Here is a 250,164-nt window from a genome sequence, read left to right on the forward strand (position 1 = left end):
ACAGATTTTACAGACCACCAATATTAGGTTAGGCTCTCTGCATAGGCTCACAGAGCTCCAGCCTGCATTTGTAATTAATGGTTGCCTCATCTGTTATACCTTGTTATACTGGGACACTGCAGAGATAAAATAAACATTAGAGAAGACAGAGATTGCATGTTTGAAGCTATACATCATGTGTATGCTCTTCATTAATATATATCCAAGATTCCCGATCAATTGTTATCATTTTTTGACACAACGTTTAACAATGAAATTGTAGATGTAGCTCCCCATACTGCTAAGCAAAAAGCATAAATCATAAAAGAAGTTTGGTCATTAAAAGACCAAAATCGTGAAGGATGAGCTCAGTAATGTCATTGCCTGAAGAAAGAAACTGCTTCAATGTCTCATGATACTTCAGCAGGATACTGCTGTATGTCTTGCCAGATGGCAGCAGGTTGAACAGGTTGTGGCTGTGCTGGGTAATCTTTTAGTATCCTCTGGGCTCTGCACAGACACCTCACCTCACTGATATCATTGATGCTCTTAGTTTCATTACATATACGTGCGTGTACGTGCGTGTACGTGTGTGTGTGTGTGTGTGTGTGTGTGTGTGTGTGTGTGTTACTACTGGATTCAGGAAAATCCAAGAGCCAGTATTAACTCAAATGATGTCAAAGTTGTCTGTAATTTGCTCAGGGCACTGTGCTTCATGCTGGACACAACCAGTGATATTACAGCATTATAATTTTATTACAGGAAGTTAAAAAAATGGGGGAAATTGAAGACAGATTGAATAGAAATATGTATATGCTTTTCAAACAAAAAAAACATACAATTTTTGTTGCAGTGAAAAAAGGGGGAGTTTTAAAATTAGAGTTGGCAGAGCAGAAGAATTGCTGCTTTGATGTGTTCTGAGTTGTGTTCAATACTAATTACCCTCACTTCTCTGCTGAACTAGAACTTGTTGCTAGTATGACCTCAATAATGGCTTGTATGAGTCCTCTTTTGAACTAGAAGTGGGAACATTTAGAGATTTTGATGCCAGGGGAAACACTGTTGCTGTTGCTGGCAGAGTACTCTTGTTTAATGCGGTTTTCATAACTTATTTAAGCTGTTTTTTCCCGTTTTCTTTGAGACCAGGAAACAATCAAATCCTAAAAATGTTGTTTTTTCTTTTATAATTATGACAGCAACTTCTAGGCACTTTCTTTTCAGTAATAGTTAAAATGCCTTTATCTCATGTACTGTAACCTAAAAGACTCATTTTAGCATGCAAACACTCATTCATGGAGCAAAAGGCTCATTTTTAATAGTGTTCCAACTATTAGGATGTGTAACAGGCTTGTCCAGTGATCTGTATGATCTGTACTAGATTACATAACAGGTTGACACACACAGACATTACAACATTACGACACGTTGCGTGATGAGGTGAAAGGATAAAGATACAGGTGAGCACAGGGAGATAAGACACCTGTTCGACCGCCAGTAAATCACATGGCAGCAACTTGGTGCATGTAGAGATGGTCATGATGCCCCACTGAAGCTCAAACTGCATATCAGAATGTGAAAGAAAGGTGATATAAGTCACTGTAAAGGCAGTATTGTTGTTTGAGCCAAATGGGTTTGAGTATTTCTGAAACTGCTGGTCTTGCTGGGATTTTCCTCCATGACCATGTTTGGGGTTTACAGAGAATGATCCTAAAAAAGAGAAAACATTTATTGAATGCCAGCTATCTGCTGCTTCCAGCAGGATAGCGCACCGTGCCACAAAGCTCAAATCACCTCAAATAGGTTTCTTGAACATGACAATGAGTTCATTGCACTCAAATGGCCTTTACAGCCACTAGCTCTGAATCCAACAGAGCACCTTTGGGATGTGGTGGAGTGGGAGATTCACAGGTCATATCAGTACGGACCAAAAATCTCTGAGGAATGTTTCCAGCAACTGTGCCATGAAGACTTATTAAGCTATTTCTTAAGGCAAAACAGGGTCCAAACCCAGAGCCTTTTGAAGTGGCCTGGTGAGTGTGTACATACACCATTCAAAGATCACCTCAAACAAATCCAATTTTAATCCACTCACCCTTTCTTACTCTTTTCCTAATATCAAATATATGTCTTCTAAACAGGTCCAGGTTACACAACAGAACAAACATGAAAGCAAGTTAGAAGTGAAGGCCGGGGGAACTTCCAAACCAGTCCTGATAAATTTTATAAGATACAGTGAAGTCAGTATGAAATACCTTCTTTATTCACAAACAATTGAGCACAAAGCAAAAGGTGTTTCAGTATGCATGGAGTCATTCTGTAGCATCAGCATGATTTATTACTCACTGTGGCACTTTGGTAATGACATGCATAAAGCAAATTCTGCGGTTCTGATGTAAATCTAACTGGGCTTTTAGATAAAGATCAAAAACTTCAAAACCTTGCATCTGTTTCTCAGACACGCAAACAATAAACACACACACACACACACACACACACACACGCACACACACACACAGATCCTGCATTTTATTGGATGCTCTGAGCCACAGAGGGCCTCTTCCAGGGAATAAAAATCTTCAGGAAGGGCCTAAACATGAAGTGATGCAATTTATCTGACATATCCTTCAATTGGTGTGATTGGAGAAGCTAACAATTCACTATTTTCCCAGTTGAAACCCCATGCTTGTGCCTCTTCCCTCTCTTCCAGTGCCTGGCTGATGAGGGTGCAGTGAGCATTAAAGGGCTGCTTTGAACAAAAAGATTCAGTATGAAAAGGAATGGGATATTAGGCACCATGAAGGGATCGCAGAGCTGCAGCTCTCCCTCCCTTGAAGCTGTCATATAATTAGATAAAGGTAGATTCTCTGCTCTGAGTCCATCCCCACTGAGAATTTCCTGCGACCTACAGGTCAGCCTGCAGACAGAACGGCAGGGAGAATGCAAGATGTTTCTACCTTCATGTCAAGGTGACATCACCTCACAGGAAAGAAACACAAATGATTACTGTATAAGGATTGTTTGATGATAAAAAAAAAGTCAGAAAAAAGGACGCCTTTGCATTTACCTTACAAATGACATCTCTGTGAGTTAAAAGAAAGCACGGTGAAGTGGTCTCACCACTGTGCTACATGCAGTCTGATTGCTCTACAGTCCAGGTCACAGTTTACACTAAAGCCCCAGCAGGATGGAAATTATTTTTATCATCCTCTCCTAACAATGAAGGAATGATTTATTAGTGGCGAGGCAACGCAACCGAGGAATATTTGGTCAAAAACTTCACTTGACGGGTGTAATCTCTCACTTGGCAATTGCTGTTCACTGCGAGCAATCAATGTAATGCTCAGTGAAATATCTTTATCTGAAAATCTCAAAATATAAATGTTCAGTGCCACAAGTCAGACACCCCATGTAGTTCAATCAAACCAGAATGCTTGGCATGCTTTAATAAGCATAGGTGCACATTTTCCACTTTCAAATCTTTTGCCTCATTCTGACCCAGTTTTCCCAAAGCTTATGTGATGTACTGACAAATGAGCTCCTCTTCTGCACACAAAGTGCTCTGAAACTTGTAGAATTGCAGGCCTTTGGGCAATCGTTTTCTTTGGATGAGTGATATTCAGAAAAGCAAACCAAAAATTTACTCAGAATTGTTCATATAGATGAACAAATTAATTATTTATGTCACGGCGAGTGAGATGAGCCGTATAAAAATAATAAATGAGGATCCAATTGCAGGCAGTAGTGGAGGAGTGAAGGTGGTTTATTGGACACGAAATAAATATAGACAAACAGCAAATGGAGCACGAACTAAACTAGACTGGAGACAACTAAACTACTGAATACAAACCGGAACTCAAACATGAAGCAAGGTGGACGACGGTACAAGATGGTGACGGCAGGGAAACACACAGATGACGCAGGGTGGAAACACAGACGGACCAGCAACAACAATGACGGAAGACATGACTTAAATACACAGAGAACCACAGGGGAATTACACACAGGTGGTGGACACAGCTGGGAATAATCAACAAGACGAGACAAAGGTAAAAATGAACACACTCACATGAGACGCAGACCTTCACAATAAAACAGGAAACAAAACACACTTTACTAAGACAGAGACAGACTTGAAATGACATATGAAACTAAACCCACATCTTAGACCCAGATAAACAGAAACATGGAACTCTAAATAGACATAAACATTACCATAACACGACAAGAGAACAAGAACACAATCCCTGATGCAAACATAAATCAAAACACAATAAACTCAAAATACTGGGTCCAACGGACCCAGAACCGTGACAGTACCCCCCCTCAAAGGGCTGGCTCCCGACAGCCCCAAACAGAAAACACAAGCACCAAGCCAGGGCGGGCGGAGGGGGCCCAGGAAGGAGGGCCCGAAACACAAAAAACCAGGAGCACGAGAGTCCAGAACCAAAACACGACTGTTCACTAGTCCATAACACAGTCAGGGAGCCGACCATGCACACAGCAACGGCGGCGACGGGAAAACAGTTCAGGAGGCCGACCGTGCACACGGCAACGGCGGCGACGGGCAAACAGTTCTGGAGGCCGACCCCTTGGAAGGTAGTGGCGGCCACTGAGCAGGTCCGGAGGACAGCCGCGATGCCAGCGGCGGCGACAAACCCTTTCCGGAGGCCGTCCCCGAAGGCCATGATGCCACCTAATAGGCCCGGAAAACGGCCAGCAGAGGCTAGGCGGAACGGGTCGAGCTGGCTCTGACGGCGGTGTGGCAACCGCAGGACCAGGCGAGGCAGGACCAGACGAGGCTGAAGCTGAAGCTGAAGCGGAGGCCGGACCAGACGAGGCTGAAGCTGAAGCGGAGGCCGGACCAGACGAGGCTGAAGCTGAAGCGGAGGCCGGACCAGACGAGGCTGAAGCTGAAGCGGAGGCCGGACCAGACGAGGCTGAAGCGGAGGCCGGACCAGACGAGGCTGAAGCGGAGGCCGGACCAGACGAGGCTGAAGCGGAGGCCGGACCAGGCGTGGATGAAGACACGGAGGCCGGACCAGGCGTGGATGAAGACACGGAGGCCGGACCAGGCGTGGATGACGGCAGCGGGACGGCTGCGGAACCTGACGGCAGCGGGACGGCTGCGGAACCTGACGGCAGCGGGACGGCTGCGGAACCTGACGGCAGCGACGCTGTAGGCGGTGATGCGAATGGTGATGATGTGAATGCTGTAGGCGGTGGCGTGAATGCCGCAGGCGGTGATGTGGATGCAGGCAACGGTGTAGGAGTCACAGGGGATGATTCAGCAGATGGTAGCTGAACAAACTTCCCCGGACCGCCAGCAGATGTGAGGATATGCTGGCTGGGTCCTCCAGGACCCTCAGCTAACGTGGCATGAGGCTGGACGGGCTCCTCGGGCCCACCAGCAGACGTGGCATGAGGCTGGTGCGGTTCTCCTGAACCCCCAGCTGACGTGGCATGAGGCTGGACGGGCTCCTCGGGCCCTCCAGCCGACGAGGCAGGACGCTGGCTGGGTTCACCTGAACCCCCAGCAAACATGGCTTGAGACTGGACGGGCTCCTCTGGCCCTCCAGTGGAAACAGACACTGAAGCAGCAGGTACGGAGACCTCCGCCAGTGTGGACACTGGCTGGGACTGAGCAGCACAGTGGCTAGACTCAGGCAGCAACAGTGGGATGCAGTCCTCAGAGGGCTGAAAGTGTTCCCTAATACACTCAGCAGAGGACGGAGGCGGACGGGTGAACTCACTTGAACTCTCAAGGGGTGCTGAGAGCTGAGACTGTCCTGGTGAGTTCTCCGGTGAGGCTGCTGGCGCTGGCGTCTTGACCTCTAGGGGTCCAGAGTTGGCTGGTGACTGACACCCAGCCTCTGGGGAGGCCCTAGAGGGAGCAACTGTCTCTGACATGGCCAGCTTAAGAGAACCAGCAGATATTGCGGTGAAGTGTGTTCCCTGCTTTGAACGAGACCGTGAGGATGGTGGCTGAGTAAATGAGCGGGCAGACAGCTGAACTGGTGGCGACTGAACAATAGGCAACGAAGCGGCTACAGACTGACCTACAGGTAGCGGAGACGATTGTAGTGGAGTCGTAATGAGTGGTGGAGTGGCTGACTGAACGGAGGGCAGCGCGGCTGCTGACTGAACTGAGGGCAGCGCGGCTGCTGACTGAACTGAGGGCAGCGCGGCTGCTGACTGAACTGAGGGCAGCGCGGCTGCTGACTGAACTGAGGGCAGCGCGGCTGCTGACTGAACCGAGGGCAGCGCGGCTGCTGACTGAACCGTTAACTGAATTGCAGACCCAACGTTAAACTGTGGTGAAAGTGTGGATGGGAGAACATGATCAGAAAAAACTGCTTCGGTGAGGTTTACAACTTCCCCTGAATGAATCAGTGCAGGTGAAAAAGGGTCCCAAACATTTTCATTGTCTAAATTCATAATACCAGGCTTGGAAACAGAATGGAAACAGTCATTAACACAGAGCGTGGGTTCAGGAGAAACAGTCTTTGAAGCAGTGGCCATGGATGAGACAGAAAAATTATTGTTATCTCCAGAAGACACACAAAAAATAGCTCCAGAAACAACAGTCACAGAGTCCGACGCAGCAGAAAAAGTGTCCCTCACACTCACCACAGCCGATTGTTTCCGTGTCCCGACATCCGGCTGTGGGGTGCCACGCCGACGGCGCAAACGTCGCTTCTTTCTCGGAGACGGCTCCGACAGGCCGGGTAATCCCTCGTCCGGCGGTTCGGACAGCACGTCCTCCGTTGAAGCGAGCAGGCGAGCGGTAGCGGCAGGGGGGTGTAGGTGAGGCTCATGGAGAACGTAATCCTGCACGAGCGGATGCAAAGAGTCCAGTAGCCAGGGATAACAGGTAAGGAGGTGTTGTAGATCGGCTTCAGCGGAGTGAAGAGGCGCCCCTCCCTCATGCTCAAGCAGCCGGTAAACCAACTTAGAGGCGGAGCGGACAACGGCCTCCTGATGCTCCCTGGGTGGGGTGACTGCCGCTGGATCCATATCTGGCTGGTCCGTACTGTCACGGCGAGTGAGATGAGCCGTATAAAAATAATAAATGAGGATCCAATTGCAGGCAGTAGTGGAGGAGTGAAGGTGGTTTATTGGACACGAAATAAATATAGACAAACAGCAAATGGAGCACGAACTAAACTAGACTGGAGACAACTAAACTACTGAATACAAACCGGAACTCAAACATGAAGCAAGGTGGACGACGGTACAAGATGGTGACGGCAGGGAAACACACTGGTGACGCAGGGTGGAAACACAGATGGACCAGCAACAACAATGACGGAAGACATGACTTAAATACACAGAGAACCACAGGGGAATTACACACAGGTGGTGGACACAGCTGGGAATAATCAACAAGACGAGACAAAGGTAAAAATGAACACACTCACATGAGACGCAGACCTTCACAATAAAACAGGAAACAAAACACACTTTACTAAGACACAGACTAGACAGAGACAGACTTGAAATGACATATGAAACTAAACCCACATCTTAGACCCAGATAAACAGAAACATGGAACTCTAAATAGACATAAACATTACCATAACACGACAAGAGAACAAGAACACAATCCCTGATGCAAACATAAATCAAAACACAATAAACTCAAAATACTGGGTCCAAAGGACCCAGAACCGTGACAATTTATTTGAAAGTACACACTATAATGACTCTAATTTCTACACAGTTTTGAAAGTTGTGCATTGCACAAATGAATTCATATCCACAGTACCAAAGAAGGGACGTTTGATTTAATGATGCTCACCAAAAACTTTTAGGTAATTATATTATTTTTGGTCCTTGGTTTCTTGTTTCTTTGATTTAGATACTCTTAACTTCATTCATTCTAAATTAGCTGACAAGGATCACAGTAAAACCTGGATATGTATTAGTTTATATACTGAAAAGGTTTTTTTTTTAATCACAATGAAATAAGAAAGAAATATAAAATCAGGTAACCAGATTTTAAGTGAGTGCACAAAGTTAAATAAGTATATATCATCAAATATGGCTTTCACAGTTCATTAAAAATTAATCAACATGCCACAATTTTGAGAATCACAAGTTTAATTTACCCTGAGAAATGACAAAAGCCTTCCTTAGGCATTTGGTAAAGCATATTACTGAAATGTCAAATGACTGTTGACAGTTGCTTTACTGATCCCCAAATGTGACTGACGCCTTCTCAGTGTGCCTGCAAAGTGACTTGGTGGTATTTGTGATCTTTTCAGAAAATAAACAGTTACAAAAAAAGAAACCAGGGTAAAGATTGATGTGTCTTTTACCTTTAAAATAAACCGGCAAGCATTAGTGAACAGGCAAATGTCCAGGAGGACAAGGGGATTACATCACCTAAAATGAATGTAGTTCTCTTTTCCACTTTATCTCGTGCCTTCTGTAAAAAGATTTATAAGTATATACTACCAAGAACCAAGGAGGGGGGGAAAAAACCTCTCACGAACACGACAGTGCCACTATGTCTTTGATGCTTAGTCTTCTAATAATGATCAAAAGTAGACTGGAAGATCTCTCACGTTGGCAGGGAATTGAGTTTCATGACTTTCTCACTAAAGTCACTAATCTCCTTCCTTTTGTTCTTTAAAGTTTGCCAGGTTCAGACAGCATGCTGAAATTCAAGGCTCAAATGAAAGTGACAGCAGATGCAGTAATATTTTGAAATTATCTCGGGTTAACAAATTTTTAAAAAGTTATTTTTTGAAGAACCCTGAGCTCTTGTGGCCGTGAAAATATATTTTTTTGTGAAACAGAAATATTATATACACAAAAAAGGAACTTATATGTATAACACCGCCTCATGGCACATTTTATGTTCTTTTTCCTCAAGGTTGCTATATATCCCTGGTTGCTATATAGCCCTAGATGTGCTAATTATATATATATATATATATATATTAGAGCTGGGCGATATGAGATTTTTTCATATCACGATATGTTTTTTTCATTTCAGGCGATAACGATATCTATCACGATATAAGCCAAATAACTATATTTGTAAGATTTAAATGTGCCGTTGCTCACAAGTAAAATGTGAAATAATCAGCAGCTTGTTTTGATTTAAATATTTATTTCTCATAATAAGTTCAACAGGGTAGATGTACTTAAGGAACATGAGACTTTTTCAGATAAATAAAGGCAAATATTGCAAACTACACAAAAGGCAGCCGCTAAAGCGTTTAAGTTTCAAAATAGAACAAACAAAACAGACTAAATTGTCAATTCCACTTAGAAACAAAATATTAATTCTAAAAATAAATCTTAGTTTGTTTTACAGAAGAACAGACAAAACTGACTAACTTTTGTCAATATCAAATAAACTGAGAACTAAAAGGAAATTCTCAATCTCTCCTTGTTGTATAGCTTAGCTTTTCAAACAGTTTTAACAGTTACTTTAGTCTGACAAAAGCCGAATGACGAATTAGCGCTTCCAGTCAGAGACTGAGGCTACGTCCACACGTACACGGGTATTTTTGAAAACTGAGATTTTCCGTTTTCGTTTTAAAAAATAATCCCGTCCACACATAAAGGCAGAAATGAAGGAAAACGCTGCTATGAACATGCCAAAGCAGCAGGTGGCGCTAGATTCCTAACCGTGCAGAAATGTTGGCCAATCAGAAGTCTAGAAGCCTCAGTGGGAAAAAGTAAACAAAGCTGGGGCATAGAAGCAGAACCGAGTCGTATGTGTGGACGGACAGTAACTGTGTGTATATGTAAGCATTTAAACACTGCAGAGAGTAGAATTAACAGTATTGTAGAAATTCATTTCACCGAAACAATAACGTGGCGCACAGTGTGACGCATGCACCAGTTTATTGTATTTCCAGACTTGCTTTCGGCACATTTACAGTGCACGCTACTCTGTTTTTTGTCAGACTTGAAATAGCCGAAATACCTTCACACTACGGAACTTCTTTGGCTCTTCCGTTCGACAATCTCTCCGGCATTGCAACCATCATCTGTTTTCTCTTCAGTCACGCTCGGTTGATTTTTCTAGTCGGCACACTCATTTCCTCCATTACGCGCTGGCTCCATTACCCGCTGGCTGCTTCCCAAACAAACACACGTGTGGCTTGGCACTTGTGCTGTATGTAACAAGTCACGCGACGTGACGCTGCGGCTGTGATTGGTTCGGCTCTGCGCTACTTAATTTGGATTGGCTGACCTTTTTTTTTTTTTTTTTTTTTTTTTTTAAGAGGACAAGAGCGGCGAGGTCTATCGCGATAGCTTAATTTCTCTATCGAGTAAAAGTTATATCGCGATACATATCGTTATCGTTCTATCGCCCAGCTCTAATATATATATATATATATATATATATATATATACACATACATATATATTAGGGGTGCAACGATACACAAAATTCACGGTTCGGTTCGGTTCGATACTTTGGTGTCACGGTTCGATATTTTTTCGATAAAAAAAAAATGTTCATGCATTTTTAATTTGTCATGTATTAAAATTATAAATATATATTTTAACTCAAAAGTACAGTTTTTAAATTTAACCCTAACCCTTGTGCATGTTTTTTATTTTGACAGCGAATGTGCACCTGCGGACCACTTATGTGCAGCCCTGGTTATTTAGCTCGTCATATTGCAGCCACAGAAATTCTTTTGTCCATGAAACCATAAAGCTGCACTTTCTTTTTGCCTTATAGTCTGATTTGTCATAACTTCTCCGTTTTGTGGTAAGCTTTTCTTTGGCTGTCATTTCTTCACCCTGACCTGTCTTATTTGGCTCAGCAGAACTAAAATATATATCTGTCTGTGAAGGTTCTCAGTCATCCAGGTCATCATAGTCAAATAGAAATCCTGCTGCTTTTACACACGGACTCACATAAGCTCAGCGATTCTCTGCGCGATCAACCTCTCACATGTTTAAGCTGCGGGAGATTTCACTTGTCATGTTTGCATAGTAAGCTAACGATTAATAAGACGACGTAAGAGGAATTGGTGCACAAATTATCATCACTCACAGATCAGTGCTGTCGCTCTCTATACACAGTTCGCACGATTGCAAAGTGAAAGCAAAAAAACAAGCGCAAATTCAAACGCGATTTCAATATGTCACATATTGACAGTGGCTCACCGATGCCAATGACATAATTACCCAGCTACATTTCTGAAAGAATGCAAAAGCATTGACATATATTTTTCCTTCCTACAATAGCCCGACGGGCAGGGCAGAGATAGATTTTGGTAGCCCGACTGAAAAAATCGCTAGCCCCAGGACGTCGGGCTAGCGATATTGCGAGCCCTGTATCTGATTGAAGAATCACTCATCTTTGGAAAAGAGAGTTTATTACAGAGAAATGTCTCTTTCCAAAATAAAAGCTATACTATCCGCTTCTTCTGGGCTATATTCTCAGCAGCATATGGTAAATGGTAAATGGACTAGTTCTTATATAGCATAAGGAGAATCATGTGCTAACAGCTGTCTAAATGACTCGGCTAAAGTTAGTAGCATGCTTGTTGTTTTTGTCTTTGCACTAGGATGATGTCGGTGTAAATGTGCATACTGTTTTACTTTAGTGCATGACTCGCTTACCTTCAGGGTCATACGTCACATGAAAACCAAAATAATTCCAAACGCCAGATCTGAATGAGGGTGGGGGAGGTCGCTAGCTTGCCCTGCGCTCTTCCTTCTGACGATGCTGTCTGTGTTGAGCGCTCAGTGAATCTGCATTCGACTACTCCGCCTAGGCTGCACTGTCGAGCCTAGGCGGAGTAGTCGAATGCAGATTCACTGAGCGCTCAACACAGACAGCATCGTCAGAAGGAAAGTTGATAAAAGAAATTACAAATTTTGTATTGTTCGATACATATGCGTACCGAACCGAAAGCACTGTATGTATATATATATATATATATATATATATATATATATATATATATATATATATATATACATATATATATATATATATATATATATATATATATAAAAAAACACCCAGCACGCCCCTGCGGGCGGTTTATCCTTCAAGCTCGGGTCCTCTACCAGAGGCCTGGGAGCTTGAGGGTCCTGCGCAGAATCTTAGCTGTTCCCAGGACTGCGCTCTTCTGGACAGAGATCTCCGATGTTATTCCCGGGATCTGCTGGAGCCACTCGCCTAGCTTGGGAGTCACCGCACCTAGTGCTCCGATTACCACGGGGACCACCGTTACCTTCACCCTCCACATCCTCTCGAGCTCTTCTCTGAGCCCTTGGTATTTCTCCAGCTTCTCGTGTTCCTTCTTCCTGATATTGCTGTCATTCGGAACCGCTACATCGATCACTACGGCCGCCTTCTTCTGTTTGTCTACCACCACTATGTCCGGTTGGTTAGCCACCACCATTTTGTCCGTCTGTATCTGGAAGTCCCACAGGATCTTAGCTCGGTCATTCTCCACCACCCTTGGGGGCATCTCCCATTTTGACCTCGGGACTTCTAGGTTATACTCGGCACAGATGTTCCTGTACACTATGCCGGCCACTTGGTTATGGCGTTCCATGTATGCCTTGCCTGCTAGCATCTTGCACCCTGCTGTTATGTGCTGGATTGTCTCTGGGGCATCTTTACACAGCCTGCACCTGGGGTCTTGCCTGGTGTGATAGACCCCAGCCTCTATGGATCTTGTACTCAGAGCTTGTTCTTGTGCTGCCATGATTAGTGCCTCTGTGCTGTCTTTCAGTCCAGCTTTGTCCAGCCACTGGTAGGATTTCTGGATATCAGCCACCTCCTCTATCTGCCGGTGGTACATACCGTGCAGGGGCCTGTCCTTCCATGATGGTTCCTCGTCTCCCTCCTCTTTCTTGGGTTTCTGCTGCCTGAGGTATTCACTGAGCACTCGGTCAGTTGGGGCCATCTTCCCAATGTATTCTTGGATGTTCCTTGTCTCATCCTGGACTGTGGTGCTGACACTCACCAGTCCCCGGCCCCCTTCCTTCCGCTTAGCGTACAGCCTCAGGGTGCTGGACTTGGGGTGAAACCCTCCATGCATGGTGAGGAGCTTTCTTGTCTTTATGTCAGTGGCTTCTATCTCCTCCTTTGGCCAGCCTATTACCCCAGCAGGGTACCTGATCACGGGCAGGGCGTATGTGTTGATGGCCCGGATCTTGTTCTTACCATTCAGCTGACTCCTCAGGACTTGCCTGACCCTCTGCAGGTACTTGGTGGTTGCAGCCTTTCTAGCGGCCTCTTCATGGTTCCCATTTGCCTGCGGGATCCCCAGGTACTTGTAACTGTCCTCTATGTCTGCAATGTTGCCTTCTGGTAGTTCAATCCCCTCAGTTCTGACTACCTTCCCTCTCTTTGTTACCATCCGACTACACTTCTCCAGTCCGAACGACATTCCAATGTCATTGCTGTATAGCCTGGTAGTGTGGATCAGTGAATCGATGTCTCGTTCACTCTTGGCATACAGCTTGATGTCATCCATGTACAGGAGGTGGCTGACAACTGCTCCGTTCCGTAGTCGGTATCCGTAGCCAGTCTTGTTAATGATCTCACTGAGGGGGTTCAGGCCTATGCAGAACAGCAGTGGGGACAGAGCATCTCCTTGGTAGATCCCGCACTTGATGGTAACTTGTGCTATGGGCTTGGAGTTGGCCTCTAGTGTTGTACGCCACATCCCCATTGAGTTCCTGATGAAGGCTCTTAGGGTCCCATTGATCTTGTACAATTCTAGGCATTCCAGTATCCAGCTGTGGGGCATTGAGTCATAGGCCTTCTTGTAATCAATCCAGGCAGTGCACAGGTTGGTCAGTCTGGTCTTGCAGTCTCGGCTGATTGTTCTGTCTATATATATGTATATATATATACATATATATATATATATATATATATATATATATATATATATATATATATATATATATATATATAGTCTTGGGACATAAATACATGGACAGAGTTCTTGAGCTAGGTTCTCTTTCAGAGAACAAAAAGGGGCACTGTTTAAAACCTTCCTGTTGTGTTCGGGTCATATCTGACCAATTTACAAATACTCATAAATATTGTGTTTTACATCTGATTGCCTCAAGGCCTTATGACATCCTCCACACTATGAACTTGAAAATATAAAAGTGATGAGCACTTTTTTCATAGAACTTTGAGTGTTTTAATCAACCTTGTTACATCTGTGGTGTTCCCGGTCAAAAGTGATAGGAAATTAATGGGAATCCATCCCACCTTTGGCCTCTGACTCCCTGAATGGCCCACTGAAGGACCCACTGAACGACCCACTGAAGTACTCACTAAGCTGAATTTGGTGGTGAAAAATGTTTCTTATTTTAATTTAAGAGCTGTTAAAACTGACCGGTCAATTGTGATCGGGAACACTAAAGTAAGGGGGTGGGGGTGCACACAACTGGAGGGTTAACTTAATCATACAAACTGATTGCCATTTAGAATTGAATTGCAATCTACTGCAGATTGTTCCATCAATACAAAAAGGTTATCAGAAAAGTAAGCGCATGCTATATTTTTGCCTGTGACATACAGAGCTGTGACTATTGTGGAAACCCAGAAGGAGATGTTATCACACCAGCTGCATAACTGCTGTAAGTTGATGGTTCAGTGCTTTTGGCTGTATGCTGTAGCTCTTCATTGAGTTTTCACCCGAAATATTTAGAGAAGAAATCTACATTTTCTGTGCCTTAATATTGCAATTGTAATGTAACAGAGAAAAACTTAAGCTGAAGAGTCAGAAGAAGCAGGTAATTACATGTCGCACACAGCCCATGGATGTAAAACAAGCCATTAAACATGACTGAGACAGCTATGTTACTTCCCGGGTCTGTGTTGTGATGGTAACCACTGCATCACAGAAGGCCAAACATTAATCAATTTATTCAAATAAAGAAAAAAATGTATCTGTGTTTTTAAACATAATGGTATCTGATTGGCAAGTTTTGGGGTTATGATGTGGTTGTATTGTTTCAGGTTTTAAGTCACATTTCTACAGAGCTGAGTGGCAAATCAACTATCATGTACTTCTACACATGAGAACACTTAGGATCCACGAGAAAAAAAAGTTATATTTTCTGCACATCTGACCGGTCAGCTGTAATACACACAAATCAGGTTTATACAGCAAACCTTTTTGTAATATAGCAGCCCTTCTCTCGATGAATCATGTGCATTCACTGAGCTAAATTTATCCTGAGAATAGCTGCCCCAATCTCCAAGACCTGAGATAGTCTCTATCCACTTCTAATGGAAGAGTTCACCCTTGTATCAGAACATATTGATTCCTTTTTTTAGCTGCCTCCTGTTTATTTGAATTGCCATGCTTTTTCCAGAGAGAAACACAACATCCACACTTAAACTCGCTCCCTCATCAGGCCTGTTTGTTTTTGACCCACTGATTTGATCTCGTGTTGGTCATTTTTGAAATGAACTGACTGCAACTGTGTTCATAAATTTGTACATTGTAAGCAGATCAACCACAGAACTTTCCGCTCCCATCATACTAATTTACCCTGCTTTGTAAATCCGGCCCCAAGTGTTTTTACCTAATTTTCCAGATGAGACCCCTTTTGTAGGGCTCTGCAATTACAGATTCCCTATTTCCTCATTTGATTCATGGCCTTTTCCATTGTGAATGTATCACAATGTCAGGTAGTGAGGCAAATGTTGCAATACATCTTATTGTAACTCAGGCAGTTTGAAAAGGCTAAATATCAGATAGCATTATATGCGTGTTAACACTGTATGTTACAGCTTGTGCAGTTAATGCCGTTTGTAAGTTGTATAAAATCAGACAGTTTTATTGTTTATTTGCAGTTAATAAATTTACAGCTTCTTTTGTCCATTGTTATTCTGTCATTATCATGGTTCTGGGTCGTTGATCCACTGCTTTGTGTTTATGGACTTCTTGACTAATCATTATGGTGTTTCTAGAGCGACTCATTTTTCCTAGTTTAGTTTTTCTTATAATTATTTGTTTTTCTTGTTGTTTATACCTTGTGGTTCTGGTTTAGTTTCCTTAGTGTTTTCCTAGTGTGTTGTCTGCAGTGTTTCCTGTGTTTGTCAGTCTTGTTGTCATGTCCCATCCATTATAGTCTTTTTGTCTGTGTTCTGTCTTTAGCACACTCCTTAGTGTCTCCCTTGCCCTCTGTGTGTGTCCCTCCTATTGTTAATGGCCTGTATTTGTATAGCGTTTTACTTAGCCCCTAAGGACCCCAAAGCGCTTTACACTACATTCAGTCATTCACCCATTCGCACACACATTCACACACTGGTGATGGCAAGCTACATTGGAGCCACAGCCGCCCTGGGGCGCACTGACAGAGGCGAGGCTGCCAGACACTGCCGCCACCGGGCCCTCTGACCACCACCAGTAGGCAACGGGTGAAGTGTCTTGCCCAAGAAACTGCTTTTAGCCGAATGGTGACCGTCGAAACGCTTCTCCCGCTCGTTCTTTGCTCGATGATCCACCGCTCGAGTCTTTCCTCCAACTCGGGCCACCTCGCCTTATGTCCGCGGAAACTCAGCTGCGTTTTCTTGACCTGCCGGAGCTTGTTTTCTAGCTTCCTCCATTTGCGAACCATCGATTCGTTAATCTTAAATTCTCTCGCCGCTGCTCGATTTCCATGTTCCTCCGCATAGCTGATGGCCTTCAGTTTAAACTGTGCTTCATAAGCGTGTCTCTTTGCCATTTTCAGGGTTGTTAAAACAACGATGTTCCACATAATGCACATACCTGTCCTTTTAGACAGGTATGTGCGATTGTCCGGTATATACGATCAACGCCCACACTTCACCCTTTAGCGTTCTCATGGTGTTCTCTACTACGTCCTCCTTACAACACACAGGGCGCACTGCGCTATAGGGCGCGCCGTACTTTTTGAAGAAAATCTAAGACTTTTAAATGCGCCTTATGGTCGTGAAAATACGGTAGTTCATGGAGCTGGCCAGATCTGAATAGTGTAAATGCTGTGTTAATATGGAACAAATAAATTTCTTGACACAGGATGTAGGATATTTTATATTGTGAAATGTTGCGATATAAGTTGAGCCATGTAAGTGTCACCCCTTCTATTGCAAGGCCCCCACAATTTATTTATATTTATAATGCTACTAAGCTAACACTACACCAATACTTTAATAACAGACTAAAAACCAACACATCCATTATGGCATAGACGAGTTGTGGAGTGGAGATACGGTTTTCCTCTAATACTACAAAACACTTATCCAATAAATATGCATATGATAAAATCGTATAGATATACAAAAAATGGTAATTGTATTATAATTATGCTGGAAATGGTTAAAAGATAATAAAAAGCAAATGTGCAGTTAATTAAGGCACAATGGAAAAAAAGATTTATTCAAACTAAAAGTAAAGTGCTAAAAGGGGCCGCTGTGGCTCCTAAATGTAAAGGAGAAATCTGTTGAGACACATCAATAACCATTCTCCTTTACACACGCACACAGCAAAGAATAACATGCAATATGCTTAAAATTACAAACCAAAATATCTGGGCACCAAAGAATGGGCAAATCACTACTGAGTTCCTTCATTTTATAGGTGGCCATGCTCACTAATAGCACACACAAAATTCTGCCTCTCAGTAATGCTGACCAACACCACCGATATACACAATGTCTCAGAAGAATATAAAAATGATGAAACAAGTGAAGCTCAGGCAGCTAAACAAACTGAAACTGAGGAAAAACAGAACAAGCAGCTGAAGCCAGGAGCTACTAAAGAAACGTGAATAAATCAACACGCCGCCGACAAATACACAGTATGATTAAGTACTGTGTGGTGGTTCAAGAGAATTTAATGCCTAGCACAAACCTGTAGCATGCCACAAATGAAGAACTAGCAGTAAACAACTACACAGCAACTTAATGTGGAAGTGGGGAACAGCATGCTGAGACCTCCAAGATCACAGCAGGAGCCAGAATAAAGCAGTATCCCGAGTTGATCCCTGGTCCTTAGCAATCAATGCAAATTATGAGGAATTTAGGGCATTGATCTACAGTAGCCTAATATAATAATACTATACTCTAATAACTATTAGAGTATATTAATAAGTAATAATAACTACTGAACAAGAACTTACAGCAATGCACAGAAAGGAAAAGAGAACTTTGGGTTCAATGAGTCTATGCACAGATTGACAAAAAAAGAAGAGAGAAAACTGCTGATAATGAACATTTTTGGTGTTCAGTCACTTCTTCTACCTATTCAGTTTAGGGTACGGTGTACATTTTAGGACATCGTCAGGTCTCAAGAAAAAAGTTGTCAGGTATCAGACAAAAAATTGTCAGGTCTCAGTTCTCAAGAAAAAAGTTGTCAGGTATCAGACAAAAAATTGTCAGGTTTCAGTTCTCAAGAAAAAAGTTATCAGGTATCAGACAAAAAAATGTCAGGTCTCAGTTCTCAAGAAAAAAGTTGTCAGGTATCAGACAAAAAAATGTCAGGTCTCAGTTGTCAGGAAAAAAGTTGTCAGGTATCAGACAAAAAAATTGTCAGGTCTCAGTTCTCAAGAAAAAAGTTGTCGGTGGCGGTGTTGCCATGTCCCACCCAGTGTTGCCAACTTAGCGACTTTGTCGCTATATTTAGCGAGTTTTCAGACCACTTTAGCGACTTTTTTTCTGAAACGCGACTAGCGACAAATCTGGCGACTTTTTCTGGCGTTATTAGAGACTTATTTATGATGACTTTTTGATGTGAAAGCGCGTATCGCTCTTACTCTCAATAAGCAGCGGGTGCTGCGGTGGGCACCTCGCCCGTGCCAAAGCGCTCACAGGCGGAGAATAGTCCTCCCCCAGCTGCTATCAGGGCAGGGCTCCCGCACTGATTGTAACGCAGTCAGTTCTTCTTTTACTGTTATGTTGTTTTGTGGACCACAAAGTTTAAAACTACACACACACACACACACACACACACACACACACACACACAAAATAACTCCACCAGAGTGCCTGTTTCGGGTCACTTTTGCTGGTCCAAGCCGGGATAAAGGAGCAGGGTTGGAATTGTGACATTAAAAAAACAATAATTGCTAAAAGAAATTTAATTTGTAGTTCTAAATAAATTCTAAATGCATTTAAGACGTTTTTTACTGACTTTATGTCTCTTCCACGATGTTATTTCTCTCTCCAACAGCGTAGGTTACAATTACATTAGCATGACCAATTTTGCAAATTAGGCGATGACATCATTTAGGCGACTTCTAGCGACTTTTAGGACAACCAATAGCGATTTTCCTTACTGAGGAGTTGGCAACACTGGTCCCACCCGAATTGATTGGGACAATTGTGTTGGTGACAGCTTTTGTTATAATATCAATAACATTTCTATGAATATGGGATACTGTTACATGTTTGCATAGACTTTTGTGAAATATGGAGACACTCCTGGCATTATTTGAGCAAAGTGAGACTCATTTTTTAGGGTTGGTGGAGATGAGTGTGAAGATCCAAACAATCCCTGTCAGTGATGGAGAAGCTTTGATGAAAATATTTGGTAAAAAGTTCACCAGCATGAAGGAAATGAAGTTTCAAACTTTCCTTAGGAGGAGCCCAGCACGCCTGCTTAAAGAAAAGTAAGTGTTCCGATGTGGATGCTTGCAGCGACTGCTGTATAGAGGCCATCCTGCTACACATGAAACACATCAGAGTCATAATTGTTATTTTAGTCACGTGTTTGTTTATTATCCTTATTGTTTTATCTGGGACCGTTTGCAGACATCTCAGAGAGAGGAGACACCAGCATCTGAACAGAGACTCAAACCAGCAACCTGCAGCTCCCTGCTTGGCTGCTCCAGTTTTCTCCTCACTCATGTTGCCCACCAGTGATTTCTAGCTGCCCACCCACACAGCAGGCTAGAATATGCGCTGAGCCTCAGCACCCAATACTTGGACATGTTTTCTTTATTAAATAATGAACCAGACCCCAAAAAGTAAACAGCTGTTATTGCTAGGCAACGGGAGCAGCATTTGGTGATACAGCACCTGACATTCCTGACCATGTGGGCGGAGCATGCATGGAATGGAATGTTTAGTAGAACTGTGCAACACAAGCACTTAGTTACAGCATTGTTCATTGTATCCAGACACAGCTAGAGACACATCTACAGCAGCATCTCTGTGCAGGACAAACGACAGTTGACGAAGAAAACATCAAAAACTTCACTTCACTCCTCTACAAAACGTTGGTTCCTTTGTTTAAAAGGCCAAAATGAATCAAGGGAGAACGAGAAGAGGATCGGCGAGTGCTTCACCTCACAATTCAGTACAGCTGATTAACCTGCAAGAAGAATTTGAAATGATACAGGCTGAAAATGTCAAATTAAAAGAAGAGGCAGAAAAATCAAGAGGAGAAGCTAAAAATTCAAAGTTTGAAACTGAGGTAGTATTGCAGGAATTACTGCATGTGGGTCTCAAACTTAAAGGAGAGAAAATGGGAAAACAACAGGCAGAAAATGAGAATGAAAACATGAAGAAAGAACTGTTGGAAGCTCAAAAAGCATTGGAGGAAGAGAAAAGCACAGCACAAGAAGCCAAAAATAAATATCAAGCTGCAAAGAAGGAGGCAGGAAATGTGATACAGGAATTACAGGAGGTGCAGGAAGCTTTTGAAGAGGGAAAAAGGAAAATGCAGTTGGCAACACAAGAAGCTGCAAATGTAATGGCTGAAGCTGAAATACTGAGGAATGATCTACTGCATGTGAAGCAACAACTTCAAGAGGAGAAAAAACGTAAACACAAGGCAGAAAATGAGATTGAAAATATGAAGAAAGAATTGTTGGAAGCTCAAAAAGTGTTGGAGGAAGAGAAAATTAAAATACAGGAAGCAAAGAAAGAAATGGAAGATACAAAGAGTTACAATCAAAACATGAAGAAGGAACTGATGAAAGTGCAAGAAGAACTTGCAGAAGAGAAAATTGAGGTGAAGATATTGAAGAAAGAAATGACTGGCTCTGTGGTGACCAAGAAAGACTGCAAAGATGCACTTAAAGAAATACGAAAGCACAAAAAGGAAGCTAAAGAGCTCCTCAAACACAAAGTGAAACTGGCCAAACAGCAGCTGAAAGAAAAATTTAAAGATGCCGAGGAGCAGCTCAACAAAACCTTAAAAGAACTGAAGGCAAAAGAAAAGCAAGCCGAGGACAGGAGGGGATTCTGGAGCAGACTGCTGAGAAAGAACTGATCCAGCAGCATCAAGTTTGAGGAGATCAATAGTTTCTTCCTCCTCTCTCCACCTTTCTTTCACCCCATTCTTCTTCTTGGGACGTTTGTTTGTTTTTTAAAAACTCTAATCTAAATACATGTACTGAAATACACAAATAAAATTGCCATAACTTGACCTCATGTTGCCTGCTTCTTTTCTTGTGTGTCTGTGGATGTAAAACAGTAACACACTTCCTGCTCTGTGTGTCTTTAATTGTAAATAATTGCAATATGTTTTCATTTTAAAACTCAGTGCAAAAAACTTCTGCTCTAAATCTTTTTTTTTTTAGCAAAAAGCTTTTTTTTGCCTGTTGTGGAAGTTTTCCATTCAAATAAAGCTGCAGACGAGCGGTGAGCGGTAGCTAACATTCTTTAGTCAAACACACAAAGAACAGACAACCAAGCTTGATGAAGTCCCTGCATGACCGCGGGACAGACGGTCAGCAGTCTCACTGAGCATAGCATGGCTCTCAGTTAAATACCTTCTCCAGGAACAAAAGGCAGTACACAGCTGTTTCACACCTTAAGGTTCACACTCCCTTGCTACCTCCCAGAGTCCTCGAAGACACAAAGACTCTTCCTGTGGAGTTGTCTGCTTCCCCCAACTTCCTTACTACACCCCCACCATTTGTCTTACTGTATGAGTGTGAGACATGTTAAAATCCAGTGGCATCAAGGTATCATACAATAAAATAATATGATTAATACATAAGTAAAAGAAATTCCTATACAATCCCACCCTTTGATTCTTAAATCAAAGAATCACATTAATATCAGAATTTCTTTCCTGACATTCTGTTTATCACATCAACATTATTGTACACTTAAAGGAGTTTCACACTGTGTATCCTCACTTCACTGTTCTCCCACCACCCTTTGTTCATCTTTAATCTTCCCCACAATCTAAGCTCTCACGTGCAAATGGCAACAACAATGACACAGAGGAAAGGTTTTCTCCAGAGTGTCAAAGTACTTTGCATGGCAAAGTGAAACAGCATTAGGTGGACATTCCCTTTCACGGTCATGGCTCCTGGTGTCTGTGCCATTTACAGAGTCATAATTCCAACGCTGATCTCCCTCTGCGCTGTCACCTTTGGAGCTTGGCACGCTCTCTTCATTCCTCAGTTTCTGTTCCAACGCTGCGGACGATTTAAGGCAGAGCATGTCGTACACCTTAGTTGTCTTCCTCACGCTGAATCTCTTTCACTTTATTTTAAGGTTTTGCTGTTCACAATCTCATGACAATCTCCTGGAAGCCTAGTGGTGCAGTCCACTGTCGTTTGTCAGTTGTCCTGGAGATGGTCCCTGCTTCTCACTGGTCCTCTTGAAGCCTTCTCTCCTGGTCATGGTCTGCATCTGCGCCTCAGTCAATTCTTCCATATCCCTCATGTCACGGTCTCTGCAATTTAAAAATGAAAGCTTCCCCGGTGTGTGAGGTGCAATCTTGCATACTGGTGTCCAGTCAGTCAAGCTTTTGTCAGTCCAGTCAGTTCCCCATTTTTTATTTGCTGACAGTAGAACCTCTCGTGACGCAATCAGTTTCTACTGCCAGCAATGACGCCATTTCAAAAAAGGAAAAAAAAGAATGTAGACTGGGTTACCTCGCTGAATCCTTTTTGGCAGGGACTTGTTTTGTGATTGTCCCAAATAAGTGGCTTTCTCCCGAGCCCATTTTAATTTTGGAGAAGCTCACTTGCGATTGATCAACATGTTGTGTAGCGCTTTCGATCCAGATCTTGCAGGCCTGCTTGAAAAGGAGAAAATTGCCAAACAAAAAATCTCAGTGCACTGTTAAAATCAAAAAATATGAAGGCCTCTTTTAGAAGTTGTCTAAGCGTACTCTCTTAGAATGATAGATCAAGACAAAACTAATTGGCAGGTTCAAAGTGGTACCAAAAGAAAATGCATCAGTAAATCTCCAAAACTTTCATCCACCAGTCACACACCTCGCACAACAGCAATATTCTATTAGATGATGAGTTTCTTCCCATGTACCCAGATGTGTGTCATGATAAGACTTCCCCCACACATCAGAAACAAGAAACTCAATAATCTATTAGTCTCCACTCATCTGACCCCCCTGCAGCATTCTGTTCACCCCTGCTATGATTCAATCATCCTTCCCCAAAAATAATACTAGTTCACTAGTCTATGTATCACTTCTTAACCCACTAAGTGAACCGGACAAGATGATGGTAACAGAAACGCATGCTTATAATACTGTTTGATCTTCATGAGCTTCATTGCATGTGTGTTTGTGTTAGTATGATTAATGCACTTTTTCTGTTTGTGTAATTTTTGTGTACCTCTCCTCTTTGTGGTGCTATAGACACTTTTCAATTCTCCACGCAAGGCAGTCGTTTTTTCTTCCCAGTTTCCTAAACCCAAATTTCATTCCCACACTAAAACAGCCTTCCTCCATGTCCTCCCCGGCTCCTTCCACTGTGGTCTCATCTCATCTCCCCCCCTTGCAGCAGTCCAGTGAGAGTCAGTTGTCCTGTGTTTTCCACTGTCTCATTTCTTTTCTCCAAAAGTGGGAAATGTCCAACTCAGGCAGTCTTTTCAAAGGTCCATTTACACACAGTGAAGTTGCAGCTCGTTGGAAATGCACATCTCCATCCAGGGCTGGACTGGGACAAAAAATCGGCCCGGGCATTTTGACTAGAGACGGCCCACCAGGATAAAGATTAAAAATGTGACGTCATTCAGGGGTAAAACCGCAAAGGATTCTGGGAACTTGTGGCAAGAGGTACTAGCGATAAAAAGAAACCCAAAAAATGCCAAGAAGCTGTTGTATTATTAACTGCAATAGCCGGTCGCATGACAGCCATGGGAAGCCGACGGGTAAAGAGATCGGTTTTTTTTTTTTATCGGATTACGTCGTTGAAGAGAAATTTTTTAAGCCATGTTTCCGAAGTAAGAGCCGACGGATGGTCTGGATATACCAAATATAACGTCTCAGAACACTTCAGCTCACATGTTAGTCTGCTCCAAGCATTCCCACAAAGGTCAGAGTTTTTAGTCGTTAATACGTCATTTTTCTTAACATAATTGGTGATATAGGTTACAAGCAAGTCTGGCGCTGAACAGAAATTGTCGCGCTATGCTCCTTTATTTATTGTGTTTATTGTGCATAAATAGTGAATTGTCCTGACACAATATTGCGTTTCGCTTCTGTTATTGCCATGGTACATGACAAAAACATATACTTTTATTCACAGGGTAAAACAATTGTTTTGTATCACTAATTGTCCAGTGCGATTACAACATACAATATTATTGTATTGTATTGTCACTGCTACATTTCTGTAATGCTACCAGAAATTATTTCCACTACTAATTAATTACCGTTGAGCTCAAAGGTTATATTAATAAACGGTTAACTGCTGATAATGAACATTTTTGGTGTTCAGTCACTTCTTCTACCTATTCAGTTTAGGGTACGGTGTACATTTTAGGACATCGTCAGGTCTCAAGAAAAAAGTTGTCAGGTATCAGACAAAAAATTGTCAGGTCTCAGTTCTCAAGAAAAAAGTTGTCAGGTATCAGACAAAAAATTGTCAGGTTTCAGTTCTCAAGAAAAAAGTTGTCGGTGGCGGTGTTGCCATGTCCCACCCAGTGTTGCCAACTTAGCGACTTTGTCGCTATATTTAGCGAGTTTTCAGACCACTTTAGCGACTTTTTTTCTGAAACGCGACTAGCGACAAATCTGGCGACTTTTTCTGGCGTTATTAGAGACTTATTTATGATGACTTTTTGATGTGAAAGCGCGTATCGCTCTTACTCTCAATAAGCAGCGGGTGCTGCGGTGGGCACCTCGCCCGTGCCAAAGCGCTCACAGGCGGAGAATAGTCCTCCCCCAGCTGCTATCAGGGCAGGGCTCCCGCACTGATTGTAACGCAGTCAGTTCTTCTTTTACTGTTATGTTGTTTTGTGGACCACAAAGTTTAAAACTACACACACACACACACACACACACACACACACACACACACAAAATAACTCCACCAGAGTGCCTGTTTCGGGTCACTTTTGCTGGTCCAAGCCGGGATAAAGGAGCAGGGTTGGAATTGTGACATTAAAAAAACAATAATTGCTAAAAGAAATTTAATTTGTAGTTCTAAATAAATTCTAAATGCATTTAAGACGTTTTTTACTGACTTTATGTCTCTTCCACGATGTTATTTCTCTCTCCAACAGCGTAGGTTACAATTACATTAGCATGACCAATTTTGCAAATTAGGCGATGACATCATTTAGGTGACTTCTAGCGACTTTTAGGACAACCAATAGCGATTTTCCTTACTGAGGAGTTGGCAACACTGGTCCCACCCGAATTGATTGGGACAATTGTGTTGGTGACAGCTTTTGTTATAATATCAATAACATTTCTATGAATATGGGATACTGTTACATGTTTGCATAGACTTTTGTGAAATATGGAGACACTCCTGGCATTATTTGAGCAAAGTGAGACTCATTTTTTAGGGTTGGTGGAGATGAGTGTGAAGATCCAAACAATCCCTGTCAGTGATGGAGAAGCTTTGATGAAAATATTTGGTAAAAAGTTCACCAGCATGAAGGAAATGAAGTTTCAAACTTTCCTTAGGAGGAGCCCAGCACGCCTGCTTAAAGAAAAGTAAGTGTTCCGATGTGGATGCTTGCAGCGACTGCTGTATAGAGGCCATCCTGCTACACATGAAACACATCAGAGTCATAATTGTTATTTTAGTCACGTGTTTGTTTATTATCCTTATTGTTTTATCTGGGACCGTTTGCAGACATCTCAGAGAGAGGAGACACCAGCATCTGAACAGAGACTCAAACCAGCAACCTGCAGCTCCCTGCTTGGCTGCTCCAGTTTTCTCCTCACTCATGTTGCCCACCAGTGATTTCTAGCTGCCCACCCACACAGCAGGCTAGAATATGCGCTGAGCCTCAGCACCCAATACTTGGACATGTTTTCTTTATTAAATAATGAACCAGACCCCAAAAGTAAACAGCTGTTATTGCTAGGCAACGGGAGCAGCATTTGGTGATACAGCACCTGACATTCCTGACCATGTGGGCGGAGCATGCATGAAATGGAATGTTTAGTAGAACTGTGCAACACAAGCACTTAGTTACAGCATTGTTCATTGTATCCAGACACAGCTAGAGACACATCTACAGCAGCATCTCTGTGCAGGACAAACGACAGTTGACGAAGAAAACATCAAAAACTTCACTTCACTCCTCTACAAAACGTTGGTTCCTTTGTTTAAAAGGCCAAAATGAATCAAGGGAGAACGAGAAGAGGATCGGCGAGTGCTTCACCTCACAATTCAGTACAGCTGATTAACCTGCAAGAAGAATTTGAAATGATACAGGCTGAAAATGTCAAATTAAAAGAAGAGGCAGAAAAATCAAGAGGAGAAGCTAAAAATTCAAAGTTTGAAACTGAGGTAGTATTGCAGGAATTACTGCATGTGGGTCTCAAACTTAAAGGAGAGAAAATGGGAAAACAACAGGCAGAAAATGAGAATGAAAACATGAAGAAAGAACTGTTGGAAGCTCAAAAAGCATTGGAGGAAGAGAAAAGCACAGCACAAGAAGCCAAAAATAAATATCAAGCTGCAAAGAAGGAGGCAGGAAATGTGATACAGGAATTACAGGAGGTGCAGGAAGCTTTTGAAGAGGGAAAAAGGAAAATGCAGTTGGCAACACAAGAAGCTGCAAATGTAATGGCTGAAGCTGAAATACTGAGGAATGATCTACTGCATGTGAAGCAACAACTTCAAGAGGAGAAAAAACGTAAACACGAGGCAGAAAATGAGATTGAAAATATGAAGAAAGAATTGTTGGAAGCTCAAAAAGTGTTGGAGGAAGAGAAAATTAAAATACAGGAAGCAAAGAAAGAAATGGAAGATACAAAGAGTTACACTCAAAACATGAAGAAGGAACTGATGAAAGTGCAAGAAGAACTTGCAGAAGAGAAAATTGAGGTGAAGATATTGAAGAAAGAAATGAGCGGCTCTGCGGTGACCAAGAAAGACTGCAAAGATGCACTTAAAGAAATACGAAAGCACAAAAAGGAAGCTAAAGAGCTCCTCAAACACAAAGTGAAACTGGCCAAACAGCAGCTGAAAGAAAAATTTAAAGATGCCGAGGAGCAGCTCAACAGAACCTTAAAAGAACTGAAGGCAAAAGAAAAGCAAGCCGAGGACAGGAGGGGATTCTGGAGCAGACTGCTGAGAAAGAACTGATCCAGCAGCATCAAGTTTGAGGAGATCAATAGTTTCTACCTCCTCTCTCCACCTTTCTTTCACCCCATTCTTCTTCTTGGGACGTTTGTTTGTTTTTTAAAAACTCTAATCTAAATACATGTACTGAAATACACAAATAAAATTGCCATAACTTGACCTCATGTTGCCTGCTTCTTTTCTTGTGTGTCTGTGGATGTAAAACAGTAACACACTTCCTGCTCTGTGTGTCTTTAATTGTAAATAATTGAAATATGTTTTCATTTTAAAATGCAGTGCAAAAAACTTCTGCTCTAAATCTTTTTTTTTTTAGCAAAAAGCTTTTTTTTGCCTGTTGTGGAAGTTTTCCATTCAAATAAAGCTGCAGACGAGCGGTGAGCGGTAGCTAACATTCTTTAGTCAAACACACAAAGAACAGACAACCAAGCTTGATGAAGTCCCTGCATGACCGCGGGACAGACGGTCAGCAGAGTCTCACTGAGCCTAGCATGGCTCTCAGTTAAATACCTTCTCCAGGAACAAAAGGCAGTACACAGCTGTTTCACACCTTAAGGTTCACACTCCCTTGCTACCTCCCAGAGTCCTCGAAGACACAAAGACTCTTCCTGTGGAGTTGTCTGCTTCCCCCAACTTCCTTACTACACCCCCACCATTTGTCTTACTGTATGAGTGTGAGACATGTTAAAATCCAGTGGCACCAAGGTATCATACAACAAAATAATGTGATTAATACATAAGTAAAATAAATTCCTATACAATCCCACCCTTTGATTCTTAAATCAAAGAATCACATTAATATCAGAATTTCTTTCCTGACATTCTGTTTATCACATCAACATTATTGTACACTTAAAGGAGTTTCACACTGTGTATCCTCACTTCACTGTTCTCCCACCACCCTTTGTTCATCTTTAATCTTCCCCACAATCTAAGCTCTCACGTGCAAATGGCAACAACAATGACACAGAGGAAAGGTTTTCTCCAGAGTGTCAAAGTACTTTGCATGGCAAAGTGAAACAGCATTAGGTGGACATTCCCTTTCACGGTCATGGCTCCTGGTGTCTGTGCCATTTACAGAGTCATAATTCCAACGCTGATCTCCCTCTGCGCTGTCACCTTTGGAGCTTGGCACGCTCTCTTCATTCCTCAGTTTCTGTTCCAACGCTGCGGACGATTTAAGGCAGAGCATGTCATACACCTTAGTTGTCTTCCTCACGCTGAATCTCTTTCACTTTATTTTAAGGTTTTGCTGTTCACAATCTCATGACAATCTCCTGGAAGCCTAGTGGTGCAGTCCACTGTCGTTTGTCAGTTGTCCTGGAGATGGTCCCTGCTTCTCACTGGTCCTCTTGAAGCCTTCTCTCCTGGTCATGGTCTGCATCTGCGCCTCAGTCAATTCTTCCATATCCCTCATGTCACGGTCTCTGCAATTTAAAAATGAAAGCTTCCCCGGTGTGTGAGGTGCAATCTTGCATACTGGTGTCCAGTCAGTCAAGCTTTTGTCAGTCCAGTCAGTTCCCCATTTTTTATTTGCTGACAGTAGAACCTCTCGTGACGCAATCAGTTTCTACTGCCAGCAATGACGCCATTTCAAAAAAGGAAAAAAAAGAATGTAGACTGGGTTACCTCGCTGAATCCTTTTTGGCAGGGACTTGTTTTGTGATTGTCCCAAATAAGTGGCTTTCTCCTGAGCCCATTTTAATTTTGGAGAAGCTCACTTGCGATTGATCAACATGTTGTGTAGCGCTTTCGATCCAGATCTTGCAGGCCTGCTTGAAAAGGAGAAAATTGCCAAACAAAAAATCTCAGTGCACTGTTAAAATCAAAAAATATGAAGGCCTCTTTTAGAAGTTGTCTAAGCGTACTCTCTTAGAATGATAGATCAAGACAAAACTAATTGGCAGGTTCAAAGTGGTACCAAAAGAAAATGCATCAGTAAATCTCCAAAACTTTCATCCACCAGTCACACACCTCGCACAACAGCAATATTCTATTAGATGATGAGTTTCTTCCCATGTACCCAGATGTGTGTCATGATAAGACCTCCCCCACACATCAGAAACAAGAAACTCAATAATCTATTAGTCTCCACTCATCTGACCCCCCTGCAGCATTCTGTTCACCCCTGCTATGATTCAATCATCCTTCCCCAAAAATAATACTAGTTCACTAGTCTATGTATCACTTCTTAACCCACTAAGTGAACCGGACAAGATGATGGTAACAGAAACGCATGCTTAAAATACTGTTTGATCTTCATGAGCTTCATTGCATGTGTGTTTGTGTTAGTATGATTAATGCACTTTTTCTGTTTGTGTAATTTTTGTGTACCTCTCCTCTTTGTGGTGCTATAGACACTTTTCAATTCTCCACGCAAGGCAGTCGTTTTTTCTTCCCAGTTTCCTAAACCCAAATTTCATTCCCACACTAAAACAGCCTTCCTCCATGTCCTCCCCGGCTCCTTCCACTGTGGTCTCATCTCATCTCCCCCCCTTGCAGCAGTCCAGTGAGAGTCAGTTGTCCTGTGTTTTCCACTGTCTCATTTCTTTTCTCCAAAAGTGGGAAATGTCCAACTCAGGCAGTCTTTTCAAAGGTCCATTTACACACAGTGAAGTTGCAGCTCGTTGGAAATGCACATCTCCATCCAGGGCTGGACTGGGACAAAAAATCGGCCCGGGCATTTTGACTAGAGACGGCCCACCAGGATAAAGATTAAAAATGTGACGTCATTCAGGGGTAAAACCGCAAAGGATTCTGGGAACTTGTGGCAAGAGGTACTAGCGATAAAAAGAAACCCAAAAAATGCCAAGAAGCTGTTGTATTATTAACTGCAATAGCCGGTCGCATGACAGCCATGGGAAGCCGACGGGTAAAGAGATCGGTTTTTTTTTTTTATCGGATTACGTCGTTGAAGAGAAATTTTTTAAGCCATGTTTCCGAAGTAAGAGCTGACGGATGGTCTGGATATACCAAATATAACGTCTCAGAACACTTCAGCTCACATGTTAGTCTGCTCCAAGCATTCCCACAAAGGTCAGAGTTTTTAGTCGTTAATACGTCATTTTTCTTAACATAATTGGTGATATAGGTTACAAGCAAGTCTGGCGCTGAACAGAAATTGTCGCGCTATGCTCCTTTATTTATTGTGTTTATTGTGCATAAATACTGAATTGTCCTGACACAATATTGCGTTTCGCTTCTGTTATTGCCATGGTACATTGACAAAAACATATACTTTTATTCACAGGGTAAAACAGTTGTTTTGTATCACTAATTGTCCAGTGCGATTACAACATACAATATTATTGTCACTGCTACATTTCTGTAATGCTACCAGAAATTATTTCCACTACTAATTAATTACCGTTGAGCTCAAAGGTTATATTAATAAACGGTTAACGAATGTGTATCTATGACGACGATTTGTGAGACTGGTAAACTTACCTTTGTTCGTACGATCTTTCGTTCTACACGGTGCATTTCAAGGTCCTGTACCCATCCGTCGGTAAACTGTACCTGGGCTTGTTGCAGTGACCTGAAGTTACTGAACTTCATGAGTGTATGCATTCACTCCAAGAACCGTATAATTATAAATCTGAGCGTGGTGAAAGTTGGGCAGCACGCTAACGTCTTTTGTCCACTCTGTGTGCTCGTAAGGATCTGACCCTTTCACTCCTTTGATTTTTTCCTCGTATTTTCTTTGTCTTTTCGTCGAGTCTGTCTTTGTACGGACCGGCATTGTTCTCCTTTTGTTTTGTACATTCCTTTTTTGTGCGGCAAAGAAAAAACAAGAAGATATTGGAACCGGAGAATGAACGTTTTGCGGTGCTGCAAACGCTTGCATTTGATGCGGTACTTGGATTGTTTTGCCACGAGTTCCCGGCATGCAATGCGCGAAAATCACGTGATTGCTAAACAAGGGGGAGGGTGCATCCAGCCTCCTCGGCTGTAATTGGTCCAGCCCAGAGTCGATCATGACCAATTGGCCAATCCAACACCTTTCATTATATATACCCTTCCTAAAAAAAATCCATCGGCCCATAAAAACAAAAAATCGCCAGCGGCCCACCGGGCAAATGCCCGGTATGCCCGATGGCCAGTCCAGCTATGTCTCCATCCATCCAGTCATGATGATGCCATTTTTCTCCTTGCTGTCGCTGTCTTGCACAGCTGCTGCTGCTGGACCTTTTCTTCACTGCTCAGGATACTGCTGTGAGCTCTTGAGATCCATCTCGTTGTTCTGGAACTGCATTTCTTGTCTTCAGGGAGAGATTCTTGGAGCTTGTGTTCTCAAGGTGACAAACACATGGAAGTTAAGCTTTCTTAAAAACCCAGAGAGATTGTAGTTGCCCTATGTTGAAAAACACCAAACCCTCTTCCTATTTTATTGCTTATTTTCATCAACAATTCTGCTAATTTTGTGTGTGTGTGTCCACCCTAGGGGAGCTGGTGTACCACCTTCTCCCGCTAGTTTTCAACATTTTTAACCCCATTTTTCACTGTTTTTACACACACATCAACTTTTCCCACACAACCATTCTCTTTCATCTCACAACATACTTGCGCTCACATTTCTTACCATACAGTCAAATATTGAGTTTTACCTCTGGCCGCTGGGTGAAACGTCCGCCGCTACTGGATCTAGATCCCATATTTACATTCAGAGCGTCCCCTGCAATGGCCTTCTTCCCTTCTCGGCAGAAAAGTGCTAAAATACCGTCACTCCGCACACTGTATTGTGCAGACGTGATTATCAACAGTGGACCACACCGTTCCCTGTGATGGACCGGTGTTTTTGCAATTACTTTCTGGCAGACGATTGCTTTTCTTTGCACAACACCGGAACCGAACACCAGCCTGGGGGCTCGAACCCAGGATTTTCCTCCCGGAGACTCAAACTCCGGAGCAGCAAGAACTTCACGGCTCGGCAAGACAAAAAACTCCTCATGACTGTATACAAAGTTAGCTACAACTCACCCATCTGCAGGAGTCCCCTTAAAGTTGATGATCTCAGTGGTAACTGAAACACACGGTTCCGTGACGCTTCCATTTCCTTTGCTTCAACAGCTGGTAGGACAAAGGTACCTTTTCCCTCAGGGGTGATCAGCCCGTCCACGAAACCGTTGTTCAGTGACCACATGGACTATCATGTCGACAACGTCATTTTGTTGTGGAAGTTTTCCATTTAAATAAAGCCTGCAGACGAGCGGTGAGCGGTAGTTAACATTCTTTAATCAAACACACAAAGAACAGACAACCAAGCTTGATGAAGTCCCTGCGTGACCGCGGGACAGATGGTCAGCAGAGTCTCCCTGAGCCTAGCATGGCTCTCAGTTAAATACCTTCTCCAGGAACAAAAGGCAGTACACAGCTGTTTCACACCTTAACACTAGAATTACTGAGCCTTTTTTTCCCTGGTGCGAGTCCCTACTACTAGATTTACTAGCCCTGCGCAAATTTGCGTAAATTCCACTGGCACTGCGTTGTCTTTACAGTCCCTGGCACAGCAGCTGCAGCAGCTTCAGCAGCCTGCGTCTGTGCTAATATTTTCTTGTGCTACATGAATCGGCAACAAAGTTCCTGAGCTAGAAGACTGAGAAAACAATCTTCTTTTGCCTGTCCACACTGTACATGCCTTGTACAAAATGTAAGCATTCACCGCCGCCAGGTCCAGCATATTGTAGAAAACCGCTACTGGGTCTGGGTGCAGTTCCCCCCTCCAGAGGCAAGGGTACCTAGACCCGGTTCGTAGAGTACGCTTGGGGAGTGTGATCGTGTGTACAGCGTCTCTTTATGTCTGTCTCCACGTTGGTTGAGTGTGGAGTAAGTGCATATGAGAGCATGAGGGTGGGAATGGATGTTTGTGTCTGTGTGTGCCTGTATGTCTGTGTCTATATGTCAGGTTGGGTATCAGACGCCACCTCTCTGGGGACATCTCAGGCCCTCCAAGGTTTGGAGGCCTATCTCCACCCACCACCACTTCCCCTGCCAGTGGCGGACTCCCTCAGGTGTCGGTGCGTTGGTGGTTCTTTGTGTCTGGGTACACACTGGGTACACACCGGCTCACTCCTTGGCGGCCGCTTATCGGGGCCTGGAGCCTGGGGCTCGCTCGGGCCACTTCGGAGGTGGGGTGCCCCCGGCCTCTCGGCCTGGGGCTCGGTTACTCAGGCACAGCTGGCTGCCGGCGGAGCTCACGGGCGCGTCACTGCAACTCCCCCTGGCTTCTGCTCCGCGGCTGCTGAGTGAGCCCTCATCTGGGACTCTCCTCAGCTCTTATTGGGACAGTGGCGCGGCTGCCCCTCTGTTGGTCTTCCTTGGTCTCTTGTGTTCTAGGGGCCTCTGGATGTCTGGAGTTTTGATCTCCTCCATACCTGCTTCATACCCTGGAGGACGGGGCTGTGGCTCCCCACACTCCCTAGCAGACATAGCTGGACTGGCCATCGGGCACACCGGGCATTTGCCCGGTGGGCCGCTGGCGATTTTTTGTTTTTATGGGCCGATGGATTTTTTTTTTTTTAGGAAGGGTATATATAATGAAAGGTGTTGGATTGGCCAATTGGTCATGATCGACTCTGGGCTGGACCAATTACAGCCGAGGAGGCTGGATGCACCCTCCCCCTTGTTTAGCAATCACGTGATTTTCACGCATTGCATGCCGGGAACTCGTGGCAAAACAATCCAAGTACCACATCAAATGCAAGCGTTTGCAGCACCGCAAAACGTTCATTCTCCGGTTCCAATATCTTCTTGTTTTTTCTTTGCCGCACAAAAAAGGAATGTACAAAACAAAAGGAGAACAATGCCGGTCCGTACAAAGACAGACTCGACGAAAAGACAAAGAAAAATACGAGGAAAAAATCAAAGGAGTGAAAGAGTGGACAAAAGACGTTAGCGTGCTGCCCAACTTTCACCACGCTCAGATTTATAATTATACGGTTCTTGGAGTGAATGCATACACTCATGAAGTTCAGTAACTTCAGGTCACTGCAACAAGCCCAGGTACAGTTTACCGACGGATGGGTACAGGACCTTGAAATGCACCGTGTAGAACGAAAGATCGTACGAACAAAGGTAAGTTTACCAGTCTCACAAATCGTCGTCATAGATACACATTCGTTAACCGTTTATTAATATAACCTTTGAGCTCAACGGTAATTAATTAGTAGTGGAAATAATTTCTGGTAGCATTACAGAAATGTAGCAGTGACAATAATATTGTATGTTGTAATCGTACTGGACAATTAGTGATACAAAACAACTGTTTTACCCTGTGAATAAAAGTATATGTTTTTGTCATGTACCATGGCAATAACAGAAGCGAAACGCAATATTGTGTCAGGACAATTCACTATTTATGCACAATAAACACAATAAATAAAGGAGCATAGCGCGACAATTTCTGTTCAGCGCCAGACTTGCTTGTAACCTATATCACCAATTATGTTAAGAAAAATGACGTATTAACGACTAAAAACTCTGACCTTTGTGGGAATGCTTGGAGCAGACTAACATGTGAGCTGAAGTGTTCTGAGACGTTATATTTGGTATATCCAGACCATCCGTCGGATCTTACTTCGGAAACATGGCTTAAAAAATTTCTCTTCAACGACGTAATCCGATAAAAAAAAAAAACCGATCTCTTTACCCGTCGGCTTCCCATGGCTGTCATGCGACCGGCTATTGCAGTTAATAATACAACAGCTTCTTGGCATTTTTTGGGTTTCTTTTTATCGCTAGTACCTCTTGCCACAAGTTCCCAGAATCCTTTGCGGTTTTACCCCTGAATGACGTCACATTTTTAATCTTTATCCTGGTGGGCCGTCTCTAGTCAAAATGCCCGGGCCGATTTTTTCTCCCAGTCCAGCCCTGCTAGCAGATCGTTACATGGAGAAACCTTTGGAATGCAAGCATGCTGATCCACACAGGTATGCACACAGGTGTACACACGGGTATTCACAGACGCGGACTACAGCTTTCTTGGCTGCTGCCTCAAAGCACATTGTGCGCCGTCTATCTTGCGTGCTGCACAATATCGTTTATTATTTAGTATCTACTGATATCTACTGCTAGCTAGTTTATTGTGATGGTGCTGTTTTTTTTATTATGTTGCTCTTTGTTGTTTGCTTTCTCTTCTGTTTTTTTTCTCCATACAGGTGATCCAGGTGTTTTCTTTGTTTTTTTTTTCTTTCTTCCCCCCCTTCTCACCGTCTCTTCTCCCCTTTGGTTTTCTTTTTCTCCCTCTCTTTCTTTCATTCTTTCTCCCTGTCCTATCCCCCAGTCATGTCTGTCCCGTTTGTAGCAACTGAAAATAAAATAAATTCATAATTATAATAAAGGTCAATCAAATGGACCAATATGGCAAGGCCATGATGATCCACTTGGTAAAATAAATCCGCTTGGCATCTTTCTTGGCCTTAAGAAAACAATTCTGATGGCTAAAGATCCAAACGGGACACAAAAAAAAAAAAGAAAGAAAGAAAAAAAAAAAAGGAAAAAAAAAACAAAAAAAAAAACCCGCTACTGACCACCTGCATGTTGCTGCTCTTATGGAATACATCTGCACAAGTTGAGTAAGTTCACGCCAGATTTTATTCACTGTGCCCCATAACGGCGTCTTGCGCTGCAGCAGTCTGTGCGACAGTGAAGTAAGTAAAGAAATTGTCTGTTGTGACGTTTCCCTGCTGTCATACAAGGCGAGAGCGGTGCAACCTGGACTGGTTGGCAGATTGTGGCACTGTACGTGTTGCACGTGTTTAATAAAATTACAAACACTAACCCTCATAGATCACTATTGTTAATGGACAACTATGAAACTGTCAAAAAATCACAAATGAATTTCATTTTAAGAGATTAAGACTGTCACCATAAATACATCTCTAGCAATTCTTACACAAAAATCTGGGAAATCACATACTGAAGGAATGGTGAAGTGCATGCAGACAAACCAAAAGGTCCAGAGAAAAGAAAAGAATCATTGTTGTTACTTTCACAAAGAAAAGAAAACCTGTGTTTTCAGTTCAGGTCACCTTGGTTGCATTTATATGACATCAAATCTCAACAATAAACACCTCAAGTCGCTTTATACTGTAAGGTAAAATCCTACAATATTAAAAAGAAAGCCCCAATTATTTTACAGTCCCCTATGAACAAGCACTAGGAAACCGTGGGAAGAACAAACTCCCTTTAAAAGGAAAATGACGGAGTCAGACTTGGGAGGTGGTTGGGGGGGTTGAAGGGAAAGAGAAAAGGAGAGCAGATTAAACCACAGACTATGGGAGAGAGAAGACGGAAGCATAAGACTGGTGTAGCTGGATAATAGAATTGGATGATGTAGCACCATAATTCACTAAGCATGTGTTGCACAGTCTGACATCCCTCAAATAGATTTTGTACAGATTGAAACCAGGATTTCATTTGATCCATCTTGCACAGTGTGACATGAAATGTACACAACTGTTGCTGTCACACAGTCTAAAGATTCGTTCAGGGAGCGATCACCTTCATGGTTAAAGGAAAACATTGTTAACTTTAGAAGGAATAATATACCTTTTACCTGCAGTTTGTCAGTCTTTCCTGCGTTGGTACTGAACAGAAAGATTTAACCAAGTGGTCCTCGCTGTACAAGAAAACAAAAATAAAAATAATCATGCCAACATATCACATAAATGTCAACCCAGATGAGGAATGATACTAAAACTACTCTAATGCACTGTGGTAGAAGCATCTCTCAAGAAAGAAATTACAGAATAAATGAAATTAAATGAAGTCAATGTATAAAATTACACAAGTGAGCAATAAAGGCTTGTCCTCGGTTTTACTACCCGAAGAGCTGATTGCTGCTTACAAGCCCCTTCCAGTGGGATGTCCTTGCGTAAGGAGTGTAATCTTAACATGCACTGCATTAGCAGCTGAGTCACAACAACCCTGCTGAAAAAAACCTTTTTCAATGTTTGGTGCTGTTAAATCCTACCCACTGATAACTCATTGTTCTAGTGACTACAGGAAAAGCAGCTGGCAACTGTATAAGATATGAAACAACAACAACAATAATAATAAAAATAATACAAATAATAACTACAATAGATGCTTATATTTATCAGTTCAATGTACTTTTGCAAAAACCGAATTATGAAGCATGTCAGTGCAAACAAACCCTGTTATATTTATTTATTTTAGCTTATTTTAGCTAAGTACAGTAAACATATGTTTTCTCTAGTTTTAGATCAGTATTTAGAGGATCTTAAATGTGCTCTGTATTATCCTTATATGAATACTTCAGGTTGTAGATGTCTTACTACATTTTGTCACTCATCCATGTGACTGATTGTGACTGAAGAAGTCACTTGGATTACGAAATGGTTCTCCCACGGAAAACGCTACGTCCAAATGAACAGAATGACATGAGTAACATGCTACTATTTAGTTCAAAGATGTGAACAGTGGAAAAGTTTGGAATCAGAATATGAAACTAATACTACTTATTATGGATGTTTTGCTTTTACAGGGCTGCCTGAAAGGCAAAAAAGATAGTTGTCATAGAATAAACAGAATACAAAATATATGTGTTTAGTATTAATATACGTGTTACAACATGGAAATCTTGTTAAATAATTTATTATTATTAATAATTATGATCAAACTATTTTTCAAAGTATGGATGCCTAAGAGCTTTTTGACAACATTTTTTATTATTTTGCACCAAAATAGTAGTTTGGGTCTTGTTGCTCTTTTACCATGACCAGTGGAGATGAATATAGCGAGGCATTTATGATTCTATTACTGCTGGATCCATCCATTCAACAGGATATTTTAGTTTGTGAGGTTTATAGTAAGGCAAGCTTTTGCTGGCAACATAAATAAGCACGAGTCAGAATACATTCCTTTCTTGCTGATGGCCTTTCAGCTCAATAAACAGGAGGAAGAGGAGGAGATGCAGAGGCTTGCCTTGCTCTACTGTCCCCTTCCATCAAAACAGAATGCTAAATCAAAGCCCAAAGCTTTCCCTAACTTCATTTCATTTCTGTTTCCATCACAGAAGTTTTTGTGGTCTTTTCTTCCCCATATCTAAATATCATCCTAATGGATGATTGGATAACTGTGCATGGTGAGATATGGCTAATGTTCTATATTCCTATTTTAAATTTGGTTCAACCAGGGTATTTATTCACAATAAATAAATATAAGTCTCTCTCTTTGACATACGTACACACAAGTGAAAGAGCTTAAAACTAATACTGGAAAAACAAGCCCTTTTCACAGGTGTTATTATAACTAATGCCAGTATTTACAAATGTGGGTTTATTTGTAAGTGCCAGGAAGCATCAGCAGTAATTATCAAAAGGACCTCAAACTGCTCTATCGAGTATAGGAAAACACTAACTCAATGTAGTACCAGAGTAGGTAGGTAGGTAGGTAGGTAGGTAGGCAGGTAGATAGATAGATAGATAGATAGATAGATAGATAGATAGATAGATAGATAGATAGATAGATAGATAGATAGATAGATAGATAGATAGATAGATAGATGTTTAATTTGCATTAATCCAGGGCTTTTTAAGTAAAAAAAAAAGACATGACCATGACATGCTTTGGGAAACTTTTTTCTTTTTGTATTGTCTTGGCCCTGAATGTGTGAACCACTAACATCCTGTTAATAATCCCCTTGTTTGGTCTCGTCAAACATCAAAGGATAAAACACCACAGGCGTAGCCTAGTTTTGGATGGGGGTTTCATCTAGGGAACTTTAACACTTACAACTGGGAGAAGGGTATGTAATTGGTATTGAAGGCTTGTTTTTAATTATGTCATTTATTTATAAAATCCCAGTCAACTACAAGATTCTCCGAAAACATGAACTTGTCTGTAGCTGTCTTAAACAATGCCACATTCTTGGAATACTGTAACAGGGGTGTGTTTGGTCTGCTGTAGGGCTGCAGCACTTTGTAAGGAGGCTAGAACAGTAGACTCCTTGTTTCCATGGTAACTGTGTGAGTGAATAGGAGGGGAACATGGTGGAGATGCTTTAGGTGAGTTCATTTTGCAAAATTATGTGACTGCTTAGTTTTCCGTTCTTCATCACTGGGCATCGCAGTGTGCATGTATGCCTGTGTTTGTATGTGCATGTGTGTGTGTGTGTGTGTGTGTGTGTGTGTGTGTGTGTGTGTGTGTGTGTGTGTGTGTGTGTGTGTTGTTATTTTCACACGATGTCACATGTGACTCACACTTACTGTACTTTAGTTTTCTCTTAACATCATTCTTGAGGCTGAATAATGCTGATGGTACATTCAAGGTGGCAGATTGACAATCCTGATGAGGTTATCTTCACTATTTTTCCTTCCTCATTATTTCAGAAAGGAAAAGAGCTTTGATGTGTAAGAAAAAGCCTCTGGAGAGTTGACAACTGCGTGTATAATGCAAAATATCTTTAAACTTACTGCAGCTTCTGAATATCCAAAGTCTCTTTAAAATATTGTTTTTTCCCCCTGACCTTTCTTTACAAAGCTACCATGTTTATTCCATAGTTTAGTCATTTGTTGGATATCAAACATCGACTTTAGAAACATCAAGGGTTTAAAAAAGAGCTGTTAATGCAAAGATGATTTCACCTACTGACAGAGGGACATGCATCACATGAAACAGAATATTAAAGATTTTGTGCAAATGTATTGTTATCATGCTGTTAACTATATGCTCAAAGTACGAAGAAAACTGCATTTATTTGGTTTTGCTTCTGCAGAGCTGAGGAAAATACGCAGCTTTAATTTATCGGCAGGGGTTATATATGACATTGTTTACAGTCATTTATTGTAGAAGTAGTGACAAACCACAGTTCAGTAACTGTGGTTTACTCAAACCAAGGGGACGAACCAGTTCCAAATGTAACATTTCATTCCGTTTAGTTTAACTTTATTTAAATTCATCAAACAGTCCCTTCAATAATACATAGAAAACCTCAACAATAAGAACACCAATAACACAATGAGCAAACACTTGCGACTCCATAAAACTCCATTTTAATAGGAAGAAAGCACCAACAGAACCAGGCTCAAGGAGAGGAAGCCATCTGCTGTGGCCAGTTGGGAGTGAGGGGAGGAAGACAGGACAAAAACAAACTATGCAAGAGAACAAAAGATGATTAAATGATTAAATTCAGAGTGGTGTATAAACACATAATGAGTGATGAAGAAACACTCCATGCATCATGGGAAGCCCCAATCAGCCCAGGCCTATTGGGGGATAACTAAGGTTCATCTGAGCCATTAATCCAGCCTTAACTATATGCTTTACCAAAAAGGAAGCGTTTAAGCTTATACGTAGAAAGAGTGCTTCACCTCTGATGCCAAGCCGGGATCTGAAGAGGGGTCTGAAAGGCTGAAGGCTGAAGGCTTTGCCTCCTATTCAACTCTTAAATACCATAGAAACCACAAGGAAGCCTGCAGTAGAACAGAGGTGCTGTATTCGGTGATACGGTACAGTATGAGGTCTTTAAGAGAAATACAAATAGTTTATTTTCTAAAAGTGATAACCTTCCAATTTAAATGCAGTTAAACACAGTGACTCACTTGTGTTCTTAATATTTTTATCTTTAATAAAATTATTTAAGGTAAACAAAAAATTACACCTGTAACACTTTTCCTGTGCTTTTCAAATTTGTAAAAAGAAGCTTAAATAGAATAAAAATAATGAGTCATTGTCTAATTAAAGGGGTCGTGAGCTAAAAAGGTTGAAAGCCACTGGAAAATTAACCTCATGCCAATCAGCTGTCAGACACCAACAGCTTGCCCTTCACGGTTCATTGAAGTACTGCTGATTGTCCTTCCTCTTTCTGGAGATTTAGCTGTGCCTCAAGTTTTAAAGAAAATGTAAACACTGTAAATTAAGTATGGCTTTGTGTCCATTCTTGCGCTCTTGCTTTTGTTCACGCTGTACAACAAATAAATATACTCATTTGGCATCACTGCTGGAGAGCATTAAAACCTGCTTCCTAGACATAAATGGGTGGCTTGGTGTAGCACCACAAGCCTGAGCTGATAGAGTTGTCCTAAAAAGCTTCTGGATTTGCTGCTGGACAGAGACCAAAGTGCTTTAAAAGTCCATCTGGAGGCAAATATAGCAGATGATAATGCTTTGCAGTGCCATTTACAAAAATCATATTCTTTTGCCCAGATTCAGCCCTCATCTGGGCAGTTTTCTGTTTAATATTGTGTTCAATATGTAAGCCAAGATCAAAGAGTTTATGATAACAGAACTCATTGTATTAGGAAAAGATGGCCACCCAGCAGTCAGAATATTTTGCATGGATTAAGAAGAGCAGATGAAAGAGTAAAATAAACACATTTCAGCTTTTCTATAGCATCTTCTTTCTTTGTTCTCTTGAGAGTAGCGGGGATATTGCTGCTTTCTCACACTCCCACCCACTCCTATTACAAGATGTGTCTTATGTCGCTGTTGATGTTTATTGCTCTCGCTGCTGGCCATATACCACTGAAAACTGCAGCTTATCCCCTTCCCAACACAAAAACCTTACTTGGTGTTCCCACTAACGTGCACCCATAGGACCAAACAACAACAGCATGTGCTACACCTTGAGGTATTACATCAAAGGTGGCGGTGCTCGTGGAGGCAGTGGGAATTTTATTCAGGACTGGGGCAAGGACCAACCTCTGGAATGTATTTGCTCAACATTTTAAAAAACATTATGGATTTTGCAGAGTAATTTCATTACCCCTGTGACCAATAAACCGCTACATCATTTGAGGTGGAAACAAACACTTCGCCCTCAAGCAACTCTGCAACAGCTTCTCCTTCCTGGTCTCATTACAGGACAAACTCTTCTCCAAGGCTCCTCAGATAATAAGCTGATAAGTCAGATGACAGAATATGCCTTGCATTATTTAGATGCCAAGGGCTTACACTGGCCTTCCATGTTGTCCTTGGCCTCTATTAAGGAACTGCAATAAAGAGGCTGGTTACCACTCTGTAAAGGTCGTGTTTATGGTCACCAGTGTTGGGTAAGTTACTTTAAAAAAGTAATTAATTACTAATTACTTAGTCAATATTGTATTTAAAATACTTATCTAATTACTGTGTGAGAAAAGTAACTTAATTAATAAATAAGTAATTTAACTAAATACTTCTTAAAATCTCTATAAACCTTGAGTGGGCAAACAATAGAAATTAAACTCTTTAAATAATAAATAGATTTTTTTAAAGACGGAGACTCTACAGTACGCAGCGGTAGCATCTCTTCCACAATGTAGCCCGCAATCATTCTTTTAAGCTCACCTTCAGACGTTTTCTGTGCTGCTGAAGTAAAATCAAGTTTTGCCTGCTTAGCAGGAGTTGCCGCGGTGTTATCCATGGATGATGAACAAGGATCACTCAGAAGTGTTCGTCTATGCTCTCGTGTCAGGCGCTTCTAGATTACTCATGCTATTAACAGCAGCCGATAGTTTTTACATATTACTGTAATATTCTTGTCTGCTTGTTTCAGAAAGGTGAAGAGACGGGAATATGTCCATTTCATAAAACAGCCCCTCGCTTCATCCGAGTCCGACATCTTCCGCTTTAGAATACGACTATGCAGCAAACTGGCGCGAAATGACGTGCAGCTGCACTACAGCGATGTTAAAGCGGCAGAGTTTACTTCTACGTTTAGAAGACAAATTATTGAAATTAAATAATGATATTCAGCGAGTTTAATTATTTTACAATGTAACGCAAGTATTTTGTAAGTAACTGTCATTAAAATACCTAAAATGGAACAGTAATTAGTTACTCTACTTTTTCAGTGGAAAAGTAATTTAATTACAGTAACGCGTTACTTAGTAAGGCATTACACCCAACACTGATGGTCGCGTCTTATATATGTGCATACATGTGATAATTCATCTATGAGACCTTATAGAATTTTATAAGTGCTTATAACCATGCAAAACAACACACATGTTAGAAATATTTTAATTAATAATTAATTGATAAATAATGACCATTTAGGAGCTTTAATTAAACTGACATTACCATAGACACTCATCAGCCACTTTATTGGTTACCTGTTTCACAACACCATTAATTCTTCATGGCACAGGTTCATCATCCATGGTGTGCATCTTCCTTTCCACCACAATCCAAAGATGCTGGATTAAGATCTGGTGACTGTGCAGGACCTTTGGGTACAGCAAACTCACAATCATGCTCAAGGAAATCAGTTTGAGAGAAAATTCATAGAGAAAATGAATGCTCATTACATAATTTATTTAGTTTTTAAAAATTCTTCCATTCTCTGTAAACCTTAAGACTGCGAGGGAAAATCCCAGCAGATCAGCAACTGTCAGCAAACAACAACTCATCCTACATTCAGGCACTTCCATGACTTCTCTTCCTGTTTCTGAGCCTCAGTTTGAATGCAGGTTTGAGCTCAGCAGGTCATTATGGCTAGATTGAGTTGCCATGTGACTGGCTGAGATACAAACAGCAACAGCAAAGTGACTGGTGAGGGTACGGTTATTAGCATTTTTATGACACAATACAATGTTTATGGGGGTTTTGAGGAGTATTTGCTGTCTGCTAGTGAAGTGTAAAAGCTTTATGTAAAAGCTGTGAACTCACTATTAGCACTGACAGCACATGCTCACATGTGAACTAACATCTTTCTTAACTCGTGAAATTCACACCTGCGCTTTGAGATTGCCCTGTACTACCTAGTCTTGTATCATTTGTCACTTTATATGGTGTGAGTTTTCCAGTTTTTGCTAAGATGAGAAATGATGTGTTTTAGAAAATAAAACACAATTTTTTCTTTCATTTTCTTTTCTTTTTTTTTTTAAAATTGAACATTATTTAGTATAGTGTATAAACACGAAAATTGCAATACTAGAAACTACCTTCCTACTTGTCTTCTTATTTAGCTTCATCTCACGTCTGAGTACTGTACACAGTGCCAACAGCAGCAGATAATTATCATAGTGTGGATTGCAAGTTATTGGGGGACACTCCTCTGGTTGCCCTCCTTTCATTACATTGAGCTTTTCATCGCCCTACACATTAACCTCTGTCCGGACTTCACTGCTTTTGCACGAAATGTCATTGTCACTTTACCAAAGAGTCAATTTTGTGTGACACGTTAACGATTTTGCTGTTTCTGTGGCCAAACGTAAATAATTTTTTGCTGGTCTTTGGTCTAAATGCAACCTTGACTTATTTGAAATTCCTCTCATGCATCTTGATATGCTGTAATTGGATGCTGGTTTCATTATGATCAATTTATCACATTTGGCTGACTTCTCCCAGACATTTCTTTGGTATTCTGTTTGATCCAAAAAATATCATTTGTACAAGGAAATGAAATGTTAGAAAATGTTTCCACATGGCTGGGTCTGTGTGTTCAGCATGTGCTTGTATGGCCACTCCCACTTTTTCCCACAGTCCATAGATGTGTATATTAGGTTCACGCAGAGTTCTACATTGGCTGTAGGTGTGGTTAGTCTCTGTGATAGCCCTCTTCTTCATTTTTCCACACATTTCAAGACCATGTAGTCCTTGGATATCTTCATAGTTGTATTTGTAGCTTACTTTACCTGAGCTCATTCTGACTTTGAATAGGCTTCCCCCCTTTGTCATTGGAGAATCCATTAATAAATGTTTAAAGAGTCAGATGTTTGATCTTGTTTCAAGTCACTTAGTTGGGAAAGCTGATGGCTAAATGTAATTAATGGCCCACGGTGTGTTTATGTGAGGATTCTGAAGCTGGATGTCACAAGGCTGACACAGTTACATGAAACATGAGGGGGAAAAGAGGTCCAGCAACTCAGGAAACCTTTGGATGTATTAAAAGTTTCAGTGTACACATTTTAAATAATATAAGCCTTGCATTCATTCTTATTATATTTGGTTGCTTAGTTGCATAGTTGGTTGCTAGTCACAAGGCACTAACTGTTGCTTGGTTAGAGGGTTAGTTTGCTTTTTTGGGGGTGGGGGGGGTTGTTCCTTTTTTTTACTTGTGTAGATAATGTGCTATTTTCCACTTGTGTTTTACAATGCTACATGGTTTAATTCACCTCTCAGCATCACCAGGACCTGCAGCTTAACTGAGCAGCCATAAAATGGCCATAAAAAGCTTAATCTAAACCCTTTTCATGACAATTGACATATTCATTATTAAATGTCAGCATCACTGACATTTTAATTTTTTTCTTTTCAGTATTTATCTTTTTTTTTTAAATAAAATGACTAAAATGTTTTTTTTTTTCATATTTATCAGTTTTTATCTGCTTCATCAAATACAAACCAAACCATGAATTTTGTCTTGATTTGCCAAATCCCCATTTCTCTCGTCTAGGCAAAAGACTTGATTTTGTGAGCTTCAGAGGTATAACAAGCTTTTTCTGCAAATCAAGATTTTTTTTTTCAGTAAGTGCTGCCCACACTTATTGAAAGAATTAATCTGCTGCAAATCTGGTAATGTGATAGATTTATTGTTAGTCAAAGTTTTGTGTCAAGTAAAAATCGTGGTCAAAAGTGACTCAATTTATTTTAAAAATAAGTTTGTAAATGTATAAATAAGGGTAAAAAACAATCCCGTCAAGGCGATGTAATGCAAAACAGATTAAAACAACTAAAAGAGTAAATAACTCTGTTGAACTGGATGAGAATGCTGACTGGGACTACAGCCTGTTTAAAATTAAATCCACCTGCTTAGTGAGACAGGCATAATCCATGTGAATTATTGACCGTGATTGATTAGTTATGCCTGCAGTTGCCTGAAGGTGGAGCTCTGGCCACGATGCCTCATTCACAAGGAAGCTGCTGTGTCTGAGCCTCTTTATTGATTTATCCCCTTTTCGGGTATTAAATGAGCATTTCTGCTTTTGAACTGTACAAATATATATGTTAAGCTGCACTGACTTTGTTTGCAAATGTACCAATAGGATATTAGGAATGTTTAGTTAATTTATGTTAGTATTGTTAGGATACTGTTAACCAGCTAGCTAAGCTAGGCGCTCTAGCTAAGCTGCGCTACAGCATTTTGTGCATATTGTATTTGATTTAGTTTAAACACGTTTTATTTTGATTGAAAGGACAAATGCCTTTCAATATTTTTACACGAATGCTTTGTTTATTTTCAATCTTTACTCACCTGTAAGCAGTGTTGGGTAAGTTACTTTAAAATAGTAACTTAGTTACATTACTAGTTACTTCTATCAAAAGTAACGCAGTTACTTCAAGTTACTCGTTACTTTCAAAGTAACTAGTTACTAGGCAAAGTAACTTTGACCGCCGCCATGATTCTAGCCTACGTCACAGCGTCATGTGCGCTTTTTATATCCAACACCAAAACTGCAGTCGTGGTGCTTTTGATTGTACTCAGAAATTCTGCCGTCTGAATAGGAAGATGTAGATAACACCAGACTGCAGATGAGCTGCATACAGGGCTGGACTGGGACAAAAAAAAAAAAAAATCGGCCCGGGCATTTTGACTAGAGACCGGCCCACCATTATAGGAAAAATCATAAAGCCTTTGAATGAAAACAAACACTGTTGTGACAGTGATGTACACAGTTTTGATGGTATATATATGTATCAATCTATCAATCATTTGTTGTAAGATTCAGATAATTATTTATTAAAAGCTAGATATTTTAAATGAGAATAAGAAAGAAAAGTATTTCTTTGTGCCCCCCTCTCCCTGTTAATGACCTACCTGCCCCCTGGCAACACTTTCCTAGATCCACCCCTGCACAGTTACCAGCTGTCAGCTACACAGAAAAGGATCCTGGTTTTATTTGTCTCTCAGAAACAGTTCATAACTTCCCCTCAGCTCATTCATGTCACCTAAAAGGTAAACCTGTTTCTCCATCACAGCTGTGATGATTCAGTAAGAACATCTCCTGGTTTCACCTTCATGTTTCCCTCTCACCAGATAACCAAACTGACATCATGAGCAACAGCTTTACAGCTGTGGCTCCAGCAAACATCAGCTGATACTAGAAATTAATATTAAATAAATTCTAACAACAGCTGATCAAGCTTAAACGTGCTGCTGTTGTTTAGTGCGACATCCGCTTGTTTCCTCTTTCTGGCACAAAGTGGGCGATAAACAAACAAGAGAGAAAAGCTGATCAGCTGATCATTGATCAGTTTCATGATTGAAGTAGAAACGGGAGAGGGAGGGTGAGAGGATGAGAGGAGAAGAGGCAGCTGTGCAGCGTAAACACAGAATAAATCCAGCTTTGTGTCTTTTTCATTCTAGCTGAAGTCCGGGACAAACTGTGTTCCTTTTCACCTAAATACGAAACGAAAATATTACGAAACGCGTAATATTTTCTCTGAATACGGAACGATTCAGTTTTTTTACGGGATGGTTGGCAACTCTAATAATTAACCTTATGAACAAAATAAAGTTTAACATCAGTAACATAGCACCCACCCAGCTGTATAGTCATGCTAGCTAGTACGCAGTACGAAAACGTCAGCACAAGGAAAATAAACTCCACCTAAACTTGGTTTATATCTGACCCAGATGGACTGCAGGTTATAACTTCTTACCTGAAGTTCAGTTCACCTGACACTCGGACCAGCGGCCGCTTCGGGTCTCTCCTCTTGCCTCCCTTTTCCTTCATCCACCTGCTGGCCTCCACCACTTGCTAATGTTACTGAATCTGTGGAAGCTCCGCATAGCCACCACACGATGTAACGAATAACGAGCCTATCTAAATCCCAGTAACGACTAACGCGTTCCTGGTTTTGGCATAATAACTAGTTACTGTGCTCGTTACCACAATAATAACATAGTTACTGTAACGCGTTACTTAATAACGCGTTAGTCCCAACACTGCCTGTAAGTGAAAGGAAAGAAAACTGCCTTGAGATGTTGTTTTTTTGAACTAACAGAAAATGTGCATCGTTGTTAAGCTGTTTCATACTTTTGTATGTATGTCTGTATTTCTAGGTCATTCACAATGAAGCTGTTGACTGAGAAGCATCACGTCCAAGCATCTTTATTGATTTATCCCCCTTTCAAGGTGCAACAGTAACTCTGATACAGTCTAAGTCAGGAAACATACATGAAATGAAAACAACTACGCTGACTACGTTACATCGATAAATGCATCAATGATGTCATACTGCAAATTACTGTACAGACTTACTCCAGCCCGAAGACAGCTGCCTATATATCTGGAAATCCTTGTGAGTACAGAAAAGCCCGGTACACTCAGAAGAGCAATAAAAGCGTCTAAAGGACAATACAGGGAAAAGGTGGTGTGCAACATCGAGGAGGCTCTGAGCCTAAGAATTTCATAGCGATGTACCATTTTAACCTGTATATGACAATAATAGAACTTGATATGCAGGAAGTTTGAATTGTTTGCTATGTTTGCATGAAAAATCACCTAAATGAACATTTTAAAGAGCAGTAATGTGCTTTGGCATGCCAATTATTTGGAAACTGTACTCCATTACTCCAGAGAGCATACTCCACTACCTACTATAACTGCCCATTTCTGCTTTCTGTTTTTGTGCATGCTTGTGTTTAAATGACTCCCCCTCTCCCCACAGCATTCCCAGATACAAATCCATTTTTCTGGTAAAGATGAGGAATCTGTTTGAACAATGTGTAGGTATCCACTCCCACAGTGGGCAGGACAGCAAACCTGGTTTTGTTCTTTGACAGACTACGGAAAATCAAAGTCTTTGTCGTGTCTTTAACAGATTGTCACAAAAATACGAAGCTAAAAGCATTTTTTTTTAAAGTGTGGGTGTCTCAGTTTGAGTGCTCAGTATGTTTACGTCTCCTTTGAAAAAGCAGGTGCAAGGTTTACTGATGAAAAAGGCTTGTGCTGGCATGGCCTTAGTCATCTGTGCAAAAAGGAGACATGCTGTGTATCTCACATAAATGTGCTGACGAAGGCATACATAGTGGGTCTCATTATTTCTGGCAACTGAAAATATACTGTCATATTGAAGGCAGCGGAGGTTGTTGGCTTATAGATGATCAGAAGAAATTAATATACGTCAAACTATGGATGTAGTTTCTTGCCCTGTATCCTTGCTGTTAAAAAACATTCAGGCATTTGATGTCTTGAAACTGGATCGATACTGAAATATCGATTCCTCCGATACCAATCATTTATGTTCTAGAATCGATTCTCACATTAAAATGTCGATATTTTAGTAATTTAGGGTAAATTTGTAGTTTATCTTTAACAGGAACACAGTGGAAAGAACCTATTTCATTCAGATTGTCTACATTAGAAGGAACTACTTCCTCTTCCGCCTTTCATAGTCATGTGCGAAATACGGTTGTATAAATGTGTCGCAACCCCTTGGCGTGCGCACTCACAATAATGGTCGAGCGTAATTGGAGTTATGTGTGCACTTATTTTACATCCACAAACAACCGAAACATGGTTAGTGATACATGTGGCAAGAAAGTGAGGTGTTGTGGCAACACGACAAATTTGTCAAACACCTCAGAGTAAATCATATCACAGAATATGACGAGCATATGTTGAGGCGAACTGAAGAGGAGGAGTGGACAGGGACAGGTGCTGCTAGGGTGAAACAGACGTCTCTCACGGAGTGCTTTAGTGCTGCAGATAGGCAAGGTGTTCAAATAGTGCACAACTTCAGGTTTTTTATTTCTATTTGATGAATTCTGCATTATTACATGATAAGAACAAGTAGTCTGATGTCCTGTAATCATTATGACGCTATAATTTTGTACAAAGTATCGGTATCGGATCAGTATCGTCGATACCACCCTGAATTTTACTTGGTATTGGATCGGAAAGAAAATCAGTGGTATCGCACATGACTAGAAACTGCATCTCTAAAATGTGTGTTCCCATTCTATTAATAACAAAAATATAAAAAAGGCAGAAACTTTTGGGTAAATTTTTTCAAATCTGTTATATATACTATGATTTTAAAGATGTAGAAAGAGTATTTGAGCCAGACGCGGTTTCATCATCATAAGAAAAATAACAAATGACTATTACCCATGAACATTTTTCCAGTGATGGCAGTGTGTTCTACTGTTATCAAATTACTGACAGACATTGTGTCTCACTGGTGGCAAAAACGTGAAGCTATCTGTGTGTGAGTGTGGGAGGTATTGTACAGTTCTCTTTCAGCTAGTTCAGTGAGTTACAATACATCATTATAGCTTTTGCTGTTGTAAGACAGACCAGTAAAGGCATTTCATGACCTTTGCTGAAGCATAAACAGCTTGTGGAATAGCTCATTCTCCAGGTCATCTGCATGTTACCTTTAAACTCCACAAAAGTGTTTTTTTTTTTAAGGTAACTCAGGCGTACGGACTGTGAGGCACCTTCATTATGTTAGCGCTTCAATTCTGAATGATGCTTCAGTTGAGAGCTTTTTAATGAGTATATAAACTGAAATTAAATATATGCATGCTCACCTGCCTCTTTGTTGGGTGCACCTGTTAAATTGCTCATTAATGTAAATATCTAATAAGCCAAACAGCTGCCAGAAACTAAAGGCAGCAAGGCATGATCAAGATGACCTGGTGAAATTAGAACTGAGCATCAAAATGAGGATAAAAGGTGATTCAAGAGACTTTGAATGTGACACGGTTGTTGGTACCTGATTGGCTGGTCTGAATATTTCAGAAACTGTTAATCCACTGGGAGTTTTCTGCACAACCATCACCAGGGCTTACGGGGAAGGTTCAAAAGTGTTACTCCCCTCGAGTCGTAATAAAGCTCAACTTGTTCCTTGTGTTTTAACTGACATTTATTTCGGACAGGAGGATTCTTCGACATGCCTTAACATGTAATGATGTCCAACCACAGCCGATACAATGCCATCAGAACTAAAAAGAAATACAAACTTAAATGAATATTCTTAATAAAGCCCCTAAGCATTATATATGGCGAAACATTCCAACAAAACAATCAATAAAATACACATTACACCTCACACTGCGGTAATTGCACTAGAATATCACGCAACACTAGCATATTTACATACAACGAAAATAAACAAAAGAAAACATTTACCTCATTGGCCTCACTCAAAGGGAATAAAACTTTAATCCTTACATCGTGGGGAGGTCCAAAAAAGGCACTCTTTTATTTATCTTACTATTTACTATCTTACTGTGGACGTGCAAACCTCGTGGCTCGTCTCAATTAGCTTGCTGAGTGTGCCAGCCAAAAATACCCTCTTAGCAACAACAGACGGAACTATAGAAAAGGTTCCTATCTAATTGCACAATTAGTAAAAATAACACATTTAAACATATAAATCCAATGAACAAAACATGAATTACTATTGATTTATTTCTTAATATTTCAACTACTAATTGTTTCAACCTTACATATCTAATAAAATGAACTTAAATGCGAGAGTTGCCTATGACGGCAGCTACACAAAAGCCTCTGGGTGAAATGTCAGAGGTGAATATCCAGACTGCTTTGAGCTAATAGGAAGACAACAGTAACTGAAAAAAAACCCCACGATATGCAGAAGAGCATCTCTGAATGGACAATATGTGACACCCTACCTGCAATAATAATGTTTCCTTTTACTGTGTCTACAGAATTTTCCCATATAGAAAAGATATATATAAATCTTATAAAGTTTTTATCTGTCTTGTATGAAACTTGTATGAAAAGCATACAAGAGTGAAAACACATATAAGATCCCTTGAAAAATTATATAATGAAACTTGTATGTTTTGTATACTTACTAAAAAAATATATGAAAGTAATGAGAAAGTGGCCACTTTCATGAGTAAATCATGTAAGCCTTATATGATTTATATATGATTTACTCATGAAAGTGGCCACTTTCATGAGTAAATCATATATGTTTTTACTATTTCTTTTCCATATGGGTTAACTTCAAGCTATCAAGGCATCAATGTGGAAGAAGAGCAGGCAGCAGAGACGATGGGTCTGTTCCTTGAGCGTAATGAAAGTGGACAAGTCGGGAATGTGGGAATTCTCATTGAGGGCTCCATCCTACTCGACCACTTTGGGTATCTCAGCAGGCACGATCTGATATCCTCGTGTTGGTGTTGTTCCCAGATCATCATACTAAATGTTGTTCCAGGATCAACATTGCAAGTGACCAATCAGAATGTTGTGACGTCATACTTTTGCGACTTCGGGAAAAACCGGCGTAAAACAAAAAACTGTACATAAGCTGCGAGAAACCGCCTCTGTCCACCGATCAACGGACCCTGACCTTAACCCTAACCCTAACCGTAACCCTTTAATAAACAGTAAGCAGAATTGATATTGTCCTTGCAACATTGGAATTTCATAAATGCACAAATGGCTTGGCGCGCAAAAGAATAACATCACAACAATGTGATTGGTCACTTGCAATGTTGAACCTGGAACAACATTTAGTATGATGATCTGGGAACAACACATTTACATTGAATGCATCAGTTGCTTCATGATTTCAGCTGCAGGCTGACTTGGCTGTAGCTTTATTTTACAATCAATCAATCAAACACCAACACGAGGATATCAGATCATCCATCTCAGCAGAGCCTGCTGCTACTTGCTTGGACTAACTTATGCCTTGGACCTGAAATAGCCCAAAACTCAACAAGATACATTTTTGAAGTATTTCAAAAGATACTTGTTGAAGTCACTCCTGAGAAGTTGTCAACAAAGGCCCAAAGACTAAAAAGCAGCTTAATGACCTCGTTGACTGTTATGTTGATAAACACAGACGAGACAGAGCGTAACCTCAGTTATTAGTGAGGCTCTTATGAAAGCATGAACAATCTATGGGTTAATTTCACCAAATCATCTCAAAGTGTTGTCTGACTGATTGTGTGATCTGATGTTCTTCTGGCTGCACATTTATGTTTTGCATTGATATTCATTTTTTCTTTCTTCAATCGTTCATGTGAGGTATGAATCGTCTATTTTGAATTTAGAGTTTTAAGACAGTTCACACAAAGTTACTTAAATGTTGTTCTTTCTAAGGAGAAAGTTGTTCTTGCATTTTCTGTGTCATTGTTAGAAATTCCAGTTTTTAAAAAAGCATACGATTTGTGTATTTTAATATGTTAATATTAAGCCATATATATAGTCTTCAGTCTGGTTCACATAGTATTTTTAGTTACATTTACTCAATTAGTGAAGTATTTCTGCTTAGATAGTTCATTCAGATGTAATTGAAACTATTACTTAGATTTACTTATTACTCCTGTTTTGTTATAGACTCAATATTTTTAAGTGTGAAAATGTTATACTACTTAAATTAAGTAGTACACTTTTTACAGTGTAGCTCCTGAGAACAGCAAATTAATACGTGGCTGCTGGTATTAAAAAAAGCAAGCACTCACAGCCTAACTAGTGAGTTTCTCACAATACTAATGCATGATAGGCACATTTTAGTAGATGGCCTTTGTCGTTTTGGTACCAGCTTGGAGCAGAATAGCAGTAACACAATAACTGCTCTTTTATTTGGAGATTCTTGATTCAAATAATAAAAAATAAAAAAAAGCAATTCAGAATATATGCAACAATGTACTGAAAGGATGTGAATTGTATGTATAAAGCCTTTGAAATCAAGTCAAGTCAAGTGGCTTCATTGTCCAACCATGTGCAGTGGTACAGTACACAGTGAAACAGACAACGTCCATGGTGCTACATATGACATATAACAGACAATCAACACAGGACTACATAAAGTGCAATTTGCAGAAATCACAAAAAAAAAAACCAACAAAGACAGTGCAACAGCAGTGCGGGCACAAGACAGCGCAATAGAGAAGTGCAACAATGACAGTGGGTTGTGCAAAAGGCTGAGCAATGTGCAAAAAGTTACTTGGTTTATGAAGGTGTGTGTATGTGTGTGTCAGTCCAGTCACGGAGTGTTCAGGAGTCGGATGGTTTGGGGGAAGGAACTGTCTGGCATTGAGGGCCTGAATCCTCCGGTACCTCTTGCCAGAAGGCAGCAGGATGAAGAGTGTGTGAGAGGGGTGCGTAGGGTCCTCCACAATGCTGGTGGCGATAGGTGTCTGTGATGGAGGGAAGTGAAGCTCCAATGATCATCTCAGCTGTTCTCACTATCTGTTGTAGGGTACTACGATCCAATACAGTGCAGTTTCCATACCAGACAATGATGCAGCTGCTCCTGACACTCATGATAGTCCCACTGTAGAAGGTGGTGATGATGGATGGTGGGAGCCGGGCTTTTTTCAGCTTCCGCAGGAAGCAGTGACACTGTTGGGCCTTCTTAGTTATAGAGCTGGTGTTGAGGGACCAAGAGAGGTTCTCCACCAGGTGAACACCAAGGAATTTGGTGCTCTTGATGACCTCCATAGAGAATCCATCAGTATTAAGTGGACAGTGATCTCTCTGTGCTCTCCTGAAGTCAACAATTATGTGTTCTTTTTTGTCCACGTTCTTCATGAACTAGATGATGTGGTTCAAACTGTGCATTGCAGCACAGTCATGAGTCAGCAGAGTGAACAGCAGTGGGCTGACCACACAGCCCTGAGGGTCTCCAGTCCCCCGTGTGGCAGTGTTGGACTGTCTGAGGTCTCTCCGTCAGAAAGTCCAGGATCCAGTTGCAAAGGGAGGTGTTGAGGCTCAGCAGGCTCAAATTGACATTTTTGCATACAATTAATTAAGTAAGTCATAGTTGTGATATTGCTTTGAGTCGTGATCAACAAATCAGTGGGTTATCAGAATATACAATAAATTTAAAAACATTTATGTCTTTTATTAATTATTCTTATGTTCTTGCTTTCATAATTGAATTGACAGAATAATTGTTAGTAATTATTCAATCAGAAAATAATAACTTACAATAATAAACTTGCTTGTTGTTGTTGTTTTAATTTGCTTTTTTTATTTTCTGTATTTGTATTGCAAATTCTGGAAGTCAGCCAAAGCACGAAAGTTTCATTAGTGCCCTCCCCAAAGAGGAAAATAGTCCATCATAGTTGGCAATTACCGGGACAGTCAACACTAGTTCACCAAACAATAAAAGAGATAAAAATTTATGTAAATGAAAATTTAGTTCAATTTAATTTCAGTTGGTTTTTTTTATTTCTCTAAAACATCACAATGTGTTTTAAATCAAGCAATCTCAAAGCTCAAAAGTAATTTGACAATTGATTGGCCAAGTAAGGTCTGTTTCCTCATAATTCAATAACAAATTGAGAAGATATGGAGATCTTTTCACTAGAACTGCCGATATGAAGTCCAAAGAAATGTCAATGTGAGTGAAGGAACAGATGATTAGGCTTAAAACTTTTTTTCCTATCTAGTCATGGTTCCTTATAAAGAATGTGGAGATCCTTTTTATAAACTGCACTCTCACAGCAGTGCTTGACTTCTCCTGTGCACTCCTATACTCTAATGTCATCCTGTAAAAGCTCAGCCATCACCCTGGGGGTTTTAAGGGAAGTCACCAGACATTTGGATCCTTTCGGTTGTCTACTTCAATATCAGATATGGAAGATTATGGCAGAGAGAAGTCCTCCACCTTCAATGACCCCAAACTTGTAAAAGCACACTAAGACTCAGCGTTCTTCTCCATAGGCTTAACAAGCGATAAGTTATGATGAGAGTATAAGGTGAAGCTCACTATCACAGAGATGAACACACTTTGTCTTTGTCACTACTCCACATATTTCTATGATTCCAAACAGTTCTGTTCATATCAGAAAGGCTGTGTGCTTCCTGTGTGGGGACTTATTACAAGAACTAGTCCATTTACCATTTACCAAGAAGGAAATAAAATGGCAGCTTCTGACCAGGAAGTTTCTAAGATTTAATCTTGATCTTGTCTGATGGCAATAGCCATACCTCATCTAATAAAATTATTATGTACTGTATACAGGCCTCAATTACCATGTTAAATGTAAAAATTTGTGACAGTGCAATTAGAAAATTACTGAACAAGTATGCTGGTTTGGATGAATTCCAAACCAGGTATGCAAACTTGTATGATCCTGGTCTGTGGTGATCAAATGTGGTCCAATGAAGGATAAACCAGCAACAGAGTCACAGACAGCCAAAGTTCACTGATGCAGCATCAGAACTGGACCACAGAGCAACAGAAAAAGGTGGTCTGGTCTGCTGTGTCGTGTTTTCTTTTACATCACATGGATGTTCGAGTGCATGCGCTTACCTGGGGAACACCTGGGACCAAGATACAAGATATATGTATACATATAAATAGATAGATAGGTAGATAGATATGCATATCCGATAATCTAACAAAGCCTCAAAGGAAGGTGACATGGACATCCTTCCATTTAATGATCTAATTAACTTAAAACTGACTGGCTTTCCCACAGGGGAAAAAAGCATTTTATAGTACTTAGATGAGGTCACATGTCAATTTTTGCATTTCTCTAAACTCAGGTTTTCTTTATGAAATTCACAGCAGAGCAATATTGTGTGAACATAGAAACCTACTTTTATGTGCAGACTAAGCAAAAGGATGCGGTGGTGCTGTTATGCTGTGGAATGGCATTTTGGTTACATAGTTTGGGTCCACTTGTGCCTTCAAATTCAAAACATCCTGAGAGGGCACCTTTTTTGTCCACTTCTGAAACATTTCAATCCAGGTGGCAGTGTTTTCCTGTGGGTTAACAGTGCTCCCATCAATAGATACATGATTTGACTCATATTCTATGGCCTTTACAGTCAGCCAGTTTCCTTTTTTCACGTTTGCAACAGCAGCTCTTGTTGAGCATTGTTATTATTGTTGTTTTTATAAGTATTGTTATTAACAAACATGTTTTATGTCAGTTTTCATTAAAAAATGATTTACTTGAGTTTACAAAACAAAGGAATAATGTTCAGAAAAACACAATTAGTTTGTATGAAAAACACAGCTGCATGATCACAGAGGCTTGGATTTTATCGTTTCAAAATCCAAAGCAGCTCTAATTCCACCGCCTACATGCATCTGACCTCAGTTTCGACAGCATCTTTAAGCTGCTGGCAGTCAGCCATGTCATTAACCACCAGTTACTGACGATATTTGATTGGGCCCAGAATTTAAGGGAAGTATAGTAGATGAGATTGTCATTCTTTGGTTCTACAGTTTTTCAGTGGTATAAATTCTCCTTTACCATTTCAGGTTGTACAAATTGAAAAGGACTTTGAGTTCAATAGCCTAAAAGCCTCAACAATCAATAGTTTTACATTAAAATTAAATCAAATAACTTTAATAATGTGAACAGGGCTACTGACAGTGATGATCTCAGAGAGAATTAGCTTCCAGTATATCTTTAAACAGCCTTTTAATCTTTAAAAAAAAAAAAAAATCATTGCTCTAGTTTTATGGCACATGTATTCTATGGATCAGTCGTATGATATGTTTGTTTGTTTTTGTCAAAAATAAAAGCACCATTACTGGAAAAAGCTAGACCACTCTTTACAAAAGCAGGAAGTCATGGAGACCACACCAGAGCAGATGATGGAAGGAATTATGCTGTTTGTTAGCCGAATATGTATTAGTAACCAACCACCCATTTTCCAAAACACTGTCTATAACAACTTTGACCATGCTCTGTGTTTCTGTCAAATTATTTGCTAGTGATTTCCCTTTTCTCAAATAAAAATGAACTGTTTCTATTTTTCAAATGTAACTATTTTTGACTTTTAAATTTAGACCTTTGCTCTTTAATCTGAATTACATTAAATTTACATTACATTACATTACATGCCACTATACCAAAAATCCTTCTCACAGCTGCAGTTTTGACATAGCAGGAAAAAACATTTGAATGAATAACAATAAAAAGTATGCTAGAATCCTTGTATTGTGCATTCTACCTCACTGTCATAGTTTGGAAACAAAGTCCTTATTGACAACATTTGCCTGACGTGCGTTTTTGCCACATTGTCAAAGTCTGTAAGCATGACAACTGTAACTTTCCACAATGAAGCACAAAAAACGTGTCTCTAAAAGACTCTTTATACAGTCATTTTGGAGGTGTCTAATGCCCAATGGACTAGAGTAACCTAGAATACTTCTGCAGTGAAGTATGCAGTCTATAAAACTCCCAAATCTAATGCATTATCAGCGACAGTGACATGTTTTTCTTTTCCCAGGTTTTATCTATAACACAGATTAAATGCTTTTTTGTCCAGTTGGTGTATAACACTCATATTAGCATCAGCAAGATCTTCAGAAAGAAAGGAAGGAAAAGAAAAAAGACATCTGTGCTGACCTGTGAGCTCCTTTTGTATAATCAGTGTAAAAAAAATATTACTCTTTGCCAATGTCTGATCTCAGAACAGCAGGCGCATATATTTATGTCCATTTAATTGTCCAAATCAGTGGAACAGATGAAAGTGTTTGTGTTCAGCATCGAGTAACATTCAGGTACTTGGTTTGGGTGGATGCAATGCTATTTATTATCTTTTTAACTGAAATGAGTTTTGCTGAGTTGGAAAGTAACAGAAAATCAGGCTTTTAAAAAAAAAATAAAAAAAAAAATATGGTACCACTTTACAATAAGGCTCCCCTTATAGATGCTAATAAATAGTTTATAGCTATATTATTAATTAATCTGTAAATGCTTTATAAACCATTATTAATGGTTTATTATGCATTAGTTAAGGGTGAGAAAGAGGAAAAAAACTGACCGGTTTCTTGCCAAATAGTGAGCCAAATGTGTTCACCTATATATTTCATCTAGAGTTGCTATATTAAACATTTCAGACTAAGTTACTATCCTGTAAGCACAATCAGCATTTGTAAACATATTTTTTATCACATAAAATTGTACTTCAGAAATGCATTATAAATATCCACAACTATCAATCGGAGCTTTGTTGTAAAGTGTAAAGCATAAAACCATTTATTAATGAATAATAAATATTTATAAATGCCAAATGGGAGCCTTATTGTAAAGTGTAAAGCATGACACCATTTATTAATGACTACTAAACATAAATGACAAAAGAGAGTTTTGTTGTAAAGTTTAAAACATGTCAACATTTATTTATGACTAATAAACATTTATAAATGCCAAATGGGAGCCTTATTGTAAAGTGTAAAGCATAACACCATTTATTAATGACTACTAAACATAAATGACAAAAGAGAGTTTTGTTGTAAAGTTTAAAACATGTCAACATTTATTAAGGACTAATAAACATTTATAAATGCCAAATTGGAGCCTTATTGTAAAGTGTAAAGCATAACACCATTTATTAATGACTACTAAACATTATAAATGACAAAAGAGAGTTTTGTTGTAAAGTTTAAAACATGTCAACATTTATTAAGGACTAATAAACATTTATAAATGCCAAATGGGAGCCTTATTGTAAAGTGTAAAGCATAACACCATTTATTAATCACTAATAAACATTTATAAATGACAAAAGATAGCTTTGTCGTAAAGTTTAAAACATGTCAACATTTATTAATCACTAATAAACATTTATAATTGCCAAAAGTGAGTCTTAAATGTATAATGTCACCATTTATAACACTTAGACCTAAATTACAATCAGTGCTTGAAATAACATTTAACTACTGTCAAAAATGGCAATGTATTGTAAGAGTAACACATGTAAAATTAAATGTGTTTTTTAAAACACCAAACAGTCACCCACTCCAAAAAAAGTTCATGCCAGACTGGTTCAAACTGGAAATATTTTTTGTATGTCCTTAAATAAGCGTCCCAGTGGTCCATCAGGGTGTCGCGAACCAAGCCAAGATGACCACTCAAGAACCATCAGGTGTTCCTCCAGCAACTTCTCAGTGCGATTTCCTCTTAGTCTACGGACATGTCCTTTGATGGTCATCCAAGCCCTTTCGATATGCTGTGTATGACTGCCAGATTGAGGATCTACAAACCACCTGCTGTGATTTACAGTGTAATGTCTGTACCCTATGTTTGTCAAAACATTCTTGTAGGCTCTCCACTCATCACTGATAATGGCACTACCCAACTTAACATGCTGTCTGATCAGAGGAACAAGGTGGCGCCTTGATCATTTTTCAACAAGTTTTAACACGAGCCTTCGCCTTTTGTCTTTAATTCCCATCATTCCAAATACCCATTTCTTCCTTTTCCATGCATTTCCAAAGCGTCCACGTGCATACTGAAAACAAAAAGAATAAATTTTAACAGAATATCTACAAAGAAACATTCAAAAAGATGGTTGCTTCTACTAATTTGTTTTACTTATGGTAAAGGTTTCCATGTTTAGAGGACACATTCAGAACTGCATTGATTCTAACAAACCTGTCTGAGAGTTTACCAACCTTTCGCTGATGACGGAGACAGCTTTCATCTATAACCACAAATTCTCTGTCACCACCAAGACGGTGTCCATTGTTTATTCTGTGTCTTTTAATTGCACGTATACAAACATGTCGAATGTGTCTTGCCATGCTACTTAGTGTTCTGGAGCTGCCAGCCACTTCATCATCGATCATATCTATTTGTCTGAGCCTGAGCCCTTGTGAAAATCTGTGATAGAAATTGAGGCAATTATTACTTACTGAGGCCCTAATTTTATTTCACAAGTCTCGTATTGGTGTTCAATTATGAAAGGTGCATTGCTATTAATGTCTACATCTACATATACCTGTAAATGAACTTCATCCAACTGAAAAGAGATGTTTTTGATTTCTCAAAGAGGGAGCCAGTTCTAATTGTTCTGGAAACTTTCCTATGACTTGCTCTTTTGCAGCACCTGAGAACATATCAATGAGTTAAGTAAAGAAATGGACCCTTAAACAAGAGCATTAATTGAAAAGATAATCACAAAATTAAGTATGAAGAAAATAATAATGAAAAGAGGTTAATGCTCCCTCTTGCATTGATAACCGAAATATTTTGTTATATTTACTACATGCACTACATTATCATGCATTATACATACCACATATATTGGTCTTTCTTCACCACGGAAATCATTTTCATCTTATGGTGACAAACAGGACATCTAAGCTTCTTTTTTAGCAGGTGTTTCTTCTGCAGCCATTTAATGAGCCTTAGTGCCTTATATTTAGTTTGTTTTCCTTCTATTCTGGCGCGCAATCTCATTCCCAAAGACATTCTGGTGGAAAAAAATGAGTAATTTATTTTATTATCACCTCGAAACACCGTAAAATACTCTATGGGAGTCTAGTGCAAATCGGTTCAGAGTTAAAGAACTTCACATGCTATATAAAACAAGTCCTATAATCAAAAATAGTCCCACGCAAAAAAGAGGATTGTCTCACCTGTTATAATGTATCTCCGACTTTGTTATGTAGATCTAACCCGCTGGATTCATGCTAAAAAAATATGTTCTGCTGCCAAAGGGAGGGAAAACAAATTTAATTTAAAGCAGAGGAGCTTATACAACCATCCAATCACAGTTAACTTTATTAAGGAAAGCCCCTCCTCTCAGAGCGCGACAGGCAGTGGAGCGCTCTGGAAGGTCAAGCCAAAGGGGCACGAACAGACACACTGAAGGCGCTCGTTCAAGTTGCTGCGCCATGGATGGAGCAGAAGATAAAAATTTGTGTGCGTCTGCGACTTACACAGTTAGCACACGTTCGAAGAGATACAAAAAGCAGAGACTGGATGATCTAGATTGCACTAAGCCAACGACGTCAGCAGTTAGACATGAAGGTGAGTATAATGCTAGCTAGCTAGCTACCGAGCCATTTGGCTGCTAGCTACAGTGGCTAACTAACATCACATAACATGTGAATAGCTCTATTACTATTGGTTATTCCAAACGATTGATATCACTTAGTTGTATATTTTTAGTTTTGTTTATGTGCATCATTAAATTTATATTAAACACCCTGGTAAGGCAGTACACATAAGAATTATTTGCCTTGTTTTAGAAATGTCTGAACCACCACATGTGTATATAACATAATTTTTACAAAGTGGCTTTTTATAAATTCAAGTTGTAACCGTTTTTAATCAATATTTTATTTGAGTTTCCCAAGTTTAGATTATAAATTATTTTAGTATTGTAATTTAATAATTGTTTGTTCTTTAGATTCTTCTTCTAATCCTGCCCCTACTGCAACTGCCCTTCTTAACAAGGAGCGAGAGAAACTGACTTTTCTTAAGGAGGAACTGGAGCGCGACACCCTGATGGACCACTGGGACGCTTATTTAAGGACATACAAAAAATATTTCCAGTTTGAACCAGTCTGGCATGAACTTTTTTTGGAGTGGGTGACTGTTTGGTGTTTTAAAAAACACATTTAATGTTACATGTGTTACTCTTACAATACATTGCCATTTTTGACAGTAGTTAAATGTTATTTCAAGCACTGATTGTAATTTAGGTCTAAGTGTTATAAATGGTGACATTATACATTTAAGACTCACTTTTGGCAATTATAAATGTTTATTAGTGATTAATAAATGTTGACATGTTTTAAACTTTACGACAAAGCTATCTTTTGTCATTTATAAATGTTTATTAGTGATTAATAAATGGTGTTATGCTTTACACTTTACAATAAGGCTCCCATTTGGCATTTATAAATGTTTATTAGTCCTTAATAAATGTTGACATGTTTTAAACTTTACAACAAAACTCTCTTTTGTCATTTATAATGTTTAGTAGTCATTAATAAATGGTGTTATGCTTTACACTTTACAATAAGGCTCCCATTTGGCATTTATAAATGTTTATTAGTCCTTAATAAATGTTGACATGTTTTAAACTTTACAACAAAACTCTCTTTTGTCATTTATAATGTTTAGTAGTCATTAATAAATGGTGTTATGCTTTACACTTTACAATAAGGCTCCCATTTGGCATTTATAAATGTTTATTAGTCCTTAATAAATGTTGACATGTTTTAAACTTTACAACAAAACTCTCTTTTGTCATTTATGTTTAGTAGTCATTAATAAATGGTGTTATGCTTTACACTTTACAATAAGGCTCCCATTTGGCATTTATAAATATTTATTATTCATTAATAAATGGTTTTATGCTTTACACTTTACAACAAAGCTCCGATTGATAGTTGTGGATATTTATAATGCATTTCTGAAGTACAATTTTATATGATAAAAAATATGTTTACAAATGCTGATTGTGCTTACAGGATAGTAACTTAGTCTGAAATGTTTAATATAGCAACTCTAGATGAAATATATAGGTGAACACATTTGGCTCACTATTTGGCAAGAAACCGGTCAGTTTTTTTCCTCTTTCTCACCTTTAACTAATGCATAATAAACCATTAATAATGGTTTATAAAGCATTTACAGATTAATTAATAATGTAGCTATAAACTATTTATTAGCATCTATAAGGGGAGCCTTATTGTAAAGTGGTACCAAATAGATATATATATATATATATATATATATATATATATATATATATATATATATATATATATATATATATATATATATATATATAATAAGAGAACAGCACCACCAAGGCTGGAGACGGAGCAATACTGGAAGAGCATATGGGAGAAGGACGCAACCCATAACGGCAATGCTCTTGGCTAGTGGATCTGAGGGCAGACCACAGCGACCTCCCTGAACAGGGTCCAGTAACCATCACAGTGGCAGATATCCAAGAAAGGGTCTCCAGTATGAAGAGTTGGACAGCACCAGGGCCCGACATGGTTCACGCCTACTGGCTAAAGAAGCTGACTGCACTCCACGAGCGCCTGGCAGCACAAATGAACCAGCTGCTAGTTAACGAGAGACACCCGGAATGGCTAACCGAAGGCCGGACGGTCCTGATCCCCAAGGACCCCAAGAAGGGACCGGTCCCCTCCAACTACTGACCAATAATCTGCCTCAGTACTACATGGAAGCTCCTGTCAGGCATCATATCGGCTAAGATGAACAGGCACATGGGTCAATACATGAGCGGGACACAGAAAGGAATTGGCAAGAATACCAGCGGCGCAAAACACCAGCTACTGGTAGACAGAACAGTCAGCCGAGACTGCAAGACCAGACTGACCAACCTGTGCACTGCCTGGATTGATTACAAGAAGGCCTATGACTCAATGCCCCACAGCTGGATACTGGAATGCCTAGAATTGTACAAGATCAATGGGACCCTAAGAGCCTTCATCAGGAACTCAATGGGGATGTGGCGTACAACACTAGAGGCCAACTCCAAGCCCATAACACAAGTCACCATCAAGTGCGGGATCTACCAAGGAGATGCTCTGTCCCCACTGCTGTTCTGCATAGGCCTGAACCCCCTCAGTGAGATCATTAACAAGGCTGGCTACGGATACCGACTACGGAACGGAGCAGTTGTCAGCCACCTCCTGTACATGGATGACATCAAGCTGTATGCCAAGAGTGAACGAGACATCGATTCACTGATCCACACAACCAGGCTATACAGCAATGACATTGGAATGTCGTTCGGACTGGAGAAGTGTAGTCGGATGGTAACAAAGAGAGGGAAGGTAGTCAGAACTGAGGGGAACTACCAGAAGGCAACATTGCAGACATAGAGGACAGTTACAAGTACCTGGGGATCCTGCAGGCAAATGGGAACCATGAAGAGGCCGCTAGAAAAGCTGCAACCACCAAGTACCTGCAGAGGGTCAGGCAAGTCCTGAGGAGTCAGCTGAATGGTAAGAACAAGATCCGGGCCATCAACACGTACGCCCTGCCCATGATCAGGTACCCTGCTGGGGTAATAGGCTGGCCAAAGGAGGAGATAGAAGCCACTGACATAAAGACAAGAAAGCTCCTTACCATGCATGGAGGGTTTCACCCCAAGTCCAGCACCCTGAGGCTGTACGCTAAGCGGAAGGAAGGGGGCCGGGGACTGGTGAGTGTCAGCACCACAGTCTAGGATGAGACAAGGAACATCCAAGAATACATTGGGAAGATGGCCCCAACTGACCGAGTGCTCAGTGAATACCTCAGGCAGCAGAAACCCAAGAAAGAGGAGGGAGACGAGGAACCATCATGGAAGGACAGGCCCCTGCACGGTATGTACCACCGGCAGATAGGGGAGGTGGCTGATATCCAGAAATCCTACCAGTGGCTGGACAAAGCTGGACTGAAAGACAGCACAGAGGCACTAATCATGGCAGCACAAGAACAAGCTCTGAGTACAAGATCCATAGAGGCTGGGGTCTATCACACCAGGCAAGACCCCAGGTGCAGGCTGTGTAAAGATGCCCCAGAGACAATCCAGCACATAACAGCAGGGTGCAAGATGCTAGCAGGCAAGGCATACATGGAACGCCATAACCAAGTGGCCGGCATAGTGTACAGGAACATCTGTGCCGAGTATAACCTGGAAGACCCGAGGTCAAAATGGGAGATGCCCCCAAGGGTGGTGGAGAATGACCGAGCTAAGATCCTGTGGGACTTCCAGATACAGACGGACAAAATGGTGGTGGCTAACCAACCGGACATAGTGGTGGTAGACAAACAGAAGAAGACGGCCATAGTGATCGATGTAGCGGTTCCGAATGACAGCAATATCAGGAAGAAGGAACACGAGAAGCTGGAGAAATACCAAGGGCTCAGAGAAGAGCTCGAGAGGATGTGGAGGTTGAAGGTAACGGTGGTCCCCGTGGTAATCGGAGCACTAGGTGCGGTGACTCCCAAGCTAGGCGAGTGGCTCCAGCAGATCCCGGGAACAACATCGGAGATCTCTGTCCAGAAGAGCACAGTCCTGGGAACAGCTAAGATACTGCGCAGGACCCTCAAGCTCCCAGGCCTCTGGTAGAGGACCCGAGCTTGAAGGATAAACCGCCCGCAGGGGCGTGCTGGGTGTTTTTTATATATATATATATATATATATATAGATATAGATATAGATATAGATATATATAGATATAGATATAGATATAGATATAGATATATATTCTTATTTACCAAATGCATGATTTTTTTAAATACTGTTCATCAACTGTAGATAATGTTTTAGGTCTGCCACGTCTTCTTTTGTCCTTTCCAGTTTCCTCAAACTAATTAGGGACACATGCCACACCGTGACTAGAAGCATTTTTCAGAGATTCAACTAAAGAAATTGTAACTAATCACACACTTTTGCTAGTAACAAAGATATAGTTTTAATTTGGTTCTTTGCTTAATTGTCAGTTATGTGTAGACGCAACATTTCAGCCCTTTGATGAGTTTGATGACTGTCTGCTTGAATGATTTATAGACTGCTTTTGAGTGGCTCACTAAATAAAAACATCCCTCTAAAAATGGTCGGTTACAATGACTGGATTGAAAAAAATTATAAAAATATTAACTAAAAATTAACAGGAACTGCACGGCTCACAATATTTGAACAGAACTGCATTTTTCTTCTTCTATATTATCTTTTAATTAATAAATTTTTTCAGATAAATAACTTAAAATCTGCATTTTAAAAATTGTCGAAAAATCAGGGGTTAGGAAAAGACTTGATTTTACAATTGGCTAATTCAGATCCCCACAGGTTTAAAGCCTTTTTTTTTTTAAAAAAAGATTGTGGTTAGGGCTCTTTCAAGTGACCCTGAACAATTGCCTTGTTGTCCTGGTGTGGGCCAAGGCCACTCAAGTACCTTTTATGATACAAAGCACTTCTCTCCTGTTTTCTACTTTCCAAGCAAGTCTCCACTAGTTTGTAGTTTGTGCTATTTGTCGGCTATGGTTAGTGGATGGAGGTTTTCTGTCCATTGATGCCAGTTAGATGTAAAGTAGTTAAACCTAGAGAGGCTTCTCATGTGACATCATATACATATTGCTTGAGAGTTCTCTGCCTACTAAAGGTGATACAGCATCACCAGTCTCGAGGGTTTCTGGCTGGCGAGTGGTTCCTGGAGGGTGCTTGATATTGCTTGTTGAAAATGGTTGCGAAGAGCATGTGGCACCAAAAACCTCCTTGTGATTACTTTTAATGATTGCTTCGCAAGTGTGGCCTTTCTCACCTGTAGAAACTGCGAGTGTCTACAGCGTTACATAACATAGAACTGAAAAGTGAATACTCACTCCACTGATTGGGACAGGTACACAGAAATGGAAATGAAGGAAAGTTTTTTATGAGATGCCAAAGACAAAAAGAAACTCAATTTCCTCATTGAAAAAAAATGGATAACATAGAAACAAGGAGATATAATGAGTGAAATAGCCATCTTTTGAGATGCTTCTCATCTCATTATAATAAGTATAGAATATTTATGTGTCCGCATGTAGACTTTTTCCTCTTTAACAGGTGGGCAAAACTGAATTTTGTTTTATATATATATAAAATCTAATATATAATATAATATATATCAGATTATATATAATAAGATGATATATAATCTTTTGATTTTCTTGTATTTATGTTCATTTCATCATCCCCCTGCAAATGTGATGTTATGTTCTCACGTTGCATTTGTTTCATGTGCCATGTTTCATGTATGTCACCTGGAATTTGACACATGAAACCAGTGTATCTGTATCACCTATGTAACTTAATGGTGGCCCAAATTTGTGTTTTCTTCAGTTTACCAACTATTTATTTCATTGAATTTATTTACTGCATTAACCTTCATCCCTTCTTTTGTTTCCACTTCTTATTTCAGCACTTGCTTTTTAGATAAACATTACTTATCTCCAAAGGTATAGTTCCCGCAAAAATGAATGCTTTGACATTAAACCTCCATTTTCCTGGCTAAAGTAAAGCGTTCATTGATTTGAAGCAACAAAAAAGTTTCCCAACAACAACTCACCGTTATTTGATCCAAACTTTACATTTTCTCACATTTTAATCCAGATTAGGTATAAATAAAAAGATAGTATAATATATATTATATTGAGAATACCACCTACTGCTGAACAAATGCTTCTGCCAAGATACTCTAATACCAGTCTGATAAATTACCCCCCGAACTGTGGTACACATACTACAATTGGTGGAAATTGCATAGATGCTTCTCCTCCTAGTATATATTGTGATTACAGCCTTGTCCAAACCACTTAACATGTTAGGCAACTAGTGAGCTAAGAAGGTTTTTTTCAGTCTTTAGGTCTGAGTAGGGACATGGTCCTTTAGTCACTACATTCTGCTCTAATAAATGAATTTTACATAAATTAAGAGAAAACACCATCAAAGCTGAGTACTCTGAACAGTCAGAGACATTCTGTGTATTAATATTTTTAATGGTAATTACTTTCTTATTTATTTTCCTTTTCATAGCTCATTTGAAAAGGATTCTTTATTGTGTGACAGAGGATATTTGCAAAGTGCTCATCACTGTAGCTAAAGAATTTGCCAAGGCTGGAATGTGTTTAACAATCTTGCTTTCACACTGGGTGCGATTATAAAGCATTTGGAATCAAAGGGGCATTGGGCTGTTGATCTTCTCCTTGAAACCTGTGTCAATGTGTCCATTTTTTTCAGTCAGATTAATTTTTGAAATTAGTTACTGTTATTTAGTTTTGTACTCTTTGTCCTTTTCATTGCATTATACTTTATAATTGGGCCACATCAATTCTATTTAATATAATAATACAATATAATATAATATTAATATAATAATAATTTAGTGTAAAATTAGGGATTTTAAAAGTTAATGTAGAATTGTTGAGTCTTATGTGCTTATACTGTGTTTTTGACCATAGAATGATTATTGCAAGTGCTAATAAAACAGAGGGAGTATAAATTATAATGAATTAAAAGAAATTAGGCTGAATATATTTGAGAGCCTTGTTGATTTTTTTCTCAACCCAGTGTAGGGCACCAAGACAGGCAGTGCCTGCTTACATGTGCTAGCTAGAGAGTTCATATATAGAGCATTGCATGTTTGTTTGCCTGTTTTATTTTTATTTAAATTTTTTATTTGCAATGCACAGCAGTATTCTGCTGCTAGCTGATCTCTTAGCTCTCTTCTGCATAGTGACTGAATCTAACTTTGAGTCTAAAGGTGCCCTACTAAATACTTTTTTTGGTTAATTCACTGCCAGTTGCACAGACTAAAATAGCCCAATACAGTTTCATCAGGTCCGTAAGCAGTTAGCAATTAAAGATTAAAAAATTAAAGTTCACACCACTTACTGATTCTTCTTCAGCCTTCTTTTATCTGAAGTGCTGCACTGTTTTCGGAGAATCCCATGTATGAAACCCATGCTTACATTGTATTATTTGTTAGTACATTACTTGCACCCCCCTGCAAATTTGTGCTTCTCATGGTAATAAAATGAATAACATTTGTTTGTTTGGATGTGTATACATTTTATATTTGTCATAATTGATCTAATAACTTGATAATTAATCAACATAATGATTTATTTTGCCTTACAGAAACTGTATTGTAAATTTTATCTGAATTCTCACATAACGTACACGATGTAGCGCTCAGGTCAGATGAAATAACTAAGGTCTGCACTTTACATGGACATCTTTGCCTTCTGCACCCCTTCCTGTTTAAATAATTGTAAAATATTATTACTACTACAGTTAAATGATTTTAATAACTAATAACTATAAATAACTATTATTGATAACAAAAAATAAGCTCAGTTAAAAGGCTTGATCAACATATAGCATGATTAACTGTCAATATCTACAGGGAGAATTGAAATATGAATGAAAAAGTGGATTATTGGCAAAACTCCTGGTTAAACTTATTACCTTTAGAAATTTTCATAGATGCTAATCTGAAAGTGCTGCTGAGTCTGCACTGGCTCAACTTTCCAGTTTTATTAAAGCAGACATGGTCAGAGCTGCCGTCCCATGCCATCATCATTGTCGATGATTTTTCTGCTAATGTACCAAAGAGCGGATCACATTTTGCAGCAAAGACAAAATAGTCTTTATCTGATAAACTACAATTAGGCCATCTAAATGGGAAACTTTCTCAGACACAAAAGTTGAGTTCCACAGAGTTCTGTGCTGGAAGCAACTTTTTGGTATGAATGCATTCCTTAATCTCAGGTAAATCTCTGTCTTACCAGGTACTTCATTTGGATGGATGTACCTTGGCCTTAAGTACTGCTGTGACAAACCTAAAGGGACATTCTTGAACATTATGTCTAGGGATGGGTATCGCTTAGGTTTTATCTGATACCGGTGCTAAATCGGTACTTTTGAAACGGTGCCGGTGCTCAAACGGTGCTCAAACGGGTGCTTAAAGAATGGAGAACACAAAATTGGTCCAAAAACCTCCCATGTTCAGCTGTTTTTTTTGTAAAAAGATAACAATGTTAGCCTTTTCTGCAGCTATAGGGCATATATGGTATCACTCTTGGCTGGAAGCAATGCTTAAACAATGGAAAAAAAACACAAACTTTGTCCAAAAACCTCTCATGTTCAGCTGTTTTTTTGTAAAAAGATAACAATGTTAGCCTTTTCTGCAGCTATGGGGCATAAATGGTATCACTCTTGGCTGGAAGCAGTGAGTAAACAATGGAAAGAAACCACAAACTTTATCCAAAAACCTCTCATGTTTAGCTATTTCCCTCTTTTTCTTTGGTCATTTTAGCCTTTTTGGCCAGGGTGAAGGGAGTATCTGCCATCAAACAAGAAGACAGCTGCATGTAGCTATGATGATGTTTGCTAGTTCACCTTACATGCATTAATGTAATAACGTGGTTAGCCTACTCAATGTAAATTACACACGAACAACATTAAGCTACTCACGCAGAGAAGAACGGCTGCTGCTGCTGCCATCATCATCCGTCATCATTTCTGCTACACTGGCAGGGCTAGGGGCCAGGACTCTATTCTTCGGGTTTTTGGGGGATGTTGCTAACTCCGGGTCTGATAACAGGCACCACACCCGCAGTAGATGTGCTCGGTGTGAGGTCTCGCAGCAAGCTATCAAATACGGCGCATTTCTCAGCTTTAAAAAAAAAACCCTATGCGTCGCCAGGTGTTTCATCGGATTCAAGGTGTTACCTCCTTTGACAGTATCACAGTATCAGCTTAAAGCACTTGTTGCAGACTTGTTTGCATATTTTGCTGTGAAGTACAGCCATACTTTTGACCGCTTTGCCTTGGGCATTTTTAATCTGTAGCTCTGCTCTAAAAGAACGTACGTACCTGGACCCGCCTACTATCCTCAGAAACGTAAAATGAATGGCTAGAAGTGTATCACAGCTCAGGAAAAAAGCACCGAAATAAAGCACCAAAATGTGCGCTGCTTTTCGGTCTGGTTACTACCGTTTATGTCAGAACCGGTGCCATCATGGCACCGGTTCTGACATAAACCGGTACCCATCCCTAATTATGTCCTAATTGAACAAATATCCAGCCTTTTTCTTCTGAACAAGAAGCAAAATATTTCCTAACATGGACTAGACAGAGAGATTATATTTTCCCATATTATCTTCTATTCGTTGGTTCACTGTTAAATCCAGAATTTAATTTCAAATCTTTCTCCTTACAGACAAAGAAACTGACAGCTCAGCCCCTCAGGCTTTGCTGTCGGTTCTAGCCCCTAGTTTGGATTGGATGACGTTGGGGAAAAAAACCCTCTCTACTCTAAATATTAAGTTTAAAGCTTTTTGATAAAGCTCAGCTATGGATCAGGGGATGAAATCCTCTCTCGTTTTACGGTCAGGCTGCTGGTGGATCTCCAACTCTGCTCTTTCACTCCCAATCCGATTGCATGTTGTTAACTTACCATTCCCTCTCTAATGCCATTTGTCTTTTTTAACCTGTCTGTTCCTGGTAGCCTCTCTGTGTTCCTTATTTCTGTCACCTCACCCAACCCAGCAACAGATGGGACTTCTTTTGTCTATTGTAGGTTCTTTCGTTTTCAATAGCACCATGAGACTACTTTTATTGTGAATATAAATAATTAAATCAAATGAAGTAATATTGTTCACATTTGGGTTGTTAAAAACATTTTTATTTTATAGTGCATTTGACTAGAGAATAATTAATTATCTAATTTAAGCTTTAGTAATTAAAAACAAATGACACACCTTGGTAATTCTATTTTCATTTGATATTCCATATATTCTTCACTGATCTCATTCTGGCTGTAAGTCAGTAGATCTCTCTAACGGGAATCATGGACCCAACCTCATAGTTCGCTCGTTTAACACAATTTATTCCCGGTTGCTTCTCTCACAGCAGTCGGCTACAGTTTTCCAGGTACAGCCACACACAACAACAACAGCCCCCAGGTCCCTGCACACTCTTTTGAATGGGGCAGGTGTGATGAGCTGATTGAGCTCCGATGTGTCTCATCCTCCCCTGCTGCCGTGCCCAAGCCACACCCTGCCACACCTCAGTATCCACAATACATAATGAGTGATAGAAAGCAACTGAAGAAACAACAGGAACTGCATCTGAGACACTAGAAATTATGGACTTATTAAATGGTTAAATAAATACTTCAGTGTGCCTTACTTTCTATCACAGAACTGACCTTAACAGTTTTATATGTACGTGCGTGTGTGTGTGTGCGTGTGTTTTTACACTCCCTTGAATGTTAAAGACTGGTCTTAAGAAATGTTTCACACTCAGCCAGAAAGTAGGTCCAAGAGCCTGGGAGCTGCTGATATTGGAAAAATAGAGATGGACTGAAATGGAAGAAGATAAATTTAAAAAAAAAAACACCTTCTAAGCATCAGCGTTTTTCTCATACATGGAAATACGGATAAACAAAAAGCTGGATCTTACAATAGTATAGCCCAGATGAATCTTTGTCATTAAACTACTATAACATACATTCTGAGGAGAAAAAGGCTTTTAGGTTTACATAGCAATGAAATATTGTACAAAATAATGGTTGTTAAATTCATGGTTAAGCTTTATGTAAAACTTTGTTCATGAGCAATGCTCACAATATTCTAATTCACTGACACTGTTTGCATAGAATTCATATGCCAGTAATTGGATTTCCTAATTGGTTAGCTGGTGATAAATTGAGTAAAATTGAGGAAATTAACACATTTTAAACACCTGGGGGTACAAGGAGGTACAAGACATTTGTATTTGGAAGTAGTTTCCTGCTGCTGTAGTCTAATTAGCTGCCAAGTGGGTGGTGTTTGCCAAGTAGGAGTCCTGGTATTTATGGGTGTTTCATAGCAGAATATTAAAAGTCAAAACTAATCTGTGACAGACATCTACCCATTTGGACTCGATGCTTATTCTGGTACTCAAAACAAGTTTAAAATAACTGCTTATAAATGATCTGGATCAGTTTTGTGACTCAGGGTTGCTTTCCACCATGCTTAGAATTGATGGGTGTGCAAAGCAGCTCTTCCATCACTACCCTGCACCTCATTAAAATCATTTACTCTCTCAGAACATTAGCAAGCTGAGCTTTAAGAGCTGTGGAGAAAAGAGGAGATGAAGTGGGCAATCTTGACACACTTGTGCACGCTCTATAAAGCTTTTGCTGTCATTCGCATGTGTCTCAATGCGGTATCACCCCCAACAGCAGAATTTTAAGATGTGGTTCCTGGCTACATAATTAGAAGGAGTGTTTAATTAGGTTTCTGAGCTTAAGATGTGAGCTATTCACTGTCATAATACAACTGACCTTTGCTGTCTTAAAACATATCCGTGGTCCTGGTTAGCCATTTATAATTGTATGAGAATGCCATCTCTTAACTCCTTTGACTTCAGTAGGGTAGACAGGTTATCCACACCCTTAGATATTATTTAACAGATTCAATATAACATTTATTTGCTGGGAATAACAGAAGAATAATGTGTGCACCATAATGCAGTATAACTATTAATAGTGATTCTGTGATATAGTAGTCATCTACAATGCATAACTTAGAGGGAATATATACCCCAAAAATCAGGAATATCTGTTTGTAATTCATCACATGAATAAATGGAAATAAATAAAAAATATTCTCAAGCTAGTGAAGGATAAAAAGGTAAAAAGACCTCACACTCTGAGGCAGATTTTCCATCCCTGTGAGCTTCCTGCCTACACAGTGAACTGCTCGCATCACAGCTTTTTAATGGTTACATCAAAGGAGTGGGGATGTTTGCAACAGTCCCACATGTTAAGGGCACCGTGCAACAAGTGAAGCAGAATTTACAAGTAGAGAAAAGATAAACAGCACAAAAGTTTTATTTATTTAGTCAAAAGAACAACAAAAAAGAGGCTTTGCTGATACTGGGTGGTGTGTGAGTGTTCACAACCTTTCAGTAACCAGATTAGCTGTCAGTTACTCAGATATCAACAAAACAAAAGACAGACAAAGACATGTGGGTTTAATTTCTTCATTTCAGTAATCTGATTGACATTCCCTTCTTTTGTATCACTGGACCTCCACTACATTTTGAAGTACTGCTGACAAATGTCTGTTTCAGTTCAGTTTGTGCGTCAGGATGTGACCAGTTTTGATCAGGCGGTTCTTCATGACTTTTTCAACCATGTTTGCAGAGTTTCTTCTTTTTTATTAGAGGCAAACTTCTGCTCACTATTACTGCCATGCATCTGAAAAAAAGGAGTCATCAAGTAATGCCTCTGGGAAGTCCAGTTGGTAAGGAAATTGGTTTAGTACCGTTGTATCAGTAACATATTATTCAGCGGGAGACCTCGGTGCGAACTGTGAGGAGGCGCTATCTAACCTCTGAAGTGGCTGCAAATTTTACCAGGGTTTTAGACGAATGCCCCCCTGTGATTTTACCTGCATCCTGCGATTTGATTTTTATTTATTTCAACAGCAAACTGAAGAAAAGCCTTGACTCCGTTGCTCCACTCACCAACAAAAAGATTAACGTAAAACATGCATCACCCTGGAGAAACGAAGAAGTCAAAAAACTCAAAAGAAATTGCAGGGCAGCAGAAAGGAGATGGAGGAAAAATAAAAATACTATCAACCATCAAATATTTTGCGAGCAACTTAAAGTGTACAATAATACATTAAGGAAGTCAAGAAATTCATACTTCGCCAAAATAATCAGTATTAACAAAAATAATCCCAAGGTCCTCTTTTCCACCATAGATCATTTATTTAACCCTGATTTTAACAGCTCCCAAAGAACCCCCACAGACTCGCTCTGTGAGCAGTTTGCAGACCACTTCAGGGGAAAGATCAGCGCCATCAGATCTGATATTTTATCTAATCGTGATATGATTTTAAATACATCTGAGGGCTCGATCGTACCTGAGGAGACACTGGACAGCTTTGTCCTGGTTAATGCTGAGAACTTTCAGAAGGTTTTCTCCACAGTGAGACCCACCACATGTCTTTTAGATCCAATTCCTTCTTCACTCTTTAAAACACTTTATGGATTTTTTGAGGCTGAGCTTTTATGCATGATGAATTGCTCTCTTCAGTTGGGTGTCTTCCCTGCTGCCTTTAAAACGGCGGTGGTGAGGCCCCTTCTGAAGAAGAGCAATTTGGATTGTAATGATTTTAATAACTACAGACCTGTATCCAACTTACCATTTTTAAGTAAAGTCTTAGAAAAACTTGTTTTTACTCAGATTACTGATTTTCTCAATGATAGACAGATCCTGGAGATATTCCAGTCTGGATTTAGGGTGAACCACAGCACAGAGACTGCTCTCCTAAAGGTTTTAAATGATCTTAGATGTAACTGGGACTCCCAAAAGCTCTCAGTCCTGGTGCTACTGGATCTAAGCGCAGCCTTTGATACAGTAGACCACGCTATTCTTTTAAACAGACTGAAACACATGGTGGGCCTCTCTGGTGCTGTACACAGCTGGTTCACTTCCTATCTCTCTGACAGAACTTTTATGGTGAGTATGGATACATGCTCCTCTAAGATCCATAAAATGACATGTGGTGTGCCTCAAGGGTCGGTTCTAGGCCCTGTACTTTTTAATTTGTATATGCTCCCTCTTGGCGGTGTCATCAGGAGGCATGGAGTGAACTTCCACAGTTACGCTGATGACACGCAGCTGTACATCTCCGTGTCTCCTGATGACACCAGACCAATGGATGCCCTCTTTAACTGTATCTTGGATATAAGATCTTGGATGGCAGAAAACTTTTTACAACTTAACCAGGACAAAACTGAAGTTTTAATCGTCGGTCCTGAGGCTCAGAGAGAGAAACTCTTGTCTAAATTAGAGCCATTTTCACTATGTCCTTCGCTACAAGTGAAAAACCTGGGTGTTATTTTTGACTCTGAGCTTGGTTTTATCCCACATATTAAACATGTAACTAAAATTGGATTTTATCATCTAAAAAATATAGCCAGAGTCCGCCCTATTCTCTCTCGGGCCAACACGGAGATGCTGATGCATGCTTTTATTACCAGTCGCATTGATTACTGTAATGCCCTGCTCTCTGGTCTTCCTAAGAAGAATATTTCAACTTTACAACTCTTGCAAAACTCGGCAGCTCGTGTGCTGACGAAGACCAGAGGGCGGGCCCACATTACACCGGTTTTAGAATCGCTGCATTGGCTCCCCGTGTGTTTCAGGATCGATTTTAAAGTTCTTTTATTGGTTTTTAAATGTCTTAATGGTCTTGGGCCTTCTTATCTCTCAGATCTGCTTTTACCATACGAACCCTCGCGGACCCTGAGGTCCTCTGGTACTGGCCTTTTGATTGTCCCTAAAGTCAGGACACATACTCACGGAGAGGCAGCGTTTCAGTGGTATGGTCCTCGTCTGTGGAACAGCCTGCCGGAGGAGCTCAGGGCCGCAGAGAACGTACATGTTTTTAAGAACAGGCTCAAGACCCACCTTTTTAATTTAGCTTTTACTTAGCGTTTATTTATTTTATGCTTATTTATTCTATCCTGTTATTCTATTATTAATTTAGGATTTACCTAATATTTGTTTGATTTTATTCTTATTCATTTTTTAATCTTCTTATTCTATTTATATTTATATTGTATCCTGTTCTTATTTATTTTATCATTTTACCCTATATATATTGTATTGCGTCATATCTCCAGTGTTTCCTCGGAGGGCGCTCTCTGCACCGGGGCTGTTATTGACCGTGGCTGCTGGGTCTCTGGGGTCCTCTCAGCCTGGCTGGGGGGCTCCTTTGCCTCCCTCCTGCTGTGTGCCCAGCCTGGAGGCTGCGGTCTGTGACCGGCTCTTGGTGCAGACGGCTCCCTGTTATAGTGTTTCCTCACTTGGCTCATGCGAGCCCAGCCCAATTTTTACTCTTTAAGTGTGCGCGTGTGTGTATGTGTGTGTGGGTGGGGGGATATATGTGTATTGAGAGTGTGGGGAGTGAGTTGGAGGGTGGGGTGGGCTGCTTTTAACTATGTAAAGCACTTTGTGCTACATTTTCTCTGTATGAAAAGTGCTTTATAAATAAAGATTGATTGATTGATTGATTGATATTGCACAAGAAAACCTATCTATTTAATCTATTATGTTTTGTCCACCCTGGGTATTTGGTTAGGTAGCAAATCACCTATAAAGTCACTATCTGAAAAAATTAAGTTAATTATGTGCTCCAGTTTTGGTTACATGTTTTTTTTTTCTTGTTTGGTCACACATCTGTCACTTTAGTTCCCAAAGTGTCAATGAATTCATCACCTATGGAAGCTGTTAAAGAGCATTTTGAGTGAGGAACTTGGATGGTTCAGTGTTTGCCTTGTTTCTTTGCATTGTCATTGCTATTTAGTTAAAATGTTCACTTCTTGAATGCAAGCTCCTTGTACTATCATGCATCTGCACAATTATGATTATGAAGCTGGCACGTACAGAACCAAAAGAAAAGGTGGGGGATTGGGAACATCTTATGAAGATTTATTTATTTGAAATGAAATATAAAAATAAACAACCAAGAGAGAAATGAACATTTTTGTGAAAGAGCAGATACATTTGTTGTTTGACACTTTCCCTAATACAGATTTTCATTGTTATTATTAATAATATTTTGCAGCACACATAAGTAAATACTGCAGCTACCATTGCAGGAATGTGATTATGCAGCATAACATGATGCTGTGTTTGAAATTTTTGAAAGCAATGCTGCTCTCAGCTTTGTGAGGAGTGAACATTTTACCACGTCTGCTGCAAAGAGAAGTTATTGATTTAAAAAGAGAGAGTTTAGAGCCATAACAAAACCCTTTTATTTTGTTTGTACAGGATTGAATGTTCAACTGAAAATGCCCTTGAAGGTCCAACTGAAAGTTTTCTTGTGAACAAACAAGTCAGATTTTTATTCATTGTCACACACTGTATCTGTCATGGTCCTGGGTGGGTGACCCAATGTTTATGTGTTTTCTTGTTTTTTTAATATTCTTAGATTTAGTGTTATTCATGGTTCTGTTTCCTTGCTTCCTCTGTGTCCACATTCCACATTTAGTCAGTCTTGTCTTCATGTGTGTTTAACCCCTGTGTCCGTGTCTTTCTTCCCTAGTCGGCTATGTTTCCACATCTGTTTCTCCCCTGGTCCCAGTGTCAAGCCCTTGTGTCTTAGTCTGCATCTTTTTGTCTTTCCCGTTTTATTTTGACAGTCTTTCATCCTGTGTTCAGTGTGTTCAGTTTTGCTTCCTCCCTGTTTGATTAGTTTCAGCTGTGTTCCCTCCTGTTTCCCATCCTCGAGTCCTCAGTCTCTGGTTGTATCCCAATTCAGGGTCTGCAGCCTTAAAGTACGCAGCCTCAACGATCCTCAAGGGCCGCGTACTTAAAGACCGCTAAGGCCGGAAGTGCGAGGCTTGTGAAATGGGACGGTCTAGCCTCCGTTGCGCTGCCCAGGTTGCCTAGCAACCATGATACTAACAGCTGGAAACGTGTCATACAGCTTTGTTTGACAGAAATGAAGGAGAAAATCTTTTGTTCATTTGTTTGGTTGTTTCTACATGAGCTTTGATCATTTTCTGTAAGATTAAGGTCAGCTATTGAACGGCGTATATTTTAAAGTAAAGGCTTTAAAACCAAGTTAGTACAAACGTCACTAATGTCACATAACTTTGCCGACATGTGGTCAACAGTAATGTTTTAATGTTCTTCGTTATTAAACATTTGCACATAAATAAGTGACATAATGTTCAGTACTTACTTAAAGTTTACTCTTCGGACGACCCTCATCCGCTTTTTTTTTCTCTGGCAAAATTATCCACACCCACCGCCGCGCTATGCATTCTGGGATATGTTGGGCCACGAAGTCTACACCGCCACGTCCTTGAAATTCAGGGAAATGAAGGACGCATTTGAGGGCCGCATTTCGAGCAGCCTTCGAATTGGGACAGCCTTCTTCGCGTCGCTGTGACGTAATCGGCCTTAAAATGCGGCCTTTAAGGCTGCAGACGCTGAATTGGGATACAGCCTCTTTCTGCTCATTCTCGCATTGTCCACATTGCCGTGTGTACACCTTGGTTTCCTCGCTACTCCTAGTTTTCTCATAGCTCCTAGTTTCCAAGTTTCCCAGCTCTTAGGTCCAGTGATCAATAATCTGTGATTATTTGCTGACATGGAAGAAGTGTATTGGCATTTGTGTAATGCACCCATACAGACTTTGGATGCACTATCCAAAAAATATAGAATAAAAAGTGTACTTGCCATGCTAGTATGTATCCTCCAATCAGTTGCCAAAATATTCTGCACGCAAAAAACAGTATAATAGTGTAGAAAATGCTAATGTTGAGAAAACAGGGTTCACATTGCAGCAGCTACACCCATCTTTTATAAGCAACTTATAAGAGAACATGGGAGCAAGAGGACCTGAAAAAAACCTGGTGAATATGGAACTATTTATTTACTCAGTGTTTGCCCAATAGTTAGGTCCTATTTTTTAAAGAAGAAACATTACACATTATTTCCAATCCTTGTAGAACCACAGTATAGTGAGAACTTAGTTTGAACTGTCAGCAATAAGTCAGATTCATTCCTAGTGTGTGCTGATCTCCACCATGTTCCCCTTTGTCAGTGAGTCTGTTTATAATATTTATGGGCAGAATTTCTAGGTTCCCTGTCCTACAGCAATGGATCAATTAGCAGCCAGCTGTAAAATGGTTGGGATGAGAATCAGCACCTCTGAGTCTGAGGCTCTGGGTCTCAGAAAACGAAGTGCCCACTCCAGATCGGGAATTAACTCGTACCCCAAGTGGAGGAGTTCAAGTATTCTGGAATATTGTTCACAAGTGAGTGGAGAGTCGAATAGAAGATTGACAGATGGATTAACACAGCATCAGCTGAGTGTGAATGTGAACCTGTCAGTCTTACAGGTCGATCTTTGTTCCTACTGTCACTTATAGTCACAAGCTCTGAGTAGTGACAGAAAGAATGACACTGCAGATAGAAGCAGCTGCAATAAGCTTCCTCTCAGTGGTGACTAGACTAAGCCTTAAAAACAGGGTGAGAACACTGGTATTTTGGGAAGGATACCTCCAAGATCAAACGATCCATTTGAGGTGGTCCAGGTGTCTCACCAGGATGCCTCACAAGCACCTCCTTGGAGAGGTGTTTCAGACCTACTGGGAAGAAGTCCATGAGTATTACCCTGGACACACTGGAGAAATTATGTCTCAGGGCTGCTTGACTGTGTGTTTATTTAAGCTGTTTTATATTGGGTCAAATGAATTACTGTAGGGGTCCCCATAGACCCAAATCAATAGTCCATGTAGTTTAAATATGCTGGCAGCTTATTTTGAAAATGGTGTATTTTTTTAAACAGCAAAATATGGAGTGACCACTGTTATTGCAGGTTCAACAATAGGCCTGCTGCAGCGTCATTTGTTCCAATGATTGGGGACGTGTAAACAAAAGCCAGCAGGCAAATGGTATCTGCACATTTTCAACAAACGGAGGAAAAACAAGTTCCACAGACAGGCTGGACCTGCAACCTGCATTATGGTCTCAGAGTTTCATTTGTTAACACCAACACTGGTGCTTTTAAAAAGAATTTCTAGGTTGGCATCTATAGCCTAGAAAATCAAAGATTGTAAAGAGTTATATTTTAACAGACTTGTCTTACAGCGATGTGTTTTTTAATTGTATAAAGCTTTGTTAACTAGAAAGAATGTAGCGAACTCAAGGACAAAGCTTAATGCTAACACTGTGTGGGATTCCATTACCTTTATTTCATAATCTCTTACAACATCTCTACCCAGTAAAGTAAATTTGTATTAACTTTACAGCAGTCAATACTTTGTATTCACATTGAACAGTCCTCTTTGGCTGGATGTAAGAATAGGTTCCCTGTCTAGGTCAGCAACGAATGAAATCTGACTCTCTGTCCTTGAAAAATACATCATTATCAGCAGTGAATAGGAGGCAGTAAAAAGAATATGACATAGAGACACTCCAATGCCACTTTGATCAAACCTCAGGCTTGTCTGTCTGATAGGAAAACTTTACCATAGTTCTTCTTTCCAATGTTCTGGAAACAGTTGGCTCCGAGGTGTAATGTCACCATTAGCAGGATGCACCCTGGGTCTCCAAATCCTGGCAGTGGTCCTTTTCTTTTCTTCTCTTCTCAGCAAGACACAGAGTCGACCTGGGAAAAGTTGTCAAACTTACAGAAAAGATGGATTGTGCGTCTTAAAATAGCATTCTCCACCTGTCGGCTAACATTTTCCAGCACGGTCACTGTTGTATTCGGTGATGATAGCCAAGTATCACATGAAGGGGATGCTGTGACCATAAAGCTGCTTAACACAGTTGTGAGCTTCCAAAGCTCTTAAAGGAGCCACAGATGTGCTTTTATAGTTAACAATATAGTATGAGCATTTGAGAGTGATGCTTAACATGTGGAAGCTTTTGAAATGCTGACAGCGATATACCATAGTCGATACTGTAAAATGACACTGCATCCCATGACTGATGAGACAGTGGGATGTTGGCGGTGGCTTTTATAAAATATATATTGCACGTCTTAATTCTACTATTCCTCTTTGTTTACAAGCTTCTTTGTGTAACTCTGGCTGTTTTCATGAACCTCATGAGAACTTTCAGTTGTTTTCATTTTCTTGTTTCCCCTCCCCTATTTTCTGCTTTATATTGAAAGTGAAATCACTAAGGCTTAACATAAGCACAGCTTTATTGAATTTAAATCCATTTTTACCCAGCCACATTTGTGCTTGAGACATAACTCTCCATGGCAAAGTTACTTTAAAAAAACAACCTTTTTTTGGCTATGAGTAATAAAGCTGTAGGATTTCTTTGAAGAAAACCTCAAGTGCGTTTTTTTGATATAAATATGTTCATATTTATTATTAGATGTTTATAATCCAAAAGGTACATACACTGTTTCGATAACCAATTAAATATATCAACCGATGTCTCCCACGACCTCGAGCAGTTCATATTCACAGGGCGTGAAACTGGAACTTTCTTTGCAATACGAAATATTTTCTGCCGTTAATCACAAACATACTCACTAATTTCTTTCCCACAAATAACCATTTATTCTTCACACATTTACTGAAAATTACAGTTTATTGAAAGGACACAGAAAGGTCAGATAACACAGATACATGTAGCTAGGAGTTACTACTCAGTGCATGGCACATTCTCAGGGAGACGACCCATTGTGAGTCTTTGGCTCTTTGCCTCTGGAGTGTTAAAGGCAGAAAGAGTGCTGAAATATTAAATGTTGAACAGTTGGCCAGCCAACTTGAGCCTCTATATTTCAAAATGTGGAGGAGTAAATTAACCTTGCTACAATGAGTGACAAACAATATTCTAAGTTGGGTAGTAGTAGTAGTAATAGTAGTGGTAGGAGTACTTTTTTATTTGTCAATTGATATACTTATCACAGGATACAGTGTCAGACCTCACCAGTGCAAAGGGATTTTCTAGAAAGATCACACATTTAGAAAGCAGTGTCCTCACTCGGAACAAAACTCAGATAAGTAAACAACAAATGAACGATCATGAAACAAGTTACCAGTGCCATTGCTACCTTTGAAAAAAATTTCTAAACGCATGCCATTTTACTATGGAGGTTTTTTTAGATGACAGTTTGAAATTTGTTGACAATTCCAGTGTCTCAGCTCTTGCTAACGATGCTGATATGCGCATGTGTGCATGTGTGTCGAAAAAGTGAGTGTGTGTCTGTGTGTGTGTGCATGCGTTTTGTAGAAGTGTGCGAGTATGTGCTCTTAGAAAGATCCTTCAGGCAATGCAGTAGATCTGTGCTCCCGTTGATATGCCGTCCTCTCAGTTGTATTTATGGGGCTTTGTCTTTTTGCTGCTGCCTCCCTCTGCCTCGTCATTGTCGTGTGTGGGCTTTGTGTTGAATTTTCCACTCTGCACTTGGCTCTTTTCCTGTTAGGTTCAGAAGATAAAGAATAATAATTAGGCAAGACTGACACAATGGTGTTCAATAGTAGGCATATGGTGGTTTGTAATCTTAGCAGAAAATACCTCCTAAATCTATATGAAATACAAAGAAAATTTAAACAGTAAAACACGGCAAGTCTTTCATATGATGACTGCTGCTATGCTCCTATATTCAAAGTGCTTCTCTCTACTTGTCCTAGTCCTTATGCTGTCTAGCATCTGTCCTATTTATATGCTACCACAGTTGCATCAGTTGCCTTTGAAAGACTGATAGCTACTGGCCTGCATCAGCCCGTCCTCCCCAAACATAATAATTCACCATAGTGTAATTGCTGGTTGTCACATCCACAGCTACATAGTCACTAAAAAGTGCATTTGGGTAGCTTTTTTGTAAAGTTGCACCAGCAAATTCAAACACACACACACACACACACACACACACACACACACACACACACACACACACACACACACACACACACACACACACACAAAAAGGCATATATTTATACTTTTTTTGTGAACAAAAGAACTTCAAAGTGTATCCTGCAGTTTAAACCTGCATATAGGTACTGGGAACCTTTACTAAAAAATCCCAAATTTTTGTAGGTTTTTTGGTATCTTTTTATCCTGGATTGTTTGATTGATTGATTAACAGCTCCCACTGTTGATATGCAGATTAGGGCTGAATCGTCTCCGACATTTGGATCGCAAGGCCTGCTTACTTGCTTTATCGTCTTTACTTGCAAAACAGAGAGGCTACTCACATGAAACACAGCTACACTGAAAAACTGAAGGTCAAAACTCTGCAGAGTACATTAAGAATTAATCAATTGTACAACTTACTGTGTAACAGTGACACAGTTATACAAATCACAACTCAACTGAACCCATGATATACGCTCGGGTTCTATGCTAATATCAGAATAAACTCTTTTGTTCCATCACCATATATTTTAATGCTTGTTTAAAGTGGGTTTGGCCAATTTTAGACACGAATATCAAAGTATTTGTTTCCATAGTGTTTTTAAATTTGGGATAAAGAGGGTTTTTTTTTTTTATGTGGACATGAAAAGCACCTCAGCTTGGTATCTTACGTTCCCCTGACTCACAGGAGTGATTAGCATGCTTCAGTTCACATAGTTTTTGACAACTCAGTGACTTTGTTCCTAGACTTGAGGAATCCTTTGACAACTTTTTTTAAGTGTTAAATCTAGCAACTTTTTTTGATAAACAACTGGGCATACTGCTTTGTTCTTGCTCTCCATCCACAGGCATTGTTCTGTTCTATTCTGTTTAGTGGCAGTAAACACTAAACAGAACTGTATTATATTTGCATGCTGTTATTTAGTCTAAATCTGTGTATTGTGTGAAAAAAAAAGAAGAAAAACATTCTCTTGTCTCTAATTTTCTCATTGTGATATTATTTTGACTTATGTGTATTAATTTTGTCAGATGACTTCTAGCTGTAAAATAGAACACACGTCCTCAGCCAGTCATGTTCAGTCTCTTAGGATAGAAAATGCCATATCTGAGAATGGCTAATAAAAGGAGAAGATTAGGATGGGGAAAACATAGAGAGTGGGCAGGAGGTAAAGTGTTATGGACTAAGCTTAAGGTGTTTGGGTCAAATAGAAGATTGAGAGTAGGAAATGAAAAAATGCTGGAGGTGTGCTTGACATCTGTCAAGAATGGTGGAGAAATGTGTTGCTCTGCTGGTGATAAATTGCAAGATTGATTACCAGCAAAGAGATGGGATAATGGGATCTTGAACAAGAAAAGCTACCACTCCATTTTGCAATGTCATGTCATACCCTGTTAGCACCACTTGATTGCAACCAATTTCCCGCTACAACAAGACAATGACCCAATGCCCAACTCTGAACTATGCAAAAACCATTTCAAGAAGAGCCTGTAAGCTGGCATTTTGTCTATAGTACAGTGGCTAGCATGGATCTCTGAGCTTTTGTGGAAATAGGTTGTCTGCATGCAAGAATTGGCCATCAAACCAATCATTTTGGAGGTGCTTTGACAGACTTATAGCATGCATAAAAATGCTTCTTCATAATTATCATATTGTATTCATAGACAGATAGATAAATATTTTAGTTTTTTTTTTTTCAAACTTTGATTCAAAGCACTTTTGAAAGAATCATATATCTGATCCAGTGGATGAGAATCAATCATGCTTCCTTTCATCTGTTCATCTGCAGGCATGATTCCTCACTTAATGCACTCTTGTGATTTCTTTCCACCCACTTTGATGTCAAGATTGGGATTTTTTACTGTGTATATCTTATTTTTCACCACCAAGAACTCTCTTAAGAACATCCAGTAGTTTTAGTTGACGGTCGATTTTTGGAAAAACTTTCAAGAGCTTTGTCAGTAGCAGAACTATGAATGTCACCCTACAAGCAGACATTCATAGTTTTGCTTTAAAGCCAATGTGGCCAACAATATGGCTGACGGACAGAAAAAAAATCTGAAATAATGTTTCCACCTTTTTGAATTTATTCTGATTCATCCTGACTCTGTTCTTAATAATAAACAACCATACGACAATATATTTACATTGCATGGAGATTGTGAGATTTTTATTTATTTATTTATTTTTGTCTTGTACCCCGCCTCTCGCCCTATGACAGCTGGGATAGGCTCCAGCGCCCCCCGCGACCCTGAAAAGGATAAGCGGAAGCGAATGGATGGATGGATGGATGGATATTTATTTTTGCCTACAGATACATCCAACAGAAAAATCAGTAGCTATATAATACTTTAAAACACACCACTAAACACATACCACTGATTGAATAACATCATTATTAGCAAACTAGGTGAAAGCAGAAGGAATTCTTTGGAAGCCTAAAACATATTTTTGCTAATGTTTTCCTCACTTTGAATCATAAACAGTAGCTGTTTATTTGAATGACTGCATAGCTGCCTTACTTGATTTTTATCATTTCCTTATCACCCTTTGTGATTTTTATATTCCAGCTGGCGTGCTTCCACTTGCACATTTTTAATGAATTCAGGAATGTCAGACACAAACATTACTCATGCTGTGGTACTTCTGAAATATGCTCTGTTGCTTAAGAATGTCAACATGTGCTAAAATGGTATGAAGTTATATGTTTGACCTATAGGAACACAGAAAAGAAAAAGAAAATGAACCAACTTTTTTTTTTCAATGAAGTTATTGATGTGTTTAAACATAATCTGAAATTTAGATACATTGTATTAAGTTTAAATGGCACACTTTTGCAATTTTTTTTAAATATTGCTCTGTCACTCTGTGCATGACGAGGCCACATCAGTCTGCCAGAGGAGGCTAAGTCAATAATAATAATAGATTGCATTTATACACAATTTACAATTCATTCACTCTCACATTCATACACTGGTGGAGGTAGCTACAGCTGGCATATCGCGCCATTGGCCGCTCTGGCCATCACCAGTAGGCGGTAGGTGAAGTGTCTTGCCAGAGACAGAGACTGTCCGAGCCGGGGCTTGAACCGGCAACCTTCCGGTTACAAGACGACCTGCCAATACTTTGAGCCACTATCGCCCTATAGATAAGGATTGTGCAATATAGCTCACCTAAAGTGTTTCCTTGTTTTTCTTTTTCATAACTACTGCGGCGTTGTACCAAACACAACAGGTACAAGACTGTAAATACTTTTTCTTTCAAAAACATCTGAACATAAGGAGAAATGACACTTGGGTTCTCAGTTGCCACAAATCGAACATGAAAACGCGTAATGAAGGTGGAGAAGTGACAGAAATACGGAGCACCTAAATGCAGATTGATCCACTGAGACTGGAATGCAAATTACTACTAATCAAACTGTTTACTACACCATGTATGGCAAGTGCTGTGCAAGAGGGATAAAAACTGACAGAAGGAAAACAGTCTATTGTACATTTGGTACTGCAACACAATATGAAAATTTCGCAATTAGTGATCTAAGAAGGATCATAACTATATAACCATTACGTCTTACAATGTCATTAGACCGACCTGATGGTGATGGCTGAAAACCTTGCTACTGTTTTCCTGCATTTCTTCTTTTTCAAAGAAAACAATACTAGGATTAAAAATGTACTTTGTGCCCTAACAAGGATTTCTTTTTGCAGTTACATTTTTTTGCCTTGGGGAATTCTTCTGACTCCCCTAACAAGTAACATCCTAGATTAAGTTCACTACATTAAATCGAAATCGAAATAGCATTACATCTCATAATGCTATAAATCAGGGACATAGTCCAAAGCGTTGCTACACAAGAAAACACTTGTTAAACTTTCACAGAATATCTCTCTGGCACAAAATAAACCTGAGAAGTCAAATAAGCCCATTTGTCTCCTTTGCAATATTCTTGTATTTGTTTGCAAATACTCTGCGTGTCTAAAAATGGATTGCTGCCACTTGGAATGCAAGACAGTTGCTCAGTTACACAGTATTGCACTGCATTGAAATGAGATGCATTGTTTTGCTGTACCATCTGCCACCACCAAACAGGTGTGACTCAATTCAATAATAGGATGAGGGAGGCAGTTAAGCATGGACTTTGACAGGACATTGAATATCACATACTGTAGGTGACATTGGCACACTGAATAATAGATTTTTATGGATTGGTTGCTTTTTTTCTCCACTTTTTTAGGAATGTGATGTAGATGTTGTGTGTCTCGCTTGTGTCTTGATGAATCATCAACTGTGTTTCATTTGATGTCTTTGGGATGTACTTCATTATATACAGAGCTAAATCAGTTTGTTTAGTTAGTAGTTGTCAGGAAGGATGTCGTCACAATGTGTCAGCTACATCTGTGTTGCCTTTCTTTCCATATTGTCGTTTGAAAATGGCTTGTCATGCCATCTGTTTGATTACACTGCAGGATAATCCAAAAATTATTGTCAAAAAGCTATGACAGGGTAAAAGCTGCTACACTATCTTGTCATAAACTATGTAATTATATCATATATGTATTTCACTTGCTAGTAAAATGGTAAATGGCCTGTATTTATATAGCGCTTTACTAGTCCCTAAGGACCCCAAAGCGCTTTACAAATCCAGTCATCCACCCATTCACACACACATTCACACACTGGTGATGGCAAGCCACATTGTAGCCACAGCCACCCTGGGGCGCACTGACAGAGGCATTGTGAAATGAAAGTGCATTGTATACAGTCAGATTCATTAATATTTGGACATAATTGAACAATATCCTCTGAAAATGGTAGACTCTAGATAAAAAAAGATGACTGTAGTTTTAATACAGTACTTTTGTTAAAGCTGAATTTTTGCACTTCAAACACATCTTGGCTTTTAGGGTGAGGGTGATAGGGCTCTCTACACCAGCGGTCCCCAACCCCCGGGCCTTGGACCGGTACCGGTCCGTGACTCGTTTGGTACCGGGCCGCGAGAGTTGAGGCTCAGGTGTGAAAGCGTTATTTTGTTATCGTTTTTATCGTTAACTTGGTTTTCCTGGGTCTTTTCACGTGTGTTATGAATAAATCTTCTTTTTTTGGTACCAGTACTAGTTTTATTTTGTTGTATTTATCCGCGACACCTTAAAGGCCGGTCCGTGAAAATATTGTCGGGCATAAACTGGTCCGTGGCACAAAAAGGTTGGGGACCGCTGCTCTACACCACTGTGATGGTGCACAAGGGCAAAATATTAAGAATTGTGTTATTTTGCAAAAGACTTGACTGGTCTTTGACCAAATTTTAAACACGTATGCCTTCGATATAAAGAAAATGGCATTAGGACTGAAATTGAATGAATTAACTTTTAAATGGATAAACCAATAAAATAAACTAACATAAAACTTCACTGTACTAATGAAAAATATGTCAGCATATAAATTCATATTTTCATATAAATCCCGTGACACACACCTGCTGTTGCTCTGGTAGCTTTCTGCTTTCTGGAGCTGATTCCTCCGTCTGATTCTGGAAGCAGTCACTCCCAGTCTAGGAGAACAATATGAGGACAATATGAGATGATGATGAGATGAGGAATACTTTATTTACCCAGTCAGCCTAACTTTATTTTTTCATTACAGTAACTAAAATGATGATGAAAAAAATATACCTCTTTGCCAGACAGATATATTGTATTACATAGGGTGATAAGCTGATGTAGCAGTGTACAGTGTCCCAGCTTTATGTATTCAGTGAAAACAGATAAATAAACTCACATCAGTCAAATTCATAAACCTCTTATTTTTACAAATAAGCTTCAAGGAATCACTGACTTCAACAACCACAGAGTAAGCAGAGTAAGCTGCTTATCTTATTCTCATTATGAAAGAAACGTAGCCTTATATGTGCACTTTAAATGTTTAAAAGTATTTATTTATTAGTCAATTAACATTTTATTATTCAAAATATAAAGAGCTTGGTTGTTAAAAAAGAGAAAGCAGTTATTTGAAGCTGCTGATTGTTGAAAATGAATGATTGTTGTAATCTATAATAAGTACTAAAATAGTAATTATTTACACCAACTGTGATGTTTTTGTTAGCGCTGCCAGCATTAATTTTGTTAAAATGACGTTAACGCCATAACTGCATTAATGCGCTCCCCGTGCATGGGGGTGCATGGCGTCAACGTGTTAGCGTGATTAGCTCGTAAACACGATGACGCCCTGCAGCCCCACTCATGCACGATCCACGCTAACTCGCTAACGGAGATTTGCCGCATCAATGCAGTTATGGAGTTAACGTCATTTTAACAAGATTAGCGCTGACAGCAGTACTTTTTGTATTAGCTGAATGTCAATCCTGTCTATAAAACATAGGTAATTTGTTAAAGTATAGCAAGGCCATCACATTTCATTTTCAAACCAGGGACACACTGCAAGCTACACATGCTCATACAAATTGTCTTTCTTCATTTCCTCCCCGCCCACAGAGAGAAAAGGACAAGGGGGAAAAGCAGCAATGATCATGGGCAAACACGAGTCTCTGTTTCAAATATGTCTCCTCTTATCTGTATCAGCATGTTTCTCCCTTTTCACGCCCCTGCCAAAATTATATAATCAATTATGAGACGCCAGTGAACATTGTTTTTGGCACAATTTCATTAAGGAACAATCTCTTTGACACAGTTTCCACACAGGGCAATTTCCTTCCAGGGCAGCACTCCTCACTATTCCCCTGTCTCCTGTAGTCTATCAACTTATGCCTGTAATAGTTCTTGATAGCCACTTGTCAAAAATCCTTACAGGCTCTGTTTACTTCCTCTGCTTCTTCGGAGCCTCTTGATTTTGACATTGTTGGAAGCAGTCTTTTGGAGCCTCCCTCATAGCTGACTGCTCACAGTTGCCCGGACCTTGGAGAAGCAAGTCTCTTGTCTGAGGTACCAAAGTCCTTCATGAAAAAAATCTGAACAGGAGAGGTCAGTGACTGCTCCACGCTCTCCTTCCTCAATAACTGCTGTCAAAGTGTCAATGAGGCTCTGAGTGAAGAGCTCTTTGAAGTGTGAATGTGCAAATTTTGTGATCACTGCAACTACAGTACTTTCCCATGCAATAACAGGTCAAATGAACGCACTACCTTGTTAGTGAGTTTCAAGGATGTAACAAAAAACATTTTCTTTCTCAATTAATCTTTAAGGTATTTTTGTATTCATTATTTTGCTTAAATTTACTTAAACCGATGTACAGACATGTCTTACAGCCCAAATCATGATTTCAGAATTGCATTTTGATTGACCCATAGTTCAGTATGAATATCCAGTTTAAAATGACAAACAAAAAGAAAAGCACCAAATCAATACTGCCAGTTTATTCAACTCATTAAAATGGACTTCTTATGCTCATTTACAAATGCACATTTATATGGGACTCTATTCAAGAAGATTTGCACGATTCACAGATAAAAATAATCCTTATTGATTTTTTACTGGGCCTTGCCGCACTAGCTCAGTTCATCCACTGCCTGAAACAAGTTGTTTTAGCTCCCTTGCACGCATTGAACCAAACTTTCTCAAAACAAACTCCCTGTTATGAATTGAAGGTTTGAACTGAAGGTGGATCAGACGTCTGTGCTCATAGCTAAACCTCCGTGACTGAGGGATAAAGGCAATAAGTGGGCTGATAACAGCATGTACCCATCTGGGCTGGTTAGTACAGGGCAAAACAGCATTGATCATGAAGGATCCCCACAAAGGTACAAGGGCCATCTAACTTACAATTACCTGATTCTCCACAACATGAAAGCTCTTCTAAACCATCACAGGAACCAAACCGAGAAGTCATTTTAGTCAACAAATGAGCATAGCTTAGAAAGCCTATGACTCAATACGCCACACATCGATATTGCTTGGCACAAGGCAACACTAGTAGTACACTACTGATGTTCAACAGGAACTCAGCGGGGCTGTGGAAGACCACTGGCAATCACAGAAGTCATAATCAAGAGTGGAATACACCAAAGTGATGCACTGTTAACACTACTGTTCTGCATTGGCTTCAATCCCCTAACCCAGCATATTGCTAAAAGTAGAAGTGGAGTGATCATCAGTCATCAGCTACATCCTGTACAGGGATGACATCAGCAGTGAGTCATCCCTGTGACATGGATCGACTCACTGATCCATGTCACTAAGATCTACGAGGATATTGGGATCTCATTTGGACTGGATAAAAAAGGTAATCTAGACTGAAGGGATGGAGCTATAAAGAGTCAAGTGAGTTAAGCATGTAGGACCGATAACAAAGAAAAACATAATAGGTCACCTTCAATCTCCAAAGCAATGTAAAACTGTGTTATTAGTCTTCATGCAGCACATGGTGTTCCTTTAGTAATGTCTAATTTCATTAAACCAAATTACTGCTGAGCTACACCAAAACTCCTAACTAAAGATGCATCATTTAGTTGAAACTTGTTGCAGACCTTCTATAAGATTTTGTAATTCATGAACCCACTAAGGACAATTGGAGCAAAAGCGAGTTCTTTGACTTTTGATGAGGGACTTGAGTATGAATTTAGTGAACAATTGAAAGTCAGATTAGAGAGGCCACTGTATTTTAATTACTCTAAAGGCTCACCTTTTCCATCTGGCACTCTTTGGCTCCACCATTCTCTCTCCTTATGACACTGACGTTCATGGGTGATTTACTGGCAGTGACAATTCTCTGAACTTTGGAGATATCCTGCAGAGGAAAACAGAAATATAAACTTGGGGTTAAAAACACATGAGCAAATAGGTTCTTGAAATTCTTCAAAACCTAGTAGTTCTAATACATATATGTTTATTTCATATTTAAACATATATTTTATTTGTGTATTTATGTTCAATTTATTACAGGATAAAACAAACAAAAGTTTCTCATTTTTCCAAAACGTAGGTCATATTTAATATTGCATGGTTGTTCATTTTGTAAGTTAGAGTTCTATTTAGATTAAAATAGATAATAAAACTGATGCACTGTGTAATTTAAGTTTTTAAGTGTTCATATGTACAGTAACTGGATACCATCATACTTGCATAGTATTGTTAGGATCAGAATATGTTATGACACTAAATAAATAAATAAATAAATACAGAGCTTTTACCAATCTTTCTGAGGTCTCAGATGTTGGACCTTCAAACAAGAATACCACTGATGTCTGTACAGAAATACACAGACCACCTCAGAGTGAGAAGTAGTTGCAGTTCAGAAGGTAGATTTGGGATTTAATACTATGAGACCTGCACATGATCAACAATGATGTTTCAGTGAAGTGACCCACTGCAAACAGAGCCAAAGCAATTCTGAGATAGAGGAAGGAAAACAAGACGGACAGTCAGAGATGAAAAGGTTTTCTCTGGAGGTAGTAAGTAGAGCAATCCATATCGCTACCACCTGAAATGATGTCTGCATAGAAAACATGACTTTTTCAAGGTTGATGCACTTTAAAATCAGTAGTGCTTGAGTCCAAAAGGCAAAAACACACAAAAACAAGCAAAAAAGTAAAATAAAAGTAAATAAAAATTGATACGGGTTTCTGGAGAGTTACATGACAGTCATCATTTTGCTATTGAACAGAGGAATTCATTCAAATACTGACAAATAATGGTATGGTCTTATGGGAAATGACTTCTCAGGAAAAAGCAAAAACCTAGACTATAAAAATATTAATGTTCCTCATTATCTCACTAAACTCCTGATGTCATTTCAAATGTGATTTATAGCCTGTTTTTGGATAATATGACTGATCTGGTGAACATTTAAAAATTTTACATACTTGCTTTAAGTAAGAGGCACTTAGAAAAAATTATAAGAAGTGGTTGTGGTTAAAGGAGTAACTAAACATAGATAATTTGTTAAAACACAAGTGTAGATTCTTAGCTGTAATTTGAGAGTACAGCACAAATGGCTGTACTCCCTATACATCCCTGTACATCCCCACTTTTCATGGGACAAAATATAATTTGACACTCAAAAGCTTAATGGACAGTTGCAGAGGATTCCATTATTTCTTCAATAATTATGGAGATAAAAGTTCTGGAATTGAAGGAAATGTGGCATTTGGGATCCTTATATGTGGATATGACCATGGATGAATTGCATGGATTCCAGTGACCATGGATCACAGAAGCAGCTGCATTGATTTTATTTGGTGGAGAAAAAAACAAACAGCAACTGAAGACGGCTGCACTAAAGGCAGGGCAAAGCATCACAAATGAGGAAATCCATTCTTTGGTCATGTTCAGGAGATCCAGACTTCAGGCAGTGTTTAACAATGATTCCAGTTTATCACTTTATAATAATTTCTTTCACCCCTTGAATAAAAGCTTAGGATCTACACTCGTGTAGATACAGACACCATCTTTTCACTCATCATGCCATTTTGTCTGGTAAGGACCAAGGGTTGAAATATTAATTAGGCTTGTTATACCAGATCTTTCTCCCAAAGTCTGACTGTCTTCTGCAGCTAGTCTTCTGCACAAGACAAGTACACTTTAACTGGGTCAAACGTGGTCTCTTGAGAGCGTAAAGCAAGACAGTTGCAAGATGAACATAAGCAATCTTAACCTGTCAATGTCAAACGCCATTCTTATTGTGTCAGCTGAAGCAACATCTTTTTAGGCAGGTTCAGGAGAAATGACATTACTTGTGGAAGTGACCACATTTGGGTGAACATTTCATACACAATTCCCCAACTTTTGACAGCATCTGTCAGAACCAGCCACACTTTCCATTCTTACCATCTGTTTGTCTCTCCATAAGGCCCCTGACTTTTCAGCAGAGCCTTAGTGCTTAAAAGCAGCAGTTTTCCAAGTAACACTTCATAATAACCACCATTTATAATATTACAATACTACATATCATATTATTTGATAAGTTGTTAAACTTTCATAGCATGTTAATTTGATGCTAGCAAACAGTTCTACAACAAATAGATACTAATTAACAAATTATTTCTTATTACCAATTTGAATTGATTAATTTTGTAACGTATTCTGTTATAACGCCACGGACATACATGAGTTATATCATTCTGAAGGCATCTGGATATACATAGAAATATAATTATTGAATTATTAATAAAGCTTGTTGTGATAAAGGTTTCGGTGGTGCTCACTGTGAGCCTGCCTTTAACCAAACATGGAGTGAAATTAAGCAAAAGGTGAAAAGAAAGCTGAACAGTGACTGTTAAAGAACACAAACAAATATGCTGAGTTGTGATTATTTGCAACTATTATTGAGATTAACTTACCTAAGTGGGTTTTTGGCAACATTGTTTGGGTCTTTTTTTTCCTTTTGTAGAACACAAATTTGATTCTATCGCAGTTTTTGGATTGTCAGCTCGCTACTGTCTAGTCTTTGCCTGGGAGAGATGGATATCCTGTATAATTTTTATAGACAAGGAAACAATCATAAAAGTAAATAGTAAGCGCTTAAAGCAGGGCAATGAAATGCCTGATTTTCCTCCAGCCCAGTACTCTGAGCATCTAAGACATCATCTCCCATTACTTTGATGAAAATTGCATACTATCAGACCACAAGACTTGGCTCTCTCCCCAAGACTGTTAAATATGAAGCAACTTCCACTTCAATCCTGCTGATCTTTGCATCCTCACACTAATGAATCTTTCACCAGCAAGAAGAGCTTTGTGTGTGTGTGTGTGTGTGTGTGTGTGTGTGTGTGTGTGTGTGTGTGTGTGTGTGTGTGTGTGTGTGTGTGTGTGTGTGTGTCAGGCAGGGTCTGAGAGAGTCTTATCTGTGGTGTCTAACAGAGCTTAAGGCCCATTACGGTAACTCAAACTATGAGCGTGACACTCAAAGTGGTGTCACAGAGTGCTTGAACAAACATCCCTGCACTTAAGCACTTTAGGTTTCACAACACAAAGCAGATTTTAGTATAAATGTGCTGATGAAATTCAAGCATTTGAATATATGTGATCTCTTTGTTGCTATTTTTTGTAATTTTTCACATAATGCAAAGTTATACTGTCCTTGGTCATCCATAGCATTCAGCATACTCTATAGTGTATTTTTCAGAACTATTCACATTTCTTTAATTAACAATAATAATAGATTGGATTTATATAGCGCTTTTCAAGGCACCCAAAGCGCTTTACAATACCACTATTCATTCACTCTCACATTCATACACTGGTGGAGCCAAGCTACGGTTGTAGCCACAGCTGTCCTGGGGCAGACTGACAGAAGCAAGGCTGCCATATCGCGCCATCGGCCCCTCTGGCCAACACCAGTAGGCAAGTAGGGTAAAGTGTCCTGCCCAGGGACACAACGACCAGGACAGAGAGCCCAGGGATCGAACCGGCGACCTTCCGGTTACAGCCCAACCCCCTGAGCCACGGTCGCCCAAAGATACACTATTTAAGGTATTTAGGACAGATCTATTTTGTAGACATTCCTAAATTAATCAACAGTACACCATTATGCTGTCAGTGTACTCTGCTGTAAGGAACTGTTTTTAAACTTATCATACTAATGAGTTGGCCCTGACACAATTAAGTTGCTTTTCATTAGACTTGTTTTCTTTCTGAGTGGGTCAGAATCACACAATTGCCAGGCATCCCTAGAATGACCCGTCCCATAACAGAAACCTGTTTAAATACTCAAGTGCATTAGCACTTGGTTTCCTGTAGGATATGCCTATAGTAACTAATGCCTATACCTTGATAGTGTAGCAGGTCTTTTTAATGTTTTTATTATTTTATTTTAATGTATTCTTCTTATTTAGAGCAGAGCTGGATTGATATTGCAAAGAACCTCATTGGTAATGAGCACCAGCATGTAAATGTGACCATCCCCAGGAAGTTTTACAAAGTTTTGTTCGAGTCGGACACTGGCGCCACCAGGCCCTCTGACCACCACCAGTAGGCAACGGGTGAAGTGTCTTGCCCAAGGACACAACGACCAAGCCAGGGCTCAAACCGGCAACCTTCCGATTACAAGGCGAACGCCCAACTCTTGAGCCACAATCGCCCAAACATTCAAATTTGGTTGGTTGTTTAATAACAGATTGTCTCTTGGAGTGACACATGTTTCTGCTTTACATGGATTAAAAGATTAAAAGTTGAGGAAATGAAAGACTTGAAACAGCTGCAAAACAGCAGGGATCCCTTCTAGAATAAGTTATTTTATGTATTGCACTTCTAAGCTACAATAAGACAATCTTATACATGCCTCAAAACTACAAAAGAACCTAGGGTAAAATAAATAACAATTACACTAACCAAGTGATTTCATGCTGTTAGATACAACAATGAGGAATGCTAAATTATTCTTAGTGCTAAGTTCTCGACATTTGTCTCCTCAGCTGTGGAACATTTGGCTCTTTTATGCCCTGTAAGTGCTACTGTATGTGTTTTTTTTCTTATTGCGTAATATGAGTTAAATTTGGCATTGAATTAAATGGGATCTGACCCACCTCTACATATACAGGCGGGGTGGACAGATGGAGCACCCCAGTAATTTTCACTGTGAGGGCACGCTGAGATTTATCAGACAGCCCGTCAAGTGTACAACAGCAACAGGAGATAATGAAGCCAGCAACTGCTCACAAGTGAAGTGCTGCTATTTCTATGCTAATGAAGGGGGAAGTAAAAACTTCATTAGCATAAAAAAATCAACCCACACCTTTCTTGAAATTCCTGTACTTGTCTTTTCTTTTGTATGATGCTGATTTTGCTCCTGTACTTGAATGTACTGGGCTGTATGTTTGAAAGGCAGATATGGGCGAATGCATAGTCAGATGAGATCCTTTTGTTTTGACCAAGGAGGGTGTAAACAGGAAGTGTCAATTATAGAATCTTGTTTTATATGATGCCACAGCAAAGGTACTGCAATGGCACTGGCGTGGATGGTATTACTCAAGCATGATTAAAAAAAAATCCTCTAAGTGGCATGTCAAATCTCTTAGGCACCCACGATAGAGACACAGAGTAAATTGTGACTGCTTTGAGGAGAGAAAAGCCTCTTAAAGCCAGAATTGCTCACCAGTATCATGGCAGATAAGACACAGCAGCGCTGTGGCCGACTTGATGATTTCAAAGTGACTGCAGCGACTGCTTTTCAGAAATCAGAACTAGCACAATCTCTGATTGAAGTTGACATGACTGCTTGATAGGGGGTAAAACAGCTATGGGTAATAAAAAAGTATATTTTCAAGAAATAAAAGCGATCTGTATATTCAGCTGTATGTGATTTATATATCTTTTGGGGGGTTTTTCTTGTGCACAGAGCCACAAAAATACTTGTAGGAATGTTTAAAGAACAAAATACAACTGCACTTTGACACTTGTCATTAGTCTTAAAATGTGGTTCAGTAGGAAAACAAGACACAATATCCTCACCGAAAGCATAATCTTACTTGTAGAATGAATCCTCTTGGAAGTCACCTTGTTTTACTCCTAAAAAGGATTAAATCCTGAGCCCTTAGTTGAGTCTGCTGTGACCCTGACTTTAAGAGGCTCCAAACAAAGACTGTGTCACATTGAGTTAATAATTTTCATATAGAACAAGTCCAACATCCAAAAAACTCCCGTAAAGCCCTAAAATAGTAGTGTTTCTCTTCAAAATCTATAGAACAGAATACAAAGACTGACATAACTATTTAGACTGCCGCTTGATTTAGACATGTTATTATTCTGAACAACCTCTGGAAGTGTGTTTGCCCAACTGTTATATTTGGTAGTAATTATTTCCTGTGCTATTTCTCTCTAGAGAGTGATACTCGGGGCATCAGATTGACAAATAGCCACTTGAAAAGAAGGTAATAATCGCCTAACTCTTAAATTCATATTGCAGACAGTGCATTATGCGTGCTCTGATGTGCGGTGAGGTGAATATTTTGGCACAGAGTTATATTCCATGATGTCACTAAGTTCCTGTGTGAAATGAATTTCAATTTGAAAGTGTTTACACAAAGGGAAGAGGCAAAAAACTGCAGCCGGGGCTTTATCTTATCTGGAAAGTCAGAGGGAAAATTATACTGCACCATTACAGAAGCATATCCCAAATCCAACTTTCTTTCCACTTTACTTTTGGCTCTGCAAAGCAAACTTATCTCATTTTTATCCTACTTTTCTGAAGAAACGGTAATATTTGTGTTCGGACTGACAATCAAACTGATTGCATACTGTAAGACAAAGTCTAAGCCATTTTCATTACATACAGATACACTACATGGACTGTACTGTAAATCAACATATCACAGTGGGGAAAATACTGATTTGATCCCCTGTTTTTCTATAAGATGGCAGTCTGGTGACTGACTAGGCCACTCCATAACCTAAACGTGCGTCTTTTTTTGCTCCTCCAAACACAGTGGGATACAAAAGAGCTTGACTGTGGTTTCATTTGACCACAGCACTTTCTCCCAAGCCTTCTCTGAATCATTTAGATGTTCACTGGCAAACTTCAGACTTGCCTTCTTGAACAGGGGACCTTGCTGGCACTGCAAGATTTCAATCCATCATGGCGTAGTGAGGGACTATCTGCCTTCAGATCGTTAACAAGCTCCTCGCATGTAGTTTTGAGCTGACCCACTACCTTCCTCACGATCATCTTCACCCCATGAGGCAAGATCTTGCAGAGACGTTCAGACAAAGGGCATTTTAAATTTATTCCATTTCTAAATAATCACACCAGCAGTTGTCCTCTTATTATCAAGCTTCTGCTGATGGTCTGGTAGCCAATTCTAGCCTTGTGCAGGCCAGATGGGCACATAGCCAATCTGTGGGAGACAGAATTCTGACTGAGTTGTGGGGGATCAAATACTTATTTTACTCACTGAAGTGCAAATTTGTAATTTGCAACTTTTATGGGAAGTGTTTTTATTTCTTGGATTTCTGATTGATAATCTCTCTCTCTTTATTAAAACAAAACTACCATAAGAATAGGGACTGTTCAATTCCTCGAAAGTGAGCAAACTTACAAATTCTGCAGAGGATCAAATAATTATATCCCCCAGTGTATATCTACAGGAAACCCATGCAACAACTGATGTAACTAATAAGACTGAAAAAACCCCAAACCCAAACAACAATTGCACTTTCCTTTACTTGGCATGTTGCAGGGCACTATTATTTTGCATACTGTCTCTCTGACACAGTCTGGTGATGTACTTAAATGGAGCACAGCCATTGTTAATGGTATTAATTACACCTGCGACTTTCCTGATATGGCAAGTCAAAATGTCAGCTGTGAAAAAGGCCCATTGGTCATGCTTCTGGTAACATGAAAGGGCCGTAGAATTACATTTTGTATTCAGCCTGAATTATTCATTCAAGACTACTGTGAATGAAGCTGCCTTGGGACAAAATCGTTCCAACAATGCAATCAGCCATGATTAGAACATGGCTCCATGTTACAAATGTTGTTGCTCTGATTTCTTTTGATTATAGGTGTAAAAACTACTAGCACCATTACCTCATTAGAAGACTGTGATTCTGGTTGAATTATAATAGCAAAAGTGGAAGCTTAAAATATACTTTCAAGACCATGTTGTACTAAAATCTGTTTTGAAAGTCTCAGAGTAGCACAGATAGTTGATCTAGCAGTTTGATTTTATAACTTCTGTCAGGACTGAATTCATATCAAAACATAAAAGAACAACTGACAAAGATCAGGGTTGATTAGCATCAAAATCAGGAAAAAAAAAAAAGAAAATATGAAAAGAATAATAATGTTTTTGTAAGTGCAAGTTTCCTCACCAGACGATGTAAAATGCAAGCAATTAAATGCAGTAATTTTTCATATAGATTTCTTATATATGACTTCCCATAATTAGGTATTAGTGTTTCTTAGTGTAATAGTGTTCTTGACTGTTTTAATGTTTTTTGAGGGAGTTTAAAATCAAGAAAAGTAAACATGCACTAGTAAAAATTAAAAGTAGGATACTGAAAGTTGGCACTATTAATCATTCCAGCAATGAGGATGGATAATAATGGTAATAATGATAATAATGGTAATGGATAATAGTAGGGGAAAAGATCTGCAAATGTGAAGGAACTTGTTGAACTTGGAACTAGCATATGTACAGAGTAGGATTTTCAAGAAATTTGATACTCACACACAATTGATATTAAAAATTGTTAAAGGGTAGGATACTAATTTGTAACAGTATGACAGCAACGGTGCAATCTTCACCTCTTCTACATGACACACTGCAGGTGCCTGCACACCGCCCCTCCCCTCACTATCAGCTGAACAAATGAAGAGTAGCACAACAAATCTGGCAAAGCATCTTAACGACTGACATCCCGGTGTTAATGAAGAATTTTGAGAAGATTTGCATCACTTAAGTATTAAACAGTTATAATAAATCTTGACCAGTGCACACATTGACGTTAGCCATTTAAATACTATTAGCCATCTGTTAAGTTATCATTAAAGTAGCAGCTAGTGACTATGGCTAATAATAAAACACAAGGTTAATGTTGGAGTTAGGCAGCAAACATTATCAGTATAGCCCATCTGCAACTTTAATAGATGGTATTAACTTAGCTGGACAACTCAATGCTGTAGTATTGTTTTAATTTTTAGATGTTTATTTCTTAAGTTGTATTTTACAATATCTAGTTCATCTTTTTGAAAAACATTAAATAAAATAAAGGAGCTCTGCAATGAATTCTGAATTACCTTGGCATGTGGCTGTTGAAAGGTGACTCTAGAGCTGTTGATGAGCGATGAGTATCTGAACAAGTGGGTGGGGGAGGTGGGAAATCTGTGACTGCTGCTGGGCTGGTTGTGCAGGACGGCTGAGAAGCAGATGTGAACTGTGTCCTTCAACGCCTTCATCTGAGACTCCTGTCCCCAAACAAGATTACACACAAACAAGACGGTTTCTGAATCACTCACACTGCCTTGCATCCACATGAGAAATTTACTTAAGCATTAGAGCCATTTTGCTCACATCCTTTAAAGTGATTTCAGAAAAGCTAGAAGGCATCGTTAGGCAAGACGTAAAGATTAAGAAGTCAATAGAGCAATATGAAGTAATGTGTATTTAAAAATTATTTGCTTTTCATCAATACTAATAGACAGGCTTAACTGATGTTAATATCACCTTTATCAGCTCTTTTCTCCCCGTGCAATTTTCACTCATTCAACTTAGCACATCCATAATAATAATAATGCCCCCACAAAATAAATCTGGTGCATGTGTTCAATGTGTTGAAGCTCAACACTGTGATGGGAAAATTGCTATGACAACCATGCTATTAAACTTCTGCACTTACTTTCATCATTAGATATCCACTCTTTAAAAAAGGTCTTTATGCAGACTAATATTACTTCACATAATTTATTCATTCGCTCATCATCGCTCATCGGCGACACCCCGTCCCCTGTGTTATTCACCTTATCCAGCGCAGTCTTCTCCAGTTCTTCCTTGGCCACAGTTAACTTGTGTTCCAAGTCCATTAGCTGCTGCCCCTGCAGAAACACACGAGTTTTGAATCAGCTGAACCTCTCTCTTTGTACTGTGCAAGTAAAGCATTTCTCCAGCTCCACCCCATATCTTCAGCAATATCGATAGCAAAAATCTATAGCACAAGGGATTGAAGCTCCTCTTTGTTATTTTGCAGATCATCACTTTTGTTCTTACTTTTTAAAATATGTGTTATAAAACCTGACACACACACACAGATACATGCACACACATCTAATTCAATCAATTTGCATTCAATTTAAGTTTTACATTTTATTTTATCCTAAATTGACCTTGGAATGTATATACTTAATGTTTTCCATATTAACCTACAAACCAAAACTCCACAATGACAAAGCAAAGATTATTGTTTTTGGACTGTTTTGCACACTTTCCTAACAATGATCCACGGGATGCTTGATCTGAGTCCACCTGTGCCTCACTGAATTAATGGGATATAACTATATAAAGTTTCACAACTCATTATGTATGTCAGAGTGAAAAACTGAGCCATGAGATTGAGTGAATTGTTTACTAACATTGGTATTGCTCCTCAGCTATACACAGTTTTTTGTGGCAAAGGGCCTTCATCAGGTGACCAACCAGGAATCACTGTCAATGTGATAGGCATCCCAGCAATCCTTTTGTGGAAATATTTGTTCTTTTTTATGGATGGTAGGAAGCCAATCCTCCCTGTATCACAGCCCATGAGGAGTTTCCTATAAAGCCCTTAAAAAGTCTCCAACACTAAAGGTGAAATCCTTTAGTCAGATGGCCACAGTTCCAAAAAGCTTGTGTGAGCATCACTTCATTATTATTATTATCCCAACAGTCATCGCAGTGTCAGCAACACCACACCGTAGGGATGTTTTTCCACAATATGGACCAGGAGACTAGTCATAAAGGGAAAGATTAATGTAGAACGGCATAAAGTAATTCTGAAGACCTGAAAATACAAGTATAGGATTCACTCTTAAAAATGCCAGAAGTGTTTTAGCCAGGCACTAAGTGAAAGTGAAGGATCTGAACTGAAAAGGATACAACTGTCCTTTAGATTTAATAAAACGCTAAAAAGTCTGTTGCTGTGTTTGTCATTGTAGAGTATTTTGTGTTGACTGGAGCTGAAAAACAATGAGTCTCATAATGAGTCTTTATGACACATAAAGATATCAGATACAGTGGACACAATGCTCGAGCACTGAACAACATGTGGATTGGACAGTACTCAGAGGACTCCTCGCGATTATTAAAACTGATCATAGGTGTTGTTCCCCACATCAAACAGACCTTCACAAGGGTGTTCCTGTGATAAAAAACACTACCGCCCCCCTCCCAGAATCTTAAGGATCTGGGGAGGGGAGGACAGAAATAATCCCTTAAAACTATGTACAAATGGTATACATAAAAATGACAAACAATTCACCTTAACAATAGGGATCTCAGTAACCTTCCTAATCAGTGATAATTAATTAATTAATCTGACAAAATCTTGGTTAAGTTTTTGTGAAAACGAAACCTCTAGTCTTTTTAAAGCATTTTATGCACACCCTAGAAGTCATATGAAACCATATAAGCATGAGTTAATTCACAGCAGCACTGAAAAGGATTAGATCTGCTTCTTGGATAGAAGAATATTTTAATGTTGTCATTTATAAAAACAGACCCTTTAAAACCATCAAACTTTAAAAAGGAAGTTTTTCTTAGACGTTAATCCTAGGACTGAACAGCACACACAGAAGGGCTGGTTTTAGTAAATGAACCAATGTAACTCCTTATGATGATCAACAGCTTCTTCTGAGAAGTCTTCTATTATTGATAAACTCATCCACAAGAAAAAAAAGAAAGCCGTGCTGGGATCATTTGCATGCAGCCTGTGTAAAACCGGCCTTGGTGATGGACTTTAAGCCATAAACTTTTATCGGATGTCTTTACTTGCCTCCGGAAATGATAAACTACAAAGGCTTATATTCTAAAATATCCAAGGCCAGGTAACCCAACAAACAGCAACTACAATCCCTCTCAAGTGTATTAAATTTTAGTGAGTGGTGATGTGACTGATTGATAGCTTTTGGTAAGCTTTATCAACTTGTGGTGTGTGGTGCCTCGATGAGTGTCCTGAAAAAGCTGGGAGGCTTGGCATGTTCACTGATTTCATCTCATTTTCATGTCAGTTTCTACCAGCAAAGTGGTTATTTTAATGATGAACATGTCTGTCAGTTCTACCACTCAATGGGGCGGTAGGAACTGTGTTTAAATCCTTTCTGACAGATGAGTCGTATAGTGACTCTCAAGGACAGAGCAACAATCAGTCCTATGGGTTTTCACTGAAGCCAGAGAGTCAGATCTCACCTTTAGAAGTTCATGTAGTGGGAGTTTTAGTCAGATGGAGTCTTAAGGTAATCAGGCACAGTTCATGGTCACAAAGCTTTGTAAAAGCCTCATAAAATCTCTTTGTGGCAAATTAAGATATTCATTAATACACACTGGAATCACACATTTTGCTCACAAGTACATTTTTTTAAATGAGGCTCAATATTAGTTTGTTGTCTAAAAGCTCTAAATCCTATGTGCACAGCTTTATAGTAAAGGCCATTACATCCATTACAAAGAGCATCATCAGTGGATAGTCCTTTGAGCTCTGCTGGCGCAACGGCACTGACCCAGAAATGCTGACTTTCAGGGTTAGTGCCCCCAAGTCTAGGGCTTCATATTTCTGTGCTGAGTCCATTATAGAGGTGTGGGGTCAGTGGGGTGCTGTCCACTGGGCTAGATGAGGCGTGTGACGACATCTGTTTTTTCTAAGCTTAAAAAGAAACAGCTCTGGGGGTAATTTTAGTGTCGCAATGAAGAGTACACTGTGAAAGCTTGAATATGGCTCCTCTGCCACAAATACTGTCTCGTAGGGAAATGCAGGGAAGTCGCTCTCTTTTCTTTTAATACTTTTTTTAGTAACATGTTTATGAAAAGCGAGGGAAACTGTACAGCTTATACCTGAGACAAGAGTTGCACTAAAAATGCTGGCTTTTTTTCCTGGTACTCTAGGTTACTCTAGGAAACATGCTGTAGCATTTAATCAATTTGCATTTTCTTGTATTTTACTATGAAAAACAAGAAACTAACTAACTAACTAACTAACTAACTAACTAATTAACAAAAAAAGGTATTCTTAAGCTTTCATAAATGTAAGTTTTGGGGATTCTGCTGTATCTAATCTTGCAAATTTGTTTTCTTTGTTTCTTTTTTTTTAAACCAAGACATTGTGTTGCAAAAGGCACTTTGATAGGGTACAACAGCTGTCATAACCAATTCAATTGCCTCCTGGTCAAGGTGCCTTGACTGACATCCCCCCTGTGATGCTGATGACATTTCTGTATCTTGAGTGACTCTCCTCCACTTCCCCCTCCTTTGGCCCCTGCTGGGCTTTTGATCACAGCACATGGGGAATACAGATGAGTTTTTCAGGAATAGCCAGAGGGATTGGACGTGATGCATTTCTCCCTGACCTTTCCACCAGAGAAAAAAAGCAGCCATTTCTGTCATCTTCGAAAGATGACTGTTTTTACAAGATAAAGAGAATGATCAAATTAGCCTTATCTGTCTAATGCTGCAAATCACTACAGACCGTAATGTTTTAAAGATCCACTTGAAATGTTTGGTGACATTGAGCAATAACGTTTTAGTTTTTTTTTGTTTTGGATGACTGACTGATGCAATTTAGAGACAACGATTTACGAGCAGTGACACCAAGCAAACAAGTCGATGCATCAATCATTCAGAGACTAGAAATAGAACAAAGAACAGGACATCCAGGGACAATATATTCAAGTGTAGGGCTAGAAGCATAAAATTCTATCCTCGAGGACAGAGTCCTTTTTTTATTCATTTATGTCTAACGTAGCTTTAGCAGTGATGTGTTCAAAGCATCAAAACATACACATAAGAAATGGCATTACAGGGCATTGTGGCAAAAATGTCAACTGACATTTTAACACCACAAACAAGGCCTGAAAGGTCAGTCCTTGTACCAGTAAATGCCAATAAATATTATGTGAGCGCTCAGATCCCAGAACGTTTAGTCCTCGCAATTCACAGGGCAATGGAGTATGTACGGGTGGGCAATAATACGCAACACTGCCACTGTTTTTATTGTGCTTGCAGAGGAAGTACGTGAGGAAGAGGCACATATCTGATTCCCTGAAATGGGTGTTACCCCTGAAATGTAGAAATACATGGTGTCATCTGTAATTTTGTCTTGAAGGTTCCCTTATATGATCTAATGCATAATTCTGTATCAACTTCATCCACTGCTGTCCAAACCATTTATCCACATACCACAGAAGATTAAAGAGGATGGGGTGAATCTTGCAGAGGTGGAAACAGAGGACGAAATTTGGTATGTTCACTAAGAGCTGCCGGATTGACTTTGCCGTGTGCTGCTTTGGCTGGATGGAAGTTTATAATTGCAGCCTGAATTAATTAGAGCCCCTTCTGTGATGGGATCATCCTTTGAAGGCGGTATGAAGCACCTGTTTACCCCTGGTCTGGAGCTACTATAAAGCCACCCACCTTCAGTTTGAGCTTACCTTAAAAATTAAATCCTTTTTCCCGTACCGCAGTTCTTTCAGTTGAGCCTGGATTTTTTTGGACTGCAAGAGGAAGATAAGGAAATAAGTGTTAGCTTATTCAAATAGCGAAATTGGTTTTAGATCACGTAGCAGGATTCTGCCAGCTGCAGCAGAAGACTCCTTTGTGAGCATTCCCTAGGCAAAGCTCTGGCTTAAAGGAAGGCCCTACTGAGAGGGAGAAAATATCAAATCTACCCTTCACTGAACTGTATAGTCCACACAATGATGCCGTCATGCACTGGATTCTTGCCCACTGTCTAAACCTGAATTCTCACTCCCACTACACACATTACTGCCACCACCGCCTTCAGTTAAGCCACTCACACAAACAGAGCACTTCTTCACTGCCACCCCCAAACATGCACAGTGACCAGCGCTGCCTGACATTCACTCTGCTGCTCCACATCAGTGGGCACCTTGAGCACAGAGACTGTACCCCAGATAGCTTGATACATGGCCATCCTCAAAGCTGCTCATGATGTGAGTGTGAACACTGAAAGCCTCCACACGGGATAGAACAGAGCGTTACTCTGAGAGTCCTCAACGAGGCTGAATGATGTTTTCAGAGCACAGGTATTGTAAAGCCTTTTGTGATCGGAACCAATACAGCATGCTATGCAAACAGAATTGCTTCAACTTGAATCCTAAGGAATTGAAGTTTTAAACATAAAGATTATTAGGTTAATAATTCATTTTAATTAACCAAGCTTTAATATTCCAGATCCTGAGAGCTTTTCTTTGTATATTTGTGTCTCAGCCTTATTTATCTCTACATTTCCTTGGCACAGACAGGTGAAATGTGACATGAGGTCTAATTTTCTTTTACTAAAGCACACTGAACACAATGCCGAGGGAGAAATTCACTTCACAGGGTTTTGTGTACAAACACCTTTGCCTTTATATATGAGATTCTTCATCTTATTTTTTTTCCTCCCCAGGGTGACTCCATGTCCCAGGACACCTCTCACTGTTTTGTGTAACTGGATTCAAAAACTGCATCCTTGGGCTCCACATGAAAACAAGATGTTAGGTTAAATAAACACAGAGCAAACTTTACAACTGTGTCTCACAGACGTATGTGATTTGAAATTATTCAGCCTGTATTTTTCTCCCCCCTGTGAACCGGGTCATTAAATAAAATGTTAGCAAATTAATTTTATTTGCATCGGTTAAGTGGAGCTTTTTGAGATACTCACCGGTAATAGAATGATTCACTTTAAAAGGCCACAGAATCATATGCTGTGGAGTATTAACTCATAAATGCAAATATTTGAATGCACTGCACTCTATGAATTGCCAAAGCATTTTTTTTTCAATTTTCTTTTAGTCCAAATAAACTATGTGAGTGTCTCCTGTGGTCCAATTCTCAGCCTATTTTTAGGGACACTGAAACATTGAAAAGCCTTTGAAACATTGTTAAGCTTTACAGTTAGCAGGCTAGTTACCTTGGCTACTAAGTAAGGAATCCTGTAAGCCACAGTAATGGGACAGAGCTCTGATGTAACTGAAAGAGACTTTTCAAAATATATTTCCATTACCTGCCTTGATGGCATATAGAGCCCTGGTGAATGCGGGAAGTTATGTGCTTGACAACAATGACCTTGAAATAAAGCCAAAACTCAGAAGAGCAGCTGGAGCCCATCATTCACTATTTAATGAAAGAAAACCACACATTTGTTTGATTCTCAGTGTAACAGCATTTTCAGTTATACAATAACTATTCAATATTTTGAAAAGCAGATTTCCCAGCAAGCAGTTTATACCCCAAATCATCAGTTAAGGTTAACTTTGTCCAAACTGTGTGTTCAGTCGCCTCCATAAATGTTAAGATTTGGACTAGTGGGAGGCCACTTTAGAAATGCCAAATACTTATTTATTATAATGTTAGAAAAGCCATGTTTTTTACCTGGAATAGTATGGTTTGTGTGCTTCAGGTCGGGGATGACTTGATTTCTCACGTGTAGGAGTATCTCGAGGGCTTGTTTTCAGGTGGGGGTAGAACTGCGCTAGAGATTGACAAGTAGATTGGTCCTGTGTAGGCATTGAAGCAGACCCTACACTATTGTGGGGACTAGAGACCTGAGCCTGAAGGTGAAGTTGTCGATTTACTGGTTCATCTACACTGCTATCTTCACCTATGGCCATGATCTGTGGGATATGGCTTAAAGAACAAATAAGACCCATGCAGCAAAAATCAGCTGGTACCATGGGATTCTGGGATACCCCTTAGGGATAGGGTCATTTTGAGTTGGAGTAGAGCTGTTGCTCCTCCGCTTTGAGTAAAACCAGTTCAGCTGTTATGGTCGTGTCCAACTGAGAGAAGACCCCAGGGCAGGCCCAGGACAACAGATTACATCTCTCAGCTGGCAGCTGGCCTCGATACCCTCACACCCACCCAATAGAGCTGGAGGTAGTGACTGGGGAGAGGGAGGCCTGAGCAGCTCTGCTTAGACTGCTGCCGCAATGAACCATACAAAGATAAGTGGTCGAAAATGGATGGATGGCTGGATGTTGTAGCAATGACCTGCAACTGAGACAGATCCTGCAGACCCCCAGGCAGTATGTTTTGCTCCAGTATGCTTTGATAATTTTATGATTTCACTGCGCTCTGCACAAATTCAAGCCACTGTGAGCAAGAGACAGCAAATGAACCCTGTACGGATGACTATGCTTCCTCCATTCACAGTGAGGAGATGTCCTCCTTTAACTGTCTATTTTTTTGTGAACAGAGATGAGTTACCAAAAAAATGCATGTAATTTTGTTACAGCTGTCCAAGTGTAATTACCAACAAACACTGTGAATTGTTGATATGCATATTAGTAAACTCCAGTCAGTGTTTTCTTTCAAATTTACTGGGCTTTCTTATATGGAGCTTTCCTTTATGTGTTATTTCTCAGGGTTGGCTTGTATACAGTTTGAGTTTTTGCTTGTTTCTGTCACCCAACATTTGTCCAAAAAATATTAAACTTGATTAATAAATTCCCATTCTAGCTATTCTAGCTTGTACCTTGACCTCATGACTGTTATGTTCATTTCTTTTTCCTCTACTTTGCTTTATTCTTTGGCAAATTTTGGCTGGATCCCAAATGAAAACACATATTTTCGCATTCAGCCATTTTAGTAAAGCAACCAAAGCACTTAATCAAAAATGGATGGAAGGCAAAGTACTTTTGATCCACTTGATAATAAAGTGGCTAACTTCAATTTAAAAGTAAACCAATAACATTGTCTCTTATCGATAGTTGTATAATCCATTGGATACTTTTATGAGGTATTATATACAAATAAAAATAAGGGTACAAAAGACCCAATAACAGGGATGAAATTTAAATTTTATTTGAATCAATTTATTTTAATCTCTTCTGCTTGTTCACAGTTTAAATATAGTGAAGTGAAGTCATCATATTTATGTTCTTTTCCTCCAATAACAAGATGCAACCAACCAACACAGAGCTACTCAAAACCATCCACTAAGAAAAGTGCAGCTCAGTCTCATTTGCCTTGTCTTTAGTATATTTACCTTTTGATGGATAGTTTTGAGGAAGCAATTGGTTTCTTTAAGAGCTCAAACTTTACAGAAATCATTTAACTTTTCAGATTTTTTAGGAATCCATGGATTTCTTGTGAAGGGAGCAGCAGAGCATAGTGATAATGTTCCATGGATTTATTAGTACGAGGAACATTTTTCTCATTATACAAAGTCATTTAATCTGTCATTAATATAAAATACTTAGTGCAGCTATAAATAATGTATTTTTTTCTTTTTCTCTTTTTTGCCTTATCGGGCAAATGAGAAAATGTGTTTGTATGCATGTCAGTATGCTGATGTCAACACACAGCTTTTACTTTGAAGGTGAACAATCACCATTTGTGGTTTGCATCTAGTGAATGTTCGCAGAGAAATCAGCGTCAACCATACAAACTATGGGGAACCACAACAACCTACAAACAACTTAAGCAATCACAAGAAGGTTTTTTGTGCAGGCTACTTTTCTGACCCAGTAACAACCCCCAAGAAGCCACTCACCACTCTAGCGACAAGAAGTTGCCAAGGGCTTACTAACCAGGAATTCCTAATCAATCTCTAGGCGTGTGTGACTGAGACCTGAGGCACAAAAAAGGTGAAACGACACCAACATATGACAGATAAAGTGTTCCGGCATCATCATCATCATACATTGTAAGTGCAGTTGCAGCAGGAACACAGCAGCGTCACAGATTTGTCTCCTTTTGCACTGAAACAGATTGTCCTATTTGTACAGTGTGTATGGCTGAAGCATGCTAGCTGGAGCAGAACGGAGACTGGCTCTGAGCCAGAGTCGTACAGTCTGAAGCAAACATGTCACTTCAATCCTTCCAGCCAAGGTAATCTGATTTATTCAGTGTAGATATAGAGATAAAAATTTATTTTTTTATTTCAAGATTCTGCTCTTGTATGCTCCCTTTACACAAATCAGTTGTATCGTAGGATATATCACCGAAGCTAAAAACACCCATCTCCCCAAACGAGGTTTTATCAAAGAAGCCAAACAAATCTGCTTTCATTTCTGATTTGGTAAGGAGGAATTCTAATATTATATGGAATTTAACTTCATAAATCACAGCTTCAGTGCTCATTGAGAGGTTAGAATGAAAAACTAATATTTTAAGACTTAGAGATGGAAACAAGGAGCAACAACAAGGATGTACATGATGAGACGTATATGAGTGACACGGCTGTTGATATCGCATGCATATAAGGTAAATGGTTCTGGCCAAAGCACAGTTCATACCTGATTACACAAAAGTTTAAAACAGTGATACTGATAAATGGCTATCACACAAACATGGTAACATCAACCTTAAATAATGTAGGAATGGCCTGCATGGACTTTTAGTTTTGCTCATGTCGGATTTGCACACATGTTATTAGAACAACTCCACAACTCCCTCTCTCACACACACACAACCAAAGTCTAATAATGGATGGAAGCAAAAAGCATTTATTAAAATAAGGGATGCTTCATTGGGAAAGACTCTGATATGTTTCCTAGCTCATTAACTGCCACAAAACACAGAAGATGACGATGGCACACTGCTCTATTCACAAAGCCCCGTAGAATTAATTACATGAGGCCATTCACCTTGAAATCCTTCATTACAGGAAATCCTCCCAAATCCAGCATATTATATCTTATCTGCATATGTGAGGTTTGGGTTACTCAGTGCTTCCATTAATCCAAATGTAACAATGAAAGGTAATTCGAATGATAACAGGGCGGAAATATGGAAGTGTAACAACATCCGTCATCCAAATAATGACACCATAAATTTGACAGAATGGGAAAAAGGTGACAAATTCGTTCTGGTGAGGAAAAGATGTGCAATGGATTAAATCACATCTCTAATGTTACGTGTCAGACTCCTTTACCGAATGGTCTTAACCTTGACACTGACTCAAGTTTCGTAAGCTATCAGATGTTTCCCCTGAAGATATTACTGTCTGTTTGTGGGAAGGTTGCATGACATTTTTCCAATGAAATGGATAAAAAGCAAATAAATAAATAAATAAATTTCTAGCTATATATAACAGACAACTGAAGCTTTTTGGTATTGGTGAAGTTAACCCACTGTTATATGACACACCATGACAATAATGAGAATTTAATGATTGTATTTTCAGTGTTTTTGAAAATCAACAATAAAAAAAAATCTTATTAAATTCAATTTAATACCATAAAGGTTTATTTACAGTGGGGCAAAAAAGTATTTAGTCAGCCACCGATTGTGCGAGTTCCCCCACTTAAAATGATGACAGAGGTCAGTAATTTGCACCAGAGGTACACTTCAACTGTGAGAGACAGAATGTGAAAAAAAAAATCCATGAATTCACATGGTAGGATTTGTAAAGAATTTATTCGTAAATCAGGGTGGAAAATAAGTATTTGGTCACCTCAAACAAGGAAAATCTCTGGCTCTCACAGACCTGTAACGTCTTCTGTAAGAAGCTTTTCTGTCCCCCACTCGTTACCTGTATGAATGGCACCTGTTTGAACTCATCATCTGTATAAAAGACACCTGTCCACAGCCTCAAACAGTCAGACTCCAAACTCCGCCATGGCCAAGACCAAAGAGCTTTCGAAGGACACCAGGAAAAGTATTGTAGACCTGCACCAGACTGGGAAGAGTGAATCTACAATAGGCAAGCAGCTTGGTGTGAAAAAATCAACTGTGGGAGCAATCATCAGAAAATGGAAGACATACAAGACCACTGATAATCTCCCTCGATCTGGGGCTCCACGCAAGATCTCATCCCGTGGGGTCAAAATGATCATGAGAACGGTGAGCAAAGATCCCAGGACCACACGGGGGGACCTGGTGAATGACCTGCAGAGAGCTGGGACCAAAGTAACAAAGGTCACCATCAGTAACACACTACAACGGCAGGGAATCAAATCCCGCAGTGCCAGACGTGTTCCGCTGCTGAAGCCAGTGCATGTCCAGGCCCGTCTGAAGTTTGCCAGAGAGCACATGGATGATACAGCAGAGGATTGGGAGAATGTCATGTGGTCAGATGAAACCAAAGTAGAACTTTTTGGTATAAACTCAACTCGTCGTGTTTGGAGGAAGACGAATACTGAGTTGCATCCCAAGAACACCATACCTACTGTGAAGCATGGGGGTGGAAACATCATGCTATGGAGCTGTTTTTCTGCCAAGGGGACAGGACGACTGATCCGTGTTAAGGACAGAATGAATGGGGCCATGTATCGTGAGATTTTGAGCCAAAACCTCCTTCCATCAGTGAGAACTTTGAAGATGAAACGAGGCTGGGTCTTCCAACATGACAATGATCCAAAACACACCGCCCGGGCAACAAAGGAGTGGCTCCGTAAGAAGCATTTGAAAGTCCTGGAGTGGCCTAGCCAGTCTCCAGACCTCAACCCCATAGAAAATCTGTGGCGGGAGTTGAAAGTCCGTGTTGCTCGGCGACAGCCCCAAAATATCACTGCTCTCGAGAAGATCTGCATGGAGGAATGGGCCAAAATACCAGCTACTGTGTGTGCAAACCTGGTAAAGACCTATAGTAAACGTTTGACCCCTGTTATTGCCAGCAAAGGTTATGTTACAAAGTATTGAGTTGTATTTTTGTTATTGACCAAATACTTATTTTCCACCCTGATTTACGAATAAATTCTTTACAAATCCTACCATGTGGATTCATGGATTTTTTTTTCACATTCTGTCTCTCACAGTTGAAGTGTACCTCTGGTGCAAATTACTGATCTCTGTCATCATTTTAGGTGGGGGAACTGACTAAATACTTTTTTGCCCCACTGTATATAGTGCAAAATCACAACAAAAGTCATCTCAAGGCACTTTATATTGTAAGGCAAAGCTCACACAGTCCCCTGTGAACAAGTACTTGGTGACAGTGGGGAGGAAAAATGCCCTTTTAACATGAGGAAACCTCTGACAGAACCAGGCGCAGGGAAAGGAAGTCATCAGCTGTGACTGTTTGTGGGTGACATACTGTGGAAGTCTAGTGTTGGTACATGGTCACCTGATCCAGCTCCAACTATAAGCTTTATCAAAAAGTATCGTTTTAGGATTAATATTAAAAGAAGAGAGGATGTCTGTCTCCCAAATCCAAACTGGGAGTTTGTTCCACTTTTACATATTCTACAAACCACAAGTAAGCATGCAGTCTGAGGTCAAAGTGCTGTGTTGGGTGATATAGAACTACGAAGTCTTTAAAATTAGGAGCTGATTATTCAAGATGTTGTATGTGAGAAGAAGGATTTTAAATGTGATTAGCTTACAATTAAATACAGTAAAGTCAGATTTACTGAAACTATTCTAAATCAATTTAGTGCAAATGATAACACATCAATGAACTGTTTTTTAATGAAGCTCAGGCAAATTGAGTAACACAGCCAAGAGTCTTATTAGCCCTATTAACCCTCATAATATTGAATGGAGTTGTCTGCTCCTTGTGCCCAGATGGAAGAAATGAGTTTGGATTAACTGATCAACTGACTTGGCAGCACTCTCACATACTCTGACAATTATATTTGTTATTTCATAGGAGAATAATATTAAATATAAAGCCTGGTGTCGCCTCAATATTTAAGAAATGCATATGATGGCAATATTATCTAATACAGTGCAGGAAGCCTCAAAACCACAATTCCAAAATCCAAAAAATTAAGAAAAAAAAGCCTATATTTGTTGAGAAAAGTATGTTCCCCAAAGCTAAAGCTGAAAAAGTCCATCAATCATTCTCTGATCAGAGGATTAATAAGCTACTGCTTTGATGAATTATTACTAATTTTCCTTACAAAAATGTAAACCTGGCACTAGCCTCACCACTCGGTACTGCTAGGTTTTCATGTTATGCCACAACTCAAAATGCCAAAAAGAAGTATTAGTTTTAGCCGTAAACCACACACGTCTTCTCAACTCAAGATTCGATACAAGTCTTTAGTCAAGAAAAACGAAAAGTATTTTGTTCTAAATCAAGGGCTTTCCTTTTACACTAACAGCAGAAAATACATGGCTGACCACTTTGTTAGGTACATTTGTTTAACTACTGATTAGATATTTGGTAAAGCAAATATCCAATCACTGAATCACATGACAGTAATTCAGTTGATTAAGGCACCTACAGACATGGTAAAGAAGATGTAATGATGTTCAAACTGAGAATGGGAATGTAGAAAAGTGATTTACTGTAAGTGACAATGTCTATCTGGCCATGGTGTGGCCAGATAGACTGGTCTTATTGGTCTGGAATATTTTTTTTTAGAAACTGCTGATGTACTGGCATTTTCCCACACAGCCATCTCTAGGGTTTTACAGAGAGTCTACTGAGAGCAACAGCTCTCATATTTAAGACGTCAGAGGAAAATGACAAAATTGCTTTTAAGCTGAAAGAAAAATAACAATAACTCTAGTTATGACTCATTATAACCAACATATGAAGAAGAGCATTTCTGAATGCACAACACATCAAACTCTGAAGAAGGTAGGCTATGGCAGCAGAAGACCACACTGGGTGAAACTCATGTCAGCTAAGAACAAGAAGGTACGGCTAATAATTCACAAGGGCTCACCAAACTTGAACTACAGAAGATGCTACAACCTACCTAAATATTGCTGATGACCAGTTATATCCCTTTATCTTCTTAGCCATCTTCTGATGGCTAATTCCAGCAACATAACCATGACACAAATTCATGACATGGATGTGGAGTCAATAACTCTGCAGGAACTTTGTGCTGCTGTCAGTCATGGACCAATTGCTGAATTTATGCCACAAATAATTAAAACAGTTCTGAAGGTAAAAGAGTGGCCAATGGAGTGTTTTTTTAAATAGATATTTTTTTCTTTTCTCTTTTCTCATTCCTTTCTTTCCTTTCTTAATATAATACTTAGCTTGTTGACGAATATATAAGTACAAAATCACAAAATTTACAGTAGGGAAGGATCATGTACATATGCATGCAAGATCATGCATCTCACTAAAACCCCTGTGGTGCTGTTAACATGTAATTTGAAGTCTTTTTGGCTCAGTGGTTTTCACAGCAGCACATGGATTAAGAGCATACTGTAGCTCTTGCTATGCGAGGTGGAGGATCAGCCTCACAAAAAAATATGTACAAGTTAAATCAGCTTTGTAAAAACGATTACCACACCAAATGAAATGTATTCCAATATACAATACAGTAATTCCCAAGACTCCCAGTTCTCAAGATGAGAACAAAAATCACACAAAAAGTCATGCTCCTACTTGCTCACACAAAATCCCAAAATGTATCATGTGAAAACAAATGGAATTTGTTCCTAGAAAGTTTATCTGAGACCAGCTGAAAAAAGGCCTAATCTCGCTTCTTGGACATTGCTTCAAAGAATTGATTTAAGATTCAAAGATGCTATCACAAGCTATCACAGCAAGGAAAGAAAATGAGAAAAAAAAATCTCTGACTCAGTGCTTTGAAAAAAAGAAAAAACCTTAACTTGTCATGGTCCTGGGTCTTTTGACCCAGCGTTTTAAGTTTGAGTTTATTTTGTTCATTAGGTTATCTAAGTTCATTTGGTTATTAGACTTCTTGTGTTTTCTTCCCCTGTATTTAAGCTTCCCCTCACCCTTCGTGTTTCATGCTGCGTGTCTTATGTTATCAAGTTTGTATTATTATGCCTAAGTGTTTCTAGTTATTATTTTCCCCTCGTGTTTCCAACCATGTTAAATCTCCCCTGCTCTTCATGCGTTTCATGTCTGTGTCTTACATTGTCAAGTTCTGGTTGTCGTGTCTAAGTCTGCATGTTTCCTGTTTTATTTTGAAAAGGGGTCTTTTGTTCTGTGCTCATGCGGTTAGTTTTACTCTTGCCTGTGCATCATTATGTTTATCCTAGTCAGCTGTTTCCTCATGTGTCTCCACTTCCCTTAATCACCTGCTGTGTATTTAAGTCCTCTATTTTCAGTGTGTGACTGTCAGGTCGTCTGTTGTCCACGCCATGTTTCCGATGCCATGCCATGCTTCCAAGTTTCTTGTCTAGGTTTTTCTTATTGTTTGTTTAGGTTCCCCAGTTTAGGTTTGTGTTAATTTTGCTTCAGTTTGCCTTGCCCTTTGTTTGTACCTTTTCTACCAGCCATATTAAACGGCTCGCCTTTTGTTAACATTTCAAGTTCTGTTCCCTGTTCCTTGGAGTCTGCGTTTTGGGTCCTTTTCTCAATTCATACAGTCTGCCCTCGCCAGACTGTGACATAACTAAAAAGGTCTTTGAAGATAAAACCATCATTTCTAGAGACAAATTACATAATGTTGTTCAGTGTTTATTGAATGTTTTGATGTTTTGGGTGGGTATTCAGATTCATGTTTTGCATAAAACACTGTAAAAGGCAATAATTATTACAAATAATCAATAATAGAATAATGATTCTCTATAGAAAAAAAACCAAACATTCAGTATTATTCAAAAGTCTTGAACCACACATCAGTTTAATTGAAGTGGTCTTTGTCAATAGTCCTTCATCCTTTTTGAAGGTCTTTCAAAGTTCTTCTTTGGACAAGTCCTTGTAGCTGACCATTTTTTGAAGAATGTATCTGTTGTTTGTTAAGCCACTTAACACTGACCTACGAACCCATGAACCCATTCAAGCAAAAAAGACACTTCAAGCTTTAGACACTTTGTTACTAGCAGCCTAGTAAGAAAGTCACATTAAGACCAAAGACAACATAGTATTGAATACATGAATCAGTACTTTTACACTAACAAGGTAAATTCCTAGAGCTATCAGCTGAAAACTTGGTAAACGTATCTTTGCATGATATGCACTGAACCTTCAAAAAAATCTGAGGAAACTGGTCAAAGGAAGATGCGGGAAGCTTAAAAACTGATCTACGGCAGACGTTCAGTATCTAAAAGTCATGTGCTTAAGAAATACAGAAAAATGCTTCAAAGACTTGACACAGGACATGAGAGATGTATCTGGCCCTTCAGTTGGTCCATGTACTGTTCATTGAAGCCTAATCAGACGTTGCCTCAGTGAAAGAGTGGCTGACAAGAAGCCATTCATAAGGAAGAAAAACAGGGAGGAAAGGCTGAGATTTGCCAGATCACATAAGAACTGGACAGAAAATCAATGGCAACTAATCTTATAGAGTGAGGAATCATTGTCAATATGCATAAAGGAGGATAAATGAGAAGTATAGCAGTGAGTGTCTACAGCCATTTATGAAACAGGATGAAGACTGTGTTTTGGTTAGTGGTGTTGGGGACCTTGTCAAATATAAATTATGACCCCAAAAACCATTGGGTTTTGATCCAGCATGCAGTACCATCTATTGGGAGCAGCTTAATTTTTCAGCGTGACAATGATCCCAAGAAAGCCACCAATGCAATAAAGGCATACTTGGATAGAAAAACACACAATTAACCACTATCAGTCATGGATTGGCCTCCCGCAGAGCCTGGCCCTCAACATAACTAAAGCAGCGTAGGGCCATTTTGACAGAGAACAGAACAAAAGGCAGACAACATCCAAAGAAGGGATTTAAATGTCCTTCAAGAAATCTGGAGAACTCTTTCTGAAGACTACATAAAGTCAGACTGTTGAGGGATAAAGGTGATTACATCAAATATTGTCTTTGACAGTAGAATCTTCAAAACTCAGTTTTTGTCAAATGTACTGTATTACCATGTATCCCTGCTCACGCATCTTAATCAACTGATGTTCCTATTTCCCATTTTTCTAGGAAAATATGGTCATAAGAGCCTTAAGTAATGGCTCAAGAATATTGCCCTGCACTGTATATCAGAATCTAAACTCTCTAAAGATACATTATGTTTGAGGAGGCGTAACTTTCTTGCCACTAGAAAAAAAACTTTTAATGATGTTGTTCGCAATTACCTGTGGCAATTTGTTTTGTAGCTTTAGAGTCTATCACTTTCTTTCACTTCACAATCATTACAGTGTGATTGCAGGCTCACTCTATAACCCTTTAAACATAAATAACTTTCTGGAAGAAGGCACATGGAACAATGTTCTTCTCTCTGATTTACTCCTCCATTTAAAGTCTCCCAAAGGAATTGAAGACAATGACCTCCATCTACCTGTGGTCAAGAAAAGTCTAGTAGTGATTTGTTCCCTAAAGATCTCAAAGCCTCCCAGCCTTGATAACAGATCTTCAGAAAAAAAATCCAGCTGGCAGAGACTGGAACTTGGAATTAAAAAGGATTGAGGATGGGATATTATGGTATATTAACTACAAGCACATAATTTATCACCATTTTGATGACTGCCTTTGGTGTTGCATGAAAATTCTGGCTCAGTATAGCGAGTGACCCACAACTTAAATCAGTATCTCTTCATTGCATTTGTACTCTGTCCAACACTTCCCTGAAGTGTTATAATCAGACAGGCTGCATAGTCAAATGTGCCATCAAACAACTCAGAGTTTGAATATGTGATGATGGCTTGGATCAGCTTAAATGGTGAAATGTCAGGGATCTTTAGCTGGAAGATTTGTAGAAGGAAAAGCGCCTGTAATGTTAAACATCAATTTTCTACATCTCACTAGGGACTTGAGAATAACCTTAGTTTTGGGGCTGACTTCGAGGTCAATGAAAAGCTCTTCAGCACGTAACATTGTGCAGTATGATCTTTTAGTCGGTTACGGCTGATGGTGTTCAAGACATATGTGTTCTGTCCCCCCAAACAACTCTGTTAAGCTGTGTCGGCTTATTCTGTGTTAACCACATTGCAGGATCAGAATTTAATAATTCACACTCTCAAGTGACTTCATTCAGTCGGTCAAAAAATAATAACACAGTTGTGGTGACAGAACTGAGGCATGGGAAAGGCAAGTGCTTCCTGCTAAGCTATACTGTTCTAACATTTGTTTGACTAAATCCACTCTGTTATCAAGTATACTCACTATTCAATCTGACAGCCTTGCAAATAAAACACAATTTTCAAGAAGGTGTTAATGTTCAGTGTTTGCTGAATTTAAGCAATGTTGGACAGATTGATACAAGTTTGGAGGAAGCATATTGCAGTGCTATGGAGCTTTGACCTATTATACAGACAGCTGCTTCCCTTGTGAAATAGAAACATTAAGATTAGAAACATTTATGTAGAAAAAGTAATTACGTTTTTTAAGGGTAGAGATTCTAAATTTGGTAGACTAATTCTTCTCAGTTTCCATACTCATACCTTCCAGGGTGGATAGCTGCCCTGCCATTTTTACCTGAAATTGCTCTGTCACTCAAAAAGCTTCATAAAATCATCTACAGCACTGATCAAACAAGTCTCATGCTGCTTTTAGGGAGGTTTAGCCTAAGGTCTCTTTCTCAAGAAAGCCTCCATCCCCACACAGAGTCAAGCTGTCATGTCAGTGCACTAAGGTAGTAAAAATCTTAAGTCATCCTACATACTGTAGCCTGACTATAGGAAAAGCATGGAATCACCAGCTCTACAACTGCATAACTATGAACCCCATAATTACACAATACCAGCTGCACTGACTCGAGCATGTCAACAGGATGCCTGTAGGATTCGCTGCCTTGTAAGATCCTGCATGGCTAGATTACAGCGTGTGCACTGGCCATCAGGAAGGCAAAAGTGACAGTTCAAAGCTCAGCTCAAGGGCTCACTATGGATGTGGACCTGATGGACACTGCTGACTGTAAAAAAAAAAAACTGAAAGCAGAGCTGAAGAAGAGGAAAAGTGACAGCAAAAATGACACAGACCAAATGCACTCAAAGCTACTCTCACCACAACCTGAGTTTCTCAGATTGCACTGCACAGCCATCAAAAAGCTTGCACTTAGAGACAAGTTGTTCTGAGATTCACTGGACTGCCAAAACAAAGATTTTGTGCTTGCACGCGCTTGCGTGTGTGTCTGGGTATGTTTATGTGAGGGAGTGGGAGAGACAGCGAGAGGGAGACAAAAATGGATCATTTCTAACCTTTAACTGGACCTTTATAAATCTTTCACCACACACAGGTCGCATCAAGAGTTTTCTTATTACAGCAGCAACTAATGAACTAAATGATAAGCTAAGCCATAGATAAAACACAAACAAACAAACAAACATGTATTTTTTTCTAATATATATTGGGTGACTGTAGCTCAGGTGGCAGAGCAGGTCAGCCACTAATCAGAAGGTCGGTGGTTCGATCCCAGGCTGCCTCCTGGCTGCATGCCAAATATCCTTGGGCAAGATACTAACCCCATGTTTGCCTACTGGTGGTGGTCAGAGGGCCCGGTGGCGCCAGTGTCCGGCAGCCTCGCCTCTGTCAGTGCGCCCCAGGGCAGCTGTGGCTACAATGTAGCTTGCCATTGCCAGTGTGTGAATGGGTGAATGACTGAATGTAGTGTGAAGTGCTTTGGGGTCCTTAGGGACTAGAAAAGCGCTATACAAATGCAGGCCATTTACCATTTATCTTAATACTTTGCATTGAATTAAAAGCAATCACATTGCATTTCTCAGTTATAGCACTGTTTATGCTTTGTTAAGACTACTTGCTCGCACTATGTCTGCATTATGTTACAAACTGCACTCTTTTCATGAACAATAGACAATTAAATAGCTGGACCTGAATATTAACTATGCACGAGGTGAAACAGAATGCACTAATTGAAAATTCTTACCTCCTCAGCATAGGCATCACAAAGTTTGTTCCCCGAGAGCAGCTTGTTTTTCAAGCTCTTGTTCTGAAAAAAAGAAAACACAAAAGAGGTAATGACATTTGCATCTGCCCTGTAGCCTGCACTGCATGTTGCTTTAGCATTTTTGGTGCTGTATAAAAAGCACTATTGACTCAGTGGGCATCAGTTTCTCCAGCTGGGCAATTGACTATATAGGAGCCCTTGCAGCAAGTGCTTGGTTGCCTCTTGATTTCAGACTTAAAAGCAGTCAGGAGTGGCCTGTCTGACGATCTGAGAGCGCACTCTGGCTCGCAGGCCTCTTAAAGGTCAAAAACGTAGCTCAGGGCAAGACCCCCACTGAACTTTAAGCATGATCAGTAAAGTCTTAAAATCATTTGAATGGTAGTGGGTGGAGAGATGCTAAAGTTTGGGTCATGAGCTGTTGGCGCCAGTTAACATCTAAATCTGGAGACAAGTGAATGATTCCGTCCAAACACACAACACCTGTAACATCAACTTAGGTTTGATGTATTAAAACCAAATCTATAGATTATTAACAAACGTACATTCAATTAAATGTAAATTTAAAGAAAAGAAAAGAAAAAAACATAACGCTTAATTGGACAACTTCTGCAAAGTGCAAGGGCAGCAGAAATTATGCAATGTGCTTTGTCTTGTCTTGCAAATTCAATTTCTTCATTTACAAAACATGGTTGAATCCAAATAGCAATTAAAAAACATTTATAGTAAAACCCATAAGGTTTGTGGTTTGCTGTACCCAAGAGCTTTTTCTGTGAACTGAATCTGAATAAAACTATAGATGTATTTATGTATACACTATACTTCTATAGGTGTTCTGGGAATTTTTTTACAACATACTTGAGCAAGGAGATTTCAAGAGAATCAGATTCTTTATACAGAAACATTTATTGCAGCCAGCTTTGAAATAAGGAGAACAAAACTATGACTTTTGTTGAGAGTGTTGTCATCCAGTGCCGATGCCGGCTTTTTTTTCTCTCAGAGGGCGTATTCATACTGATCATACACATTTATAAAGTCTTCATGCCTGATCATATATTCAAACAAGGTTAACACAGCTCCTTTGCCGTAAGTATTGAGGAGGAGTAGGCATGCTATGTATGCAGAGCCTGTCTATTCTCGCAAAATTATAAAATTAGAGGAGAGAGTCTCCACTCAAGCCTTAGGGCCTTAATCATTATATTCTTTCGAGAAATTCCACTCTCAATGACCTTTGAGACCTTTCCGAATGGAGAGTTTCACTTTAGTCAGAAAAATCCTTACAATATGTTTAAAAGGAAGTCTGCACTGACACAGTCAGGGGAGATGTAAAGACAGACAGGAATATGGCTGGAAAGTAATAACAGCATTTGATAAGAAGGGAATTTCTCTTTTTTAATTGGCACTGATCTGGTAATAAGATCGGTCCTAAACCAGCTTAATGCTTAACCCAAAGTAACCATCAAGTTTTCCAGATGACCCAGTCGTCCAGCATCTGCAGATAGGAGAAAGTTTAGACTGTCTCTAATGTGATTAAAAACCAGACTGTCTGCAAAATGTACTGCGAAAAGCTACTTGGTAAACCCAGTATATTTATAAGTTATATTTATAAGTGTATACAAGCAATTGGTTTGTAGAAAGGGAAGACTCCAGCTTCAGCTTGTTTTGGGGATTTATTTTCCAGTGGTTACATTTTTACCATTAACTTCTGTGCAATAATGCAGCATTTAAATAACTAGCTAAAAGAGAGAATAGTTAAGATGGCGCCGGTGAGGTCGGCTGCCGTCACGACTGCTCCGACCACTTTTTCTTTGTCTTTGTTTTTTAAGTTAGTTTTCAGCGTTTCTAAATCGGCAAAAGCATCACCATTGGGTACATTAGGTATGACAGTGACACTCTTGTTTCTATTGGTATACAATGTACTCACAATTCGAAGTTTTTAACTCCGGATCCGAGCTGGCCGAGTGAGATCTCGAGGGAGAACAAAGGGAAGCGGCGGCGGCCTAGAGGGAAGCGAGCCGGCGTCAGGAACAGGCTGAGAGCTCGTGCACACCGCACACCTCTGCCTAGCATCCTGCTCGCCAATGTCCAGTCACTGGAGAACAAGCTTGACGACCTCAGGGCCAGGATAAAGTTCCAGAGAGACATTCGGGACTGCAATCTCCTCTGCTTCACCGAGACATGGCTGAACCCAGCGGTGCCGGACCACGCCATCCAGCCGGCCGAGTTCTTCTCGGTTCACCGCATGGACAGGACACCGGACTCGGGGAAGTCAAGGGGAGGCGGCGTGTGTTTAATGGTGAACAACAACTGGTGCAACAGTGCGAACGTTGTTCCTCTCACACGCTCCTGCACACCAAATCTGGAACTACTGTCCATCATGTGTCGTCCTTTTTATCTACCTCGGGAATTTACATCGGTCACTGTAAGTGCCGTTTATATTCCACCACAAGCGGACACGGTCACCGCCTTATGCGAGCTGCATGAGGCACTCACACAGCACCAGACACAACACCGGGACGCTGCGCTTATTGTGACGGGGGACTTTAATAGCGCCAACCTCAAACGCGCAGCGCCGAACTTTTATCAACACATCACCTGCCCCACCAGGGGTGAAAGGACACTGGACCACTGCTACACTACGGTCAAGGACGGCTACAAGGCACAATCCCGCCCCCCGTTTGGCAAATTTGATCACGCCGCCATCTTCCTCATGCCAAAATACAAACAAAGGCTGAAACAGGAAGTTCGGGTTCAGAGGAAGGTCGCGCGCTGGACGGATCAATCGGTGGCCGCGTTACAGGACGCACTCGATGACGCAGACTGGGGCATGTTCAGAAACAGCTCCGACGATGACGTCAACGTGTTTACGGAAGCGGTTGTGGGATTCATCGGGAAACTAGCGGATGATACCGTGGAGACAAAGACTATCACAACGTTTCCCAACCAGAAGCCGTGGGTGGATAAAACCATCCGCGACGCTCTGAGATCCCGCACCGCTGCCTACAACACGGGACTCATGACGGGGGACATGGACCCGTACAAAGCCGCGTCATATAACGTGCGGAGGGCGGTGAAAGACGCGAAGCAGCGCTACGGGAGGAAACTAGAGTCACAACTCCAACAGAGTGACTCTAGGAGCCTGTGGCGGGGACTAAGGACAATAACGGACTATAAAGCACCAACAACCGGTATGACGAACGCGGCCGTGACTCTGGCAGACGAGCTGAACACTTTCTATGCTCGCTTCGAGGCTGCAGCTAAGGTCTCCAACAATGCTAGTGTTAGCGGCGCTAACGGCTGCAGACAGGAAGATACTGCCAGCACCGGAAACGTGCTCGTCATCTCCGAGCATGAAGTAAGGAGAGCCTTCAAGAGAGTGAACACCAGGAAAGCAGCAGGACCAGACGGCATCCCAGGTCGTATCCTAAGAGACTGCGCATACCAGCTAGCTCCTGTGTTCACTGAGATATTCAACATCTCTTTATTTCAGTCGGTGATCCCCACATGCTTCAAAGAGTCCATCATTGTTCCTGTCCCGAAGAAACCCCACCCTGCTTCTCTCAATGACTATCGCCCTGTAGCCCTCACCTCAGTAGTGATGAAGTGCTTTGAACGCCTGGTCAGAGACTTCATCATTTCTTCACTACCAGACACACTGGACCCACTACAGTTCGCTTACCGTCCAAATCGTTCCACAGACGATGCCATCTCTCATCTCCTCCACACATCACTCACTCACTTGGACACTAGAAGGGGGAATTATGTTAAAATGCTCTTCATAGACTACAGCTCTGCATTTAACACCATAATTCCCTCCACACTCACCACCAAGCTGGAGCATCTGGGACTCAGCTCATCTATGTGTCAGTGGATCTCCAACTTCCTAACTGGCAGACCACAGGCAGTAAGGATGGGCGGACATGTCTCAGCCTCCACCACTCTCAGCACTGGAGCCCCCCAGGGGTGTGTTCTGAGCCCCCTGCTGTACTCTTTGTACACATATGACTGTGTGGCCACTACCAGCTCCACCACCATCATCAAGTTTGCTGACGACACCGTCATGGTGGGCCTGATCTCTGATAACAACGAGACGGCCTACGTGAAGGAGATTAGGAATCTGGAGAACTGGTGCCAGAGGAACAACCTCCTTCTAAACGTCAGTAAGACAAAGGAGCTGATAGTGGACTTCAGCACTAAGCAGGAGAGGAACTACCAGACCCCCGTCATCAACGAGTGCCCAGTGGAGAGAGTGGACAGCTTCAAATACCTCGGAGTTCACATCACGCAGGACCTGTCATGGTCCTGTCACATCAACACCGTGGTGAAAAAGGCCCGACAGCGTCTCTACCACCTCAGACGCTTGAGAGACTTCCAACTGCCCTCCAAGGTGCTCAGGAACTTTTACTCGTGCACCATAGAGAGCATCCTGGCGGGAAACATCTTAACCTGGTTCGGGAACAGCACCATGCAGGACAGACAAGCTCTACAGAGGGTTGTGCGGTCAGCTGAGCGCACCATCCACTCCGAGCTCCCTGACCTGCACTCAATCTACAGCAGGCGGTGCTGGACCAAGGCCAGGAAGATCGTGAAGGACCTCAGCCATCCCAACAACAGACTGTTCTCTCTGTTGAGGTCAGGAAAGCGATTCCGCTCCCTGAAGACCAACACAGAGAGACTGAGGAGGAGCTTCTTCCCGCAGGCGATACGGTCTCTCAATCACACCACCACACAGTACTGACCCACACATATGGTTCTTACACACACACTGGACTTTCTGGACTTTGTTTTTGCACAACACTGGTCACTATATTCTTCATTTCCGGTTAATACTTGTACAGCTGCTGTTATTGTGTATATATTTATATTTATTTAGATTTCTTCATACATTCTTATATAGTTCTATATTGTGTATTGTGTATTTTGTTGTACAGTTATTTTATTTTCAACTTTAATTTATATATTTTATCTTATTCTTCCCAGTTAAATTTACCCTTCATTCTAATTTGTGTTGTACAGTTATTTCATTTTTAACCTTAATTTATATTTTATTCCTTCCTAGTTAAATTGACCCTTTTTAATTTTTCATATTTATTTCCTATCTTATTCATAGCCTTTCCTTTTTTGTTTTCTTTAGGTCACGAGCAGTTGTCCAAGCATTTCACTACATATCGTACTGTGTATGACTGTGTACGTGGCAAATAAAATTTGAATTTGAATTTGAATTTGAATAATCAAGTGAGCGGACCGCAAAGCCTTGAAATATTCAGATGTCACCTCATTGAGTTGACCACGAACTCCATGAATTGACCACATGAATGTGAGGACATGTATCTGACAGCTAAAGCTTGGCGTAGAGTGGGTCATGCAACAGAACAAAGATCCTAATCACAGCAGCAAATCGACAACAGAATGGGTAAAAAAAAAGAATCAAAGTGTTGCAATGACCCAGTCAAAGTAAGACCTTGACATGTAAATGAAATGTTGTGGCAAGAAGAAGAGTCGTCCAAATTTCTTCCACAATAATGAGACAGAATAATGAAGTTGTACAAATAATGATTACTTAAAGTTATCGCTAACTACTGATAAATTAAGTTATTGCTGCTAAGGATGGTTCTGTAAGGTACTGAATCATGGAGTGTACTTAGCTTTTCACAGGACTGTTTTGCCCTCTTATATAAAATGATATATACTTTATTTATTTCAAAGGTTAGAGCAGCCAAGCTAACACAGCTTAAAAGAATAAATACTATATTAGAAATGTAAGTAAATACACAAAATAAGGAGCACAATAAATTAAGACATAAGAAAAAGTGTAAAAATAAGTGAATATGGATATTTTTGAATGACACAGGTAAGACTGTCTGTATCAGTCCTTGTTGGAAGGAAGACAAAAAAGGATGTTAGACTGTCCAGATCCATTTCTGATCCAGTGCCACTCATAACATTCACTTGACCTCTGCATCAGTTGACTGAGTAATCCAAACAGTGCGCCGATCCAAACTGAATTAAAAGGGAATCCAAACAGCAAAAAGAACGATGGAAGAAAATTTCTTCTGCAAGTATGGACACATTTAGCAGCTAGCAGCCCACTACACGGCCACAGCACCCTTTTTCTGACATGCCTGGGATTACACCACTTTTCAGTCACATCTATCACAACCACATTTCTTCTTACCGCTCAGATTAACGTCCCTGTTTGCAATCCCTGTCCTGAAGCTATACAGTCACACTGTGGTTTTGGAAAGTGAGTCTCGATGAAACACATCAAAATAGGCTCACTGTGTTCCCTCTGGACTCAGAACTGCCAGCACGATCAGCTGGTGAAAATTCAAGAGTATAATACAAACAAGCCAAAAACCAAAAAACCAAAAACAAAACATGGGTAGACATGCTAAAATTGGAAAGACCAAAAAATAACCATGAAAAAATGACTTTACCCCGAGATAATCATTAAAGTGAACCATAATGGAAATTACTGTGAAAGGCTGTAACTTACCACAGTGCCAGGAATAAAAGCAAAAATATATATAACATTGTAAAACATAGTTATAGAAGTGTGTGGTTATTTTTTCTCATTTCTTTAGTACCAACAGAGCTGTGGGCATTGTTTTGTTGATCTCACTGCAGCACCATAAAATGTTCAAAAGTGTCGAGAGTCGAGTAAATGTATCGTTCTAATGAGAACATCATTGTGGAATTTGTTTGGATGGAAACTTCTATATAACACCGACTGGGGATGTTAACCAGCAGTCAGATTTGCAAGTAAGTAAGTTATGGGTTTAAAAAGTGACCTTTGGGGTAAACATACGTATGTATTATAACCATTTAGTGTCCGGTGCCCATATAGAAACACACAGAGCTGTCAGCATGTAGATTCTGAATATTGCTTCTACCTGAAGAAATATCAGTGTCAAATTAGTCTAATGTCAGCCCCAAGCAGAAATTGCCCTTTGACATTACATATAATTATGTGAATGCATCTATTGTCATGAAGTTCAGTTCCTGCAGGTGGGACACATGTATCACCAATAAAACTTTAATCTGCAACTTAAAGCTTTAAAGTCTGAACCATAAAATTGCCCAAAAATTCAAACTGCTTTTAGAACCTTCTGACAAAAATGTTGTGACATCCAAGTATTTAAATTTTTTTTTTAATGTATTTCTTGAAAATGTGTCATGTCATGCATCAACTATGATATGCTAGGCCTTAAATATTACTAAAAATCACATACGCAGGGCATCAATAATTATCTGGCCCAATATTTTCACAGTCAAACTACAGATCACTGTGTACCTCACTTTTTTTTTTTTTTACATAAATAATATTGGATAAAATAATTCCCTAACATGGTGCTGTATTCAGTTTGAAATTGAACATGCAGTACATTCTGGACTTTCCTTTTATTTATTTTTTATTTATTTTTAACACCCACACCTGCACAATGTGCTACACACTCCAGTGCAGACATAAGATGCACTCTTAGCTGAGGTAATGAGTTGTTTTGTGACTCGGTGAAGCAAAGCTGACCGAATATCATTTCCACACAGTGGCACCTCCTTTCACCACTACAGAAGGACCACCTTTTGAGGACATGTAGAACTGGCAGCCATTATAAAATGTGACGTAGTTAAGCCCCAGGACACACTCAGAGAGAAAATAAGATTCTCTGGAGCTTATACTGTATGTCACAGTGCATTAGACGAAATGAAATGCACCATGCTGCACATGGCATAACGTGTTATTCCCGCAGTATTGTCAATCTGCAGGCCTGTAACAAAAAATAATTTCCCCCAGGGATCAATAAAGTATTCTGATTCTGATTCTGATTCTGATAAAAATAAAGTCAGTTTTTTTTTACATGTTCATGTTGTTAATATTTTAATTTAGAAAAATGCAACAGCATCCGAATAAGTGTATTGCTCCTTGACTAAACGAGCACATTATGTTTCAGAATTTGCTGTCAAGTTTAGTGCTTTATTATTGCAAATAATTGTATAGTCAGTGATAAAATGCAATGCATACAGTAGTATAGGCTATCACAGCAACCTAAAGGACTTTAGCACACAAACACACACATAAAATAAATTCCCATTATTCAAGTCAAAGTTATTTTCGCACATTATAAAGTGCTGATATGCTCACGGGCACTAAGTGCTGATATTTACTGTCCATCTAGGTCAACTTTCATACTACTCAACAGCCATCAGTGCAGCATCCTTTTAGCCTCAGTGCGACGCATCAGAAACCAAGTCTTCCGGAAACACATTTTGTATTTCATCTCAGTCGAGTTGTTCCCAAATTGACACTATGGAGTGTGAATGCAGTGTGCATAATAAACTGGCATATTTCATATTTATGTATCAAACACTTCCAAGCGGTGCATTCCACCCAGCCCTGCAAAGTTTAAATAAACTAGGAAAAGTGCATTGCATTTAGGGCTGACATTTTTATTTCAAACTGGCCGTGGCGTGCACATTGCTTGACACCACTTACAAGTGCGGCGCTGTTGTCATAACACATTTCAGCTTAAAAGGTCAATAAGATTCATTGTTAATGGCAAAAACAACCCAAAAGGACAAGATGATTCTGTGGCATCAGTGTTTTAACAGGTTACATGTCATGAAAATATGCCTTCATTATTTATGTTGATTACCGTGCCTGTAGAAAACAAAAATGCATTCACTGGCTCTGTCCAACTATTAGTTATGCACACTCTATCCTGTAGAGGTTCATGGTAGCTGGAGCTTATTTCAACAAGATGTGAGGTATGCCCTAGATACTGCAGATAGTCAGTCACTAAGATGAAGAGACGGACATCCATTAACCTCCTGAGACCCAAACTCTTCCACAGCATGCATTTTTAATTTCTCTTTGATATTTGGGCATATTGGGGCCCAATGAATGTAAAAACAAAGAATTACCAGATTTTTTTTTACCCAATTTTTGTTTCTAAGAAAAATGAGAGCCACAAATGAGGATATTCGTTTAAAATTTTGATAGAACAGTGGTAGTATAATGTCCTCATAAGTGGATATCAGACCCTTGTAGAGCAAATTTGACACACTAATGGCCATCTATAATTACAGATTAAGCTGTCTTTGTAAGAAGGTGGAGCACATGATGAATAAACAAGCTCCACTCAAAAAGTGACCCACAACCCTATTCTGGTGGCGACATCACCAGAATACGGTTTTCTTAAATATACCTAATCTCACTTAAATGTTGTCATGAAGTTTTAAGAATAACAACTGCTACACTTTATAAATAATAACTATATGTATTATGTTTAATGTTAGCACTTACACTTACTTGGCTGGACAAAATAATCGCAACCTTGTTGTTGTGTTGACCTTCCTGTAAAGTCACCAGTCTCCTATTATCTTAAGAGAACATATGAACATTTGGATTTGAAGTTAAGGAACTTGCTATTGTACATCTTAAGGAATTATACTTTTTTTGAAGTCCACTACTTTAATTATAGATCATTTAAAGCTTTCTGATTAAGTGAACAACAAAGTCCTTTGATAAGCAAAGTTATTATTGGTTCCCCCTGCCTTTGGTTGGCTCCCATAGCATAAAATTCAATGATGATTTCTTGTTGTTTTTTTTCTTTCAAAATAATAAACAAAAACAAACTGATAAAATTGTATATTTTTATTGTAAGGTTGTAATTATATATAAAAGGCCTATAAACACCAGTTGTTTAAAGTCCATAATTAACGCACGACACAAAGACAGACAAAGACATTTTTTTGCAACTTTTCAACTGTATGTTTTGCCACATTCTACAATATGTTGTCTTTTTCTCAACAACTGTAATTTTTCTTCCTGGATTTCAGCTTCTTGTAAGTTAAAGAATGCATGCATATTATAAAATGAAAACTTCAGTTTATTTGACAGCCTCTGTCATATATTAATGAACGGATTCCACACATAATGTAGCCAATTCCAATCACTGTCGGTACAGAGCAGTAATCTATGAAAAGAAAAACTCACAATGGAAGAAAATTAAGGTGGGGCCTGCACAGGAAGCCGTGTTGCTGTCAAAACATCCATTATAAATTACAGGCATTAGCAAAGCAAATATTTGCTGCTGATAAGCTATTAAATATAACATAGCCCCCTGATGTCTTATACCGGCATGCTTGACAGCTTGAGTTGAACTTGTCTTGGCAGATCCTTAAGGACTCTTGAGGGGGTATTATGCATAAGCGAACAGACTGCTTTCTTGTCACTGGCCTATTGTTTTGCTGTACAATCATAAGCATGCAATACATAATCTGTGCATTAAGAACAGGGCAGTCAAGGGATTTTGTTTTCCCCGTAGCTGTCTGCCATTTTAATTAACTTGGTGGACACAAGTGGTGACCCCCCACAAGAGGTCAAGAAATAGAAAACAAGGACAGAAGCAAACTACAAGAAAAAATTATAAATACTTAAAGCTTGTGTTTATGAGTTATCAATCATTTTAGATTAGATAAGATTTAATTTACGTTGATGCGAATATTGTCCATATATTCATCTGAGCTGAACACAAGCTTCATTTCAGTGCTTCTTTATAGATATTGCCTCTCTGCATTTCTCATCAAATAGCTGTTGAGACGTGCCGTACGATGCCTGACAAGGCTTCAGGCTATTCGAAGAAAGGAGATAAGATGAACTCTATTGATCCTCTCGGGGAAATTGGGAAGGCTGGGTGTTTCAAAAAAGAGCTGAAATATTCCATGTGATGTGGCCTGAATTACCACTGGCATAATAATAAAGCTGCAGTTCCTCCCTGAACACTAATACGTTCTTGTCATTTGATTCACTGTCATTCCTTGTATTTTTTTCAAGCGGAATCAAAAATGACTCGAGCAATCTGATGAATTAGATTGGGATTTAAGATAGTGAGCCATCTGTAATGTAGAAAGTGATTAGAGATGAATTCAAGTACCTCAGCTCTAAGATATGAACAATGACCAGACAAATGGATGTAACTTCCAAGCTGATCAGCTTAAAGCTGAAAAGGCACAACAGTCCAAAAGCATTCTGGCAGAAACAGTTCTAAGTGATCTAAGTTTACTTTATGTGACATTACCCATCATCAATTAAATTATTAGCTCTGGAGGGAGAGTAGCTGGGATAGGCTCCAGCCTCTGGCAGCTCTGAGCTGGATAAGTGGAAGAGGATGGATGGATGGATGGATTTGTAGTCTGTGCAGAGTGAGCACTGTAAACACAAATGGCTCAACAGCCGGGCTCAACTTTTTTTTTTTTCTCTTTAAAGTTTAAAACTCTCAATAACAAAATATAAGAAAAGAACACATATTGAATGATTCCAACACCTATGCTAATAATATTCAAGATCAATATAACCTTAACTGGCTACACAAACACATGATGACACAAGGATTATGGCAAGGCAATTAAACCCACCCAGCTAGGGTTAGTGAAAGTGAATTAGGTCAATTGTCAATTGGGTTAGCCATAATCCTACGTTATCTATTGGATTTTGCTTGGGTAAGACACTGCAACACAGGGGCACCACAGGGGACTGTCCTCTCCCCCTTCCTCTTCACCCTCTACACCACAGACTTCAGCCACTGCACAGAGACCTGCCATCTTCAGAAGTTTTCTGATGACTCTGCGGTGGTTGGATGCATCAGCAGGGATGATGAGACAGAGTACCGGGCTGTGGTCGACTCCTTTGTCACGTGGTGTGAGCAGAATCATCTGCAGCTCAACGTGGCAAAGACCAAGGAACTGATCGTGGACTTCAGGAAGACCAGGAAACACTTGACCCCTGTTTCAATCCAGGGGGTCAGTGTTGACATTGTGGAGGACTATAAATACCTTGGAGTACACATTGACAATAAACTGGACTGGGCTAAAAACACCACAGCACTTTACAGGAAGGGCCAGAGTCGTCTCTATTTTTTGAGGCGACTGAGGTCCTTCAACATCTGCCAGAAAATGCTGAGGATTTTCTATGAGTCTGTGGTGGCCAGTGCGATCCTCTATGCTGTTGCATGCTGGGGGAGCAGGCTGAGGGTCGCAGATGCCAACAGACTTAATAAACTGATCCGTAAGGCCAGCAATGTTGTGGGGATGGAGCTGGACTCCCTCAAGGTGGTGTCGGAGAGGCGGATGCTGTCCAAGATAAAGACAATGTTGGATAACACCTCCCACCCACTCCATGACATGTTGGTCAGTCACAGGAGCTCGTTCAGTGAGAGACTGAGATTACCGAAAAGCACCACTGAACGACACAGGAAATCATTCCTGCCTGTGGCCATCTCCCTGTACAACGCATCCACTTAACACACTGTTTGCTGCTACAACTACACATGTTTCTTTTCCAAATATTTATTTATAAGTGACTTATGTATGTATGTATGTATATATATGTATATATTGTACTATTCTTAGTTAGCGTATTGTCTGTCTTGTCTTAATGTTGGTTTAAAATGGAGCACTGTAACAAAAAATAATTTCCCCCAGGGATCAATAAAGTATTCTGATTCTGATTCTGATACCTTTAGTATGTAAGTGTAGGAAAAATATTTCTGAAATGGTTAAAAGTGTTAACTACTTGTTCCAAGAAATGACACGCAGTTCATTCACAGTTCGCTTGCCATGTAATATTGTCATATGCCAAACTTTGTATACTGAATTGTTATGACACTAGGGAACATTTAGGACTTTTGGATAACAACAGATTTTTAGCAATAAGGCTGTCAGTGAGGTGAAAATGAGGTACTGTGTTTAATTGGATCCAATCAGAGAAAAAAAGTGAGCATATGACACTGCATGAAGATTAACGGCTAGATGTAATGATGTATGAAGTGACATTTTACAGTGGTAGAAAACTTCCCTGACTCCTGCCAGTTTGCGTTTGGCTATGAGGCTGCCATTGTGCACCGCATGGAGAGTAAACAAATTCACTGTACTTTTGTATTACATTGCTAAAGATGTGACTTTTCTGTAGCTGTAGTCAGTGTGATTGTAAATCACACTGAGAACTTGTTTATGAGTTACATTAAACACCTGCAAGGATAAATAAAGGAGTCCTCAAGAACAGACTCAACAAAATCTTGAGAAGTTGTCAGTTTGCTGCCTACAACTATCATCAGCTAGAACTGTTTAGTATGACAGGTATTTGTTTGTTATTACACTGTGTTGCACGCATACAGTTTAAATTATCAACATGCATATAAGGAAAGTTTAAATATGGGGAATAAGAGGAGACTATACACTAGATTGAGAGCAGTGAGCAAAACAGGTACAAAGAGATTTTCATAAAAAAAAAACCCAGGAAAATAATATTTTGTTTGGGTTTTTTTCCCCAAAGAAGGCCCTTTTGAGATTTAACACAGCCTATCCCCTTAGTTAATGTCAGACCATCAGATTTTTTTCTTAAATAAGCTAGAACTGGTAAAAATAAAAGGCAACATTAGAGCAGCAGGAACAAAACACTACAAGTAAATAAACATGCACACTGAGGCAAGTAAATGCCAGCAAACGCTGGTTCGGACCATCCCCGCCCGTTTTCTATCCAATTTTTTTCTCGTTTCTTCAATAGTGTTTACTCTCTCTGCGAGGAACATGAATAGTGACTGAAAAAATACTCTTCTGTTCCTGAAATTGCCTGATATAAACAGAAATAAAAAGTAATGGATAAATTGGATATGTGATTACAGTTGTTTATTCTGACAGACAGACATGGGCATAATATCTATTCTCATGTGTTGGATGATACACTCCAGTCAATAGATACATGTGAGCCTTATCAAAAATAATTATCTCCTTATTTAGAAAAAAAAGCAAACATTTTGATTTAAGTATGTGTATTCCTGCAAAATATTGATTAATGCCTCTGTACTGTAAGTTCTACCAAGAACTTAACTTTAATTCACACACATTGGTCATTAAGGTGGTAAATTTACACCGCTTAATTAAGGGATGCTTTGATGGCAAAGCAAGGCAAAACGTTTCCATGTTGAGTACAGTGGAAAGCACCGCCAAATATCGGAGTTGAAGAAAGATGCGATGAAGAAGGTGCCTAAGAAGTTCAACGAGCTGTCCATACCTGAAGCCTTGGAAACTGCCAAGCAAAGACTCACAACGTTGACCGTATACAAGCGGTATACGGTCAAGCGGTCTGGTATACCGCTTGAAGCGGTATACCAGACAGATAGGAGCCAGGAGAATAAACTATCTGTACTCAACTGTAATGAAGAGAGGGAAGCTAGTCAGAACTGAGGGCATCAAACTACCAGAAGCCAACATCGCAGAGGAGCAAGAGAAGGAGCAATCATGGAAGGACAGGCCCCTGCACGGTATGTACCACCAGCAGATAGTGGAAGTGGCTGAGATCCAGAAATCCTATCAGTGTCTGGACAAAGCTGGACTGAAAGACAGCACGGAGGCACTAATCATGGCAGCACAGAAACAAGCTCTAAGTTTGAGATCCATAGAGGCTGGGGTCTATTACACCTGCCAAAACCCCAGATGCGGCTATGTAAAGATGCCCCTGAGACAATCCAGCACATAACAGCAGGGTGCATGACGCTAGCAGGCAAGGCATACATGGAACGCCATAACAAAGTGGCCAGTATAGTGTACAGGAACATCTGTGCTGAATATGGCCTGGAAATCCTGAGGTCAAAATGGAAGATGCCTCCCAGGGTGGTTGAGAATGACCAAGCTAAGGTCCTGTGGGACTTCCAGATACAGACGGACAAACTGGTGGTGGCTAACCAACCGGACATAGTGATGGTAGTCAAGCAGAGGAAGACGGCTATAGGGATAGATGTAGATTTATACTGAATTACAGTAACATCAGGAAGAAAAAACATGAGAAGCTGGGGAAGTACCAAGGGTTGAGAGAAGAACTCAAGAAGATGTGGAGGGTGAAGGTAACAGTGGTCCCCATGGTAATCGGAGCACTCGGGGCAGTAATCCCCATGCTAGGTGAGTGGCTCTTGCAGATCTCCGAGATCTCAGATTGCAGTCCAAGGAACAGCGGGTACTGTGGAGGACCTTCAAGCTCCCAGGCCTCTGGTAGAGGACCCGAGCTTGAAGAACACACCGTCTGATCGGGGGAGTTCTTTTGTATATATGTATGATCACAATCTTTTTACTGTTCAGTAAAGAAATGTAGCTAAAATTAAAACTACAAGGCCTCGTGGAGACCAGCTTCTTTTCAAAAATAATGATATAGAAATATTTAAACTCCTTTTCAATATTTTCCTTCAGAATAAGCCTCTATGTTTTCACTATTCTCTGATGTCTTGACACTGTCCCATGGTGTCAAGACATTTTGAAATTGAAAGTCGTGTGAAGTCACAGTGTTTGTTAAAACAGCCTCTAGCTACAATAAAATAAGGGAGAAAAAAAGTAATTTTCTGAACATCTCAAATAAATATCTGCAGTCACAGCCTTCATCAGTCGTGAAGTACTTGGATGTATTTCTGTAAAAAATAAATAAATAAAAAATAGACCATCCACTTTATAGTGTCACAGCTGAATACCACAGAAAACCGGTCACTTGTCTGGAAGCCGAGGGCCAGAAATCAATATCCATGACGGGGTATGAGGAATAAAGCAACGCTGCTAAGTGACAGCATGGCACCAGCCCTGTGCACACTTGCAGCCTCTCTTGAACAAGTTTCTTTCATCTGAGTTTCGTGCCAGTGTCCACGAAGCCACACGTAGCAAAATTCTTGTATTAAGTGCAAAACAATGTGGAGAGTGACACAAATATGATCGCACTTGTAACAGAACGTCTAAGGCTTATGCATAAATGCAGGAGATGCCGGCAGGTGGTTGAGTTACCCAGACATACATCCCACACACTCCAAACGAGGAAGTATGATTTTTCACTTCAAGCTGACGCAAAGCTCAGCCAGAAGTAACACTTTGATGGCAAGGGTAACTTTGTGGCTGATTGTTACTCTGCTTCCTCTGTGGAGCAGAGAGTTGCAATGATTCATTCATTCCCATCAGTTTTCTGATGACTTATGTAATACAAACATATATATTTTAGCTTAGAGATATCACAGTTGCCACTAAATCAGCTGCTACGGCAGTGTCTAACTTTGGGGTGTAATTGCTCTCAAAAATTATTCACAAAATCCACTTTTGTTTACTTGTTTTTAAAATAGAGATGATGAAGGAAAATGAGGAAATAAATACTTTTTACCCAATGCATGATCTCCTGGTCTGGATAGGATCCTATTGTTATGTATTTGGATTTTTTTTACCTGAATAATCTTTAAACATTATAGTTTTTCAAGTGTCCAACAAGCATACGCAACATGATCACATAGTTAATTATTTCACATACATACATTAGTAATGTAAATGTTTTAGGCCAGGAAGCTATTTTTCAATCTATATTTTACACACATAATGTTCACATTAATGCACAGTATCTATTATATCTATTATAATACATCAGTATTTTACCACAAAGGTTTACATACAAGTACTGTCCTTGTAGTTCATAGCCTACAAGTTTATACTGTTAACTGATAATCATGTGACAAGGCACCAGATGCTGTGTTACAGAGTAAATAATGTAATGAGCAATGCAATGAATTGCACTCACCAGCGAGTTAAAAAAAAAAAACCCCAAACATAATTCATTGCTTGTAAAAACATAAGATAAGCAGATTCGTCTGCTTTCATTTGAGTAACTACCTGGAGTGGCTACAGACATGCACAGCTCAAACAGTCTGCACTTAGGAATTGTTTTCTTTAAAAAGACAATGCAATGTTTCTGACTAAATGTTAATTACTCACGCAATCACAAAACCTGGAATGTTTCAAATATCCTGATATTTACTTTTAGTTACACTGTTCTTAAATTACACTGTATAACTATATGGAAACTGAGTGCTTTCCATCTGTGTATCCTTCATATTTAGGTTTTAGGACATTTTGGGTACTGATCCTGAGTGTTCACATCACTCTACATTTTGGAACAATCAGTGCTTCTAAATGTGGAGATAGTTTGGACATACACAATTCATTATGAGCAGAATAACCCTCTTCTATGCAGTCCTGTAATAGATTACACACTTGTGATTTCCAGGCCATGCTTTCAAACTAATTGCACAATCTCAGGCTATAAGAAATAATATATTGAGATTCTGAAAGTAATACATATAACCTGTAAATAAAACAGAATTGCTGTACTGGCTATTTCACAGACGGTAACTGCAATTTGTCTTTTTGCATATTACAGCACTTCAGCAGTGTTGGGAAGAAATGCAGATTTAATACAAACCGCCCTCTGGGTCCCAGATGGAACACACCCTCGTGTTAGCATGAGACACTAAACCCACACACTGTATTTTCTGGTTTACCTGCCACTCCAGATTTCATTACAGACAAGCAATGCAGAATTACTGTACCTCATGATTTGCATATTTTCTAAATAGTGTTTTTCTCCTCACAGACTCAGCTAGATTAGTTCATTGTGTTGATGTACAAATACGCTGTCTACGGAAGACAGCCTTCGTACAGGCGCTAAATAAGACTTCACTGTCTTTGCAGTTTCTCCAGGTGTTAGTTATCAGTTTCTAAATAAACAACAACAACAACAAAGTATTAGGAGAGTGAGTGTCATATATTTCATAATGTTACTCATTCTGACATCATCGAATGCATATGACTGATAATAAACAACAACAACGACAGTGAAAGAAAGCATCTTTAGCACAGCAGCCTCTGCTATATGTGTACCATGTGCAGCCTACATTGTCCACAAAAATACCACTGCAAGTATTGTCAATACTGCTGACTGCATCAAAATCCCATATACTTTCATTCTTGGCCTTTATTTGAATACCTTGTCTCATTTTTCTTGCCTTATACATACACATCTCAAAACATACCCTGCTTAACACAGGATGCAGTTGAATTTATTAATATTAATATTTTTATTAATTAATTTTCCATGATCCTACCAAAGGTGAAATAAATAAACAGACAAACCTATGCCAGATAATTTTTGCTCTCTGCAGAAAGCCTTATCAAAACAAACCGATGATGTTAACCTAAAGAGGCAGTACCACTGCAGACACTGGCTTGTGATGCACTTAGGGCTGGACAGCACTGCTAAAATCATATCTTGATACGCATTCTTACAAGAAATCATTATAAACCTTAATAGTATTTAATTTTACATTAAATTTTTTTTTCTGGAATTTATTTACTCTTATGCCAGGAACAGTTATATAAACTCTAACATCTATTTGGCTTATTTTTCCTGAATGCTTTAGACACCAACTGAGAGGAAGCGACAGTCTGTTAACCCACCTGCTCACCCTGAGTCACATTCTATTGAACTCCAGGCTGTCCAATGAACTGAACTGTGTGTGTAGTTTATGGCAAAACCAGAGATTCAATGACAAGCCTCCTGGGTTTTCCTCTGATCTCAGTGGAGGAAGAATCAATGCTTCGAGTGGAGAGTGCCAAGGTCAGAGCTGTTTTGGTAGTGGACATTGTGTGAAATGGGCATGGCATCATAACATAAAAGCACTTAATCTCTGCATGAAAAGTGAGGGAAATTCAAAATGATTATGTGAAAGAGAAACAAGAAACAGGCCTGGCACTGAAACGATTAACTTCATCTGCCTGTGTTTTATTTTTGTCTTTATATTTTGCTGAAGTTTGAACCCGTAATCAAAAATACATTTTCAAATTTAAAGCCTTATTTATTTGATTCATCTTAAAGGCAACAGGCAACTAAAACTGTGAGTTTGTTCCTCAATATGTGCTAATTGTGTGGGTGGTCTTATATCAACTCTTAGAAATGTCATCAATGGCTGCTGATTACTCATACAGTATGTTGTTTTTGCTGCTTTCATTTTGTAATTGTCATCGTTATTTCCTAGTTTGCACGACTTTTAAACTCTTTTGTAGGGATCCAAAGAGTAACATCTGCTCTCCCACGGTGACCAATTTATGTGTTTTGAGTAATTTGCATCTAAAAAGGTCACGACATCTGGACTATCATAGAAAAGTCTGACTAAAATATGACAGTTGTTACTTTGTGGTTTGAACAATAAATGATGTATCTACATGCACTGTGCCTATGGAAAATATGACATTTATCGTCATATGTTTATATATAAATAAACAAAACTAGATGTGTCTTGCTTGTATCATTACTGTGATATATCTATGCTGGGGGGAGAAAGTAAACAGAATGTGTTATGTCAAGTCACAACACAGTAATTATTTTTCCTCCTATGGGGTTTGAATATTCATTTTTTAAGTAGATAATATATGAAATCGTTGATTTTTATGGACTTCTTCTTCTTAATGTATGTAAGTGATCACATGTGTGAAATGAACTCTGATGAAGCCTCATCAATACAAGCAAGGTTGCTTAAGAATGTTCTTAATTTACTTTATATTCACTTGACTCACTTGAAAGCATGATAATAGTAACTTCTGATGAATTCACTATCACTTTCTGCTGACGAGGAAGAAGTGAGTTTGTGCCATCAATCTAAAGAGAAAGAAAAAACGGCATGTTTTGCTAGAGCACAGTATAAAACCTCTGTTAGTTCTGCAGTTTCATCTGCTTTGTCTTTGTCCTCCTCAACACATAATGATGCAGTTTCCCTTATCCGCCTACTTCAGTTTCTTGTCACTCCTTTTTTTTTTTAAGGCTATCATAGAGAGATCCAGTAAATGCCCCGATGCATTATTTTTTTCTTCTGCCATTTAGCTGGTGAAATTACATCGGGAAGACATGAAAGGAAGAAGACAATGTCAGGAAGCCATTTTAAACTAGAGAAAAATATCAGCATCAGCGGCAAGGAGCTGAATGTGTGGCTGTCTATTACAATGCTCTGTGAGAACCTGATGAATCCCAGCAGGATCCAAGTCAGCCTGCAAATCACTCTCCCTCAAAATAGTCATCATAAGCTCTGAAAGCAAATCATTGATAATGACTTCACAGTGAATTGCAGCCATAAAGCTTCCCCTCTGACACCACAACACAATTCACAGTGATATGCAACATAAAACAGATTTTAAAACCCAATACTGTTGTAAACAAAGGATATAAATGGATTTACAGATGTTCCCTTCAGCTTTGTTAGGAATTTTTATATACTTTGGCCTCAGAATGCAGAAAATTGGTGTAAAATAGTACTCACACCAGACAGTTCATTAGGTATGCTTGTTCAAGTGCTTGTTAACACAACTAATCAACTGATCACATGTCAGCAAATCAGTGTATGACATTCAGACAATTTGCTGAAGTTCAAACTGAGCATGAGAATGTGGAAGAAAGGTGATTTGAGCAATTTTAAATGTGGCATTGTTATTAGTCTCTCACAAACTGCACATCTACTTGGATTTTCCTGCACAACCAACCCTAGGCTTTACAGGGAATGGTCCAATGAGTGGCAGCTCTCTGGGCTACAATGCCTTGTTGATGCTAGAGGAAAATGACCAGTCTGTTTTGAGCTCATAAGAAGCAAACAGTAATTGAAATAACCATTCGTTAGAACCAAGGTACGCAAAAGAGCATCTCTGATTGTACCACAACAGGTTCCACTCCTGTCAGCTAAGGACAGGAAACGGATGCTGTAATTCGTACAGGCTCAAACAAATTCAACTACAGAAAACTGGGAAAATGTTGTCTTGCTAGTTTCTGCTGCAACATGTGGGTGGGAGTGTCAGAATTTGGCTAAACAATATAAAAACATGACCCCATATTGCCTAGTATCAACAATCCAGGCTGCTATTGGTGGTATGACTGTAGAAGGGATATTTTGCTCTTCTAGGTCTTCAGTACCCATTGAGCATCATATACAGTAAATGCCACAGCCTACTTGGTGTTGCTGACCATGTACATCCTTTTATAACCACAATGTATTCATCTTTTCATGGGTGACTCCGACAGGATAATGTGCTATATCACAAATCTTAGGTCACAACTTTGGTCATGTTTCTAATATTTACATAATCAATAACGATACAAATGGGATGGATAATGTATTACAAACACCTCTCAGCAGAAAATGAATCAATTCAGCATTATTGAGAACTGTAGCCTTTAACTAGTTACTTCTCATTTACATTACATAGCTTTGATGTTTTATTTATTGGTTGTTCAAGTATTGTTCATATACACATTTAAATTATGTTTTTATTTATACATTATCCCAGTAATTAGTCATATTTTCAGTTTTAGAACGGCACTGGTGGAATAGCCACTATTAATGCATATTGAATAGATTGAAATAGATACTGTGAAACAGTGGTTATTGGGTTTGCAACAAATTTACACCAAACCATCCCACCTGCCACTCTACATGCTTTGCAAAGTAAGAAGAAAAACTTGGTATGCCAGACTGAATTTTATCCGAGTGTAAACCCTATGGTTTTATGGTGTGCATATAAAATGTGCAAGAGCAACTGTTTTGTAACATCTTATTTCATTGAATTTTCATGCATTGTCTAGCCTGTTTCTCCTACTCTTTGTTCTGGCTCATTTATACTTAAAACAGTTCTATATCCAGGTACAACTGCTGAGGTAAAATTGTAATGATTTAAAATGTTTGACATTCGCATTTCCGCAAATTATTTTTATGTAACTTGAGACTATGTAATAGATGCGAACATATATTTTGGTGTATATCACAGATGTTATAGAAGTCCGCAGATCTCTGTAGCATACACATGGCCCATTCCATATGTGACTATGAAAGTTATTAACCTTCTTGACTATTTTCCAAGAAATGTAAATCAGAAATACAACATTAAAACCTAAAAACGCCAACAATGAAGCACTCTGTGAAATGGAAATGGAGGGCCTAGAAAACAATCATGTCATCTGTTCTGCTGCTCTTTGCCTCGTTCAGCTGATTGCAGTGAAAATCTGAGTAAATAACTGGTGTGAAGAAGCATTTCTCTGGAAATTCTACCACAAAGTGCAGTTAAATTCTCAAACTCTTATTCACGTCCTACATTTGGCAAAGCTTTTTGCCAGCTCTTTGGTGTGTACAATGTATGCAGATAGTAATGCGATATAGCAGTAGTCAGGGATTAAAATGCGTAAAGCCTTTAAATTACACATAAACTGCAATGATCGTGACCAGCATTTGTTAAGTCATGGTTCTTTGTCTGTGTGCTTTTATTGTACTCCCAAATCAAGATGTTGTTTAAGAGCAAAAGCATTTGTAATTGTTCATTACAAAGTCAAATCATGGCCGTCTTTATGGGTTATTTACCAGGTTAAACTGATCTGCTGACACGTGGAAGCTCTTGCTGTGAAAATCACTTGATTGATTATAGAAGTGCTTCTAAATTTATCTCTGATTACCCCCAAGAGAGTTAAGGAGGCTAAAAAAGTAGCATTTAACAGTAGCCCAAGGCAGCGTTATTTTTATACCTTACTATAATGACTGTACCATACTGACAATTCAGGAGGGTTGAAATGTGCTTAATGACCCAGTCACACTTGTTTCTGCACATCAGTGGGCTGGGCAGAGATTGTGTTAGGGTCGCAGTGGCAGACTAGTACAGTCTGAAGTGCTTCCCTCATTAGCCACAAAAAGGGAAAAAGTGCACATCTGTCTTTGACTCACTCATCTTCCACTCATAAAAATCTAAAAACTCCCAAACATAGTTTTTTTAATGTAATAATTTCTCTAACAATAATAAGAAGAATAATCACCACTGTGAAAGTCTAAATGTCCTGCATGTGTGTGTACTACAGTACACCATTGCAATATACAATGCATCTGGAAAGTATTCATGGCATGTCGCTTGTTCCATATTTTGCCATGTGATGTTTTTCCAAAATGGATTAAATTTCCCACCACAAAATTCCAAAGACAATACCCTGTAAGTGAAACAAAAACACCTTGACAAAAAAACAAAATTATAACAGTCTTATACCTATAAGAGAATAACTTTAAGTATTCACAGCCTTTGCTCAATACTTTCTTGAAGCTCTTTTGGCAGCCATTACAGTCCATGTTTTTTTGAGTTTGGTGCACCAATTTTTGGGCAGTTGTGATAAAATCACAGAACAACGCCATTTCTCAGTGGTCCTTTGTTTCTAAATGTACTCAGTAGGTGATAAAGTTAATTTTACAAAGAATAATGGTGCATCAGAGTATCCAAGTACATTTACTCCAGTATAGATCTGTGGAACTGTGTGAAATATCGTAAACTGGTAAAATTAGATATTAGGTCACTTGTGAATTGTGAAAAAAAAAAACATTGCTCCATGATGTTAGAGGTCAAAAATTCCACAGAGAACAATTAAAGGCAATCGGTACGGGTTTACACACAATTTAAGATCAACCTCTACTATCTCTATAAAATTGCACACTGTGAAGACGCAGCAATTTTAGTACCACTAGGGAGGTCAAGGGCAAGATAACGTGAAAGGTTCTTCTTAAAACAGATTGATCTCAGTAAACTGATATGATTATGTGACTGTTTGATTCTTCATCTGAAGCACTTGATCATGTTACTGAAGCAAAGCTCAGTAAAAATGATCTCAAATTAATTTGAACATCTGGCAAAAATCACTTTCCTCAGTGCAATAGTGAGCAATATGGTGGTATAATTTCCAGTATCTCTTGATCATTTCCCATGATCCTATGATGTATTTAAATAGCTTTCTTGCCGTTCAAAAGCACTTCGTGGCTTTGTGATCATAGGCAGCAAACTAAGAGTTGCCTATGTAATCTGTCCAACTATTAAAAGAAACTCTTATTTGCTCTAAAACATATTTTTTCATACACATATGCTCATGTTTAGTAGTTTATTAGCTAATTTATTATTATTATTAGTAGTAGTAGTATAAACTAGTATAAACTATAGTAAGTAAAAATTACTTGATGAGTAAATCAATCCCGTAGCCGATTCTTTCTAATTTGCATTTGAAAATATTGCAGTCAAATCTGCAATATAAGAGAATTCAGAATCCATACAAAATTGGTATAATATCCCATTGTCACAACGCTATAAAGCTATAAAACACAGTAAAATCAGTTAAGTGGATGGTAGGATCCAATTTCATTTTATTTGTCACAGCAAAGTCTACAGATGTTTCATTTTTCTTTCATGTCACATTGCTGATAAGCAAAAAACAAAATATTAGAACTGTCTAGGGGTCTAAACACCCCTAAAGGCAGCTTTTACTGATGTTGCCATGTTGTTCTGATTCTTTCTATTGGAATATATTATTTGATTGTTTTTTTATTCATATAGAAAACAAACCAAATTGCAGATATCGTAGAGTCATATATTTTCAGTACGGCTAAAATGGTATTTGCAAGCTGAACCTTTTTTTAAGCTGTCTAAGGCATCAGCAGTAAGTGTTAGATGTTGTGTCAGAGCCTCAGAATCAAAGAGAAAGAACTTCTTTTTAGAGGCACTACTTTGCACAGATGTTGAACAACCCTGCAGAGAGAAATCCATCACAGAAGTTGCAGAGGAAGAGAGCCCAGATTCTCAAAGAGTGGAAGACATGGCAATCATGATTGCAAACATGATCAAAAACATTTATTTTATAAAACTGTATTTCAAAGTACTCGTTGAAATGAAAATGTTTACCCCAGTGCCAGTGTTTGTCCACCTTTGAGACAAACACGCTTTCCTCTGAGTCCCTGGGGATAATCTAATGGCTTTTGGCAAACACAGATAATCAAGAAAATCAAGATCCCACCTTTCTGTCTGTGTTTGATTAAAACACCGACAGAAAGGTGGGATCTTGATCATTTAATTAGAAAACATTCAAGTTACCTACAGATGTGTAAGAAAATAAAGGACAATCTTAATTGCGCACCCCTGTGGTGAGCCACTGTGGGAGAAAATTTGCTGGGATGATCTCATTTTCCCTCCAATAGAGAACTTTTATATTGTTATGAGTGACCATAGTCAGCCAGGGTAAGTATTTATATCTTGAGAGTTGTCTACAAGGGTAACTGAATGGTTTGGCAAGGAAGAAAATTATGTAAAACAATAATGTAATTATGTAAACCATGGTCAAAGCAATCACAGGCACTTAGCAGGAGATTTTTAATTCGACATTGCGAACGATAGCACTGTCAAGCCTCACTAATTTGAGATTTAAAATGGAAAAATAATATACACCAACAGTGATATCATTATATTTGTTTAAATGCTACATTTTATAGCATTTTTATAGATAACTGTGTAGAGACAATGCAATTTTTCCCTTATATTTTTTTCTGTCTGTATATACCTTATGAATGTGTAGTGTGATCTATTCAGCTTTAGATAATATTTTGATGACTCACCTCTTGCTGTAAATCCTTGATGATTTTGGTTTTTTTCTCCATCTCCACTTTAAGAAATTTAATCTGAAAACAGGGAAGACAAAAAAAAAGATAAAAAGATGATCACATAGAAAGTCCAGCTGTATGCATGTGTGCTTTTTTCCATCAGTGAACATATTTAATGACCGTTATGGATGATGAGTTTGCCTAGTGTATGTGTAATTAATTTCATTCAACAGATGCAATTCTGTATGTGAATAAAAGCCAAAGCCTATTTGTTCCTACTGACAACATCCTATAAATCTTGAAAAATAGGTCTCATATGCTTCATTTCGAATGAAATACAAAAAAAATAAATGTATTTTCTACATTTTTTAAAATCAAATAAATGCAAGCCAACGTTTTTTTTCCACTTTCTACCAAGACATCCTGGGGAACTGTAAACTAGACCACAGCAGGTGACTCACATCTCCAACCTGACCATGATAACATCAATATTCAATCATTGTCACTGTCCCTGAGAAGACTTAGAAAAAAGACATACATACACAGAACAGAGAAGGAAAGAACATTCTGGTTGACTAATTATGCCTCTGAATAAAATTATTTTTCACACGTCATCCATGCTTCTATGCAACAGCACACTGACTGTTTCTGAATATTCCAGTGCGAGCATTAAAAAATCGACTTAGCCTCCAGTTAAACTATATGTAAAGTCAACATAAACATCGTACCTTACCATAAACTGATGCAATTAGATATAAAATGACAGTAGCAGAGGGGCGCTATAAGTTAGTAGTTACATTTAAAATCACAAGCTTTTTAGTCAACCACAAAGGCCTGAAGACCTTTAAACTTTGACAAAAAAAAACATATTACATTCTTCTTGTGCCTTGCAGAATTAGGCATAACAAGTGATCATCAAGAGCTTGGTATGTCTTTCATTTTTCAGTTAAAATTAGAGTGTGCCTGTGGCATGTGTGTTTGTGTGTGTGGTTGTACGGACTTGTAGCCATACAGAGGTTGAAAAACCAACCAGCAAACTGCTGCCATGGGCTACTATATATCTAAGCGAATGAATTCAGTGTGTAAGATAGGTTACGGTTTTGTCTTTGAGTTTTCAACTCTAAAGAAAAAGGTTTTAGCAAAATGCGTCCTTGAAAGAGGTCATCAACATAGTCCTGAGGACAAAGACGAAAAGATTCATGGGTCTGGTGCCCTCATGTCAGGTACATACCCTGGGGAACAGTAAAATAAGCCTCACCAGTTGACTCACATCCCCTAACAGGGCATGATAACATCAAGGTTCATGTCTGAGGCTTGCAGTCACCACCAATGCCCCCAGGAATGGTTAAAAAAAGTTTAAAAAAAAGAAAAGAAAAACAACTTCTACAGTGCTTAGGTATTAGGATAAGGGAGTACAAGTCGGTTATATTTCTATCTATCTATCTATCTATCTATCTATCTATCTATCTATCTATCTATCTATCTATCTATCTATCTATAAATACATATATACATACATATATACATATGAAATAGTATTTCAAATGTAACCAAATATTAATAACAATAATAACAATTAATAATAATTAGTCATTGTAATATTTGTAGCTAAAATATTTCATAAGATATATCTGATATCTCTCTGCTTATGGAAAAATACTGTCTGATGTTGAGATTGGCTTGAATGTAATTACCCATATCTGTCAACAAATATTTAGCAACTTTGTAATGTGTGTTTTTTTGTGATTTTGCAAGGTATATGCTTCTCCTTATGCTTTTATTTTTCACTAGGAACTTTTAGAAGCCATGTTTTCTACTAGAAATGAAATAGATTATTTCATTGTTTTGTTGAACATGTGTAGCTTTTACATCCTGCTGAGGTGCTATTTTGAATCTTAAATCTTAGAAAGTGGGATACATATCATTTTTCAGAATGTAAATGTCAAACCACAAAAACTAGAAACTGGGATTTGTCACCAGGCAAAGGAAAATGGCACACACGTCATTGGAAATGTTACTGTACTTTTGTTTATCTCGCTGAGAGTCCATGATTTGATTGTCGATTGTAATGTCACGGTGCCCATTAAACGCTGTGACTGTGCATAAGAAGCCTGCACTGTTACAGGCCAGATTTTCATTAGCATATATTGAAAGTCCTAGAAGCATTCCAGTACTGTAGCTGTCAGTGCAGCTAGACAGGATTTATGCTGATTTGTTGATAAGGAGTAAGTGGAGGAACAAGAGAGGGTTTCTCAGAACAGTATGAGAGTAGAAATGTGGGCCAATACAGTGTATTAATGCAGCATCACTGCCGATGCCAAAATACATTTTTTAATCTGAATTCTACAAAAAGCCTCTCAGAGCAAGCACATTAAAATGAGTACTTATACTCATCATGATGAAGAAATTAAAGTTTGTCTTAAATTAAGGCTGCTTTCAACCTTACCTGATACCAAATGCAGTAAAGCTGCTGAAACTAAATATAGAATTCTCCACTGTGTAATAATTTAAAGGTGTAAATACTCATTGCTTCTCATATTGTTTGGTAGCAAAGAAACATTATTTGAACTCCTTAGAGGTGCATTTCTTTTAATTGGTCCAGTAATTAAAATATTGTGATTTTATTAAAACTGGAGTTAACAGAAATGATGTTTTCCACTGACACCAAAAACCTCTTTATCATTAAAATGTAATTAATTTTCACATATCTTGTAACACATGTTGCATGCTTCCATGGTTTGCATGTATATTTTAAATAATCACAAAATTAAACATGCTTTTGTTGTGTTTTGAACTAAAATAGGCATATTTTGCATCTTCTGTAACATTGGCAATTAAAGCAGAGTATCATCTGCATATGTTGTTATCTAACATGATGCTGAAAATGATTTGTTTATTTAGTAATTAACAGAAAACCAATCACTTCCAATTTAGATAATCAGCTGACGATAATAATTTTAGACCTTGGCTTACTTATTTTTTTAAATGATAAAATAGTAAACTCGCCACCTTTGGACTCTGGACTTCTGTTCAAACAAAATAATAGCTGACACAAAGCTTTTGTTCACTCTGAAAGTTTCAATTATATGGTGAAGGATAGAGGCGGGAGCTTGCTGCTGGGTAATGAGTGTGGATCAGTGAAGGCCCCGTGTGACAGGTGACAATGCTGGTTAGACAAGACCGGATGTTGATGGTCAGGTCAGCTCTGTCTTACCGTGGCCTGCTGCTTCTCCGCTTTCTCATTTGCCTCATCCAGCTGCTTCTGCAAGGCTGCCTGGAGGGACTTCATCTCCTCTCTGTCAAGTGAAAGGGAAGTGAGAAACACTCTGTTAGTACTTCCTCTTCACATTTTCAGATGTCTTGACTGCTCTACCACAGAATGGCCTTCTTAGATATATCACTCTTAAAAGCAATTTTTTTGGACAGAAGTAAATTTTACTAATGTCTTTGTCACCAGCTTACATCTGCTGTCATCTGTGATCAGTTGGATGATTTTTATTATGAATCTATGAGCAGGATATGAACAAATTCATTAATTTGAATCAAAAGGAAATATTTTGTTTACAAACATATTTTTAAAAGATAAAAACATAATTAGCTTAATTTGTGAATGGATGATGCAATAATGGGCCATGTAACTGCAATTAGGGTGGAAACGATGTTGGCATTTGTTAACCGGTTCACACTTTGGTTCATAGCAGCCACACATCTTTCTTCGATCCTAAACAATTTCACATGTATTATCATTTAATGATTTTGTTTGAATTTAAAAGGCCTGACTACAGTCAATTTAATTTTCTGTGTATATGATCTATAAATGTAGAGTTTAGCAAACACTCCCATGAAGCCAACAGCAAGAGATGGCTGTTAGGTTCAAGGAGAAAGACGAGATACAAGAAGACCAAGTTTGCTGCAATGCACTGCACTGCTATATTGCTTCTTGCAGTGTATTAAAATTCCCTGAATTTTGATATGGTTCATGTGGTGTGATGACTAATGCAGAATGAATTATGTGTTTAACATAAATTAAAATTTTTATGCATTCGACTGTAATTTGTAATTCAGTATAGTTTGGTGCTCCTGAGCACAGATAACAGGGAATTATAAATCAAGGAGGCAGGGGATGTGGGTCAGTGGCACCAAAAACGCTTGTATCACATCACAAGGTAGCCCAGTTAAAATTATAAGTAACAGCCTATTTACTGTTTCCAAGCATGGCTGAAGTATATGACGTATGTCACAGTCACCCAGTAGTGTAGTTAGGGGACATTATCTTTCAAGGCAGTACAGCAACACTCAGAGTGGAAAGGATGTCACTGCTCAGCAGTCATATACTGTTATACTTTATATGCCAGTGGTCTTGTCTCTTGGCATAAGTTCAACCTAAAAAACATTTTTCTTCACAGTGACCAACCAACCACCCCTGCTTTGGTTTTCCATTTATATTCACATCTCCTGCTTCCAATACTTGGAAGAGTTTGTACATAATATATCAAAACTGTCTAAACTGCCAAAAGAGAGACAGTCAATGTGACACAGGCTTGAAGAGTCTGTAATAAGTAAATACAAAAAGGGATGAAAGTAAGTTAAGCTATTTTAATTGCTATTTAAAAACTGTTACATTTTTTCCAATAACCTTTTTTTTTGCATTGCTCTTTGGATCAAAATTATTTTCAGGAGCCAATCAAATTTCTGTTAAGACTTGACAAAAGTAAATGACCTGCAATGAATCACCTGTCTGCACTCACGATAATGGAGCCAGCTGGTAATCACACTTGGCAGACACTGGAACTCTAAAGGTGGATTAATAACACATTGAAAAAGTTGTGGCTCACAAATGCTAGGTAGGCAACACTGAGCCAAGCTACTGCTTTATAGTTTTTAACTTGATGACATGTGAGAGCTGCCATGGACTTCTGATAGGCTATTGATTGGCTATCCAGATACTACACACACACACAGCTGGACTTCAGTCAGGCTGACATTTCAGGGAGGATGAAGGCCATGAATGACTCCAAATCATTAGCAGTCTCATTACACACAACATTAATCAGACAGTCCTAACTGGTAAAGCACTTAAGCTAAACACTTTTTCAGCTCACTAAAAAAAAAGGTCTAAATCACAGATGCTTGCTTTTTCGCAAAATGAAAACAGGCATATCAATTTTAAATACACAAGACAGGTTTGCGATGGAATTATGAATTATCTACCTGCTCCTGTGTGTACTGGAGACACACTGGCCAACACCTGAAAAGTACCATCCTCAATAACAATGAGCAAGTCATTACTTATCATTATTTATATCCATTAGATACCTGATGGACATGATGTGATTATGCAGACACCATTTTTTAAATCTTCATATGACAATACAAGCAGTGTTTTGTTCAAATGAGAGAATTCTGTTTTTCTTATCAATTATATTCACCAGTAAATATTATGCAGTGTGTAAAGACACTGCAAAACTTAACGTGAAAGAATCGCATCACCAAAAGACTCTACAGGTCTATGCAACAACCACCAGTTTGCATTCCTCTCGCCTCTTGGACCACTATGTGATTGAAGTGTTTTTTGATTTCAGACAGTTCGGTGGACTGAATATTGTACAACTAGCTGTTGGAATGCATTTGAATTTCCCAGGGCTTATCGTCATTGCTGCTGTTGCTGTTGGTTTCTATCATCAGCTCATGTAGAAGTCATCCAAATAACTGGGTGTGAATTAATGGTTCTACACCATCCACTGCGCATCAAACTGGACACACCTGAGCTCAGAAGCCACAAGGACAGATACAGAAACTCTTTACCAATTAATACCAGATATTCGTATATATTCATTTTAGATTTAAGACCCTGACTGTATGATATTTAGATTTATTTATTTATTTTTACCCTGGTGTGTTATCTATTTAATCGAGCTCCTTGTCTAATATATATTTTTTTCTTTTCCAAGCTATTTTGTTCTGTGGTGTTGTGTTTATTGAGCTATGTTGTTTTTCATGTGCTGGCAGCTGAAACACAGCAATTTCACAAGCTTTGGGATAAATAAAGTATTTCTTATTCTTAATGTTATTACTCTTATTTCAGCAGAGAAAATGTGCTGGCATGTCATGTTGGCATGGCGGGTGGCTCAGATGATTACTATACTTATAAGCTTTTGTGGGTGCTGTTGCTAAGGAAGAGCAACTAGTCACACAAACAAATCCAAATGAAAGCTATTTAAACTCTTTGTGGTTGAAATTCATGAACAAAACAAATCTCAGTTGTTGAAGTTCACTCCAAGTCCAGGATTGAAAAGCAAATTGGTTGTCAGTTTTCTCAGAACTGTAAAGTTTGGTTTGCACAACTACATGTAACAGAATCTGAGGATGTCACTAGATGATTAAGACTGAAACGTGGTGTAATCGTGGATATGCTTTTGCAGCAAGAACATTAGGAATGTATCTGTGAGCTATGAATAACCAATGGATCCTTACCACCCTTTTTATCTTATATCTTCATCAAAAGCTTCTCCTATATTTTCAAATACACTTGAAAACAAATAAAAATAAATAATAAACAAGAACCTGTTATTATCTTGTTAATCTGAATACCAGCTCAATACAAGACATTCACGAGAGGTTCTCAACCACAGCATAACAGGAGACAGCGCATGATTTTATTTATCATTATGCATTTTTTACTGATGGTTACCTAATTTTTGATGGCAGTTTAGTGAACTGCACAGCACTGTTGGTAGCTCATGTCTAAGTCATGCATGATGCCCCACTTTACCTCTGTTTGTGGCTCAGCTCCAAAATCCTCTGCACATCTTTCTTGGCTACTGTGTCATCATTTTTCAGCGACTGAAAGAGAACAGAGACACTGTGTTTTTCCAGGAACGGCACAATTTGTTGTTGTACATAAAAAACTTCTGAAGGAAAATTACTTCATATCACCATCAACAGAAAATGGAAACAAATATACAGTATAAAAAAGCACGTGTAAGCATTTACTGTATGCGTTTACTGTTTGCTGTGACATTACACATTACAGAATCTTATCAGGTTTTCTGAGGTGTCTGTTAGAAAACGATGCAGCAGATGTAAAATGTTCAGACACCCCTATCCCTCCTCCCAAATTATATGGCTTTCAACAGTCTGCTGATGAATGTCCTAATGAGGGTACATGCAGAAGCACAGATTGGGTTCTACTGGTGCCTCAGCACCTGCCTGATGGGTAATTATGAATTAGTCAGGTCTCTGATTGCCCTACAAGCCCTCCAAGATATTTTTATTTGTTATGAACAGAACAGAAATGTACAGACTTGTAAGAAAATGTGGACTCCAAGGGAGAGATAGTTTATCTTTGCTTGTGCTTGAAGGTGAAATCTATGGCAATTAACGCTACATTTCCATAATGCCTGAAACAAGCTCCTCCCCAGCGCCCGACTCCCATTTCATGTTAATCTATGAAGAGAAATAAAGAAAAAAAAAGAGGGAACAGCATCTGCTTACAAGAGGCAATGTATCTGCACTCAAGTAAATAAACTAATGGTGTAATAAAGCTGCACATTTAGTATATCTGAGTGGCATTTCAGTCATTTGTATGATTTGTCAAAGAGTCACGAGCTGAATGGACAGATTTAAATTCTTCAAATTTGGTTTGTTTTCTATTTATTTTGACTTCATGTTTTGTTGTATTCAAAATCAAATGGCAACATGTGTTTGTTTTATTGTAATTATATAATAACAAACACTCATCAGCTACTTAGATACACCTGATGAACTGCTTGTTAAAGGTACTTTAAAGGCATGCAGACATGTTCAGGATGACCTGCTTAAATTCAAACTGAGTGTCAGTGAATGTGGCATTGCTATTAAATCCACATGGGTTGGTCTGAGTATCCAAAGCTGGTGATCTACTGGAATTTTCCACAGAACCAACTCTAGGGTTTACAGCAAATCGTCCAAAAAAGAGCAAATATCCAGTTAGCGGCAGTTATCTGGATGAAAATGTTTTGTTGATGCCAGAAGTCAGAGGAGAATGGCCACTTCTTTAAGCTGATAGTTTGATAGATAAATGAAATAACCTTATTATAGGCAATTTATAAAGAAGCGATATCTCACAACAACTGAAAACATCATAAAATAAATATTACAAAGCTCTATGGACCTGTCATGGAAGCCATGTATTTACAGTATGGTTTCACAGGTATGTGCCAATATTTAATAAAAGATACAGCACAGTAACACTGTTTTTAACTGTTTGAATTCTATGTCTAATACCGATCTCTCTCGGGTGGATTGCTTTAAAGCAAATGGGCTACAGCAGACACCACATCGGGTACCACTCCTGCCAGCTGCGAACAGGGACCCAAAACTGAACAATGGAAGAAAAATGGAAAAATGTTGCTTTTTCTGAGAAATCTAGATTTCTGCTGCAACATTCCAGCATGAAAACATGGCTCCATCCAACCACCCATGCTGCTGCTAGTGGTTTAATGGGGTTTCTTTGCACACTTTGGGCGTTTGAGCATCGTTTCACACTACAAACCACATGAGCATTGTTGTTGACCATGTCCATCCCTTACTGACTACAGTGTTCCCATTTTCTGATGGCTGCTTCTAGCAGATTAACACAGCATGTCACAAAGCTCAAATCATCTCAAACTGGCTTCTTTCACATGATCAGTTTACTGTACTGACATGGGCTCCACAGGCACCAGATCTCAGTCCAATAGAGGACACTTTGAACAGGAAATTTGCATCATGGACGAGGAATGTTTCCAGCACCTTGTTGAATCGATGCCACAGAGAATTAAGACAGTTCTGAAGGCAAAAGAGAGACTGGCCGTAACACATGAAGTGGCTGGTGAGTATATGCAGTGCCTTTCTAATTTCCTAGTTTTCTGTGTTTATTTTTTACAGTTTTGTCAGACTTGGAGTTTCAGGTCATTAAAATGATTTTAATATTAGACAGCAATAGCCCATGTAGTCACAAAATGCTGTTTTTTAAATGATAAATGGTCAGTCGACCAAAATTACTCCAAGAGCACATTGATGACTCAGGTCCCGTAAGAGCAACCATTCTAAAAAATGTTTTTATTTGTGGAGAAAAAGAATAGTTAGTATTCAGTAATCGACTCTATAACACAAACAACAATAAAAATCACTGAAAGACGTTAGTGTGGCAGCTACAAAATGGGCTTACATTGCGTTAAATGTGCAAATCCTCTCAAGTTATGTGGTCACGACATTAAGTTTAAACAACAAAGCAGCTACTTAAAGCCCACAGTTAACTGCTTCTTAACGTCCCTGGAGCTGCAGCAAAGACTAAAGTCCCAATCACAATAGGTTTAATTATTAGGGTTACCGAAATGCACCTAGAGAGCAGCTCATTATGTTTCAAAACACTTCACATGGGCCATCATTTCTTTCCAGAAACATTAAATGTTTTATCTTGTTGACTTGATCTCTTTTAAATGTTGATGATGTTTTCCCCCTTGAAGAATAGATTTCTTCCACTACACAGAAATTGGAATCCAACACAACCTCTGCCCTGCCCAGCACGCTGGCACAGGGCCCACGGCGAAGATTGATGCCAAACTAGCTAGCCTGGAGTGAGTAGACATCAAAGCCTGCCCCAGGGAATAGTTGTAGACAGACTACATGAGCTTTTTCCAGACACATGGGACATCTCTTGCAAACACACACCACTGATGGAAAACTGGCCATATAATTCGTTTGATTATTGATTTTCTGACTATTCCAGTAGACAACAAATTGGCCTAAAGCGGCAAAACGCTGCTGCACAGACGAAGTATCACTCAGACAGCAACTTTATAAGTGCTGGATAGAAAAAGATGGGCATCTGGCTCCCATGACCTAAGCATCCAAGTGGGAGGCATGTTTTGTTGGACTGCATATCCTGATGCGACTGAAAAATACCAAGTGATTAAAATATCTGAATTTATAACTGACTTTTTTCTTGTTACTGCCAGAAGCCATAATGAAGTTGACCTAAACTGACTGGTAAGAAGTGCTTTACAGCATCCAGCACTGTGGTAATTGTGTTCTCACAGCATTATAACATCTACTGTCCAGGATAATAAGGTACGTGAAATGTTCAAGACTGTTATTTGGCAGGACCAACTGATACCCGTCTTTGCGACAAACCAAATAATCCTCATAGTCACTCAAAGTTGTCTTATGAGCTAATTTAAAAAAAGAAACTTTCTTACTTCATGCAAACCACCCTCACTGCAGGAGGTGTGATATATATTTCCCAACCTTGTTTTCAAGCCAAAATTTAATTAGGGCAAGCATCCTCTAAACTTTACACACACACACACACACACACACACACACACACACACACACACACACACACACACACACACACACACACACACACACACACACACACATCTCTATCTAGATAAATAGATAGATAGATTTTAATTAGTTGTCAGACCAATTTATTGCCTGTAAATGAGTGAGCAGTTTTACCATATTGTGTAGCTTTTAGTCTTTACTGGATAGGTAGAAGTGAGTTCTCACAACTACAAAGCATAGGTCAAAGTTTCATATTTAAGTTGTGACAACATGTAAGAAATTTGAATCCTTTTGTTCTTTGCTACTATAAATTGAAGTAGCCTGTGGATTTTTTCCTGTATGAACATCTGATCGAACATTTAACCTACACAGTGTCACTGCAGTGATATCAACGCTAATAAAAAAAATTACTGTACTTAAAGTTTTAGTAAATGTAATTTGAGGAGATTATCAGTGACAGCTAAAGGTCCTGAGAAGAGAATGGGACCATGCTGAATCCATCCTTATGTTGAAATTTCCCGATAATGTTGGATTTCTGGTCGTCTACTTCTAAGCCCTGGATTTTTATTCATGCCAAAAAATGACTTACCCAGTCTGCGCTCTACATTTACATTGTTCAGCAGCTGTAGAAACACTAACAAATCACGTATGTAACAATGGGTGGGCTTGTTGAACTTAAAAACATTTTTACCTTAATATTTAACAACAGGTTTACTGCAAATTCACTAAAAATGTGTGCAAGGACTCATGAATCCAGCCTTCAAACGGCTGAAAACAGGGATTAGAAAATGACTGAACCCGCGGAGCAAAATTCACAGCCGAATAAACTTTCAAACATTGCAAAGAAAAAAAGAGAAACAGTAAAAGTTCAACCTGAAGGTTGCCTTTTATGCTGTCCAGTTCCTTTGAAGTCTTGGAGAGCTGGTGCAGAATGCTGCTTCGTTCAGTGAAGACTTCCTTTAGCTTCTTTTCCAGCCCATCGTAACTTTGTCTGTTGAGAGAATGAAGGAATGAAATTTCACTATTAAGTGTTTGCCACTAGCTAAAAAAATCCACTCTTTATTGGCACCCTTAGGAGAACGAGGTGTTTCAACCAGATTAAGAGCACCATCGTTAAAGCTAAAGGGTAGAGCAAAAAGAGAGAAACCTAATATCTACTCGGCACAGTCTACGACAGAAAGATGAGGGAAAAAATCTATTCCTTTCAATCAACCAATTTAGTGAAGGCTCATTTTACAGAGATAGGTCTTTTGACCAGAGGTATAACCTTGCATTTCCATTTAAATATTCATGTAGTCCAACCAATTATTAAGGAACAAATTCTGCAGGGCACATTTGTCAAATCCTGTGTTTCCCTTTTCCAAACTCTATTGAACGGCAGTGCAGAGGCGTTCTTGTCATTTGTTACTGAGCTTCCAGAGAGGCAAATAATATTTCACAGCATGTTTGCATGAACTATAGCCCTAATAAAGATATTATTTTTCATTCTTAATGACACACTATAATCCCCACTGAGAGATCTACTAAAGATCAGGGCACAAAAAAGTGATTAGGGGGCCATGGTGAGCAGATACAAAATCAGCAATAGCCCAGGACTTGACTAAAATATGATGTGTTATATTTGGCTTTTGGCAGCTAAAGATAACAACATAATTTCCATCTTGCTCCCTTAATTGAGTTAAAAGACTTCCAATTTACTACACGTGCACTTTCACTGTTGGAAAACAATCTAATAACGGAAAATCTATTTTTCATTTAATCTAACATCCTTGTTTACTGACTCAAGGAGACAACTCTTCTGGGAGGTGTTTGAAATTAAGCATATCTGAATGTAGTTACCCTGCAAATAAAATAGCCCAGAGGTTCTAATTTCCCCTAAAGCCTGCAAATTTGATTACTGTGATGACCTCTTGAATTTAATTGGGATGGTTTAAAATAGCCGTCACAAAATAGCCCATCCACCGTACCTCTGGACTTTGGATAGGTGCTGTAAAAAAAAACACACACACAGACACATTATATACACATATATACTTTTAACATGTTTTTTCCACTTTTGTGGAGCAAAATCTCCCAGGGACCCCCTCATAGCCCTAACATCTATTTCTCTTGACTTAGCATTTCTACAGCGTGGGCTGTCTCAAACACTTCTCCATGCGTACCAGTTAGAGTCAAGTTATGCAGCAGTAGCAGCAGTAATGGTTCCTTGGACCCTGAGAGAAATGAGTGATTTGTAATCACATTGACATAATGTGTCACCATAATATTAGAGCTGAGGCTCAAAGATAATGTATGAGGCAGTAATGCGCACAGCATGCTTGATTTATTGGTATTAATGATCCCAATCTGTATATCTGCACTGTTTTTGTGATACAGTACAATTTAAGAATTTCTGACAAATTTTGGGTCAAAGATCAACTTTATTCTAACAACATGAAAAAAATGAAAAAGGAAGAGAGATGGAAAAAAAAAAGTTTGGATGGCATTTTTTTTTCTTGATGCATTTCATGAGATAGGGTTACTAAGAAATAAAACCAAGTTAAATATCTGAACCATCATATGGAGAAGAAAAGAAACAACCCTAACACTGTTAAAAATATATATTTATTTTTTCCATGGCACAACTGAAAAGACCAAAAGAACTTTCTCTGCTCACTTCCTCACATTATCAGAAATGCTGAAGGACAGCACAAGCATATGAACTTAACATAGATATTTGTTGCTAAATACTTGCTGGGTAGCCACAAATCTTCTCACTTGCCCTTCTCTCTTTACATGAATCACTACTACAAAATGTTGCTGACCATTCCCTATTCCTGACTGTCCTAGCATCACTCGACTGCTACAATATTCTGTACCCATGGCTGTGTTTCAACTCGGGCCGTCTTCCAAAAAACCCTCCACAACCCATGTCATAGATCCCAGACGGAGATCACACACAATAACACATAAATCACTAACAGAAAAGCAACACCTGGGAAATAAATAAATAACATGGCATATTGAATCCCACACATGACTTGGTACCATATGGCAATGGCAGGAAATTTATTACAGGTTCAAGCAACAAGAGGAAGATGGGGTGAGCGAGCCCTCCCTGTCTGCCATAATATTCATTACCCAATGGAATAAGATAAGATAAGATAAGATAAGATAAGATAACCTTTATTAGTCCCACACGTGGGAAATTTGTTTTGTCACAGCAGGAAGTGGACAGTGCAAAAGTTATGACGCAAAAATTAGAATACAATAAGAATAAATACAGTACACAGCTGTACAGAATAGAATAAAATAATATACTATATACAGTAGAATAAAATAGAATAAAAATATACAATAAGATAAAAATAGAATACGAATGCTATATACAACTGAGTAAAAATACAACGATGCCAGAAAAGATTATTGCACTTAGTGTTATTGCACATGTGTGGATGTGTGTGTTTGTTCAGTTAAAGTCTTTGTTGTGGAGTCTGACAGCAGTGGGGAGGAAAGACCTGCGAAATCTCTCCGTCCCACACCGTGGGTGCCGCAGTCTCCCACTGAAGGAGCTGCTCAGTGCTGTCACAGTCTCCTGCATGGGGTGGGAGACGTTGTCCAACAGGGATGACAGCTTAGCCGCCATTCTCCTGTCACTCACCACCTCCACTGGGTCCAGAGGGCATCCTAGAACAGAGCTGGCCCTTCGGATCACCCTGTTCAGTCTCTTCCTGTCCCCAGCAGAGATGCTGCCGCCCCAGCAGACCACACCATAAAAGATAGCAGAAGCCACCACAGAGTCATAGAAGGTCTTCAGGAGTGGGCCCTCCACCTCAAACGACCTGAGTCTCCGCAGCAGGTACAGCCTGCTCTGCCCTTTCCTGTAGAGGGCGTCTGAGTTATGAGTCCAGTCCAGTCTGTTGTTCAGATGAACACCAAGGTACCTGTAGCTGTCCACAGCCTCAATGTCCATACCCTGGATGTTCAGTGGTTGCAGTGGAGAATGCTTGTGCCTGCGGAAGTCTACCACCAGCTCCTTGGTTTTACTGGCGTTGATCTGGAGGTAGTTCAGCTGGCACCAGTCCACAAAGTCTTGGGTCAGACCTCTGTACTCCTTGTCGTCCCCATCAGTGATGAGGCCGACTATTGCAGAGTCATCAGAGAACTTCTGCAGGAAGCACTGGGTGGAATTGTGGGAGAAGTCTGCAGTGTAGATGGTGAAGAGGAACGGAGCCAGAACCGTTCCCTGTGGGGCCCCCGTACTGCAGACGACCCTGTCCGACACACAGCCCTGAGTCCTCACATACTGTGGTCGGTCGGTGAGGTAGTCCAAAATCCAGGTAGTGAGGTGATGGTCCACTCCAGAGTTCTCCAGCTTGTCCTTCAGAACCGAGGGAAGAATAGTGTTGAAGGCACTGGAGAAATCAAAGAACATGATTCTCACAGTGCTTCCAGCACTAGACCCTTGGGTAGCTGTGAAATGAATAAGACCCATAATTTGAGGCCCATTGACGCAGAAACATGTATATTACAAGCTACTGAGATGAAGTCTGATTATTTTTCTTCCCAATCTACTATAAACTGCTCATTAGAGAAAACAAATGGTAACAGCTGCATGATTGTACCATGACCTCCCAAGAGTTCAGTGTTCTAGCTGGGTTCTGTGAAACAAAGATCGCCCTTTTTTGCAATTCAGTGACGTTAATGACGATAATGACAACCAGAATGCCTGACAAATGCTTGACAAAAAAAGGCTTATGGTCAGAAATGGCACCACCAAGCACGTGGTCATAAAGCCATGGTGTTTGAGATAATGAAATCTTTCTTCCCAGGCATCTGCAGATTGAAATCAGTATTTGACTGCCTTTATGATACTCATCAAACTCCTGAGATTGCGAGGGAGGCATCTCTTATAGGATCTGATTATTGAGGACAAATATTTCTTTGCCCTTGGAGTCACAGCAGGTCTCTGAGTTATATGAGGCAGACCCTGCAGTATGAAATGGAACTGCAGAGGCTAAGGGAGACAACACTGAACATTAGAGTCAACATCCAAGCAATGGCTCAATAAAGGTATCCAAGGTTGCGTTGTGCACTCATAGAGAGATATAGTACAGGAGCTCATGGTCCACTGTTAATAGGAGATGGACTATGAATATTTTTCATTTTTCAAGTGCCTCAAGTCACGCTTTATAATTGGTTTTCTACTAAGTTGTCTGTTGTGTGTGGAAACAAAACTGTTTCATCCCTTGAGTTAGGTGCCTTTTTATGCTTAAATGATTTACAGAAACATTCCTCTGGATATAAAAGAAAAAAATCAAAGGCTAAGCTGAAAAAGTTAGTGAAAAAGCAGCCAATGTCTAAGGAAAAACTTTGAAAGCCTAAAGCCCGAGACTACTTAAAAACACAGAAATTGTAAAGAAATGTAGTCCTTGTAAGAAAAATATAAATAAATAAAGAATGACTCAAATCTGTACTGTATATAATTAATGAGTAATCTATATCAAGTATTCATAGTGCTAAGATTTGAATGTAATACTGGACAGTATTGCCGGCTATACTGTGTTGTGTGACAAGCATCTGTCCATTGTCGTTACCTTATTTGAACTTATTTTAATATTGTGTATTGCTCAGAAGTGGATGAACTGTGGAATTATAAACAGCTTAAAAGAATTTAAAAGAATTTTTTTCATGTAAAAAAAAATGAGATCAGTAAAACTCAATACAATGATGTAGAGGATATTTTCTACCACTGTCTGGTTAGAGATTAGCAGCATTCATGGAAGATATATGAATAAATACACAAAATATGATAAATAAATAAATTAAAACCTCTGTGTGTAAGCAGGTCTCTCCCTCCCCAACAGGAATTCAGTTATTTATGGAAAATCTGTGAGGGAGTCACTGGTTCAGACAAGGACAAATTAAAGGATCCCTCTGGGCTTAGTGTCTTTGGATGTTTCTTTACTACCAGATGTTTCAACACCCACTCACAGCTGAATTGGGTCTCTGTCAGTCTTTCAGTTCACCTGTCAACTATGCAGATAATTCGATGATCAAAATAAACATCTAGCCAAAAGGTTTCTTAAACTCTGTTTTGCCTTGAAGTTTACTCCCAAATTGCTGCTGGGAAGCCTCATGGTATATTTCTCCCCAGGTATTATTTAGTGTCCCCTGCAACCTGGCCTGTCAATTGATGTGTCAGAGGGATGTGATATAGCACCCAGACAGAAAACATAATTACCCATCAATTGTGACAGCAATCTTGATATGATAAGTTGGCTTATTTGCAAAGGCCTTATTTGTCAGCAAGCCTTCATAATTACTGAATGTGCATGAGTACACTGCAAAAAAATGTTCAATACTTGATTAATTTCTGTGTGGATGAATTAAAAGCACTTTGGAGAAAGACCTAAGTTGCCATGTTTTTCTTTTTCGGTATAGAAAACTAAGATTAGCTAACAGCACTTAGAGGGCTAAATTTGAACAGTATGATATCATAAAAACATAAGGATGTATAAAAACTGTCAGTTTTTACGTCAATGTTTTTACAATACATAACTATCTGATTAAAAAAAACAAAGTCCATATTCATCCGTGACCATTTCTTCCAGTTCTTGGACTAGAAAATAAAACTACACACCAAAAGCAGACAGGTATGCCAGCATGCTAAAACACCATGCTATGCCTCTGACTGCAGGACCAAACATTTAATATTTTACAAGGAAGCCACCACAGAAGCCAATAGCTAGCATAAAAGGAGTTCATTTGCCGTCATGCAGATTATGGGCAGACAGCGGTTTATGTGGTACTACCAATTTCAGGCTGGATTAATTATGCCATTAGAAGGGGGTAAATAAATAGTTTTAATAGCAGGGAGAGCCCAGGGCCTGTCAGCGAATTAATATATTCCTCTAGCAGAGCATGACCACCATCCAACATCTGCAACAAAAGTCAGTCATGTTTACCAGCTGTTGTATAAACAATGCAGACAGCAGGGAATATTAATTGCATGCATGTCAGGGATGCCTGACACTACCATCTTCGTTAACTGTTTAGTTGGGGGATAAAGTGAAACAATTTGTGAGGAAGTCAATTTTTGCTTTGTCAGGAAAGGTCAAAACAATTCAGAGACCTCAATCATCTCAACATTTCAGGACATGAAGATTCTATATGCATTTGACATTTCACTAAACGCAACACAAAAAGTCATAAAAGAACATGTAAACTGAATTAGCACTTAGAGGATTTTACAAAACAGATGAACTGAAATATTTAGGTGTGGGTATAGACCTTTTTAAGAGTTCTCTACAGTTTATTATTATTTACCTGGTATGAAAATCAATGCCGGCCTAGAATTATTTATGTTATCAGGATATCAGTGGCATATAGCTATTACTTAACAATCCCCACTAATATTTGATCATAAACAGCAATAGATGCCTGGATGAACGAATGGTAAGATGATGGATGGCTATATTAGGATATAATATTTAATGCACAATTCACTTTTTTGACAATCTAAATAATGTTCATCCCTTTTTACAATACCACAAGCATGCATTGTTTATGAGCTTTTAAGATGAAATTCAGACATCATGTTTAGTTTGAAGTTTAAAAGGTGATTACTCCAAATAGTTTGGAACAATGATGCAGCACTTGATAAAAAGCAGAGCAGTAAGCCAATAGTGATCTGAATAAAAAAGAAAAACAAAGAGTCAATCAAATCACATAACACAAAATAATCACTTTTAAACAATGATTTTCAAAGCAAGTACCATTGAATAATAAAGCTTGGATGAATCTGTTACAAAACAATTAAGTAAAGAGCAATTTGCATGTAAGTATTATATCATTTCGACAGATGAAATTAAAATAGTGTAAACCAATTTTACACATGAGTAATAAATGCAGATATTCTCACTCTCTCTTTCTTGTACTTTACATCATCTAAACATTCGAAAAAATTACATAATTGTGCAGCTTTCTGCTCTGTGTGGCCATCAAGCTGAAGAACTTGATAACACTCTAAGAACTGTTGTTCATAATTCACAATCACATATTAGTTAATAGATACTTTACAAGATGACTACAGTTAATAATGCTAGTAACTGGTTACTAGCATTATTAATGCCACAAATAAACATCACTCATCTAGAAGATTCCTGTCAAATTGCAGGTGATGTTTATAAAATTTTATTGATGCATGATAATCTTGCAGTGCATCTATAAACATCATCATAAACATATAAAAATCATTATATTTTTTCTTATTTATTTATTTTTAGCTATGATACCATAAAAATAAACACATATCTCAACTGCCAACCTCTGGTCAATCATGTAAACTATCCAGCATATATATATATGTCTCCAAGATCTCATCCTTGAAAGGTGATTTCTTCTAATTTGCTCATTACCTAAGTTATGCAATTTCTCACCGGTGGGAAGCTCTAAGGCATTGAAATAGAAATATTTAGCATATTAGATGAATAATTCAATGATTACTGGCAGGCATTTTCATGCATATGGCAGTTACTTTCCCTCGACATGTCTACATGCACTTAGAAACAATACCGTTTCTAGATATGTAGAAGTTTTTCTGTTTGTTTCGCACAGTGTATAATGTTTATTTTTCAAATTAGTAGAATATACCTTCAGTGAAATGCAAAGGAGAACTAAATCCTGTAAATCCTCAGTGCATTTCTCTATTTTCTGCTTGGGCTGAGCTCATCAGACAATCCACTGTGCTCTTTCCATTGTCACCTACAATCCGAATCATTTTCACAGTGACATGATATCCTCTCAATCAGACCAGCTCCATGCCTGGTAAAGCTGCATTTGCTTCCAAATTAACCAAGTCAAAGTCAAGCTCATTTTCTGACTAAGTGCATATCGACACCCCTGTTTGTTTTGTGAACATTCCTCTTGTGTTTTACACAATGTGTATCTGCCAAAGTTCCATTACTTTGTGTTACTTCAGCTTACTATATGATCTTGATGTGACACATTTTGTCTTCCTATAGAACAACCTCTAATCTACAGAATTCGATCGCGCAAATCATTGCTTTTAAAGCATCCCAGGAACCTCTTGTGGTTGCCAGATACAATTAAATCTCGAATTTGAGTGTATCTAATGCAATTCCACCCATTCTTGTTTTTCAAAGCTCTACAACACTGTGATTCCAGCCTCACTAATTGTTGTGTTATAATCAAGCTGGATTGAGCTCGGACTTTTTTGTTTACTTTAAAGCCATACGCTGCCAGACATCAGTGCCTACTGCTCTTGCTTATGATAAAGCAATTTCGTACATGTGGGAGAGCCTCACCTTTTCCCTCAGAGACGTTATATGACAATGTCTAATCCAGCTTTGTTTCCAGCCTTGTCAGAGAGTGGTACAAGGAACATGTTGTTTGTGCACCAGAGGCAACCTCAGGATATTAACACTACCACTATAATCCTGAATTGATCTGACAACTGAAACACTCAGGCTTTCAGTAGAATATTGGCCAAGAAATAGTAAAAAAAAAAAAAAACCTGTTCACCAAGAATTTGATCAGCATATATTTTAAATGATTAGTGTCGAGGTTCAGCCATAGGAGGAGGAGATAAAATCTTATTTGTTGGTTAACAGAACACCTCTATGTGTTCTCGAAGCACAACTAAAAAACAAAAATAAATAATTAATATTAACAATGGTATTTATTTACATATAAATGCCACATAGCCTTAATAAATTGTAAGATCTTATCTTATGACACTTGCATAAATCCAGTTTTTGTTTTAAATGTAATCACCACACTAGTGAAAAATAGCATTTATCTGAAAGATAGGCCTCTCTCTATTAGTCTTGTTTCCTCTCATCTGACCGATAGCTAAGAAGTTGAGAACTGGCAACAAGCAGACAGATGCATCTGATTCACATCAAGGGCAATCAGTGAAGCCTCTTCCCAACTTCCAAGTGTCACTCAGGGAAAACACAAGAGGACGAGTTAAGCCAGCCAGCAGGGAGGGAGGGAGGGAGGGGGGCGTGTGAAGTGGAGAATTTGGAATTGGATGACGGATGTGACTTGATTACTGGTTAACTACCCTGCTGGTGCACCACTCTGATCTGGATGAGAAACCCGCTGGCGGATGGATTCTCAATTTGGACTATAGGCGAGACTGAATCTATTGTTTGACTGCAGGCAGACTGACAGTTACTGAGGCCTTGACTGAACTTGCAGAAGCTTGCTCTTTGGGTACGTCCAAAGTATTAGTGTTCTGTTGTTGTGGTGAAAAATCTGCACCATGTTAAAATTTACAAGCAAACCTATTGGCCAAACTTTGGACTAACATTATGAAATACAAAGCAAATATACATGTGCAGAGAGAAGTTAGTCAGGGAAGTAAGTTGACCGCGACATAGTAGCGCTGCGGTTAGCATCGTTGCCTCAAAGCAAGAAGGTCCAGTGTTTGACTCCACCATCTGGCTTGGGCCTTTCTGTGCGGACTCCCCTTCACCCATTGTTTCTTGAGTACTCTTGCTTTCTCCCACAGTCCAAACACATGCAATTAGTGAGGTTACATTAATTAGTCATACTAAATTGCCCATAGGTGTGAAGGCTTGTCCCTATCCCTGTGTTATCCCTACAGCAGACTGTCCATTGTGTACCCTATGGTAGATGGGATAGGATCCTGCAACCCTGATAAGGATAAGCAGAAAAGAATGAATGGATGGAGTGAAGTAAGTCTTGTCTCACAACTTAAGAGCAGAGAGTTAAAAACAAGCGAGATGACTCACTAGACAACCTTGTTGATCTTCACTGAATCACACAATAAAGCTGAATGGCAATGAGTTTGTTTTGCTTGGGTTTATTCTATGATCCATGACCTGCAACCTAACACTAAGCACAATCATAGAAAACTAGAGCACATAACATGGCAATACGAAAAAAAGATAACTATCCATATGCAAAGTACTGTGATTATTGTTTATTAATTTCCTTTTATCATTTCATTAAAAAGATATCCTTTATAAAAACTTTTGCACAAACAGAATTTGATGTAATGCACTGCACTACAAAAAACAGCAGTGTATTTGTTTTTTAATTTATGGAGTTTTTGAGGGCACGGTGTATAAATATCTAAAAATCACATCACAAGTAAATTAGTAAATGTGGCAAATTCCATATAAAATTGAGAAATCTGTAGGTCTGTAAAAAAAAGACAACATTCAAAGTGCAGAAGGTTAAAAGTGGGAAACAAAAAAAGCATTTTCAGCTCCAATTATTACAGTTTTTTACAGTCGCTAACAAGCGTTTGTCCAAACAGTTGTCACATTTGCAAAACTCTAAACAGAATTAGCACAGGATCGGTCTGTTGTGGCCATACCATTCACACATTTCATGTCGTGTTCACCCAATATGCAGTCAGTGAACACATTTCCACAATGCTTACATTTTCTTAACAGACAAGTTATACCTCCCAACAAAACTATGGACTGTTCTTGTAGTATCTACGAATGTTAACACACAACATCCCACAATAGCAAAAACAATATTCCAAACCGTAGATACAGTATAAAAACCTCTGCCCCTGCAATGATATCAGTACAAAAACAATATCAATATCAAAAATATATCTCAGCTGTAAACAAACAAACAATTGAATAATTGACACACAGCTGATTTATGTTGGGTAAATTGGGCCAACCACAGCTTCTTCCATTCTGGCTTAGACTCAGTGGGGTTCATAAGGCAAGACCTTGAGGAGTGATGTTTTTGGAAACAAAAAAAAGACAAACACTGTAATGTCTGGTCGAGGAAGAGTAAGAGCAAGGGGCCCAGGGAGAAGAGCAGGCCCAAGGAGAGGGCAAGGTAGAGGTGTAAGAATGCGTGGTGGTGGCATTCCAAGGGCTGCAAGAACAGTAGTCAGTGATGAAATTCGTGCCACTATCATTGACCATGTAATCAACCATGGTCTTTCACTAAGAGAGGCTGGTGAAAGAGTGCAGCCCAATTTGAGGCGGTCAACGGTTGCCTCCATTATACGCATCTTTCAACAAACCAACAGGTAAGTATTGCATTTTACATGGATTGTTTCTATTCTCACTTGACATGTCAATATGGTCATACAGTAATGCATATGTTGAATTTTTTGTCTTTCTAAAGAATGCAACGTCTTCCACCCTCTGGGGGAAGAGGAAAGCTCCTCAGTAATGATCAGGAGCTTGCCATTGTAGAAATGGTTACTGCAAATAATGCAATAAAACTGCGTGAAATTCAAACTAGAATTGTGGCGGACCATGAGATATTTGACAATATCGATAGAATCAGCCCCACAACCATTACGCGGACATTGTCCAAACACAGAGTGCGGATGAAGCAGCTCTACACTGTTCCCTTTGAGAGGAACAGTGAGAGGGTCAAGGAGCTACGACGACAATATGTCCAGGTATAGTGTATATTCAATCCAATGTCCAGTTCTATAAGCTTTGCACTTTGCAAGTAGGTAACCTACACAATACTAGGTTACAGTACAGTATGGTATACAGTACTAACATGACTTACATAAACTTTGTTTCAGAGAGTTATGGAATTGGAGGCCAACCAGGCCCCTCATGAATTCATATACATCGATGAGGCAGGATTCAATCTGGCCAAAAGGCGTCGACGTGGACGGAATGTAATTGGAAAAAGGGCCACAGTTGATGTGCCTGGACAGAGAGGGGCAAACATTACCATGTGTGCAGCAATTGCAAATGCAGGATTACTCCTTCACAAATGTCAGGTTGGACCCTATAAATACAGAGCGCTTGCTTGCCTTTCTCAATGATCTCCACCAGCGCCTGGTTCCAGAGCAGGGTCAGGAGGGTGAAAACATGAGGACCTTTGTAATTACCTGGGACAATGTGGCTTTCCATCACTCGCAAGCAATAACAACATGGTTTGAAGTCCACCCAAGACTGGTAAGTCTCTTCCTTCCACCCTATTCACCTTTCCTCAACCCCATAGAGGAGTTCTTTTCTGCATGGCGGTGGAAGGTTTATGACCATCAGCCACATGACCAGATGTCCCTCCTTGAAGCCATGGATGCTGGCTCCAGGGACATCACAGTTGACGATTGCCAAGGGTGGATCCGACATACCAGGCGGTTTTATCCCAGGTGCATCGACTTGGCTGACATCAGATGTGATGTTGATGAAAACATGTGGCCTAACCCTGAAGATCGCAGAGATTAGATGCAACTTTTTTGCCTTTTTTTAGCCCCCCTCCCCCCCTTTTTATCTTGGCTTTTTGCTGTTGTTTTTTTGTTCAGAATGCTCTTGTGTGTTTCATGGATATTTTGTTCACTGTAAGCAATACTGTAAAACTTTCTCTGTCCTATCATACCGTGTTTCTACTGTACCTCCTGTGGTAAACAGTAAAGAAACAAAAACTTGTTTGCTTTTTACTGGAATGCTTTTGAATGTGAACATTACTGTACATGTGGACATACAGTTACCAACCAAGACATTTCTGGTGTCAATATGGTGGATTGCATGTTTCGCATGCAAATACCTGTGACACTGAAACATAAAAGTCTATGCAGTTTTTGTAATGTCAATAATAGCCAGTATTTTGAAACCTGGTGTACTTTGATTGACTGCATGTACCTTGTGAAGTGAAAACAAGTGTTATTCTTTGACAGACTAATTTCATTTTGAGTCAGATTTATAGTGTTTTTGTACAGTTAGTGTGTGCAGAGAAAGATGTGTTCTAATTTTGAAATGAGGAGTTAGTATATATTTAACAAAGTGTATTTTTGGGAAGGATATTATCCATTTGGCCAATTGTGTTTTGTAGGTGTGGGTCTGTGTTAAGAGTTTAGAAAAAGTATCTGAAGTATGGGTAGGCGCTTGTTAGCGACTGTAAAAAACTGTAAAGTATGGGGATCCTATGTTGTTGTTTTTTAAAATTTTAACCTTTACATCTGCTGCCTTCAAATGTGATCACCGGGTGTTATAGAAAAAAATGTATACTGGCCTATTTACAGCTATCCACTCACTTTCAAAAGAAAATATTCTGCTGCACACATTTTGCTTTACTGTTTTGGAATTGAGCCATTATCCGAAACTCCCACATCCTCGCCACCCTGGAAAACGTCGCCCCTGCGATGTCATAACCTCCTGCCTTTCCTAAAAACCTAACTACCACAAGCTACAAGCTGTGTTTTTTTTGTTGTTTTTTTGAATGACCTCAACAAATAATTTGACATAGAATTCTCAATTACCTGTTCAGCCTAAGTTTACATTTAGTGATTTCTTATAAACCGTCTTAGGAAATAATTCACTGGTTTTTCATATTTAGCCATAGTATAAGACATTTAGATATCACTTTACTATTCAACTAATATCAGTGCTAAGCAGCATAAGATACTAATACACCAGACAGTAAGTGATTAGGCAGTTGGAGGTACAAACTGCATTATAGTGCTTTACTCATATTATTGCTTCAGTCCCCGACGAATGGGAAGTGTAATGAAGGAATGACAAAATATACAAAAGCAAGAAAAAAGTGCAGCCAGATCACACGTACATTAAACAATGTACAAAGAGTTAAAAGTTTGCCTCCTGTGGGCAAAAAAAAACTACATTATATATATATATATATATATATATATATATATATATATATATATATATATTAGGGGTGCAACGATACACAAAATTCACGGTTCGGTTCGATACTTTGGTGTCACGGTTCGATATTTTTTCGATACAAAAAAAATGTTCATGCCTTTTTAATTTGTCATTTATTAAAATTATAAATATATATTTTAACTCAAAAGTACAGTTTTTAAATTTAACCCTAACCCTTGTGCGTGTTTTTTATTTTGACAGCGAATGCGCACCTGCGGACCACTTATGTGCAGCAGCCCTGGTTATTTAGCTCGTCATATTGCAGCCACAGAAATTCTTTTGTCCATGAAACCATAAAGCTGCACTTTCTTTTTGCCTTATAGTCTGATTTGTCATAACTTTTCCGTTTTGTGGTAAGCTTTTCTTTGGCTGTCACTTCTTCACCCTGACCTGTCTTATTTGGCTCAGCAGAACTAAAATATATATCTGTTTGTGAAGGTTCTCAGTCATCCAGGTCATCGTAGTCAAATATAAATCTTGCTGCTTTTACACACGCACTCACATAAGCTCAGCGATTCTCTGCGCGATCAACCTCTCACATGTTTAAGCTGCGGGAGATTTCACTTGTCATGTTTGCTCAGTAAGCTAACGATTGATAAGACGATGTCAGAGGAATTGGTGCGCAAATTATCATCACTCACAGATCAGTGCTGTCGCTCTCTATACACAGTTCGCGCGATTGCAAAGTGAAAGCAAAAAAACAAGCGCAAATTCAAACGCGATTTCAATATGTCACATATTGACAGTGGCTCACCGATGCCAATGACATAATAACCCAGCTACATTTCCGAAAGAATGCAAAAGCATTGACATATATTTTTCCTTCCTACAATAGCCCGACGGGCAGGGCAGAGATAGATTTTGGTAGCCCGACTGAAAAAATCGCTAGCCCCGGGACGTTGGGCTAGCGATATTGCAAGCCCTGTATCTGATTGAGGAATCACTCATCTTTGGAAAAGAGAGTTTATTACAGAGAAATGTCCATCCATCCATCCATCTTCATCCGCTTTGTCCGGGGCCGGGTCGCGGGGGCAGCAGCCTAAGCAAAGAGGCCCAGACCTCCCTCTCCCCAGCCACCTCCTCCAGCTTATCCGGGGGAATACCAAGGCGTTCCCAGGCCAGCCGAGAGATATAATCTCTCCAGCGTGTCCTGGGTCTGCCCCGGGGCCTCCTCCCGGTGGGACATGCCTGGAACACCTCACCAAGGAGGTGCCCAGGGGGCATCCTTGTCAGATGCCCGAACCACCTCAGCTGGCTCCTTTCGATGTGGAGCAGCAGCTGCTCTACTCTGAGCCCCTCCCGGATGGCCGAACTTCTCACCCTATCTCTAAGGGAGAGGCCAGCCACCCTTCGGAGGAAGCTCATTTCTGCCGCTTGTATCCGCGATCTCGTTCTTTCGGTCACTACCCACAGCTCGTGGCCATAGGTGAGGGTAGGGACGTAGATCGACCGGTAAATTGAGAGCTTCGCTTTTACACTCAGCTCCCTCTTCACCACGACGGACCGGTGCAGCGTCCGCATTACTGCAGCTGCAGCCCCAATCCGTCTGTCGATCTCCGGCTCCCTTCTCCCATCACTCGCGAACAAGACCCCGAGATACTTGAACTCCTCCACTTGGGGCAGGAACTCATCCCAGACCCGGAGTGGGCACTCCACCCTTTTCCAGCTGAGAACCATGGCCTCAGATTTGGAGGTGCTGATCCTCATTCCCGCTGCTTCACACTCGGCTGCGAACCGTTCCAGTGCGAGCTGGAGGCCCTCACCCGATGAAGCCAACAGAACCACATCATCTGCAAAAATCAGAGATGAGATTCTGAGACCACCAAAGCGAAAGCCCTCCTCCACTTGGCTGCGCCTAGAAATCCTGTCCATAAAAATTATGAACAGAACCGGAGACAAAGGGCAGCCCTGGCGGAGCCCATCACCCACCAGGAACGAGTCCGACTTATTGCCGACAATGCGAACCAAGCTCTTGCAACGGTTGTATAGGGATCGAATGGCCCGTAGCAATGGGCCAGACACCCCATGTCTCTTTCCAAAATAAAAGCTATACTATCCGCTTCTTCTGGGCTATATTCTCAGCAGCATATTAAACAGCTGTCTAAATGACTCGGCTAAAGCTAGTAGCATGCTTGCTTGTTTTTTTTCTGCTTCCACTTGTCTTTGCACTAGGATGATGTCGGCGTAAATGTGCAGTCATATTCGTTGTGTTCCCACTAGTGCTTTCAGGTTAATCTCGTTGAAATGACCTTAACGCCACAACACGGCAAATCTCCGTTAACGAGCTACCGCCGATCGCCCCGTGCATGGGGCTAGATGGCCAACACGTTAACGAGCTAACTGCGCTAACTAGTTCCCACCCATGTAATTGAGCATTGCATGGCACATCCAACATACTGTTTTACTTTAGTCCATGACTCGCTTACCTTCAGGGTCATACGTCACATGAAAACCAAAATAATTCCAAACGCCAGATCTGAATGAGAGTGGGGGAGGTCCATGTTGTAAGGAGAGCTTAACTTCTGTCTCGCTAGCTTGCCCTGCGCTCTTCCTTCTGACGATGCTGTCTGTGTTGAGCGCTCAGTGAATCTGCGTTCGACTACTCCGCCTAGGCTGCACTGTCGACCCCAGGCGGAGTAGTCGAACGCAGATTCACTGCGCGCTAAACACAGACAGCATCGTCAGAAGGAAAGTTGATAAAATAAATTACAAATTTTGTATTGTTCGATACATATGCGTACCGAACCGAAAGCACTGTATCGAACGGTTCAATATCGATACGAATATCGTTGCACCCCTAATATATATATATATATATTAGGGGTGCAACGATACGAATATCGTATCTGAATCTGTCTTCAGCCAAATTATGAATATCGTTGCACCCCTAATATATATATATATATTAGGGGTGCAACGATACGAATATCGTATCTGAATCTGTCTTCAGCCAAATTATGAATATCGTTGCACCCCTAATATATATATATATATTAGGGGTGCAACGATATTCGTATCGATATTGAACCGTTCGATACAGTGCTTTCGGTTCAGTACGCATATGTATCGAACAATACAAAATTATACAAAATTATATATATATACATATACATATATGTATACATATACATATATATATATACATATGTGTGTGTGTTCTTTGAAAACAGCCCAAAGGCTTGGGAAACTGTCTCTCATAGTAATATGTTATGGGATCGAGCATATTTCAGGTGATGGCGAGGATGATGACAGAGTTTCCCAGAGTTTGCAGTGTCTTTGATGCACAGTCTTTTGTACGTACTTTGCAAGCACTCAAAGGGGGGTGCTATGTCGACTCTGGTTCAGGGTTTCATATCAAAGTGTTGTTGTAAACAAGAGAATAGTTTGTTTCATAAATGCATTGATTTAATTACAACAGTCAGACAAGCTTTTACCTAGAGTCATGGTGGCAACAGTGTTATTCCCTCACATTTAATTTCCCAGCTTTTTGGAAAAGTATTACAGTATTTATTTCAATTATTTCTTATAATATGTGAAGTTAAGCTATGTATTTTACAGTAAACTAACTGTTAATTGGTTGCAGATATTAATAGTAGCTTGCCCAGTTTGTTTAAATAATCTAAGTTGAGTTGAAAAAACATCATGTTGACAACCCATTCCGTTGTTCCTTTGAAATGTTTCAGTTTTACTGCCTGGTGATAAGTACACACTGTTTCTCTTTAACAGGGCTCTTGGCAGTTTGAAGAGTGTAAGTATGCATGCATGCAAAAAGTCATAACAACCACACACTTTGAATAAAGTGGTGACCAGGACAGGGTTCTGTCTAATGAGTAAGATGACAGATGACAGTAGGCTTTAACAACATAAACATCGGACACAGATGTCCTCCACCTTCAAGAATCACGCTTTTCATGTCATGCATGCATTGCTGTAATGCACAATGAAAAAGATCTGATCTGAATCTGTCTTCAGCCAAATTCCACAAAAAGTGAGAAGCTAACAGTGAGACACATAAACTGGGTGATATATTAAGTCAAGGCAGAGATTCTCTCCTTGATCTCCATGAATTTCTTATCAAAATTATAATTACACTTATTAGCATATTAAGTATAGAATTCAACCCTAATCTGCAACCCATTTACTTTGCTTTTCATGAACTGTGCCACATTATGCTCTATTGAAAGGAAAATTATCTATCATGCCTACAAACATCACCAATATTAAAAAAGACTGAAATGAACCAAGGTTAATAGAGGTCTTCACCCTAGGTTGATAAGAATGAATATGGCCATCTGTGGTCTTCCTTAAGACCGACAGGAAGAGCATTTAAAAATATGTTTCCCTCTACACTCCCCGTTTTGAAAATTATTCAGTTACCACTTTTTGATAAGTTTCTTCATAAGACAGTGCTGCCATTGCCTTCTCTAATAAATATGAGTACTGAGTGTTGGGTGCTAAAAGCTGAATACTGGAGCAGGGCTATTTACAGTAGCATGAGCACAGAAGAAAATTAGGCTTTTCTAAATTAATTATTTTATGAGCAGCAAGAGCAGGAATAAGAACGTACCACATCATGGCCGATCATCCACTAACGGTTTGGTTTTTAACTAAATCATTTGTGAACATACTTCAAACAGCATATGACGGAGCTACTTAATGTTATTTTATATGGCATCCAGAAAATGATTACAGAGGTTTAAAGAGACCTAAATATTCAAAAGAATATTTGAATATTTAAAGAATAAAGAAAAAACATGTGATTTGGGTCATGCATAATTAAATTCAAATAAATAATACAAATTAAAATAGTTTCATGTTTTTTTGTTTATGTGAATCCCCCTGTGAAATTTCCCTTCATATTTAGAAGTGCATTTGGAATGTCTCATTTCTTTCTGGAAATTACTTGCAAATATTTAATGAAACATTACTGAATGGCCACTTTGGGCCCCGTTCACTAACACGTCGTTATTATATGCCGAAGAAAAGCAAGTCTTACATCTGGCACTTGATATGGTGGCAGTTATTACTGAGCGGGACATTTTTCCACTCGTGTTCCTTGGAATGCCAGATGAAGTGATGCGATAAAAAAAGTATAAATTACTAAACCACCTAAGTATAAATTTGCTCATTGAAGAGGACCAAAATGAGTCACGCAATATTAGCGACAAGAAAACTTGGAAGTCTTCAGGTTTAGTGGTAGGGTTGTTTTCAACATGTTATGTCAGGAATTTCACAGCTTGTACAACGCAATTCAGTGAAATGGCTGGAGAGTAGAAGGAAAACAAGGTTGACTTGGGACCCTAAATAAAAATAATGAGGCCTTTAGTTACATCAAACACATAGGAGCCCATTTTTAAACTGGATGTTTTGAATTATTTTGATTGTTTGAAACGTTTTTATTCGGATCAATACCTTTAGATTAATCAACATTTTTCCTTGATAATGTTTTATTACAGTTTAAAAAAAAAAGAAATACTAAGCTAATTAAGGGTGGTATTACTTGGTGGTATTGCTAGCACCACAAATCAACGAGTATGGAAATAAACTTTTACCAATCAGGCATTTCTAGTTTATTTTATCCCTTGAAGGGATGTAAATTCTCCTGATATAAAAACTCGACAGAACACAATGTCAAATTATTGTTGTATGGCTCACAGGTCTACATCATTGCTTGTCAACTACGAAAACCTGTTTCCATTATAAGGACTCTATCTGCCAGACTGCCACATTAAACGTAGCCTACATTTAACGTACACGTGACCTATGTTCATATGTTTAAATGAACATAGGCCATATTAAACGTAGCCTACATTTAACGTACACGTGACCTATGTTCATATGTTTAAATGAACATAGGCCATATTAAACAGCCTACATTTAACGTACATGTTACCTATGTTTATATGCTTTTTGATTACAATTAACAAGTTGTGTCTATCCTGTTAGTAAGCATTAAACCAAATGGCATGGCTTTTGGCAAATTGGGCATTTCATATTGAAATGAACTGCATTTGGAAAACAGTGCAACTTTTGTAAATTACGTGTAAACTGAGCACACTCATCAGCATTATTTGGGGATTGGCATACACTCCATTTTCATTTTGTTAAACTGGCCCTTTGTGTAGAACTACTTCTTTTTTAGGCAGAAGCAGTGAGGTAGGTACAGCATACTTTCAAATCCAAATCCGGTGGTTAAACAAAACACATTTCTGCCTGCCTTCCTCTTGACACAACTCAGCTTCTATTTATTGTGCTATTTCAGTGAAACAGTCAATCAAATGGTTTGTTGCTGTGCTCTTGCTACCTGGCCTCTCAAGCTTTGCCATCTGTTAACATGCTTAATGTGCTCGATTCTCTTTCAGCTTGACCCTGTCTCACAGCACATTTCTGCATTGAAACAGCAGCCAGCTCTTTATATTGTACTCTGCTGGCTCAGTATCTTTTTCACTTGGTAAACCGCAAAGGGAGTTTTTCTCAGAAAGCTTGTCTGAAAGAGCAAACTATTTGATTATTTTTGCTAGGGGAAGCCACTTTACCTTAAGCCAAGGGACACTTTGAAATGGGTTCATCATTCATTTCTCAAATCTTCTGCACTAGGGGTACATGTCTATGAATATTAATGGCATAAAAATAGTCATATCTTGCAGCTTAAATGCTGATGAAAATGCAGTTTTAGTGTCCATTTGCATAACAGTGAGGTAAGATATGGGCATCAGCTGCATTTAATTGAGCATGAAACAGGATTATACAGACTTCCTTCTAAATGGAAAGATTATGGTCACACTTCTTTCCTGGATGAGATTAAAACACTCTAACCCATATATTGTATATGATTTCATGAAATAGTCTCCTAAACACTTAGTATTAGCCAGTGTTTTTCTTTCTAAAGGAACTGTGTGGTATTCCAAACTTGTAATGTTAAAATCCATGTTTGATACCTGTCTTCTTTCCCATCTGCTCCTGCTCATTGCCATGTTTATGGATAGGTAAGCAACACCAATTATATGTAGGTGAAGGATGATGTGTCTATATGCAAAACCAAAAAACAACTAAAGCCTGTATGGAAACAGAACACCAACTCAGTCATTAAAGCATCACTCTGTAGTCCTCTGCATGAGAAAAACTTTGGTCATATTCAATTAAATGGCTGTGAAGCATTTGGTTATTGGAGACTGGTCTGTGAAATTATTTAATATACTCACCACTTATTAGGTACACGTTGCACGTACTGGGTTGGACTTTTTTTGTCTTCAGAACTGCAATAATTCTTTATCCCATAGACTCAACAAGGTGCTGGAAACATTGCTCAGGGTCCACACTGAAATGATAGCATTAGCAAGTTCCATGCGACAAATCTGTTATTCCATCACATCCGAAAACTTTGAACTGGACATCTGATGAGTGTTCAGACCATGTGAATGCAGTGAAGTCATTGTCATTTTCAAGAAACGAGCTTTGTGATATGGTTTGTTACCCTACTGGTAACAGGAAGAGAACTCATATACTGTGGTTAGAAAGGGATGGACACTGGCATCAACAATACCCAAGTGGGCTGTGATACAAAGGGCCCCAAAATGTGCTAATACAACATTACACCACCGGCAGCCTGAACTATATGCAAGGCATCACGGATGCATGCTTTCTTGTTGATGTTGACTACACCAAATTTTGATCCTAACAAACAAATCTCATATCATAAATCAAGACTCAACAGATCAGGCAATGCTTCTTCAGTCTTCCTCCATCCAGTTTTGGTGAATGTGTGCAAACTGTAGCCTGCTGCTCTTAGCTGACGGGAGCGGCACCCAGTGTGGCCGTCTGCTGCCATAGCCCATCTGCTTCAAGGTTTTGCCGTGCTGCGAGTTAAGAGATGCCTTTCTACATACATTGGTTGTAGCAAGTGGTTATTTCAGTTACTTTTACCTTCCAATTAGCTTAAAGCAGTTTGGCCATTGCCTTTTATCATCTGGCATCAACAAGGCATTTTCATGCAGAGCAGCACTGACGTTCATTGGAAATTTTCTCTTTTTAGGATCGTTTTCTACAAACCCGAGAGATGGTTGTGTGGGAAAATCCCTGTAGATCAGCAGCTTCTGAAATACTCAGATCAGCCTGTCTGGCACCAACAACCATGCAACATTCACTGTCACTTAAATGATTTTTCTTCCCCATTCTGACGCTCAGTTTGAACTTAAGCAGGACGTCTTGCCTATATGCCTAAAAGCTTTAGGTTGCTGCCATGTGATTGGATAATTATATTTTTGTATTAACATGCTGTCAAACAGGTGTGTATTGCAAAGTGTGAAAGCAAGAGTTATGGTATCAAAATTTCTTCATGCCTGTTATGGTTTACCTCAAATGTGCGCTATTCATTATTTACATTTGCTTTAAATTTATGTTTTTGATTATCTAAAAAGCATGAAAGAATCAAATTTAACTGAATGGCACTTTTTTGTATCACAGAGCTCTGACCAAGTCAGTTTTTTTCATTCTTGCCTAATTTTTTAAACACATGTAATGAAATAATCAAAAAACAATAGAGTATCAAAATAATGTTTTTGGGGAATAAGAAAAAAGTGGCTTAGACGTTTACAAGAAACCAAACTAAGATTGTTTTTTAGTTAATTTTGTTAAAGCTCCATCCTGATGGCCTCGTTTTCTCTTTTTTTTAAAGCAGCTTGTTGGAAGGTTGATTTATTAATATTTTAGGGATATTAACAAGTGACTATTCTGTGTGTGTGTGTGTGTTGTCATTTATAACAGGGTAGAACTGATGCTGTCATTTTTCTACTTGATTTATGTCTCTAACCTTTAAAATTATTATTCTAATTTAATGTTTTTATAGGATATTTATCCTTCTATTTTCCAATAATTTTTTATTTAATATGGAGGACATCAATTCGTATGAGAAGACATCTAAAGACGCTGTATTCAGCCTCAAAGAGCTGTTAGTGATTTTAGGATTTGGAATGGTACGATTTTCATATTTTTTCATGTTTTTCCCAGATTACATTTGAAAATGACATTGGAATTCACTGGAATTCATCAGTTAATCTAAGGGGTATAACACAAATATCTACAAATTGACATATTCAATAAATTCTACAATACAAATTCTTAAAAACTCCACTGACTTTAAGTCAGTTTAGAGTTATACATACAAAAGATAAAATAATAATAAAAAAATTCAAAATGATAACAGGCAAAATGGAAAATTCACATTCATTTAAATAAACAGTGATCTTGGCAATGTTGTGCAAAAAATGGCTGGGGTCAAATTACATTAAGAGGTCATTTCTCGACCGCCTTGCAGATCCGTTTCCCAGTAATAAGATCTTCAATTTAAATCCTGTCTGGAACCTTTGTTGCACATCATGCTCTCTCTGTCTCTTATAGTTTTGTCTCTCTTCCCTGTAAACTGTATAATAGAGTAGAAATGCAATAAAAATGATCTTTTAAAGGGCACTTATGCAGAAATGGCAAAAAGGTCTGGGGCCATTAATCTGGCCCAGTCCGACCTTTTTTGCAAGTCTAGGTTTCTTGTGAATTCTCAAAAAGCAGCATGCAGACATGGTTTGAATGGGTAACCGTCAGAAATGTTTTAGTATTACGTTTCTGATTAAGCTAAGCTTTTTAACAACAGACACAGCCACAACATCTTCTTTGTGTCTTTTGTCATGTTTCATCAACTAAGGACCTAGATGAACAAATAATGGACAGATATGATGAAAACTTGCCTGTGACCTTTAAGTGCTTATCACTTCAACTAGAGTGCAGCGAGTCTGAAAAGCCCACACTCTGTATTAAAACACTGCTTACTTTGGTTTTCTACAGACTGGCCATTTCACCTGTAGCTCTTGAGGCTTTCACTGTTAGAATGACTGTTAGAATATCTGACTGTTCACTGAGATGGTTACTGAAAGTGAAGCTATTAATTTGCTGCTGGAAAAATGATAAGGGATTAAAGGGGGTTGAATAAAACCAAAACTGTTATTAGTAGTTGTAAGTTTCCCTTCAGCTTAATAACACAAAACAGTTCACTGCCTTCAGAAGCAACTCGCCTCTACCTCCACTGTTAAAGGTTGAGACTTTTTTTTTTGAGGATATTGGACTTGCTTAAAGAAAAGGTTCGCACATTTTAAATCTATGCCAGGCATAGTTCTTGTTCTGTACAAAAAAAAATGATCTGAGGCTAATACGAGGGCTGAGCCATCCAATTAGTTTAATCAAGCAGATATCTATCAAAGTTAATGCCTTTTAAGTAGGAATTCCCTGCTGCAGCTCAACAGGGCTGCATCATCAAGGGAAACACAAAGAAAGAATTTCATACTAAAAGACATAACGTTAGACGATAGCCAATTGAACTTCCCAATTGAGATCGCTTTAAATAAATGTTTGTTGACTAAATTTAGCTTTTTTTAACGTTTTCTTAAAGAGTGCAAACAGGAGGTATAATTACAGCTACCAAACTTTTTTTTTCAATGAAATAGAATTCATCAATTAATGTGTTCTTTAAAGTTTTTCTACCTTCTACCACTGTATTCAAGCCTTTTTGTTTGTATTTCTACATCAGTGTTGCACAGTATCACATTATCTTCTTCACCAATTTTATGCACAGAGAAACAATAGGTGACTCGACGACTACATTTTGCCATGATTAGATGCACACAGCAAGATGTGAGACAGACGAGCTGAAAATAACAGCAGCCGTGCTGTTGTGGTTGGTAATTAAATATAAAATATTTTCCAAAATATTTTTCCTAATCTGTCACATGCCAAAAATAACAAACGTTAAGCAAGGCAAGTCTGTTCAAACACTCTGTGCTGTCAGTGACTTGTTCAGAGCTTATCCATCCTCTTCAATGACATTAATTAACTGAGCATGGATTGGCAGTAGCTAATCCGTCGCACTTGAATTGTGCAGACAAGTTAAGAAAAGAAAATGAGAACACCATTAGCAACTGTGTGATGTAGCCAACAGACAATGTCTTCTACTCAGGTTCACAACGCATTTTGTTTCTTGAGGTTGTTTTATATACATTTATATACAAAACAATATATACATTTATTTTGACATTGATATGCCTCTTTATTTGCGAGGTATGTGGGAGAATGCTTTGAAAACTTGCGTAAGACTTTCATATGCAGATGCCGGTGTGGCTTCAGCTCAGTGAACATTCATAAAAACTGAATATGACGAGAGACACTGCATTCTCGACAAGCTCTTAGTGCAAAGGAAGTGAAAGTGAAACAGAGTTCATTTTCAATGGTTGAGTAATTTATGTTTAGTCATAGAACTGCTCTCCACTTTATAGTTTTATGGCAATTTTCCTCTTTATAGTTTGGTTTTTTTGGACAACTTTACCCCATTGGACTTCCTGCAGGACCACTTTTTCACTAAAATCAAAATAACCCACTGGCGCAAATGGAGCAGGGATAGGCACAAAACAGCAAGAGGGGGAAAAAAGGAAAAAAAATCAGAGTTTCATTCATCATAGTGGCAAAAAAAGCAAAAAAAAACAACAACTGTGAAGTACGACATAACAAACAATGATCGTATGGTGGTCGTCATACAGAAACAATGAATTTGTGGCAGCACTTTTATCACCACAGTACTGATTTAAACTGTCATCTTACTTCAGAGACCGAGGCAATGTGGTTCTACCGTGAATAGCAATAAATTTGACGTTTGCTTGATGAGGGCCATTTTTCCTCTCAAATTGGACAAATGGAGGAAGAATTACACACTGGGCACGAGAGACAATTTCATCACAGACAAGTCTTTAATGATGCCTCATCTGCATTTTTCAATTTGAACAGGGCCAAAAATAGATCAGCGGCCAGACTTTGTTGAAATGAGTCACGTTAAAAGGATGGCAGTGAGACAGTCACTTATCTGAGAATTACGTGTCTTTTTTTTACCACTGTCTCATTGCCATGTCAAAAACCAAAAAAAAAAAAAAAAACTTAATAATGATAATGAATATTGATGACTTCCTATAAAACAAACGATATACTGTTTATATTGATGGATGTATGAGGTTCATTAATTAATTTTGTTGTATAATCTTTAATCAGAGAGCGAGAGACACCATTTAGTTTAGCTTGGGTGTTGTGTATATTATATGACTGGAGACAAGTGCTGTTTAGAAGAAACAATTGTATATATTTGATTAAAACAGAACATAATCAGCAACTGTCACAATACAACTAATTATAATAAACACGACACATCAGAAACAGTTGGATTTTCTAATCTACAACAAACAAAATAGAGAAAAAAGAGTAATTCATTCAATGCATTCAATCGTATTTTTTGCCATCTGCAAAAAAGAAAACAAAAAAACCTTTTAAAACTAATTGTATTCATTGTAAAGTCAATCTTATGAATATTTTAGACAGTTTCAGCATGCCCAGTGTCCACATGGAAACACCAGACTGTGTTACTGTGCTGCAGTGTATGGGTTTATATTCCTTAAAGGTCATTACTGTATGTTTTCATCTACAGATATCAGATTAATACAAACCTGCTCTACAAATTCAATGTGACCAAACTCGTCAGTATAATCTCCTTTTGTACTGCTGAACTGAATTTACTTAATACAAGCATGATATTTGAATATGCCGTGAGCCTTTTATTCAACATGTGCAGTTTTACTTTCCCCTAGGAGTCGTTTGCCCTGCTTAAAGCTGGGGCAAAGGCTTGCCCCAGCTTTAGATAGTGGCAGAGCCAGTGACAATACTCTCTCTCTCCCATTTGCAACTACTAGGCAGCCAAGACCATTAACATTTGGGTAGATTCTGCAGTGAGACTGAGAAGAACGGGATCATAAGCTGATGCCTGTGATGAAGTAAGAAAGATAATGGCTCAAGCTCATGCTACGTTAGGGGTCAAAATGCCTTTTTTGTCGCTCTGAATTTTGCATTCTTCTCTCAACATGGCTCAAGCTGTAAGCTTCTCACAGTGTCTACACTTCCTCACAAAGGCAGAGCAGGGAGAGCAGGCTTAGGCTCAACACTCCCTCCTTCCCTCCCTCTCGGCGCTTATGTCTCTTTATGTGAGTGTCAAAGTCAAGGGAATCTCTTATTCTTGTTGCTTTGGCTCCTTGGTTCATTTATGACCTTTAAGATTAAAGATAAGCCACAAAGTGTTAGCTTCAGTTCACCAGCCCTTTTCTCCTAATTTTCTGTTGGTTGGGTTTTGATTAAATATTTTGAATAGCATTTCAAGGGGCTTCGGAGTGGGCAGATGTGCAAATGAAGCATTGTGTGCTGATGAATCAATCCTGAGAAATAGGTGTGAAGAATAAAAGGCTGGCTGATGCAAAAAGCCGTAATGGAAGGATTAAAATATACATAATGGCATATTCCCCTTTGGCAAGACAAGCACATCACACAAATTCCAGCAGGTTTGTTGTTGTTGTTGATTTGCTGAGTAATTAAGCATAGATTTGTTATTCCCACCAGCTTTTCACTATTAAACGCCAACAAAGCTCTCATTATGGTAACCAGTGTCACTGACGGCCTTTTCTTTTCTCACCTCTTCATAAAAGTAGCCCTGGTGAATCTCCTACAGTATGTGCAGAGAAATCGATTTCTCTTTTGCTTCATAGACACGCGACTACTTTTAAGTTAGCCATGAATCAGGCTGCATTTGTAACACACAATACACTATACCTCAGCTGCTGTGGGCACTATGGAAAGCAAAGAACTGAGCAAACAATTTCAAACAGGCTATAGGAATTAAATATTTCATAAGGAAAATAAAAGCTTTTAGTTCCTGTCAGCCGAGGTTATAGCTAGCTCACAAAAAAGTCTCCTCCATAGATCACGTTATATCCTTTTATGCATGTTTTGATTATATCAGCACACATCCATCACGAAAGAGAACCCTGAAAATCCACACGCAAGGCATCAATTAACCACTTTTATTGTTTGTTGCATGACAACAGTTTGGAGTGTTTTATTAATTCAATTCATCAAGCTTGTCTTCCTAATTAATGTCCTCTATTTAATTGACAGATGGACATTTTGTAAGAGTTATCAGTAAGTGTTTCCCACTCGCTCTCTCCACGCTGCCAAAATTTTATGCTCATATGCCTACAGGCTTGGTTGTGTAATATTTTGTCAGCCTGGAAACATCTACATAGTTAAAAGACATATCTTCCAATATCACTACACTGGATTACCGAGACAGTGCAACTCGCCCAAAATAAATCCCGCACGAGAGCTTTTGCAGCTTTTACATGCATGCAGCTAGACATGCAAGAGTCAAATCATATTTGTGGAAACCAAGGGCAACTGGAGTGGGGGTGGGGGGCCAGAAGCAAGATTCATTTATTTATCCAAAAAACAAAAAAATCAGTTCCTGTCTCAGACTGTCAGTCACTCTCTGCTGTCGTTATGATGCAACAACATATCCCTAACCTTCTAAGCTCAAAGCAACAGTGCAAACATTTTCACTCGGTGTTGGAAATTTATCACGACCTTCTTAGATTGGGGACAAAATATGCGAAATGGTATGTGAAAGCTTAAAATACACAGCAGTGACACAGTAGCTTACCAGCTAATATATTTAATATTGAAGCTCAGTTTGGAAAACAGAAAGCAAGATTTGTTTTCAATTTTTTTAGATCCATCCATCCATTCCTTTTCAGGGTTGCGGTGGGCGCTGGAGCCTATTCCAGCTGTCTCAGGGCGAGAGGCGTGGGCAGGGCTGGACACCCTGGACAGGTTACCAGTCTGTCGCAGGGCTAACACATAGATAAAGACAACCATTTGCGCTCACATTCACTCCCACATTCACACCTATGGGCAATTTAGTGTTTTCAATTAACCTATCCCCACTAACTAAATGTCTTTGGACTGTGGGAGGAAGACGGAGTCACTTCTGGAATTATAATTTTACTCTTTAAGTGTGCGTGTGTGTCTGTGCGTGCGTGGGGGGGGGGTATGTATCCATGATCGTTTATGTTAATGAGAGTGTGGGGAGTGATTTGGAGGGCGGGGTGGGGTGGGCTGCTTTTAACCATGTAAAGCACTTTGTGCTACATCTTTGTATGAAAAGTGCTTTATAAATAAAGATTGATTGATTGATTGATTGATATAAAATTGAATAATGTCATGTAAACAACTCTTAGTAATCCAGTACCCATCAAGCTTGAGTCTTTAAAGTGTTATTCACATAACAAATTGACAGCCAATGAAGCAAATTACTCTTTGTGCCCTCTGCTTGACAAGCTTGAGATGTGACAGCCACCAGTGATAATTACAATTTACTGATAAGCAGATATATGAAAAATAAAGAAATTCTCTAGAAAACCGTATTGGGGATATTCCACTTTCTCAAAATTTGAAGACATTTTTCAAACTGCACAAACTGTTTTCATTTTTGCAGTAAGCCTATTGACGTCTCTCCAAAGAATGAGAGCAGTATGTTGCCAGCTCACCAGTGCTACAATTTGTAACGGAGCCTCAGCGGAGGGTGGCAAATAGAAAGACAGAACAAAACAGCATTCATGATTAATTCCTGTTAAAAATTACATTGTCAGGTTCAGCCAATCCCCTAAAGCAAAAATAAAAACAGAAAACTTGCAAATCAAAAAAGGAACACTATGCAGTGTCAAACATCATATTAAATCTCTGCATTATAATCAAACTCTAGTCTTGAGAGTACTGTATATAAGAGTGTGTGCTTCTTTGCAGGTCTATGGTTAACGCTAATCAGGAGGGGAGGGGAAATTTGGGACATAAGGAAGGCTCACGGGAAGGACGTAACAACATATCAGATGAGGCTGATGAGATAAGAGTTGCCACACACAGCAGAGTCCACACTGAGTTCAACAGCAGCCAAGCTATGGTCTTTGCAACAAATCCTCATCATTTTGTTGTATAGTAGTAGTCAGTGGTATTAGTATTCATAGAAGTATTGATGAATACAAACTCGTTTTGTGCTCAAAAACCACACTGCAGCATTAATGCACTATGGGAACCACTCTACACCACAAATGCAGGATACACGTACAACAGAGCAAATGTGATCGCTAACACCGGCATGGCCATTAAGCACAGTTTTTAACTTTCAAATCAGATTGATATTATTTACCAACAAATACCATTTTGGACACTTAGCTGATTGGAAGGTCCCGACTCTTTAAAATCACAGCAAAAGAAAAATAAATAAAGATAAACCACCATCAGTGGTAATAGTGGATGTGAGGGTGTTTTGGCATTCAGCTTGTAAAAATAGATGGCTTAAACTGCCTCTGTTACTATGGCAAAAAAACCCTTTCATGTTATTGGAAGTTATTGGTCAGGGTTATTTTAGTCACACTCACAAGAGCTTCATGAGAGGGTCAGTAGACAGCCCGATTTTGAAGTCAATGCTGCTCTGTGTTTTTGAGTGCATTCAGTTTTAGTTATTTTGCCTCTGCATCACACCGTAACACAGACATTATGCCATTCAAATACCAGTTACCGACATACACACTGACATATTATTCATCCAAGTTATTGATGCATCAAATGCTTTCCCAAAAGACGGTTTACAATGCATGCCAGCACACGGCGGTTCTTTGAGAAGAGGACTTTTTTAGAGCAAACGTGGGTTTTTTGTCGTTTAAAATAGATCTTGTAAACGCAGATGGACAGCCTCCCCAGATGAAAGGTTATGTCATCTGTGTTTGCTGAAGTAAGTACTTTTTGTTGTTCAGCATGTAATTTGCATGACTTTATAGTATTCAGTCCACAGACTAGTTAACAGCTGACAGTGAAACCTAAAAAATTAATGAGCAGAAAAGCAACAAAATAAAGGCTCAAACTCAAACAACTCTTTTTACACCGCTAGAGTGCCAAAGACGATACCTTTTTCAGACAGTTGCACAGTGACTAATTCAAACCATGGTACGACATTTCATATAATTTGCAACACTCACTGCCTGATGGCTAATGAATGCTAGGACAAGATGCTAAGGATTTTCTTGGAAGTAATCAGAATGAACAGGATTACAAATGAGTACATCAGAGGGACAGCTCAGGTTGATGGTTTTGAAATAAAAGCAGAAAAGAAAGGTTGAGACGGTCTGGGCATGCACAGAGGACATATAGTGGCTATATTAGTTAAATATGGAGCTGCCAGGTAGGAGGAAAAGAGGAAGACCACAAAGAAGATTAATGGATTTAGTGAAGGAGGACATGCAGAGGGTTGGTGTTACAGAGGAGGATGCATGGGATAGGGTGAGATGAAGCAGATGATCTGCTGTGGCGACCCCTAAAGGGAGCAAGCTGAAAGAAGTAGAAGAGTAATGAATGCTAGCACAGGTGTTCATATAATTTAATATTAATTAAATACAAGACATGCCAACAATGTAGCAGCCTGCTCTAATAAGAAACAAACCAAAATAACTGGGCCCTATGAGACTGTCTGGGGAAGGAAACCTCCACTATAAGACATGAAGTCTATTAGATTACCTAATGTGGTGTGCCAGGTGGATCTTGCTCATGCATTACAATAGTAACATGTATAACCTTGTGTTTGACCATCTTTCACATCCAACATACACACACAAACACTGTGTTTGTCTTTAAGACAAATTTATTCAACAAGTTACAAGCAATTTGTTGCCACGTTCTTTTGATTTTGTAATAAAATTCAAGGTAGGTGTTAGGGTTGGGCGATATGGCCTAAAATTCATATCGCGATATAATTTGAAGCATGTGCGGTAACGATATATATCACGATATATTCTTTTCTTCTGTATAACGTATTTTCCACACTATAAGGCACACTTAAAATCCTTTAATTTTCTTTAAAAAATCGAGAGTGTGCCTTATGTATGAATTCTGGTTGTGCTTACTGACCTCAAACCGATTTTGGCGTGCAGAAATCAGTTAAAAAATGTTTTAGTACAACTTTGGTAAGCTGCACTGCTTGATGGATTGTCAGAGTATTACGGCTGCCATAGTGAGGAGCTTCGTGGAGTAATCTGGGTCCAAAACTCCGTCCACTTCAGGTCCCAAAGTCAAACGAACACGGTCTAAATTCTTTCATCTTTAATTAAATCATCAGCGTTGCTGCTTTATTGGGTGTAACAATTAAGTTTTACATCCATGCATCCATGAAAACAGAATTTATTAAATTTAACGGAGTTAGAAGTTAACAGGAAGTTAGCTCGCTAGTTTACACCTAAACATTTCATACCATGTTCTGACTGAGAGATTTTTGAAACTAATTAAAACGTTCAGCTCTGCTACCACTTCCAACATAAATGAAGACAGAAAACTAAACAGCAGTGGCGTTTGTAGGGTTACTGAAGTTGGACTACCTGGTATATAATGTTGTGCTACGTGATTGCTAGCGACACAGCTATGTTAGCATAACATTAGCACAGTGAAGCTGGAGGATGAACGTTTTTTCCACTCGATAAAAGTTAACGTGAGGGATTCTGGTGGTTAGGGACAAATGCAATCGCATAGCAGGATGCTATACATGGGCCAAACTTCAGTCAGGAGAACAACTGAGATAATCCATCCACAATACGAGGTTAGTTATTAATATACTGCAACAACATGGGAATAGAACAGCTGCGAAAGAATTCAACATTGATGAATCAATGTTACGGAAGTGGAGGAAGCGCAGTTTTTTGCTTTCCCCATATTTCAAAAGTGCTTCATCTCCTTGCTATGACTGTCGCCCGGCATAATTTGCAGATGATAATGGTTTTAGCCGCTGCGATGCTTTCGACCAAAACAGGCGCAGCTTGATGACATCATCAACATGCGCTATTGCGATAGAGCGATATAGTCGAAATCTCTATCGTTGGCCAAATTTATGTCGTTTCTATCGTATATCGTTTCTATCGCCCACCCCTAGTAGGTGTACACATGTGTGCTCACACACACAAACTACACCTTTTTTGGCTCCTACCTCAAAGCACACTGTACGCTGTCAATCTTGTGTGCTGCACAATGTTTAATATGTAGTATTTACTGTTATATTCCCATAGATCATCATGATGTTGTTTATTATGTTGCTCTTTATTTTCTTCTGCTTGTTTTCTCTTTTTTCTTTCTCAACAGGTGATCCAGGTGATTGATATATGTATTTTTTTGTCTGCTTATTTTGTTGGTTTTTGTTTTTTGCCCTTTATCTCCTTCCCTCTTCCCCGCTGTTTTTCTTTCCCTCTTTCTTTCTTCCCTTTCTTTTCCCCAGTCAAGTCTGTCCCGTATTTAGCAAGTGAAAATAAAATAAACAATAAAAGGTGAAACAAATAGACCATTACGGCAAGGCTGGGATGGTCCATTTGGTAAAGTAAATCCGTTGGGCATCTTTCTTTGCCTTTAGACAATAATTCTGGGACAGGCAGAAAAAAAAAAGAAAAGAAAATTCAAGGTAGTTGATGACAAGCAACTACACCGCCAAAAGTCAAATGTTCTGTCGGAAAATGAGTAATGCCGACCAACATATTGGCAGGATTCTAATACAGATAAAACGTATCAATGCAGGGACAAATACCTTTTGGGGGATTCATTGGCAAAAGCATCTGTAGTTGTTATAAATATACTAAGAAGTCTAGAAAGGTTTGCTCAGCTAGAATTCGGGCTCTTTTGCCCACTGGAAAGTTTATGATAAACAACACACATGGAACTCTGTTCATTTATTATATTAATAGACTACAATGAGGTCTAGACCACGTAGTCCTGCCCATTTGTAACCTCAAGGGAACTGACAAATGGTATGCATATAGACCCAAGCCCAGCCTTTTCTTTGCTGGATTCTCCAGTTGCAGCTACTGAATACATTTTCTTTTATTACTAAAAATAAATCTCAAAGCAGAATTTTACTGGAACCATAATACTCTGTCCTTTGGCCTTGTTGGATGACTTTTCCCTGTAGAAAAAAGTATTAATATCACAATTGCTGCACACTGGGTCTGCCTCTTAATGTAATAGCAGACAACAGGGGGAAAAAATAAAAATGTCAATCATGATTGAATACCTCTACCTCTGTGTGAGAGGTTGAAAGCATAACCAGTGTTGCATTAATCAAGTAGATACCCCTGCCATGTTGCTGTTGACCAACCATCTTTAGAGTAGGTCTGTGGTCTGCACATGTCCGTAACTCAGCAGGGATCATTCGTCATTCGCTAAAGAAAGGTGGGAATTCAATCAAAAGTACAGGTTTAACCATCCGCTGTTAAATACTATGAGCAATGTCACTGGGATTTAAGAAATTGTTTGTTTTTTAAAAGAAGTATTGATTAATAATTTAACAAAATTGTAATCTTGGCTTTACCCCCCGACAAGTATGAAGCTTATCTTATTTAAGTAGGTGTGTTTGTGTCATTTTTAATCTTCTGTTTTCAGACTTGCGCATACACCAAGCCACACAAGAACAAGCCAAATATTGTACATATGTTGACTCAAGTCCTCAGTAGGAAATGATGCATAGCTGTTTCACTGGGTGATACAGGGAAGTAATCCCAAACCTCAGAGACAGCCAAAGCCAAATCATTATTTAATCACATTATTAGCTTATCATAGAAAACATTAAGACATCATTTTTTTTATTTATTCAGTCCACACTGTAGACACAATCTGCATTTCTAATCACACTTTAAATCATGCTATTCACATTATGGAAACACTGCGGTAAGTCAATTTACTTTACTGCAATAAAGAGTAGGTGAGTCTGCGACTACACAGTTAAAACAGTTGTGAACCTCAGCTATATTTTAATTAGTCTGACATGATTGGCTTTTATGTTTCCCCATTTAACTGTTATAAAGCAAACAGCACTGTCTTTTTTTTTTTTTTTTTGAGTGGCGGGGGGGATTAACTTTTGGTGTTACAGAAATCTGAGGTGTCTTCCTTATTTCCTTATGCGTTCCTGCCAAAGTACCTGTTATTAGCTGAGCCATTAACATTACTGTGCAAATCCCACTGACTAATGAAGACTGCAGTGTAGTCATGAAAAAAGAGACTATTATTAGACCATAAGTAATTGTTTTTCTGATTTTTTTATTTTCATTTTTCCCCCAGGTTAAGACTTCAGATGTTTATCTTTCGATTTGTATCTTGTAAGACGTAGGGAAATTAAACATGGCAGATTTAACTTTCTACAGTGGAATTACTTGTTTCACCCTTGCTAGTTTGCCTACCAACTTATTATTTAACTCATGGCCAGGATTAGGCATTTCCTGCTACTTAGGAGTTGATTTAAATAACCTGATACACTTTTTTTGTAGGTTCTTAAACTCTCTGCAAAACAGCAGTAGACTAACTGTCAGTTGCTCTTAAAAAAAGACAAGTGGAATCTAGATTAGTATCAGTTACCTGCCAGTTTTATGAATCTCAGTAAACACTGTTATCCCTGAAAGCATGAAAAGAGTTGTCTTTTTTTAGATTTATACAACACTTGAATAAAAAATGTTATATTCAGATCACAAAAGCTTTGGAGTCGAATTCTGCTCTGCCTACAATAAAATAAAATGTTGAAAATGAAACTAGGCAATATAATAACTGTCATTACTTATGCTTGAATGCTGTCCAACAGCGTGCTCAATATTGTATATTTATGTGTCGTACGATACAAGTCCAAACAAACAAAGATGGCTATTCATTTTCAATGTAAGATAATACAAAAAAGGCAAATATTTATTTCAAATGCTACAAAAAAAAAATATTGCTCTAGTTTTACAATGCCAACACATCATGTTAGTGACTCCCCCACAGAAAGAGACAAGTACCAGGTGTAAAGACAGAAAGAAAAGGAAGCAAGAAGGCAAGAAGTGGCCAGAGGGAGTATGCTTTTATCCATCTGGATAAAGAGAACTACAGGTGACAGGTAGGCAGTCAGAGATGTACGCCTGGGCCTGCTCTCTGAAGCTAAGTCCCACATACAGCATGGCTCTGGTCTGGTTCAGAGGTGTGGCATTGCTGTTCTCAAATAACTTGATGATGAATAAGATGATATTAAGAGTGACAGAGTACAACAGTACTCAGTACACTGCTAAACTCTGAATGTCAGCTAGTGAAGGCAAGAGTGGCAGACTGAAAGACATTTTATTTTAAATTATTTTCAAAAGAAAAAAATAGCTGGAAGAAATATCTAAACATCTCAATCACCCAAACCAGCAACACAAAACCAATTTACTTTTACATCGCAAAATATTACCATGTTTGAGTAATTAGTCAACTATTCAGTTAACTGAAAGCTTAATCAGCTATTGTTTTACCTCACAGGAGAATATGTAACAGAGTGAAAGTTAAAAATAAATAAATGAGAACCAGGAAACAAACAGAGCGACGGGACGTGTTTATGACAAAGGTGACAGAGGCCGGGATTTTGTGAATTCTAAGAAACGAGGGTAAAAAGGGGGCTTGCAGCTATTGCTTTGGCTGATTACCTGATGTCTTTAAACCCGAGACATGCTGTTCTGCATATGCTGTTTTCAATATGCATAATTCTGACTGGTAAAAAAATAAATCACTCATGGTAGGAAGGAAGCCTTTTTTCTGCTCTCATTACTGTTCTTATTACAGAGTAGGGTTAAAGAATAATGCTGTTTTTGTTCTATTTTTTTTAAAGATTTGCAGAATCAAATTGGTGCCTTTCCTTTGTATTCCTGCTTGTGTCTGCGTGGACTGTAGTTGTATATTAGAGCTCATTTTCTTGCTCGGAGAAGAAGTCATTTTCAGTCAGTCATTTTTTTGTATCATTCCAACAACTTCGAAGACTTTAAAGTTAGATAATCTCCTGCAGTTAAAAAGAAAGAAACTTTATGTTTCTATATTTCTTTTTCTGCTTGTAAATTTAATCTAGCAAGGATCTATTGCAAGACTCATGAAATATGTTCTCCGGTCTCAAAGGTGATGATGCTTAGCAGATGCTTAGTCAAAAAGAGTCAAGACTGCAAGTTGAGTCTTGATTTCTACTTTTCAGTCAACATAAACTACATCCAAATAATTAAAGTATTGAAACAAGACTAAGAATCCACAGCCACACAAGCACCACTGATCCTTTGGGCTAATTCCTGTAACAGTACTCACAGTAGTTCAGCATGTTTGAACACTAGCACTGGCTGATTAGAATGGAGCAAATTACGAGTGGGGCTGATAAGAAAATGAATACTTCAGCAGATTTTTTGTGATGAACAGAAAAAAAGTGACTTTGACCACATGCTGCAGAGAGATATTAAAAGGATAAGGGTTTTTTTTTTTTTTATTATGAACCTCTGTACCAGATGTCATGTAATAGTTGTCGCAAATGTTAAAGTATATTCCCCGTTGTGCTGCTGTAAAGCCGAGCAATTATAAAAGCAGTTCTCATACTTTTCTGGAAACCATGAGAAAATATAAAAAAAATATGAGGTGTGCCAATCCTTCTCAGAGATGGTGGGCTTTTTCATGTCAAGTCAGAGAATAACGCAAGCATTTTGAATTATTCCCTAGGGAATTAAGATGTGTCTACGATGGTTATCTATCAGAGAAATCATTAGACATGCATTGATAGTGTTTGCTAGAAATAAAAATTGCATGAAGTAGTGTAGATTGGTTTTCAGTGGTCAGTAACTAAGCATGACACTGGCATTATTCTTGAAAAGCAGGAGGATTTCTGTAAAAAATATCACCCGTAGTGTGGCAAAGAAGATTCCATGGCATATCTAGAATGCAGCATATATTGATTTTCCAGTTCTGTAACAGTGTGTGTGTGGGCTGCTGATACCCTTTTTTTCTATTTGAGCCAATGGCCTTCAGGTAGTTTCAGAACATTCACGGTATCGTGAGAGAGCAGATGGCTACATCAGGAAAAGAGACATAGTGCACGCTTGTTCTCACAGCTGATTTAAAACGGAAGCTTTCACCCTGAGATGAGACATCGTGGGGCACTCATGAAGAGAGGCACTGAGTTATGTATCTGTTCAATTTCATCAAAAACCACTCATGAGATAAGACTTTAGGCTTTAAAAAAACACACACACACACACACACACACACACACACACACACACACACACACACACACACACCAACCATGCCCGCACATCTATTGGTCAATTCTTACCTTTAAAGGGATAGTTCAGTTCAGGTTCTTTTAAGTGGGGTTGTATGAGGTACTTATTCACAGAGTGTAATAGCAGATCACTCCCAGTTTGGAGAGTCAGACTGGAGTATTGACACGGAAGCTTTTTAATGTACTGCAGTGGATGGTGTCAACAGCAAAATAAAATATATATATATATGCCAAATTATAACCAAAGCAGTTTAAGTGTGTGGTATATTTATTATGTATTTAATATTTAGAACACTTGAACTGCTTTACCTGTCATAAAGCCCTTCCCCTTTAGAATTGTCTGTCCATTCAAGTTTAGATTCAAACTAACACTGATGGTAAGAGCTGCCTCATGTAGAGATAAAATGGTGTAAACAACCTGGTAAACCTGTTTCATCCCTTTTTAAATACTCTCATCTTTAGATTTTTTTGGTCTACTTAAAATATCAAAATACTTACTTAAAGGAAATAAATAAGATTACAGCCACTCTTGGACCAAAATAATAATAATGATAATAATAATGGATTGCATTTATATAGCGCTTTTCGAGACCCTCAAAGCGCTTTACAATTCCACTATTCAAAATAACAGCCTTTATAGGCTATATGGGCCCAAACTGAACTTTTCTAAAACACTGAGAGAGAACTGAGCTCAGTGTGGGTCAGGAGCTGTGGGGCAGTAAAAGTTAAGCAACATTAACTTTCACTGTGGCCATTCATTTTAATTGCCAGATGTCCAAAACACTCAAGAGTTGCTGTCAATAACCTGGAGAAAAACCACACCGTGAAACTGGTAGCATTAAAATCCAGTATGGGCCATAGGAGAGAGCAAGACAACACTCAGTGGAGGTAAGCAGAGACTCCGAGTGACATTCTGCAGAGTAACAATCCCAGTGTCAGAACAGGACGGGATGCCTACTTTACATTAGCTCATTACTCATTAATATAAATAGAATGGCCTTTGTAAATCAGTTTAAGATGTTTTAAGATCCTTCCGTTCTATTTGGCCCTAAGACTTTTTACCTCCATACCTGTAGCTCAGGTGGCAGAGCAGGTCAGCCACAAATCAGAAGGTCGGTGGTTCGATCCCAGGCTACCTCCTGGCTGCATGCCAAGTATCCTTGGGCAAGATACCAACCCCATGTTTGCCTACTGGTGGTGGTCAGAGGGCCCGGTGGCGCCAGTGTCCGGCAGCCTCGCCTCTGTCAGTGCGCCCCAGGGCAGCTGTGGCTACAATGTAGCTTGCCATCGCCAGTGTGTGAATGGGTGAATGACTGAATGTAGTGTGAAGCGCTTTGGGGTCCTTAGGGACTAGAAAAGCGCTATACAAATGCAGGCCATTTACCTTTGTTTTCTGCTGCTGTTACTGAGTCGTACCTGCCTGCTAAAACTGTAAAGCTGCCTTTAACCTGATCTACTTACGGACCATGTGAGCATGCACTCCTGAAACAAGCACTAACACAATTACTTGACAGCTGACGTAGAGCCAAAATGCAGAGTAAAGGTATTACATGTTCATTTTGTTATGATCTATGACTGCAGCATATTAGTGTAAACCCATCTTCTGTGAATTATTTTGTGATGCTATAACCTCGGAGATGCCAAGAAGTCAGTTTCTGAACACACTTCTAATATTTTAATAAAACAAATGCACACATTTGTTAGTCCTAACGCATATTCATTAACTAAATGAGGCTCCAACTCTGAGCACAAAGTGCAAATTGTATTTTTATGCCACTGACACACTGAAGGCTCACAGTGTTGCCACATTTCAACAAATTAAATTTGAGGGAAACTTTTGGAAAAGGTCAATAAACCAACACTGCTGGAAATCCACAATGAGCTCTTACGATTATGGTATTAGGTACAAATTGAAGGCTTTTGTTTCAAAAATGTCAGGTGTACTTATGAAGTATTTCTTTTTGTTCCATTTTTTTAACATCCCCAAATCCGTCAAGGACTTTTGCCATCAACCTTGAAATAATGACAGACATTCCTTCGATTATCGGAGAAGCTTCAACAGTTTTTTTATGCCTACTACTTGATGAAAAAGACAATTACCTAGATTCTTACATTTGTCAGTGTGTAACAAAAAATGTCAGAGGAGGAATGTGAGAAATGCATGAATGCGAATATTAGTTGTAGGTTCTCAGTCTTCACAGACAACTAATAGGAATGTGAATTATAGTTCTAAGGAAATCAAGTATAACAGAAAAGTAACCCTACGAGACTCTACAATAATTGAGAGAAAAAAAATCTGATGATCTCTATGGGAAGCACTTGGCGACAGTGGGAAGGAAAATTCCCTTTAAAGAGAAAGAAACCACAGGCAGAACCAGGCTCAGGAAGGAGCAGCCATCTGCCAAGACCAGTTAGAGTGAGGTGAAGGAGACAAATTTTGTTAGGCATATTCTTTTCTTTTTACTATCATGGCTATTTTGATGACTGACTCAATCATCCCTCACACACAGAATACGAGCATTCTGGGTAACATGTCAGCACTAGAGTTAGCTGATCTACTGTAACCAGCACTACCCTCTGTGACCAACTTTGTTTTCAAAGCATCCAAGATGGCAACAGCCAAAAAGCCTAAATTAATACTTATTTCTTATAAAATGTCCCCCATTGGTGCTCTTTTCAGTTACTTGCCTCAAAGTTTAGAAGACTATGCACACCAACTCTGACTCTCCAGTTATTTCACTTTTCCAGTTATTTTCACAAACTTCCCTGAATTGCACTGGCGTGGTTTCTGAACTGCATGTTTTCCATCAGTGTTGGACATACACACTTTTCTGTGTGTATGTCCATAAATTACTGCAATGCAGATTCAAACTTTTATGACTGGGGGTGCTAGCATATTGGCTTCATATAGAACAGTGGTTCTTAACCTGGGTTCGATCGAACCCTAGGGGTTCGGTGAGTCGGTCTCAGGGGTTCGGCAGAGCCTCCGCCATGACATGCATGGCTCATTTTGTGCACCAGTAAAAAAATCACATTTTATTTTTCACTAAAGAGGGGTTCAGTGAATGCGCATATGAAGATGGTGGGGTTCGGTACCTCCAACAAGGTTAAGAACCACTGATATAGAAATACCAGGCATAACTGAGCTTTGAGTTTCTGTTGTTCAAACCGATTTACATTGCACAGCTTTTTAAACTGATGTAGACTGTACGTTAAATACTGAAACAGACAGAATACATTACAGTTGTTTATAATAGTGGTAGTCCTCAGGACAAGGCTCTCTGTGTAAAGTCATCCTTTTTTTATTATGCATTGCAGGTTTCTAAACTATGTATTTCTTTTCTTACGTATATATCTAGTAACATGAAACATCAATCCTTGAAAATGCTCCCAGTCAAATGAAATTAGACAACTGTCTGAGTCTGAGTTCCTCTGAAGGTCAGTCTGTGAGTCAAGTGATAGCCTGACCTTCACGACTGCCGAAGAATCAATAAAGAAATCTAATCAGGGAATGTTTGCCAGGGTTCGAAATGAAATTAGGTCAGAAGAGAGGGGCTTAGGATTTGTGGGCAACCTGTTAAATTGTGGCATTATGTTAAGTATAATTTAATTAATTGGCTAGCACATCACTCTTTGCTTTATATGTTATACATCAGAAGAATCCTCAAGGCTTTGTGAATGTTCTAGCTAATAATCTCCGAGCAATGCATGCACTGAACCTAAAAATGGACTTTGGAAAGTCATTTTCTTGCTAACAACTGGTTCTCTACTTTTCTCATTTTATATGCAGATTCAACAGAGTTCTTTACAAGCACAAATTAAGAAGGTTTAGCTGTACTTACTGCAGCTCATGGCATTGATTAATCAAATCAACTGGTATATACTGTATCAAATCCCTTTTCCAGCAAGCACTATCAATCTCGTTCATCCTGTCATAAACTGCAGTCATGTTGCTGCCCTGAAATTTATGTTACATCCATGTAACTTAATCACAATTTGTCAAACAGATGTAAAGCATTATGGTGAGATATAAAGAAAGATAGCCTGGTGTAAAATTTAACAACCTGGACATACCATGTGTTGAGTGGACCAAACAGCAATTTAGTCACCAGACTAATTTAACAAGATGTTGTCTTTTAATCACAATATGAAATTCACAAATGCAACCTTGACTGGATGAACTATTGGGAAGATAAAATTTTGACAGTAAACTATTGTAAAAATGTTTGCTAGTCACTTTGTACAGTCCAGTGCTTCCCACTCTGCAAATATAACTAGACCTACTTTGTGGCAAATACACAACAAAGCAATAATCAGATGCCACTCCATGTAGTCCCTCCAGTTCATGTTCAAGATCAAGAGTCTGATTGGCCTTTTTATCTCCCTGTGTGTTCGCTACAAACCAATACCATCGGTATTTTACAACCATTAATTAACCCATCTGGGGCCAGATGGCTTAATTAATGTGCCCAATAGAAAAAACAAAAAACTAAGCTGTAATTTACAATAAAGCCAACAGACAGGAACATCGTTCTTCTGTTTTCTCTTCTTTGACAACGATGATGATGGATCAGGGTAGCTCTCTACACTGGCATATTCAATTCAAGGAATGGGGAGAAACTTCTATGTACATTCATTTGCATTGAGTCATATCTGTGTGGTAAGTGTTGGTCACTCATGGTATTACGAAGACAAGCCTCATTCACTCGCTGGGCGCACGTCCTCATTTTAGGTTTGACAGCATTTTATAAAGGTGAACGGCTTAGACATGAATTGAGCTGCAGTTTGGGAAAGGCCTCGAATGGGACAGGCAGCGGCTCCTGGGCCTGGCAGATCCCCATGTACTAAATAGAAGTGAAGAAGTGAAAGAATTGAAAAGGCGAGGGAGAGTGGGGCACGTAAACGAGAACTAACAGCTTGTAGAACTGAGGGAACCTATATAGATGAGAACTGGAAGGAGCGTGTTTGGAGGTGTGGTCCCGGTCCTGACATTCAGATGCTTTATCTCCAATTAATATTTGCTGGAAAACTCCCAGACAATCAGGAACTGAGCTACCAAAATGGTCTGATGGGTACAGCTTAGCAATGACTAAAATTACAGACCAAACAACACAGTAGCATAGGCATGTACCAGCAATATTCATTTAATGTATAGTGGAAGATAAGCATAATTAGTAAGCAACGGATGATACCTCTGGTCTTAACAGTTCCCTGATACCATCATTTATCAACATAAAGCATAGTTTGGAACTTTCTTTTAAAAAAATGACAAAATTACTTTGGTAGTCATATACCAAGTGCCCTTCGCAAGTAAAGTCTGATACATAAAAGTAACTTTCTTTACAATAAGTATGCAAATTCCTGTGTTTTCAATGTTATAGTTTTAATACTGCTATAAACATTGCATTTAGTTACTGCATTATATTTTTCAGGGAGATTTTCAGGGATATATTTAGAAGAGCAAGAGGCAAGGTTAATCTCTCTCTTGTGGATGTTTTTTTTATCTTTGACAGTGGGAACATGGTTTTATGAGTTAACGTTGACTTGGCACAAAATAAAGTATTAAAATAAATTTCCCGCTTTTGATGCTGTTACAACAAAAGAAATTAGGACTGCTTGAAAAGTAAACAACTTCCCAATTTAAGTAGTGTGCATGTGCCATAATTAATTACTAAATTGTAATGGGTTGGTTATGAAAGGTTAAAAATAAAACACTGCAGGAAAGAGTTGGCTTATAAACAAAGACATTTCAATCTTGTAATGTTGAACTCAAGCCATTATGGCTGGTCATGTTGGAGGGGGTTGTTTGGTTTTTTTAAGCCAATGTTTCAATAAATAATCCTAATAATTAAATTACAAGCACATTAACCACACCAAGAAAATTAAAACACAAAACAAAACAATATTGCAACTAACAAAAGACTGATCAAATAGACTGTATTCTTCCACAGAGGGTAGATAGCAGCAGCTTTAGTGACATTATCCCCTGTGGAAAATCCTTTACCTCATGTGGCAGATTGATTTTAGGGATTGGTTAGGTCAGGACAGTGAACGTTTCACCTCAGTAATGCACTCCTAGGTGAGCATTTAGGTGTGTATTGGATCGGACTTGGTATTCATAGCAGGCTCTATCCCCATGCATGATAACATGGTGAATGTGCATGAGTTACAGATGTGAGGCAGTGCTCATTCAAGACCTCTCTCGATTCACCAGTCAGCTTACAAGGTTCCAATTTTCACTCAAATCGGCCTATGACCAGGGGACTGGGCCAGTGAGTTGGTATTTTGATCACATTCAAGGTATCTTGTCTTTCTCATCTGTTTTCCAACACAGTCACTCTATCGAGTATCTCCTTTGCTGCATCTCTCCAGCTCCTTGAACAGAACTCCTCTATTAAGAGATCGTCACTCCAGAGTTCTTAACTAGGCTGAAGCATGTGATTTCATTGGAGTCTGGGAGATAGTCAACACACTATACTCAATACACATTTTGAGCAGTGCTGAGCATCTGATCACAGTTATCCACAGTGTGTAGTAACTCAATGCCGGAAAAGACAGCAAAGGGGCAATGATTTCAAACCTGAAGGCCAATATGTGTATTTGCTGACCAACAGGTTTTCATTTTTATAGTTCAACTATACAGTTACTATTTTTCTGTTCATCCAAGTTCAAATTTTTTCCTCTTTCTCCACCAGCAAGTTAGTCTTTGAAGTCACAGTATTTCATGTACTGGGGCCCAAATTTCCTCTCTGGGTAGAAAGTGTTCACATTGCAGTCCTTGATATTTCTGTGCTTTACTTTGTTCATTCCCATCTTATATTAGTCACATATTGTCACTGAAGTTTATTTGCATATCTATAACAAACACAGAATTAGGTCTTAAAAGCACAGTCTTAACTGTTAATTATGCATTCAATGATTACGCGTAACTATTTTGATTGTTAATTTTTTATTTATTCATTATTTTTAAGCAAAAAACACCCGGATTCTATTCAGCTGAAGACACAATCCACATGATCCTCAGTTCACTGAAGTTGAGGCTGCATGAGGGTACACTGCTTTGAATTGTGGGAAAGAATCAATCTACTTTTCTTTTATAAAGCAAGAAACGTCACACCAGTGCCATTCTCTCAGGGAAAGCAAGGCAAGACCTGCTTGTCTAGTGAAATTTAAACATAGACATTATTTTTAAAACATACCAACATTAAGTAATGGCTCTCCTTTCATTTCAAACAATGTTGTGTACTGAAGCTTGTCCGTTGCCTGTTTGCATCGATCCTTTACATTACTGTCATCTTGTGAGTGCAGTCTGCTCTTGAGGCCTGAAGTATAATTAATGAGCTTGATAGCTAAGCCGGTTAAATCTGCATGGAGTAGGTTTTTTAGGTTTTCTCATGGTTATGTCCAGTAGTTGGAGTTTGTCAGTTTGAGAGGCCATTTAGTTATTTGCTCATTTGCATTGTACATCAACATTTGATGGGATATTAGCATGCTAAGGCATCCTGACACTGGTTCCACTCTCACTGCTGTGATTTCAGCTATGAGCTACACTTAGTGTAGAGCTAGCATTAGCAGGTAAACAAACACTCTCATTTATCATTATTACCAGTGAATTATCCAAGTTTATCCACCTCGACTAACATGTGTGATGTAAGAAAATTTTAATAACTCGTTCAGTATATGAGGAGATGGGAACTCCTGCCATGTCTATTTTAATAAAAGCTTTTTGCTTTAACTGTGATTTTTCAAAACAGCCCAACCAACCCATTTGCAGAAATAATACTGATCCATATAACACTGATGGGGAACATTTTTTCTACTGAATAAATTACTTTTTTTGATACTTCATTAAGAATTTGCCAATAATAATAGTTATATATAGAGTGCTTTGTTTTCTTAGTATTTCATTGCTACAGTTCTAAATTGTTCTAAAAGAATTCTTAACCACTTGTCAATGTTAGCTACCAGTAAATATTTAGATAACTTTAGTATTAATACAATTTTTTGTTCAAGATCCCGGAAGGTGAAAATGCAGAGAAAGAGTGCAGCGAGAGTCTTTTAATCTGGTCCAGTTTGGGTTGTTAAAGACTAAAGTAAACTTTATTTAGTCATTTATTTGTTTTTTGTTTTTTTTAAAGGGATCCCATAGTCTCTGCTTGCCTTCCTGTAATTGTTACTGAACGCCACTGTATCGCACTACACTGAACAATATAATAAAGAAACCAGTGAAACACATTTCCGTAACATTTACAGATATCATAACAACTGTCTAATTGATCCTGGTTCCAGTTCCTAAGAAAAGAGAAGAACTTTTTTAAGGAAAACGTATCATTTGCAGGGGTCTCAAAATTTCAAGATCCCTGGTAGCCCTTCGGGCAGGGACTCTTCAGTTTTTGGTAGCCCAAAATAAATGTAAGTAGCCCGAATAAAACAGAGAGCAATTTTTTGATTGATGTTTTGTTTCCTTTACAATATTATACATTAAAGTATAATATTGTAAAGGAAACAAAACATTAATCAAAAAATTGTTGAAAAACAAATTACAACATTGTATAAAAATTACAATCATCAACTCAAATACTTGGTTCTAATTGAACAGAAATTTCTATGAACTTGTAAGAACTGTGTAGGACTTGAATCAGTCTGTGTCAGATCCTGAATTTGAAATTTCCACTGAAGTCACGGGTAAGAGACAAGTGGAACCAAGATCTAGGGACCTGCTAGGCCATTCCCAGCAGGTCCCTGAGGTCATGTGACCAGGGCTTGCTTGCTGTCCAGCACACGAGGCTGAAAACAAAAGGCGACAAAGCTTTTGGAACTGTGGCCCCCAGATTGTGGAACTCTCTCCCTTTGAGCCTGAGATCTGTGGACTCAGTGGTCACTTTTAAAAAACAGCTAAAAACCCATCTTTTTAAACTTGCTTTTAGTTGATTTTTATTTTTAGGTTTTAGCTTCTGTGAAGCACTTTGTGATTTTTATCTTGAAAGGTGCTATATAAATAAAGTTTTACTTACTTACATTTGCTTTTTGAAGTTTGCAAAGACTGCTAAATTGTGCCAGTGGTAGTTCACTCTTTGCAACATAGTACGCTGTTCTAAACAGATTTTTCAGGTTTATTTTGAGTATGTTATTTGCAATTGGTGTTTGTTCTGGGAAAGATATTGCAGACTGAGCAATAATGCATTTCTTGCATTTCTCATGGGTTCTAATGGGGCCTTTCTTAAAATGACTGGTCCCAGTAACAAAGGCGCTTGTCGACTCAGAAATCGAGGGAAAACCAACAACACACCCCGCAGAACATTATGTTATTTACACGGGTGCACATAAGTGGTTCGCATGTGCGCATTTGCTGTCAAAATAAAAGACGCGCACCAGATAAGAAGTTGCAACGTGCGTTTGCGTCCATTTAAAAGGCCCTGTTTTGTCCGCTAGAGTGGGATTTTCACGGCACATTCCGCACCACATCTCTGTGCGTTCATCATTTGTTTGAAGCCAGCTCACCTCCTGCAACCACTTTTCCGAGAATACGTGCTTCTTTTGTGGTTCGGACTCCTTCTGACAATTGTTTGGAGGTGGAGCAACACCAAAGTAATTGCTTAAAGGAGCTTCTTCGACATCTTTAAGAGTTCTAAACAGATGTCTGTCCTCCTCCAGAAAATCTTATGTATGCAAACACGCGTTGCAACTTCATATCTTGTGCGCGTTTTTTTTATTTTATTTTGACAGCGAATGCGCACCTGCGGACCACTTATGTGCAGCCCTGGTTATTTAGCTCATCATATTGCAGCCACAGAAATTCTTTTGTCCAAGAAACCATAAAGCTGCACTTTCTTTTTGCCTTATAGTCTGATTTGTCATAACTTTTCCGTTTTGTGGTAAGCTTTTCTTTGGCTGTCACTTCTTCACCCTGACCTGTCTTATTTGGCTCAGCAGAACTAAAATATATATCCTGCTGCTTTTACACACACACACATAACGGTCAGCGATTCTCTGCGCGATCAACCTCTCATATGTTTAAGCTTGCTGCGGGAGATTTCACTTGTCATGTTTGCATAGTAAGCTAACGATTGATAAGACGATGTCAGAGGAATTGGTGTGCAAATTATCATCACTCACCAATCAGTGCTGTCGCTCTCTATACACAGTTCGCACGATTGCAAAGTGAAAGCAAAAAACAAGCGCAAATTCAAACGCGATTTCAATATGTCACATATTGACAGTGGCTCACCGATGCCAATGACATAATTACCCAGCTACATTTCCGAAAGAATGCAAAAGCATTGACATATATTTTTCCTTCCTACAATAGCCCGAGGGGCAGGGCAGAGATAGATTTTGGTAGCCCGACTGGAAAAATCGCTAGCCCCAGGATGTTGGACTAGCGATTTTGCGAGCCCTGATTTGCTCTTTGTCTACTTGCAGTTATATTCAGGTGCTACTAGGGAAAAATGCAGAAAACAGTGGGTATGAACAGAATAAACATGGTGACACCCAATACAGGTGATTCATGACTGGACCTTGTGCTAATTTTGACCCGGCAGCACTTGACTTAAACCAATTTTAGGATTTAATTTAAATGAAATAATACTGATCTAAGAGATTTTAGCACGCATTTGTTTTCGCTGAGAATATTGGACATATTCTGACAAAGATAAATAACTGTGATGCAAAAATAGAAATAATAAACTGGCAGCATTTGTAAACAAAAAAAAGCATTTATAACCCAAGCCAGCATTTTTAAACCACTTCTCTGGCTCTTGACTTTCTATTCAGAGTGCTATGGAAATAAAAATTGAATTCAACTCGTGTTTAATCGTAAGAAGAAAGAATCTTGAAACTCCATTAAATTATAATAAGTCTGGGATATCATTCATCTTTTAAAATGACTTTTGGATGTCATTCATTTTTAGCAGTGGAGCAGAGTAATGGCACACAGATTGCAAAGGACTAAGAAGGGAGTAGCATTACCAAGCAATGCAGCCTTGGCAAATCAAACAAGCCTTTGGGCTGTTGTTGCCCCAAAGCATTTATGATTTTAATATAAAATGTATAATGTCAAATTTTATGTCTCTCGCTCTCTCTCTCTCCACACAGACACACACACACAGACACACACACAGACACACACACACACACACACACACACACACATATACCTATATATATATATATATATATATACATATATGACCTGTTTTTTGTGTTTTTAAACCCTGAATCAACGTAAAAACAAACACAATAGAATGCAAATACTAAATGGCTATGGGCGATTTGCCATTACACCTTGTTATATACCTTGTTACGTTGTGACTTTTTATAAAGCAATAGTGGACAAGTATTAGAATTTTGTTACTGGCTTTTTAAACAACAAATACTGCACACTTGAGTCAATCACAGGTCCACAGAGGGAAAATAAATCTTTGTAAATAGATATAGTATAACCTCCGAACACTGTCCTGCTTACCTTTTTTTTTTTAAATTAAATTAAATTACAACGCTTTGTTCTGTGCACAGGACAGAGAACAGTGTTCATGTAAACATTTGCACATACATATACATTAATCAAGATTCAACCATTAGGGAGTCCTGGCTGTTAGACATCTCACACATACTATCAATCAGGCAATGAGTTCCACTAGTTCCACCTATCATTTTCTACCACCCTATGATCCAAAAAAAGGACCATCCATATCCATTTAATATTCTAAAAGCATCACTTGAATCGATATGTTACCACAAGCATAGAATTAACATACTACAATGCTCTATACATTCTTCAGTCAACTCAGTCATGCACAGTTTTCTGAAGTTTAAGAAAATGCAAACATCATAATTTATACAAATAACCTGTCAACCCATCCCAATACCAACAACAGTCACCTCATGGCGCTTTGTATTGTAAGGTAAAGACTCTACAATAATACAAGAAAACCCCAACAATCAGGTTATTAAATACATGTTTCTTTGTCCTGTGAACAGATCATCTATGGTGGCACAGATGGTTATGATCCATTTCTAATTTCAGTGTTTTGTTCATTTCTTCTTATCTTGCGACATTGTGTGACTTAACTGTTAATAGACTTAACTCTAAGAACACCAGAACCTCGTGTTTCTGGTGTTAATAGAGGTGAAGCAAAATGAAAAACTGCAAACTGGAATCCTTCTAGTTAGTTCTATGAAAACAAGCGAATGCTGACAGCTGGAAATTATGATGGATTCTTTTGATTTCTCCATCCCCAATCCATATCAATCAATCGTGGGCCAAATCAGGTCGGAATGCTCCCACGTCCCCTTTATTCAATCCAGTGTTTTTTTCCCCTTCTCTCACTCTGTCTCTCTCTCTCTTTCTCTCTCTCAGGATTATGAGCCAAACCTAACAGTCTCTCTGGGGAGGTCTAGATGATGTGCCAAGTACGGGCTAGGGGATAATTAACTCAGCTTTCCAATTAGGACAAAGCAATCCTCTGAGGATACAAATAGGGAGCAGATAAATACTCACGCATCAGTAAAGGGCAGGGACAAGCAGACGGATAAATATATTGAGAGGGATATACTAGAGCTGGACTCAAATATTGACTGTTTTTGATATTTGTTTGTTAGGTAAGTGTTCGGTTTTTAATTTGGGGATATAAACAATATTTGTATATGAGTGGAAATGGGTATGCCATATCAGCTTGGGCACCTGGAATCCTTCTCCCTCACATCTCTAATCTTTATACATTATTTCACCTCATTGTTGCCAGCTTGGTACTAGATTTAGCTTTTCTCTCTACATTTTAAGCAACTTTTTTAATGCCTTTATTATCATTATCATTTGTCAGCACTACATAATACATGCACTGCAGTAGTTGCGGGGCATTGAAGTGAGCAACAAAGTTGTTGTTGTACTTTGTTACACAGATGGAAGCAAATCACTGTGAGGTGTAAGCACATATGCTAACCTCAATCAAACAGCACAATACATAAATAATGCCAGGTTCTATGTCTATTCCAGCTCCTACATTTTAGGACAGATTTTCTACACATTATTGCTGTAATTTTTTCATCTACATTAAGCAGCTAATAGCTGGCATTTTAACATAAAACAGTAGGTAAATACAATTACACTAATGACACTAGTTAAGGCTGTGTACCAAACAGAAAAGAACCTGCTCTAATGCCATTAGCAACACCTTTGTTTAGCCAATACATTATGTGAAAATGACTGCGTGTGCGATGTAATATTAAAACTTGGTGCAAAGGGTAGTACATACTGAATACAAAATGCAGGCACACACATACACACACCCACACACACACATGTGTATATATCTGCGCAATATTCAAGTTGTAGATTTTAAATGATGCTACAGTAACGACATGAATAAACCATTTTCTTCGTCTTATATATTATATAATAATATATATTATATAATAATTTCCCAGTGAAGGTTTAGCTTTGGTCAGTTTCCTACAAAGGAAACTGTACTCTTAGGAATAAAAACATTTTGCACATTTTTGCCATTGCTCTTTTCTTCTTCTTAGCAAGATGCCAAACAAATCCAGTCTCCCCGTAGTGCGAGGGCAAATTAAAAGAAAAAGAAATATGCTCGATAGGATTCATATTGTTCCAGTCACGTTAAACATCCCAAGCTTCTGCACAATTACTGATCTGTTGGCAGTAAATGTGAGCCTGGCATGATAAAATGAACATTTGCAATATTAATTGTTTTACCCTTGAAAAACATTTAGTGAAGCCTAAGAAAGAATTTTGGACACTTTTTTTTTTTTTTTTACAAAACCAGTCATGCCATATTTAGAGACTGAAAAGAGTGATAGAAAAAATGGCGATGAAACAAATCATGGCTTTACCTGGAGCAGCTGTTGTTCCCCACTGACGCCGATTACGTACGATTCTCGCATCTCCACGAGAATTGTAAGTACAGATTGATTTGAGACACTTAACTTAGAAGTCAGCTGCTGTCAGCCTGAGATATGTTCAAGACATATTTTACAGTTCCATTATTTAATACTGACACTGGAAATAGGACTACCATGTTTAATAAAAGACCATTTATATCCATCTATCTATGTATCTTAGCTTGACTTATAAAGCAACCAAACCAGGATTTTGAAAAGTCAACAAAACAAAACAGAATATGCCAGTGTGGCAAGAATGTGGGTGGAACATGACCAAAAGACAGGTGCATAGCGTGTAAAGTTCTCTGAGCTGCCATCATCGTAATGAGACAGCCACCTGCAGGGTATTGTCTTGCTGAGTAGAAGAAAGAGCATCCATGTGAATTTCATAAGATATCTAAAACAGGTGTTTATGGCAATAATACATATACAATCAATTATTTAATTATGTTTAGTATAATATTTATTTAATATTTGATTACTGTACACCAAATGTAGATCGTTTTTCACTGAAGCTTACCGTGAAGCAGGATGGCCATACCTGCAATGTATGTTAGAGAGGGGCAAGTCATAGACAGCAGGGTGCTACATGACAGTGAGGCAGCCTGAGAATGGAAGTAAAAATCTATCTGCCTGAGGGTTTGGTGTACACTGACAGCCTGTCAGTGTCTTTGAGTCCCACTTTCTCAGTTGACAGTGCAAATCAGCTATGCTTCATTCACAGTTTGTCATCATCCATCATTAAAAAATGAAGAGTCTAATTCTGAAGGCACTTGATAGGTTTACTGCAGACATGTGATGTGGGGGGAAACACACCAGAGGTGTGAAATACTGTAGGACTTAAATAGTTAGTATGTCAAAATATTCTGTGCTCTGGAGTTTATAAATGTTTCAGAACTGTAAGAGCCAAAAGTGTTTATGGCAACTGCTACATTTTGCTTAAAATTCCCTTTGAGTTTCCCATATTTTCTAGATTTTTATATATACACATCTAGTCAGATCTATCTATCTATCTATCTATCTATCTATCTATCTATCTATCTATCTATCTATCTATCTATCTATCTATCTATCTATCTATCTATCTATCTAAAAAAAGGGGGGGCAAGGAGCTCAAAGTTGAATAATTCATTAAAATGTAATAATAACAAAATGTTTGCAGATGACATTGTGATCTGCAGTGAAAGCAAAGAGGAGGTGAAAGTGGGCCCAGAGAGGTTGCGCTGGGGAGAAGAGAAATGAAAGTCAGTTAAAGTAAATCAGAATACATGTGTGTAAACGAGAGAGAGAAAGAAGGGTGATGGTGAAGATGGAAGTAGCAGAGATAATAAAGTGGGATGAGTTTAAGCGAATAGGGTCAACTATCCAATGCAACAGAAAGTGCACACACTAGGTGAAGAAGAGAATGCAGGAATAGATGACAAGTGTCGGGGGGATTTGTGACAGAAGGATAGTAGTAAGTGTGAAAGGGAAGGTTTATAAGATGGTTGTGAGACCTGCTATGATGTATGGTTTGGATACAGTGGCACTGACTGGAAGACAGCAGGTGGCAGAGTTAAGGATGTTAAGGTTGTTATTGGTAGTGACCATGATGGACAAGATTAGAAATGAATATATCACAGGGACAGCTCAAGTTGAATGCATTGGAGACAAAGTTGGAGAAGCAAGGCTGAGATGGTTTGGACAGAGGAAGACCACAGATTCATGGATGTAGTGAAGGCAGATATGCAGAAGGCTGTTGTGACAGAAAAGGATGCTAGGGATAGGGTGAGGTGGAGGAAGATATGTGTAATAGACATGCCAGTCCACCGTGTCCATTTCACTCTTTGCCTCTCCAAAAAGTGAAATGGACAAGGATGCAGAAGTTGCATTACCAGCAGGGGGAGATACACATATATTTAAAGCCGCGAAGTCAGTAATGCGCAAAAAACGTATGAAGTACATTCCACGATCTTTAATCATCGGAAATGATTAGGCTAGGCGGCTCACATGTATTTACATGTAACTGTATTAATAATGTCTGTTTAACGTTTTCCCGTCATTATTTTCATGTTGACTTGAAATAGAATATCTCCCTCTGCTGTTACTGCAGCTTACTGCAACTTCTGTATCCCTGTACGTTTCACGTATTGACTGTAGAAAACAGTCAATGGTTTCACGTAGAGAGGCAAAGTGTGAAATGGACACGGTGGACCAGTTTGTCTATTATAAGCTTTACTTTTTTTGATATTGGGTTCCATGTGGCAACCCCTAAAGGGAGCTGCCAAAAGAAGAATCCTGTTTTACTAGAATCATGTGTTCTGCACAGACGTAAATCCATCCAGCTGAATGTTTTTGCCTCATTTATGGGTTCACTCTTTACTCTTTCTGTATTACACTCACTAAAGCTGAACCTGTTTTTAATCCCAATAAATAAACAGTAAATAAATTTAAATAAGTTTCAGTGTCCCTGACTGATCTGACTGAGCCCCAAGGAACCATTCTCAGCTGTGTTGTGGTTTTCAGTGACCATATGGTGTTGGTAAAAGTTTTGCTGCATAGTGGCCCAAAACAGCCTTTTTTCCACAGTCTTTTGAAAAAGACGTCACTGTGTTTTCTGGGAGCATTCAAATGAATAATGTCCCATCCACTAATCTGGTATCCACTTCTCCCTAATGCATCCTCTGCTCAAACTAAAGCCAGCTGTCATTGTAACCCACATTAGTATCAATATGGAGACTTGGGAAGGAAGTTTCCATAAATTATATCGATGCTAAAACAACAACAAAAATGTATTATTTGAAAGCAGCCACTTGCAGTGAGAACATAGACAAAACAGACTCAACAGACTGTTGCTGTCTTGCATACTTTATCTCCTCTAAATTATATATCATCAGGCTATTACCAACAATTCATAAAAGACATCACAATTTGACCCTGTCTCCAACGTGATCTCAAACACTAAAAACCCCAGAGGAATGGCTAGATTTAGTTCATCATTACTCCTCAGAGTAGAAAACAGTTGATTAATACAATGCCTGGAGTATGCCTTATGATACTCCTGTCACCCTAGTGTTGAGAAAACACTGAAATATAAATATATATATAAATGTTTTGCAGTGACATAACAGACTCTCAAGGCACACATCTCTGTCTCACAAGTAATGCTTTATTGTGTGACAATTAGTCATTGTACTGCGAAGAAGTGGAAAGTTGAGTTGTCATGGTGATGAGTATATATCCTCAAATGTGTGTGAAACAGTAACATTTGGGACATGCACTTACTTTTATCAGATGGAAACTTGAAAATCAAGAGTAAAAAAACAAGTAGGTATAAATTTTTCACATTTTTTATATTTTACATTTATTCGATTAAAGTACCGTGTTTTACCAGCTGCTCTGCCAATTTAATGCTTTAAGCCTTTAATATTAACTTCAAAGCCATATTTAATTTATCTTGGTAATACAGCTTGCCAGGGACAGATTGCCTGACCTCTCTGTGTCAGGTATGTATGTGAAACTGCACAAAGAAATGTTTCTTGTCATGTTGTTGCAAGACAATTTTAAGTGGTTACTGCTCTGAGGTCAATCAACTCAGCAGGTAGTCTGATATTCAACTTCAGCCCTTATAATGAAAATGAGTTTTTCTAGGTACCAATAACATTGAAACCAGTATTAATAACTGTGGACTGGACTAAAAAACAAGAAGAAAAATCATAGAAATTCCTGGATTTAGCATGCTTTTAAACAGATCATTTTCTCAGCTTATGTGTGACCTTTTCTTTTTCCCAGCCCTGCGGCATTCTGAATTAGAGAGCAAATGCCACACAAATATTGGAAAAATTTGTCCTCAAAAGTTGAACTCTTTTTTTTTCATATAAAATTCACAACTGCTTTCCATCTGCTAAAATGTCACATTATCTGACATTGTTTTTTAAATAAACTGTAACAGATTGTATCATTCACCCTCATTTTGCAGCAAAGCACATTTTGAGATAAAAATGTTTTCTTGAAATAGATTCAAACAGATGCTACTTGAATTTATACACATATATATTATATATTATTGATTATTAGTTTGGCTTATGTCTTATCATGGCTTTCCTTTGATCCATGTGCCACTATGACCTCTAGTAGTTGTGCTAGTCCTTGCCTCTTTAAATAATTCATTTTAAAAGAAAAGCAAAGACTATATTGTGTATCCTTTATATTATACAGCTACATACCGTATAGCCACATAAATATTAAATACGGCTATAATTGCTGTATATGACATGCTGAATATTTGTGTCACCCTTCACCTCTGATGTCTCCAGGAACACATTTTGGAAGAGCTGTCTTTGACAAGCCTTTGGCATTTTAAAACTTATTATGTAAATATGATTGATTGAGGGCATATTTAAATCATTGGGGTGGACAACGAGGTCGAGCTGATAAACTAATCCAAAGCGAATGTACATTTTTTGAACTGACGATCATGATGACGCAGGCAGTTCAAAGCCCCTGGTGGCCCCGCTATTCAGTCTGGATGCCTGTCTCAGTGGCTTTTCATTACATAATTCTTAAGGACAGCTGTCTATTGCAACATAAATATGTACCCCTTTACTTCCCTGGGGTCACTGCAATCAATTTTACCCTTAGGAATGGCTGTCAGATTAGATGTAAGGGTAAAAGAATACTTAAGTGAATGAAGTGGAGTGGTTCACGTAGGTGCAACAGGACCTTGCTGTCTGAAGGACAAGACAGATGGTAGTAGAGGTCTGCGCGGGAATGTTTTTTTAGTCCCGCTCCCGCAAGGTTTTGTACCGCACCCGACCGCTCCCGCTGTATATTCAGTCTTTGTTCACCCGCTGCCCGCTTAGAATAATTTTCTACCCGACCCGACCGTTCCCGCTAAATTTAGATCTGGTTTCCAAAATCTCACATTTAAATGGGGTACCACCAAAAAATAGAGATAACAGATAAAACTGCAGGTTGTGCAATGATTGTATTTATTTTTCTTAAACAAGATGCATTTATCTGTCAACATGCAACATTTATCTTTTAACATGGAAAACGTGTTGCAAAAATAAAATAAATAAAAACGAATACAGCATTGTGGCCTACTTGTTATTTTTATGTAAAATACAAACGTAACATTTTTCTGTCAACACAGTAGGGAAAGTGTCGCGAAAAAAAAAAAAGTCACTTAAAATTGTAAACAAAAGAACAAAATAGTTGGCCACTGCGAAATTAAATGGTTGTTTAAACTATCAGTTTAACGAAAAAATGTCCCAATGTCGAATTCAAGGTCTCTCCTACAAAAGAAAATATGCATATATAAATACAACAATAAACGACATCTCAAAATTATAAACTATTAATCAAATGAACGAAACTTACTTAAAAAATCCAAATTATTTTAAATTTCCATGCAGGAAAAGAATGTCACTGACTGATGAGGGTTTCAGTACTGAACGTCTCTCCTCCAAAATCCGACCACAAAGGCTGAATGCTCTCTCGGAAGGTGCACTCGTTGCCGGGATGCAGAGGACAAATCTTGCAAGGTTGCTCAGGGCAGGGAACTGGGAACTGTTGGAATTCCACCACTGCAAAATGTTTTGTTGACTTGATAATTCAAGTTTCATGGTCCTGTACTCCTGAATCTGAACATCTAGTGATTTTGATCCACATGATTCTTCCTCTTCCTCCCAATCTGAAAATTTATGAAGAACAGTAGGCCTTTTGGCAGGTGTTGGTTCAACATCCTCATCATGTGCATGATCAAACTTTAAATCTTCGATCATCTCCTTGACTCCCTGTATCACATTCTGTCGCCCTCTTTCATCTAACATTCTCAGACCTCGCAGATTTGGTGTCAGAAAGGTTGCTATTTTATAAAGCACGTGAACAGAATGGGATGAAGTGCTGTCTGCTGACAGTAATTCTTTCAGCCGTGTTACACAGACGGTTGCAATTTCAGAGAGCAGAGGGTCTTTTGTGGCTGATGTACAGTGCTCAATTAATCGCACAGACCACGGAAGAACAAGTGAGGCACTGGGAGCTGTGTTATCAGTTTCCAAGTCGTCAGTTGCCTCTTTGAAGGGTTTTAGGAATGATACTAGTAACTTAAGAGTACTGATGCTAATGCGTCCGATCTTGTCATAATTATTGCTCTCAGTCAGCACAGATGCAATGTCTTCGTACTGTTCCAAGACAGAATTTAACATGTCAAAGTTAGAGTTCCATCGTGTCTCTATGGATTGTTTCAGTGACTTTTTAAGCTTGCCCTGCTGTCCTGAGTGTTTGAAATATGTAACCAACTTTTTAACATCAGTCAGAAGGCTAGCGATCTCTGGAGACTTTTCGATTATGGCAGTACCAAACGCACTGGAGAGAGTCACGTTTAGTATGTGCGCTGTGCAGTTTAGCCTCGTGTATTCTCGTAAGGCACTGATCATGTTGGCTCCACGATCTGTGACAAAAATAATCTTTTTGCCCATGTCTGTCGCATCAATGCCAAACACTCTGAGATTCTGCAGCAGGTGCCTTCGAATGTTTTCACCTGTCTTTGAGGTGCTTGGGTCAAAAGGGGCAGCAAAAAGCACTCTTGAATGTAGCTCAGATTGCTCATTAACGTAATGGATGGTTGCAGACAAAAAGGACGTTTTTCGATATGTTTCTGTCCATATGTCTGCTGTAACAGCGCATCCAAACTTCGATATTGTTGCAGTGATTTCCTCCACAACATGTTTACGTAGACTCTGAGCCCTCATTTCAACATTTCTTGACACCGTTGTGGGGTGTGGTAGTATCTCACAGACATCGAATTTTCCTATTCTTGCTGCTGTGTCGACCAAATGTTGGGCCAGCTGTGTGAAGCCTTTTCCAGAGATGGTATCATACGGTCGAATGTCTTGGCAAACAAACTGAACACATTTGTCTCTGGTTTCTTTTTTAAACTTCTCTGGCACCAGCAAAGATTTAGTAAATGCCAGTTTTGTTTGCCCCTTTGTGATGGGACATGAGTGCCGCCTTAAACCTGAGGTTCCAGTCTTGTGACTGCAAAAGGGTAAAACTTTGAGGCATTTATCGCATTGTACAAAGGGTAATTTTTTTCCATTTGCGTCTATGACGCATGAAAAAGACTCCCATACATCAGACTTGCCTGATGTGGGTTTCCTTAAAGTAAACTGACCGTTGTCTAATCCCAGCTGAACGTCCTTCAAGGAAATTGCATCTTCAGTTTGCTCTGCCATGTTGGTAAAGCGCGCTCTGATGCAGGTGATGCGCGCACAGAGTCACAGACTGTGCAAGTAAAATGCACGTGCAAAAAGCACTGATCCATGCGCTCAGTGCGTGTAACAGGCGTGAGCACTGGCTGTACCAGTGCTCAATTAGAATGAGGAAATCACAGATATGCTGTTCCGAAAAAATGTCGGGCACGCTATATTTTCAGACCGCCCGCTCCCGTTCAAATTACACCAGAGTTACCGACCGCTACCGCATTTTATTTGGAAATTTATTCCCGCGCCGCAAGAAATCTGGTCGGGTCCCGCGGCTCCCGCGGGACAGCCGCGGGAATGCAGACCTCTAGATGGTAGCTATTGGTGCTGAAGCTTTAAAATGTTGTTTATTGAGAACATACTGTTTATGTCATTGGGACTGGAACACACACATGGCAAGTATCACAGCATGAGACACCTTGACCAGAGTAGTAGCAGAAACCTCCACAATTGTAACAAGGGGACTTTTTTGTCTAACACTAAATACTGGTACAACAAGTGCATAAAAACTGTATCATATACTGCAGGCATCCTCTGGAAAACAGACATTCATGTTGGAGGCGCCTGCAACAAGGCACCATATGTGCTTGCTGAGATAAAACGGAAGGGATGAGCATACCCCCTGTAGGTAAATACTCATCAGACCAGAGTATTGGCTGCTGTGTTTACAGATTATTCCATCATTTACTAGCAGTGCCAGGCACTGTCCTGCAGTCCTTGATATCCTCTGAAGAGTCCAGGCCCTAGTGGGCTAAAAAATGACTCAAAAGAAATCCTTCCGCATCCCTGGAAGCTTCACATATGTCTTACTTTTTGATATGTGGACATTTAATTGTTAGCCTTGGCTCTTCTTACCTAGATAGACCTATCTACCTAGCTGTATAAATGTAAGCACACTGTATTTAAATTATCGTGGCCTGCCTTCATAAGACACAGCTTTAACATCTGGATTTGGAGATCTTATGGGATGAGATACACTGTCAATTCTATCTTCTTTTATTGATTGGGGTATAATTGCATTAGAACCACTGATCAAATGTAAGTACAGAGCACAACATTCACTAAACATGATATTTTCTGCCTGCATGCTGTGGAGCAAAAGTAGCTCTGGTGTTTACATGGCCCCCATGAAAAAGTCAATTAGGAGCAATTCCATAGTCTCACATGAAGCACAATGGATTGTTCAATGAAGTTCAATACAACCCCCTTGCATGCAGTGAGTTTTTATGCCCCAATGAAGATTTAATAATAGAAATTCAATAACAGGCTTTGGTTTAGTCTTCTTCCCTCCAAAGATAAATACGGTGCTATAGTTGCAGCAAGATGAGATGAAGCTACCTGCACAGATAAAGCATGTCCACACCCTTCAACTGGCCATTTCAATACAGTATTGAATACAGCATATTGTTGGCCCTTATGGCTCCAGCTCTGACCCTTTATGACTGTCAGGATTATTTTTTCACCTCCATTTCTGCTGCTGTGTGTTATAAGTAATCGCTGCCATAATTCAAATCCTGTGTTGTACTCCAGGATGACCTAGTTGGCATTTTAACTCTCAGATTGTTCAGAATTTCTAGAAATGAATCACACCAAATCTGGCAAAGGCCGCTGCTTTTAAAGCTAAACCAAAATTGCTTTTGAATTTAAAGGCAGCAACATGTTTCAAAAACTCGAGACAGTGGTAGGTTTATCACTGTGTTGCATCACCTGTTATCTTTTTGTAAGTGTTTGGAAACTGGAGGGCCCAATTACTGACTGGCTTTTGAAGGGAAAATATTGCTCATGTGGATGTTCAAATGTTAAAAAGTTCATGGCTTCCTTTTTTCAAAGTTTTTTATACGCTGTCTGATATTTTCAGTGGATGACAAGTCTAGACTGCAGGCAGGCAAGTTGAACACCCAGAGCCACACTATGGAGACATGATAATTGTAATCCATGCAGAATGTGGTTTAGCATATTTTTAATTGCTTTCCTTGTAAATAATTTATTTGATTGACAGTATATGTTACACCAGCATTACTGGTGTCTTCATAGTTATGTAAGTTAGCCATGGTGTGTTATGCATTTTAGAAACACTTTACCTCCATCCATCTTTCATTAGACTGGGCTCTCATAGTTACTGCATATTGTTTATATAAGTTATTTGTCCCTACTTATGTGGAGTTACAAGATAGTTTATATTTGTCAATGCACTGATGGGCTGTGTGTATATATATATAAATGTGTGTGTGTGTGTGTGTGTGTGTGTGGGTGGGTGTCTCCTCAGAACTCTCCAAAAATCTCCTTCGTCTGTCTTCTCACTACTCATTCAGCTTCTTTACACATTCTTTTGCTTTTTGCCAGATAAATCTTTGATAGGCTTAAACTCGCCCTGTTCTTTCATTTATTTCCCTCTCCTTGTTTAAATATTTTTCATAGTCCAGCAGTTCAGCTCTTATCATTTGCATTCCCTCAAACTGTCTTTTTGTCCTAAGCTGATCTTTTGAGCGATCAAATTTCATGTCTGTGCAACGTTTTGCAGAAAAAAAATAATTCATAAAGCTCTAGATGTTTTAATTATGCTTCTTTAAATGGAATACTGTCACTGGCTGCAGTTGACAATTCAAAATAAGATAAAAACAACAGAATACAATAAAGCAGTGGCGCAGCGACTAATTGTGGGGTGAAATAGCTGATAGTGGTGCTGGGGAAAAAAGGCATGTGCTGAGGCTTCCAGTGTGTATACTGTCACTCAAACACTCAAAGCATCAACTTGGATATGTGGTGACAAAATATGATGATCTATATGAAACTGTATTACTGTCAAATAACACAAGACTAATAAAACATTCTGTAACAGTCTATGACAAAAAAAAATCATTAATGGAGAGACTCTTCTCTAGAATAAATTATAAAATTGTGAAGGGCAGTGATATAACCAATGTATTCAGAAATAAAGTAATAAAATTCATGCCAGATGGCTTTATTAACGTCTTGGCATGTAAATTTGCTTATAAATGCGATATGTGTTTTTGATGTTATTTTTTTGTCCTTGCATGTATTTTTATAGCTCTATTGCTCAAACATATAAAAGCTCTATGCTTTTATATGTTTGACTGTTGACTACCATGTCACAAACAGCAAAATAAAACAATCTGCTGCACGTACAACTGGAAAAATCAAACGTTTTTTGAAAATAAATGAGCTTTCTGTGCAGAAAAAGTCTTTGAAGATGTTAATATTTCCATCTTTCTGCTTTGTGTTAGTCTTTATTGATAAAAGAGCAGGAGCAGTAGCACATCTTGAGCAGTCCGTTGATGTGAATCCTCATAAGACTGCATGACAGGCTTTCCATCCCCCTCACTTTAATTAATTCCACAATCTAAAACCAATATACACATATCGTCAAGAGCATTATGACGGTCCTTTCACTTCAAAATTTGCAATCTCCCAGTTAACAGTTCTTTACAGAGTCACCTACACTGGAGTGTTAAGGTAGCCACTCTTCAACAACAATTACTGCACTTCTTGCTTAAGGTATCGCTCTGTCTCAACTGTTGGCCAACAGGAGGGCTGTGACTGGAATGCTAAATGTGGATTTCTGCAGTAGGAAACCCAGCTATAATTCTGCAGTAGAAACATAACTGCCTTTGCCAAAAGTATATATTCCAGCTCCTGTCAAAATATATTACCACTGCAAGCTAGGTGAGCTTATATCCATTAATTAATACAGAGGATCTGATGTAACTATCATGTGTGCTATGAAACTGTGGTTAAAACGAAAGCAAAATGTGATATGAGAAATATAGTGCTGTGGAAAAGTTTCCCCTTCTTAGATTTTTGCATATTTGTCATATTTTAATGTTTTAGGTCATCAACCAAATTTTAATATTAGACAAAAATCATGCATAAAACTACAAAATGCATACACCATGAAATTATGAATTAACTGTGACTAACCACATTTTCTTGGGAAACTCACCCAATCCTGATTCCTGCCAGACTAATTAAGTAATTAAGAAATCAGTAAAACAGCAACACATCATGCCGTAATCTACAGAAACAGCTGAGACATACTGTATTTGGTTTGGTCCTATATCCTATTTCACTTTTTAGACTCCATTAACAAAAACTAGCAAAGAGAAAAAATAATTTGTCCCGTTGGCTGTCTAGCTACATACCGCTATAAGGTGACATGGGAAGAAGAGCAGAGAACGTATTTGTTTGCTGCTCAAACAGTTGTCTCTTGGAGATAACTAAAGTGAATTTACCAATCGACCATAACATCTTGGAACTTTCCAGCATTTTCTTTTTAAAGTTTGATGATATTCACAGGCTAAATGAGAAACCATGAAGATAGCCAAGTGTTTTGATATATGCGCTATATGTTTTGATATGTTTTATTTTCTTTGTTGCCCAGGACTTACAGCGTGCAGTATCATAGGCAACAATCCCATTAAAACCGTTAGAAAAAGACAGAGACCATCTGCAGGATCTTACACATACTGTAATGTGGAGGAGAATGTCAAGGGAAGTGTCAAGCTGGAAACTGGAGAGGTTTAAAAAGACACGAACACTGGTCACCTGTGGGAGTTAAAAATTGTCCCCGCTGAACATGACCTTGTCAGTCTTCTCCTTATCAGCTTCAATTCAGACAAAGGGTCTGTAGTGTCACCTGCTGTGGGCATTGACTGCAAGAACGGGAACAACTCTTCATATGTAAGTGTCCTTGAGTCATTCAAGATGCTTAAAATCCTCACACTTCATTTTTTCGTTTATAACTTAAAGGTACTGAAGTATACAACTGTAAATCCATCTTCTGTAGAGGCTTGAAAAGCCTCACACTGAGCCTTTTCAGTGTAGGAAAAATTAAGCTCTTGCAACCATTAAAATGAATTCATTAAAATATTCTTTGTGTATGTTTCTGTAATTAGCAGTCTAAAAATAAGGAAGCATATTGGAGTGTCATATCGCTGACTGTTCCACCGCAGTCTTTAAAATTGTCTGTAATATATAATGTACCATACATACATTAATTCAGCACCTTCCAACCTATGTTGACAACAGGTTCCTTTGTGTAGTGCTTGGGTGCATTACTAAATAGACCCCTTTGCTCCTAGAGGACTACTACTATAGGATAGGTCTACTAATAAAATATTACTTCCAACCTAACTGGATTAACAATGATCTTGTGCTCCTGGGAATTTGTTGAGCTGCCTTTTCTACATAAACACCATTTTTACATACAAAGCTTTTAAGCAAGTTCATTTCACTGCTTCTTTGTGTTCATGGATTGGAGGAGGGATAATAAATGCATGCTGGACAAACAAGGAGGAAAAATGGCAGGGCTCTTTAAAGAGTTGGTTTATGTGCTTACTGCTGCATCTCAGTGTATAGCTGAATTAATGCAAGCACACACAAGTTAGGCCATCTAGGAATTAGAAAATGCAAACATTCTGTAGACTCCATGACGCAAGAAAGACAATTATAAGACTCAGATTTAGCAAACAGCCTGGAATACTATTTATGATCACTGGTTGATATTTTTGTGTGTTTTTCAATTACACGAAACCTGACCTGTAAAAATGATCCTTTATAGTCTGATGTCATGGGCTAATGTCAACTGTAAAAAATGCCCAATTACTTTAAAATTAGATCATCATTAACTGTAAAATGTATACCAGTGGTACATACATAAGTCAAACATGCACATTTTCAGAAAAAAGGAAAGCGCAAATTGCAAATACATAGGGGAAGTGGAGGCCCAAACTTTATAAACAGAGCTACATGTACATGTACATGTACAACGCTAGTTTTAGAACTGCCACACAACTATGTACAGCGTGCCGATACTAGCCACATAGCTATACTAGCTGTACATGTAAATATACTCCTATTGCTACTACAATAGTTAATGAAAATAATAATAAAGAAAAGCAGAATATCCTCCACCATGTACAGTGGCATAAAAAAGAATTTGCCATCTTCCTTAGTTTTTTGTTTATTGGTTACATCTAAATGTTTAAGAATACATTTTAATATCAGTCAGAGACAAACTGAAAGAATACAAAATGCAGTTGTTAAATGAGGATTTCAAAAACAGCTATCCAGATCTACCTAAGACCGTTACACCACCACCATGTTTGACTGTTGGTATGCATGTGTCCGCTCTACACCAAACATAACAGACTCAAACCTTTATACCTTTATAAAGTAACATTTTCATCTTACCAATCAACAGAATATTCTCCTCAAAAGTCTGGGGGATCATTGGGATTTTATTGACAATTGTAAATCGAATCCTTGTGTTCTTTTTTGGTCAGCAGTAGTTTTCTCCTGGAAACTCTTGGAACTCTCCCATGAATGCCATTTTAGCCCAGTCTCTTTCTTATTGTTGACTAAGGAACTCTGACCTTAATTAAGACAAGTGAGGTCGGCAGTTCTTTAAATGGTATGGACTGGTTCTTATATAGCACTTTTATCCTCTACCAGCGTACTCAAAGCAGTAGAGTAGCAGTAGTTTTGTGACCTACTGGATGAATCGTTGATGCCCTCTTAAGGTAATGTGGTTGGCTAGCCAATCTTGAAAATGTTCCCCACTGTTCCAAGTTTTCACCATTTGTGAAAAATGGCTCTCATCATGGTTTGTTGGAGTCCCAAAGAAATGGGTTTTGTAAGCCTTGCCTTTACATATGTTCAAATTACAATCATAGCAGTGTGTGAAAATCATAAAATATTAACACTTGTTTTTTTCAACACTTTTTGCAGAGAGATTAGTAAGGGAAAAATAAATCGCTGCAGTTCTAATTGAACAATAAATCTATTCATCGTCTAATCCTGATCTAGATGCCTTGCAACAACATCTGCATCTCTTTGTTTATTTGGAAAATCAGCAGCAGCCTCTTTTGGCAGTTTGGGATTCACACCACCAGTATGCATAATGTGCTCATGAAAGTGAACACATTAAAACACTTCTAGCAACAGAGAAAATTATTCGCAATGCCTGCAGGTGGGCAGACTCAATGTGCTTTGTTGTGCAGATTTGCACTAAGTGCAGACACTCACAAATGGACTCACAAACACACATGCACAGCCGCGTCACTACATCCCAGCAAACGTGACTACGATGCATTTAATTAGGGGCTTTAAAACTTTGTGCGCATACTAAAAATAATGCAACGCCCTACACACTTGATGTAACTCGCTTTGTTTAAAGACGACTATTTCAGGTTGCCACTCAGCAGGCAAGATAAAGAAAAATGCTCTCATCCTCACTCTCATCAGAGAGTGAAAGCTTATGAGCTGTTCTAGGGATTTGGTAATTTAAACTTTAAGTCTAACAGTCAAACATTAACAGCGCCATGTCTTCAAGATTCAAAATTCACAGCTTTATCCTATAAAATTGCATGCATATTCATATGTGAATTACAGTTTGTGTAATGCTTAAATGTGATGACGGGTAGCAACACATTTTTAATACTGACATATCCATAAATTAAAGTTACCTAACAACTGTGTTGCAGCTTTGCCAAATGAAAAGAATTTTGTTTGTCTATTGCCCCTAAGAAAATATGCTGTGTTTAAATAGATTTTTAAACTGTATATAGATTTAACATTGTAGATTGTATAGGTTCAGCTGAGGTTTTAGCTGTACCTAAGACCTTGCTACACAATGTTTTTTTCCTGCACTGTATTATGTGGTTATTTTTTTAATGAGGAATCATTTAAAAAAAAAAATATATATATATATATATATATATATATATATATATATATATATATATATATATATAGAGTAACATGAAGTATACTTTGGTTTTTGTGTCATACATTATTTCAAATAGCATCAAAGTAATAATAGCCATCTGAACCCACTGTGTGCACTACATTGTTTCATAGTGGGGTGCTTACAGACGCTGATTAGCCTGGCCTACAGAAATGAAGCCAAAAAAAAAGCTCTTATGACTGTAATTGCAATAATAAATAATTAGCACAGAAGGTGAGTGAAAGTTATGGACAAAAGCCAACTTCCAAACTTGCAAGATAACATTTAAAGCGTCCGGGCTGCTTTGGAGACTGCTGTCGTGTGAATGACCTTGTCTATGCTTTTCTATCTAAGCGTCCCATCAGGACAAAGAACACCACTGTGACAATCAATTTACTGTTTAAAGGCACTTAATGTTTTGGTGCACATATTGTGAGATCCACAGCTGTATAATAAAAAGCATCTGCTTGAGTTGCACACCGGTGGAAGTGGTAGGGATATGTTGTGATGCGTTCCTGGTGGGATTTGTGCAGATAAGGGCATGGAAACATTTATAATGGATTTGGAAAAGAGATTTTCCATTTGCCTGTCTTTAACAGTATCCTGGAAGTAAGTAATCCCAAAACCCCACATTCATCCTCCAGGGACTTTCATAAAGCTCATTAAATCAGTGTTAAGCCAAACACCTGTCATCAAATGCTAATTTGCTAAACATGCCAGGGGAGTTTGCTTGGTATAACTTATTTAACATCTGAGGTGAATTTTGTAAATGCATCTCCAGATGCCTAATGCAGTTACAAACAGAAATACTTGTGTGAATTCTAATGTCAAGCTTACAGATTCAGATCTGTACAAAATGTCCCCTGTAACCTCCACGGTCCCCCAACTCAATCTGTGTTTATATATTAAAGGGCTGCTGTGAAACTGTGCCCCTATTAGAGAGATTATAAGATTAGAGACACATTAGAATGCATCTCTAATCCCACCAGTCAAGTCAGGACAGTAAGCAATGCCAGGAAAAGCTCCGAGAAAGAGTAAGGACTGTGCGGCTGTATGTTGTTTATGCGTGTATGTGACCCTGTATGTTCTTATGTAAATAACCAATTCTCTGGAGCTTGCCTTTTTTATACTACAGTCATCTTCTTTTTTTTCCTTTTTTTGGTGTGTGGGAGCTTCAGTGCTCCTGGGGAAACGGTGCTTTAGAGCTAAATTGACATTCACTGGAGTGTGCCCCCCTCCTGTCATTTTGTCAACACCATCACCGTGTGGAGCTCAGCCAAGCAAGACATCTGACAGACAGGCAAATGGGAGTGGTGGACTTCAGCAACATAACACCCTCTCACTGCCCTCTCTGTGCCCGATGGTGAGGTTCAATGTGCATACATCCACACACAAAGGAAGAAAGGCCATATCCCATAACCTGGACTTCCTCTTTGCTCTTCGCTAGTTTGCCGTCCTGTTGGAGGAAAAATAAAGATAGCAAAAGAAGCAGACGGACTTATCAGAGAGATGAAATCAGAAAAAGAGTGAGCTGCATGACTGGGTTTCCATTTGTTGCCAAATAGTAAATCTGACACTAGAAATTGATTGGAAAGTGACAATGCCCTCTTAATACTGGAGGATCTATCCTATGACTTTTTCTGGATTAGAAATTATGGCTAGGTGTGCCGCTCGATGGTTACGACTTTAATTTTTGCAATGCCATGTTCGTAAAGGAGAGAAGTAACATGTTTGGAGAATCAACAATCTATCAAAAGCAGTGCATTTCTAATTTAATGATATAAATCCACAATAAAAAAGAAATTCCACGAGAAAATATAGACTTCATTAAAACTGGGCATTAGTTTCACAGTGGCCACAAATTCCTGTAAAACCGTAGATCCTTTTGACCCAAGCCTCTGGATTAATGACATCCCCGACACTTCACATTTCCTCAAGACACCATTTTTCTTTTGCTGTGAATAAACGCGAGTCTCCAAAGTGCCATCACGCGCTGAAGTCTGCGGGCATAAAATCCTCAATCAAAAAATAAAACAAAAACATTTATGAGATAAACTGCCACCGTGGGCACTACTGAACAGCTTCTGGGTGCTAAATGCTACGTGTCACTGCCGCAACCCACCCCTTCTACATACACACTGAACAACACACTTATCAGTCAGGTGTCATGGCAAAACACTGGAAAAACAGGGCGATAGGGGACACAAATGGAACCAGCACTTGTCAGCCAAGATGGATCCTGACACCAGAATATGCTCGGGAAATGATTAGATAAAAATAACAGAATCCGCCCCGGTGTCTTCAAGGAGGTGTGTTGGCGGCTGATAAAGGATTCAGATTTATGTAGCCTTCACCAAAAGAAGCAGATATTATGTTTCTTGAAAAATGGTACATGGGAGCTTGGCTGTGATGTACAGTATATCCGGCAGAGAGCACAGAACAAATACAGACGGGTTAATAAAAGACAGGAAATGAAAAACACAGGACTCGTTTGGCAGTTTTATGTGATATCTTTAAAAATTATTTTCAATTCTGAACAGGAGTTTGTGGTGTTTGTCCTTGAATGTAGACAGTACGTCTCTGTCAGAGATTGTCTTTCTTGATGTGCCTCACGCAAGCACATAGCACACAAAGAGTCCCTATGCCGATATTGTAGTTGCTTTGTATATTAGAGATAGTCCAATAATCAAGCGGGAAACTCTCACATCAGAGATGCTGTGTTGAATTACTGTACACCCGAGACCACTGACAGCTGTGGAGTGAATTCTGCCAGCTCAGACACTCATCCAATCCCTCCGTTCAATGCTGATCAGACTTCAATTACTCAACGGCATGATACCTACACAAAGGCTTACACTGACTTCCCTGTACTGCACCAAATTAAATTCACATTTGTTTGGGACAACGGTCCCGAAAGGGTGCGAAAGGGTCTGCAACACTTTAGAAACCAAACTGGATCCAGCAGAGACTAACCCAAGAGCTGACTCTGTGTTTGCGTGAAACAGCCTGCTCAGCAATAATTCCACAGTAGGGGGAAGGGACACGAATCCCCTCGAAGAAAGCAAATCTCTACCTTTGACACAATGTTGTGTTCACATTACACTGAGCACAACATTGTATGTGCCAGGTCTGGTTCATTCACTTGTTTGATGTACAGATATTTACAGCAGAATATAAGAATAAAGTTAACCAATAAAACGCTGTCATACTGTTAATACTGAGTCACAATTATCTATAACTTAAAAGTCTACAGTTTCATAGATTTACAGGTTGTTTGAATTACTGTCTTAAAATAGCTGGATTTAATTTAATTTATTCATTAAAATCCCTGCTTCAGAAGATGAAAGTTTATTAAATTTGGGAGAATGTACTGTTAATTGTTTTTTATATAAGAATATATAATTAACTACAACCTGAGGAAAAAAAATTATTAGCCATTTGACACTGAACTAACCAATTCAATTCAGTTTTATTTGTACAGCGCCAAATCACAACAACAGTCACCTCAAGGAGCTTTATATTGTAAGGTAGACCTTACAGTATGACATACAGAGAAAAACCCAACAATCATATGACCCCCTATGAGCAAGCACTTTCAGGATAGTGGGAAGGAAAAACTTCCTTTTAACAGGAAGAAACCTCCGGCAGAACCAGGCTCAGGGAGGGGCGGGGCCATCTGCCGCAACCAGGACCAAAAACCCAAGTAAAATACTGTAAATCTATGAAGACAGACATGAATGCTTGTCTATCGTGTCTCCTGTGGGTGGTAGATATCTCTCAACATCCTGTATGGTATGGCTTTGTTTGATGGATCAAAGTCATATCTGGATTTATAATGACATCAGTTTTGACAAGATGCTTAATAAAACTTGCTACAATGCTATGACAGAGCCTCAACCACGTTGTCTGCTTCTTCACGGCCACCCTTACATGGAGACCATTTCTGATGAAGCTTTGGTGAACAGTAGAATAATCAACTTACGTCAAGTGACTGGTCTTTTTTTCTGAAGAACATGACTTTTGGACGATGATAATTTGCTTTTGATGGTTCTTTTTAGGCCAGTGATGTATTCTTTTGACCTATAGTTCTCTAGGTTCCTCATGTTTCTCAACCTACAAAGTAACAAACTACAAACAAACTACAAGTCATACCAACATATGTCAGGTTTTTATGTATTAGCTGATTAAAATCACCTTGTTTACTATTTTGTGGCTATCAAACTTCCCTGTTATCTTTGGCATTTTTCAAAAATCCAACTAAGGAAACATGAACAAGCCATGTGCTGTTGGCAATAAAGTGCCTGAAAATATAAATTCATTCACTGCTAATTTGTTTGCTATGTGTAGACATAACAGTGGTTCATTCCTTGAATTAGGTACTTTTTTATGGTTGAGTGAGTCAGGTCAGTTAACTGGCTTAACAAAAAAGAAAACTTTCATCTGGAAATGGACAGGGAAACGAAGTGACAAAGCAAGAACACGTGACAAAGCAAGAACACGTGAAAAAAAAGTACACTGTCACACATATGTACTGTCATTTACAAGGAAAAAATGCATTTTTTTTACACAGTATCTTTCTAAAGAGATAAAGAATACCACAAAAGCTTAACCTTTTAGTAACCTTTTTAGTAATTTCACAAGTCTTTGCTTAAAATGTATTTTTGTCTTTTTTCAAATGGTGTAACATGGCAGGTGTTGTTTCTCTTCTGTTCTTAAGAAAAAGAAAAAAAAGCAGTCTGGAGACTGCTGTGACCCTAGATTCACAGCACAGCTGTCTGACTGGGCTGCATTTTTTTGAACAGGTGTCCCTGTTATTGTGCCTAGAACTTCAGCTGGAATAGATTCCATCTCACGTCTCCATTTGTTTATTTACCGCTTATTATAATCAAGGCCTTTGTACATTTGCATGTATTCATAAGGCTTCAAGTCTCCAGGCAAGTTTTGTTGTTAGCATCAAGTAACTCTACTTTAAACTTGCCAACAGACTAATTCTAATTTGGAGGCCGCGGTTATGCACCAACATTACCCTTTACTTCACTGCCTTAGGTGGTTATTGCTCAGATAAATAAATAAATAATAAGCATATTTTAAGGCACCACTTGCTAAACAAGGGTGAAAAATATAAAACACAAGGCTTGAATGACAGATACTTCAAATACCATGTCTTAGATAAATCAGAACAAGTTTTAATAACGAATGAAAGAAGAGAAAAACAGAGATTAATGACAGCTTTGACAAAATAGAGCCGTCTCTATAGGCAGCCGCACAACTAGAGCGCAGACAAATGATATAACACAATAAATATATTGATAAAAAGGCCAAACCACTGAACTCTCTGTGCGTATCTTTTACATGATCTAAGCACTTTGTGTCAACCTGTATTATTTATGATCTGTGCCTTTTGTTCACGCCAAAACCAATACCTCCATCCTCCGGTCTCTCTAATATTCTGTGAATAATGCCTCTGAGCACATTTCTTAGTGAACCAATTATGGCCCATTTAACGGTGGAAAAGAATGAAACAAGGGAAACGTTATTATGGTAGATTACTGGTGGCAGCTTAATGATTAGACAAGTACTCTGTGACTAAGAGCTGAATCCCAAGAAAGGCTGAGAAATCAGAGTGGGCAAGATGAACGCGAAACCCCCGATCCCCTGAAAACTACCGCAGCGGTAGTCCAGATCAAGCACTAAACCGCTTCAGTGGAAGAACATGTGATCTGTGAGGGGCAGCACCCTGGTGTAAAAGAGTATCGCCATATGAATGTGAAACATGGTGTTACTGAAAAGACCCGATCTGCTTAGTAACTCCTCTCCAGGAATAAATAAAAGCATAACCTTAGGAGAGATGGAAACCAAAACAGAATTCATATAGCTGGTTGGATTTTCATCTCTCTCGGTTCGAATGGCATTTCTGTTTTATGTTTGAAGAGGTGCTATTATGTTCCTTTTCACCTCACATTTGTACCTTTTTACTCTACTACAGTAGCTCTGCATGATTTATGATTCAAAGTTATTTTTATTTATCCTCCTCAGCTCCTCTCCCTTTAAGCCAACTGCCCCTCGCAGAGAGAAGAGTTGGACAGAAGGTGGGTGTGGCTTCTGAGATGGCTGTATTAAGTAAGGTTGTCCACTCTTTCTGATGTCATGCAGAGCCAAGCCTAGAAAAATCTGTTTAAAACAGTGTGTACAGCAGCTGTGCTAAGCATTACTTTTGTAAGTAATGCTTTTGCTAATGGGGTCTTACAACCAGAAATACGTGTGGAAAATGAAAAATGAGACACAGAAAAAATAAGAATAACAATTTAACACTTGGGCCATAGAATCGGGATTTAATCCAGTCATTACCTAGACGTTCCGGACTTTAGATTTTCAGTTAATAACACTTATCGAGCCAAGCGTTATAGCAATCAAATTTGTTTTCAAAAGCTAATTAAAATAACATTGCCATTCATGCTCTGGTTCCAGTAATTCCAATACAAAAAAGTTGTGCGATTCTCAGCTCAACTCTGGATTTTGGACCACTGGTCAGACAAAACGAGATATTTTGATATCAAACATCAATCCACTGGGAAAATGTAAAAGGGCTGCACCGAATCCTTTAAAAAAAAATTCAATGAATAAGTAAATAATTGTAATGGATTAACACATTATTAAATACATTAATCACTACAAAATATTATCTAAAAAATTACAAATGTTACTAGTTGCAGCCCAACCTGGTATAAATAAATGCAGACTCGAGTGGCACAGATGTCAAACAGCTCAAAATCACATATAGCAAGGGAAATATATACACTATGTTTAATGTTGTGACTGACAGCTAATACATGAAAGTCCCTGAATCTCAGTTCACATACGTGAGCAAATAACTATATGCATGCATTCTTCCTTAGCTGAAGAGAGAATTGACTCCTGGCTGCCCGGCAACAACCAGCTGAAACAACACGGGTGTTTTATATGCAGCTTTTGTTTATTATGGTTATACATCTTGCACCTCACTGTAAAAAAAAAAAAAAGCAGGCTGCCCACTAATGACTCGTCACTGAGAGAACAGCCATCATGTTTACAGGGAGTGTGCAATTAAATGCCTGTCAATTACAAGAGTGACTAATATCTGTGCTGACACAACGATGAAGATTCACATCAAAGGTATGGCTCCCAGCAGCTATAATGCAAACCTGCAATAAGATTATTTCAAATTACACCATGAATGCAAGAAGACAGTGAGAGGGTGCACTTACAGTCAGCTCTCCTCGGCTTTGCAGAGTTTCACTGCAGTTAGCATCCAGTGTACACTACTGTATGTTTCCAGTACTCAATGGCAGATACAGAAAGAACAAAATGATGTTGAATTCAGTTCCTAAGAAGCAGGGAACTACATAATAGCTAAAAACAATTCACACAGTAATAATGAGCTTATTTGCAATACTCCTCAATTAAATAAATTGTGAAAATAGCCTATTGTGTAATAGCGGATTTTCCAGTATCCTTGTAGTTCATCTGTAGTTCAAGAGAATTCATCATACCCCATCAAATACACAACAGCATCACACTTTCCAGCTCTGACAAATATTGGGCAGAGCAGTACTTTATAAAACTTCAACCAGCTCTGGTGGTGGAAAAGCATAAGTGAAATGTTCTGCTCCATTTTATCCGGTCGTTAAGTGATGACGTGACGAATCCTATTTCCGGGTCTAAAGTAGTCTGCGTTTAATATGGCTTTTGTGTTGTTAACATGTTTAATGTTTTGTATTTTCTTCTATTTAATCTCAAAAAGCTCCTAAAACAGTCAGTGATCACTGTTGACCTCCCTCGGCTTTTATTACCGCTAATCATTTATTTAAGCTCAGTTTTTAAAATCATAGGATGTAACTACAGCCCAGCCCATGCAGCAGTATATGAATGACTAACCTCGTATTGTGGATGGATTATCTCAGTTGTTCTCCTGGCTGAAGTTTGGTCCTTTTGCAGCATCCTGCCATGCGATTACATTTGTTCCTGACCACCGAGAACACTCACGCTAACTTTTATCGAGTGGAAAAAAAGTTAGCTTGTTTATATTATGCTATAGCTGTGTCGCTAGCGGTCACGTAGCACATCATTAGCTACAGCTAGCCAAACTTCAGTAACCCTACAAACATCACTGCTGTTTAGTTTTCTGTCTTCATTTATGTTGGAAGTGATAACAGAGCTGTACATTGTAATTTGTTTCCAAAACCCCACAGTCAGGATATGCTATATTGTATTTAGATGGAAGCTAGCGAGCTAACTTCCTGCTAACTTCTAACTCCGTTAAATGTCATAAATTCCGTTTTCATGGATGCCTGGATGTTAAACTCAATTGTTACACCTGGTACAGCAGAACGCTGATCATTTTATTAAAGATGAAAGACTTTAGACAGTTTTTCAACTCTTAGTAATGCCATAGTGATCGTTTGATATATTAGATTAGATTAGATTAGATTAGATAGAACTTTATTAATCCCTCGGGTGGGTTCCTCTGGGAAATTCGATTTCCAAAAAGCACAGCACCGACAGAAGTTACAGAGTTACAGAATATTATATATATATATATATATATATATATATATATATATATATATATATATATATATATATACACACACACACACATATATAAATACAGAGACAATATAAATAAAATATACGAAGGGGATAAATAGAATAAATAGGAATAAAAAATAAAATACAAGTGAATTGCACATTTCAAGTATTGAGGTCAATTGCACTGTTGACTATTTACAAAAGTATTGCACAAAAGGTATTGCACAGTGAGGTGAAGAGGCACTACAGCTTAGTTGTTCCCCCCTCCTTTGTCCTCCTGTTTCCCCTCCCTCTCCCCTCCAGAGAGGAGTTAAACAGTCTGATGGCGTGTGGGACAAAGGAGTTTTTAAGTCTGTTAGTTCTTGTCTTTGGGAGAAGCAACCTGTCACTGAACAGACTCTTCTGGTTGTTAATGGCCGTGTGCAGAGGATCCTGGCATTGTCCATAATGTCCATCAGTTTCTTTAATGTCCTTTTCTCTGCCACTGTCACCAGAGTGTCCAGCTTCATGCCGACCACAGAGCTAGCCCTCCTGATCAGTTTCTCCAGCCTGGATGAGTCCCTCTTTGCTGTGCTGCTCCCCCAGCACACCACAGCATAGAAAAGTACTCCAGCAACCACTGACTGGTAAAACATCCTCTGGAGCTTCCTGCAGATGTTAAAAGACCTCAGCCTCCTGAGGAAGTACAGTCGGCTTTGGGCTTTTTTATACAGGTGCTATATGGACCTGCAGCGGAGTTTAGGCCCAGACACGGCTAGTGACGTCAGACTTAATGACCGGATGGGACCTGTGCCCATACCATGTTATGGATAATAATGACTTTCCCTAACATTACAGCAGAGAGGGTGTTCACCACAGTTCAAGACATAGCATTAACAACAACACAGGAAAGCACAGCTTTTTATCTGAAAGATGTTGCACATGGCGGTGGAGTCACAGAAAATTATCACTTGACTCTTAGTTCCACAGAACATTTTAGCATCTTTTTTTTGGTTTTCTGTCTCTGCTCTCTGTTGCAGTTGCTTGTTTCCAGTCACAGTAGGAAGCTGTTTTTATTTCTACTTTCAAGATACTTTCTAACTGTAGTACATAGTTACTTGATGTGTATTTTGCTTATGGTTTTGCATAACCATGCTTATAGCTTTCAGGGTTAAGACAAACGGTACTTTCATTAGTGTTAATTTTAGTGTCAATTCAGCAGTACTACGATTCCAAAGCTTTAGGATTTTCCTACTTATATTCCTAATTCTATTTCTGATATCCTGTAAAAAAAATTATTCATTTCAGATCCTTGAGAAAAGTGGAAATGCTTTACTGTTTGCCAGTTAACGACACAGCCTTAAACTCTATGCATTCCACATATCAGACAAAATTCCTGTCCTAATAGGAGAAACACGAACATCTTTACACTTTACAGTCACATTCATCTCCTTTCATGCAACAAACTGAAAGAAATGTGCATGTCTGCACTGCTTCAAACTTGTAGACTACTCTGTGCCATTGTTGTCTTTTCTCCCAAACAAATGGAGATCAGTTGACAGTTATGCAAGCACAAATAAAAGGGCTTGTTTGTTGATTTCTTTTGTGTTCTGCCCTTTTACAGATAAATTAGGAACTTGACGAACTCAAGTGGCATAATTGCTAATTAGCAACCATAATTGTGATCATTGAATTCAGGAACAATAATATCCCCCAACACTGAATCCAACACTGCAAAGGCAGAACACTAACGCCACACTGAAAACACTGAAGAAATGGTATTAAGTCTATTTTCGTTTACTGGGCAATTTTAGATAATTAGCATTTGCAATTCATTTGAAGTGCAGTCATCCGTCAGTGCTAAATGCAGTCATGCAACAAGCATTTTACCTGATAATGCCAGGCCACGTTTGTTATTTAAGGAGAATGATAATTGTGGTAAAGCTTTTAAGATCGAGATAACAGAAGGTCGGGCACCGCTGCACCAGTCAAGCTCACATTTTTCTCAATATTTATTTGATCCCAAAGTTCTTTTAAAATTTCAGCAGTGTTTTTGTTGAAAAAGAATGACACTATCTTGGTAGAATTTTTAATCTTTTCGTCCACCATATTTCCAAAATCTTTGTTTTGTTACATCAAGCAAATATCCAGGTTGTCATATGGCACATGGGATAATGTGCCGTTACATGATAAATCTTTTGAAGTGTTTGAAGAATAAACACTGCTGTCATTGCAGATATCTTTTAGAGAACATAGTACCTGAAATGTGGCCTTGAATATAGAATGCCTGTCTACTCTTCACCCAGCACCAATCGTGGTCCTTTTAATTACTTTCTCATTTGTAGGAGCCACCCAGGTTCTGTTTATTGTAGCCCACTTCATTACTGTCATGTGGCCAGTGTGGTTGCCATGGTGTGACCATTACGCCATGTCCTTTGAATTTCAATTATCATTCACAGTCTGATTTGTGGAGGACATTACTGAGCTGCACAAATATCATTTTGTCTCATCTTGAGGAGTCCCTGAAAGTCATATCTATAATCATGCCTCTGCTATAGATGCTGTTTGATGCTATGGCAAAATGTGAAAATGGGAAATCATGCTTATTTTTTCTCCAAGTAATTTTCATCTATGCAAATGTGTCATGCTGCCTTGGCCGAATCATGATACAGCTGTGTACTGCTGTACATTGAAAAGTCACTCAGACGTTGCTACCTTATTGTAATTACACAGATCAGAGTTGGTGTGCTTTCGGTCTCTTTCCTACACATTTTGCCACATTACAAAATTCCTAAATGTTTGCAAAAAGCATGTCAGTCCAAACACGCCAGCATACCCAAATGTCTTTCAGTACAAACAAAAGGACCAGTTCATTTAGCTAACGATCTCGCTCTTAATACCAATTGAGAAAAATGGCCACACAGCTAAGCCTTTAAGAACGAACATAGGTAAGCTCTGCGTCACACACTTAATTAACAGAACCTTATTTTTAAAAACAGCTGCCCTTTTATCACTCAAATGGTAAACGATGTTCAGGGTGAATTGTTTCCATTTTGTCATTATCCCCGCCAACCAACTGAAGTCCCATCAATGTATAGCTTTATATTACCATCGTATCCTCCTCAACAGTTAGATCTAATTCCACATCAGCTCCATGCTTGACTAGTTAATTCTCACTCTCCCCATGTGCCAGACGATGTTTGTGAGCAGCTTCACTCTGTATGCGGCTTGTTTTATCCATAAAATTTAGAAATGCAAAGCTGAAAATAAATCAAACTGTGAGCACTTGCACAATGAAATGTCATGTGGAGTTTCTCTCCACTGCTGTACATCTTGTTTGAATATGTTTATCATTTGTAACAAAATATTGATTTGATGGAAATAAAGGTTTGCTGCAATTTTTCAGCTCCGCACACGTGAGGCGAAGGCAGCATCTGCGAGCACATTTCTGCACTCTTTCTACTCAACTGGATGAGAAAACAGTTGCACGTTGAGATGTTGCTTTATAAGAGAAAACGCTCTCTGTGATGTGAAAATGCAGATGTACTGAACCATTTCCACAAGGACCTACGTAAATTAAGACAGAGCACAAAGTTTTGATGCTTGAGGCAAGACATATTTTTAATTAACCTAACAGATGTCTCAATGAAGTTCCCCAATTGATTACTTCCATATTTAAACATGAATAAAATGTCATGTTTAAATATGGAACATAAGCTAAGTGAACAGGAAATGAGAGACATTAAATTCCAAAAGAAATGCTGTAAAATAAGCACATTAATTTGTATTTTGTGATATTTATTTCCATTTCCCTGAAAGAAGATTGATTCTCAAAACTAAATATGGAAGAGCGTGGAGAAGAGAAAAGAGAAAAAAAAACAAAAAAGTTCCTACCTGCCGTTTCCTGCCTTCAAATTGACCTATTAATGCTCATTTTCTGCTCTATATTTTTGTTCTTGGACTCGACTAAAGCACATTTGTGTGGGTCAAAGTTCAAACTAATCCTGGGTTATCTCATACTGTGCTATAGCTACCCTTCACAAACAGAAGGATTTAACAGCAGATGGATGGGGCCGCTATGCTCAAAGCTTAAACTGTGTGCCTGAGATGACAATATTAATAATATCCGCACTCTCTGACACCACAAAGATCTAAATCTTTTGATTTGTCAGCCTTTTTTGTATAAATGCTGACCCTGATTTGAAACTACGGCCATTGTAGCAGCAGGAAATACCGAAAAACAAAAGAGGTCCACTTTAAAATGTCACTAATGGACATGAACACAGTTTCAAAAAGAAAAAAAAAGCTTATTATTAAAGGCAAAATCACCAAAAACAGCAATCTGATGATTTTCCTTTGTTTTTTGGTTTGTTTGTATTTTTATCAGATGTAGGAATGACCCTCCTTTTCATGTCTGACCTTATATAACGTTAAGGGCAGTCTCAATTTAAAATAATAATTTGCAATGTGACCGGTAACATCTCTATTACTAGCTATTAATATATAAAGCAACACTGTTGTACTCAATTGCAGTCCAAAATACTCATAAATATTTGATATTGTGGAGATCCCACCAGATATCCCTGTTTCCAAGAGGAGTCTGCTAAGGTAAGAGACATCAAAGACAGTGTCAAAGAAATGAGTCAAATATGTTTCAAGAAATGCTCTGAAAGGGAATATGTGAAAGTTTAAAAAGGTGGAGCTGTTTGATCTGTATAGAGCAAAAAAAAAAAAAGCCAAATGCAGAGGAGACAAGCTTACTGTAGTAGCCCCCAGTGCTGACCCAGAAGTGGAAAGTCATATCTCATGGGACTGATGTCAATGCAACCTTGTGTTGTGCCTAAGTACCAATTGATTTTTGCAATGACACATGGCCCTGCACCACTATTATGTGGCCCGAGTAACCCGCTCAATTCATTAAAACACCATAATTCTTTATAAAGGACTTAAATAACCGAGAACTGGAAACAGCATTTTGAGTTTTACAGTTTTTACAGAGATGACATTAAAATGTTAACAGAATTCTTATACGTACTTTTAGTTAGTAAGCCTATTAAAAGTCTTAGATTTTAAGACAGTAAAACAGAAATAAACATGGTTGTAGTGGTATCTGGTGGCAAAGCTTACTCCATAGTTCCCTTGTGGCTTTAATGACTTTCAGTTAGAGTTTTCTTTGGTTTAGCCAACAAAACTATTTGATTAGGTTAAAAAGAACCATTACCCACATATTATAAAGTCTGTCTGACAGAACGTTATGAAGGCTTGTGCCATATTCCTCTATGCTCATCTGGAAGAAGGGTCTTTATAACAGCCTTGAAGTTTCAAAGTTTTCTTCTTTATTTATTCATTTATTTATTTTTTGCCATTGTTTGTTAAGGATGTTTTGTCTTTTAAAACCTCCCCGCAGCACCTTTAAGCAGACCAAAGGCACATCGAAATGCAGCCATCACGCATGAAAACTTGACACAGTTCCTATTTTATTAATTCTCACTTCTTTAGGTGACTCTATCAGGTCGCAGGATAGAGGCTGCAGTTAACATATGAAATGGATTCTCTTACGCACCACTGATGAAATGAATCAAGCAAAGCCAGCCAGAGCAATACACAGACTAGACAGTCACAGTCACAATTCATTTTACTGGTGCAGATACACCTCGCAGTCAGTCTCTTCAGTGCCACACTATTATAAGAAAAAATGAGGATGTCACAAATGATAAGCAATGTTTGGACCCATGACCTCCAGGATAACAGCAAAAATGTGACAGCTGCTTGAAGAAGCAATCAGCTATTGTTTGGAGTACCAGCTGGATCAAACAACAAAAAGCCACCCGCGGCACCAACGTCATTCCCAGGTTTGGCATGTGGCATGTGGCTTTATTAAAACAATAAGAAAGGAGCAAAAGGAAATTTTAAGAATTTGAATGAAAACAGAAACACAACAGGCACAGAAGAGGTTCAAAAAATCTAAACGTCTGTACCACTTCAAACAAGTTCGGAAAACAAATAAATATGACAACAACAATAAAAAAAATGTAACAGTCATTACCACAGCAGGATCACTGTAGAGGGACGCTAGATTAATACACAGTTTAGTAGAACAATACACAGCTGGCTATTGAAATGCATAGCCGTATATCTGACATGTCTACCTTTAAGCATATCAACCACAGCAGGAGAACTAAACCTGCTCAGTGGAGACCTTTAATTGAATCCATCCAAGGATCCCTGTAGAGGTGCCTTTATGCTGTCCTTTTCATTAACATCTAAAACCATGGCCATCTGTAGACTCACAGTCCTGAGCAAAAGTGTCACCACGTTATTGTTAGACAAAATAATAGAAGCATCTTTCACTACGAGCCAAAAAGTTCATTGGCGATCATGGAAATCTGAGCCTGAAAAAAACAAGCATGCAATTTTTTTTACTGAATCTGAATAATTACCACAGAGAATAAAAAGATCAATTTAAAGAAAACTGGGGCTCCAGAAAAAGAAAAATAATGTAGGAGTTTATTATTTGAATTCGCCGAAATGATTGTTTTGGGGTTGTTGTTTTTTTTCAATTCCGGCATTATAAGATTAGCTAGTCAGATATGTTGCTTCCTGAAGGCAAAGCAGGCAGACGTGGCTTTGCAAATCTATTCAGGTGTGAACATTTTTTCTCCCTTTTTTTTTTAACATGACCTGAAGTTCAGAAGGTCACAATTGACCTTATTTCTCAACCAGCCCTCCGCTCTTAACCAAGCGCAGCCTTCCAATCCCATTACTTTTTTTTTTTAATGCTAAGTCTGGAAACAAACCGTCTTATAAAACACTGATTACATCTGTGTGTTCTGGTAATTACTTTTCATGACTTTCCCCCTCAAGACGTAGCATACAATCTGTGCTGACCTGCCAAATTACCACTGTAATGCCCTGCTCTCCAATTAGTGTTCAAAGATTACCTCTAAGACTAATAATGGTATACACGGTTTAAAAATAAATCTTGGGAGACAGCGTATATTTTAATTAATCAAAGTCAAACAAAAGCACTATTAGTTTCAGAGCTTAGAAAATGGCTAAATGAGTCTGCGAACTCAAAAAACCCTTAAAAAAACTGATAAATGATTAAAAAGTTGTTACCAGAAGATTACTTGTATATATGACTTAAAGGAAACATCTAATTGTAGGTGTGCTAAACGAACATAAATAATTAAATAAAAAATGCGTGAGTACTTGGATTGCTGACTGCTAAATGCTAGAGGTTAATACATCAATATAGCCCCTAGTTATATGACTCATACATCATCAGTGCTACCTCTCTGCTATTGACAAATATGTTGGATGTGTGCAGTAACCTTGACTTTCTCTACAAATTCTCCTCTGTTGTAACCCTTGAGGCAAAATAAATAATTGCTAGCCCTGACGGTGTTTAGCATGTCACTAACAAATGCACAGACATGTGTCCATTTGGTTCAAATCAACAGCAAAAAACACTGAGTTCAAAGACATCATTCTCCCCGTGGATGTTTTCCCCAGAAACTGCATTCCACTCACTCACCACTAAAAGATGGGATGGAGAAAAGAAAAGGCGGAAAAGGCAAGTTTTATAATGCATGCCTTCCTGCGTGTGATGTCTCTATGGTAAAGTCAAAGCCCTGAATTTCCCCTCTCACGGCTCTCATTAAGGCAGTGGTGTCAGGCAGTGGCAGAGAAGAAGGATGATTTTATCAATGATTTAATTAATCATCAAAACTCTCCTTCTCTACACATCGCTCTCTTCATTTGTCCATCCTTCTTGTCTATCACTGTTCCTTGAGCTTTTTTTTAAATATTGCAGATAAGCGAAAGGAAACGCGCACACACCTGCTCTTTCTAAGGCACTGCAACACAAGTCGCCTTGTCCTTTCTCTCAGTTCCCCTGACTTCAACTTGCTCCCTCCCAGACCAGGCAGCAAAAGTCCTCAAAAAAAAAAAAAAAAAAAAAAAAAGCAATGTCGCCACTATTCAGGGGAAAGCGGAGGAGGCAAATCCAGTGAATTACCTCCACAAAAGGACAACTGTGTCTCAGCCTGCTTCAGAACTAAAAAAGATAATAGCCCAGTTCAACAGCTAAGCTCTTCCTTCCTCCTTTAAGTCTCTCAGTTTCTAACATTCTTAGCACACACAGAGCCACTGCCGGGACAAATTAACGCTTCAGTATTTGGCAGGACTGAGCAGACCTCCAGAATACCATGCTTTGAACCAAGACACCCCTTTTGTTTCAGAGTCTCCGGCAGGATGAAACTGACAGGAGAAAAAAGAAAAAAGAAAAAAATGTTTTCTTGTTTATCTCTTACCTGGTATTGAGGCTCAGAGCTGGACAGAGAAGCAGTAAGCAAATAGCTTGGATGAATTTCATAGCTGTCTCACACTCCCGTTCCTTCTCCCTTCTTGGATGATTTTTGCCTTTCCCCCGTGCCTCTCTCCCTCGCTCTCTAGCTCTCCCACTGGCTGCCTGGGTTTTTTAGCGCACTCTCATCCACACACGCACCCAGACACACAAGCGGCGAGGCAGACAGATGCAACACAGTGGCGAGAGGGAGGATCTCTGGCTTTAAATAACACGGGGACACGGACCGACTTGGTAATGGAAAGGAGCGGGTGGGGCTGAAATCAAGAGAGGGAGATGTGGGAGTGATATGATGTCAGCGCCAGTGCAGCTATAGCTATTGGCGAAAGGCTTTCTTTTTTCTTTTTTTCGCATTGTTTGGTGTTGGTTGTTCCTGCAACAGTACACCTCTCCATTCACTGCGTTCTCTTTACTTCCTTGCATTGTGATAGATAGGTGGAGGTACGAGCCAAAACATTTAGTGGAAACATTTAGCAATGCCAGGTCGTGGCTGCAAGTAACAGCAAAGTCACAGTTTAGTGAAGGCATGAACAGATTTATAGTGCAATTATTACTGAAGCTCTGCACTTCAAGCAGAAATCAAGGTCTGGTACCAAATTTTAGTGAGCAAAAACGGAAAATGAAGACCTGAATAAACTGAAATAATAAACTCTGACGAAAAGATACCAGGTCTTTTTTTTTTTTTTTTGCTTTATTATAGTATGTGTAATTTCAATGAAATGTTGATAGAAAACAAACTTTATAGAAAAGAATGTAAAACCTATGTAGAGATAAAATACAAATCTTGGAAATGCCAGGGGGGGGGGGGGGGGGGTGTCTGAGTAACTTTAATAGTTCAGAAACAGTTCATTGCAGTAAAGGAGAAATTATGTTAAAACCCAACACACACACACACACACACACACACACACACACACACACACACACACACACACACACACACACACCTCATTTATTTATCCCACTTTTCACAGTAACTCTATTTCAGTCATAACCACTATAATCAGAAGAAGAATGTGATTTCAGTATGCAGTAATTTGTACTGGGCCTCATAGCTCTGCAGTGGGACCTCCCATATTTCTCTGGTCACTAGGACATTGCTACACTCGCCTGACGTTTGCATGGAAGATGCTAGCTTGTCTGCAAACACTGGCTAACTATTAGCAAAGTAATAGTAAAAAGTGAAAACAGGAAATATTTCCTGCTTTTACATTTTATGCTTTCAAAGTAAAAGTTGCCCCTTACGACTCCACCCAACAGAGTTTAAAAGGTGCATTGTTTACTTTGAAAGAGAATGTTCTTGGGTTCTGGTTTGTGTTCTCCTTTTCACAGTTTTGGACATGAGTCGTAGTTTTAGAGTGTTTGCAGACAAGTAGTAATATGTATGTCTTACATTTGTTTTGCCAGTTGATTCCGTAGCCATCAACTGATCTGGGCTTTTGTCAGCTGGTATGGTACGATTGCAGGCTCAGTATCTAACGTAGCAAAGTTATCGCAATCCTCTGTGTTGTACATAATTTTATAACAACTTTTAAAATAACCAAATAAAAAAACAACAAAACTTTGTTAGCAGAAGAAGCTGAAATAGAAATAAAGTTTATTCACTGTTGGAATACAAGATAATGTAGACCTTACAATATAATAGTTCAAAGTTAAAGCAGATGTTGTCCAGTATGGCATGTAGGCTTGATTATTTAAATTAACCACACCTGAGCCCTAGGTCAGACCTGCACTAGGATAGGAAAAGATAGAAATGTGCTGTAATTAAATCATCTTCCCACCCCAGTCTCACTTGCCTTGCAGATCACTTTGATGCTTCAAGTTAACCTTGTGAAAGTTAGAGCAGCTCAAGAACAAAATGTTGAGCACTGAGAGGATGTTCAAAGTCAGATTCCGAGCCATGTAATACAGGTAGAATATTAAGCAGTCCATACAAAAGGTGGGGGTCACACACCATAGGCATGATAAATGATTTCCATTACAGGTTTAATAGAGTTTGAAGTCTATTGTGCCCTAGTACTAGCTCATTTTCCATACTGAAAGATTTCCAGCCATTTATTTGGCGTAATTATAAGTTCATGCATGGAAACCCATAGTGACCAGTTGTAATGAGTCTGCTAGACCGCAGCTTGCCATGGTTACTGTGGAGAGCATCTCGTTGGACCTCCATAATCTGTCTCAATCATGTGTCACATCAGCCTGAAACTTGCAGTCCCGCTGCTCTGAGCCAACCTGTTGAGCATCTTATCATAATGAAGAATAATTACCATAAAATGAGCATGAATTGTTGATATTATGCAAGATTACGTTTAGATAATTCCCATAGCTAAGCCTGAATGTCACATCAATTGATTTGTGTATTTTGTTTCCAAATGCTTCATTTGAATTTTGAATTTAGCCTAAATAGGATGCTTTGATTCAGTTGGAGCCAAGAACTGTTTAGTGTTTTTGTTTGTTTTTGTAGGAATTCTGCTTGGATGAAAATACATTTTTGGAAACCGATAGATTGTTTATATAACACCTAAACAGCCATGATGACATCAGAAAATGCAGTTTGTTGTTATGTTGTTAGTCCTAAAAGCAATTTGTACGGTACAAAAAAAGTCTTTTTATGTTGCCACAATGATTTCTTTATATTTGCAAACCACAAAATCACTCCTGACGGCAACCAATTTCGAGTGTTTTTCCTACAACCTGTGCTGCTTGGAATCCCGGGGATTCCAGCTGACTATGTTGCCTGAACTAAATAATTAAAAAGGTTACTGTGGAGCTCTGTAAGCCATGCAATATATTATTATAAGTGTATATTTTTCATCTTGCACTTTCTCCAATCTTGTAATATTGCCTACGTGCAAAATTCCAGTCATAAACACTCAGAGAGCAATATTGCAACACAAATCTTACACAAGCAAATTTAAAAATTCTGGCTACAAAGTAAAAGTAAATGTTAATATACCTCCGCCTCTTAATCCCACTGAGGTCACTGTTGAAATAATGATGAAAACTGGAATCTTTGAACTACTAATTGCTCAAAAATCAATGTGTGCTTTAGGTTTGTGTATCACTCTGTGAAACTTTTTAGACCTTCCTAGACGAAAGAATGAATGCTCAAACGTTTTCTGTGATTTGGCTAAAAGTTAAAGGAGTTATAGTTGGAAATAGAGTAAGACTATACTTAGGAGAAAATTCAGCCACAAATGCAAAGTGTTCTAGGTTTTGTTTTGTCTTTTTAAAATAAAAGCACTTTGAGCGGCAGACATGTGTGTGAGTTTAGATCTTCAAATTAAACATAAAGTACAGGAAGACCTTATCTACCCACACCACTGAGCCTTGGGACTACGTCCTATTTAGCTGAATTCTGAGCAAATTGTTGAAAAATGCAACAGATTCTGTTAGACTAACCAGCTGAATGGGCAAATGGGTTAAGCTCCTTGCTAAAGAGCATTTAATGTTAATATTGGTTCTTCAGGGATTGCACATTATAATAGCTTTTTTAGGGGTCCACATTTCCCCCATCCAGAAACCCCATCCTTTTGCCTTCTGGTCACAAGCCTTATTCTTTACCTTCAGGCTACAGCAGTCCCAGCAGGCAGCATTTCCACTTGTCTTGCTATAACATATCCAAGGGCGGCGATATTGACTGACAGTTGCTTCAGTAAATCAAGATATCCCTCTTCTAAACTGGCTAAAATAATGGTCTGTCAGCAGTGCTGTTGCTTTTACTGAAGACTGTTTACTTTCTGAAGGAGTGCCTCGTTGCTCTTCTTCTCTCCCCACACATGAATATTAACCTCAAAAATACAAGTTAGCAAGTACTGCAATCTCCATAGTCCATTATGTATGTTTACAGAGAGTTTGCAACGAGGAGAGAGCAAAAAAATCAGCATTCCCTTGCATAAATTTCCATCCTCAACATCTACAGTGCCATTCAACATTTTGTGTGGAAAAGGAAAGAGAAAACAAAAAGAGAGAGAGGAGTCTGGCAGCAAAGCTGAAGCTTAAGGCAGTTCCCTGTCAGTTGGTTCTCTCTCTCAGTGCAGGAGTATGGAAATGTGCTTTCACAGAACTGGTGCTGAAATAAGCTCTGAACATCTTGTCTGAAATGTTTAGTTTGTCAGCACATGTTAACAACAAATGAATGGAGATAGCGGAATACACAGCCTTAATCTCAGTAAAGCCAAACAGCCATTGTTGGTTATACTACTAATAAACAAAAGGTAATACAGCTTCCTGTATGTTACAGTACAAAAAGCACCCAAACAAACAAACAAACAAACAAATAGAGCAGCGCTCTATTAACCCTTAACATCAAAATCCAAGAGGAGGATCAGAGAAGTTCCCGCTGTGTGTTGGATCTGAAGACTGAAGTATAAGGAAGAATAACATGTAACTGATTACCGTGCCTTAGAAAATGCTGCAGAGAGCCTTGAGACTCTTTGTAGTTCTTGCTGTTTTTACATTCGGGTAAAATGACAAACGAAACAAGCCCAGTGTAGCCATTTGGTTTCTAAATGCTCCTGCAAGTTTCAGCTTGCTTTAAGTTTTTGAAGTTTTTCTCCACCTGTCTGCCTCAGCGTTTTTTGCTTCGTGCTAAGAAGCAAGAATAAAAAAATGTCTCCGTTTTCCAGGAAATTCTGCAGTGATTTCTTCAGAGACTTTCAGAGAGCCATGCTTCACAGGCCATTTGTATAGCGGACCAACATTTCAAAATCAGTTGACTGCCACTGTAAGAACAGCTCGTCGACAGCTTATAGTCAGAGTAGACTGGATGCAGACCTCTGAATCTAGCCACTCCAGTGAGTTGACTGATTTGTCTGGCATGTGACACGAAACAGCTGTTTGTCAGTTTAAAAAGCAAATGGCTCAGTGACTGCTCTAGCACTAAAGATTAGCCAATTGGTCAAGCTGTGCACCAAGAGAGATAACAAAAGAAAAAAAAGAAGACAGCATAGTTTACTTTTTCATTCTCCTAAAACAAAGACAAAACCAGTATGTTGGCAAGGCTTAAATTGACATTGGAACGAGGCGGATACGTTGGTCTACAGTGATTGTTTAAAAGAAATCAAATCCCCTCTCCTGCGGAAATCAAGTCAAGACAATGTCAGATTATAGATTGAATCAGAGTGTAATAAGTCTGATATCAGGCGGGAAAGAAGGAGACGAAAAAAATCTGCTGGCACAACCAGACGTAACATGATGCAACAACCACAACAATTTAATTATGTCAACATTTTTTCAGCCTTTTTAAGGAATATCTCAATTCATTTAAATGGCTGCTGCTGAGGAGAAAAGTAAAAATGCACAATGAGTATGAAAAGGAAATGAATCAGGTAGAAAAGGTAATGAATGCCAAGCAAGAGACGAATCAGGTTCTTAACGCACTAAGACTCCCCTCTGCAAAACAAACAAACACAGAGTATTAACCAATAAATATCTTATTTTTCAGGAAATCTCACAATATTTTGAAGATATTGTTTAAGCCAGTCAAAGATGCCAAGGCTGAGATACCAAACATGCCAACCTGAATCATAGTTTTCCCTATGACTCAGGTTGGCATGTCCCTACAAAATTTCTGATGCAATAAGGTAGCCCGTGCATCTTTGTTTTGAATATTTCAGTCAGTATGAAGGTTCTTGGAATAACCTACGGTAACATTTAGTGTATTATAAAGAAGCATGTGGGTTCAGACTGGTTCTCTTTAGACATATGAACCACTAGGGAATTATGGTCACTGGGTGTGAAGGTAACTGGATAAAGAAGCCTGGTGATGGGAGAAAAATGTCTGAGCTCTGTGTATTATTTCTCCAACTTTAGGATGTTGTCACTGAGGGGAAAATAGTCTTCGAGGCAACAGTCTCACAGCATCTGTGCTAATAGCTGCAGGACAGCTAAAGAGAGACAAACTGTCTATACAGGACACAAAACAGGCTACAAAAGTATAAAAACTGAAGTCAGTAGCAAGACACCCACCATCAACAGCAAGGCGCCAGAACAGCCACCCACATTTAAAGCTGGTAAACTGGCAGGACACCAACATGACACTGTAGCAAGATGCCAGGACACCCACTTTAAGCAGTAAGACAGTAGGACATTCATGTTTAGTAACAATGCAGCCACGGATTTGTATTACTGTACTGACAAAGGACAGGATATTTTAAAATCATGCACAATTCAAGCCAATAAGGAGAACCTTAGTTATTGTAGTCCAGCTTTGTTTGCTCCGGTGCTTTGTTTTGTTCCAGCAAGACCTCCCAGAGCAGAGCCTTGGCCTTAAACCATGGTGATGCTGCCACTGGAGAGGAGCATTTGTGGGGGGGATTGTGCCTTGGTTTATTGCGATTCTGCGAGGTTGTTAGCCAGAGAGCTGCTTACCCCGCATCCTCAGAGTGAAGGGAGAGGGGGAAAATGGCTAAAAGAATTTCCTTTAAATTATTCACCCATGTGATCATTGTGCGAAGACTATTATTAAGTTAATTAAGTATAATCAAGTATAATTAAGTACTGATTATACTTTACATTTTAGAGCTTTAGCTGATAATACTACTTTGAGCAGCAGCAGAACACTAACATCAGCACATTACATGCATTTCATTTTCAGTACTTGGTATAGTGTGGGCAAAACTTTATAATAATAATAGATGGAAGTAAAGTTAGCGCTGAAGGAAAGACTACGAGAAGAAATAAAAAGAACATTTTACTTGCATGCAGGAATGTTGTCATAAGATGGAATGAAAGAGACTGAGATGAGAGATATACAATTTGCATGTTTCAACTAAAACAGTACTCACTTTGTCCAAAGCCTTTTGGTCTTAGGAGTATATATATATATATATATATATATATATATATATATATATATGGTTGGTTAGCACTGTTGCCGCACAGCAAGAAGGTCCTGAGTTCAATTCCAACATCAGGCCGGGGTCTTTCTGTGTGGAGTTTGCATGTTCTCCCCGTGTTTGCGTGGGTTCTCTCCGGGTACTCCGGCTTCCTCCCACCGTCCAAAGACATGCAGCTTGTGGGGATAGGTTAATTGGATAACCCAAATTGTCACTAGGTGTGAATGTGCAAATGAATGTGAGTGCGAACGGTTGTCTGTCCCTGTGTGTTAGCCTTGCGACAGACTGGCGACCTGTCCAGGGTGTACCCCGCCCCTCGCCCTATGACAGCTGGGATAGGCTCCAGCGCCCCCCGCGACCCTGAAAAGGATAAGCGGAAGTGAATGGATGGATGGATATATATATATATATATCACTTTGGTGTACCGCTGGTCTGTTAAACGTGCTATACGTGCTATACAAATAAAGTTGTATTGTATATATATGCAGCTCTATAAATGTATCGATTTCTCAGTTGTGTAGCATTATCAGAGGTGTACTGTGTGAGTTTTATTTTGATTGGTTTTTTAGCATTACATGAACATTTCTGGGACTGATTTATTTGTCTACCATTTTACTATCTCTCATTCTCAGTGGAATAGACTCTGACCTTTACAAGAAGTCTAGACAAGACAAATATTGGGCTATAAAGGACTGTGTAGAATTAGTCTTCATGAACACCATTGGTTTGAAATGATTGTAATGTGTCGTCTGATTTAACAATAGACTCTTGGAAGTGTGGTATAGTCATTATTTTTTGTGCAAAGTTTACAAAAACTACTGATCATCTCACATTCTTGATGAGTGTTAATCTCCAAAACTCATCACAATTTTTCCATTAATAAAAAAGCATCGCCCAGATTGTGTTTATTCCCCCATATTTCATGTAGATAAAAACCTTTCAGTTTGCACATAATGACAGCATTTTCAATTTCAAATTGAAAATAAGGGGGGGGGGGGAAATCCCACCTGTCACACTCCAAAATATAAATTGGATACACAGAGAATTGTGCGAGATTGGATTTGTGAA

At 39.0% G+C, this 250,164-nt stretch overlaps 1 protein-coding gene, 2 long non-coding RNA genes and 1 pseudogene across 3 annotated transcripts; 2 read left to right on the forward strand and 2 right to left on the reverse strand.

The window, feature by feature from the left end:
* Window positions 1–59,820: 59,820 nt before the first annotated feature.
* On the reverse strand, window positions 59,821–61,605 carry LOC146719072 (uncharacterized; annotated as a pseudogene).
* Window positions 61,606–61,750: 145 nt separating this feature from the next.
* Window positions 61,751–62,760, forward strand: LOC146719073 (uncharacterized). The gene is made up of 2 exons (XR_014920948.1): window positions 61,751–62,054; window positions 62,437–62,760. It is a non-coding gene; the product is annotated as an uncharacterized LOC146719073 (long non-coding RNA).
* Window positions 62,761–82,659: 19,899 nt separating this feature from the next.
* luzp2 (leucine zipper protein 2) lies at window positions 82,660–242,487 on the reverse strand. Its single transcript, XM_085460096.1, has 12 exons — window positions 242,204–242,487; window positions 158,673–158,790; window positions 154,258–154,328; window positions 150,700–150,781; window positions 147,501–147,563; window positions 122,191–122,253; window positions 107,007–107,069; window positions 102,354–102,428; window positions 101,634–101,801; window positions 92,580–92,684; window positions 89,425–89,499; window positions 82,660–83,509 (listed from the first exon to the last, which is right to left on the reverse strand). The coding sequence occupies exons 1-12, from the start codon at window positions 242,263–242,265 to the stop codon at window positions 83,402–83,404; spliced, it is 1,053 nt and encodes a 350-aa protein (XP_085316222.1). The 5' UTR covers window positions 242,266–242,487; the 3' UTR covers window positions 82,660–83,401.
* Window positions 170,107–171,202, forward strand: LOC146719075 (uncharacterized). The gene is made up of 2 exons (XR_014919928.1): window positions 170,107–170,214; window positions 170,347–171,202. It is a non-coding gene; the product is annotated as an uncharacterized LOC146719075 (long non-coding RNA).
* Window positions 242,488–250,164: the final 7,677 nt, after the last annotated feature.

Source organism: Copadichromis virginalis, linkage group LG1 (assembly GCF_057382275.1).
Source record: "Copadichromis virginalis isolate Kocher_CV1m ecotype Utaka linkage group LG1, C_Virginalis_male_GT1.1, whole genome shotgun sequence".
Taxonomy (NCBI): domain Eukaryota; kingdom Metazoa; phylum Chordata; class Actinopteri; order Cichliformes; family Cichlidae; genus Copadichromis; species Copadichromis virginalis.

What these genes read in the sequence shown, in the direction of transcription:
- luzp2 (XM_085460096.1), bottom strand. Translation starts at nt 242,265, where the DNA reads ATGAAATTCATCCAAGCTATTTGCTTACTGCTTCTCTGTCCAGCTCTG. An exon ending in CGGAGAAGCAGCAGGCCACG is followed by an intron (nt 147,564 to 150,699) that starts GTAAGACAGAGC and finishes CCCTGTTTTCAG; the next exon opens with ATTAAATTTCTTAAAGTGGA. An exon ending in GTGATGCCTATGCTGAGGAG is followed by an intron (nt 107,070 to 122,190) that starts GTAAGAATTTTC and finishes TTCCTCTTGCAG; the next exon opens with TCCAAAAAAATCCAGGCTCA.